Consider the following 285,518-nt stretch of genomic DNA (forward strand, 5'->3'; position numbering starts at 1 on the left):
TCCCTTTCTTCTCTTCCCTTCTCTTTTAAAGTATCATGTCTTATTGAAGTTGAGCTGTTTTCAGGTTAGAAACGCAGCACAAGTGATGCAGCTCAGCTCCTTCAGGAGAATTGCACTTCAACATCTCTCCACGAGTATTTATCACATGTACCTGTGCACACAAAACATTTAGCCTTGAGACAGCTCTCTCCTGAGAGAGGAAAAAAATTCAATTCCCTGAGCTCAACGCTGCTGCTTGTGCAGTTTGTCTTTTTCTCCTCCTTCCATCAGCTTTATTTTTCCTAGAATATAAAACCAGAGGTTGTCACAGGTAAATGCCTGCTGTCATTTATTACCCTACAACAAGACACTGAAAAAAAATCATCGTTAATCTAATTTGTTAAACTGAGTTGAGTCCCCTGCAATTCTGTGGCTGCATCTTTGCTGCATTATTTGCTGTCTCAGCTTTATCACAGCAACCTTTGATCACTTTTAATCAGGGATGTGAAGTGCCTGGCCCAAAGCTGTATGGATCAGGGGGATGCTGCTCCTTGGGAGCTGCTGTGCTTCCTGCTCTGTCCTTGCACCATCTTCAAAGTTAAACTTTCTTGTAATTTAGCATTAAACATGTCTGGGTTACCTGCTGCACACTGGAAACGTGCCAGCTACTCTTACTTAGTGTTCCATCAAATTAATGCAGTAAATTCTTTATTTTAGTAGGTCCCAAAGTTGGAAGAGACCAAAATTTGGCACATTTTTGTACACATCACACACTTCCACACCTTTTCTTCCCTCTGCTTCTGCCTGCTGGGGGTTTGAGCTCTTTAGCAGGATTTGCAATCTTAATTTCCTTAACTGAATTCAACAGGAACAGCCCCAAAGTCCCTTTGAGTCAGACTGTGCCTCTGGTACCAGCTCTGGAGGTCCCTCCTTGGCATCCTTGGCTCCCTTGTCTGGTCCATCTCATCTCCTGGAGGTTTCCCTCTTGGGGACACTGGGGACACACCATTACCTAAACTCTGGCTGAGCATTTTCTCCTGTCCAGAGCAATAAAATCTCCTGGGTCACTTTTGCTCTCAGTGCAAGGTTGGAATAAGCTTTGGAATAAGCCATCCCAACAGGCTCCAGAAGTCACCCCAGTTATATCCCAGCCCCAAACTCCCAGAGCCTGGCCCAGGGCTGTTAAATGTCCATGGAAAAGCCAGGATGTTCCTCCAGACACTCACAAGCAGAACTTGCTTTTTGCAGCTCCAGCAGGAGCCCAGCTCCCGCTGAAAACCAAGAGATTTGAGGTTTCTGAGTCACTGAAAGCCTTCTGAAAAGCTCTTCAGCGGCCAAAAGCGAACATGACAGTTCAGAGGAGCACAAACCGAGCCCCACCCTTGAGAGCCTTGCTTTAATTTGTCCTTTCCCACCAAGAATGGAAGGATGGATGCTGAGAACAATGGGGACGCAGACAGAACTCCTTGGGAAATGCAGTTTTTTTCCTCTGTAGCGCTTCCAGCGGCCACAAGGCAGCACGGGCAGGTAGGGGAGGCTCGCCGAGCTGGCACACGCAGCAGTGCCTGCTGCTCGCAGATGCTGGAAAAACCGGGATGTGCCTCCAATCCCTGCGGGCAAAGGAGATGCTGGAAATAGCATGGCCACGTTTCAAGCTCTCGCAGCACAATGGGAAGCAATCCAGGCTCTTCTGGTGTCAGGAAGGAGAGCGGGAATGAGTTTTATGCGTCCTGAGGGGGAAAAGAGGGAGGCAAAGCTGTCCCAGCTGTCCCAGCTGGCTCTGGAGGTTTGGCGCTGGTTGAAAGCGGAGCTGGAGGAACAATGGTCCCCTCCTGGTGCCCGTGCCTTGCTGGGCTCTGGCCTCACCCTGCCAGGTCTGTGGTCAGACACAACCCGTGGGCAGCAGCCCAAGCCCAGAGCCATCCTGTGCCCCAAGCTTGGGCAGCTCCCGGGGTTTTCACTCAGCCAGGATCCCCAGCCCTGCTGGGATGCCCGGAGGGGGCTGTGTTCTCCTCTGCTGCTGCTGACAGCCCCTCTAACAGCTTCTGAACAGGGAATATCCCTTTTCCCTGCTTCTCCCCATCCTGCCCTTTATTGCAGAGCCCGGAGGGTGTTTGAGCATCGCAGGCATTGAGGGGAGTTACCTGTCCCAGCTGCAGAGTCGTAGGGAGGGAAATATATTAATATATTAAATATATTTCACACATTTCCCTGTTTGGAATGAAATTAATCTCAAAAATATGTATATTTGTATATAAATATATATAAAAATAAATAAATCTATAAAAATAAATAAATATATATGTGAGTAGTCGTATATATATATATTATATACATGTGTGTATATGTGTGTATATATATACATACACACATATATATTTAATATATACACTATTATATATTATAATATAAAATATAAAATTGAAAAGGTAAACTATAAGATATAAAATATAAAATATAAAATATAAAATATAATATATAATATATAATATATAATATATAGTATATGATATATGATATATGATATAGGATATAGGATATATAATAGATAATGTATAATATATAATATAGGATATATAATATATAATATATAATATATAATATATAATATATAATATATAATATATAATATATAATATATAATATATAATATATAATATATATATTTAGTATATTTGATATGTAAAAATTAATTTATTTTTCAGATGGAGACACAGATCTGTTCCTGAGCTCCTTTCGAGGTGCAGCCACCCTAACTTTGGCATCCAGTGGTCCTCACAATTTCTCCTACATCCCTGCAGAGAAGAGTTTGGTGGCCTCGGATGCCCTGGCTGATTTTGCTTTCAGCAGGAAAACGGGAGGGAGCGTTTTCCACTTGGACACAGGACCTGTCTGAGAGCTGTGCTAAATAAATCATGGTGCCAGGGCTGCTGGCTAATTAGGCATGAAGGCAATCAGCAGTCTGCTGGCCCGGTGTGACACACACGGCACATTTGCCATGTGCCCGCAGCTCCCAGGCTGGGCATCCAGCAGGAAACGCAGCCCTGGGAGCAGCTGTGTGACCGTGGGCTCTGGGATTTCTGAGGGGGGGTTGGGATTTCTGACCGTGGGTTTGGGATTTCTGACCATGGGGTTTGGGATTTCTGAGGGTGGATTTGGGATTTCTGAGGGGGGGGTTGGGATTTCTGAGGGGGGGTTTGTGATTTCTGACTGTGGGTTTGGGATTTCTGACCGTGGGGTTTGTGATTTCTGACTGTGGGTTTGGGATTTCTGACTGTGGGTTTGGGATTTCTGAGGGTGGATTTGGGATTTCTGAGGGGGGGGTTGGGATTTCTGACCGTGGGGTTTGTGATTTCTGACCGTGGGTTTGGGATTTCTGACCGTGGGGTTTGTGATTTCTGACTGTGGGTTTGGGATTTCTGACTGTGGGGTTTGTGATTTCTGACTGTGGGTTTGGGATTTCTGAGGGTGGATTTGGGATTTCTGAGGGGGGGGTTGGGATTTCTGACCGTGGGGTTTGTGATTTCTGACCGTGGGTTTGGGATTTCTGACCGTGGGGTTTGTGATTTCTGACTGTGGGTTTGGGATTTCTGACTGTGGGGTTTGTGATTTCTGACTGTGGGTTTGGGATTTCTGAGGGTGGGTTTGGGATTTCTGAGGGGGGGGTTGGGATTTCTGAGGGTGGGGTTTGGGATTGGTGAGCGTGGGATTTGGGATTTCTGACCGTGGGTTTGGGATTCCTGACCGTGGGGTCTGGGATTTCTGACCGTGGGGTTTGGGATTTCTGACTGTGGGGTTTGAGATTTCTGAGGGTGGGGTTTGGGATTGGTGAGGATGGGGTTTGGGATTTCTGAGCATGGGGTTTGGGATTTCTGACTGTGGGGTTTGGGATTTCTGACTGTGGGGTTTGGGATTGGTGAGCATGGGATTTGGGATTTCTGAGTGTGAGGTTTGGGATTTCTGAGGGTGGATTTGGGATTTCTGAGGGTGGGGTTTGGGATTTGTGAGGATGGGATTTGTGATTTCTAAGAGTGGGGTTTGGGATTTCTGACCGAAGGGTTTGGGATTTGTGACCAAGGGGTTTGGGATTTGTGACCAAGGGGTTTGGGATTTCTGAGGGTGGGGTTTGGGAATTCTGAGGGTGGGGTTTGGAATTTCTGAGTGTCTGATTTGGGATTTCTAAGAGTGGGCTTTGGGATTTCTGTCCGTGGTGTTTGGGATTTGTGCCCGTGGGGTTTGTGGGTGCAGCTAGAACATCCCACCCTTCTCGTGTGAGTGGCAGAGGGCTGGCACGTTTCAGTCTGGGGCTGTCCCCCCAGGCAGGTGCCACCCCAGTGTCACACCTCGCTGCTGGGTGCTGCTGCTGGGGGCACTCTGAGCTCCAGCTGTGCCCTGTTCATCCAGGGCATGCAGGGCTGGGCATGGCAGGGGCAGTTCCTTCCTCAGAGGGTGCCCAGAGCAGCTGGGGCTGCCCCTGGATCCTGGAAGTGCCCAAGGCCAGGTTGGACAGGGCTTGGAGCACCCTGGGATTGGGACGGTGTCCCTGCCCATGGGATGAGCTTTAAGGTCCCTCCCAACCCAAACCCAAACCATCTCTGAGCAGCTCAGGGACACGAGGATGTCTAAAGTCACCACTCTGTGATTAAGCATCCATCAGTTCAGAGCTCAGGGTAAATCCTTCCAGCCCCTGTCGCCCTGCTGTCATGAACATCAATAAAAACCTGATTTTAGTTCTTGGCACATCCCAGAAAAGTTTCTGTGATGGTCCAGAGGAGACAAAATTCCAATTTAGCTGCCTGTTAGGAAAGTCCCCTGTTAGGGACTTTATGCATCTGAGGGGAACTAGGGACTTTCCTGACCAAAGGAAAGCTTTGGGATGTGAAGTGGAAACAGCAAAGAGAAAAGCTTTTGGGTTACTGCATTTGGGTTTAATTAGCCTGCCATGGCTGCTTCTCCAAACCAGCCAAAAACTTTCTCTGGGGGTTTCCAAAACCTCTTCAAGCTCTGTGCACTGGAAATGCAGCACAGCTTGGTTTTGTCATGTAGGATTTGGACTTTTTCTCTTATGATCCTGAAGGAAACAAGGGAAACCAGAGATGTGTGGGCAAGGAAACAATTTTTTAAAGAAATGACATCACTTGGCTGCCCTTAGGAGCAGAGTGGTTCTGAACTGGATTTGTGTGAATATATTCCCACTGTGCTCTGTCACAATCTGCAGGCTAAATTGGGTCTGTGTTCTCAAGGCCTGGGCCATTTGGACTCCAGAAATGTAATTTCTGTCGCGGTTTGTCCCGCTCACATCAGGACCTGCAGCCCTGTGGAGCCTGGCTTTGCTCAGACACTGAGGCCATGATAGTTTTAACCTATTTTAAATGCAGAGGCCTCAGAGGGTAATGTCCCATGCAGTTGTGATTGGGATTAGTGCTCCTTACCCTGACAATATTATGGCCTGTGTTATTTCATTTTAATTCTTGCACTTGGCTTTTTCCTGGAGGCTGTGACGGGGCAGCCAGGGCCTGCAGAGACTCCAGGACAAAAATATCAACTCCTCCTGTGGAGGAGGATTGAGACATGAGAGCAAAGTGGAAAAAACACCTGGAAATACAATGAAAAGCTTTAAAAACAACCAATGCCATTTTGCAAAATTGCTTCTCTTCAGCAATTCCCTGTGAATTTGGGGAAGGGGGGGTTTGCTGCTGTGCAGGGTTCAGGCACAGCAATGGTGCAAATTGCAAACCGAAGTGCCAAAACCAGTCTGGCCTGTGCAGGTCACTGGAATACACACAGCTCTTGCCTGCAAGCATTTGTAATCTAAAACTCCAGCTCTATTCCCACTGGAGGTAATGACAAAACTCCATGTGATTGCAAACGGAACAGGATTAGACCCTAACTAAATAAAAGGAGCTTTTTTTTTTTCTTTTAGTCACCAGATACTCCTTCCCTACGACAAATTCAAACAGCTTTTGTTCAGGAGTCCAAGAACCGAGTTTAGGCTGGAAAAAAAGAGCACAACTTCTTTCCTCACTTTCAAGCAGGTTTGGAAAGACAAGATTCGAAAGAGAATTCCCATCTGTTATTGGAGCATTTAATCATTCTCTAAAAGCCAGCACAGTTTTATTTTCTCTGGGGAGCGAGCAGCATTAGCTGAGGCATAAAGCAAACTCCACCAAGTGTAGAAAAAACTCACCCTGATGTCCTGTTTGACAAACTGACCTGCGGGTCACAACCTGAGTTTATTGATCCGTGGGGCCTTGTCTGGGTGCCGGGCATGTTTTCTGGACTTTGGTTTCAGCTGCATTCCTCACTTCTCAAAGAGGGGGTGTGGATTTCTGCTAGGAGTAACCACTGGGAAGGAAGTAATGTTCATTAAGTGTGCAGGCAGTGCAGGACGAAGCATGCTCAGTGCAAAAAGCTTCGCTCTCCTGCCTGTCAAGCCCGAGGTTTGAACTCGTTCCAGAACGCCGGATTTACTTTTCAGGAAGAAACCCTACCTGCCTGGGCTGCTTTTTTCCCTTCCCTCCTCCTCGGAGGAGTGCAAACAATGTTCTTTTGATGCTTTCCTGCGAGTGGGAATCTCGCCCTGGAGAAGGAGACAAAACTTTGCTACCTGTGAAACGAAGACTGCGTAGGTCAGTACGAGGGGGCGCAGAGGAACTTTGCGAGCAGCTTTTGTGACTTTTGAGCTCCCCTGTTTCTGCTCTCCTCTATCCCTTCCCATCTCCAGCAGAGCTGAACTTTTTTGGGGAAAAAAAGAGAGATTAAAAAAAAAAAAAGTTCAGCAGTTCTCTGCTTGTTCATTCTCTCTGCTGAAGGTAAACTTGGTTTAAGTGAAAACAGCCCGAATTTGCTGGGAGCTGAGCTTAACTTTTGCAAAGTCGACTTGCTGATAGAACAGAGATTTTTGTTTTCTTTGCTTTTTCTTCTCTTTCTTCTTTTTCCTCTAAATGCAATCCTGGGCTTCCAGCGTGTGCTTTAAAAGCCTGTTCCCCCCTTTCTCTCCCCGCCCTCTGCCTTAGAGCTGAAAATGAGACTCGTTCTTGAATAATAAACTCTGTCTTATCAAGCAAATCTTGTGGCTTGTTCATGTGATTGTTCCCAGTCCCAGCATCGATGGTTTTTGCCTTTTGATACATTTTCCAGTTCTTTCTGGAAAAGGAATTGCAAAACTTTTAGCAGAGAGGTGAGAGAAAGCAATTTTAGTTGATAACTGAGTTTTGCTTGGTGGCTGAATTTTTAAGTTTTTCAGTTTTTAAGTGCTCTCTATTTTTTGCTTTTAAAAGCATATTTTAAACTCCTGTCTCTCAAGGATTCAAAGGATTCCCAACCTCAGAGTGGGAAAAGAGAATTTTTTTTCTTTTTGTGAGACTTTGTGCTGCCTAATGGAGATTTTTCTGAGCATAGGCCAAATGGCCAAGAAACAAAATGACCACTGAATAAGAAGTGAAATGGACTTAAATAATTAGAAACTGCCTGTAGTTAATGATTGTTTGAAGTGGGCCAGAAACATTTGGCAGCTCCTGGTGTTAAATTTTGTCCTGGGATATATTTGGGAATAGTTATGTGGTTTATCAAAAGCTGGGATTTAAGTTTGTGTGGTTGAGGAGCAGACACAGACTTGGATATTTGTTTTAGAAACTGAAGAAATGACTTAAACGTGCAAATGTGAAATCCTTTTGTTTAAAAGGTTTATATTTATTATTTGGTTGTTCTAAACTGGGAGTTACCCATGCAGAGGATCTCAGTAGGAAAAAAGGGATAGCAGGTATGATGAATAACTCCTAGCTGGAGCATTAGGAGTGGAAAATATCTTTGCAAACTCCACAAATTTTGCTAAAAAACCTCTGCACAACCCCCTCTGTGCAGAGGGGAGGGGAGGAGTGGGTTTTGCTGGATCTCCTGGGGGATTCCCACTGGGATTACCTGCCTGGAGCCCGGGCAGGGACGGCGAGCAGCCAGGCCAGGCAGAAGGAATCTGCAAATACCCAAAGCTGGAGCTCTCTGATCTTTCCCCACGTCCACCCCCTGAGATCCAAGGGAGTTTTTGATGAGGGAAGGCTGGGGAAATGTCTTTGCCTTTTGATTTGGGGGCCTGCTGGGGATGGTGGTGCTGCAGATGGACACGGTGTGGCCACGGGGCTCCCTCTGTACATTCCAGCCCTCCATTTCCTGGGAAATGGGGAGGGTCTTTTGTGAGGCACTTTGCATATTTATGGGAGAAAAAAAAAAGCCTTGTGCTTTGAGAGGTGAATAAACCCAGGCTGCAAAGCTGCACATCCTTGGCTGAGTTTTGAACACGGACTTTTGGTGCCTGAGATTTATCCCAGACCCATTGTCCTCATCCAGGCACAAACAACGTGGCCTCCCCCTTTGTTCCTTTGCAGGTACCCAAATTGCACTAATCCAGCTTTGTACAAACCCACTTCATGTGGAGATTATCATTCAGGACAGGGAATATTTTGTGATTATTTAATTTCCCTCCCCAGGCTTGAAATTTTGTAATTTGTAGGTTTGGAAAAGTTGGAAGTGGACAAGAACTCTCGGTCCACAGAGACCATTCTTTCACCTGTGATGTGAGATACTCAGGTCCCCATTGTTCCTTTGCAGGTATCCAAATTGCACAAATCCAGCTTTGTACAAACCCATTTTATGTGGAAATTATAATTCAAGACAGGAAATATTTTGTGATTATTTAATTTCCCTCCCCAGGCTTGAAACTTTGTAATTTGTAGGTTTGGAAAAGTTGGAAGTGGACAAGAACTCTTGGTCCACAGAGGCCATTCTTTCACCTGTGATGTGAGATACTCAGGTCCCCATTGTTCCTTTGCAGGTATCCAAATTGCACAAATCCAGCTTTGTACAAACCCACTTCATGTGTAAAATTATAATTGAGGACAGGAAATACTTTGTGATTATTTAATTTCCCTCCCCAGGGCTGAGATTTTGCAATTTATAGGTTTGCAAATGTTGCGAGTGGAAAACAACTCTTGGCCCAAGGAGCCAAGACTTCCACCTGTGATGTGAAATACTCAGATCCATTAAAGGAGGATCGGCCGGGTTTTGGCCAATAATCCATTTAGTCTCCTGTCCTCCTTTGTTTTCATCCTTAAATAGAGCTATATTTCTTCCTCCACCTCCCCAGGTATTCCCAAGGCAAGTCTGCTCCTGTTTGTTGGTTGCATTTAAATCCTTCTTTATTTCTAAACCAAGAGAGGGGAATTCCACAGCTCCTGGAAAGGCTCAGGTCTTTCTAAGGTTTCATTTACCTTTTCTAAGCTTTCATTTACCTCCAGAGTGGAGCAAACCATTGCAAATGTGCTTAACCTCATTTTCTATCTTCCATTTTTGTGCTGAATGCTGTTATTTTGGACTATTTAAATAGGGGAAAAAACCTGAATGTGTCCCTCCAAAGTTCCATGGATGGTTTTGCTCTTTGAAATGGAGATGTCTCCATCTGAATCCAGCCACAGTCAAGAGGCAGAGGTGAAATTTGGAGGAGAGGAATGGGCTGGGTCCCATCTCCTTGAGCTGTGGGGCTGCTCCTGCTCTTGGAATTCTGGAGCACTCCAGGCATCTCCCAGTGCTCATATTATTGTGATTTTTTTTTTTTAAAGACGGGGATTTCTCAGAGCATTTTGAGGATCAGGATGTCAAGATGCAGCTGAAACACCCTGGGAAAGAGGGGCAGCTGGGATGAGGGAAACAGCCCCACGTGGGTCTCTGATGGGTCATTCCTGCATCCTAAATGGGATTTAGGAACAACCACATTCCTAAATGTGCTCTGTGCAGGCAAAGGACCCTGTGGTTGTTGGGATCTTCTCCCCAGAGCAGGACTCTCCATGTGGGAGAGCTCAGGGAGGTGGAAAGCAAGGAATGATTTATTTTCGAGGAAGCTGCACTAGATGAGGACGTGGAGTCTCTTTGGAGGAGGCATTAAAAACTGTATTTTTTCCTGTCTAGAGCAGAAGTGTAAGGGGAAAACTGCAAATGGTGCCTCAGGCAGTGTTTGAGGTGTCTCAGGCAGAAATGTGCATTATCACCACGCTGCTGTCCTTGAGAAGAGCCAAGGAACAGCAGGGCAGGTCACTGGAGGCTCCTCTGCCTGGTGTTTGCCCAGGATCACATGCCCTGAAACACCCCTGGGAACATCCAGAATGTTCTTCTCTCCCCACCTTCCCTGTCCCCAGGAGGAGCACACGAAATTTGCTGCAGGGAATGAGCCATGGAGGAGTTGGAAACCTCTTCACAAGTTCACAATAAAACCTTTTCCCTCAAGGTGTTGAATTTACCCCGATTTCTCCTAAAAGGCAGAGAGGTGTTGCAGGTGTTGCTGCATCCTTTGACACATGGGGCAGTGACTGTGAGCAACAAACAATTCCTGGTGTTAATGGTGGATTCCTCCCTTTATTTTTGCAGGCAGCAGTGGAAATGAAAGCAGTTCTATTTGCCACGCAGGCTCCACAAATGTAAGTACAATTTCTTTTGCCATCGGTGGAAGTGTGAGTCTAGCACAAGATCAAAGCACGAGGCACGTGTTGATGTTGTGTGGGGTTTTTAAAAAAGCAAACAAACAAGGAGGTCAGGGGAAAGTTATTTATTTGACATTTTCTTGCTGGCTTTGCAGAAAATCAGGGTTCATTTGGATTTAGATCCAGCTGCATTTGGGCCAAAGTTGTCTCTGGAGAAGTCTAGGAGGGACAGGAGAGGAGAAAAGCTTTTAGCTCTGTCTGTTGAGAAACCTCCTGGGCAGCAATTTCACAAACTCCTGCGGGACTGAGAAGTTTAACTCCTATTTTTAGAAGTATTGTGGGAGCTTAAATCAGCCTTTAAAGCTTTTAGGAACCTGGAAAGGCAGGTGGGAACCCCGTGGGATCTGTGAAGTGTCTGAACAGGTTGTGAGCCTCACTCTGAGAGTTAATACTTAACCCACCACAGGGACATTAGCAAAACCCACTTGACTTCTGCATCAATCTTCCCATACCCAAATCCTTATAAATCTTCTATCTCCTGGTTTCAGAGGAGCTGGCATTCAGAAATTCTGAAGCCTGAGTTTGAGGCTCTCAATGATTTTTGAATGTATTATTTATCCATTGCTTTCAAATCACAAATTAAAATAATGAATGCAACACATATTTCAGTGTCTGGTGGTGCCTCGTTGTGGAGTTCACCAAAGTTCAGGGGAATTTTTTTTTGTTTGAGAAAACCCCTTGAGGGGTTGGGGAGTGCAAAATTTAAGCTGAAGTTCAGCGCAGATTCTGCTCTCTGCAAAAAAAAGTTTTTAGAGTTGCAACCTGGGCCAGAGTTCAGCATCTGAATCCCCCTCCCCGGGCAGAAGGTGCAAAGAAATGGAACTTTCTGCATCGAGATGCAAATTCTCCATAGAAATGGGGCTTTTCTGAGCTGCTCTCGGGGTTCAGGTGGTTGAAAAAACGAGCTTTGTGTTCCCCGGGCAGCAGGGACCGGGGTTTCTCCAAAGTGCCTTTGTCTGGGGATGTGTAAAGCCCTCAATGTGTCATTCTTTCTGCTTCAGCTGTTAGAGACTCCCATCTTCTCTATTGATTTTACCCAGAGTTCTGCCTGCCCTTGAAGGTGTGACCTGTACCTCAGGCTAATTTATTTCTGTCATGGCTGCAGCGTATTTTAGAGGGCAGCAGGGGTAGGAGGGAGAACAATGAATTCAACATGGAATATAAATCCCAAGCCTGTAGCCCTCAGACATTCCAGCACACAGCCCATTCTCCTGCCTGGCATTCTGCACGGTCTTGGATTAAAAAGGGGGAAAAAGAAAAAAAGAGATGGGAAAAAAAAAAAACCCCAAGAAAAATAAAAGGCAGGCATTTGTATAACTAATCAGGTGAGCCATTGTGGGTAATCCCTTTGGTCACACACGCTGGCATGGATATTAAAATTTGCTGGGCTTCTAAACCACTTACAATGACATCTTAGTTTGTGAACCTGAATGGAAAAGCCTCACCTTGATGGCCTGGGAGTGTTTTTGGAGCTGAGCACTGGAAATTTGTGTGTGGATGGGCAGAAGGTTTGGTTTTGTGCTGAAAACTCATTTTGGTGGGCAGGGTGAAGGATTATTTTTTTAAATTTAATTTTATTTTGCGTTGTATTGCATTTACTTTCCTGCTCAGCTTTTATAGACTTAAATACAAATTTAAATGAGGTTTAAACTCTGCAAGTCCTGAGCTGGAGCTGCTGGCCCCTCTCTCAGCAGGGTTTTCTCTCCTGCCCTGCCTGTGCCCTGAAGCCTTTGCCTCCTGCCCCACTCAGCTCATCAATAATTGCATTTCTCCAGGGAAAAACTTGTTGCTCCCGAGCTCCTTTGGAGGAAAGCTGAGCACCCTGTGCTGCCCTGGCTGGAAGAGAGCTCTGCTGGAAAACTTGGGCTGGCAGAGTGTCCTTGGGATGGCTGCAGGGATCTCCAGGCTCCCTCCTCCCCCCTGGGTGAGGTTTTGGATCAGATCAGGGAACCCTGTGATGAGGGCGATGGTTTGGGGTGATTTCCTGCAGTTCCAGGCTGCTCAGCTCGGGGTTCTGCAGCACAGGAGGGGCTTTATAAAACAGGAGTTTGCATAATTCCAATTTACTGCCTTCACTGGGAATTCAGGGCCCATCCTTCAGGAGGGCTGAGCCGGGAGCAGCTGCCCTGGGGTTTCTGCTGTGGGTCAGGGCAGTGGGGCCAGCGGGGCAGGTCAGGCTTCAGGGCAATGCAGAGCACTCTGGAGCTGGCTATATTTCATTTCCAGGTGATTTTCTGGGAGCTGCTGCCACTAAATAAGCCCAGGATAGATGAATTTAGTGAAAATTCAACCACTCTGGCCTGTGTTCAAAATTTGCAGTTAAATCTGGTTATTTTCTGTGGGATTTGGGTTCCAGTGGGTCTGTGTGCCACAGACCCATAAATGTTTGGTTTTCATACCCCAAAGATTTTGTGCAGAAATATTTTGGTAGCACCTATAGAGAGGAAAAAGCAGAACAGGAGGTGTCAAATCAGAATAAAAAAGCGAATAAAAAGATTTAGGATTTATGGAAGGGGCACAGGGATATAATAAGAAATTAAATGGTATCTTTTTGCACCTCTACTCTCCTCATATGTACAGGATCTCTGCCAATATATTGATTATTCCCAGGGAACAAAGCAGCCAGGGCTGGGCATTCCAGCTGCAGCCTCCTGGTATCTTGGCATCTCTGTGTTTATGGGTCTCACCCTTTTTTATTATTGGCCCCCAGCAGCAATAAAGTCAGCCCAGATCCGGCCCTTTCAGAGCATTGCCACTCTCCTAAAACAGAGGGAGGGAGGGAATGGGAGCAGCTCCAGCACAGAAAACACCCTGGCTGCTGCTCTGAATGTTTTTTTGGACTTCCAAAGAAAACCTGAAATAGAGAGAAATATGAAAATCCTTAACTGATACCTGGAGCAGCCCAGGGCTTGGGGTTCAACCCCTCTCTGAAACTCTCAGACTCCAGTTCTGGCTAGAACCCACCCCAAAGGGGTTTTTTGGGAACATTTCACTGCAGAAGAATTGCCCCAAATGCTATTTCCCTGTTTTTTCCTCGAGGAAAATTTTTATTGAAGTGGAAAACAATGGGCAGTTCAAAGCTGAAGGGAACCTGAAGTTCTCAGTGTTCCTCCCCCTCCCTTGTGCCACCTCTACCAAAATGCTTTTGTGCTTCTGAATGATGTTTGCTTATGAATTTATGTTTGCAGCTTGGCGATTTTGTGATTCCCTCCCTGAAATCCAGGTTTTGGCAGAATTTCAGCTGGTGTGGGACAGGGTGCAAATTTCTGCTCTGGCCTTTTTGCTTCCTGCTGGGACTCAGTTTCATCTCCACATCATCCTGGCCTATTTCATTGATATTTTCTCCCTGCATGCACTGGGCAACTTTGGAAATTAAAGAAAGGGAAAACAGAATAAATGAAATGCTCAACACCCTCAGTGGAGTGCAAGTGCCCTCTGAGGAGCTGCTGTGCAGTGGGAATTCTCCTCCTTTAGACCCTCAGAGCTGCCAGCACTGAATCCACTTCACGTTTCCTTGCTGTTCTGGAGGTTTTGGGGTTTTTTCTCCTTTTGGGGTGTCCTAGAAAGGTGTTGGAGTGCCCAGGGTAACCCCAGGGCAGCTGGGAGTCAGTGAGGGGAGAAACAAATCCCAGGGCTGATGGCAGGAACAGAGAGCACCAGCACCAAACCCTCTAGACAAGATGTTTAAGGTGTGGTGGGGGATTTTTAGGACTGCAAAGCATCCCATTAATGCAGCTGAGATTTTATTAATGACTATCTGATCAACTAAAAACATAAATTCTTTTTTTTTTTTATTTTGGTAGCAAAACAAAGGGAAAAAACACCCAAAGCTGGGCCTGAGAGGGATGGTTGCAAAATAATTTAATAGCTGAGGTGGCCTCTCATGTGCTCCCCAGATGTGCAGTCCCAAATGTCTGCTCTGGGAGGCTGATTATGGAATACATGCATTTAGAGCTGGGAGCAAAGGGAGAATCGATTTCTTTCTGGAGTGGTGTGGCTGTTGCTGTGCTGGAGATAATGAAACATTAGAGCTGGAGCAAAACTGAGCTGGAAAAGGAGCATTATTGCTCCTCTAGGTGGAAAGAACTGTGGGATTGTCTGCACTGGGGTGGGCAGGAGCTAATTTTTATTGAAGTGGTGATGCACTGATAAAGTGCACTGAAGTGCACTGAGCCCTTTGTGGTCGCTCTTGTTCTTGGTGTTTTTGATTTGGTGTTAACTCGACCTGGTTCCAAACTAAATTTAGTGAAACCAAACTCAAGCCACTCTGATTGCGAAGTCTAAACAGGGTTTTAAGCAGTTCTCAACTAACTCAGCTCAAAAATTGATATAGTTTGGTATCTTGAGTGCTCTGGTGCAGATGCTCAAAGTCCACTTTTGATTTTATCATTCTCTCCTTGCAGTACTTGGGTTTTTTTGCCTTTCAGACTCCAAGATAATGTGCTAATTTCAGCTTTCACAAGAAAAAAAAGGTGTTGCAGAGAACATCTTTGAGAATATGAACCCCAAAGGTGTCAATATCTGAATACAGATAATTTTAGTCTAATTTTAATCTTTCTTTTGAAAGTTCGGATTTCTAAATGCTGGGGTTTATTCTGTGCCCTGGAGGGAGTGATGGAATTTTAGTTGGTGTCACAACTGGGAATGTGATTTCTGTCAAGGGGAGCTGGTGGCTGAGGACTGATTATCCCATCCAAGGAGGGGAAACAGCTGAAAAAAAATCCGTGGAATGACAGGAGGGGTTGGGAGGGACCTTAAAGTTCATCCAGTCCCATGGGCAGGGACACTTCCCACTGTCCCAGGGTGCTCCAGCCCGGCCTTGGGCACTGCCAGGGATCCAGGGGCAGCCACAGCTGCTCTGGGAATTCCATCCCAGGGCCTCCCCACCCTCTCAGCCAGGAATTCCTTCCCAAAACCCCACCTAAAGCTGCCCTCTGTCAGTCTGAAGCCATGCCCTGTGTCCTGTCCCTTGTCCCCATCCCTCTCCAGCTCTCAGTGCCAGCATGGCCTGCAGGGTGAGCAGAGCTCCTCTGCAATCAAACCCCAGAAATGTGCAAACCCCTGTGATGGACACCTAAAATCCTGATGTTTAGGAGTGGAGCCACTTCCCAGACCTGTGATGGGTTGAGAAATGATCATTTTGTAGAGATTGTGACCAGGGAAAGCAGGAGCCTGGTGGGTTTTATTTCCCCTTTTGGGGGGCAAGTAATTGAAGAGCTCTGTGTGTGTCTCAGTTTCCTCACCTGTCAGTGGGGGAGTTACTTCACAGGGGACTGGAAATATCATTTTAATGATCCTTGGAATGTGCTTTCATATGCTGGGAAGGAGAGTGGGAGCGTTCACATGTACCAGAGAAAAGGGAAAAAGTAGGTTAGGCCTGTCTGAGCTTGTCATGCTTCTCCTGTGTCAGCAAACTCGGGGAGACAAGAGAAAGGAGAGGAAGAGAGATCAAAAGAATACATTAAATTAAAAGGTAAACAGGGAAAGTTAAACTTGGAGCAGCCAGGAGGGAGCTGCACGGGGCTTGGCTGCGTTCATCTGGATTTTCTATCGTGGGCCAAGGTCCTGGTCATCAGCAAAAATCCCAAGGAAATCCCAGGGTGGGCAAGAGCTGGGGGTGCTCTGCAGGAGAGGAGAGCCTGTGGAGGAAATTTGGAGGGGTTTTCCCCTGGTGATGGAGAAGGCAGGGCCCTGGTGGAGCTGAGGTGCTCAGAGTGACACTCTGGGTGTGAGGGCAGCAAAGGACAGGGCAGTCACAGCTGTGCCTGCTCACTGGCAGGGGTGACAGGCAATAACTCTTTATAAATGTGGGTTTTATGTCCTCTCAGCTCCTGGCAAACTGGGGTTTAGGGACTTCCTGAATTTTAATGTTGAATTTGAGCTGGTCTAAGTGTCCAAGGCCGTGTTGGACAACCTGGCCTGGTGGAAGACATCCCTGCCCAAGGCTTGAGATGAGCTTTAAGGTCCTTTCCAACCCAAACCATGCCAGGATTCTGTGAGCAGACAGAGTTCCGAGCTGTGCTTATGTTCTATTCCCTTTAATCTGTTCTGTCTGTGGATGAAATAGGCCAAGGAAGCTTTAAATGCAGATCTGTACGGTGAATTTTCCATATAAAGTAGGTGGAGGAGAACAAAAAGCACATGGGAGAAAATTCCTGACAGTCAATATATGGAGGGTTAGTTATATTTTTACAGAATGATAGGTCAAACACTAGGCTGCCAAAAGCAATCATACCAGTTGTAATCTTCTTTAACTGTATCCAGTCAGAAAAGATGAAAAATTGTTTTTCTGCCTTTGAAGAATGGAAATATCTTTTCCCATTCCCACCCTGACCTGTTTTACTGTAAGAGATTCTGGATCCACTCACTCAGCTAAATCAGAGTGTGATGGAAACAAATTGCACCACAAAACTTATCCTAAAACTCTGCCTTTTGCACCTTCAGCAGCTGGGGAGGTTTTTTTTTAATAAAAACTGCTTGATTTGCACACTGAGCCTTATCTGTGGCAAAGCTGGGCACTTGCAGGCCAGCTTTGTGTGGCATAATCTTATTTTTGCACATGGTGAGGCTGTTTGGCTGGGTGGCACCTCGAGTGCAGCCTTCCTTTTGGGGAACCACCACTCACCACGAGTTTCCTCCGAGGGGCTGCAGAGGAGAGAGTTTTTAAACGGATTCAAGATAATAGGAGAGGTGGGATGGGCTAGAAACCTCTTGGAAAACCAAAAGGGGGAGATTCCCCAGTGGTGGCACAGCTGTGCTGAGGAACAGAGCCCAAAATCAGCTGAAGCAACCACAGGCAGGATTTGAGGTGCTCACACCTGAAAAATATGAGGAGCAGAGCGTTTTGCTTTGTGTGTGCAAAATCCCTGCCTGGCGTGTCACTGGCAAGGGAATGGGGCATGGAAAGGCAGGGAGCTCCCTGCATTTGTGTTTAAATTAAAATTAAATGAGGAGCAGCAGAACCATCTTGGAGGTGTTTTAGGAGATTTGTGCTGTGGTGGGGCTGAGCGTCTGGGAAGGTCTGTGGGGATGTTGTGATGAAGTAATGGCAGCTTCTTCATCTTATTTTATTTAAAAAAACCACTTTTTGGCACGTGTGGAGCAGTCATCCAAGTGCCTGAGGATTTTGTGGGTGATTTTTGTGTGTTAGACTCACAGGAGGGATTATCTGCAAGGGCAGGTGGCGACAGGACAAGGGGGAACAGCTTCAAACTGGCAGAGAAGGGGCTGAGATTGGATACCCAGGAAGAAATCCTGCTCTGTGAGGGTGCTGAGGCCCTGGCACAGGATGCCCAGAGAAGTTCTGGATACCCCAAATATCCAAGGCCAGGTTGGGGAGGGCTTGGAGCACCCAGGGATAGTGGAAGGTGTCCCTGGAAGATTCCATGAGCTGATGAAGGTGACCATCCTCACCAGCAGCAGTGAGACAGGAGCTGCAGACTGAATTTGTGGTAAAATATTTCCCCCAGGGCTGTCAGCAAGCACTGGAGGCAGCTTTAACCCAAATGAAAATCTTGTGGTGCATTTTAAGATGGAAAACCCACTTGCATATTTAATTGCTGCCTTCATGGAGAATAAATTGCAATATTCTGGTGCATTTGCAGAATGGAGTAACCCAGAACCTACTCAGGGTTCCTCAGCAGGGTAAGCAAATTTCAGGTGAGGTTTATAACTCTTGCTTTAAGATTTAATGCAAATCTGAGTTACACCAGAGAAGAATATTGAGCTTTTAATTCAGAACTGCACATGGCAAGTGAGTTGTATCTACTGCAGCAAAAACTGGGGTTTTGAGGCACTCTCCAAACCTCTTCACCTTTTGATGCCACTCCTCAGTCAGCTCAGCTGGTTGATTTAGTGATGCCATAAAATAGGAGCCATCTCTGCTATTTACAGACTTGTTTTCGTGGTTCCCTGATGGTGCTTAAATCTTCTTACTTCTCATGCCACCTTCTGAGAGTGTCAGACCATCACCACTTGAACAGCCTGCTTCTTGTTGCTTTTTAAATCCTATTTTTTTGGCTTTTTTGCAAACCCAACAGCAGCCACTTTCTCTTTTCCCAGCAGTCCCTAAGCAGTGAGGAAGGCTGGCCAGTGGCCAATTCATTTAAACCTCTGGAATAATAGTTTGCTCTCTAATGAATAGTCTGGCTTTAAATCTCTCCATTCAAGGGTGGTGGCACTCCTGAAGTTGACAGGTACTTATGAGACACTGAGGAAAGGTCATTTGTTGGGTGTTACTTTCATTGATCTGTCCAGAAAACCTCCTGGTCATTCCTCTGTGCTCCTTGAAGGCAATAAAAAGAGGCAAAAAGCAGGCAGAAAATCCATTCATTTTCTCATATTTGCTTCAGAAGCCACAAATAACCCATTTTAAGTCAGCACTTTCTTATTTAAATGTCACAGAATTCAGCCTCAGTTGGCATCACCTTATTCTGACCAGGGAAACTGAGGCATGGAGCAGGGGATTATTTTTCCCTGGCCACCAGGTGTTAATCCTGGGCTGGAATCTGGGAGCTCCTTGCTCTGGCTGGCAGAGAGCTGGAGGAACACCACTGGTGGGAGATTTATTGCTCATTTCATCCTTCTCCCCCCACACCCATAAATCAAATGCTACCATTTTCTTCCTGAAGTTGGAGCTTAATGAACCTAAAAGCAATCTGAGGAAGTAGCACCAAAACCTGGCTGTGCTAAAGCCCTGGTCCATTTACAAATGAGAACCCAGAGCATTGGTAAAGTTATTTTTACTGTAATGTGAGGTTACTTTCCATAGGAGTTGCCAGACCCATATTTCAAGACCTGGCTTCTTGATGCCCAGGAGAATAAAGGGACTTTGACATCTCCTGAACCAGGCTGGGAGGGAATGGCTCCTACCTGGATTAATGATTGTGATGCTTTAAGTTTGAGCTTTTCTATTTTCAGGTTCTGTGCTGCTTTAGTGTCTGGGTCTGGGTTCACATCAGGGGATGGTGAGCTGTGCACAGAGCAGGGAGACAAAACAATTCCTGCTCCAGCTGGGCACCAAGGACAAATGATCCAAATCTCAGCCCAGGAGCACAAACCCCGTGGGCTGGAGAGAGAAAAACAAGCAGGATGGGAGTGCAGGGGCTGCAGTGGGATTGGACACTGAACTGCAATGTGCACATGGAGCAGAGCTGAGCCCAGGGAGAGACCCCGGCAGCGCTCGTGCATTTTGGGACCATTTGGGTTCATCCTGGGTTCCTTTTGGGACCATTTGGGTTCATCTTGGGTTCATTTTGGGACCATTTGGGTTCACCTTGGGTGCAGCCCTGGCTGGGCTCTTGTGCTGCCCAAGGTGCATCCATAGAAGAGATCCTTTTAATAAATCCCTGCTTTATTCTTTAACTCCTCCAGCCTCTGTTCCAGGCCAGCCTGCACAAGGCATCAATTGGACTCCACGGGCTTTTCCAACCTTCTCTTCTATTATCTGCTGTCAGTGGACAACAATGGGCTTAAATCTCACCCTTTTTGCACTAATTCTGAATTTTTCTGTGTAAAATTTTAGTGTTTGGAGGAGATAAACATGAGCAGTGTTTGTGCAGGGCTCTCAACATCCATTTCTTGTGGATGAGGAGCTCCAGCTCACAAGGCACTGGAATTCTTCTTGAAAAACTGAATTGTGTAAGAAGAGGGTGGTGAACTGTTAAAAACTAGGCCCTTCAGAACAAAAAAATGAATAAAAAAATCCTTTATCAGGACAGATCCCCACAGCAGAGAGATCTGTGGGTCTTGGGAGAGGATGTTGGTGCAGAAGTATGGAAATTGGAGTAGGAAAAGGCCACAAAAGGGTTTTGGCATTGTAGGGTGACAGCTGCAGTCAGAGGGAGCAGGAAGGTGTGTGAGGAGCTGCAGGTGAAGCTGGGAGGGCTGAATCCCAAGGATAAAGCAGGAGAAAGCTGGTGGAGCTGTGGGCAGAGCAGAGCCTGGCTGGAACAGGACATTTCCCACTGCAGAGAGGGGCAGGGCAGCCCGAGGCGAGGAGCTCCCAGCCCAGGGAGGTTGTTCAGTGTCTGAATTCCTGGCCCCAGGACATGGTGAAGGGAGGAATGAAGTCAAGCGTGGGCCCCCACCATCCCTTGGCTGATATTTAACATTTTAACCTTTAAAAGTGGAGGGAACTGTGCAGCAGCAGCTCTTAAAGAGGAAGGAGCAGTCCCCAGTGATGCACTCTGTGCATCCTCCATGACTTCTGTTCAGAGTGATCCCAGCAAAAATGAGCTTAGGCTGAAAAAAAATATCTGGATTGATGCTTTCCAGCTGATTCTCCAGCCCTAATTGCTCCTTCTCTCCACTTTTTGCTTGGTTTTGTGGCAGTCAAGGATGGCAGAGCGTGATCAGAAGCAAAATAATGCTTGGTTCAGGTTTTGCTGTAGCAGTTTTATTTCCTAGAGGACCAAACCTTCTGTGTTATCCCTGTCTGACAGAGGGGAGTGGAGTACTGGGGAAAGGAGGTCACCCAGCAAAACGATGGTGTGGCCAAAAGCGACAGCAAGGTCTGCTCCTGATGGAGAGGAATTGGTCAGACTGGAGCACTGTGCTTTCTCCAGGGTGCAGGATGGAAAATCTGCTTCAGAAATGGGCCATTTTGGGCATCAGAAAAGTTCTTTGGTAAAGAAACAAAGTGTTGGTCCAAAGGTGACTGGAGTCACTGGAATTCCTTCCATGGGAGCAAATCTTTGTTTAACAATGGTTGGAAACAGGCAGGAAAACACCCCAGGAGCTGTTTCCCACCTCAAGCTCTGCAATAAATACTCCTCACTCACAGCATGGTTAGCTGTTGGATTCCCTTGTGGGAAAGGGTCCCTGTTGGTGATGAAGAAGTGCAAGACTCCCATTTTTAACTCTGTGAGCTCTGTATATCTCTGAATTCTTTCACAAGGTCAATTCACTTCTGCTTGGAGGAGGAGGCAGGAAAAAAATGGAGGTAAATTGCAGCAACAAAAGTGAAAGAGAGAGGAAGCAGAAGGTATTTACTTCTCACCTGCTACAAATTACCCTGCAGCAGAAAGCAGGGAGGAGGAGGAGGAGTGGGACGGTGCAGGAACAAAAGGCTTTTCTGCCTCGAAATGCACCAAGGTGGGAGCTCAGCGTTTCTCAGGAGTTTGGTTTCACCAGCCAGACACATCCTTGGGAAGGGCTGGCCCAGGGCTCTGGGGGCTCTTTCTGCTCCCTAATGACACTCAGGCTTTGTCCCCTGGCCGGGCAGCGCTTTGCTTGCAGGCTAAAGTTACAGTTGGAGCAGAACTCGTTCCATATTGGCGTTTGATCCTGGGAGAAGGGGAAAAATCTGGTCAATGCGGTTCTCATTAGCCAAAAAAGCTGTAACATGCTGGAGTCATTAGTAGTTTGTTGATTGAGTTAACCGTGCAAGGCGGGCTGCAATTGATCATCTGCATTCTCATTAAATATGCTGCAGTCTCGGGGAGGTTGTTATGGAACTGCTTGGAAGGCAGGCAGGAGGAATCTTGGTTTCAGCCCAGAGCACCAGTTTTAAAATCTCTTTTGACTTCAGGCTCGAAGTGTATAATTAATATCAGAGATGGGACTGAGGTGTGACATAAAAATAATCTTTCACTGGAGTGTAACTACACAGGGTCGTGTTTCAGCTTGAAACGGGGAGGGAGATGGAGGCTGAAACTTGAATCCAAATTTAAACTTTTTAGTGCTGCAAGAGGGAAGTGGTGAGGGGTCTGTGGCTGCAGGATTTCCACTTGGCCCTGTCTAGAAGGTATTTGAAGGAAGGAAGCATTGCTGTGCTTCATTTAAAGATAATGAGGTCTAATAAACCCTAACCAAAAGTCAAATTCACTTCATCTTTGCCTTGCTCATAAGCAAGTCAATAAGGGAAAAAGATCTATATAGAGAGAGGTGATAGAATTTCACTTTCAAGAAATGGGTGAACAGGAGTTGCTGAAGAGTGTTACCTTGAAAATATATCATGATCACTTTAAACCTTGTCTATGTCTTTCAGCTTTTGAAATGCTGAAGATCACATCTTGAGGGAATTTGTTTGAGCCTTTGAAGTATTTTTATGTTAGGCCCCTATGGCAGAAGATTGTACAGATCAAGAAAGTACCGAGTAGATTTATTCACAGAAAATGCATTTAAATTACCCAGCTATACGGGCGCACATTCTTCATTTATAGCCTGGTGTCTGGGCTCTGAAATCCTCCCAAGAACTGAGGTCATAGAATTGGAAAATGAGCTTCTGTACACCATCCTTCTGGCCTTTGGATGTGATGGAGTCTGCACTGTGTGGTAAATTGGACAGAATTCAGAGAAGAGCAACAAAAACAATTAAGGGAGGAGAGGAACTGACTTACATGGAAAGATTAAAGCGTTACAAATTTGTGGCTTGGTGAAGCAGAGACTACTGCGAGTTGTTGGAAGTTTCTGGAGACAGGAATGCAGCTCCAAAATCCCTGGTCTTGTCTGAACATGGTTTTGTTTGTGTGTTTGTTTTAAAGGAAAATCTTTTCCGAGCAATATCCTCATCTGGTGTAACTTACCCCAGTGCCAGTGAAAACAATGGAGCCGGGGGATCTGGGCCAAATTATACTGTCTAAAAATGTGGCCCTTGCACTCTTTTAAAACTGGCACAGCAGGGGTGGAAGTGATAGTTTAGGGAGGTGACTGGTGTTTTAACTCCTGCAAGGTAACTCCTGGTGTATCCAGAGTGCAGGGTGGTTAACTGTGGAAGATTTTTGGACATCTTCCTTCTATAGCACCTCTGTGAAATGCTGGCAAGAGCCAGCTTAAAACATTTAATTGCTCAGCTGAATATTGGCAAATAATGGACAGAGAGGGCATTTCTGTTACCTTGTTCTTCACTGCAGAAGCACAGGCAGCTTTTGAACCAGCAGAGAAAAGTCTGAACAGTCCCAGAAGCTGTGGGATGAAGTTGTGAGGGGCTGCAGGTGTCACCCAGCCCTGGGTGTGCATGGCACGAGCCCAGGGGAGCAGTCCCTAAGTGCCCAGGCACTGAGTGGGGCTGGCACAGAGGCTCAGGCTGGCAGCCCCAGGAGCCCAGAGCGCTGTCCTTGCTCAGGGGATCGGGGTGGTGGCTGCTCTGCACACACAAGGCACGGATTGTTCCCCGGGATTGAGTCACGGTGAGGCTGAGCAATTAAAACCAGGGGCTGGATCTGAGGAAAATGAAGTGTGAAGCCCGTTGGACTGGGAAACAGTCTCAGAAGGGAAGTGGTGGAGGCCCTGGTGCTTGGGAAGTGGCACTTGTCCTGAGGATGGAGTGTTAATTGGAGCATGGTGGCCAAATTTGAAGTGAGAGGTTAATTCCTGGCTCCCTCGCCTGCTCCCTGTTCCAGCTGGGCAGGGAGAGGTTCCATCCCAGGGCTGGAGCCCGGCGGCTTGGCTGCACGGGGACTTGAGAAGCTGCCACCTTTCCCATCAGTAATTGCTTTTATGGGATGGCTGAAGCTGCCAGGGAGCAGGAGGAGGTGGTGGAAAGGTGGCAGCTTCTGCGTGGAAGTTACTACAAATATCAGCTTCCTTTGTAAGCCATGATCTTCTCTGAGGGGTGGAAGGGGCCAAACCTCTGTGATTAGGACTAATTTTGAGTCCTAAAACTGCAAAACCCTGAAGAGTTCATGGAGACTGTGTTGCCATTACCTTCATCCTGATTCCTTTGGGTCAGGAGTGAGGAGCAGTGATTGTCCCATCCATTCCTGCCCATCCCAGTGCTGCCCAGCCCAGTGGGGAGCAGTGACTGCCCCATCCCATTCCTGTCCATCCCATTCCTGCCCAGCTCAGTGAGGAGCAGTGACTGCCCCATTCCTGCCCATCCCAGAACTACCCAGCCTAGTGGGGACCAGTGACTGCCCCATCCCATTCCTGCCCAGCTGAGTAGGGAGCAGTGACTGCCCCATTTCTCTCATCCCATTTCTCTCATCCCATTCCTGCCCATTTCTCTCATCCCATTCCTGCCCAGCCCAGTGGGGAGCAGTGGCTGCCCCATTTCTCTCATCCCATTTCTCTCATCCCATTCCTGCCCATTTCTCTCATCCCATTCCTGCCCAGCCCAGTGGGGAGCAGTGGCTGCCCCATTTCTCTCATCCCATTTCTCTCATCCCATTCCTGCCCATTTCTCTCATCCCATTCCTGCCCAGCCCAATGGGGAGCAGTGGCTGCCCCATTTCTCTCACCCCATTCCCGCCCAGCTCAGGAGGGAGCAGCAAACATCACCCTCCAGAGCTGAGTGTCTGGAGAAGAGGGATTCTGAGTGTGAGAAGGAGGCAGCCAGACAGGAATACGGAATGTGGACTGAGGATGCCGGGGGAATTGTTTCCATAGAAACCCAGCCATGGAGGCTCACACTGCTCCCCCATCTCAGACTTACAGATTCATGTGATTGCCTTCATGGTCACCAGGAAGCGTGGAGGGGAGGTGGGTGATGAGGAGAGCTGGAGTTTGCTGCAGGTGTGGGAGCTGTGCTGGGCTGGGTTCCCTGGCTGAGGGAGCTCGGGGTGGCTCCTGCGCTGGGACGTGCTGCAGTAAATCAGGATGAACTCCTGGGCACTGAATGTGCCCCACTGGTGTCAGACAAAGGGAATCAGGCCTCGTTTCTTTTAGTTAAATGAAGGGGGAAAAAAAGGGTTTTCATTTGTTTCTTGCTGCATTGTTCTCCCACCTTTGTGGGCCAGGCCTTTTGCAGACATCATCGCTGCCTGTAAATGCACAGCATTCAGCAGTGCCTCTGAAATGCAGCTCTGAAATGTCCTCCATGGAAGCACAGGCCTCTCCTTGCCAGAATTTATGAGGGGCCCGGGGAGCCTGTTTCCTTCATTTGTTCCTGGAAAGATTTCTTCTTGGAAAATCCAAGATGTTTAGGGCTAATTTCTGTTCCTCCAGCCCCTGCAAAGAAACCAGCACCTACAAGAGCTCCCAAAAACCTCCAAAAGCAGCCCCACACAGGAGTCAAATTTTGTGTGAAAAGAGGCTAAAGGAGGTCAGAGAAGCCCAAATGAAATGTGGAGGTGCCAAGATTTAGAGTAGATTTGGGGTTAAGTTCCTCTGACCATCTCCTGGAGTCCAGTTTGGGCTCAGCTGATTGAGTCTGTCTGACTTTTTTGAAGTAGCCAACTTCACAATCCACAAAAGTCATCTTTTATCCTCTTTTTACAATGGATTCTGGGTGTGGAGGGGAGAAGAGAGCAGGAAGAGGAGATCTGGACAGTTTTGGACATGATTTGGCCACTGTCCTGTTCTCCAAGGAATGGCTCCACAACCAGAAATTTGTGTGGTGGTATTTTTCTGGCTGCACGTGGAGGGGAAAGGAAAATAAAGGCTGAAATTCCGGGGGAAATGGCTCCCATCTCTCCTCCTGGTTTCCCCAACCTCTCAAAAATTTGCTGGAGACCCTGAAAGCCTTAAGAGTAACCCAGCTCTGGGCTGCTCTCTTGCTAAGCACAGATAATGCTCCCGCAGCACCGAGAGGAAAACATCTGAGGTTTGGGAAGGGTCAGCCAGGAATGACAAAGCTGCAAACGTGCAGGGCAATCAAAGAGCTGCAGGGAGAGAGGAGAGCCCCAGAGACAGCCCCAGACCAGGATTTACAGCAAGGGATGCCCAGAGAGGGGCACTTCTCCTCTCAGATTTGTGAGAGTTCAGCGTTAAGCCCCACCCATGGCTCACTTGTTTTGTGTTGGAAATGCTCTCGGGATCCACAGCTGAGGTTGTTCTTCCAGGGCTCCTCATTGCCTGTTTTTGTGGGGAATTGGGCAATATTTGCTATTTTCCTTAAGGACCTGGATTGTGGAGTGAGAGGGGAGTGTGTCTGCAGCGTTGAGGCGCCCATTTCAGCTGAAACCTCTGCCTGATGCTGAAATTGAAATTTCGGCTGCAAGAGAGTTAATTTTCCTCATAGAAGCCAGCACGGGGCTGTGTTTTGGATTTGTGCTGACAACAGTGCTGATAACACAGGGATGTTTTAGTTCCAGCTGAGCAGAGTTTGCACAGAGCCCTTTTTTGCACCTCTCCCCTCTCACAAGGCTGCACAGGGAGCTGGGAGGGGACACAGCCAGGACAAGTGACCCTGAGTGACCACAGGGATCTCCCAGACCATGCTCAACATAAAAAAAAACATGAGCAGCCACTCTGGATTTCCCCAAACAAAGAGAGAAAAGGTGTAGCCTGTCCCCAAATCTGTCTCTGAGCAAACATCTGCTCTGTCACTATTGGAAACAGAAAATTCTTCATTTACTAATTTTTTTTACCCATCAATTAGTGAGGAGAGCAACTTTGTCAAGCTTTTAATCTGGGCAGAGTTTTTGCTGAACTGCCTCTGCATACAAAATGGAATTGGTTCCATTTCCCACCTCCCTCAGCCACCTCCAAAACTGTTTTGTGTGGTTATGTTGGGTGATCTTTGTGGAATTATTCCTCGACTTTTATCTGAAATCCATTGGTAATGGTGATTTAAGCTTTTTCCGTGCTCTCTGCTTGTTTTAATTTCAGGGAGTCCATCGAGGAGTTTAAGTATGTATTAGTTATCATATTGATGGATCAGCCAAGCAAGGAGCATTTGGAAATGCACATATTCCTGTTCCACTGACCTGTGAGATTTGAAGGATAAGGCTCTGCATGCCATTAGCACTTGGAGCGTCCATAAACATTCCTGGCAGGTTTCCATTTGGGGTTGGGATATTTGGAGTGAGCAAACGGAGATTTTTGTTTCCATTAATCCATCCAAGGGCATTCATTGGTTTGTTTGCCATTTATTTCACATTTTTCACTTAAAGGGGTGTTGGGTTTGTGCTTAACAGACTCAGGAACTCAGCTGATGGCAGATTTGGTGGGAAATAAATCCCACCGGAGGCACGAACAGCATCAATTCTTTGCTTGTGAGTCTGCTTGGGGTTGACACAAGGAAAAAGAAGAAACTGTGGCCAAAATTTGCTTCCCATGATCAGGTGTAGCCTCAGTGATGATCTTTGACAGATATTGTGATTTTCCCACTGCTTCACCCCAACTTCTTTCTTATGTAACTCTGCTAAAAGAAGTACAAACTGGTTAAGACTTGGTGACTTGATGATACATGAGCCAAGGAGATCTCTCCAATCTTTAATTCAGGTGATCCAGCTGTGGAATCAATATTTACACCCTCTCTGGGAGTGTTTGGAGGCTACATTCACTCGAGTGTGGAAATCACTTTGTGATCATTGGGTAAAAAAATATAAAGTGCACGAGCACAGGCTGGGGGAGTGTAAAGAATATTCTTCTCTTTAAAATTCCACAGGCCTCAAGGTCTCTGCCACAGCGCCTCTCCAGAGTCCTGGTGACTGCACCAGGAGTTAGATCTGGTCCTTAGGCAGAGAATTAATCTGGATTATTCTTACAAAACCCATCTCAAGTGAAACTTTTGCCGATATTTTTCCCAGAAGATTCTTCTCTTTCAGTCCAGAATTTTATCAGCGATTCTTATGCTAACAGGGGTCAGGAGATGAGATGTTTCTCACGTTACACTTGAAGCTTCTCATGAATAATGGCCTGTATCACCGCTATTGTCTGTCCAAAACATAAGCAAGCAGACATAAGGCCAGAGGAGAAATTTAAAGAGTGCTGAATAAGCCAGCAGGACGGACCAAGAGCTGAGATAGTCGGGGAGTGAAACAAATACAAGGTGCAGCAGATGGTTATTTGGGGAAATACCCCAGCAGATTAACTACCAGGAGCTGCAGAATGAGCCAGGCTCCGGCTCTGAAGTCCCCTGAAATCTTCAGAGTGAGATGAACAGAAGCACAGACGAGCATCACTGTAGCCAAAATAAATGAGAGGTCATTATTCCCCAGTGAATTTTCTTAAGTGTTAAGTAGAGCACATCAGGCTTTTCACAGAAATCTGAGGGGGGCTGCCATGCTTAAAACCATCACTTGCTCCTGTGCAAGGGCAATCTGTCCACTTGAAAATAATTTTTATTGTCCCTCTCTCCTTTCCCTAATTATTTTCTTTGCCTTTTTTGTTCTCACACATATCTGTGTGTGTGTGCATTGTGTAAAAGAAAAAAAAAAAAAAGAAAGCTGCAGTTTGAGCAGGATGAGAATCGCCAAAATGCTGGAAATTCCCATCGTGGAAATTTTAGTTCCCCCCAGGCCCTTCAATCTTTTTCTTCAGCGAGACTGCAGCTGCCATCTGATTTGTATTTATATATGCTCTTTATAGATATTAATGCAATAACAGATTAAACCTAAAGTAACTGTTACTACACAGAGACATCTCAGGGGTCTGATCTCGCAAACATTAATGCCTCTGAATAACTTTAATCTTGTGCATTGTGTATTTGAATTTAATGGGGACTCTTGCATGCCAAAGTTTCTCACATTTGCGAATGTTTGCTGCAACTTCAGACTTCCCCCATATGTTGATGTCAATTTGTTTTTGCAACCTCAATACGGTTTAGAAACCTCAGCCTCTGATCACGGTTTGTGGATGGCTGCTTTTGCAGTTCTGCTGCATTCATTGGGCCAGATTTCCAATGGGAAAAATGGGAAAAATGGGAAAAAGGGGATAAACCCTCACTGCTGACCCCACATATTTAGACCAGGCTGAATTTCCCTCTCAAGGGCTTCTCCAGGCTTTATTTTCTTTAGCAAGCCCATAGGTAATGAGAGTTATGATGTGGTAATGCTGTTTCTTCCCAAACATCTTTCTGAAGTTGAATTCCTGAAAGAAACTGGATTGAAACATTTGGAAAATAGCCCAGTGGTGCTGGATAAATACCTGGAGTGTCCAGGACCCCGGGGAGTGAACCCACCCTGCCCAGGGCATTTGGCCTCTGCTCCCTGGGGAAGGGATCAAGGTGAACACAGGAGTCCAAACCCTCTGCTGGATCATCTCTTCTGTGTTTTTAGATGACAAGAACTGTTTAGAGGAGATTATTGTCATTATATTTTTACTAAATGTAAGGTTTTGATAAAAACAACCTTAAATAGGGTTGATCTGGGAATGTTTTGACGGGCAACTGAAAATCTTGACCTCTCCCAGACAGGTGTTAAAGCTCCTGCACATCCTCCAGGGAGCCCAAAGAGTTGAAATTCCTCATCTTGTGCCTCTGGAGCTCTGAATCCCCCTCAGAGCACGCTCAGCCTGTTGTAATCCACTGCTGAAAAGCAGCGCTCACTTTGGAGTTCAATAATAATGGTAATTTTACAGCCTAATGTCAGGGTAATAAACTCTTCCACCAGGCGACTACTGTGACCACCAGGAAAGTTTTATTTCTCCAGGTTCAACAGTTTCCCTGTGACTAATGTACCCTTGGAGAGAGGTGACTTCCCTGGCAAAGGAGCACTGATATGTCTGTGTTTGCAGTTAGGGCTCACTAACCACTGGCATCAATCTGATAAGCATCTGATAGGGCCCAATTATGCCATTTCTCAGCTTTGGAGTGAAGAAAATTTATTTTCTAGCCCACAGGAATGTGAATAGATTGGTTTTATTCCTGTATCCTGGCGTTATTTAAGATTAAGCTCCTTTTTCTGTGAGTTATCACCATATCTGCCAAGAGCAAATCTATTTTTGTGTTATGTTTAAAAGTGTAAGAGAGGGAGAAGAACAATAAGAGGGTGAGAACCAAGGTAACAATTAGACACTTGAATTAATGAGATATTTGCTTAACTAGCACAAATAACATTGCCCATCACCACTGTCTCCCAAGCTCACCCAATTCAAGGAATTCCCAAAACTGATCAGTCACAAAGTTGTGTGGGACAGTTCAATACTGGCCAAGGCTTTGGACATTTATTCTTTTCAAATGTCAGAGGAAATTCAAAACTTATATCAGTTTCTGGCTGCCACAGCCCTGTAGGAAATCCTCATGCTCCTCATCCAAGGGCTGCACATTTGGAGAGGTGTAGATGTAAATATCTAAAAATTAGGAATGCTGCTGGTCAGTCAGCATCTCCTTAACCAGTGAAGAGAAGGGGGCAGGTCCAGAGAAGGAATGTTCTGAACTACTTAAAAATGAGTTTCTTAGCAGTGTTTCCACGTGTGGGGAGACTCCTTCAATCATTTTGAATAAAAATCATGAGTACAGTGTCAGCTGCAAACATGTAATGCCCAGAATTTAAAAGTTTAGTAGTTGGAAGATGCAGATAAAAACCCAGAGGCCGATTGGGGATTTTTGTGTGTTTTTAAGTAGAGCCCATCATTCAGAAAATCTTTCTAGCATCTCTAGGCACAACTTTTGAAATAAAAAAATATAAAAAGATTATTTTTAAAACCAAGTTGTCACCACTGAAATATTTTTGTTGCTGAAATGACTGAGGGCACGCTGCTGATGAGGGAACAGGAGCTCAGTGCTGCTGGCTGATGGACTTTGGGGGCTGTGTGGGGTGCTGGCTCTTGCTCTCAGGAGGAGCAGCCTCCACATTTCATTGGGAATCCTGCTGTGGTTCAGTTTTCCACCCCTCCAGAAGGAGAAATAAATCCACCGGGTTTCACCCACCCCAAGCCCTGTGGCTCTGAGCAGAGATCCCAGCAGGGACATTGAGAGAGGGCAATGAACAAACTCCTTTTTGTGCTCTCCCTCCCCTCGGTGTGTCCTGATCCCCTCCAGATGGGTCTGGGGAGCTGAGCTTGTCCTGGAACACCCTGGGATGGCTGTTCCAGCCTGGGAGCTGCATTTTGGTGTCAACCGAGAGCAGGAGTGGCCCCCAGAGATCAGAGTCCCTTTGGGAAAAACAAACCTGGGAGCTGCCAATATTTGGGGTGTGATTCCATTGCTTTACCAGAGCATGAGGGCACGCTGTGGAGAGAGCCCAGAACAAAACTTAAGGGATTTTTTAATTTCATGGCATGGTGAGGAATAGGAAGCTGGGATGATCCCTGCCCCACTCTGGACTTGGACTCCTCAGCTCATTGGCATTCCAGTTTAAAGGGTCCTCCTGTCTTGTTGAAAATACAAAATTGTCCTAATATCTGTCCCTCCCTTTATTTAAGAACCTAAACCATGTCCAACCTTATAATTCCATGCACATCCTCCAAATACTTTAGCACCTGAAGGTTCCTTTCAACCCAACCCAGCTCTAATTCTGTCATCTCACCCACCTTCAGGTTTTCATTTTCTCATCTACCTTTCAATAATCTCGTGCTGTCAGATAATTATTTGTAAAAGGCAGATATTGAAATACTTTTATTTGGCTGGAAAGGGACGATTGCAGCACTCTGGATGTGGAGAAAGCTGAGTTGGGTTCCCAGATAAGGAGGCACCAGGGACATTTTCCAGGTGCTGGCTGAGGAGCAGAGCCCTTGTTGCATTGATTGCTTTAATGATGACCTTAATTGTTGTATTAATCATGGGCAGGAGCACCAGGAGCGTGAAGAAAGTGTCTTTGCAGTGGAAAGAAAGCAAAGAAATGATGACTATTGCAATGCTGGGATTGCACCTTGGCAGCTGAATTCCCAGAAATGCACGGGACAAAGGGCTGGCCCCAAAGCTTGGCCTTGGCCATGGCTTTGGGCAGTCCAGGGAGAGATTTTACTCTCTTGGGACTTTTTATTTTGGGCAGTCCAGGTGGGGATTTTTTATTTTGGGCAGTCCAGGTGGGGATTTTTTATTTTGGGCAGTCCAGGTTGGGTTTTTTTTTTGGTCTGGGCAGTCCAGGTGGGTTTTTTTTTGCTTTGGGCAGTCCAGGTGGGGTTTTTTTTGTCTCTGTGTCCAGAAACAAGAGGTCCCTGGCTCTGCTGGCAGTTTTTGCAGACAGATGCTTCCCCCCAAGCCCAGATGCTGCCTTTGCCCCAGCCCTGACCAAGGCAAACAGAGAAGCTTCTCTTCATCAAATTCATTTGCAGCGATCACTCCCCAAGCTCCTTTGAGACAGAGGAGAAGGGCCCTGAGAAAATCTCCCAAAAGCTTGTCCAAACCTCTTTTAAAAGCAAAAAACCCCAGAAAATATCAGTGTGTGAGTCTGCCTGCAGCTAGAGCAGAGGGAAGCAGATGCAAGCAGGGCTGCCCGTGCCTTGGGAAGCTCTGGGAGCTCCTGGAAGGCAGCCAGGGCTGAAATCAGGGCTGGAGGCAGCAGCACCCTCCTCTCCCAACAGGACATTTGTACTTCATGGAGCCGTGGAGCACAAACTGAGCCTTGCAGGGTGGTGGTTGGAAGTGAAAAGGTAAATTGAGGAGAATCTTCTGGATGGAGTGTTGAAAAAATAATTTTTTAAGTTGATGACAGCAGTTTTTTTGGATTATTGAAAGAGAGGGAAGTCTAGGTTGTAGAGGCTTTATGTTTTCTATGATCTTGTTGATCTTCTTTAGGTCGTGGAGTAATTTCTAGGAATTAGAAGTCTTTTTATGAATGACAAAACACCTTCTAATTATAGTAACATAAATGATAACATCTAGATTATCTCACCCCTCACAAAACTAAAAATAAAACAAAAGATTTTAAAACACCTCTCAGTCACCCCACCTCTAGATCAGAAAAAAAAATAAATTATCCAACAGCAGTGGGCAGGGCTCTGCTCAGAGCTGGAGATCTCCAGGCATGGATGAGCTGTGGGAACCCTGTGCAGTGGCAGGAACAGCCCCCCAACCCCTGGGACTGAAAACACCTCCCTGTGTGGGGCTGCTGGCACGCTGAAACCACTTCGGGTTGTTTTTCTGCAGGCCAGGAGTGGTGCTGTGCTTCTTCCTTGGAGGTCACTGAGGTGTGAGTGCTGCCCCTGAGCTCCAAAATCTGCTCCTCCAAAACGCTGTGGGATCCTGACACACCTACAGTTGTGTCTTTGTGTCCTCTGCAGAGAGAGGACAACATGTGCTGATGTGCAATAGAAATATTTTGCTTTCGCCTTCCTATTGAACGTCCTTTTCGGCCTCGCCCCTCCTCATCCCAGATTTCATTTTTTCAGATTTCTTTAGCCTGCATTCAGCTCTCCTGTTTTATTGCAGAGGGATTGCCTGTGCTTTGACATGATTTATGTATTTATTGTTCTTTGTCTGGGCACCTCAGCCTGTGCCTGAGTTGCAGTTATTTTGCAGGTCAGCTCATGGGCACTGTCCCATTTTGCCGGTTTCGCCCTGGATTTCTCTTTCCCATCCTGGGTTCTCACCCTGTGTCTGCTCCCTGTGATGGGGACATTCAGCTGCAGCATTCACAAAGCTTTCTTCTTGTCTTCTTTCCTTTCTGTTTTTAAAATTTATTTTCGAGAGGCTGCTGAAATTTGAAATTGCTGAAATCTGATCGTAAAAGATGTCAAGAGGCAAAGCCAGAAATGATCCTTTAAGGGCACTCTTTGATATTTGGGGAAGTGAACCTTGAAAACCTCCCTTGTTTCCTGTTGTTCCATTCCTTGTTTTCTCTCATAAAGTTTGTTTTTTTTCCTTTTCTGAAGACTTCCAAAGTACACAACCTCCCTGAAAGTCTATTGCTCCCAAAAGAAGGTCTTTTTGTAGGTTTTGACCCAGGTCCATCTCCTATCCAGCTGCAGCTCCTTTTCCTTTGAGGTGAAGCCAAAGCTGCTGAAATTCATGTCAGTGCTGGAGGTTGAAGAATTCTCCAGCCCAGAGGAAGGGCTGGGGCTGGTGGGGACATTTCACCTCCAGTTTCCTGCCCAGGACAACACAAGGGGATCCTTCTGGAGCCAAGATTTGTCTCTCACCACTGGAGATCAACTCTTGTCTCCTCCTCCTTCCACGGTGGCGAAGCCCCTTGGTTCGAGTTCGGTTTTCAGAGATGGAATTTTGTAAGCTGGGCATTTTAAGGCACAAAATCTACCTGCAAAGAGGAAAAATTTGCAAATTAGCTCCTTTTAATCACACCTGTGTTCTGGTGAGCTGCACTTTTCCCTTGCCTGTAGCTCCCTGCTTCTCCAAACAATCCCCCCAGCGCCTGCAGGAAGGGAATTGAAATGTGCCTGGCAGCTCCCTTCTGCAAAGCCTCGATAATTTTTTGTCATCGATCCAAAATATCTTATGCCAGTTCAGCGACGTGAGGTCACCCTGATTTCATCCCAGGGCTGCTGGTGGAGGGGTTTTTGTGGTGTGTGTGTGTGTCCTGCCTGCCCTCACCCCCTTCCCAGCTCGTTTTGTTGGAGGTTCAGTCGCTGCGTGAGGCAGCTCCGTGCTCGGCGCGTGTTGTGATCTGGGAATTTGGTGGCTAATTACTGAATTACTGCCTTTGCCCTGCAAAACGAGGCTGCACATCCCGCCCTGGGACACCCTCGACCAGCCTGCAAGGAAAGGGGGCTCCTCTTTAGGGTGTCTCCCTAAAAAACGCTCTGTTAGCAGCAGAAAATACCTGTCTGCAAGAGAGGCTGTGCTGCTTTTGAACAACAACAAAAAACCTGTGTGATTCCTGCTCTGAGCAGGGCTTGGGGTGACACCCAGCCTTGTCCAGCGTGGCTTCAACATCCCCCAAAATCTCGCCAGGAGGATGAAATTTTCTTTTCTCTTCCCTTTCTGGTCACGTTTTACCAGTGGAGTTACTCAGCGAATTAATAGGTATAGAAATGCAAAGCTCTTTTCTTATTACACGCCATCGATCTGATTGCAGTGTCATTAATTGAAAGACTCGGGAAATGTGATGGATGGTTCAGTTCAGGATTCCACATTCGTTTTGGCATAGCCCTGCAGGAGAAAAGCTGCATGAAGCTGATTGAAGGGCTCTTTTTGTCTGACATGAATTATTCTTTCATTGTCAAACCTTGTAACAGCATTCAGACATAGGGAGATTTACAATGTGAAATCCTAAATGGGGTCTATTCTTAAAATAAAATTAGAAAAAAAAAAGAGAGAGCTTTATCTTGCAACGTTGAAAATAGCTATGTTGAAAAAAAAAAGACAACCCCACAACTATTCCTCCAAATTAAATATCTTCTGCAAAACCCAAGGGGCTGATGTTTCTCACTTAATTTTAAATTATTCTGATGGTGAGGCCTTAAATGAATAAAACAATTGCTTTAATCACATAACGGTTGTCAACATTTTTATTACATTCAAATATATTTGTTTGTCTGAGAGGGTTTGTTTGTTCTCCCCACTGCTGTCATTTCCCCAGCAGAACGATTTGTCCGATTAGCTGGGAATCCTGCTCGTCCTGGAAAATTACACGAGGCTTTCCTTTCTCTTTGGGGAAAACCTAGGTGGACGCTGCCGAAATGTTTATTTAAGGAAATCATTCTGCATTTTCGAAAACATTAAAAAGACAAAAAAAGAACAAAACACCAGCTCTGTGTGCAAAGATTTCAGCTTTTCCCCGCCGCTGGCTGCAGGCAGATCTTATCAAATGAGCTTAGGTGGGATTTGGGTTTATTTAATTTTTATTTTTTCGCTGCTGATCCCGTGCAGTTCCGTGGTTAAATTCTGCGGGTTCTTTTGTCTGCATCAAAATTCGTGCCAGGCTCTGAGGGCTGGGAGATGCAACCACTCAAAAGCAGCAGAGAGGAGCAGCCCCGCTCCTCTTCACACCCCCAGATCGCCGTGCGAAGTTGATGAAGAGTTTGGAATGCCAAGCAGCCACCCAACTTGTAGGCTCATTTGAGAATAAAACACTGAAATAACATTATCCGAGATGGGAATCAATGTCATGCCTGTTACAAATGCTGGAGCTGGGAGAATAGCGAGATTACACAGAGCAGGCAGATTAGATGAAGAAGAGTATTCGATTACATTCCATCTGATTAGTGCTGTCTATTCATCTGCGTGGGGCTTTTTATATCCTTAAAGAAAGCTGCCTTATTTTATGGGAATGGGGTGTGTTGAGGAAGCTAAAAGCTGGAAGAATTGGATGTAAAATAGTGCTGGGAATAGGCAGCTCTCTGTTTTAACCATCTTCCTCCCTCAGCTCCTTTCCCATCCCCAGATCTGCGTGCCCAAGTGTTTTAGCAGGCAGATCACCACAGAAATGACCATTTTTCACTATTATTTAACCACTTTTCACCCCCAGAAAGACATCGAGTAATCACTCTCTGCCTGACCCCTGAACAAACACCCCTTCCCACCTGAGCTGGACATTTGCAGGCAGCCAGACCGGCCCAGTGACCGAGATGAGTAATTCCCATTAAAGTGGGGAAAAAACCGTTTTTTCCCCGAGCCTGAGGAATAAACGGCAGTGATGGGAAATGTCCTCATCCCCCGCCCCCTCCCCCTGCCTATCTGCACGGAATACCCTCCCGAACGTGGATTTTTTAAGGTCTCATTGTTCGGCGAGAGGGTTGAGATTATTTTTGTAGGGTTTTTTTTTCTTTTTTTTTGGAGAGGGTTTTCCCTGGTCCTGCCGGGGATGCAGAGCCCGGCCCCTGCAGGTGCTGGTTCTCCAGTTCTCCTGCAATTCCCAGCAGCTAAGTTTGGGCATGGAGCTGGGGCAGAGCACAACACCCACCGAGCAGCGGGGTTTTTCCAGCCCCTTCTTGCTTTATTTTCAGGCTCAGCTCTGGGATGCTCCCACCCAGGGCTTCTCGGGCTGTTCCTGCAGCTCTCCTTTAATCTTGAGCACCTTCAGTGTCGTTAGCAGCTCCAACCTTCCAGCCACTGGCTGTTCCTAAAAGGTGAGGGAGCTGGGGAGGGGTTGCTATTATTAGTTATTTGAAATTGAAGATGATTTAATTTGATTTTTATTTTTTCTTTACGCTGTCTCAAGCTAAATAAACTCAGTTCCTCCGAGCCCAAAAAGCAGCGAGGATATTTTGCCTTTGGTGTCACTAATTATCCTCCCAGGGAAGCTGAGATCAGGAGAAAGGGACATTATGAGAGAGTTTGTGCAGCCTTGCAGGACCCTCAGCATATTCTACAGGAGGGGGGAAAAGAAAATGTTTATTCTCAGCCCCAAACTCTGTGGAAGCGCTTCATTTTCGGAGTTCCCCGCACTCCGAAATGCGGGCTGGATAATTTCTGCAAATTCAATTAGAGTTTGGAGCCCGTGGCCGCTCTGATCAGATCTGTGTAAATAACATTGTCCCCAGCCTGTGCTGTCACCTCTGAAATGCTCTCTGGATCGCAGCCTAGCTCTGTCTTTTCTTGTGGTGGAGTCAGGGCGGTGCTGGATTTCGGAGCTTTTTGCATTTTATCGCTCTTGATTATTTTTTTTAATTTAATTTTTTTAGGGTTGTTTTGGTTTGTTTCTTTTTTAGTCCGTTTTGACTCTGACAGTTTTTAAAGGTGAGGCTCATTTTTTTGTGAGGTTAAGAAGAAGGAGAGAGTAAAAGGTACCGTATCTTTCTTCTTAATTGTTTGGCTTAAGTCTGAAACATCTGAAAAAAACACCCTTAAAATGATCTTAGAAGTAACAGTCGCTTAATTAATAAAAAATAGTAACAGATTTAGCTTACCCTCTTTATGGACTTAACTTCAGGAAATTAGGCATCCACTCTGTCTCCTCTGCAATAATCAGTTTCTTATCTAACAGATATGAAACGACCAAATACATCTTACATCATTCGCATCCTTTAACTCAGGAACAATTGCTCCAAAAAAAGAAAAAAAAAAAGAATAAAAAAAATTGAAGCACTGCTACAGCTCAGAGCATCTTTTACTTTAAACCCCTTAAAGTCCCCCGTTTATTCCCATCCCAGCTCAGCTTAATTCCCTTTTATTGTGTCGTTGGGCTGCAAATATACAGTGCCATGCCTAATTGTGCTGCTATTCCACATTAATAACCTGGAACTTTGCATCCCAACCAGCGAGGAGCACGGCAAAAAGGCAGAAACAGATGCAATTATTTGTTGCTGGCTAAGTTACTGTACGTGACCCAGGTGCTGGAGGACTATTTGCATGTGTTTCTCACCTTTGTTCACCCAGACACATGGGGATCTCGAGCTATTGCTGACTAATTGATAGTTGTAGTAACTGCTATAGGCTCCTTAGATTAGAAATGCATGCAGACGTGTGTCTTGATTCAAACATTAAGGAACACACACACTCTCACTTACTTACACGGGCAGAAAGTCTTCATACTATTAGAGGTGTGTGATGGAGATAGCAGGACATAAAACAGAAGAGAGAGAGACACAGGGAGAGAGAGAGAGACAGAGACAGAGAGATGGCATGCAGCATATATACCCCTACAAATAGTTCTAAAATGCGTTTGCAAATGCAGAAGTCTTCAGAACCATCCAACAGTTCAGCACAACCCTTTTTATCTCTTCTCTGCGGGACGTCTCCATCCAGATTACTCGAAAAAAGCGGAAAAGGTGAGAGCTCTGCCATCTTAGCTCTGAATTCATCTGATTTCCTTTTTTTTTTTTTTTTTTTTTTTCCCCTATCCCCCCCCCACCTCTCCCTTGTATTCCTTATGCCATTGTCCATTCTTATGATGGCAGCCGCCCTTGCTCTTGAATGCAAGTGTCACAGCGGGAGCAAAAAGGGTTCAGGGCTGCATTGTCAAAGCCATGGTTGCCTATTGTTTCTTAGCCTTTCACTGCTCTGCTTTTCCGAGCCTCTTTCCCTATCAGTGGCCCCTGTCAAGGGGAGGAGTAGGGAGAAAATTGCAAGAGTTAGTCGTCCTTTTTATTGCACACTGTTATGATAAACAGCCCCAGCAATACATCCCACAAAATTAGGAATTATAACGACGGGACGGGGGGAAAAAGAAATTTCTTTGTAGGTTTGCGTTTGGCGCTGCCCTTATGTCAAAAGCTTGGTTTTCTTAGGAAAGACTTTTGTATTGGTGGTTGTTTTTTTTTTTTTTTTTTGGGTTTTTTTTTTTTTTGCCCAGCAAAAAATAGAGGCAGCTGCAAAGTGAACAGTGAGCTATTTAGCCACAAGGTAAAAATTTCCTGTTGCTATTTGGATACTGATGCTTTTCAATTTTAAAGGGGTGTGTGGGGGGGAGGAAGCATGACTGAAAGCATTTCTCTAGCTGTCCATCCATCCATCCATCCATCCATCCATCCATCCATCCATCCATCCATCCATCTCTATTTTATGTTTTAAAGCAATTGAAAGCGGGTTTTAAAAAGGCCAGGGAGGCTGTTTGCAAGTTGGTTTTATTTGGGGAGGAAAAAAAAAAATCTCTCAGTGCAGAATGAGGTTTGTGTTTCAGCTGATCGAATCTTGTGCTGGGAGATGAAGGGGTTGAGTGTCCAGAAAGTGCTGCTTTGTCAGGGCATTCAAAGTAAAATCTTGTCACAATTTCTTCCTTTGGTACAGGGGGGAAAAATTAATACAGACAGGAGTTTACTTGACATGTAAGCGTGTGTTTGATTGTCTTGTGTGCACAGGCCAGCTCTGGCCGTGTTCAAAACTTCAGGGAGGTTACAAAGTCATGGCCTCAAAAGTTTTTTTGTTTTACTATGTTTGAGGTGAAATTGCTGAGAGGAGAAAATTATTTCTAATAATTTTGCCCCAGAAGAGTGCAAACATATTTATGTGTTCAAGCTGTAAATATTTTACTCATTTCACTTTCATTTTTATTTTCACTTGCATTAAAAAAAAAAATCTAACAAAGTGAAAGAGAAGCAAAAGCAATTTGGTTTGTGCTTTTAACTGTTTCTGTAAATTTGAGCATCGTCCTTTCAATCCTTAAATTTTTCCTCGCTGCCCTCAGTGTACAGGATATTTAATGATCTGGGAGTTAAATTTTTGCAAGCCTATTATTATGTTCTTTTGGCTGAGCTGTTATATGATCAGAAATTATTAAAAGCAAACACTGCAGACCGTTCAAATATGTGCTGCTTGAGGCTGAATATCTGAGCCATTGCAAACGTCTCGTGCTATTTTATCATGTCTAATAATACCAGGCACAGATGTAAATATGGTTTAAGTCTTAAAGAAGCTCGCAGAGAAATTCTCCTCAAACTGCTTGGGCTTGGTTTTGGTTCTGTGGCAGAATATCGAGTTGGCCGAGCCTCCAAATGAGAGCTTTTGGTGGGAATTTAGAAAAGGGGCCAAGAGATTTCACCTGGCTTCCCTCTTAACTCTCAGGATGCCGAAATAGGAGTGATTTGAGGACCAAATTCTCCCAGCCCATCCTGCAGACAACTCGCTTTGCCTTTTCTCCCCCGTGCTGGTGCTTTCTCCACTCATTTATTGTCCTGCACCGCCAAGTTCTAGGTCAAGTATGCGCCTGTTTGGAATATCTTTACGTTTGAAACTTTTTTTTTTTTTGAAGAAATGATGAAAGAACTCTGGCCTTGTTTTAAATCAAGCTCTGAATGCAGCCGAGGCCACCCTGGGAGCACAATGTTTAATTTCCATTCGACATCTGCCTTATATTTACCATTGCAGCCCAGGGTCTGCGTGGAAGGAGCACTTAGCGTTGATAAAAAGTTTGGCATCTCTTTTGTCAGAGGTTGTAATTTCTGTTCTCTCAATCTGGACTGTCATTTTGTAAAATCTTTTGTCACCGGAGCTGAATGGAAAACCTGGAATGTGCAAGAGATTAAAGAAATGGGGGAAGAGGATTCAAATGTGCAGAGCAATTCTGGTCGCTTCCCTCTCTGAGACAGATGGTGCCTAATCCTGATTTTTCCTTATTCCAGTGTAAATTCCGAGCTGTCCCGCTGAATCCACAGCTGAATACTGATGAATCAGGATCAGGCCTGGCTCGTTGCTTGGCTTTTTGAGGCTGTGGGTTTCTCTGGCAGAGCTTTCTGCAGGCACAGCTCTGGTTTGGCACTCCTGCTGGGTGATGCCCACTGAGTGACTGCACCCACGGGTGCCAGCCCCGAGTCCCATCCTCCCTCCTCCTCCTCCACCCCGACCTTCCAAAGCCAGGAATAAATATTTGAACTGAGGTGTTTTCTTTAGGTAGGTCTGGGAAGGGAAGTCTTGGAGCTGAGGGGGAATTTGGTGTGCCTAGGCACTCCAGAGTGGCAGGGCAGTGTGGTGCTGCTGGCTGAGATGTCAGGTTTGCCACGAGGGAAAAAGAAGTTTTTTCAGAGCACAGGCAGAAATATTTGGCCCCACAGATGAATTTTGCTGTAAAAAGGGTGATTGAGGGGGAGAGGTGTTCCAGTCTGATCTGTTTCAGGTGGAGAAAGGAAAACTTTACTCTGTGTTTAATTTTTTTAAATTTGTTTTGTCTCGTTACTCAAAACAACTTGTGCTCACATTGCTTTTAACATAAGAATATACAAATGCTTTTTTTTTGCCCCAGATTTTGTCCTGTAATCTGAAGTTGAACTGCTCTGTGTGGTGCCAGCTCAAGTTCCAGGCACCTATTTCACTTTCTTGTGGGATTTCAGTGAGCAGCCCTTACAGTTCTGTTCTGCAAAGAAATAAATATATCTCTTTTTTTTCCTTTTTCCCTTTTCTTCTCATAGGAGTAACTTCAGTGGGAATTGCTCATGAAAAAGAGAAAGGATCACCTGGATTCTTCTGGAGCTGGGAGTCAGGGCCAGAAATCTCCAGGAAAGACCTGCCCAAGCAACAAGAAGAGGATTTCACCTCTCCAGAGCTCCATCCCACCTGGAGCTCCAGGCAAGTACCATTTCCCTGCTTGGAGCTTCACTGGTGAGTCCTTACGAGTTCTCACAGGCAGAAATTGGCTCAGCAAAGTTGGATTGCATTAAAATGTGATGAGAATTCCGTGTATTAATCAGGGATCTTGTCCCCTGCCATGGCCAGTGTGCCATTGCACACTTGTGGAGGGTTCACAGAGCCCAAAATGCAGCAAGAGCCAGCCCAGAGAGCTGTGTCAGGAAAAGCTGAACCCTTGGGTTATGAGCCTTCTGCTAATCCCAAATCCATTTGCTGTCACCACTTGAAATCACTGATTAGGCAGCCCTGTGCCTTTTCAGGATTTTGGGGGTTGCCAACCCCCAGGACTGAGCCACTGCCATGAATTTTGTGTCCAGGTGGGCTCTGCATGCCATGGGCAGCACCTTCCCAGGGGATTTTGTTCATGGAATTTATCCCTTGATAGGAGCAAAGCTTGGCAGGTAGAAAAGAGATTCTTTAAAAGGGGAAGAGTCTGAAATGAGGCATGAAAGAACTTCTCCTCTTCCACTGGGAAAAGCCTGCTTGGAGAGACTCACTCAGGCAGGGGAAGCTGTGGGAGAAGTATGGGGTGAAACACCAGCCAGGCAATTATCTCCTAATGGGTGAGATGATGTTGGCTTCCAGGAAATCAGGGCAAATTTGTGGTTAATTCTGTGTGCTGGAAAGATTCAGGATGCAGGGGGTGTGATCTGGTGGGAAGTGCCACAGCATCAGTTGGATGGCAGGTGGAATTCTTGTGTGGGAATGTCAGGGATGTGTCCTGCTCGGGCTGGACTTCCCTGAGTTCAGACAGTTTTGTGCTGGCAGATTTCACTCCTCCTTATTCAAAACACGTGCCAGAGTTTGACCAAACCAGAGCTCTGCAAGTGAGCACAGCAGAAAACTTTCATGTGACAATGTTGGCAAGAAAGAGAAAAAAGAGTTTTTTAGTGGTTGTTGCTTTCCAGCTCTGGTCAATTGCTCTGTTTTGGTGTTGTGTGCTCAAATCTGTCTTAATTCACATTTCAGAACATTATTTCCCTTTGCCACTGGGTGATTTGGGTGGGAAGATGATTTGTGGGACAATTTCAGTTGTATTTATACACCTGCAATCTGCTCTATTGCTTTCATCAGCTGTGCATGGAATTCCCACTTTTACTGACAGGAATGCGTTTTCCTGAGCCAGGATGGAAATTTTGGCCATCTCCTGAAAATTGTGGGCATTGTTCTCTTTCTTTACATTTGCTTTGACTACGAGGGACTCAACCTGGGTGTGAGCTACAGGTTTAAAAAGGGAATTTCACAGATTGTGTTTCACCTGTTCTTTGGGTTTTCCAATGGTTTTTTGTCCATGGTTTCAGAATGGACACTTGTGTGGTGTCACCTTTTAGGGCCTGGTTGCTTTTCCAGTTGCTGAAGGACTTAGAGAGTTTGAGATGGGATTTTGGGAAGGAATTCCTGGCTGGGAGGGTGGGAAGAGTGCCCAGAGAGGCTGTGGCTACCCTGGATTCTTGGAAGTGTCCAAGACCAGGGGCTTGGGGCACCCTGGGACAATGGAAGGTGTCCCTGCCCATGGGATGAGCTTTAGGATCCCTCCCAGCCCAAACCATTCCATGATTTCTGTAAGTTGAAGAGGCCTGCCCAGGCCTTTATCAAAGCCAAAATGGGCTCTGCACTCTTGGTAGTTTTTCCATCCTTCACAACTTTTCACTTTCTTGTCCTGCTTCATCCTGTTTTATGTGGCAAAACCAGGCAGGAATGAGAGGAAGAAGTCACAAATAATATTCTGGGTAGGGTTGGCTGAGGTAACCCTGACACAGGAGGGACCCAAGCCCTCAGAACGTGCCAGTGCTGGCTTGAAGAGCGATAAATCAGTTTCAAGCCATGTTCTCCTTCCCCTAGAATTGTTTCTGGCTCTCTCTGCCCCCATTTTGCTGTTGATAACCTGATTTCCATCTCTGCTTCACATTCCTGCCTGTGCAGAGAAAATCCTGCCAGTTTTCTGCCAAGTCATCACTTTTCCAACATGCAAATCCCTCCTAAAACCTCCCTCCTTCACTACTGACCACATGAAATGATTTATTTTTCTGAAACAGCTGCGTTTTTGTCGGGGCTGTGGAGAGATGAGCCATCTCCTGAGGAGCTGGGTGGTATTTTCTCTGTAACCATGGTTCTCTCTCCTCATTTCTGGTCTGGTTGTGAAATAAGCTGGAGTTAAGGCATCATGGCAAGGGATTTCAGTTGTTCTTGGGATGCCTTTTTGAATCCTGCATAAATAATAGGTGATTAAATAAAAGATTAAATTGATTCAGGGGTGCAATCTGCAGCTCAGGAAAAAAAAAAACACCCAGCTGGTTTTAAAATTCAAGAATGGGGAGGGAAAATCAGATGGTGGTGGTGATTCCCCAGAGCAACTGGTGTGATCCTGGAATTAGATGGTTTTAAAGGTTCTTCGCCACCTTTCAGTGATTTCATGAACACCAGTGGAGGATTTTCTCTTGCTAGAAGCCACAGGGTGGATGAGGAATGGGATAAAACCCAAAATATTTTGGTTGGATCCCAGGAAGTTGCACCAGAGACCTCCCGAGGTCCTTTCCCACCTGATTTGGCTCAGAACCTTGGGTGGAGTCACAGAAATGATTAAATTAATCTCTTTTTTTTCTCTTTGGACAATATTCCTGTACTTAAAGGTCCTGAAATCTGCAGATGTCACACTCCTCCTGTCTGCTTGTTTGAGAAATAAGCATTTTTCTATTTGCATGTGCATCTTTAGCAGGATTTCTTTTCTTTTTAGTCATTGCTTGTGTTCCCTCTTTGAATTCTTGAGCACCATATAATAACAATAATAATAGTAATAGTGAGAATAATAACAATGATATAAGAATATCAGGTAGCAGAAATGTTCCAGCAAGCCCTAAATGTCTCAGAGGATCTCTGGTACAGATCCAATAGGATCTGGAGGTTTGGGGCTCCTCCAGGGAGAAACTTCCCCACACTTTCTCTTACCTGATCTGTTTTTGCCATTCCTACTAAAATCCTAAAATCCCAACCTCTGGAGCTGCAGAAAGTCCCTTCTGTCCATATTTTTTCTTCTTTTTTTGGCTGGTGGGATTATTGCTCTCTTTCCACACACAAGGATGGGGAAGAGGAGATCCCAAAATGAGATTAAATCCGTCAAGTTGCCTTTTATTTTTTTATTTGTGACTTGTGGAAATCAGGCAACTCAATCTTGGCTCTTCAGCCTCTTCTGCTTGGTGCAAAATGCTCAGATTTGGCTTTCTGGGGGAATTCCAGTGTGCAAATATCACCCCTCTGAGGCTTTAGGAGCTTTAGGGAACAGGTCTGGATCATGGAACTTTTCTTCATTGTAAGAATATATCAGAATATATTTAGAATATATTTGTATTCTAAACATAGATAGAATATTTTATTCTTCTTCTTCTTATATTCTAAGATTCCTTTAGAACATATTTATACCTTTTTATTATTTTTTTAAATTTTATGTTACACCTGTAGAAGCTGTGAGCAAGGAGAAAAGATTTGTGTTTCGCAGTGGATTCAGTCTCAGATAAAATCTAAGCCCTTAATTTAAAGCAAAAGCTGATGAGGAGTTTTTCACTAAGACATTTTTCTATTGAAAACCGTAATAGCTCAGTGAGTTAAATCCTGGGAGAGTTTTTGGTTGGTTTTTTTTTTTTTTTAAATATCTCCTTGCAAAGAAATGGAGAAAGAGTTCAGTTTTGCTGAAGTTTTCAAAATTGCTGGAAGAAGCACAAATACTTTTGTGTCATCTCATGTGATTTAAAATGATCCCAGAACTTTGTCAACTTTCCAGGGGTGACTCAACTTTTGGAGGTGCAAGGCTGCAAAGGGGAAAATGGGATGGGGAGACACAGAGTGGAAGGAGTTAAAGGGAAGGGGGTAAATAATCTGGTTTCTAGTTGAATTCAGTAATTAAAATCATGGTAAATAAAAGTAGTGAGAGTTTAGTGTTCAAAGCCAGTGTTGGATGGGTGTCATTTAATTTTGTGATAGAGAAATCTAAATTTTGTAAATGATATTTGGGGACATTTTGGGCCATCTGGTTTGGGGACAGTGTTGAGGGCAGCTCAGACCAGGGGCTGGGTGACAAACCCTCGTTGTCCTGAGGTTTAAACCAAACTTGTTGTGGCTGCAGATGACAGGCTGAGCTTCCCAGAATTCTTGTTGTCCTTTCAGTGCGTGCTTCATCAACCAGGCTGTGATTAATTGCAGCAGAGCTGCTTTTAATTTGAAACAGAATCTCAGGCTGAGCTTCCCCTCCATGTACAGATCACATGGGGGCTGGCTGTGCTGATTTGTAAAAATGTGTATTCACTGCACATTGAATTGTAGAACTATACCTATCAAATACACCTATTTATCTATTTAATCAATACATATTTATCCACATAAACAGATATTTGCTGTCTGACTCAGCCAGAATCTCAGCAACACCTCTGCAGCCTGTGCTGCTGTGGCAGGTCCAGCCGAAGGCACAGAAGCTCTGTGTGAGCTCAGTGGCAATGTGCCTGATGTGTGTCCCCTTGTCCTGGCCGTGCTGCTGAGCTCTGTCCTGCCCTTCCCTGCCCAAAACCAGGACTTTGTGGCCTGTGTCTCCTCCAGCCTCCCCAGGGCCAGCATTTGCTGCCTGCTGAGCTGGGTCTGACCCCTGAGCTCAGCTCCACTGGCTGGGGGGCTCCGAGGTGGGGAGAACAAACTGGGAATGGCTTGGGTGGGATGCTCAGAGCAGGGCTGGTGTGGATGCAGAGGTTAATTATGCCAGGTTAATTAGCTCCCTCCATGGAGCACTGCCGAGCAGGGAGGGCATGGTCCCTCTGTGAGGTCCAGTGTCCAGTCTGGACCTGGAGGGGCTGGAGAGTGTCCAGGGAAAGGAATGGAACTGAGAAAGCTCTGGAGGAGCCCAGGAGGGGCTGAGGGAGCTGGGAAGGGGCTCAGCCTGGAGAAAAGGAGGCTCAGGGGGGACCTTGTGGCTCTGCACAACTCCTGACAGGAGGGGACAGCCGGGGGGGGTCGGGCTGTGCTCCAGGGAACGGGAACAGGAGCAGAGGGAACGGCCTCAGGTGGAATCAGCAGGAATTCCCCATGGAAAGGTTGTTAAATATTGGCAGGGGCTGCCCGGGGAGGTTTGGAGTGCCCAGCCCTGGAGGTGTCCCAGGAAGAACTGGATGTGGCACTCAGTGCTCTGGTGGGGATTGGGCACAGGTTGGTTGGACTTGATGATCTTGGAGGTTTTTCCAGCCTTAATTATTCCATGCATCACTGGAGAGCCCAAATCCAGAGGAACTGGTTCTGTCTTGGCTCTTAGACTTGGAACTGCAGCTCAGGCTGGAAGGAATTGTTGGTTTAACTCTGGACCAGTCCTGGGGCAGCTGGACAAAGCAGCTCTGACAAACCAACAACCTAAAATACTCCGGGCTGCACACTGGAGATTAAAACCTTATGAACTACTAAAATAATTCCATTTCTGTGACATTCCAGGCTGATTTTAAGAGGAGGTGACTTCAGACATCTTCATGAACTACTCCACCCAAAAGATGGGCATTGATGATGATGCTCACTGGGTTTTTTACAAGAGGAATAGAAACAATAACCCAAATTCTCATCTCTTACTGCTTTGTCCCCCACTGTGACATCAGTTCAGTTCAGAGGGATTAACCACAGGCTCTAGAACTGGGAGATTACAGTGGTTGCAAAGGAATATATGATTTTATAGAAAATTATGGAACTACTGTAAGTTGTGAATCTGTTCTTGGTGATTTCTGCATGGATTTCAGTGAAGTCCAATTCTTGGGAAGAGATTCTGGCTTTAGGAAAAGACTGACAGACATTGGCAGCATGTGCAAACCAGAAACACAGATGAGGAAATGTGTGTCAGGATCTCTGTCAGGTATAATTTGAGCTGGGATGTTTAAATGGAATTAAATAGTTTGTGGGGAACATTCACAATAGGAATGTTGGGCTGGATCCTGGACTGGAAGCTGATTTCACAGCCAACAAACTGCTGGGAGCCTTTCAGGGAGCTCCAATGGATTTTTGGGTCCAACTCTTCCCAACATGTGGATTATCCTACCTGGACTTATTAACAGTGACATTTTCACCCCTCTAAACAAGAAGCTGCTGGCAGAACTCAGCCCCTAAACGGCACCAAGTGAGCTCCCTGTGGCAACCTCAGTGTTTTAAAACTCACCAAGCTCTGGGTGATTCCTCTCAGCAAAGTGATCTCGTGTTCTGCATGGCTCCCAGCCTGGGCTGGGCCAGGAAAGGCACTCTCAGCTCAACAGCTTTCATTTCCTATTGAGTTTTCCTGGATTGTTGAGTCCCATTCAGGAGCAGTCACAGGAGGAGCTCCAGGAATCCCTCAGCCCATCCCCTGAGCTGGTGTGGCCCTGACAGAGGAGGGTGATTCACTCACCTGAAATGAGGAAGGAATTTGTTATCATTTTAATGAGTTTACTGAGTGCAGTGAGCTCAGGGATGGGGCTGGTTGGAGCAGGAGCCCCTGAGTACCACAAACATTTCTTTCCCCTTTGCAATTTCTTCTCATTCTCTTCAGGTTCCCCTTGACTCTGGGTCTTCCGTATTGCTCTGAATTAAGAATTAGCCTTGTTGATTTATTTATAGATTAGTGCAGCCTGGTTTTAAAGTTGGAGAAGGAGCCAAAAAAGCAGAATTTGCTCTTCATCAACTTGAGTATCTCTTCCTTTGCTCTGATAAGCAGCTCAGCTATAACCAGAATAGCAGATATGGACACAACATAATAGTTAGGATATAATTTATATTATTATTTTTAAAAAAGCCAAAAAGCCCTAACTAATTGATAATTAAGCTGTTTTGTAGTTATTTTATGGTTTAAAATAGGGTAGAAATGTGCTTTTTTTTCCTTGGCCGTGGTCTCAGCACTGATCCAGGAGCTCTGCACTTGTGGCCAAGGGTTGGGACTGGAGCAGCTGGAATCTGGATGTGGTGGCACTGCAGTGTTCCTCCTCTGTGGCCACAGGTGAATTCCTGAAAACAGCAATTTAAAAAAAAGAGATTTAGGAACCTGTCCTTAAAAATAACACAATGCTTCAGCTCAGGACATGGCATTAATTAGAGACAGTTAATTCCCATGGCTTTCAAAGTTTTTTTACTCTTTGTTGATGCTGAGCTTAGTAAATCCCCCCCTGGCTGGGTAAATCCCCCCCTGGCTGGGTAAATTCCCCCCTGGCTGGGTAAATCCCCCCCTGGCTGGGTAAATCCCCCCTGGTTGTGCTTGGTGCCTCCTACACATGTAGGAATAGAAGTAAAAAGCCTTGGACAGTTGTGGGATGGGTCACAGGGGCTGTGTGATCATTTTGCAGGTCACCTCCATTCCCTGGGGTGTGTTTTGTTCAGGCAGAGGGGAAAGGCTGGAGCTTTCCCTGTCCCAGCTCCTGGGGGTCTGTCCAGTCCTTCTGTCCTGTTTGAATTTGGTTGGGAGCTCCCTCTGATGAGCTCTTCTCCATCCACTGTGTCCTGGGCTGTCTGTAAACTGGAATTTATCCCAAAGGGCTCCAAACTCTCAAGGTCAGTGGCTCAAAGTGGCACAAGAAGCTCCTGCTGGACCCAGTGACCACAGCAGAGCCTTTGTGAGGCCACTTTGACTTTTCTCCAGCAACAAAAGCATCAGTGGGGATTTTAAGGACAAAACATCACCAAAATTCCCCTGCACAAAGAGCCCAGGGGAAGTAAAAGATCCGTCTATCCCTGGCACCACTCACTTCTCACTTCAGGGCTCAGCTACCTTTAGCTGCAGGAGGAAAGAACTGAGAAAACAAGCCCTGAAATGACATTTCCCTCAGAGAGGGGGGTTATCCATCCTGCTAGGCCTCCAGGTTGCCTCTATTTGCACATTTGAAGTGCCTTTATTTGCTGTTGGCTGCTATTTTGGGTAGGTGCTGCCTTTTCCCATTTCCCAGGAGGTAATTTCTGGCTAAAAGGGAGCCGCTGCAGCACCTGTGGGAACCAGCAGCTCCTGGATGCTGTTGGTGACACACTGGTGGCCCTGCCTGCTGCCACCTGAAGGGCTCTTCAGCAGCACTCCTGTGCGCTGGGGACAGCCAGGGGGGGACTTGGGCCCACGATATTATGTCACAAAATAGAAAAGAGCCGACCCCACAGCAGCTGTAATGGCATAATGGGATAAGTGCGAGGGAGAAGCAGCAGGGTATAATGGGTACTCAGCTGCCTCTGAGATGGGGCCTCTGTATTTACCTGGATGGAAGAAAGCTGGCAAACTAGGCCAGCATGGGGACAGTGACAGTGGAAGTGCTCCAGGAGGTGGCTGGGGGTGAAGAGAAAACGCAGCAATCCCAGGTGTTATATAATAAATAATGATAATATTTGTGCTTGGGCTGGATCAGCCTGAAAGGCTTCACCCAGCCCTGAGTGCTGCCGGGGCCTCTTTGGTGTTGGGTTTCCTAATTCCTTCTCTCCTCCTGGCTCTCTAAAAGCCTCTGCGTGGTGTTTTTGTGCTTTATTATGTCTGGAGCGGAGAGCAGCTTTCATCTGCCTTTCTGTAGGCAAAAAAAAAGCTCTGGATTTCAGCTGCTGGTAGGGCAGGGAAATGTGGGTGCCTGGCCAAGGCTGCCCGTGGTGTTTCCATCCCTGGAAACGTCCAGGGCCAGCTTGGAGCAAGCTGGGACAGTGCCAGGTGTCCCTGCCCATGGCAGGGGTGGGATGAGGTGAGATTTATGGTCCCTTCCAACCCAAACCAGTCTGGGATGGGGAAACAGGAAAGCAAACAGGGGAAATCCCAACACTGCCTTCCTCATCCACCCCACAGCCGCCCTCCCAGCGGAGGGATTTTGCTGCAGGTCCCAGAAATCTGGGCTTGGTGATGCTTTGGTGTTGAAATGTGCAATCTTTCAGGCCAAGACATGACTTTCTGGCACTCATAACCATTTCTAAGCTGGGTTTTCTCTGCTGCTCTTTGATGTAGACTCAGCTTTGCTCGTGGCTTCGTGGCTTATCTACGTCCCTAATTTCACTTTTCACTTCTTTGCTGACTTGGGTGAAGATCCTCCTGTTTAAGTGATGAGTCATTTTGATTTGGATGAAAATTTGCATTTTTTTTTCCACAGGGGCACTTAGGAACAGGTTAAATGAACCATTTAGATGATTGAGAGAGGGAGATGCCAGGGGAAGTGGAAATGTGTGCTCTGCTACTTTGTTCCTCTTTGCTTCAGATTGCTTTTATTCATTTAATTCCTGAGATGGGGATTGCTGAGTAGTGCCTCCCTTTCCTGGATTTCTTGGGCTGAATTAGTTGGAATTCATTGATGGATTTGAAATTGTTGTTTTCCCTACAGTGCTGTGCCATCTAACAGAAAAATCCACATCATAATTCCAGGAATTGCCAAGGTGGACTGGACTGTTGAACATGCACAGAAAGATGCACACAGGAGTCTTTAGGAATGAAAGATGTGGAGTTAAAAAGTAGACAATGAAACTTTAAAATATAGATTTTGTGAATATCCTCAAGTGGAGCCAGTGGTTTTTAGGAGGAAAATCTAGTTTAAAAAATCCTAAAGTATGGAACATAATGAATTTTAGAATGTTTCCAAGGGGAAGGGGATGCTTCCAAACCTTTGTGGGAAAAAAAGAATTGTTTGTTTTTTTCTTTCCATGATGTGCTGAAGTGCAGGTTGTCACACAAGTTACAAAGGGAGGAGCTGAGGGGAATAACCTGACTTTGAATCTGAAATAAGGAGGAGAGATTTGTCCTTATCCCAAATACCATCCCAAAAGATAATGCTGTGTCACCTGCCAATTTGGAATGAGAGATGAAATAACGGAACCATTTTGAGTAAAGATGATTTCTGAAACCATCCCCAGGCCGAGTCTGTCCTGGAGAAAAAGAGGGACCTGTTGAAATATCACTTCTTGGGAGTTTGCTGCTTTGCAGTTGTAGTTAATTCCGAGTAAATGGTGTATTAATAATTGGGTTAAACCAATTCTTCCCATGGAAATGTAGGTTCTTGCCTGGCCTATTTACTGGAACATCAGGGGCTGTCCTATTTTCCAGGAGTATTCCTCTCACAGGATGCATAAATCCTGTCTCACAAAAGGGAAACTGAGGCACAGAGGGGAGAGATGGCCTGGGAAAGGCTAAACAAGACATTTTAGGGACTTGAAGGAGGAGCATGCAAAATTTTAGGCTCCAATTAGTCAGCTATTTGTTCTTCCAGCAAGAAAGAACAGATTCCCTGGTTATTGATGGATAATTGGGCTGGGGGTGAGCACACCCAGAGAAACGCACATTTAGGAGCTGGAGGAGCCTCTGATGGCTGAGGGGGCGTTTAGAGAAGTGGGGTTTGTTATTAAACATCCTCTCTGCGTGGGCACACCGCGTGTACTTCCCCAAACTTCACCTCCCCTTGCCCTCCTCCCATTTCGGGGCGTCCAAACCCATCTGCACCTCACCCACCATGGACCAACCCCAAACCCCCGCGGCTGCCGAGGGTTTTCCATCACCCCCAGCCCTGTCTGAGTGCATTCGCAGCGATTTTCCCGGCCTGGGGGATCTTTAGCATTATCGATCCTCCGGGATGCCGTTGACCCTGGCACCTCGCCGGGGCAGCCCGGCCCGACACGCGATGCTGCCCGCCTTTGTCCTTGCTCCTGTCGCGCTCAGCAGATGGCTTTTGTCCCCGGCAAAGATTGCTCATCCGATTGTCCGGGGTTAGCGGGTGTGCCCCATCCCGCCCCGGCTCCCTGGGCTCGGCCCTGCCCAGCCAGGCTCGCCCCCTCCTTCCCCCAGGCTGCCAACACCAGAAGGAGCCTCCTTTGCTTTGCTTTTTTTCCTTTTTTGATTTTATTTTATTCCTCCTCCTTCTCCCCAGGGGTCTGCCTGGATTATTTCTGAAGCTGCTTTCTTTCTTCTGTGAAAGTAAGCCAGGGAAAATAGAATTTTTTCTTTTTTTTTTTTTTTGTAGGTTTTCTTGGGCAACACCTGGGTCCCACCTTGGCTAAATCAGCGTCAATCCTTCCTCGGGTTTTGATGTAAATCTGGCCCACAACATCTAAATGGGATTTTTGGGTGGGATTTTTTTTTTTTTTAATTTGCTGTGTGGTAATGCATTGCATCAACCTGCCAGAAGGGATGTGAGAAAAACTGAGGGACAATGACAAGGATTTGTGTGGCAGCCTACAGGATTTGGGTGCCTGATCCACTTCTCTCTGGTGCCAGAATCTGCTGAATTCAGCACTCAAATGCAGGAAGGCAAATCCCTGTAAAACAGGAATTGCACTCTTTTGTGGCTTTGGGGGTGCACTGCTGCAAATGAGAATTTGGGGATGCTGGAAAAGGAGGAATCTGGCAGCTGTGGGGTGTCCTGGAATGTCGGAGGGGGAACATGGGTGAGGGGCAGGTGCAGGGCAGCAGAGAGGGAAGGATGACTTGAGATGCTGCAGCCTGGGGCAGGGAAAGCTGATCAATTCTTAATTGTCTCCTAATGACTACAGAGTTCAAGGTTTTCCCTTGAATTCCAGGATTTTGGCAGGATAATTTGAGACTTTTGCTCCTTGTGGGGTGTGTCGATCCTGGGCTTGGCTTCTCCCCCACTTGAGGAAGGACTGGGGAAGTTTCTGCCCTGTTCTCTCTGAGTGCTGTGTTGTTGTTTCTCCCTCCAAAATTAAGAAAAAGAAGAATGGGTGTGATTTCTGCACCAGCCCCCCCAGCCAGGCTGTTTGTCAGCATTTTGCTACTTTATTGGAACTCGTGGAACCTGAATCAGATCCACAAGAGCTGCTCAGAGGCCCATTATTTTCCATTATTATTCCTTTTTGTGCCAGTATTACTTTTTCTCAGGAAGTAAATTTTTTTCTTTTTAATTTAGTGTGATTTCACTTAAACCCACACTTTTTCTCCTAAAACCACCATAAATTACTCTGTTACCACCTCGCCTCACTGACTGCAGCTTTGTTCACATGGGATTCTTGGAGAGGAGGGGAATTATTTTTCCCCTGTCACCAGTGGGAATTAAGAGTGGAGAAAGGGCAAATTTAAATTAATAAAAATATCTGTTAAAGGAAAACGGCTTCTGGTGCTAAAGTCACCTTTTGGTCAGCCCTGTATGTGATCCCCCTCTTCTGGCTGTCTGCGGAATTGGATACGGAGGGAAGTGGAGACGAGCCCAGACAATGGGATTTGGGCAAATCCGATCATTTTCATTCTGCAGGTTGAGAGAGCTGCTTGGAATGAGGGAGCAGGATGTGCTTTTGCTGGGTTTTGGATCCGGCCCGGTGTGAGATGTGCTCTGTGTGAAGCTCACCCCGGTTGTATTTGACCTGGCTTTGGTTTTAGTGGCTCTTGCAGCTGGTTTGTGCCTGGGAGAGGTCAAGGTGTGAAATGTGAAATGCTGCCCACGTGTTTTGCTGGTGCTTTACAATTTATTTGTCTGCATCAAAATCCTGGTGGGAAGGAGGCAGTTTTAGAGGCAATGCCAGGATACCTCAGGAGGGGCTGTGTGAGGCAGGAGTAGAAAAATAAGCAAGAAAAAAAATCCCATCAGGTGCTGTGGATGGTCCTGGTTGCAAAGGGCAAATCTGTGATGGAATGTGGGGTGAGGCAGTGAGATGGGACATCAGGTTTGGAGCCCCTGGGCTGGAATTGGTGCAGAGCTTTTCTGGGTGTAGGAACAGAGATTTTATTTCAAAGCCATATTTATATCCATGTCCCAGCTCCACCTTCCAGAAACTGTGTCTGATCCTAAAGGTCATTAAGCTCAAACGAGTTCCTGACTAATTGAACAACATTTGCCATCTTGCTCCATGGTATTCCCTTCTTTTTTGCAGCAGCAGCAGGAACCACCCTGGAGTTCATAACCTCTACCCAGATGTTTTAGAGGAGGCAGGAAAATATTCCAGGGAAGGTGTTAAATTACAGACTGGGGTTGGATGGAAGAGAGAACTAAAAGCAGGGAGAGATCTCATAATTCCCTCCCCTCCCAGCTTAAGGAAGCAGCATTCCCTTACTGCTACCCATCCTTTCCAGGGAGAACCATGAGCTGGAGAGTTTTCTCTTTTCTTTTGTCCTTCCTGGGCTCAATTTCCTGCAGTTCCTGGCGCTAGAGATTGAACGTGGATGTTGGACCCACAGCTGAGTATAAAACAAGCCTGGAGTCCAGAATCTTCTGGAACAGAAAAGGAATAGAAAAGAAAGGAATAGAAAAGAAAGGAATGGAAAAGTTTCCTGTGTTTATCAGGGCTGTAGGAAATGCTGACCCTGGAATGGGGGTGGGAGGAGGCTTCTCCTGGCTCCCTGTGTGAGCTCCTGGCGCTCGGGGAGGTGTCAGACAGGAGTTGGTTTCACAGTTGTGCCAACTGGGGGAGACACGTTTTCCTTAATGCACTGGGAGATGAGTTTTGAGACGTGTGAGTGCCAGAGCACCCAGAACACTCCAAGGTATCTTTGTCCCTTGTGTCCCCAACAAAAATGTCCTCTTGGCCTTGGCTGGGAGGAATCATCTGCAGGCTGATGGATGGACTCAAGATGATGTCATGAACGTGTTTGAAATCACCTCACCCCGCTGCTCCTCCTTCTCCCTTCCCCTTTCTGTGCCCAGCAACCTCAATAACAAAATCTGGGCCAAACGGTGCCTGTGGGAAATGCCACCATGCCAGGAGCACTCGTGTCACCCTCAGAGCGGGGCCTGCTGCTCCTAAATCGGGCTGGGGGAGCGGCGTGGGAAGGCGCGACTCAAAATCCTCTGCAACCCTGGGCTCTGCCCCGGAGATCCACCTCCCTTTCTGCCGGGGACTTTCCTAGGAGTAATAAATTCGCTCTGGCTGTGCTCTGAGTGCGGGATTGATCAGACTGCAGGAGCCAGGGGATCAATGGGGCGTTGGGAGGGCGCTGGAGGCGCGGGCAGCGCGGCCCAGGCCGTGCCCCGCGCATCCTCTGGCCCCTGGCTCCCTCCTCCTGCCCCGGCCTGCAGATGCCACTGGAAATTGATTTTTTTTTTATGAAATGCAAAGGTGAAGCGTGGCATTAGGCAGCTCAGAGCCATCTGTCTGCTCAGGGCTCCTGTTGGTGGGGGTTTGGGGTTGTTTGTTGGTAAAAAAGCACAGAAATTGCACTAAAGGTGTTTCCCTCTGCGTGAGGGAAAATTTCCTTTGTTTTCCCTACAAAACCCATCAGGTTCCCTTCCCCTGATGGGGAAATCAAAGTCACACGTGTGCTGCACACGTTCGCCAGCCACCCCAGAGCCACATCCTGCCAAGGTGCTGAATCATTCCCCCCAAAAACCCCCCAGGCACCTGCAGCATCCCCCACCCCACAGGGAGACAATTCCAGCTCCCCAGAGCCAGGGGCGCCTTTTAAACACACCCGAGAAATAAGAAAAGAAAGCAACAGATGCTGAGTCATGAGCCAGCACTGCCATGTGCACCCCAAAAAGCTGGATTTGGGGTGGGTTTCCCTAACCTGGGAAGCAGCAGAGGATAGGAGGGCATGGAAAAGAAAAAGGAGCAGAGTTAAGGTGGTTTTGGTAACCTCTGTGTGATTTTCAGCACTGCTTTGTTTTTGAGCGTATATATGTGTGTATATTTAATTTTTACGTTTTTTCTCGATTTTTTTTTTTTCATTGTAATCTGTCTCAGTCACTGCTTTTTGTTTTGTTTTTTCTCCTTTTATATTTTGCTGCAGTCTGTAGGCAGCCCCTCAGCCACGGCACAATCATGTAAACTGCTCTGAAGTTAAAAGCAAAAAGAGATTACTTTGTCCTCCTCCTTTATTTCACGGATGCTCACAATACCTTGAAGAAATCACCGAGTTTTTTTGGAAGGGATTCAACTCCCAGCCTGCAAACGGGGCTCTTTGCCTTTCCAAGGGGCGAGCTGCATCTTCCTTTTCTTATTTCAACCTTGCACCTCTGTTTTGAGACCATGACAAAGCTCCACAAACCCCTCTCCTCTCCCCGAAGAATCAATCAACCCCAACTAATACTTTAATGACTCCTTTCCCTACCAAGGAAACAAATTCAGGAGCGCACACACACACACACACACACACACACATGCATGAACAAAAAAAAATTCTATTTTTTTTTTAAAAAAAAAAGGACCTAGAGGCTGAGGAGGACCTCGTCTGGTCAATGAAAGAAAGAGACGGATGTCTGGTGCCATGGCAATGGAGCAGGGATTACTTTGCACTGGAAAATAGGTTCTTTTTTTTTTTTCCCTCTTTTTTTTTTTTCTATTCCAGTTTTTTTTTTTTCTCAAGCAGCTAAGAGTTGTCACCGAGTCTGAGAGGCCCATTTAGAGGAAAACGAGCCTCTGAGGAGAATTGAATGCTTGCTTTCAGCGGCTGCTGCTTGAACAGTCTGCTTTGCTTTTCGGGCAAGGCAGGATGCAAACACCCAGATTTGTTTGGAGCACTTTCCCCATCCCTGTGCGTGTGCATATGTGTGTGGAGAGAGCCATAAAAATCCCAGCAACTGGGAGGAACACACATTAATAACAAAAAACTACATTGCAGTGCAAAAGCTCTTTATCCTGCCTGTGATTCCATGAGGATTTCTCACTTGATTGTCTGATTTTTGGGGTGTATTTAGCATTTTCTTGCAATTAGGCTGAATTTTGACTGAGATTAATTCATTCCATTGAATGCAAGTCAAGATATTTTGTGACAAAAGCTATTTTTTTTGTGGAAAAGGCTGATTTGTGGGGATTCTTCACTGGGAGCGTTTTCCTTCTGTGCTGCTTCCTCCCTACCCCCAACTCTGAATATTTGGGGATTGTTTGCTTGTTTGAGTCTGGTTGGATTTTTTTTTTGGTTTTATTTGTTGTTTTGTTATTTTAACTAGTCACCAAGTTTCAACCTGAAGAAAATATTTTGGCCAAGACTCCATTCTTTTTGAAAATTCATTTTATTTAACAAAGAAATTGGCCAATGGAAACAAGCCTAAGGGATGCTATTTTCAAGTGGGGTTTTTTTAGCTGCCTTTTTGAATTTCTGAACTTTTAAAGTATTTTTTGGCTGTTTTTTTTTTTTTTTCTTTTTTTTTCTGTTACCTCTTGGGGTGAAGGAAAGGCTCCTTGCCTGTCTGCCAGCCAAGAGATGAAGGTGTTCTCTGATCTGTGAATCATCCACCCACCAGGCTCCAGACAAGCAGATACCAAGTAGATTATTTAAAGCAGGTAAAATGGAATAAAAGACCTTTATGTGACTTTGCTGGGCCTGGCCAGGGAGTCCCAGGTGACACCTGAGGTAACTCTTGGTGAATTCCCCTCAATTTCCCACCCCAAAATGTTCCTTGCCCTCACACGTGGGGTAGATCAGGAAATAATTCCACTGCAAAATGGGATTTTTTAGTGCTTTGAGCTTTCCCACATGAATTTAGGGGGAATTGAGTTGATTTCTCCCATTTTAAGGACCAGGAAGTGCATTAATTTTGCAGTCTGGATCATTTAAACACACATTTCACTGACATCAACAAAGGCACAAGTTGCAAAATATTTATTACTATTCTGAGGTGATGTTGCTTTTTCCCATGGTAAAACTGCCTTAATAAATGAGCCAAAATATGGTTTTAAGTTATGTTAATCTTGCTCTATATGTGCCCTGCCTTTTGCCTGGCAGGGCCACATGAAAGTCTTGAAATCCTGAAATTTTTCATGCTCTCTGTCCTTTCTGGGCTGAGCTCTGTTGTTGTAAAAGGAACGTGTCTCCTTTCTCCTGTCTGCAGTGAAAAATAGCTCCTCTCTTTGATTTTCCTCTCATTTGCTAAAAAGTAACCAAAAATAATCCCCCCCCTTTTTTTTTATGTTGGGGGTTAGGTGGTGAAACGTGCCAGGATTAAAAAAAAAAAAAAATAAATGTGACCCTCCTTTTCAGCGATTCCGAACTGTGAAACAGAAAATCTCTGTCCAGGTAAAAAATTTGAGTTGTCATAGCAACAGCAGGATGGCTATTTATTTTTGGATTTCCATTTTCACTGATTTATTTAACACATTGACAATCCATTTATAATGAAGAGGAATTCAAGAGGGTTTTTGTTTCTGCCTGGGTTTATAGCGAGCCAAGGTTGGGTTACTTTTCACCAGAGAAAATAAGCAAAGATAAAAGAGGTAAATAAAAAGGAAAGCTTGTGGCTTTTGGGGGCTTTTCTTGTAGGCAAATACGGGCTCACAGGCGAGTGAAATCATGACTGACTTGTTTATTTTGTCTTTTAGTGCTGTGAAACAGAACAAAGCTTTGAGTGCAGGGCAGCTGCGAGGCACAGGAGCCACAGATGCTCACCTCCACCTGCCCTTGCTGCCTGCCCAGGCTGCCAGGGAGGGCTCAGCAGAGCCTTTGGAAGTGATTCCTCCTCTCCAGCTCCCTGCAGGAGCCAGGGGGAGCCCCCAGGGCAGGGAGAGAATCCAAATTTCTCCTGTTGGTGGTGACCTCTGTGCTCTCAGAGCTCCCTGAGGCTCTGCTCTCTGTGGTGCTCCTGTCCAACCAAGGAGGATCTGCTGGAGTTTGGGGAGCCCAGACACTCATTCTGGTTGGGTCCCAAAATGATCTAACTGGTCTTGCCTCATTTTGGGGTGTTTGGGCTGTGTTTTGTTCTCAGGAAGGGATGGTTTGCCAGGCCAGGAGTCCCTCAGCCAGGGGAAGGTTTTTGTGTCGAAAGATTTGAGCCATCCCTGGATCCAGCTCTGGATCCAGGCACCCACAAAGTCAGAGGTGCCTGGGATTTTCCTGCCTCCCAGCAGTGTGAGAGCACTTGGACAGCAGGGAAATGCAGCAAAACACCCAGGAAATCCCTGGAATTTAGGAATTCTGTGTACCTTCCTCCCTGGAGATTCAATTTCTGTGCATGCCTTTGCCATCACATTTACCTGCCACAATCAAACCAAACCTTCAGCCTTTGGTGACTTGAAAACCTTGGAAAATTGGGAAGTTTGGGGCAGGTTTTGCAGGAGGGAGAGGTGGAATCCAAGTGGAATAACCCAGGGAGGGCAAACCCAGCAGATTCCTGCTGCAGAAGCTGTCTGGGAGAGTTGAGATGAAGAAAACTCTGCCTGTTTTTTTCTCCCAGCCTGTGTCCCTGCAATTGCTCTGCAGATTGGCTCTTCTGGGATGCATTTGGGAGGCTGAGATGGATGGCTTTAAAGAACTCAGTGAAAATTGTGAGATACTGGGGGGAATCTCCAATCATTTTCTCCCATTATTGCTGGTTGTGGCATCAATCCTGGCTGGCTTTCAGGACAGGAGGGCAACACCTGCCCAAAGCGCTGCACTTTTTGAGGCCAAACCTGTTAATTTGTGAAACACAGGCTCGGTTTTGAACCAGGAACTCCAGGAAAAGGTGAGGTTAGGAGAAAAATAAAATAAAATAAAATCAAGTATTATTTCTGGCTGGGATCTTGAGCCTGGAGGGAGGAGAGTGTCCATCAACACTTCCCCCTTTTCTCCTGGCGGAGCATCCAGCTTGCAAATTGTCTTTTGGGGGCTGGCAGTTGTGGGGGGGAAGGGTGGGAAAACCCAAGGAATCAACTTCCAGACATAAATACAATATGGACAAGTCATAAACATTATTAAAGCAAGTCTATCCCTGCAGGGCAGGTTTTTGCTCATAATGCTTTCCTGATTGCGCTTCCGCAGCGCCGGGGAAGTGAATAGCGGGCTGATTATCCACGGCCCGATCTACAGCAGCGGAAAACTGCTCCCTTTGTGTGCCAGGGAGGAACTTTGCATATTTACTGCCAGGGAACAGCCGTCCTGAATGTCCACAGCAGGGCCCAGCCCAAACTGGCCATGGGGTTTTGTGGGGCTCTCCTTGTGTCGCCCATTACCCCAAAGCCTGTTTGGCAGGGGAAAACCAGGTTTTTTTTTTAAGACCTGATGCCTCAGGTTTTAGCTTTTATGTTTTCTGATTTTTCAGATTTTTTCAGATTCTGTGCTGCTTCGGTGTGTAGTTCTGAGCTTCATGTCAGGGGATGGTGAGCTCTGTGCACAGAGCAGGGAGACAAAACAATTCCTGCTCCAGCTGGGCACCAAGGACAAATGATCCAAATCTCAGCCCAAGAGCACAAACCCCGTGGGCTGGAGAGAGAAAAACAAGCAGGATGGGACTGCAGGGGCTGCAGCTGGGGTTGGACACTGAACTGCAATGTGCACATGGAGCAGAGCTGAGCCCAGGGAGAGACCCCGGCAGCGCTCGTGCATTTTGGGACCATTTGGGTTCATCTTGGGTTCCTTTTGGGACCATTTGGGTTCATCTTGGGTGCAGCCCTGGCTGGGCTCTTGTGCTGCCCAAGGTGCATCCATGGAGGAGATCCTTATAATAAATCCCTGCTTTATTCTGTAGCTCTGTCCAGCCTCTGCTCTAGGTCACAGCCCAGACTGGGCCACCAAACATTTTGGTTCCGTGGATGGGAGCTGTCCTGCAAAGGCAGAATATGGGGGAATTAATAATCATCATTGTCACAATAACAACAGTAATACTGAAAAAAGACTCTGTGACATATTAACAGAATTGTCACGAATTTCTTTTGAAAACCCCAAAACTTGGGAGAAATCCAAGTCTTTTTACATCATATTTTCTTGGAGCCAGTTGTCCAGCTCATCTGAGGTGTCACAGAAAATTCTGAGTTGGAAGGGACCCCCAAGGATCAGAAGTGCCACTGATTTTCTTCAATATTCCATGCACTGCTCACTGGGATAATAAAAATAAAAATAAAAATAAAAATAAAAATAAAAATAAAAATAAAAATAAAAATAAAAATAATAATAATAATAGACTCTGTGACCTAGTAACACAATTGACACTAATTTCTTTTAAAAACACCCAAAACTTGAGAGAAATCCAAGCCCTTTTACACAGTATTTTCTTGGAGCCAGTTGTCCGGCTCATTTGAAGTATCCTGGAATATCCTGAGTTGGAAGGGACCCACAAGGATCAAAAGTGCCATGGATTTGTTCAATATTCTGAGCTGCTCACAGGAAGAGTCCAAATCAGAAAAATAATCAGAAAATAATAATCAGAAAAGATCTGACTTTATGATCAGAACAAATCTGACTTCATACAAAGCTTGGCGTTGGCAGAAATATCCCATAAAAGACCCCTTGTGCTGGATCCAGTCAGAGCAGCAGAGTTTTTAAGCAGATGCTCAAGGTGCAGTCGCTTCATTATTCAATTATGACAGAATTCTCCCCAACAACTTAATGAACATTCATTTGTGATGTATTAAACCATTTTTTCTGTTGAACATAAAGATCAGTGCTAGGAGCTATACATTCTGCGAGATAATTGCACCATGTAATTCTGGTGCTTCAACAATTTATACTGAAATATTGATGGATATGTTCCAACATTCTTCTTTTTTTTTTTCTTTTTAATTCTTTTTGCAAGCATATTTCATAATCTTTTAAATATCTCTCCCCTGAAAACTTTAATGTAAAGTACAAATCCTCTTATGTAAGAGAGTTTAATGCATCTGGATATTGCTAAGCAAACAAAAGCATTTCAGAGCCGTTTCTGTTCTCAGAAATAAAAGAAATTGGTAACAGAAGGTATTGTAAATATGAATTTATGAGGAATATGCAATAGCAGAAAGGCATGACTAAGAAAAAGTTCAGGGTTTCTCTTTAATATCAGAAGCACAAAATATCTTTTCTGATTTTTCATTAGCATAACTAAGTAAAGCACCCTTCCATTTTCAAATAGGAATTTATGCTAAGTGGCATTTTGCATAATCTCCTTAGGAGAGGCCTTGTGGAATTTTGCTGTGTGTGGTTCCTGCATTGACCCAAGACCCGAATCAAGAAATTGAGATGCAGTGGGGTTGTACAGAGCAGTGAGGAGCATCTCGGAGAAGGATCCTTGCTCAGAAATGGGTTGGAAGAGTTCATTCAAGGGGTTTGAGTGTCTGCTGGGAAAAGCAAACTTCAATCAAGTATAATAAGTAGCCAAGATAAAGGATTTTGTTTTGAATTTATATAAACTGCACTGAAAACTCTTCGGTTTGCTCTAGGAGGAAAGTTTTGGAAGATTGCTGAGAGCTTTGCTTTACCCCGGGGGTTAATTGGCACAGAAAATGTGAGGGTTTACCTGTGACATGCTCTCGGTTGCTGGTGTGGGAACAAACCATAAACTGGAGAGGAGGACCTGTGAAATCCATAAAAACTCCTGCAATTTGTCACAGTGTCCTGTTCAGGTGTGAACTCCCAACGCAGCTTCTGTGTCTGCTGATCTGGGTTTGTTGTTCCCCTGATCACACCATGCCAGGATGGTTTTCTGGGTACTCTCTCTTGATTTTTTCTCTCTTTTGGTGCAACTTTCCTGCACTTTTTCTCTGCTCCATCTGGGAGTGTCCGAGGCCAGGCTGGGTGGAGCTCTGAGCACCCTGGGCTATGGGAGGTGTCCCTGACAAAGGTCACCATTAAGGTCCCTTCCAACCCAGGCCATTCTGGGGTTTCTGCTGAGGATTTATGTACAGCTTGTCCAGACAAAATTTCTGAACCCTCCTGGAAGTTTCCTGGCTGACAATGAGCCATGGATCAGCCTTTTTTCCCTTCAGCTCCTTCCCTAAGCCCACAACAGGGTTGGATATTCTCTGTGAGAATGGTGACATTCCCTCACCAGGAGCTGCCCCCAGTCCCTCATTTCATGTCACACAGGTCTCCAGATCCTAAAGAGTGCCAGGCCAGCTGCAGTGTCCCAGTCCCAGTGTCCTGAGCCCATTCTCCATCAGAGTGTCCCAATCCCAGTGTCCTGAGCCCATTCTCCATCAGAGTGTCCCAATCCTAGTGTCCTGAGCCCATTCTCCATCAGAGTGTCCCAATCCCAGTGTCCTGAGCCCGTTCTCCATCAGAGTGTCCCAGTCCCAGTGTCCTGAGCCCATTCTCCATCAGAGTGTCCCAATCCCAGTGTCCTGAGCCCGTTCTCCATCAGAGTGTCCCAATCCCAGTGTCCTGAGCCCGTTCTCCATCAGAGTGTCCCAGTCCCAGTGTCCTGAGCCCATTCTCCCTCAGAGTGTCCCAGTCCCAGTGTCCTGAGCCCATTCTCCATCAGAATGTCCCAATCCCAGTGTCCTGAGCCCATTCTCCAGTGGAGCTGCAGTGTCCCAGTCCCCAGTCCTGAGCCCATCCTGCACCGGAGCTGCAGGGCATTGCTGCAGCGCATTGCTGCAGCCTTGCCCTGGCAGCAGAGATGTTGTTGCAGTGCCCACCCAGGGCTATTCTCCTTGGGCTGGGTGCCATCCTTTCTGGGCAAGGGTACAGATCATGTCCTGACTGTGCCAGCCACGCTGCTTGTGCCTCATTTCTGCCTGTGAGCCTGGCTGAACAGAAAAAGGATCCTCTCTATGTATTTATATCTGTACCAGGGGTGTTCATGGATCATCTGACACCTCGGGATGGTCCTGGGGGATGACAACGAGACACCCAGTGCTGCACAACGTGTTTTGGCAAGCAGGAAGGGGTGGAAACCCCGTGCCCGCCTTTCCTCCTGCAAGTCTTCATGTTTCTTTTTGGCACATCCCCGCAAAGAGGAACAAGATGCAAAACCCTGCCAAAGCTTCTTGTGGAAGAGATGACATTTATATTGTTATGCAGTTTGCTGATCTAAACATACCATTGCCTTGCCTTGATAGCCCAGGGCAAGTGATAATCAGCTTGTTTGGTGGGCAGCCTGCCATCTGAAAGGGGGGACACAAATAGAGACAGTTTGTGCATCATCCACCAGCCTTGCAGGAACACGATTCCCAGCTGAGAGCATGGAAATGTGTCTGTCTCCTGAGCGTGTGCATGTTGGCATGGAAAAGAGAAGTGACAGCGTTCAAGAGAATGGGTTTGGAATAAATCAGGGTTGTGTTTTGAGGCTGCTCCGAGCTGGCTCTCACTATGTAAGTCACTGGTGGAAATGGTGGAAGCTCTGGGAGGCACCAAATTTGATCAGCTGGGATGAGACTTTGTGGGACTGCTCTGCGTGAGGAGCTTTTCTTCTCTCTTCATCCTCTGGGGCATCTCCAAAAGATGTTTGGTCTTACAGGTAACAGGGAAGATGAGGAACTGGGGTTCCTGGATTTTCTTCTGGGCAATTTGCCCTCTCCGAGTGCCTGGCACCACCTCGTGTGTGTTCCAGGACCTGGATTTCATTGGTGTTTGCTGGACGGGTCTGGATTGCTGCAGTGGATGGATGGGTGGATGGATGATGGATGGATGGATGGATGGATGGATGGATGGATGGATGGATGGACGGATGATGGATGGATGGATGGATGGATGGATGGATGGATGGATGGATGATGAACGGATGATGGATGGATGGATGATGGATGGATGATGGATGGATGGATGGATGGATGATGGATGGAGGGATGGATGGATGGTGGATGGATGGATGGATGGATGGATGGATGGATGGATGAACGGATGATGGATGGATGGTGGATGGATGGATGGATGGATGGATGGATGGATGGATGGATGGATGGATGGATGATGGATGGATGGATGGATGGATGATGGACGGATGATGGATGGATGGTGGATGGATGGATGGATGGATGATGGATGGAGGGATGGATGGATGGATGGATGGATGAACGGATGATGGATGGATGGTGGATGGATGGATGGATGGATGGATGGATGGATGATGGATGGATGGATGGATGGATGATGGATGGATGGATGGATGGATGGATGGATGGATGGATGAACGGATGATGGATGGATGGTGGATGGATGGATGGATGGATGGATGGATGGATGGATGGATGATGGATGGATGGATGGATGGATGATGGACGGATGATGGATGGATGGTGGATGGATGGATGGATGGATGATGGATGGAGGGATGGATGGATGGATGGATGGATGGATGAACGGATGATGGATGGATGGTGGATGGATGGATGGATGGATGGATGGATGGATGGATGGATGATGGATGGATGGATGGATGGATGATGGATGGATGGATGGATGGATGGATGGATGAACGGATGATGGATGGATGGTGGATGGATGGATGGATGGATGGATGGATGGATGATGGATGGATGGATGGATGGATGATGGATGGATGGATGATGGATGGATGGTGGATGGATGGATGGATGGATGGATGGATGGATGGATGGATGGATGGATGATGGATGGATGGATGATGGATGGATGGATGGATGATGGATGGATGGATGGATGATGGATGATGGATGGATGGGTGCATAGACGGATGGATACAACTCTTTGACCAAGGCATCCACAGAAAACAAGAAGGGGCTCTGTTTCGTGCCAAGGAAGACCTTGAGGCTCAGGAGCAGAGTGGGGAGGGTGTCTGGTGTCACCTGTGAGTGCCCTGATTGAATGAAGCTGCCTTCAAACCACAGGAAAACCCCCTCTGTCACTCCAGGAGAAATTCTGGTTGGATTTAAGGAGAGGAGGAACCCTAGACCTGGGAGAGTGGTGCAGCTCAGTGAGGCTGTGGCATCTCTAATCCTAAAGATCTTCAGATTTGTGTGGACACCATTTTTAGTTAAGCCATGATTTGAGTGATGGTTCAGGTGACTCTCAACCACCTTTTACACCCTCTGCACTTCTGTTCTACAAACCTCTCTAGAGATTTTCTGGATTTGCAGTCAGATCAGGAGGAGCCTCTCCATCCTCACTTCCAGCAGCATCTGAAGTGCCCTCCGTGCCATTTCCCACCTTTTTTTTGGCTGTTTGATGCACGTCCCTTCCCTGTTTCCATGCACCCCTTTCCTATTTGCTTGTTTATCCCTCAGAGCGGATTTTCAGGGCTGTGTTTTAGGGAAAACTCGACCTGTGGATGTTCCACAGAAGCAATTACCTTTCAAAACCCCTGAAGATGGGCTGAAAGTGGATACTTACATGAAATAAAGGGGGGCTTTGGGTGTACAAATAGAACTTGAGTTCTTTCTGGTTATCTGGCCCTCATCCCAGCCTTTTTGAAGGATAATCATCGTTCCAAGAGAGGTTTTCATGGACTGTAGCATACACTTTATATTTCACTGTGTAATGGAACCTTCCCTACACTCAAGGAAAACAATTTACAGAGCTAATTGCTGAAGTCTGCAGATATAATCCTTTAAATGGGTTCTGTTAGATAAGAGTTTATGTTAAAAAAGAAGAAACGTTCTAGAGGAAAATTATTGTTTAGGGAACATTGATTTGCATGAATTAATGTTTTCACTTCAGCTGAAAGTTAAAAATGGATACTTAAGCTAAGCCCCATTTCAGTGTAACATCAATGCTTCATTAGTTCTGGTGTGAGCTGAAATCCATTGTTTGTTTGCTTTTTTGTGCCGTCAAACTTCAGCTGGCACCGAGTCAAACTGTCCCAAAGATTTCATTTTTTGAATTAAGAAATAAAATAAAATAAAATAAAATAAAGCCCTGCATGGACTGTGAGAGGGGAGGATGGCTCAGAGCTCTCTTTGTTACTCACTGCTTCAGTTTAGACATTGCTCTCCACCCTCCTGTCTCAGCCTACTTATCAGGGAAATTAGGGGTGGTGTTAATGATCTTACCTGACACCGTTGTGGCAGGCATGAACTGATGAATATTTGCACAGTACAATATTTGTACAGAGGTGCTGCATCACTTGTGCTGCAGGAGCAGCCATCTGTCACAGCTCTCAGCTTTAAAGTCTGCAAGGAGCGTTTGGGGCCGGGGTAACTTTTACAGAACTTGGGGGTTTGATTGCTGGTTTTTTATGGCTTAGGTTTAATTCAGAACTTAGGCCAGGTCTGAGCCTGCTGCCAGTTCTTATAGTCCCTAAAATTTGGGTTATAGCACAAAATGAGAGGTTCAGCACTGTTTAGGAGGTGTTCATAATGAACTAGACACAGTATTTAATGTAATTTAATTTAATTTTAATCCCTTTTCTCGCATGTAGCCGAGTGCTGGTGGCAGATTGAGGGAGAAGGAATAGCCCCAGCCTTTCAAAGCCACTCTGTGGAACACAGAGTATGTGGATTTGTTCTCCATGGTTTTCTTTAATTATCCTGCAATTTCTGTGCTGTGCTTACCTCCGTTATATTCAGAAGAAGATTTCAGAATCAGGGATATCCAAAGAGGAAGAAACTAAGGAAAATATTCACATTGAGGCCACTCCCAGCACGTGACCAGAGCTGGGCTCTCCAGCACTCAGCAGCTGAGGAAAATCTGGAGTTAATTTCTAATTTCACCATGGATTCCCTTCTTTTGCAGGGTCTGCCAGTGCTGGTGAAGTCTTTTTTGTGAAGCACACAGAAAATCTGCCATCCCAAATCCGTCTCCTTCCCACTGGCCAACAGCCTGAGGAGGAGCTGTTCACAGGTGAGATGTTCCATCCATCACCTGGAGGGATCAGCCTTTGTTCCTTGTGCCAGCTGGGAACTGAACTGAGAATTAAGAGCTCAGGAACTTTTAAACTCAGATTGATTTGTGTATTTGTAGTGTGATACATCACACGAACCCATTGCTGCCTCAAATTTTTAACTTGAAATTAAGGGGTGTGAAAAGGGTAATCTTTAAGGACCCTTCCAGCTCAAATAATTCCATGATTCTATGAAGTTCCTGGGTGCAAAAACACATATTAAGTGGAAAACAGACTTGACTCTCACTGAGATCATTTAAACCTCCCTTTATTTTTTTGGACACCCACCATCCTGCTGGGAAAACTGGATTTATTTTTGAAATCCCTAATTAAGGACGGGAATTTCACATCAGGCAGACGCTGTCACTTTCTCCCAGCCCTTCCAGCAAAAATCCATGTGCATTTTGGTGCCTTGGGCTCTGAGACTGGAGGATGGCTTTGAGAAGCATTTCCCTCCTGGGAGCTGCAGTCAGGTTGAACCCCAAAGTTACAACACAGGAAGAACCCCCTGAAAACAGCAGGAATTGCCACAGGATTTGGGCAGCAAACACAGGTTGGGACACTCTGGGTATTTGCTTTAATCCCCTCTGCTTCTATTTTGAATTTGCTGTGTTCTTACTCACTAAACCACTTTCCTTTTTGGCCCTGTTTGCCCGTGGCAGAAGGAGGAGGGATATTTTGGAAGCTGGAGAAGTGCCAGTAACTCCTGCAGGTTTTTCTGCCCCTCTCAGACACTGACCCTCTGTGGAATTCCCCACAGAGATTCCCCAGCCTCCCACAAGGCATGGACAGGATTCAGGCTCCTGAAGGTCTGAGGGGATGAGGGAGTTGGGATTTAGGGGCTCCTGCTCCTTTAGGCTCAGCAGGAGGGATCCAGGGAGCCTAAATATTGCCAAAATATGGCCAAAAAATCAGGAGCAAGTGCATCTTGAGCTGGCTGGAGCTCTGAACAGCCCAGAGTAATGGAAGGTGTCCCTGTCCATGGAACTGGATGGGCTTTGAGGTCTCCTCCAACTATTCTGGGAATTCTATGAGTCTTGATTTATTATTATTTTTGTAAATTATTTTTTGTTTCCTCCCAGCAGAATGGGAGTTCCAAGGGTCTTGCTGCCATGCTGCCACACGTTGTGGTGTGGTTCAGCAGGAATTCCTGGGGGGAAAAACCTCCAAACCTGTCACAGAGCAAAGCCTCTCTTTTTGGAGGAGCAAACAGAACTCACTTCTATTTTTTTGTTTCCCTTTTCCCTTGAGCTGAAATTTGGGAAAGCCATTTCACACCAGGTGGTGAGGCTTGGACCAAGCAGGAAAAAACCCCCTCTGGTGTTTGCTCATTTACTTAGGTGCCCACAGCTCCTCTCACCACTCCCAGAGAAAGTTTGTGCAAGTCCTAAAATAATTCCGTGCCTCTGGCCCACCAATATCCCCACTTGGTCAGCCTTTTATAGAGTAATTACTGTTTGACATGGCACTGCAGCTGGGGCTGGGCTTATTTTGGGTCAGGAGATATAAAAAGCTGCTTGTGAAGAAAAAAAAAAAAAAAGGAAAATAAAAAGATGCCTGTGTTTGTTGATCTGTCATCCTAAACAAATGAGTGCAGGGAGTTGTTTTTTCTTATTCTTACTCACTTCTTTTTTTGATTTATTTTGCCTTAAGGGTCATTTGTGAGAGAATTGGTTGGGTACTGAAGGCATCCAGCCTGGCTAATTCAGATACATCTCTAATTACCAAAATTCTAATTATTCTGGGGTGTCGTGGTGGTATTGGGACAGTTTCATGGGGTGGCACAAACCCAGGAAAAGGGGTCAGGGCTTAACCATGGGAAATTCATTTTCCTGAACTGGTGATGGGTGGGAAGAAGCACCTTGAGGGGAAGGTCTGTCCTCCAAATCCTTGGATTTCTGAGCAGGCAGCTCATTCCCACAGCTCTGCGTGGTGTCAGGAGCATTTTCTCGAGTCCAACATCAAAGTCCCTTCTCATTTCAATACCTTTGATATGCACATGGATATTTATGCACATGGATTTCACATTCTGGCCGTGGATGGGTGTACAGGAGTGCAGCCAGGGAAGGGGAAAACAGAACCATGTACAAACACGAGTCACTCCTTCCCTGCCCCCAAATACAGGTGCCTGTGTGGGAAACAAGTTGTGAAGCTGTTTATGGGACCAGAGCTCAGGGAGCTGGGATATTATATCCCCTTTTACAGTTTCCCATGCTGGGCTGGTTGTTTCACCTCAAAATTTAGGCGTCCCACTCGATTTCACAGAATATCCCAATATTTTAGTCATCTTAGGGAACAACGTTGTCCACTGGGAAGGAGGAAGTGGCTCTGGATCTGGAATCAGGGCTTTGGTTGTATTTTTTCTGCTGTTTTTATTGCCTGGGACAATCCTTAGCATTGTGCTGCACCTCTGTTTAACAGCAAAATGGGATTTTAACACTGAGTTACCTTGCCCTGAACCATTCCAAGATGGAATTGAAGTTTTTGAGAGCTTTTGGCATCAGAGGAAAGGAACAGTTATGAGAACTATTCCTGTGGTTTGGCTTTATTAACCATCCCAGCTTCTTGAGGAATTGTGTCCATGGAATGGGGCTGGGGAGCAAACCAGGAGCAGACAGGCAGGATCAGATCCCTTCAGGGGCAGTTATACAACAAAGCAAGCAGGGCTGCACCCTGGCTTGATTTGTCCTGTCATAAATACCAAAATACACATGGAAAACCATTTCTTAGAACAACAAAAAAGACAAGACAGCTGATATTTCAATGGCTGTTGAGACGAGGGAGATGTGAGAAGGAACACTTTGGGGATTTTATCTCTTGAACTGGGAATCTGAAAGCAGAAGGGATCTGGAACAGCCCTTGGCTCAGGAATGGCTCTCAGGTTTCTTGGCTCCTGTTCTCCATCGGCTGTGCCAGGCAGGTGGGGAGTGGAATCCTGGAATCCTGGGCTAGAGGCAGATCCACCCTGAAAAGGGAAACAGAGCCATGGACACGATTTTCCCTCTGCTGGGTTGGGGTGTCCTGTCAGGTATCCATCATATTGGATGGATTTTGTCAATATCCATCATATTATTCCTCATATTCATATTCATACTCATCTCCTTGCTGTTTCTCCAGGTGCTCCATCCCAGCTCTGATTTCTGCTGGATATTTCCATATTCCTGGTAAGAATCTGATTATTTTTTTCCAACTACAGCAAATCTAACATGTCCAGGTAAAAGCTCCTGTAGGAAGTAACAGGAAGGAGAAAAATTTGGAGCCAGGCTGTCAGGGATGAAATCTTATTCATCCTAAAATTACTCCGAGGCTTTTATTGATCAGAAAAGCTGCAATTAGAGGCTCTGTCTTGAGTAGCTACAACAGGTTTAACTCACTGTTAAGTTCTTACTTGAGTTCATTTTATCATCCTGGGTTTTGCTTAATTCCATGCTTCTCTTCAAGGCAACAGGGAAAGCCTCACATGGTGCAGAGACAGAAAAACAAGTGCAGCTTTCCTTCCAGCCCATTAATTCTCTTCCATGGAGCTCTGCACCAGTGTGAGCACACGACTGGGAGGAATCACAGGGCAGACATCTCCACATTGCAGAAGCTCCAAAAAAAAGTGGATTTGTTTTGAAGCTGGGCTTAGTTCGTTTGTCCAAAGTCGTGGCCGGTTTTGGGAGCTCAGAACATTCTTGCTGTTCTGCCTCAGGATGAAACTTAGATCATAGGAACTGCAGAGAGATCCCAAAATATTTGAAGCTGTTTAAGTAAATGTAGACCTAATTCAGAGTTCTTTGCTGAGTGAGACCAAGCAGGGATTTGAACCTGATTTTTATGCACGCTCTTTTCTTCTCTCTCCCCCTTTCAACTCCAAGTTCCATCTTATATTAAAGAAACCATCCCAGGGGATTTCATAAAAATGCTTTATTCAGGTCAGACTTTATTTTTTTTTAACTGACCTGGTGTTTTGTGTCCAACCACCCCCACCCCTGAAACAAATAAATAGGTTTAGCAGTGGAAATTTTCTGAGGAAATTTTCCTGTCTTGATCAACAATTTGTGTCATTTTACAACAGTCTGGGTTAGAACTCTGCCTAACTGTGTAATATAAAGGACAGAGAGCAAGGGGAATGTCCAAGATGGGAAAATCTGGTATTCAGGGGACAGTGTCCATCCAAGCTCTGCTGGGTTCATTGACCTCTTGCTGTCCTGGACAGAAAAGGAAACTCCAGTTTTTCTTCCTTAGTCCGGATGCTGACTCACCTGAGTGGGGAAGGCAAACAGCCGCAGGGCTGGCGCTCACTGGTGTCCCAGTGTGCCTGGGGACAGCTCACCAGCTGCTTGGCTTTGCTTTCTGAGTTACTCACCCCTCTCCTGGTCCCCAGGTCTCTGTCACCGCTGAGTAAGTTCTTTCTCCCAATTTGTTCCAAAGCCAGGGGCAATATTTGGGTGTTTGCTGTTTCCTTGATGGCCAGTGTCAGTCCCAGCCTGTTTTGCTGGGTGCTGGAAAGCTGTCCTGATTCCTCTGTCCCTTCCCTGTGCCTGCTCCCAAATGCTGCCCTGCTCTGGGGTGGATTGATGAGCTGTCCCCGTGCTGCTGTGTTTCACTGCCCACCACCAGCATGTCCCTGTTCCCAAATTTCTGCAGCCTGGCCGTGCCCAAGCAGCACAGACAGTCCCAGCCATCCTGGTCCAGTCAGGGAAGCTTTTTGTGGCTTTGGGGTGTGTTCCCACACTCTCTGCCTGCTCCAGAAGGTTTCCAGGTCCCTTCAGACCAAGAAACTCCCTAAAATCCCACTGCAGAGGGCTTCACTTACGGTGCTGTGACACTTCCCCTGGTGTCCAGAGAGCACCCAGCTGGGGACACCAGTTCAGCCAGGCCACTGGGAAGAGGCTGAGCAGTGCCCAGGCAGGATGCTGATGGCCCTTGAGTCCTGCTGGCTGTGGCACTGCAGGTACCAACCTGCCACCCGTGCTCGCCTCGGCAGGCATGGCTCATTCCCGCTGCTGGGAATGCAGAGACACGGGCAGGCAGGGCTGGAATGCAAATGCAGCCCTGCACAAAGTATTGATTCCGTGGCTGGCTGGCTCTCCCCTGGTAATAGGCCATAGGCAGAAGGCAGCAGGGTGAGGAGGAGGAGGAGGAGGAGGAGGAGGAGGAGGAGGAGGAGGAAAACCTGTCACGATCGTTCGATGCGGCTGCGGAGCCAATGGGAGGAGAACGCCGTGGATTGGGCTCGCAGAGAGCAGGGCTGGGGGGGCTCTCTTAGCAACAGCAGAGAGCAGCTCTGCCCCCTCCCAGCCTGCAACCAGGCTGGAAAGTTCCTGATGATGGCCCTTTATGTATTTGTCTCGCTCATGCCAAGTTCGTACGTGATCTGGGTGACTTTGCCGGCTCATCCCTCTTCCCTGTGGCCTCTGGAAAGGATAGAAGGGGATCTTTTCTTTATCTCTCTGCTAAAACCAGCAAGTGAGCTCAAGGAAAAGGATCAGCTGCTGGATTCGGTGCTGTGCGAGCCCTGAGAACAAAAGGGAGTTTCGTGTTCTCTCTTTGTGGTTGGTGTCTTCTTCTTGACACCTTCCCAGGGCTGTCTGGTGCCACTTTTGTGCCAGTCTCTTGTGCCAGTGCGAGCTGGACACCTGGACTGTGTCCCCATGTCTGCCAAAGAGTCCTTGCATGAAGTCAGGTGAATCCCTACCCTTTAAACTCCAGGTCACTTTGGTCTTTCTCAGTTAAACCCTCCCTGTGACCTGTGGGCTGACAAAAGCCTTGCCCCTCGCCCCTTCTCTGCCTTACAGCAGGAATTGCTCTTTGTGCCTCTGTGCCTCTCCCCTGCTCAACCTACCACTGCTTTAACCAACCAAAACATGAAAATAACAGCTGAATTTGTCCAAACCTTCAGAACATTTCTTGGAGATGAGCACTGGTACTGCCAGCACGGCGACCTTGGCTGTCCTCCCCTCACCTGCTGCCTCCTCCTGTTGCTCAGCATCCCCACCTTTGGAGGCAGCCATGGTTTTGGCAGGATTTTTATTCTGGTGGCAGCCGTGGGTTTGGTGAGGGTTTCCATAATGGTGAGCTGTGGGTTTGGTGAGGGTTTGCATGCAGGTGGCATCCATGGGTTTGGTGAGGATTTGATGCTGGTGGCATCCATGGGTTTGGTGAGGATTTGATGTTGTTGTCATCCATGGGTTCGGTGAGGGTTTCCATGCTGGTGAGCCATGGTTTGGTGAGGGTTTCCATGCTGGTGAGCCATGGTTTGGTGAGGGTTTCCATGCTGGTGAGCCATGGTTTGGTGAGCCCTGCACCTGTGCAGACAGCAGGGACAATAACAGCAGCACCAGCAGGACCTCTGGAGGGTGGCCCACGGCGTCTGGGTCAGGGAGCCGTTCACTGCAGTGACAGGGAATTTAGTCAGCTGTCATCGCTTCTTAATTAAAAATAGCTGAGACTCACTTACATTCCTGTGCTGTGTGCTGGCTCATTTGTCATCTTGTCCTCTGCTCTGCAGCAAAGCCCCCAGACACCTTCGGGAGCAGGCAGAGGGGAGAAATTCCTGTGGCAGGTAAGGGGAGCAGGGAGCAGAAAATCCAGGCCAGAAGCTGCTCCTTGGGTCAGGAGCTGAGCAGGGTTCAAAGCGAATGAGGACACAGAATAAAATGTATTTATTTTACAGTTATTTATATGTATAAACCCATTTTATATTTATTTATATATACAAAAGCTTCCCCAGGAGAGTCAGGAATAAATCAAACTGTGCTGGGGCTACGGGAACCTTTCCTTGCAGACAAACCAACTTCCATTTTTCCATCTTGAATTTCCAGCATCTTCCTCTGGCCCAGTGCTCCCAAAAAACATTTTCCTTTTTCAGTCTGAGCCAGGCAGACCTTTCCTAGGTACATAAGTGACTGGATTCCTAATTCCATGCTAAATGGAAGTTTGTGCTGTGATTGCTATCACCTTCCAGTAGGTTTCACTGATTTATCTGGGATATTCCTGAGGGGACAGCGAACTGGGAGGTTACCCAGAGGTTCAGGAGCTGAAGAGAGAAATCATTACTGAGGGAAAATGTATCCCCCTCCTCCTGCCAAAAAAAAAGGATTTACTGTGATTCTCACTAATGCTCGGAGCCAGGGGACAGTTTTGGCATGGTGAGAACTTTTTCTGGCTTCCTTTTTCCAAGTAAATCTGAGGTGGAAGGGCATGAGGCTGCCTGACTTCCTGAACTGGAAGTTGCATCCGGATTAGCATATTTAATTGCCTGGGATTGGCCTCATTTCCATGAATTTCACTAATCCATTTTGGAACCTGGGTGTGTGTTCAGTCTCCACGGCCTTGGGCAGTGATGAATTCCAGCATTAAATGGAATATCGTTGGGTTGATTTTATTGTTGGGTTGCTGGATTTAATTCCAGCATTAAATGGAATATCGTTGAGTTGATTTTATTGTTGGGTTGCTGGATTTAATTCCAGCATTAAATGGAATATTGTTGGGAAGGCCCATCCAGGATGTCCTGTACAACACCACCAACCTGCAGGAGGCAGGGGATGGCTCCTGCCTGCGTTTGGATTTGCTCATCCCAAACTGGGATAACTCCCCTGAGAAGGGAGGCAGGACCAAACCTCCCAGGCTTCACCACCCAGTGCCCAACTGGGACCAGTCTGAGCTCCCAGTCCCGCTGCTAAAAGGGGATTTTTCTGCCCATCCAGTGATTCCCTCAGGAATGTGTTCCTGCTGACTTGACTGAAGATCCAGGGACACTTATGGATGTTCTAAAACCAGTTTTATTTCCTGCACGGGGGAATTTCACATGCAGCTTATGGGATCCACCTGGTTTAATTTAATTTATTATCTTCAGACTGGTTTTTTGGTTGTTTTTTTGTTTTTTTGGCTTTTTTTTTTCTCCTGAGTCTAGTTCAAGAAAGCTGTGGAAGAGTTCATAGGGATTAACAGGGAAGTGAACTGATTTTGTTGAGGATTTTAAGTTATTCTGAGGTGGGCTGGAACTGAAAATCAGGAGCAACAGGTAAAAGCTCATTTGAAGCCCAAAGCTGAGGACAGAGCTCCGTGTTAGTCGAGACATTTTCACTGCAGAATCTTTTTTTTTTAAACTAATTAAGCTCTGATGACTTCAGCTGTATTTTCAGCCTCTGATTAAGGGCATGATACTAATTAAACTCTTGAATTATTAAAAATGCAAATAGTCAGACCTGTGTGCAGCAGCAGACTTGCTTTTCCATGCTCCAGGACAGCAGCAGGAATATTTGACAGAGTCCCTTGTGGTAACAAATTTTTTCTTTTCCCTTTTCTTTTCTATTGATGGCTGAACTCCACTGGATGCAGAACTAAAACATTCAGCTGCTGGGGTGTAAATGTCTCCAGTGCCTTGCAGCTACATCAAGAGCTTTGATGAAAACACAGCAAGTTTGGGGAGGAACTCTGGGTTTTTCTGACATTTTGGCTGGATGGGACTGAAATGCCGTGCAGCCCTTGGAGATGCTCCCAGCAGCAGAACTCCTGGAGCTGCCTTCAAGCTCCCACTTTGTTGTCGTCGTTCAAGGTGTGACTTGCACCTCTAGCTGTCCCCTCAGCTCCTGTCCCTGTGACACACACGGATGTTCAGAGAGGTGTCCCCACCCCAGGAGGTCTCACTGTGGCCTTCCCTTCATCTCAGGTGTGTTTTGAGGTCTCACTGTGACCTTCCCTTCAGCCTAGGTGTATTTTGAGGTGTAATTGTGGCCTTCCCTTCAGCCCATGTCTATTTTGAGGTCTCACTCTGGTGTTCCCTTCAGTCCAGGTGTGTTTTGAGGTCTCACTGTGGCCTTTCCTTCCTTGTTTGTGTGTTTTGGTCGTGGCCCTGCCGAGCAGGAGGGCTCTGAGGGACGTTTTGATCTCTTGCTGCCACATCTCAGCAGGCACCAAGCTCCTCTTTGGAGGGATCCTGGTGTACAAACACATCTAGGGAAGGGGTTTTGGGATCAGAAGTGGGGCTCTCTCCAGGTGGAGAGTCCTGCAGGGGTACAACGAGCTGAGCTCAGAGCTGTTGCCTCTGAGTGCCCCCAGTGTCACCCTGCACCCAGACCATGGCAATTTCTGTGTTTATTATAAAAAATGTTGTGCTGTGCCAGAGCCAAGAGCTTCAGTGCTACCTTGAGTGTCACTTCTGCATCTCTGGTGTGCCCTGGTCACCCTTTGGAGCCGTGGGACTCGTGCCTGTCCCCTCCTGAGCCCTTTGCCACCCTGGAGCTCTGCTGGCCCTGGCAGTGGTGGCAGCCAGGACCAGCAGGGACACTGGAGGGATTTCAAGGAGCCAATGCAGCTGTAACCTGCCCACAGGGAATTTTCTTCCTGCTTGTGCCTGCTTAGCTCCTCACAAAGACATAAAATAAGGTGCAGGGAGGCACTGTTCAAATGCAGCAAGTGCACATCATGTTTAATAACCTGTAAATCTCACCGGGGTGAAGTGACAACAAATTACTGGAGTCACTTACCAGACAAAAGTGACCCAGTGGCTGCAGCTGAGAGCAGTCAGTGGCAGGTGAGGGGGTAAAGCCATGGGTTTTTTTGCTTCTCCTCCTGACTGTCCTTTTCGTGTTAAAACAAAGGAAGAAGTGGTCATTACTGCACCTATGACAAGGGATTTTTTTTCCCCCTCCTCCTGCTCTAATGGGCTGCAGGTGTTTCACAGCCAGCCCAGGCTAATCAGGACAGACTTTCTGGCCACAGGCCAAAATTATAAAACTGTCCAGGGAGAGAAGAAAAGAAAAGACAAGGGGTGGGGGGGTGTGGGAAGGAAAAAACCCACCAAAATAATAAAGCAAGCGAGGGAGTCACTCCATGCTGAGATTTTGTACTTTTGTGTCTCCTGAAGTGAATACATCAGGAATCAAAGGTTTGAAAAGTCATTCAGCCTCTCCAAAGGAGAGGGGGAACCATCTGCACGCCAGGATGGAGCTCTCTGCTCCCCGTGGCACCGGGGTAACCCTGGAGCAGCTCCGCCAGAGCTCCCAGCAGCTCAGGGGATGTGGGATCCTGGCTGGGTGTGGGCATCCTCCTGCCAGGATAACGTGTGGGACCAGCCCAGGATCTCCATAGTGACAGCAGAGCTGCCAGGGAATCGCTGTGGGCTTGTCCACCGGTCATTAATTAATCCCTTTTCAGCAAAATTAGAGCTGCAAAGGCAAGGCAGAGCTCTGCAGCTCTCACCCTGTTGGATTTTAGTGCTGAATTGCCCTTAAGCCTCACGTGGACAGCAGTTCCCTCGTGTCTCCTGGAGGCTGGGGAAGGGACGATGGGCTGTGTGAGGGTGGCAGCCCCTGTGCCCTCCCAGCTGGGCAGGGCTGGACCCTCCCCAGGGGCTGTAGTGTGTTTTTATACGTTGTAATAGTTTTGGTTTTACATCTCGGTATTTTTCCCAGATGATTTACCCCTGATTTTATCCCCTTCTTTGTTGAAATTCCTGCCCAGGCTCTCTGTCAATCACTCGGCATCCCATCCCTTCTATCTGGAACTTTTTGTATCCTCTATTTTTCCCAAATGCTTTACCCCTGATTTTATCCCCTCCCTCTACCTGTGTATTCCCCCTCCTTTGTTGAGATCATCCCCAAATCCCCGCCCTGGCTCTCAGTCAATCACTCAGCATCCCATCCCTTCTATCTAGAACTTTCCATCCAGATCATCGCGTGATTAGTCAGAGGCCAGGGGTCAGCCCCCCAAGTGCTGCCCCATACGCTGTCCCAAATGTCCATTCCCTAAGTGTTCACCCCCGAAGTTCCTTTATTGGTCAGCAAATGTATCTACTTTTTGGTTCGCACCTCCCTCCAAAGTAATTTTGGCTCCTCTCCCGGGCAGCAGGAGGGCCCCTGAGGTGGGGAGCTCCCAGGAGCTGGGAATAAAACCTTGGATTAACCCCTGCTGAGGGTCAGCCCTTTCATCCTCTGCTGGTGTCCCTTCTGCTGCAAAGGTGACTAGTTTAGCTGCCTTGGTACCCTGGGGGCATAGGAGAGTGTCCCCCCATTTTCTACTCAGGTTCCTGGGGGGCTCCCAGGGAGATGGAGACAGCCAGGTGCTGAGCTCTGGGGTGGGAGCCAGGAAAAGCTGGATGTGAGGCCTGGCTGGCTCCCAGCATTGCTTTGCCTTGCCCTGAGGCGCTGTGGCTCATGCTGAGAGATGGAGCCTCCAGAGGAGCCCCTGTGCCACTGTGGCCCCTCACCTCCAGCTTCCTCAGGCAGCCCCTGAAGGTAAGTGAGACGTGTCCAGGCCTCGGGGCATGTCCGTGGGAGCTGAATATCAGAATAATGAACACAGCTGAGGTGGATGAACCCACAGGGCTCCATCTGACACAGCCCAGCCTCGAGTGTCTCACCCAGATTTGTTCAGAGCCTGGGTTTGGGTGGGGCTTTGTGCTGTTTGTTTATCTAAGGTAGGGTTTGGATGCTTAGCAGGGGGGAAGAGAAACCCCAACAACAAAACCATGAGTGATTGATGTTAATTATTTTCGTTTCAGATCTCCTTTTGGCAGCTGGCTGGGAAGGGAATGCCATGGCCAAGGAGGGATTGCCAGGGAGGATTACCAAGGCTCAAGCTGAATTCCAAGGGAACAGGAGTGGTGTGTGCCACCTCTGCACCAGGTCAGTGCTCTCTCCCTGCCAGAGCTCTGAGGAGCATCCCTGATCCCTGAGGCTCTGCTGATGATTTAGGGGTGATCAAAATGGCACAGTGGAAATTCCCTGGTGTCAGGAATTACAGAGTTGCAAGGCTGAAATGATTCAATAAATTGGATTAGATATCAATATTTTTTTTTCTTATAGGAAGCAAATGGCTGGTGAAAAGTTTCAGGAAGTGCTTTATAATCAGGCAGAGTGAGTCAGTTTTGAATTTTCTGCCTTTTTTTTTTTTTTTGCATTTTGTAGTTGGTTGGAAAAGTCTGTGAGCTCTGGCTTGTTGTTTGCAGCATGCTGGGAACACCATGATACTTCTGAAAGCACAAATAATAGTGCCAGTGAACAGTAGCTTATCAAACCTTTTCTGATGGCTCAGAAATCCCTGGATTCTTTTATCCTCCACCCTTGGAGTATCCTGTGTTTCAATTTCCGGCTTTGGATGCCAGCAAAGCCCAGCTGGGCTGTGGAGATGGGACACAGAACCACACGGGTTTGGGGTGGCAGGGACATGACTTCATGCTCCTTTCTCCTTCAGCTTATCTGAGGGGAGGAAACTGGCGACCTTATCTTTTTCTGAGTGGAAAAACTGATTTCAAGTGCACATGTTTGGAGCTGCAGCAGCGAGCCAGGTTGGCTTGCCTAAACCACAAAATCTGACTGAGCCTAATTAGAAACCAGGATGCCTCCCAGCACTTAAAGGTTGCTTTCAAGATTCTGATGAGCTGACAAAACAGATTAGTGAGAGGTGGGATTGGTATGAGCCATGTTTGGCATTTTCCTGCTTCGTGGCAGCAACGAGAGGCCCTGTGTGGAGATCAGAGCCCCCCGTGCCTGAGCCTGGGTGAATTCACTGCAAGTGAAAGCACAAAGCTCCCAGAGTGGATGGGAGATAAATGTGGATCTCAGAGCTAAATGTTTAGTTGGATTTAGATGAGATTTAGATGAGGTGATAGGGAGGTGATCAGAGGGTGGGCAGGCCCTGGCACAGGGTGCCCAGGGAAGCTGTGGCTGCCCTGGATCCTGGCAGTGCCCAAGGCCAGGCTGGATGAGCCTTGGGGCACCCTGGGACAGTGGAAGGTGTCCCAGGGGGCACTGGATGGGCTTTAAGGTTCCTTCCAACCAAAACCATCCTGGGATTCAATGAAGGGCAGCCCTGAGAAGGCAGGCTCTGAGGACTGATGCACAGAGAGCAGGCAGTGCAGTCTGCCAGCTCCCAAACCCTGCTGGATTGAGCAGGCGGGAGGATTTTGGGAGTTCAAGGAGGGCCCTGCAGTATTTTCCACACGTTTCTTTCCAGGATTTGTTTTGCTGTGAGGCAGTGCTGTGCTCCCCATGCTGCACATGGCATGGCAGGGCTGGCAAGGGGCTGTGCCAGCCTGGTGGTGAGGGCAGGGCTGCTTTACCCTGCAAACCTCCCCGTTCAGGGCCAGCAGGTGCTTCGGCCATCCAGGCCCTGCCAGGCTTCCCCCTGCTGCTCCCCCGAGTTCCAACATCCATCTCTGCTGTTTACAGTCCCCGTGTCCTGCCTGCTCAGGGTTTGCAGGTTCCCTGGAGCCAGGGTTCTCCCGACGGAGCCGCACCGGCGCCCGCTGGCCCCGAGCTCGGAGCTGAGCCACCCCTAAGAGGTCCCCCTGCCCTCCCTGCGAGCACACGATGAGAGGTTTGAGGCTGAGCAGACAGCTGGTACGCTCTCCCAGGGCAGCCTCCGTGTCTGGGCCTCCGTTGTTTTTGTCCAAATCCCTTCTGACTCCTTTCCAAAAGTGGTTCAGTCTGTAAAACCAGACCAGGTGCCTTTGGTCGGGCTCATTCCTGAAATACCAGCTAGGAGCAAAAAAAAGCAGTTTGGATTGGTCTTTAAATAAGTAGGAAGTTCATTTCAAACTGGTTTTGGGGTTGGTTTTTTTTTTTTTTTCTCTCACTTAAAGCAATTGAATCTTCGTTCCCAGATAGAAAACTGACCTTGCTTGGACCAGTCCGTGGTTTCAGACTTGATTTATTGCATCCTCTTTTAGGAGAGCTTCAAAATCACTCAGTGCCACCCTACAGCCTCGAAACCTCACCTCTAATACACATTCCCTGCACCTTGACCCCTCGGGTGTTGCACAGAGAGTAAAGCTCCCAGCAGGTCAGATGGGAGCTTTTGCTTTCCCATTCCACTCCTTAATTTGCCAAAACAGTGAGGGGAAAAAAAAAAAAAAAAAAAAAGCCCAACAGACCTCAGCAGCCAAACTTGGTGGAAGAGTTTAAAAGCTCTGCTTGCCTCTGAGCTCTGGTTTAGTTCTGCATCCCTGCTCCCTGCCAGGCTCTGTCCCCCAGGCTGCCCTTCCTCCAAACAGTGCCACGGGGCTGCTCCAGGGCTCCTGATGCTGCCAAGGAGATGGGCCCTGATCTGGGAGAGGAGCTTTGCCAACCTTCTGTGCCGGGGCCTTTGCAAACTTCCCCAAAGCATCTGCTTTGTTTCTGGTGCTGGGCTGCCCTGAATGGTCCTTTTGTGTGCTCTGCCCGACGGCTCCAAGCGGCTCTGGAGGAGTCTGAGATAAATGTGACAGCTCCAGCTCTGGAGAACCCCCTGCACGCTGCGCGGCATGTCCCTCGTGATGTTTGTGTTGCTGTGTCACCAGAGAGGGGCTGGGGGACAGGGGACAGCTCTGCTGGCCTGTGCTCCTGGGGGCACAGATGGGACGGGCACTGGAGCTGTTTCCCCTGATCAGTGCCACCCTGGGGGCTCACGGGGGTGTGTGAAGGGACAGCAGAGCTGTGATCCTGCAGGCTGGCACTGGCTGCACCCCCAGCAGCAGCTCTTGGAAGCCTTCTGTGAGCATCAATTGGATATTTTGCAAAATTAGATTTCTGTTTAAGCACAGGGTGCAGAAAGAAGTGGTTTTGTCTCTAGGACTCGCAGGGCAGCTGCTGGAGCGTCCCCAGCTCCAGGCTTCACCCACAGGGAGCTGCCCTGGCTGTCTCTGGACAGTGTTTGGCTGCTTTTATCTCTCCAGGCTGTCTGGGGGAGTGGGGCTCTGTGCATTGCTCACATCTAATCTGCACTGCTGGACTCAGCAGGCTCGGGGGCCAGCAGGGAGGGAGATAAGTAGGAGGGGGAAAGGTGGGAGTGGAAAATCCTGTCTTTGAGGGGACAGCAGGAAAGCTGGGCGCGCTCAGGGAATTGGCATGTCTTGGGAATTGCTCAGGACGTGGCCAAGTGAGCGTTTCCTGATCCACTCTTTGATTTTTTGCCTCTTTTTTTCTTCCTCTTGAAGACCAGGAGGAAAAGCTGCCTAGTAGGGTATGGCTGAGGGAATCCCAGCTTGGGGGATGACCTTAGCAAATGTCACTAGGAAGTGTCCCAGGTGGTGGAACCTTGATCCACCTCAAGGTAGCTCAGTTGCAAAGATTTTCTTTGTATTCTTTCCCTTTTTACCTGGATTTCCATTGACCTGCTTAGTCCAGTCCTTGCCTACACCTGGAGAGGAGATGTCTGCCTGGAGAATGTTTCAGTTTGTTTGTTTGTTGTTTGCTTTTTGCTGTGGACAGGTGAATCCAGGTGGAGACTAAATGAGGTTCCTCAGCGAGGGGAAGAAAGCAGGAGACATTCCCAACAGATAAAAGACATTCTTGCTCCCGGATGAGAGGGATGGGAGGTGCTGTTTGAGAGGAGAGGTGGGGCTGTGCAGCAGATCAGCTGTGTCCTTTCAAGTGCTTCACACTCCTGCATCAAAGTCCCCACGTGAATGTCACACACTGCCCTCTGTTATTAAATTAGGGGACATGCTCCCCTTTTCAGAGATCAATAACCCCACGCTCTGTGCAGGCAGAGCTGGGATCACAGGATGCTCGTGGCACGTTCAGGGATTGATGGTGTCTGTTCTTTGTGTGCCCTGCTGAAATCAATAAATGCCTTTGCAGGCACCTGTGTGGCAGGTGACAGCTGAGCTGCTCGAGGTCGCTGAGGAGGGCACCCGGCAGCCTTTGAAAAAGAAAAGGATTTTTGATCCAGAATAGTCCTCGTGTCCTACTTTCCCAGTCCCTTGGGCCAGCTTGTTCCTAGAGCAGGGCTCTGAAAGCAAAGAGAAGAGAATTGTCTCCTCTCAGGGATGATCTGAGGAATCTGGTGTTTTCAGTCCTCTGGTTGCTCCAGCTGTCACCTGTTTTGTTCCTCCTGTGCCTCTCACTAACATCTTGGTGACAGTTAGGTGAGGGATGACGTGGCAGGTTTATGATTTAGTTTCTGGTTGTGATTTAGTTTCTGGTTGCTTTGGGTGCTCAGGCATTGATGGGAACTGTTGGTATTTGTGTGAGCCCAGTGCTGCTTCATCAAGGCAAAAATAAATTGGGTTCAGACCCCTCTGCCTTCTGTCACTGCTGGAAACCCAGCTCGACCCCAAATGGACCCAAATTTGACATGCAGTACACATTTCCCCTCCATTCAGCCCAGCCCAGGAGTGACACAGGCTCATTCAGAGCATGAAAACAAATGCAAATCCCCGTGGCCTGGTTTGTTCTGCTGGATTAGCCCGTCCCCCCTAGACTGGTGCAGGGGCATTTGCAGGTGTTGTCTCTGTGGTAGTCCTGGCATGCAGGGCTTGGAGGATTGGCCACTGTGGGCTCTGGCACTGCCAAAAAAAGGATTTTTTCCCAGGATAAAGGGTGGATGCAGAATCCTGACCCTCTGGAGCAGATATCCCTCCATCCCTGGGACCCTTCTCCATTCCTCCAACCTTCTTGCAGCTCTCGAGGATTATCACTCTAAACCAAAGCAGCCCTGGTAGGATGGGCTTTTTAATTTTATTTCTTTTATTTGCTCAGGGGTATAAAAATCCTGGTTTTTTTTCCCAGGATAAGGTGTAGATGCACAATCCTGACCCTCTGGAGCAGATATCCCTCCATCCCTGTGACCCTCCATCATTCCTCCCACCCTTTTGCAGTTCTCGAGGATTATCACTATAAAATAAAGCAGCCCTGATAGGATGGGCTTTTTAATTTTATTTTCTTTTATTTGCTCAGGGGTATAAAAATGGTATCTTTTAACCTGTCAGTTTGCATTTACAGCCCAGCTGAGGTTTGAAAGAGGCTGTCCAAAATGAAACCCAAGAGTAATGGGAGTGTGTTGGGAGAGCCAGTAGGCATTGAATAGTCTCTGTGGTGGCAGAAAAGCCTTAGGCTTCAACTGATTGCTAATTATGTGGCTTTATTCCTTTTTAAGAAAATACCATGCAAGGTTTGTGAAGGAGGTAAAGTGTGTTAATCTGTGCAGAGTTACCAGTTTGGGGGTTGGTGGTTTTTTCTTTATTTTTTTCCCCTTTTATTTAAAAAAAAAAAAAAAATTCCCATGCCTCAATTTGGTTTTACAGCCTGGTTTGAAAACGAAGCCACATTCTCAAGTCCTGCCACCCATCTCTTAGAGCCCCTGTGTAAAGGGCACAAGTTATTCCACCTTAAAAAGAAAAGGGGAAAAGAAAAAGGGAAAAAAAAATAAAAAGAGCGCAAAACCCACGCTGTGCAGAGAGGGAGAGAGTTACAGCAAGTGGGCCCCCCGCTTTTCTCCGAGGGGGAATGTAAGCAGATCCTGCCTGAAACTGCTTCACTCAGCAGTTTTCAGCTTGTTTTAATTGGCCTGGCCTGAAAGAATTCTGAATGCTGTACCTGTGCCAATGAAAATGCAAATGTTTCCCCAGCCCAGGCTCCAGGGGCCTGTCCCCAGCACAGGGACGGGCTGGGAAACGGGCAGGGCTGGTCCTCACCCAGCTCGGGGGGACAAAGGGCTTTGGAAAATCCTCTGCGAGCAGGGACAATGCTGGGCTACCTGCTGGAACTCCAAGGGTGCTGGAAAATGGAGTGTGAGCAGGGGAAATGCAGAACTGGAAGTCCAAGGGCTTTGGAAAATCGAGTGTGAGCAGGGGAAATGCAGAACTGGAAGTCCAAGAGCTTTGGAAAATCGAGTGTGAGCAGGGGAAATGCAGAACTGGAAGTCCAAGGGCTTTGGAAAATCGAGTGTGAGCAGGGGAAATGCAGGGATGGAAGTCCAAGAGCTTTGGAAAACCAAGTGTGAGCAGGGGAAATGCTGGATTACCTGCTGGAAATCCAGGGGTGTTACAAAACCAAGTGTGAGCAGGGTTGGAAGTTCAAGGGCTTTGGAAGATCGAGTGTGAGCAGGGAGAAATGCAGGGCTGGAAGTCCAAGGGGGTTACAAAAATCAAGTGTGAGCAGGGACAATGCTGGGCTGCCTGCTGGTATTCCAAGGGTGTCACAAAATCAAGTGTGAGCAGGGGAAATGCAGAATTGGAAGTCCAAGGGCTTTGGAAAATTGTGAGCAGAAAAAATGCAGGGATGGAAGTCCAAGGGCTTTGGAAAATCAAGTGTGAGCAGGGAAAATGCAGAATTGGAAGTTGAAGGGTGTTGGAAAATCCACTGTGAGCAGGGAGAAATGCAGGGATGGAAGTCCAAGGGTGTTAAAAAATCAAGTGTGAGCAGGGACAGTGCTGGGTTACCTGTTGGAACTCCAAGGCTGCTGGAAAAATCAAGTGTGAGCAGGGAGAATGCTGGGTTGGAAGCCCAAGGGTGCTGGAAAATCAAGGTGCTGGCCTTGAACGCTTCCAGGGATCCAGGGGCAGCCACAGCTGCTCTGGGGAACCTATTTCATCCCAAAACTTATATTCTTTATACTATTCATCTCCAAAAAGAAGCTGCATGAACCCCAAAACCACCCCAACAAACACCAAGCCAAGTTAAGCAGCAACAATTCCTTTGAAATGACAGAGTTTTGTGTATTTCCTGTGGTTTTACACACCCCGTGTGGGGCTGGGCTCCAATATTCCTCACCGATGGAAGTTGTCCTTGTGCTGGGCATCCCTCAGGGTGACCACTCTCAGTGCAGGTAACTCCACAATGCAAATATTACAAATTAAAAGCACGTTTTTAGGCATCCACAAATCATCCCTCCTCCTAAAGGGCACATCCTAAAGTTCTGGAATGAGGGAATAAGAAAAATTACCTGGCTCAGCTTCTTCTTCTGCCTCATGTCAAATAACAGCCCAGCTGTGAATTGGGAAAAGAATTAATTTTCAATAACTGGTTGATCAATTCTTTTCTGGTTTTGCAATTCCCTATCCAGTAATGAATATGCATCCTCTGCATTTTCCAGAGAAATATCCAGTATGTTAGGGTATTTAAAATTAGATCTGTATACATTTACAGGGTAATGATTATTCTGAATTTCATCCGAGGCAATTAAAAAAGCATCATGATGACATTTAAGGTGATATTTTTCTCCCCTATGTTAAATAATTATAAATAATAATAATGATTAAACAAATTATTCTGTTCCTCCCAGTCTGGATCAACCTTTAGGTTAATAATCTAAATCATTAAAATTCATCTGTCTCTCCAAGGATTGAGTAGTTCAAAAAAATTGGAGGAACCTTTTTGCAGAAGGGTGATTGATAATTACCAAAGAAAAGATGTTTTGTGGGTGAAAAATGGGGCAGCTCAGCAGATTGATTGGGTTTGATCCTGGTCAGGTTGAGGTGATGTTTTCAGCAAGTAAACTTTTTCTTTCATCAGTTTTATCACTGGAATCCTCTTTGGGAGATGATGCAGGGTCAAGTCCAAGGCAGCTTCCCAGCAGGCAGAGCCATGGGGGGACCTCAGGCCACATTTTTGGAGATTATTTGTTAATTAGAATAGCAGTTAGGCCCTTACACCTGTAATTTTTATTCGTTTTCCTCAAACTGCCTCTGTGAATGAGATTTTTCTTGACTAATTTCAGTCATTGAGACTGGCAGTGTCCCTCATTTCCTCTGCTTTAGGGTTGGCTGATTTCTCCCCAGAGCTGCCTAAATCTCTTTATTTAGGACTTAAAGCACCAAAACAAAGAGTTGAAAAGGGAAAGTCAACTTTTAGGGCCCAAATGGATATCCATTTGGATATACATAATATATATATCCAGGATGTGGAATAAATATATAGAATATACCTATATCCAGATATGGAATATCCAGAATATTGAATAAAGATAGAGAATACCCCCTTCAGAACTGGGACCAGAAAGATTTTCTGTGTAAAGAATATCGACTAAAGATATAGAATAAAGATATATGAACACCCCATTCAGAGGGGCTGGGACCAAATGGATTCCCTAAATACAGGGAATATAGAATAAGGATATATAAACATCCCTTTCAAAGGAATTGGGACCAAAGAGATTCCCTAAATGCAAAATATAGAATAAGGATATATAATAGGGATATAGAATAAGGATATATAAACACCTCTTTCAGAGAAATTGAGACCAAACAGATTCCCTAAATACAAAATATGGAATAAGGATATAGAATATAGAGTAAGGATATAAAATACAGAATGGGGATGTAGAATAAGGATCCAGAAACATCCCTTTCAAAGGAATTGGGATGTAACAGGTTCCCTAAATACAGAATATAGAATAAGGATATAAAATAGGGATATAGAATAAGGATATATAAACACCTCTTTCAGAGAAATTGAGACCAAACAGATTCCCTAAATACAAAATATGGAATAAAGATATAGAATATAGAGTAAGGATATAAAATAGAGAATGGGGATGTAGAATAAGGATATATAAACATCCCTTTCAAAGGAATTGGGACCAAACAGATTCCCTAAATACAGAATATGGAATAAGGACACAGAAACGCCACCTTCAAAGGGATCAGGACCAAACAGATTCCCTTTATCTGAATACAGCCTAAGGATACACAGAACCCAGACAAAATCTGGGGGACTGCGAAGTTCCATCTGCTTTCAGTGCACACAGACCTGGCTGCTGAAAGCTCTCCTGTCTCCCTCTTTTTTCCCTATTTTCCCCTTTTAAACCCATTTTTATGCTCCCATCTCCCTCCTCAGCAGCCTGGGTGTCCCCTGCACCTCAGTGTCGTTATCCCAGCTCTCCTGGAAATCCAGGGATCCTCCTGAGCCCAGCCCCTGCTGCTGCAGACAGACAGACAGACAGACAGGCTGCCATTCCCTGGAGAACAGCCCTGCTCAGGAAATGTAGCTATTTCCGCTCTGCCTGCAGTCAGGAAATGAGGAGGAGGCAGCACTGGAGATATTTTTTGAATTTGACAGGATTTTTTTCCCCTCGTTTCGGAGCAGGGAATGCTCAGCCTGGCTGGGCCTGCAGCAGGGGGGGGTTGGAAGCCACGGGGTGGTGTCGGATTTTGGGGTCGTGTTGGATTTTGGGGTTGTGTCAGAGCCAGGGTAAGGTCTGGGATTTGAAAGCAGAAAAATGGGATCAAATGATCCAAAGATTCCAAGCCAAAACAGTAAACATGACTTCATAAAGCGTCTCTGCTTTTCCTTGCTGACGTCCTCACTGGCTTGTTTGACTTTAAAGTGATGTTTTTTTGAGTTGGTTTTGGTTTCAGTGTTTGTTTTGACATGGAATGAAGTGATTTCAACTAAAATTTAATCGTTTTAATTCTGTTCAGAATCCAGAGCAGCACCTTTTGGGTGCTGCACGTGTGAAATTTCCCATCTGATCTCACTGCACTGAGAAGGGATTCAGCTCCCACATTTTAATATTGGCCCACTTTTACATTCATTTGAAATAGACTTTCTTCAAATTAATGCCATGAGATTGCAAAGCAGTCAGGGGTGCTTTAGTTTTAATGGAAGATGTGTGGCTAATTCCCTAGATTGTTTTAAAAAACTCCTCCTTATTATGGGAATATCCTGGAAATTCCTGCTGCAAGTAGGACTTGAAACCCTGCAAGTGTTTTCAGAGGAGATGAAAAAATAGAAATGGTGTAAAAACACCACCATTTAGTGGTATTTGAGATTTTCTTTTTGTTTTAAGAGTTAAAGAGAAGATAATTCTTGCAAAATATTTCAAATTTAGCTATTTTCAGAAACAAGCCCAGACTTTCTCTGAAGGAAAGTTTTCCTGTTTTCTTCCTAAAAAATGACATTTGATCAGAATTTGCCATTTCATCAAAATATTGACTATTTTTTAAGGCAATATGATTCACCAGGGATAGATTAAAAGGGTTCAGTGTCAACACTGGATTTTTCTTTAATATATGAAAAAATAAGAGTAAAGCTACAGTCAAAACTATGTAGAAGCAAAATGCAAAAAGTACTATTTAATGAGAGAGAAAACATTTGTTTGGAAGTTTTTGAATGGCGTTTTACAGGATTTAAAGGTTTTTCCTGGTGTTATTCCCCACAAAAATGTTGTTGCACCATTCTCCTGATTTTTCCCAGGGTATTTCCACCACGGTTCCCTGGAATCTTGTGGGATTATGGCTGAAATATGAGCTCCATTTGTTGATGTTTTGGAAGCAGAGTCCCAAACCAGAGGCCAAAATCCTGCCATCACCTCGGGAAGGGCCTCTGCCCTAAGAGTGGCTATTCCAAGAGTTCCTACAGCAAACCTTTCCCAAGGAAAGGATGTGTGGAGCAGCTGGATCTGCACCCCCGAGCAGCCAGATCTCGTGTCTGTGCCCCTGGAGCCCCACCTGTGGTGTTTAAGGGTTGGAAATTGTGCTTGAACTTCCAGACTGGGATCCCAGCTGGATTTTCATGCTGCAGATCCTTGGTGTTTTTCCTGCAATCCCAAAATCTGCTTTGTTTTGCCATGCCATGTTTGATTTCCCACAGGTGGAATCGTGGGGTGGTTTGGGCTGGAAAAGATCTCCAAGATCCTCAATTTGGGTTTAGGTTGGCAAAGGAAGCTGAGTGTGCTCCTGGTGCAGCTCAAAGAGCAGCAGAGCCATGGATTGTGGGTCTGGAGAGGCAAAAAAGAGTGAGAAAAGGTGAAATGATTTTCCTGTGGTCATCCAGAAGGAAAACAGGCAAAGATAAATGTGACCTGCACTGCTAAGCTCGTTCCCTCAGCACCCAGTGCCTCCCAAGCCTTGTCCCTCATCCCTGATCACAGAATCACAGAATCACTGGGTTGGAAGAGACCCTAAAGATCATCGAGTCCAGCCCAGCCCCAACACCTCAACTCAACCCTGGCACCCAGTGCCACATCCAGGCTTTGTTAAACACACCCAGGGATGGTGACTGCACCACCTCCCCGGGCAGCCATTCCAGAACTTGACCACCCTTTCTGTAAAAATATTTTTCTTAATATCCAGTCTAGATTTCCCTTAAAACTGTGTGCTCTGGTTGTGTCAGTGCCTGCAGACAGAGCCCAGCCCCAGCTGAGCACAGGCACCTTTCAGGAGCTGTGCAGAGTGAGGAGGGCACCCCTGAGTCTCCTTTTCTCCAGATGAGCACCCCCAGCTCCCTCAGGGCTTCCTCTCAGGGTTTGTGTTTCCAGCCCCTCTCCAGCCTCGTTGCCCCCTCTGGACACATTCAAGGATCTCAACATCCTTCCCAAGCTGAGGGGCCAGAGCTGCGCACAGCACTCCAGGTGTGCCCTCACCATTCCCACTGAGCTCAGCTGTGGCCAAGGAAGCACAAACATTGCTCCTCACACGTGGGGAACCACTCAGGTGCCCACCAGGCACCCATCTCAGCCCGGTGAGCAGCACCCAGCACCCAGGTGGGTGCCTGCAGGCTCAGCAGGCACCGGGGATTTTGGCTGGGGCCTGCAGGAGGAGCCTCCAGCGTGTTTGGTTTGGGGTTTCCGTGGCAGAGCACAAATAACGTTTGCTCATGAGGCAGAGCAGGGACACGGTGCCAGAAATAGAGGCTCCTGACAATCCTGCAGGATGTGCTGGGGTGTTATCATATGATTCATCCACTATGAGGCTGAACAATCGCTAACCTCAAGACACTCTCACTTTCACGCCCTCTGACACACATTCCACTGAGGACAAATATCCTCTGCATGAGTAAAAACCTCAGGACTGGGGTTTTTAACTCGTAAAGGTCACTTTGTGAGTGTTCAGATGTTGAGTTGGAGCTTTGCTGCCCAGTCCTTGAGTGTGGGGAGGGTTTCTGTGAGTGCTGTGACGTGCTGGCTTAGAAAATCCTTTTTGGATGCTGATCACAGTGATGGCTGTGGAGAGGGACTCCAAAAAGCCCATGGTGGAAACCACTGAAATCAATTACAAAGTGAATAAATTTGGCCCAGATGTTGTGATACAACTGAGCTGAAGGCAGGAGGGAGTTGGGCTGAGGAAGAGGTCCAGGAAAGCTGGAAAAAACATGGCTGGAGGCATTCAGGGGCTGGCAGGAGGGTTCTTCTCATGAAAAAAAAACTCTTGCTTGGTGGCAGCAATGCCACCTGGTACCAGGTGAGCAGCTGGATTTGGAGACTTTCAGTTTCAAACTTGCACATCCTGAACGTCCCCACCATGGAGAACAGCTGGATAATGGATGAGCTTCCACGAAATTCCTTCTATTGGAAGTGTTTTGTTATTGTGCCGTGGTTGAGGGCCACCACTGGCTGGGCACTTGGTGAGTCTATCTATTTAATGGGATTTAATTTAGTCCTGGACCCCTCTCTCCAAGCCTGGCTCTTGCTGGTGGTGGCCCCTCCAGGCCTGGGCTCTTTTCCCTTGCGAGCTCGCAGCACTAGATGGCAGTGTAATGGCAAAAACCTGCCCTGCCGGGGAGGAAAAGGCGAATTTCACCCCCAGAACCACCCGGGATGACATTTACAACTTGAACGCAAAACAACCAGACCTTAAAAATGCCTCTCCAAGCTCCTTTAATTCCCATAACGGGCTCTGGGAAGAACCAGGACAAGGTCTTCACTGATGACCCAGTGGCACAGGAGCGATGCCAGCTTATGCCACCCACAGTTTTGGCCCACAGCAGTATCACAGGCAGACTTGTACAGAATATTTGGTCAGGAGATTTGGGTGAGGTCTAAAATGCAGAAGCACCAAAACAAACAAACATGGTATTTTTCTTCAAAATGAAGCTCATAATTCCTTACCGGGATCATGTTTGGAGTTACTTTGCAGCCCCAGTGGTTGTGGTACAATAAATGAAGCTGTGGATCATCTCCTTTCAGATCTCTGCAGGATTCAATCCCAATTTTGTGGCCCCAAAAGGGGATTTAAGTGGTGCACAGGCTTGATGTTCTGTAGGGAAAATTCCATGCCATGGAAGCACATGGGGTGCGTGCGTTTGCGTGTGTTTTCTCAGGTCTGGATTAGCGCCCTCATTTATGACCAGGCCTTTAAAAAAAAGGAGGAAAATGTCACAGTATAGAAAAATAAACAGGGTAAAAATAAATAGCAGAAAGACCACGCTGAACGTGGGCCTTTCTGGACGTCACCAAGACAGCTGCTGGCCCCGAGCGAGATCTGAAGGTCTTTGTTAGGAAACGTTATTGCTGAGATTTTCACTGTTTGGATTTCCTGTTTTCCTCACTTCTGGACCCTTTAACTTTTGTAATCTAAGCAGGGTCAGGTCTGGTCATCTGTGGGGAAACAGGCTGGCTGTGAACAACAAGTGCTGCTGGAGGTGAACGCTGGGGAGGTGCTGGAGGCAGCCAGGATCCTCAGCACAGGCTGCTCTGACCTTCTGGGCACTGCTGGCCAAAAGACTTCCCTGTCTGCATGAAAAATACCCAGCCTTGGTTTTGAAATGTTGAGTGATGGAAATCCACCCACTGGCCTTCAGGAGTGCCTGCAGGGGGGAATTGCCTTTGGCTGATAAAAAATGAATGTCTTGGTTTTGGTCAAAACCTACTCAGGTTTAATCTCCCTGTGCTTCTACCTGTTTGTATTTCTCATGGAAATGTTTTTGTACAAGTCTTTGATGCCCTTAGATAAAGGTATGCCGCAAAAAGCATTCCAAGAGCCATCACCTCCCAGATAAGATGTGAAAGTCTGATAGGAACCAACTGATCTCTCTCAAAAAAACATAATATTTTTAGGATGTGCCAAAATCCATTCAGGTCTGATCATCCACAAACTCCCCAGGCAGCACCAGTGTCATTAATGCTTTTAGCAGTCCTGGGCTGGGGATCTCTATATCTCCATTGGCTGGACATTGGAACAACTTTCCTTGCAATAATTAAAGCAAATTCAGCTAGAAGGGATGAAATGAAAGCAGTGTAAAGGTGCAGGACTAGAAAAGGTTTAAAAGTCCTCCCCACTTGTTGGCAGGAGATTTTAAACCCATTGTGGTAGGGGCTGGTGTGTTGCTGTGTGAGATTCTTTGTCACTGTGTAATATTTAACTCTGAGTGGAGTGATCACAGCTGTACAACATGGCCAGGTACCAGGTGAGCCCGGGAGTAAATCTGTCTGTCAGCTTTGAGTGGAGTCTGAAGGAACAACTGCCAAGGTGTGCTGAGCTCATTTCCCCTCCTGGGCATGCTTTTGGTGTAAGATAAACTCGGTCCTGTGTCACCATCCCTGGGGGATGGCCAGGGATTCTGCTGGGTACCATTAGCATCCTTCTTTTCCTTTCCATCGTTCCGTTTCCTACCTCAAACGCTGATTTTGGGTCAGCTCTGGAAGGTGATCTTCACATTGCTAAAAAGCTCCATTCCCTTCCTGATTATCCCTGCTCCATGGTCTCACAGATACCCACTGGCTTGTCTCAGGGTCATGGTGGCACAGCCCATCCATCACTTCCTTGGGACAGGGAAATCTTTCCAGCCCAACTGAAATTGAGTTCAATTGGGAAAACTTTCACAGGGTTGGGTTAATCCCAGGATCTCCACCCAGCATTTTCATTTTCACCTTCAAATCCACAGGTGTAATTGATGCCGTGCTGGTTTTAGGGCTTCTCTTCTCATTTATGGGGCTGTTTTGAAGAAGGCAGAGAAATCCCCTGGGGCTGTATCAGTGTCTTCCATGTACAAGATCTGGGTCTGTGGGTTGCTGGATGGTCAGTGTGAGGTTCCAGTGAGGCTGTCAGGAATCTGCAGGTGTCAGGGCACACTGAATTATGAATTACTGAATTATGAATTACTGAATTATGTCTGCGTTCTTTGTGACAGTGAAATCTTTCTGGCTACAAGACGTTGAGTTCAGCTGGGAAGAATTTCACAGGGTTGGATTTATCACAGGACCTCCAACCAACATTTTGGTTTTCCCTTCAGATGCACAGGTATAATTGATGCCAGGGCTTCTCATTTACGGGGAAGGGAGGCAGAGAAATCCCCTGGGGCTGTGTCAGTGTCTTCCATGTACGAGATTTGGGTCTGTGGGTTGCTGGATGGTCAGTGTGAGGTTCCAGTGAGGCTGTCGGGAATCTGAAGGTGTCAGGGCACACCGAATTATGAATTATTGAATTCTGCGTGGAGCAAGAAGACACGGGGGTGCTGTGGGGACAGCATTCCCGTCCCTCTCCTCCCGAGCAGGTGGAGCGGGCAGCAGCCCCGTGTCTCCCACTCGCTGACCTCCAACAGGACGCGGTGATTTACAAGGCCAAGGGCCAGCAGGAAATTCCGACCTCCGCCCCCCCGGAGCAGCTCCGGGACTGACTCAGAGCCGCTCCTGAGTCACCGCGGCTGCGACCCTGCCGAGCCCCGCTCGCCATCCCCTGGGTCCGCCTGGAATTCACTGGTGGTGCTGGAGGAGGAAATGTGGGGAAAAAAATAAAAAAAAAAAAAGCCCGATTTGGTTAATGCTATTCTTTAATGAACAACTTATGGCAGGTGCCTGGCAGCTTATGATAATTAACGGGGTATTTGCTGGGATCAGAAAATGCGCTGAGCTGAACAAGTCTCTCATCTGTCCTTGGCTCGCTGCAGCGGGATGGGGTCATTGGCTGTCTGGCTGCAGATAATAAATCAAAGGGCTGGAGAAACTGCAGGAGAGAGGGCATGAACTGCCCGAACATTCAGCTCATTGTGGCAGCGAGCGCGGAGCTTTCCCAGCCACATTTTCACTTGTGTCCAGCCCGGCTATTCCCTGCGGGCTGTCCGAGTCAACAGAGGTCACTTCACCTTGCCTAAACAACGGCTTTGCTATAGCGGGTGCCAGCTCTGGAGCAGCCAGAGCGAGCTTTAAGGGCTGCCAGGGAGAGTGGAGCAGGCTGGTGTGCTCGGGGCAGGATTTGGGATGCTCGGGGATGCTGCCGTGGTGGGATCAGCTGATCCCGGGTGGGGATGGAGCTCTCAGACGAGCAGAGTGGCTGAGGAGGAAACAGCCAGGAGCTGGGGGAGTGGAGAAGGGATGACTTTCCTCTGATGTCAAAAATCCCATCATTCAGTGCTCGCCGTGAAAAAGGCGAGAGGAGAAGAACGTGGATAGAAGGAGAGAGGGAGAAAAAATGAAGGGAAAGGACAGGCTCGTTCTTCTCCCTGTAGGCTAAGCTTGCCCACCCTGGCAGGATGGAGAAATGAGGCTGGTCCCGAGTGCCCAGCCCTGCAGAGCCTTGCGAGCCCCAGGGATTGTTCCCAACCCCATCCCGATCTGGACTTGGTTAGTACTGCCTTGGTGTGAATAATCAGGGAGATAAAAATGGTCCAGAAACTTACAGCACTTTCCACAGAGCTCTCTCTGCCTTAGCTTTTATTTCTGGCAGTTTGAATTGCCTGCTCAGTGTGTTCGTGCCTGATCCTCGCAGGATTTCTGCAGGGCTGGGAGAAAGGATCAGGGCTGGATGGAAGTGAAGAAGCAGCAGAGCTGGAGCTGCCCTGGAGCTCTGTCCAGGTTCCTATTTCTTCCTTCCGAGGGGCTGAATATCAAAAAGGTGCCAGGTTTTGTCCTTCATGCATTTTGCTGTGTGCCTGTAATTAGTTTCTCAACTGAAAAAAACTTTCTCAATTGGGGGAAAAAAAAAAAAAAAAAGGTAAGAAAACCAACCCCCCACATTTTTGGCAATGGGTTGTTTTTCTAAGCAATTAATTAAGAGCTGATTTTAAAAGAATTTGAATGAATCCTTCCACTCTGTGTCAAGCATGGGTTTTGTATTAATCACTTCACTACTCGCTGGCTGAATAAGGACTGAAAAAAGATGCAGGGAGTAAAAATTTCCCCAGGAAATGAATCAGACGAGGAACCTTTGCCTCATCTCGCCTCCTCCAAGTGAAGAAAGAGAGGATTTTGTCAATGGTGGGTCAGTTTACAAACGTGTCCTTCGCAGGGTGAGTCAGAGCCAGTGATGCATTTCACAGCAATGCAGCTGCAAGCAGCGCTGCATGGCAGCTGCAATAAACAGGGGTGAATCCTCGTGCCCATGACAGCCAGGAGGATGAAAATGCAACCTGGCAGATCTGCTTGTGTGCCAGCCAGCTCTCGCTGCCTCTGAAACCAGCGTCAAAATTCCCCCTGGCGTCCATGGGAGCAGGGAAATCCCTCGGGATTTGGGATTTCCATTTTCTTCCAAGGGATTTCTTCCAAGGGAGAAATGTGGATTTTTGTAAGGTGGAGCTGGTGGAGGATGCAGTTTTTTCACTGGAATTTTCAGTGGGATCCAGTGTCCAGTTAAAGGTGGATGCTCCCAGGTGGGCATCACCCCTTTGGGATAAAAATCAGGAGCAGGTGGGAAGCGCCGCTGTCTCTGAAGTTGACATTACAAGTTTGGAGTTTTCCAAAATGCTGGACAAATATTTATGCTTTTTCTCCCCCAAGCACCAGCCTTTGTTAGTGTTAGAGCTGTTAAGGGATGTGCCAAAGCACCATCAAGATTTGTTGTTGATGTTTTGGTTGTGGGCGAGATAATGACATTTAGCTGAGAATCTGAGCTGAAATATGAAAATTTTAATCCTTTTCCCTGGTGCCACTTTCCCCCGTGTTTCCCGAGACTAAACCTTGTTAAGTGTGTTAGTCCTTGTGGGTTTGGGGTTGTTTTAGTGGGTTTTCTGTAGCTTTCCAGGCTGTAAAAGTGTTTAGGCAAGAGGGTGAAATATTTGGTGAGATCACAATTTATCCTGGCCGAGATTGGTACCCTGGAGTGGCTGAGCTGCTGCAGGTCTTTCTTTGGGATAATGGTCATCCTTGGAAAGATCTGTAATTAAACCTCGGTTTAATGTGTGTCCATCAGTGCAGTTTTTCAGCCTCTTGGCTCAAAGACCATCCCAGTCTGCAGATATCAGCAAAGTGGCAACACTGGGGCAAAAAAAAAAAAAAAAGCTTGGGAAGGAGAGTGGCAGACCTGGAGTGAAATTTAAATTTTTGAAATGCTTGGCCAGCACTTTAACCAGGACTCCTCTTCTCTTTAGGGTTAAACGTTTCCTCTTAGAAGAAGAGCCAGAGGCTCTTGATTATCCATGCAAAACAGGCCAGGCTTTGATTTGTAAGGTTTTGTCTGCCACACTTTTAAACGGATGAAGCTTAATTTAGATCCCCGCAAGAAAATCAAAATTGGGCGGCGGAGACACAGCCCCACTTTCCCTCTCTTCTCCCGAGGCACCATTCCCCACCTTTCCCCTTTTTCTCCTCCCAAAAAAAGCCAAAAAAAAACCAAACCAAAAAAACAAACCCAAAAATAAATTAAAAAAAAAAAGCAAAAAAATCTGACTTTGAACGGAGCACATTTGGGGGATAGGGGAACAATTAAAGCAATGATGTGTGTGCTTCAAGGAGAAAAGCGAGCTGCGGTAGCTGTGCTTTGACAGGTCTTTGGAGGATTTCAAGGAAGTTACACCCACTTCATTCATGATAATCGGCTGTTTAACGCCGAGCAGCTCAGTGTTATGAATGAAAAGGGAGCGTGTTTTGGCTTGCAGAACAACTCGCAAATCTAATGCTTCACTCGTCAAATAACCAGCCACGTTCACCCAAAAAAAAGGGAAAAAAAAATTAAAAAAAAAAATCTTGACTTCATTCTTGAAATTAATGGGGGAAAAAATTCCTGCAACACCTAAAGCTGCATCTTCTTTTTCTGTAGGGATCCAAAAATGTTTTGCTTCCCTTTGCCATATTTGTAACTCTTTGTGGCTGGATGAATTGGGGGAGAAAATGCAGCCTCTGCTGGACTTTGGTGCAGCTAAAGCCGGGTCCTGGTGGCTTTTTGTGCCTTTGATCAGAACTGAATTGTTGGATTTCCCATCATTTTGGGGGCAAAAAGAAAATAGAAGGGATGAAAGGAAGGAATAAGTTTTGATTCAGATGGATTGCAGAGGTTCTGTGGGCTCTGTGCTGTGCCTGAGCAGACTCATTGATTAGGAATAAATTGATTTTTTGGGGGTATTGAAGCTGGATTTGTGGAATATCCTGATTTCCTGGAGCTGCCAGCTGCCTTCATCCCTTCTGCTTGATAGAGTTGGATGTCACCTGGGAGGTTGTTGGAGGTCATGATATACTGAATTAAAGACAAAAATACTTTGAGGGAGCCTTTTTACCTTCCCTTATTCCAATTCTCGGGAATGAAATGGCTTTTTTAAAATTCTTTGGGAATAAAATGGCTTTTTTTGGAGGAGCAACGTGCCCATCCATGGCACTGCCTCCTCCGGCAGGAGGGAAGGGATCTGTGCCTGGGCAGGAAGGAATGCAGCTCCTTTGATCCATAAACACCCACAGGTGCTTGCAAAACGTTTGTCATGGAGCTGAGCTGAATGTTTATTAATTGGAGTTTAGGAAGGAGGGTGTGCAATCGTTTCCCTCGTCTGGGTTTGGGGTAAAAGTGCCAGCTGGGATGGTTTAAATTCGAGCAGAGTTTGACAGAGCTTTAATTGGTGCATCCATCGAGGGATGTGCTGTGCTTGTGGAGATGACCTCTCCCTGAAAGGGGAAGTTTTGCTCAAAAGAAGCCCAAAAAAACCAAATCAATTGGAGAAAACACAATTCCAGCTGATGATCTTCATGCTGGGTCAGCAGCTGGGAGCCTCGGATGGAAGGTGGGAAAACAAATTTCCCTCGTTGCTTTAGCACTGAAATAATTCCAGGAACAGCGTTTGGCTCAAGGCAGGATCTCACTGCAGCCCTTTCCACTTAAAAGTGGAGGAGAAGGGATTTGGGGCAAAAAGGACAAAAAGGGCTGAAGGCAAAGGTGGGTTGGGAGAGCCTGGGGTGGGAAGGAGGTTGGCCATCACTTCTTCATCTCCTACACAATAAATTAACCCCTTCTTTCTTCTCTTCCTCCACAGAGCCGTGTCTGGGGGAAACCAAGAACTGAGCAGATCCTTTTTTATTTCCACTCCTTTTCAGGGTGAGTGAATCCTCTTGTCTCCACTCCTGCTGTCGTGTCCAAGTGTGACTTCAGGTTCAGGGGAAAATCTCTCTTTTCCTAATCTTTGCACTGATAACACTGAGCTTAATTTAGCAGCAGTCAGGCAGAACATTTGGATTTTGTCATCCATTTCCAAAACTATTGTTGGCTTCTCATTCCTTTGTTTCCACACACCACCACCCCCAACTCGTTTCAGATTTACATTTTCTTGGAGGTGCCAAAAGATAAGGTAATGCCAACTTGATGATTAATTAGCTAATACTTTCCTCTGCCCTGAGATGGAAAGCCTTTATCTGAGTCACCTATTAATTATTATTTTATTTATTGCTGCATGGGTGCATTTGAAGGGACTCAAGTTCTGCCCTCCTGAGAAATTCGGGCAGGAATTTATAGGAACAGGATGAAAGCCGAAGGAACTCCAACTTGTTATCAGAAAATAAGTCTTAATGTTGAGATCAGGGCACTTTTTTAATCTATATTTTGCAAGCCCTGAGCAATATCAGAGCCTTATTGTCAAAATCACTGGAAAGACAAAGTTCTGAGGCTTTCCAGTGTCCTTAGAGATGCAAAAATCAATAAAAAGCTTGGTTTTCCAGAGGCTGTGGGACTAGATTAGCTATTCCTAAGCTCAGCCTACTTGCCTGAGCTTGGAAAAGCTGTGGGAAAAACTCACCTGGCACACTTCCAACGTGGAAGTTTCCAGAAGCTTGGTGGTGGTGCACATCCCTTTGTTTTGGGAGCTGGGAAGAGGCTTCAGACATCTCCTCCCAAGTCAGAATCTTTCCAGTGGGATATCTGTAATTCCAGCTGGAGCTCAGACCGAGGGCATGGTTATTCAAGGTGCCATAAATGCATTAACACAGGAGCAGGGACATGGAGAAATTTAATTTAATAACGATAAAAAAGGGGCAAACTGGGGTTGGATAACGAGGATGAGTTTATTGGTGGGTGAGCTTGGTTACCTCATTCCCCTGAGATCATGATGAGGAATGAGGTAAGTGCAGATTTTATGGCACTGAGAGAGCCCTGCCCATGGGCAGGAATGAGTGCTGTGCACGGGAGAGGTGCTGCACACCCCAGGGACAGTCCAGGGGGGCAGGAAAAGCTGCAGAGTCCCAGGAGCTCTGTGCAAAAGGTGAACCACCAGGAAAACACCTCTGTGTTTCCTGTGAGCCACCCAGGAAATCCCTCTGGGGGTCTGAAACTGTGAGGGAAGAATTTATTCTTAATATCCAATCTTATAATAATAATATTCAATCTAAGCCTCCTCCCAGTTTGAAGCCATTCCTCCTTGAATAATCCCATTTTTTGGGGATGGTTCCAAGCCATTCCTCCTTGAACATTCCCATTTTTTGGGGATGGTTCCAAGCCATTCCCCCTTGAACATTCCCATTTTTTGGGGATGGTTCCAAGCCATTCTCCCTTGAACAATCCCATTTTTGGGGATGGTTCCAAGCTATTCCTCCTTGAACAACCCCTTTTATTGGGGATGGTTCCAAGCCATTCCCCCTTGAACATTCCCATTTTTTGGGGATGGTTCCAAGCCATTCCTCCTTGAACAATCCCATTTTTTGGGGATGGTTCCAAGCCATTCCTCCTTGAACAATCCCATTTTTTGGGGATGGTTCCAAGCCATTCCTCCTTGAACAATCCCATTTTTTGGGGATGGTTCCAAGCCATTCCTCCTTGAACAATCCCATTTTTTGGGGATGGTTCCAAGCCATTCCTCCTTGAACAATCCCATTTTTGGGGATGGTTCCAAGCCATTCCTCCTTGAACATTCCCATTTTTTGGGGATGGTTCCAAGCCATTCCCCCTTGAACAATCCCATTTTTTGGGGGATGGTTCCAAGCCATTCCCCCTTGAACAATCCCATTTTTGGGGATGGTTCCAAGCCATTCCTCCTTGAACATTCCCATTTTTGGGTATGGTTCCAAGACATTCCTCCTTGAACAATCCCATTTTTTGGGGATGGTTCCAAGCCATTCCCCCTTGAACAATCCCATTTTTGGGGATGGTTCCAGGCCATTCCCCCTTGAACATTCCCATTTTTTGGGGATGGTTCCAAGCCATTCCCCCTTGAACAATCCCATTTTTGGGGATGGTTCCAGGCCATTCCCCCTTGAACATTCCCATTTTTTGGGGATGGTTCCAAGCCATTCCTCCTTGAACATTCCCATTTTTGGGGGATGGTTCCAAGCCATTCCCCCTTGAACATTCCCATTTTTTTGGGGATGGTTCCAAGCCATTCCCCCCTGAACATTCCCATTTTTTGGGGATGGTTCAAGGCAAAGATTTTTTGATCTGTTTGAGCATTGAAATCCAGCTCTGTCCCTCCTTCCCCACTCCTGGATGCCCTAAAAGAGGTGCCACAGGTCCCCAAGTGCAAGTTAAACATCACAGTGAGGGACACCTGTGGCTGCAGACACCATGATATTATGGTCTGTGAGCTCTGTGTGCTCCTGGAATTTCCATCCCAGCTTTGTCCTGCTCAAATCCAGGTCCAAATGCCTTTTTTTGTTGTTGTTTTTTGGCCTTAATGAAGTCCTGGCCTTGATTTTGTTGTCACTTGTTAATCTGCTGAAATCAGAGCCTGAATTAGAATGCCTGAATTAGGAGTTTTTAAGTTAGAATTAAAACTCAGAGCCTAAATTAGAAGTTTTATTCTCAATTAGAGTAAAACTTCCCTTAACTTCAGTGGGACTAATCTGTTCCTGGGGTTGTTTTAAGGAGAAGGGAAGAAGGGGGATCAGTGGGAGAATTGGGAAGTTAAGAGACAAAAATCTGCCCCAAAAAGGAATCTTTCTCCCTCATACCATTTTTTTTTTCTCTCAGGTTTAACATAAAATCTTTGCCTTCCCAAAGCAAAATAGAGCAGTGATAGGGGGAATGGCTTCAAACTGAAACAATTGGTTTAGATTGGATAATAGGGAGAAATTCTTCTCTGGGAGGGTGGTGAATGCATGGAATGGATTTCCCAGAGAAGCTTTCCCGGATCCCTGGAAGTGCCCAAGGCCAGGATGGACGGGGCTTGGAGCAGCCTGGGATGGTGGAAGGTGTCCTTTTGTAGGACAGAAATATTTCTAATATCATATTCTAATTTCTATCTAATAATCTAACAAAATATTTCTAATATTATGCCCACAGCATGGAATTAGAGGAGCTTTAAACTCCCTTCCAAGCCCAGCCATGCTGGGATTTGATGGAAATTCAGCTCTCAGGGCTGGGTTTGGCAGGACGAGGGAGGAGTGGGAGCAGCTCCCTTCCCTGACGTGGCTCAGCATTCCGTGTGGTCACCTCAGATGTGGGACAGGCTGCTCTGCTCCCTCCCTTCCTGCAGGAAATCTGAGCCCAGGCAGGCTGCAGGAATGCCTGCTGAATTCCAGCCTGCACTGGTGCTGCTCTGCTCTGCATGAATGGCCAAGTCCTGACAGAGGCAGCTCTCACTGCAGGCATTCCCTTCCTGCTTCCTCCCAGGAAGGCTTGGACTGCTGAATTGTTTCATTCCAGCCCTTATTTTTAATGAGATGATAGCTTTGAGGGCTGGTGGTGCATTTTAATTGCTGATTTTTTAAGCAGGAGCAGAGCCCAGGTTTCCCCTTTGCCAGTGAGTGAGTGCCAAAGGTGAGTGTGAGTGAGTGCCAAAGGCAGCACATCAGTGAGCAATTTTCAGTGCACTAAATCCATTTTTCCCCCACTGAAAACGTGACAATTCCATCTTTCTTTCCCCACAGCTTTAGCAGGAGCTGTGGTGAGTCAGGACAGCTGGCAGCTGGGTGTTGGAGGCACTGAGATGGGCAGCACATCCTTCTCTTTTCCTTGCTCTTTTCCCACTGCTCTGCTGCAGAAATGGATCTTTTTCTAGGACTTCCTATGTGATTTGCCATGGTCACTGCATTTTATGCACAGGAATGGAGTCTGACACTTCGGGAATTTCCCTCCTGGGCCCCTCAGATCCCCAAATTTTTATGTAAGGAATCCTGGATTGTTTTGTGGAGGGAGCAGATTTCTCCCTGTGTGAATTTGGCCTGCAGGAGCTGCAGCCCCTGTGAGGTTCTTGTGGACCTTGTGAGCTGCAGAAAAGGTGAGGGCAGTGCACTGATAGCAGTTCTCTCTCTTCCACACTCAGAGGGAATTCCCAGCCGAGGCAAAGGAGCACTCGTGGAGCAGTTTCCTAATTTAGAGCAGTTGCTGGATGTTGAAATCTTGTGCCAGCAGGGCAATGTCCAGCTCTAAATTTGGAGGGCATTAAGCTGGGCTCTGTGTCCTGGTGCCTTGGCATGGGGGTGCCTCTCCTGGGTTGTGGAGCAGCTGGGGAAAGCAGGGAGGTCAGAGCCACTGGAGGTGACAAAAAGCAAATGTCATTTGAGGCTGAGGCTGGGGGGAAGGCACAGGGGTGCTTGGGCAGGGCACAGAGCCCTCAGCTCGTGTGAGGTCAGCGAGCTGCAGAGAGAAGGGAAAGCAAAGAGGAATGAAGTGAAAACAGAGAGGAACGAGGAGCAAAGTGTCCAAAAATTTGGAAGCAGCTGGTGGAGGAAGGTGCTGTCCCACAGGTAGATGGGGTTTAGCCAATGTGTTCCTCCCCAGAGAGGCTTTAGCTTTTCAGAGGGGTCTTTACCAGGAGGGAGAGGTGGAAATAGCAGCTCTGCGTCCTGCCTCTCCCTCCTTCCTGAGGGATTTACCTCTCCAGCTCTGTGCTCAGGGTTTCTTTGGGCACAGAACTGAAGGCAGGAGGGGCTGAAGGTTTCTTTGGGCACAGAACTGAAGGCAGGAGGGGCTCAGCATTTATTTGAGCCCAGAACTGAAGGCAGGAGGGGCTCAAGGTTTCTCTGAGCCCAGAACTGAAGGCAGGAGGGGCTCAAGGTTTCTCTGAGCCCAGAACTGAAGGCAGGAGGGGCCCAAGGTTTCTTTGGGCACAGAACTGAAGGCAGGAGGGGCTGAAGGTTTCTCTGAGCCCCTGTTTGTGCTGCTGGCAGTGCTCTGCTCCTTTCCATCCCCATTTTCTGTTCCATGTGCTGCCGCCCTTCCCTCCCTCAGCACCCTCCCCACACAATGGGCTCCTTTCTGTGGTGAGTCCCCTGCTCTGCACAGACATTGCTGGCTCCTCTCTTTGGGCTGCCTTTCAATGGGGAGAAGAGGGGAAAGCATTCCTTGTTCCCAGTGAAAACCAGCACTGGCAGCCTGGGTTATTTTGTCGGACGTGTGGCTTTAAGTGACGCCTTTGCCATCTGTTCCGTCTGCTAATTATGAATGCAAAACAAACGGAGCCCACAATTGCTTCATTTAGAATAAGAGAGATGGCAGTGACCAAAACAGTTTTATTTTGGTGTCAGATGCTCTTTTTATTTCTCCTGTCTCTTCCTAATCTAAAGCAGGGCTGGAGCACTTCTGCCTCTCCCAGTTTGCAGCAGTGGAGGCTGCTCTGACAAACGGGACCAACTTCTTCATGCTCAGCCTTTAGGGCCTTTAAGGGGCAATCCCACAAGAGCAAGGAAAGAGAAAAAAACTTCATTTTCAACAGATTCCAGCTTTTCTGTGTTCAGTTCAGTAGTGCTGGTCTCAGAGCTGCAAAGGGACAATCAGTGGACCTGCAGAGAGTTTGCCAGCAGCGTGTGAAGCCCTTCCCCAGCCTGTTCCACCCCTGGTGTGGAACCACAGAGGAGTTTTGCAGCCAGCCTGGGACAGGATGGGGGGAAGGAATGGTGCTCTCTGCTGGGGCTGTGTCCAGCAGCCCAGGAAATGTGGATTTTTAGCTTTTGGTTGTGAGTGAATCATCCCCAAGGTTGGGGATCCATCTCCAAGGAGCCCCCTCCATTTATTCATTGGGTGCTGTCAGCTCTTTAACATTCCCAAAAGCTCTTTAAAATTCCCAAAATTGCTGCTGACTTACTCCAAACCATGGGGAACCCTGGCAGCACAGATTGATGTCACCTAGCTTGGGAGAATGGACACTTCCTTCGTCCTCCTTCTTTCCCTCCCCAGCCATCACTCTGGCTGTGATAATCAACATGCATTTAATTGTATTTTTTGGCTGGCTCTGTGTTGAAGGGCACTGGGCTGGCATTGTTTTTATGCCTACTAAAGCCATTTTCTGGACAGTAGAAGACCTCCCTCTTTCCTCCTTACAAATCTATATGAAAACTTGTCAGCTTGTGCTTAAAGATTATTTTTAAACTATTCTCACTACCATCAAGTTTTCCTGAAGTTCCCATTCAGTATTTTTCCCCCAGTTGGAAAGGAACGGCAGGGGACACTCTACCAGTGAGAAATTGTATCTGAAAAGTTCTCCTTCCCCATTTCCAGCTCCCAGCAAACTTCTCTAGCCCAGCTGAGGCAGAAATACATGGAGGGCTCTGTCATGAAATGCCCAAATCTGAGATCCCAAACTGGGCTGGGTCCCTCCAGCCCTGAGCAGCCAGATCAGGATCCTGCCCCAGCCTGGAGGCCACCTCAGCTGTAAAAAGGAGGGGAAATGATTCAGGAGCTCCCAGCACGAGGGTTAAAGGTTCTGGTGGTGGCCCAGGCCTGAGGGATGATGTTGTGGTTTAAACATTTGGACTGGAACCAAGAGATGTGAGAGAAATTCCAGGCTCTGATGGTCACTTCCTCTGTCAGCTCCTGGAAATCTCTGCTGCTCCTTCTGCTCCCATCCTCTGCCTGTGACCCCTTCAGCAGGGAAGGGAACTGATAATCCAGGTAATTTTCTGAAATCCCTCAATTCAGGGTTAAAACAGTGTCCCATCCCCATATGCCTGCAAAGTGGAAACAGTTTAAAGTTGGAAATTAAGGCCAGAAAGCTCAGGAAGTTTGAAGGACATGGATGAATGTCCTTTCCTCAGCCTGGTGCCACTGAGGGACAGCCTGGCTCAGTGACTGGGGGGTGGCAATGCCAGGAAATGAAGGCAGGGCACCTTTTTCCCTGGCTTTGGTTAGATCCCCAAAGAATGAGAGTCCATGAGCAATGCTGAAAGGATCAACGTGAAGAAGAATTAATTTTGTGCCTCCAAAGCTGTATTTAGTAAGTCATGGTCATTGAAATCCACTTAATTGGATAAGTTCTTTGCCAGTGTCACAACCTGATGGATGAAGGTTTGTCCTCCTGGTACCTGACATGTCAGGAGGGAAGGGAAGAAGGAAGGACCATTTCTGGACTCTTTCTTTAGGTGTGTCAACATCTATTTTCTGCTAAATTAATTTGTACTTGAAGTTTTGTGTGTCTAGAAGGGTTTACAGGCTCAGCTGCCCTGGTTTGGTGTTAAAATTTGCCTTTGGTTTCTTTATTACAGTTTTAATTTCAAGCTGGAAGAAGGTAAATTTTCTTTTCTCTGTGGGATTTCTAGAACAGGGCAAATAAAGGTCAAAATTTCTTGCTAGAAAGCCTTGACAGGTGTGAAAAATTGAGTCCAAACCATTGATAACACGTGATTCTCTTCAGAACTTGATGAGTTTAACTGCTCTGGGACAGAGAGTCAGCTTTTATTCCAAATATCAGCAGTCTTGGGGCAAATTTGGGCTGTTGCTTGTCAGGAATGGAAATTCTGCATATCCTGGTGGTGCTTCATGGCCCATCTGAGTGTTTGCAGCTTCAGGCATCACTCCTGCTCTGCCTCAGCTTGAGCCCAGAGCTGGAGAATTTGGGTCTCGTGCTGCTTTGCCCAAATTGTGGTACCTGTAACAAAAAAGCAACAACAAAAAAGGTGTGGTTTACCTGCTGTAGGAAGAGATTGGAGAAAATCTCCTTTTCTTGGTGATGAGGCAAGAAACCCCGTGGTCAGCAGCAGCAAGGTGGATTTTCCATGAGGGAAACTGCAGAAGGGAAAAGGCTCCATAAATTAAGTGACCTGAGCTGCATTTATACCACATTATAAGAGCACTTAAGTGGAGTTTTCTCCTTCTTTTGTGGGGATTTATCTGCTCTGTGGATGCTTCCAAACAATTTTATTATTTCCTTGATATTATTATTTCCTAGATATTATTTTTTCCTAGATAACTTGGGATTTCTTTTCCTTTCATTGGGATGCACCAGCTTGTTCCATGGGGCAGGTATTATCCCAAAAGATTTGCTGGAGGGGCAGCAACTCTCAGCCCTCCTGCAAGGATTTTATCTGTCCTTTGAATTCCCCAGTTCAAATGCACGGTTAATGACACTTGTAATGATGATAAAATGGGAGTGTGGCTGCGTGGAGTAACATTTAAAAATAATGATACACCTCTGAAGTAGGTCTTATAAAAGGAAATCTTAAATAGCTCCAGGGAAACAGATGCTTTGGGGGACTTGTGGATAAAAATAGTGGCTTCCAATTGGCAACCAAAACAAAAATGGAGCCCCACTCATGAACCTCAGCAGCAGAAATTCCTCTGAAAACCTCAGGGCCTGGAAGTGGGAAGGTGTGAAAGGCACCTGGTGCTGCACCTGCAGTGGGTTTAGCATCTTTTTGCCTCTTCTGCTTTTCAGCACAGAATCATGGAATGGTTTTAGGTGGGAAGGACATTCAGGCTCATCCAGTTCCTCCGCCATCCCAGGCTGCTCCAGCCTGGCCTTGGGCACTGCCAGGGATCCAGGGGCAGCTCTGGGCACCTGTGCCAGGGCCTGCCCACCCTCCCAGGGGAGAATGGCTTCCCAAAATCCCAGCTAAACCTCCTCTCTGTCAGCTCAAAGTGATTTTTCTTGCTATTTCTCATTTTTCTCTCCGTAGTGGTGCCTTTCACGTGCTCTGTGCAGTCAGGAGCTTTGCCCAGTGCTCCTTTTTGGGGCTGCTCAGGGCTTGGTGATTTTCTAGGATGAGAAAGGGCACAGCCAAACCCAGCAGAGTTGGAGGTTTCTGCTTTGCAGGGTGAGGCTTTCAAAGGAGAGCTGCAGGTGGCAGGGAATGTTTTCCTGCTCACCTGGGCTGGTTGAAGGGCTCAGGCAGCTCCCCCAGGGCACAGAGCTGTGTGGGCAGCCCCAGTCCAGCTCAGTGTCTGCTCAGGTACCAATCTCACTGATTTTAAGGTAAAATAACTGGGATTTCATGGACATGAGGAGCTGTGGCTCGATCCCTTCTCCTGGCTCTGCTGTAGAAGTGAAAACCTCCTTCAACGACCCCTCAAACCTCATTCCAGCTCTTTGTCCTTCATCAGCCTCCCCGACCCCTCAAACCTCATTCCAGCTGTTTCTTGATGGGTGGACCCCAAGGCAGGTGCCTCAACCCCACATTTTTGGGTTTGGGATGGAAAAACCAGCCTGTACAAAGGAACTGAGGAAGCTGAAGGAAAGGGAATGTTTATTTTGTGTGCTTTTGTTTAACTCTGAGAAACACTCCAAAATCCTGGTTTTCTGATGGTTTTTGCTTTTAGGGCAAAAGCCAAATCTCAAATGAACAATTTTAACTTGTTGGTTTGGTATTTGTCTTTCAGGTGGTTTCTCCCAAACCAAGACAAGCCGTCAGGTGAGTCAAACCTTGATCCCTACACCCAACTCATGGAGTACTTCTCCTGCCTGGGGTGACATGGAGGTGGAGCACAAGGAATTCCCCCTCCTGTGCTTTTGTCATGGGTAGAAAGCAAAAATGATGCTCCTTGGGGAACTTTGGGTTCCTCTCATGGGATGTGCTGCCTTCAGGACAATCCCTCACTCAGACAGTCCCAGATCTGATGGGACTTTAAAGCCCACCCCATTCCAGCCCCTGCTGTGGGAAGGCTTTTCCTTGGGAGCTGAGAGTGGGACACTGCTCCAAGGCACAGCCCATGGAATTGTCTTTTCCCGTGTGTGCTGCTGCTGGTTTTGTAGGTTCCTGGATTCCTCGTGTGAGGATGGAAATCCTCATCTCCCCCAGTGCAGGGCACAAAAGGAGCAGGAAAAGCAGGTGTTGAATGATCCCACTGAGATGTCCATCAGCAGGAGAGGATTTGAGATGGGCAGGAGAGGGAAAGAGGCCTTAAAGAAAGAGATGGATTTCCTGCATCCAAATCAAGGAACAGCAAAAAAAAACCAAAAAAGAAAACCCCACCAAGTTTAATCCTGTCCCAGACAAGGTCAGCAGGCACCACGCACAAATAGCTCGGGCTTTGATTTGATCTGCCCCTTCCTAAAAGCGGAAGGTGAAAATATTGCATCCAAGTGTGTGCTTTGGGAACAGGCAGGAGGGCAGAACCGAAGGGGGGAGGAAGAAAGGGTTGTTTAATGTGGATATATGACCCCAGCGTGCTGGGAGAACGAGCCCCAGCGTCTGGTGGCGGCGAGTGGCTCGGACATTGTTAGATCTGGCAGGGATTCAGACATCTGCCAGGGAAGGGGGACTTTGTCAGGAGGAGTGGGAGAGGAGAGAGAGGGAGAGACGCAGCGAGAGCCTCGCAGCGTTCTATATCTGCCCGGATAACACTTCCTCTTTAAAATTCCCTTACTAAGCTGGGCTCCTGGATTTTATATTCAGCAGCGAGGTCCCCGCCCCCCCAGCCCTCCCCACCCACCGCCACCCTGGCTGCCTTTAACTTGTTAAGTTTGAAAGATGATCCAGAGCCACGCTCTGCTCTGCCAGGCAGCCCCGTTTAAGGCCAAGATTAATGCAGAGCATTGGTGCAATCGTGCCGCAGTGCTGCGTGCTCGGAATACGAGATGGAATATGGGGGGAAAGGCCACAAATGTGCCTGGATTCCCAGTTTACACAAGTCTCCTTAGCAACTTGTCTGATTATTTTCTTCTTTTTTTTTTTTTTTTCCCATACGTGTGCGTCCCAAATCTCCAGCGAATAAAACATTCCCCGAGTTTTTAAACCGCTTCGGTTGATGGTCTTGGTGTTGTTTTGCCTTTTCCTTTTGTTAAATTAGTGGCTTCATTTTAATTTTTTCATTTTTTTTTCCCCTCCCCCTGGAGAGATTCCCCCCCGTACCCTCCGAGAAGGATGGCACGGGGGCTGGGGGTGGGGGCACTGGGACAGTTTTCATTGTGACTTCCCCAGAGTTGGTTCCTTTCCAGTTGTTCACATCTCAGCATGTGGAATTATTGTGCTTTCTCCCGATTTGCCACAGAATTGGCACTAGCCTGACATTGTTACTCATTGGAATTGTATTTGGAGCCGGGCTGATTTTCTTTTCTTATTTTTTATTTTTATTTTTTAACTTATTTATTTATTTTAATCACCCACATCTTTTTTTTTTTTTTTCGTTTTTAATTTCATAACAACCCCTTTGATTTTACAAACAATATATTTAACAGTCTATAAAATGGAGGAGAGGAGGAAAAAAATCCCCACCAGGGTGAGAGGATTGTGGCAGTCTGTCCCTGAATCCCATATTCCCCTCCCCGTGCAATTTTTTTTTAGTTGCCTCCTGAAGAACCCCCTCCCTCCCCATAGGAGGGAGTGGCCTTTTAGGGATCAAGGTACGTTGGATTATTTTTTTTTTCCCAGTTTGTGTGATACTTTATTAATAACATGGGGCAAGAGAGAGGCTGCAGGGTGGGGAGAGCAGGGGAGGAGGGTGGAGAGAAGCAGAGTTCTCCTCCAAGCCCTGTACCTTGAAATAACTCAAGGGGAAAAGAGTTGCAGCCACACTTGAGTTGTTTCAAAATCTTCCTGGGTGCTTTTACTTTTTCTTTTGCTTCTATTTTTTTTTCTTCCAAGGGGAGGGGGTAGAAAAAGGAAAAAAATAAAAAGAAGAAACTGAGCCAAAAAACATTTTGAAGGCTTGATCTTGGCTTCTGTACAAACAGATGTTGCCTGTCATTCCGTTGTTAAGCAGGCAGCAGATTGGAGCAAGCAGCAGCAGTTTAGGGGGAACTGCAGCAGAACTGGAAAGTGGGAGATACAGAAATATAGAAATATATTTTTCTTTTATTTTTTCCTTTTTTTTTGTTTGATTTTTTTGTGGGTGGTTTTTTTTTGTTTGTTTTTTTTTTTTTTTTTTTTTTTCTACACATAAATATTTTTCCCCTGGAATTATCTCTAATTACAACACGTCTCTCTTCAAATTTTTTTTAATTCAATTTTTTTTTTTTTTGTCATGGGCAAAACAACCCCAAAACCAAATGGAAAATCAGTAGGAGCTTCCACCCAAATTCTACCAAAGCAGCTATTATTTTAGGGCTGATTTTGAGAGCTCTTTTTTGCTTGTTCTTTCTCACACGTGTAGGGAAGGGGGTTCTGTTGGAAATGCTTTGGCATTCTCGGTAAGTGAACGTTTGCCATCAGTCAGGTCAGGGATTGCAGGGATTTTGGGATTCTCCTTGCTGCTAGCCCTGCTCCTGCTGCTGGAGGTGCAGCTGTGCAGCTCCAAGGCCTTTCTGCCTCCTCTCCAAGTTTTGGGAAGGCTGCAGGACCAGAACCTTGCTGAAATTCTCCCGGAGCTCTTTTGTGCTGCTCTGGGTTTCATCCCCCATCCTTTTGATGCTCTCCGATTTTTTCCTCCCCACTCCCTTTTTCACTTCTCCCCTCTGATTTAATCGCTGCCTGGATGGGAGGAGAGAGGAAACCGAAATGCAGCGGGCTTTGAGCCGAAGGAGTTAAAAGTTTCTTGGCACCAGAGCAGCAGTTTAGCAACAGATCAGTTCATTTAAATGAAAGAAATCACAGCCCGAGCCATCTGATTTTGAAATTTCACATCTTCTGCTTCCACTTTAGAACAAAGCTTTTGTTTTTCTCTCCCGCTTTTATTAACTCACGCTGCTTTTGTTCTAGACTCGGTGGGTTTGCACAGAAACTTTGGGCTCGGGTTGGGTTTTCCCTTAAAATGTGAAATTGGGGGGTGCCTCCATCATCTCCTGCGCACCCAGCAGCTGGTGGCAGGGCTGTTTGCTCTTTGTGAGCTCAGAACAGCTCCCATTTTTGGGATAAAGGCACCTCAGCTCTGGGAAAAGGAGCTGTGTCCAGCGGGGAACTGAGGAAGCGAGCGGGGATTTTCCCTGCCCACATCTGGAGTTTGTGTCCCTCCAACATCTGCAGCACCCAGTGGCTGCTCAGGGTTCCATTATCCTGCACTTGGTGGTGTACACAGAGCATGAACCCCGTCATGATTTTAATATTCCGGCCCGAGAAGGATCACAAACAACTTTTTTTGTTGCTGTTTGTTCATTTAAATGCGCTCGAGCCTTGGCACCGCTCCCGGGAGTTTTGTTTCTACGTCAAGGAAAATGAAATAAATCAACTCCTCGGCGGAGAAGTTGGGGATTTTAAAAATAATAATGGTTAAAAAAAATTTAAATTTAAATAAAAATTTTAAAAAATTTTAAAAAATTTAAAAAGAAAAAATAACGGAAAAAAGAAAAAGAGAAAAAAATTAAAAATTAAAAATTGATCTGTTGACGAATTATAAAAAAAAAATTTGAAAATGAAATTCAGTGGCTTACGCTGAAGGAATGTGTTTGGAGGGAGCTGGGACAAGAGGTTTTTCCGTGGAGCTTCTTCCCGGTGGCATTGCATCCAAGAAAGGCCGGGATGTTTGGGAATGGGTGAATCCTGTCACGGAAAAAGGGTGGGATGGGCTGGCAGGACGTGTGCAGGGGGGAATCCTTCTGTCAGGAGGCTGCTCCCCTATCTCGCCATCCCTGCACCCCCTGGTGAAACCCTCAGAGGGGAGGAACGGCCTTGAGTGGATGAAAGATCGAGGTGGTGGTGCTGAGAGGGGGGAGAGGTGTCAACCTCCACCTCTGCCACGGGTCTGGCAGGTTTTGGGTTTTGTCCTTCCCTGCTCTCCTGGCGCTGGGGGAACGCCAGCGTCGGGAGCCGGCCCGTCCCCCTCAATATTGGGAATATTTCTGTGGGTGTCGTTGTGGTTACATCACAGCGCTCTCCTTCCTCATCTCCATTCTTGTGCAAAATTCAAATAATTCCCCCCCTCCCCGATAGCAGCTGTGCATGGGGGGGGTTTTTTTTTGGTTTTTTTTTTTTTTTTTAAGTCGCTCTTTAACGTTGCGAAAGGAACAATAAAATGAAAGGCAAAACCGGCATCTTAAAACTTGGCAAGTGAAAGCAGCTTGGACTGGCAGCCAAGAATCCTGCTGTGGTGCAAAAAGAATAGCATCCACGGAGCCACCACAACCCGGGGCTTCTCCTCTTTTCACAATCGCGTCGGCACCGAGAAATAATTATTCCTTGTATCACTGTTAAAAGAGTCAACAAGCTCAAAAAAAGCTTGCTTGGCGAACCTCCTCCAAAGCAGGTAACGATGCTCCTCTTTGATTCTGCTCGCTCCAGCTGGACTTTTGGGATGAGGATCTGGAGAGGAGAACTAATCACTTGCAGGAGTTGGTGCGGGTTGCTGACTGCCAGGGAAGGCGTTCGCCTCGCCGTTGCTTTTCTTTTCCTGAATGGGTTTGGTGGGAATAGGACTGGCAAACTTCTGGAGTGGTTGTGTTACAGGGGATGTTTTATTTCCACGGGTTTGACGCGGGGGGGAGAGCGCGAGTGGGTTGAGCCAAGGTGGAAGACGGAAAATAATCATCCAAAAAAAATTTAAAGATGAGGATGTTGGGAGGTGGGGAGTCATTTCTCTCTCCTAGGAGCTTGGCTGTTCCTTTTGCTCCTAAAGCTGTAGCCTCTGGGTGTAGGATAAACAGCATCCATTCCTTGAAAATATGCCATGAAAATATCCATAAATATTTTGTCTTCCAGAATACGTTCCCGAGGAGTTGGGCCTAGCAATATGGCAGCGCACGTTCCATAGGAAATCCTGCAGAATGCTGCTGCTGCTGAGGTAATTTGGATTCTCAGTCAGTATCTCCCTTTTCCTTCTCATTCCTTAAAATTATTTCAGGCACAGAAATCCTTCAAAAGTTGCTTTTTGAAGCTAGGATAGATTGCATGTGTGTGTGAGTATATATATAAATATATATATATATATGTTTATAGGCCTAATTACCTTGGGGTTAAAACTGGGGAGGAAAGAATGGGAATTATTTCACAGTTGTGTTTCTTATTTGCCTGAATTTCGGGGCAGAAGGATGAAATGGCTGCAAGCAGCTTTTTGCTCAGGCACACAATGCATTCCGTAGTGATCGATTTCCCTGGACAGGGCATTTCTGCTTTGTGGTTTGCAAGAAAACCACCCACAGACCAAACCCCAGTGTTAGATCTTCAGAGATTTTATTTCTCCATATTTCTTTGGATATAAATCTCTAAAATACCAGGTTATATTGGGTTGTTACTGACAAAAATATTTTTGGCTGTCCCACGTACCAGAGCCTTGTTGATCCCGTGATCACTGATATTGTAAAATTAATAATGAAGCAAAGTGTGCTCAAAGTGTGAGGATCTGAGAAACCTAAATATAAAATCCCTTAATGTGCAGGTTGAAACTTTTTATTTGTAATCTCAGCATTCGAGGCAAATACAGGCTGATGCTGATTGATTTGTTTGCCTCTGATGGATTTTCTGCCACTGTGTGTATGCTCATCAGGTTTTCACAAGGTACAGTAGCTCTGGGATTAATCAATGGGGGGAAACGTTTCCAACCCCACATCTTGGCAAATCCATGGCTCTCTTTCAATCCCCCTGAATATATTGGATACAAGTGAAATTCCTGTTTAAAAAGCAGCAATCATTAAAAAAAAAAAAAAAAAAATCTGCATTTTTCAACAAACAAAACTGTTGCTTTGCTGCTGCATTTATCAATTTGCTGTCTTAGAGCTTGTGCATGGGTTTGTTTTCCAAAAGGAGCAGGTTGGTTCCTGGATATTTGTAATTTACAGCCCACAGGTGCCCTGGAATGCCATCCCTGTGCCCCGTTCCTGCAGGGCTCTCAGGAATGCAGGGGGGCACAATCACTTTTGTAGTGGGGATTTCTTTGGAGCTTTCCCAGGAATGGCTCTTGCTGCTTTTCCCTTTTTTCTCCCTTTTTTTCCCCCTCTGAGTGAAGCTCTGGTGATGGATCCCAACTCTCCTTGTTCCCTTTTGTGCTGGAAAAGCCAATCAGGTGGGGAGTGGGAGGTGCAGCAGGAAAAGGGTGGATTTTCCCAACAAATCCCAGATTTCCTGGAGCATGTGCAGGGCTCCTCGAAGGTCTGGCTCTGGGTGTCCCCCCCAGGCAGGGCTGGGGACATTTGTGCCCTGCAAAAGCCACCCAAATTTTACAGCCAGGTTTCTTTCATGGATTTATCCCAGGGCAAGGAGATTAGCCCAGGAATAATGGGAAAGAAAAAAAAAAGGTTTTGGAAATAGACAAAGTGAGGAAAATGTAAGCTCATGATGATTTCAGTGAGATCATCTCATATAAAATAATCAAGTATTTCTCTGCCAGAGCCATTCAGATTAGCTCACTTCATACACGTAACTGAATGTAAAGAATATTACATGTCAGGTTCAGCTTTTTTTTTTTTTTTTGACTGTCCTGTTCTATAACATTTCTAAATCAATATTTCTTATCTCAAAAATTGCACACAAATATAAACCTTCTATAAAAACCATATAAACCTTCTATTATAAACCATGCCATATAAACCTTGTATACCACATGTACCAAACCAAACCTTCTATAAACCATACCATACAAACCTTCTAGTAAACTTTTAAAAATTCTCTCCAAATTCATTTCCCACAATTCAAGTTAAAAAAGAATATGCTGAATATAAAGAAAACATTCTGCCTGATGCAGTTTTGAAGAACACGGTGAGGCTGAGGGGGAAATTCCCAGTTACAGGAAGAAATCCTGGTGCACCCAGCTACAGCTGACCCTAAAATTGTACCTTTAGGCCCTGTTGGACAACCTGGATTTTAACCTCAGGTTCCCTGCAATAAATGAGCTTTGTGGTGGAGGGCTGGGGTTATTTTTGGCCGGGTAACATTTGTTGTGTTCCATTTGCAGCTCTGTTCCCAAGGAGGGCACAATCCCTGCCCCGCTCCAGCCTCCAGCACTGCAGGCACTGAGTTTTCTCCACCCCAAAATTCCAAGCCTGGATTTTCAAAGATGCTGCAGCACGAGTTTTGGCTGCTGAAAACTTTGGGAAAAGCTGGATGCTTTTAAGGTGAGTGTCAGCATAGGAATGTGAAGTTGGAGGATGAATTTAGATAACCTTTGGGCAGATGGTGAAAGTTTAACGTCTATAATAGGAGTTTCTTGCCACCCAGCAATTCCAAATAAAGGAAAATTGTATTTTATAATTGCATATTTACCAGGCTGGAAAGGTTGAAATGATTTATTTTAAGAACCTGCACCAAAAAAAAAAAAGAAAAAAAGAAAAAGAAGAAGAAGAGGGAGAATTTTCTAACAGCATCCAAATAGCAAAATTCTTTTCCAAGTGTTGCCTGTTTTGATTTTACAGAGGATAATATTAACTTGCATTAATGTGGTTTGTTTCCTGAAGGAAAAGAAGTGAAAAATTGGTGGCACTTTGAGCAAGTGATTTTGTCCACCAGCTCCATGTGGAGCTCACAGCCAGTCTGCTTTTCCCCACCAATAAAATGGGAAATATTCCTTCCACGGGAAAGAAAGCTTGGAAACCTCAGGGGAAGGAGGGGACGCCTCCTGCTTGCGGTGGCAAAACTTCCCTTTTCAAGCTTTATTAGAAAAATCCTAAAGAACTTTTATATTTGTCTGTGTGGAAGAAATGCAGGGTTGAGGTTAGGGGGAATTGCCAGCTTGTTCAGCAGAGTGACAGGGGTTTTGTTTTTTGCCTTTAAAAATAGAATTCAAGTCGAACCCCAGCCCAGTCATGACTTCTCTGAAAGTTAAAACAACTCTCAGGCAGTTGTTTCTTCTGCCTGCTTCAGCCAGGCTGCCAGAATGGAAACAACTTTTTGCAGGGTGGGGGGATGGCTGTATATTGGAATTCTGTTTGTATCCCGGAATTTTGCTGTTGGATCATTTCCTCCCCTGTTTTAGTGATACACCTCCAATGCTGCTTGTTCATTTAATTCCTGTTACCCTCAGTGCTGTGTCATCACCAGAAATTCTGTCCAGCAAAGTGCTTGTGAGGAAGAAACACAGATCAGCTTTATTTTGGTTGGTTTAAATTTTTATTTTATTTTATTTCGCTGATTTTCTTAAGGCTCCCATGGGAGTGCAGGAATCTGTGGCTTTATGTCCTAACAAAATCAATAATCCACTCTGCCCCCCACCCGCCAAGGAGGGGCTTTGAGAGAACGAAGGCTCCTGGCTAAAACTCAGAAATTCCACTTGCAGAAAGTTTTTTCCTCTTTACACCCCCCCAAAAAGTGACCCCAAAGCTGTCAGTGCCAGCAGCAATCCCTGCCTGCTGCCACAAACCCGTAGATCCGAACTTGTGCTCATATTCCACACAAGCTTGTATCTATAGGTCTGGGGCTGGCTGGCAAGAGCACCCTGGGGTGCTGCTGCACTCCACCTCCAAATATTCTTCACTCTCCCCTCCTTTTTTCCCCCTCCTCCCTTTTTTATTTTTATTTATTGTTATTTGTTTTTATTTAGAGGGATATAAAAGTGGATTTGCAAATCTCACCCTGCATTTATCAGCTCAAATTTCAGTGCTCAAATCCCCTCGTGCTTGGGGGCTTTGCTTGGCTGGTGCTGAGGAAAAGGGGATGGGGGGAGTTGATTTGAAGAAATGAAATCCCACCCGTGGCCTGCCCTGCTCTGGTGGTGGGGATGTGATAGGGAGCATTCTTGTGTTGATTCTGGAACAGATAAAATTATTTCATTTCTGAAGTAACATTCTAAAGTAAATTATTCTTTCCTTGCTTAGTCTAGGAATTTGTGAGAGGAACAATCACTTCTCCTCCTTTATATCCAGGAACTTGGAATCCCTTCTCTGACACAGGAGGGGCTTGGCCCTCCAGCTCCTCTCTCAAAAATCAGTTTATTATAGCATCCCATTCCTCCCAATTTCATGGTATTTGTGTCTTTTCAAATAGTTTTTAAGAGAAAAGAATCATGCTGGAAAGTCCAAAAGAGAAGTGTAGGGCAGGAAAAACCCATGGAGGCAGGCAGTGCAAAGGCTGATGTGCAAAAGTAACTTTTAAAGTTACTTTATTAACTTTAAGAACAATTATTTTTGAAGAAGTCATTTTTTCAAACCCCAATGTACAGATTCTGTATGAAAATAATTAGGCTGTAAACTCAAAATAAAGTCTTGACTATTTCTTTCCAGCAGCTTTCAGTGTTAATTCCACCAAAGACTTGCTCTGCATTTCCACTTTTAAATTTCTCTGGTTTGAACTTGGCTGCTTTGACATACGCTGCTGTAGGCCAAAAAAGTTATTTTTTCCCCTCTTTGCTGAATTTCCAGGGTTTTCTATGTGTTTTCTATTTATTATAGAAGTTTTATTAAACATTTATAGTAAAATGAAGTCAGGGACATCCAACCACTCTTCCTTTTCCCTGTGAGCTGAAGCTAGGATTAAAAATGGGGGAAAAAATTGCATTTTGGTGCCTTGTGTGATGCAAAGTTGGGTATAAAAGCTGGTCCTCAATATTCCCCAAATGTTTGGATGGGAAATCAAGGAATAAAAGCTGACGAGTCGTTTCCAGCAGAACCTTTGCCCCTGGACTGTTCTGTGGTGGGATTTTCCAGAGCAGGCACCTGGAGTCAGGCTCTCCTTTGGGATTTGGAGGGTGGGATGAGCAGGGGCTCACCATGGAAGCAGCAGGAGATTGGGACAGTAAAAACTGGTTTTCCCAGGAGATCTGTGAATAATCTGGGCTGCTTTGGGGTTGGTTTTTTAAATGCTGTGAATGTTCATCACCTTGGATTCCCACGTGAAGGGAAACCTGGAGTTTAGTCTGAGCTCCAAGGAGAAATGAGCTGGTAAAACCCAATAAAATCCATATTTCTGCAGGGTGGTTTCTCCTCCATTTGGGGTAGAATGGGCTGAGAAAAGCCTGGAATTTGTCAAGGATGTTCTGGGGAATTGGGTCAGATATGTCCCAAAATGAGCTACCACCATGTGCTTTGACCTTTTTTTAAATTAGGAAATCAATACTTGAATCATAGAAGAGGAAAGAAGAAACAGATTTCTTTTTCTTCTCTGTAAAACATTTTGGTGCATTTTCCCTCTGAATAAGTTGGGACCTGCTAATCAATATCTGATTTTTTTTTTTTTACCTCCTTTTGGGGAGAGGCTTGGCCTAAACACAGCTGGATGCTTAGAAAGGAAACTTGAGAGAAGTGGCAGCAGAAGTGGGGTGAGCTGCTGGGAGGAGGAGCAGGGAGTTATTTCTGAGGCTCAGCATGTCTGCTGACTGCTCCTGGCTTTTTGGGGTCAGTTTGGGGTTTGCTGTGGCCTCAGCTTTGTGGGACAGGCTCAGGGAAGCTCTTGCAGGGAGGATGGAAGGACCAGCAGCTCAGCTTCCCTGAGCTCAGCTTATCCAATAAACCAAATAAAACCTGTTCTCGTGGAGATTTAAAGTGCATTTCATTTTAATGTGCATTTCACATGTTTGCTGACTGCTCCTGGTTTTTTGGGGTCAGTTTGGGGTTTACTGTGGCATCAGCTTTGTGGGACAGGCTCAGGGAAGCTCTTGCAGGCTTTTTAGTTGTTCAGGGAGAATGGAAGGAGGAGGGCACCTCTGGCTGCAGCAGCAGCTCAGCTTCCCTGAGCTCAGCTTATCCAATAAACCAAATAAAACCTCTTCTCTCTGAGATTCAAAGTGCATTTCAGTTTAATGTGCATTTCACATGCTTGTTGGTTGCTCCTGGTTTTTTGGGGTCAGTTTGGGGTGGCTTCAGCTTTGTGGGACAGGCTCAGGGAAGCTCTTACAGGGAGGATGGAAGGACCAGCAGCTCAGCTTCCCTGAGCTCAGCTTATCCAATAAACCAAATAAAACCTCCTCTCACTGAGATTTAAAGTGCATTTCAGTTTGCCTCTCCCTGCTCTTTTTGAGCTGCAGCCTCCCATATTCTGCCCCTCTGCTTTCCAGCCTTTTGAAAAGCGCTGCGTTGTGTTTCCAGCCTTAATTTGTATTTCTTTGCTGCTGCTTGTGTTCCACTGCACTTTGCTGAGTTCTCTGGTGAAACTGGAGTCTGACAAAGTGATGTGGAGAACCTTGAAATGTGTCTTCCTTTTAGGATGGAGGAGAAGAATTGGAGCCTGTGCAGCTCCTACCTGTGCTTACAAGGGTTTTAAAAAAATTATTATTATTTGCCCCTTTTAAAAATATTATTAATTGTATTATTTATTTAATAATTATTATTATGAATATAACTCGTGCATTATATATTACATATAATATAAAATAATATATATGATATATCATATATATAATATACAAGATATAATATATAGTATGCAATATTTAATATACTATATATTAAATATTAAATATTAAATACATTATATATTATATACAATTCATTATAATTTTTTCTATTCAGAGCCCTTCACCCACCTGGAGGCCGCAGGGGCACTCAAGGAGGCACTGCTGGAATCAAACAGAGCACCTGGGCATGGGAATTACCCCAAAATGTCCCAATATCCTCTGCAAAAATCAGTGCCTTCATTAATGCAGCTCCTTTCTCTGGAAGTGGGCAGAGTGGCTGCTTTAGAGGTTAAAAAAAAAAAACAAAAAAACCCCTCCTGTGTGGCTGCATTTGCATCTGGGGAGGTTTTGCTGGGCTTGTTTCCTTTGTCCAGAATTAAAGCAGCAGAAGTTCTTCTCTGAGGAAGCAAAGCTTTCCCAAATATCTTCTTTTTTTTTCTTTTTTTTTTTAATCTTTGGTAAATCTTTTCCTCCCTCCAAATATCACAGTGCCATTTCTCACTGGCCGTTTCTGGCTCCTGTGGCTGCCTGAGAACACCTGTGAGGTCTCCTGCAGCCTCGTGGTGCCCGCTGAGGGATGCAAAGGGAATGGATTTGTGTGTGCCCTCCTTTCCCAGCCTGGTGAGGAGCGCAGTGAGCAGAGGAGCACACAATAGCACTCGGGTAATTAGAATAACCATATGCAGTGGCAAATGGGATTCGTGATAAGCAGAATGGAATTGTGTACCCTGGAATTTGAACCGTATCCAAATACTCTTATTCAGATCGTCAAATCTGGTTAAACTCTTAAAAGGCAGATACATTTCAGTATCTGGTTATTTCAGTAATCTGATTTTTTTTCCCCCACCTCCTCCCTCTCTTTTTGTTTATTTGCTTCTAATCAGTAAGGGAGGAAATAAGGAGAGGATTTTTAGGGGAGGGATCCAGGGCACCCCTTGAGCCAGGAATGCTCCAGGAGCGTTGCAGGAGTGGCATTCCCTGAGCTGGAAGTCTCCAGCTGGGCTGGGGAGCCTGTGGTTGGGTTTTTGCAGGTTCATGGTGAGATCCAGCCCCAGCAATCCACCCTGGAGGTGGCACCACGTGTTGCCTCAGCGTCCTGTCAGCTCCTTGGTTTTTCAGCATGCAGGTGAAACCAGCCGTGGCTCCAGGTCCAGATCAAGCTGTGCAGGGTTTCAGTCACAAAGCAGGCCTGGGATAAACCAAAAAATGAATTTTAAAAATGTTTCGGATCATTTAGAGTCATCAGGACTTGTTACTTGTGCCACTTTCCCCCCTTAGATCAGCACGGGGTGTTCAGGTTCTGTTGTCTCACCCAGAGCTGATGCTCCAGCTCCTCCCAAAAGCCACATTGGGTTCAGGAGTGAGAGCCCAGCCACCTTTCCCCTAGAAAAACCCAGAGACTGAAATGTAATATTGAGCAAACCTTCAGATTGCTGCAACCCCGGCTAAAAGCTGAGGCACGGTTTTTGTCATGAGTTGAAACATTTTGGAGAGCTTTCAAAATATTTACTTGCTCCGGATTTCAGCTGAGCCCAGATGAGGCTTCTTTCCCTCCTTTGCAGCCTCTTGGACTTCCAGCCCATTTTAGTGTGTTTGCCAGACTTTTAGGAGAGCTGGGCTAAACCTTTGAACCTCTTGAGGTTCCTCATTGCAACCAACTTCTAAGAAAGTTTCACCAAATAAAGCTGAAGGAGTGAGGAGAGCAGCAGAAATCATGTCAGCATTTCCAGTGTGAAACCCCCTCCTGTCTGAGGTTTATGAAAAAAAAACAAACCCAAAAGATCACTCCAGGCTGAAATTTGGCAAAGTGGATCTCAGCCCTCCAACTGGGACATTTGGAGTTTTTTGTATTGTGGCATTTGTGGGGTTTTGCATTTATTTTTTGCTCAATGACTTCAGGAAATGGATTTGCTTTGGGGGCATTTTCTGTTCTGCCACCCCCTCCTTGGCAAGCCCTGCCTGGGGTCTGAGAGGGAGGTGAGCTCCTCCTTCTGCATCATCCACAGCCTGAAAGGTTCAGAGCCAAACCTCAGCTGATGATTTTCCTGATTATAATGAGACCAAATTCAGCTTCCCTGCCCATCCATAGTTGAGTGTCCATTGCTGGAATCCCGTTCAAAGTCAGCAGGTCTGTAAATCCATATAAAGTGTGATTTAGGGCAGGGGATGCATGCATGAGGCACTGCTTTATGGCATTATTTGGGAATATTCTGCCCTCTGCACCCCTGCTTTTCTGTGTCACTGAATTGCTGCTTTCCACTGTTTGAAAGGAATGGGATGTTCCCAAAAAGCAGCTCTGGGTTGGGATTCTCACCTCGTTCTTGGGGAAATTCAATGAGAAATGTGGGGAGGGGAAGCAGCTTTGTGGAGTTTTCTCTCACCTGAAGCCAGTGCAGGGAACAGGCAATAAAACCAGTGAGGAGTGAAATCTTCCCAGCCAGACTAAAGCTCAGTCCTGGTGTGTGCTGAGGTCGGTGGAGTGGGCAGGTGGGAGCTCCAGAGCTGGAGAGCCCAAGAAGAGCTGCTCCAGTGGAATTCTGTCTCTTTTTGGAAAGAAATATTCCCTGGATGTGAATCGCAGCATTTCTGTGGTAGGACAGCAGCTGGAGTCACATTTCCTGCAGAAATCACAGAGTTACAGGGAGAGAAAACACAATTTTTTAATTACACTGGAGCTTTAGAATGAGGCAGGGCTGGGCTGGGCCAGAGATTCCCTTTTGTCCCCAGAAGGGTGAAATCATTTCTGGGATTCTGAAACAGCAAGAGGCCTAAAAGGGGTCCCAGACAAAAGGCACTGGGGCCCCATGAGGTGATTTAGGAGCACAGAGCTCCACATGTTCAACAGGAGCCTCCTGACATCGATAACGGATCGCAACATTGTCATTAGATTAGAGATTCGCCCTAATTGCGTAATTAGGTGTGATTGTGCTAATTGGGTAAAGACATAATTGAGAAAAAGCACCAGAAAACAAACAGGGAGCTCGGGGGAAGTGTCACAAGGGCTGTGCCTGCCTCTGCTCTGCCCCTCCCCAGACCAGGCACGGGGAGGGGACACGAAGGGACACAAATAATGGAACAAAATGGCACAAATACAGCACAAATGTAGCACAAATAAGGGCACTAATAATGGTACAAAAATGGCACAAAAATGGCACAAATATGGCACAAATAATGGCACAAATAATGCACAAATAATGGCACAAATATGGCACAAATAATGGCACAAATATGGCACAAATAACGGCACAAATATGGCGCAAATAATAGCACTAATAATGAAAAAAATGGCACAAGTAATGGCTGAAATATGGCACAAATATGGCACAAATAATGAAACAAAAAATGGCACAAGTAATGACTGAAATATGGCACAAAAATGGCACCAAATTGGCACAAATAATGGAAGAAATAATGTTGCAAATGTGGCACAAATATGGCACAAATAATGGCACAAATATGGCACAGGTAATTGCACAAATATGGCAAAATATGGCACAAAAAATGGCACAAATAATGGCACAAAAATGGCAATGCGACTGCTCCTGTCCTGATACCTGATCTCAGTTCCCAACTCTGTGCTTCCTGCCTTTATGACCAGCAGATTTTCTAAGTGACAGCACGACTGGAATGCCTGGCACTTCTTTCCTGCTGGAAATTGCAGTTTCTCTGGGATGCAAATGCACTTTGAGCTGTCCAAGCTTTGAGGGACCAAAGCACCTGTAGTGGGTGATGGAGCCATAAATGGGGGAATTTTCCAGGATAATTTGGGCAGCGGGATGGGGAGGTGTCCAAAAGTTGATCCCAGAGGGTGAGTTAGGTGTCAAAGCCTGGGACAGAAATTTTTCTGGTGTTTGGAAAGTTCCTGAAGTCTCTGTGTAGATGGAAGAGCAGCAAGGAGATGTAGGGAGTCATTAGCACTGCCAAATATGAGAAAAATTAGGTTATTTTGGCCTGAATCTAAAATAAGGAATTTATTATTGTAATTTATCCATGAAAATACCTTGGCTGAGTATACAAATGAAACAAAACTCTACCCATCTCTATCTTCCATTTTACAACAAATTATTGGAGAGTTTTTGGGTTTTTTGCTCAGCTCTGCTTTTAAATACCTGGTGTGCAGGGGGTGCCTGTGTTAGTGTTAACAGCACCTTCTCATTAAACTGATCAGATATTGGCAATAATTGATAAATTTTCAGTTGTGAAATGTTGGCTATTACAAGATTGAGATGCAGAAAAATTCTTGCAGGGATAAGTTGTAGAAAATGGGTGGTTTAGCTGAAATGGTTTAGGTTATAAAATGTGAAACAGGTTGTTTTTGGAAGTCTGAGGGGGAATTTGTCTCCTCTGTGACCCAGAGATTGGGGAGGATTTGGGGTTTTCCATCAGCACACAGGTTCACTCCTTCCCACAGAACAACTTGAGTTAAATAATTGGATTTCATGTTGGACAAAAGCTGTTCAGTGCACAGAAATAAATGATGGTGTTTCATCGAGGAGTTGGGTCCAGGATGTTTTTTGGACAAGGACGAATCTCCTGGTTGGAGTTCAGGGCCAGCAATCCGTGGTTTCCTTATCCAGAGCTGTGCTCTGGTCACTGCTCCAACTGATCAAACAGTTAACAGTGCCTGTGCTCTCCGCTGCTGACTCAAATATGCTGCATTTCCACTCTTTGGTCAAAGTAAACTTTACTAAATATGGAATCCTGAGAAATTGGGATACCATCAACATCGTGGGCACTCAGACATCACAGAAAGATTATTTTGCGTTTTTTCCATCGTGTACTCCTGCTGTTGCAGGCTGAGTTCTGAGCAGTGATGCTGCTTCCCACCTTCCTCCTTTATTTCCTGCCAGGCTTGGGGTGCAAAGGCAGGGCAGGGCCTTTTCTATCACCAGAAACTCTGCTTTATCCTGGGAATTCAGCAGAGCTCAGTGCTCATCCCTGAGGTTTGATTCCCTTGGAATCCCCTTCCTGTGCCAGGGGCTGGATTCACCTGATGGGCAGCTCCAGCCCCACCAGCTCATTTGGGGATGATAATAATAATTAATACCAATAATATCAACAATAATAATGATAATGATTATGATAATAATAATAATAATAATAATAATAATAATAATAATAATAATAGTAATAATAAACAGGCAGCCTGCTGTTTTAAGCGCTGCCTTGGTGGGTGCTGGGTGAGTCACAAGGATAACATCCTGCTGGTTTGGCTGGGAATTAATTTTACAAATTAAAAATGTGTGAATTGTGAAGGGAAGGTGGCTGGCTGCTGAGGGAGGCTCCGTGGGGCTTTTCCAGAATGGGTCATTTGGACCCTTGGGTACAAATCACCTCAGGATTTGCACCCCTTCTGCAGTTCTCTGCCCACCCCATTCCTGCACATCCTTCAAACATCCAGGAGCCAAGGTCGAGGTCAGCGTGGTGTGTTCAGAAAGGAGAAGACAAATTTTGGCAGGACAAATTTCACCCTAAGCCTTCTTTAAATGCTTTTAAAGTAATAAATATGTCTCTGTATGTTCTGAATCTGCTGTGGAAGGGGAACACCGTTATTTTGGCCAGGGAAAAAATTCCATCTCGTGTGAAAACCTCCGTGATCTTATCCAAATCCAGCAGGAATAACCCTGGCTTGTCATGTCTTGTCACATTTCCACTGTGGGGAGCTGAATTTGGGGTTGGTGTCTTTCCCCCAGCAGTTTATTCCCTCTAAATTAAACCACTGAGGATTTGGAGGCCTTTTTTTATTTTTTTTTCGTGTAAGTAGAAGCCCCTGAGGTTATGAATTTTTGACTGCATGCATCCAGGTTGAGGTAGTAGGTTGTATAGTTTAGAATTACACCAAGGGAGATAACTGTACAACCTCCTAGCTTTCCTTGGGTCTTGCACACACCGGCGTGAGGAGCGACCAAAAATCCTCAGCACTCTTTGCTCTGGACACCTGGAACAGGAAAGAGCAGGTAAGACAAGCTGGAAAACCTTTTTAAATCCTTCTGCCTCTCTAGAATTACCAAAACATTGATTTTATAAGTAATTTTTTCTACTTGTTGGTGCTGTTTTATTGAGTTTGTAGCAAATCCAGTGATGCTTGTCTTCCTTCATTAGCCCTCGAGCAGCGTGGTGTTAACATTCCCAAAAAGCACCATGGGAATCTCAGTGCTCTTGCCTTCGTGGTCAGCAAGCAGAAGTCTCCAAAGGTAAAAATATCCTGTATTTTTTTCCCCCATTCCATTAGACTTTGATTGTCTCAGTTAATTCTACGCTGGGAGTTAAATGAGGCTGGTGATTCCAGAAAAAGCCTTGGAGGTTTTATCTAGATATTTATTCTAGATAAAGCTTTGGAGGCTTTATCCAGATATTTATTCCAGATAAAGCCTTGAAGGCTTTATCCAGATATTTATTCCAGATAAAGCCTTGGAGCTTTATCCAGATATTTATTCCAGATAAAGCCTTGGAGGGTTTTGGTGAAAGTACCTAAATCTGCAGAGCCCTCAGGAGAGCTGTTCCTTGGGAATACCCAGTGGGGAATACACTCAGCTGAAATGGGGATTTTTAGGGGTTTTTGGACATTAAAATTGGGTGTTTCAAAGCAAAGGTTTGCTTCTCCCTCCCAGCAGTTTGGGTGAAGGAGATGGGGAACACCCCAAATGTTGTGGAGAAGCTGTGGGACCAAAACCCCCACATTTCTGGTGTGTTTTACAGGGAATTTGGAACACCCAATTTGCCCAATCCGCGGTTTTATTTGCCTGAATATTGGAGACCTGAAAAACCCTTGAAACTCTCCTAAAGTTGGAAGAAAAAAGTGAACATTTTGATGCTGGCAGCACTCAGGGTTCAGGTCCTCTGGGGGCCTGGGTGAAGGTGGTGGCCACAACCCTTGGTCAGGGCCCAGGACCTGAACTTAAATCTTTTCACTCTCTAGATGAGTAATTCTGGCAAGGTTTTCTGAGTTCCCAGAATTAAGAGGCTCTGTCTCTTCCTAAACTTGTTCAGTTGGTGAAGAAAAATAAAGAGCAGGCACTGGGTTAATTTCATTAGGTTAATCTGAAAGTGTGAACACAGTAATGATATTTCAAGGTATCTAAATAACCCAGAAAATTGGGTTTTTTTCTGGTAAATTGGCCCTTAAAAACTGGAATATCTGCAAATCCCTGTTTGCTGAATGCAAAGAGAAGCTGTGAGGGTTACTCAGGGCTCACTTATGAGTTATTCCAAGAGTGGATTAATGGGATTTGATCCCATTTTGCTTTCAAAGAGGTTACAGGTACCACTGCCGTGGTTTATAGCTCTGCAGCTCCTCAGGACAAGGAAAGGATCCGGGCTAACACAAGGCTGCTCTGTGTTTCAGGAAGGCACATGCCCCAAACGCATGCAGGTAGTTAAAAAATGAGGAATCTTCCTGGCACGTTCCAGGCACTACCTTATTTCCCCCCCATAAATCTTTCTGAAGATGGAAGTGCAAATTTTCAGCTGCACTGATTCCCATCCAACACAGAGGGGGTTTTTTATCACGAGGGTTGGGTTTTTTAACCTGTTTGGGACTTCTGTAGGGGCAGCTTTGGGAATGATCCCAAATAAGAACAGGCTCTTCCTTTTTTTTGTGTGTGTTTTTTATGCTGTTTGGGACTTCTTTAGGAGCAGCTTTGTGAAGAATCCCAAATAAGAACAGGCTCTTCTTTTTTGTTTTTTGGGGTTTTTTTTTGGTGATTCTTTAACCTGTTTGGGACTTCTTTAGGAGCAGCTTTATGAATAATCCCAAGTAAGAACAGGCTCTTCTTTTTTTGTTTTTGGGGTTTTTTTTGTGATTCTTTAACCTGTTTGGGATTTCTTTAGGAGTAACTTTGTGAATAACCCCAAATAAAAACATGCTCTGCTTTTTTTTTTGGTTTTTTAACCCATTTGGGACTTCTTTAGGAGCAGCTTTATGAATAATCACAAATAAGAACAGGCTCCTCATTTTTTTTTTGGTGGTAACATTTCAGATTTGCTCCACACTCTGCAAACTTCAGGAGGTTCAAAAACGATGACTATTTATAATAACCCTGTCAAACACAACTTGATGTTAACGCTGTGAGCTGTAAATGAAAAGACCCATCCCGCTCCAAAACCCGAGGAATCATAATTAAAAAGGAGAATGGTCAGTGGTGAGCATAATTCAATGTGCATATTTTCCCTCTGAACAAAACAGCATTCCAGCTCTCCCCCTGATGAGAGGAATGTATTGTCAATTAATTAGACTCCCATCATATGTCCTCGGATGCCCTTCCATCATATGCCTTCCATATGTCCCCGTGTCATATGCCTTCCATATGCCCTCTGTGTAATTAAGCTCCCATCATATGGCTTCCATCATGTGCCATTTAAGAAGATTTCCAGGAGAACGTGGCACTGTTACAGTTATGGACCTTTAGCAACGAGGAAAGGAACAACTCAGGAGCTGCAAATGAGGAGAGGAGGAAGCAGAAAAGGAAGGTGGCTCGCCCTGAGAGCTGCCTTTAATTGCTGGTTTTGTTTAGCTCGGTTTGAGCGGTGGAGGCACAAAAGTGTCCTGTTTTCCTTGGGTTCCAGTCCCAGTTTTTATTCAGTTCAGCCCCTGGATAGCCAGGGAGATAGCGACTGTTTTTCAGGGAATGTTCCCGCTGGAATGTGAAATGCAAAAGAAACAATTCACCTCCCAGAAAAGTGTTTGTCCTGCGATAGGGAAATGGAAATTTGTCCTTGTTTTGGGTCCCTGAACATGAAGTGGAGGAGCAGAAATAGCCTGGGAGGGAATTCATGGAGAGGAGGTGGCACACTCCACTTCCATCCCTGCTCTCCCTCACGGACCACGGGTGTGGAGGGCACTGAACTTCCCTTGCCGTGAGAGGGCTTGGGGGAAATGCCCAAGGAAATCTGAGGTGGATTCCAAATTTACTGGGATTTATTAGGGGTAAAGACCAAAAATAGGCACTGATGCTTGCACGTGTAATGAAGGAAAGTGCAAACATCCAAGGAATTATGGAATGGTTTCCAGTGCAAGGACAGCTCTTGTGTCTCGTGTACAATTGTGTCTCTGTGCCTTCCTTCATCCCAACAACTTCTGAGACTCTTTTCTAATCCCAGACCTGCTCTAAACCTGACAGAAGAGCACTGACTTCCAAGGGTGCTCTGCTCCAGCTTTGCAGGAATTGCAGAAATCCCATCCATGCATCCCAAAATCCCAGCCATGCACCCCAAAATCCCATCCATGCATCTCAAAATCCCAGCCATGCATCCCAAAATCCCAGCCATGCACCCCAAAATCCCAGCCATGCATCCCAAAATCCCATCCATGCACCTCAAAATCCCATCCATGCATCCCAAAATCCCAGCCATGCGTGCCAAAATCCCAACCACACACCTAGAAATCCCATCCATGCACCCCAAAATCCCAACCACACCCCCAAAATCCCAGCCATGCATCCAGCCATGCAGGAACAAGGTTGAAAGGACACAGAGAAGGTAAAACATCCATTTGTGTTAAGATCTCCCAGTTAAAAAAATACGGAGTATTTTGTATTATATCCCAGTTTACCTGGACTGAATGGCAACAGTTCCAACTGCCACAGGCTGGGATCCAGTGCGTCCCTAAAAACTTTGTATTCCAGCTGCTGGAGCATGGCAAAACCCAATATTTGGATGTGCTCTGGCTAGATTGAGTCAGTATTGCCCCAAAACCCATCCTGTATTTGCTGTGTGGGCATTCTGCACTGTTTGTAGCACAGGTTCATTCCTGAGAGACAGGTGACAGCTCTTGCTCTGCCTTAATCTTTAATTTTCAACTCAACCCTCATTGAAATCACACACAGCAAATCCAACCAGCCCATCTGAAAGCTTTAGGTCATTAGGGAGATGATTTGGGAAATATTTTGTGGTCTTGCACCATCATTAGTTTGCCACAGCTGTAAAGTGCATATTAAGGGAAGCTTTTAAGGCTCTTGTAGAGCACCACTGAAATTATCTGCCCAGAATTGCTTCTCAAGTGTTGTATTCTGAAATATTTTATTCTTCTGGCTTGCTGGGCAGCAGGAAAATCCTCACAGTAGTGCTCATCTTTTGCTTCTCTGTTCTCACAAGCTCTGCTGCTTGTGGAAAATGAAACTTTCATCATTTGAGGGATTTTTTCCTTCATTTTTTTTTAATTTTTAACCAGTGAGTTCCATCCACTTCTACACCCAGCTGAAACTCTGCTGCCACCCTCCTCAATCAGATGCATTAAGCAGAGTGAAATTTGTGCCCAGAAGTTCTGTGAGGCCTGCGATGAGCTGGAGTGCCAGAATGACTCATTGTGCCATGAATAAGGCCCTGAGTGTTCTGCTGGTGCCATTTGAAATCTCTGTCATATCTGCAGAATTCCTGCCATAACTGGAATTCCAAGCACAGCAACCTTGGGAGATAAATGATGATGATGATGATGGTGGGGTTCTGCATGATTTCATCTGGATTCTCTGTCTGAAAGATGATCAGGCAGTTCAAAATAAGATAATTTCATTCCCCAGACTCAGAGCTGCTCCTCACGCCTTTGGGAATGCCAGGAGAGGGAACTTCTCTTTCTGTGTACGTGCATTTAAAAGTATACAATTTCATATAAAATTACAAAAAAAATTAAAATATTTAAAGAAATAAATGAAATTAAAATAATAAATTATAGTTAAGAAATAAATTATAGCTCAGAAATGTTGCTCCTCACATCTTTGGGAATGCCAGGAGAGGGAACTTCTCTCTCTGTGTTCGTGTGTTGGAGTTTATAGAATTTTATTTTAAAATATAAATAAATACATAACTTAATAATTCAATTTAATTATTTTGTAATAAATCAAGTAATTTTTATTTTAAAATATAAAAAAAGATTGAAATAATAAACAAATTATAGTTCAGAAATAAATTATAGCTCAGAAATGCTGCTCCTCACATCTGGCATCTGGAATGCCAGGAGAGGGAACTTCTCTCTCTGTGTACATGTGTTGAGTTGAAAAGTATAGAATTTTATAAAGAATTATAAATAAATTAAAATATTTAAAGAAATACATAAAATTAAAATAATAAATAAATTATAGTTCAGAAATAAATCATAGTTCAGAAATGCTGCTCCTCACGTCTTTGGGAATGCCAGGAGAGAGAAGCACCTGTGTTGGAGTGTACAGAATTTTATATAAAATTATAAATAAATTAAAATATTTAAATAAATGAATAAAATTAAAATAATAAATAAAAATAAATAGATTACAGCTCAGAAATGCTGCTCTTGACATCTTTGGGAATGCCAGGAGAGGGAAGTTCTCTCTCTTTGTATGTGTGTTTAAAAGTATAGAATTTTATATCAAATTATAAATAAATCTAAAATATTTAAATAAAGAAATTGAAATAATAAATAATTTAATTAAAATATTAAATGAATCAAATTATTTCGATAAATTTTTAATCTGTAAGGGACACAGATGTCCTTTCAGGGAGGTGGGGACACTGATTGCAATTCCCAGTGAAGGGATGAGCTGGTGTGGAGCAGCTCAGAGTTTGGAACTGAGCAGTCTGAGGCGGAGATGGGAGGGCACATCTCTCTTTTAACCAACCTTTTCCTTCTCATTCCCACTTTTTCCTCTTCGTGGCTCGAGGATTTAGGTGTGACACCAAGTTCAGCATTTCTGGTGGGAGTTTTGGGGTGAGTTCTGTGTCCACTCAGGCTTCAGGCAGGGACAAACTCCAAATTGGAACTAGCAGGGTTTCAGCAAACTGGAACAGAAAAGAAATCCCACATCTGGAAATTTCCCATAACAGGGAAAATCCAAAATATTTGGGAATGCATCCCCCCTTCATTTTAATTTGCTTTTTAAATAAGACAAAACTTCTGCTTGCCCTGACTCTGCTGGTGCTCCAGGCAGTCCCACTTGCATATATTTAGATTTATACATTCAAAATGTAAAATGTATTCTCCCTGAGCACAGAATCTGTGCGTGCTATAGGGTGAAATTAGCCTCTTTGTGCAATGTCATGGCCCTGTTTCCTGGGGAAATAAGTTCAAGAATCAGGTTTCTGGGGCAGACATGGAAAGAAATTGAAATTCTTCCTTCTGTCTCATCAGCAGTGGCTCCTCCCTCCCATCACCTCCACTCCAGACCCTTTTTAAGAATCGTTGAATTCTCGATTCTTGAACCAGACCTTGCTGCTTGTTTTTCTTCTATCCAGTAGATTTGTAACTCAAGCCATGAATTTTAGTTTTTTGGAACATTTTAGGCCTCGTCCCTCTTATAAAACGGGAGTGGATAAACCCCTGCTCGACACCAAAGGGAAATTTTTGGGTCCAAAGGCACTAAGATGGCCCAGGAGCTGTTCCACCAAATCTGAGAGGACAAAAAGCGGCTAAAAAGGTGCCAGCAAAAAGCAGAGATAAATCTGAAATGGAGGCACTGAACCATGCCCATCAGAAAGGAAAAAAACAAATGGGTATTATGAGGAAAAGAAAGGATCAGGAGGGAGACTGGGAATCTCTCTGTTTCACAAAGTGAGTGCAAGGAGTAAAATCAAACAGTGACAAATTCAAACTGTTTTATAAAGCCATTCTTTTTCCACCAGTATTTAATGAAAAAAAAAAAGGGAACCTAATTGCTTTTAGAAGTAAATGGGAACTTTGCAAGTCTAGAACAGATTAGATACTTGTGTTTTTAATAACCATACACAGAATTTTGGGTGTTCATTGTAATAACTTTGGAACTGAGCTCAGACTCTATAAGGTTTGGGATGAAGAGCAGCAACTCAGGAGGAGGGAAAATCCAGTGGGAAGGGCAGATTTGGGCTGTCCAAAGCTGCTGCTTCTGGTCACTGCTGGGGGAAAATGTTGGGGAAGTCTGGAGCGTGGCCCAGTCCATGGATGGCTCCTCCAAAGGTTTGAGCACAGAATTTCCCACTGGGAAATAAAAATGAAGGGAGAAATGGATGTGGATGGCTCTTCCAAAGGTTTGAGCAGAGAATTTCTTACTGGGAAATAAAAATGAAGGGGGAGAATGGTTGTGGATGGCTCCTCCAAAGGTTTGAGCACAGAATTTCTTACTGGGAAATAAAAATGAAGGGGGGAAATGGTTGTGGATGGCTCTTCCAAAGGTTTGAGCACAGAATTTCTTACTGGGAAGTAAAAGTGAAGGGGGATGGATGTTTGCCCTGCTCACAGGCTGAACAGCTGCAGTGTTCATGGCAATTTTCAAATGCGTGGCACTGAGTAATTCCTGCCCAGTGCAAAGGAGAGCACAGGAGACACCCAAGGCCAGAAAGAGCATCTTGGAGGGCTGGGTACAAAACCCAGCTCACTCAGCCACAGCTCTGCACCCAAACATGGGCTGAGGCCTTTTTCCTCCTCAGGAAATGAGTTTCCTGTGAGCCTGGCACTACCAGAATTCACAGAATTTTCAGGAGCAGTGAGGGTCACACCTGGCTCTGCTTTTTTGTGGTGCAGCAGCCCAGGCTGGTGTGAGATTTGGGGTCACCACAGCCCCTGGGCAGAGCAGGCAGCCCCTTTGTGCTCCTCAGCTTAAGGGAGATTTAAGGAGTTGCTGCAAACAGCGGGTCAAACCCATTCTGGGATTAATGGCACTGGTGTGGCTTTAGTGAGAAGTTTGTTTTGCTCGTGTTTGAAGTGGCCTCTCATCTCCTGTGACAACAAACAGCAGCCCCAGAGGGTGTCTGCAGCCTGGCAGGTGCCTCAGCTGTCCCCGGATCTGCAGCTCCTTCCAAAAAGGGTGTGGAGGATGGGTTTGAAAAAAGAACGAGGAGGAGATGGGCAAATAGGAGGGAAATTGGAAAGGAAGAATGGAAAACACACAAAGGAAGTTGAAAGGGAAGAAGGGAAAACAAAACTGGAAGGGAAGAAGGGATAAGGGGAAGGAAATTGGAAGGGAAAAAGGGAAAAAAACAAAGGAAATTGAAAGGGAAGAAGGGAAAACATGAAACTGGAATGGAAGAAGGGATAAGAGGAAGGAAATTGGAAGAGAAGAAGGGAAAACATGAAGGAAATGGAAGTGAAGGAGGAAAAACAAAGTAATTTGGAAGGGAAGAAGGGAAACCACAAAGGAAATGGGAAGAAGGGGAACAGGAAGGAAATTGGAGGGGAAGAAGGGAAAATCAGAAGGCATTTGGAAAGGAAAACAGGATGGAATTTGTAAGGGAAGAAGAGAAAACACAATGGAAATTGGAAGGGAAAACAACAAGGAAATTGGAAGGGAGAACAACAAGGAAATTGGAAGGGAGAACAACAAGGAAATTGGAAGGGATAACAGGAAGGAAATTGGAAGGGGAGGCCCCACTGCTCTCTGCTGCAGATCTACAGCTGACTTTAGAGAGTGCCCTTCCCTTCTGAGGTGGGAAAGGAACTGATTTTCTGAGAGCCCTGAGATAGTTCAGTCACGTGCTTGCCTTCATTTGCATGTGAGAATAATTGTTGAATGAGGAGTTAACCAGGGGAGGTGTTAATGGGAAAAACACAATCAGTGTCCAGGGCATTCCACGGTAGAGATGTAGTGAGGCTGCTGAACCAGGGCTGGTTGGAGGTCTTAGGATAGAAGTCACTGCTCAGAAATATCATATTTATTTTTGTTTTATTAATATGTAACACACTAAATTTATAATACAAGAAAATAGAGTTTATAATGTATAATATTATAAACAAAGTATTTATAATATTATATGAATTTTTATTATTGCTTAGCTCTCAGCAACAGGGAACTCTCCATCCACACTCAAGTCAAGGGTTAAATGTTTAATCCATAAATTAGTGCTGGGAATCAAGAAAAGTCTGCTTGACATCTGAAATCACAGGGAGGTTTTATTCTCTGTAAGAATAAAAACCTCTCCAAATTATTTAAAGCCTTTTTCTCTGGGCCAGTGTTTGCTCTTGCTTAGGAGTGACTTTGCTCACTCAGGATTTTCCTCTTTAAAAGGAGCTGGCTCCTGGTTTCAATTGCACAGGAAATTCTCCAGGTGCCATTCCCATGGATTCTGCTCTGAATTTTGGGTATGGACTCGATGTCATCTGGTCACCTCCCTGTCCCTGTCCCTAGGTCAGCTCTTCAACAGCATTGCCTTCAGCCCCAGGAGTGACGAGCTCTGCTGGAAATTCACTTTTTTGGTTCCTTCTTACTCTGAAATCTCAATGGGTTCAGAATCCTGGAATGGTTTGGGTTGGAAGGGGCCTTAAAAACCATTTCATTCCAGCCCTGCCATGGCAGGGACACCTTCCACCATCCCAGGGTGCTCCAGCCTGGCCTTGGACACTCCCAGGCATCCAGGGACAGCCACAGCTTCTCTGGGAAATCCATTCCAGGGCCTCCCCACCCTCACAGGGAAGAATTTATTCCCAATATCCCATCTAAGCCTGCCCTGTGTCAGATTGCAGCCATTTCTGGAAGAACAGCAAGCACAAAAGCACTCCCTGCTCTGCCGGGGTAGCTGAGGGAGCTTTAAAAGCCCCAAACAGGACAGAACTCCCCTGGGAAGCTGCAGGGCTGTAAAGCAGCTCCCTCCCTGCCTCCTGCCACATTGCATCACATCTGAGCAGGGCTTTTGCATTATATATTAGCAGAGATTTGTCCTCAGATACCCTCCTCTGGAGAAGACCATTTTTAAATCTTTAATAGGGCATTAGAGCAATTTGCCTGTGATTTAGCTCTAAGTGGGCAAGGAGAGTGGTGACACACGAAGCCGGGAGGCCCCTGAAATTCTTTGAATATTCCATGTTTTCCTGGAACTGTGAGGAGAATGCTGCCAGAGAGGTCTTGGCAGGTTTTCTAGGTGGCTGGCCAAGTCTGAAGCAAACGTGGATGGTTAACAGGCTAATGCAGCTCTGCTTCCAAGCTCAGACGTATAGAACATACGTTTTTTATTTCAGAAATCCCACCACATGGAGGAGCAAATGTAGTGCTGATACATCTTCCTGAGGGAAAATGGCAAGGGGAAAAACAGTGTCATCTTGCCACGATAAAATAAAGGTTCTTTTGCCCTTGCTTTTTGGGGACTTGGGGCTGTCAGCTGAAGGAAATGAAATCCACTGGCTTTCCCACGAGGGCCCCTTATTAATCAGGAATGGCTTCCAGAGCAGTAGTTTGTGTCTGAGGGAAGAGGCAGAAGTTGTTCAAAGAATGGATTTCCGTTGCCAGATTGACTTTTTGTTGTTGCCATGCGAGTAATTAAAATTGGCAATTAAGCAGGAAGGTGATCAAATAATCCCTTGGGAGCTGCTGCTGCACTTGGCTCCACGTGGAGCTCCAGCGAGGAGCAGGGACCACCCAAGGGGGTCAGACAGTGACAGTGAGGGGTTGTTCCTGAATTATCCCAGGTGAAGGTGGCTTTGGGAGGGGTTTCTCTGGGAGTTGGTGTTTCCTGTGGGAGGGATTTCTCTGGGAATTGCTGTTTCCTGTGGGAAACACGAGTTTGGATTTCCTGGAGACACCAGGTGAATGAAGGTTGTCATTTTAATCCTGTCCCTTGTCCGTGTGCAGCTCGTGGGGCTTGTCTTGTTTAATTACTGATGGGCAAAGGCTGCACCGCTCTACCTTTAGAGTGAAACCATTTATTTTTCTTTATCAAGCCCTTGGTGCAGACCCAGAAGTTCTGCTGTGGACTCCCCGTGGGGTCTGGGATGAGTCACTTATTTTTCTTTGGTTCTGCTCCCTGCCTGTAAAATAGAGGTCCTTGTTCCTCCTAAGGGAGCTGTGAAGGCAGAGGAACTGATCCTGAATGAGCTGTTCAGAGACACTCATGTTGGAATTGCGAGGATCACGCTGGGAAGAAACGTTTCTGATGGGCTGCCTCTGTGCTGACACCTTTTTCACCTTTACACTGAAAAGATTTATCATCCAAAACTATTTTTGTGCAATCGACTGGAGAACGTTGTTACAACACATTAAAAATCCTAAGCAATGTGATTTATTATTGTAGTAAATAAGCCAAAATTCAGATTTTTCTGCCTGTTTTCTTCACGTTGCATCTCCTGGAAGTGTTAGGCTGTCTCTTTGCATTATGGCCAGGAGGAGCTGTGAGTGCAGGGTGGAGCAGAGCCTGCAGTGAAGCCATGCAGAAGTGCAGGGGGGCACCGGGAGCTGCGCCTGCCTCCCGCTGCTATTTCTGGCACGCAGACACTGAGCAGTGTCTGCTGGGCCCACAGGAAGCCCTGACACTCATTCTGTCTGTCACATCCCTCTCCAGACGTGGCTCCCTGGTTTTTAATCCGCTCCCAGCACCAGTGGAGTGGCTGGGTATGAAGCTCTCTGTGTCCAGAGACCATTTTCCTTTCCCCTTGCTTTCCCACCTTAAAATCCAATCATTTTATGGCTTATTCACCTTCATTACTTCAATTTTTCCCTGTTATCCAGGGAGGGGTGGAGTTGGAGCTCAAGGAGAGCCTGTTCCCTGCCTGGAGAGCCCAGAGTTTGATTTCTTTGATGGCAGCACTGAAATACCTCAGCATCCCAGAGCCTCCCCTGTGAGGAGAGATCCCTTTCCCCAGGAGTTTGCAGCCTGGGTGGATAAAGCAGGCAGGAAAGGGGAAGGGATGGAGACCCTCAGGGTGTCACTGAGCATGGGGAGCCACAGGCTGGGAATCCTCCCTGCTGGTTTGGGATTCCTCTGTGCCAGCTCCTGCCTGTTCCTGTGCAGGGAGTGGTGCCTTGCACCCACCGCCAGCTGGAGAAAATATTTTGGTGTCCTACCTTTGGGTTTCATTCTTAAGCAGCGGCTGGAACGTGGGTTTTTTCCTTTTGAGAACTATGTTTTGGCTTTTTGGTTTTTTTCCTTCTTCAAGTTGTGTCAGGTGTAATAATAGAAAACTTGGGGAAGATGTCTTTGTTTCATCTTTGAGGTAATTCCACCTTCTGTTTATGAAGAAGGCAGTGCTGGTGAGGAGGGTGAGGAGTCTGGCTGGAGGTCTGGGGGATGTTGAAGAATTTTGGCACTTCAAGGTTCCTCAGGTGCCTGTGATCTCTTCCCAGACATTAATTAAAGCTCAGGCTCCCAGCTCCTTTCTTAGGTGCAGTAGTTATGTTACCAAGGATTGAAAATAGCCCTCAGTGAATTTCCAGAGGAGATGGGGATGGATCTGTGGACTGCAGCCCTCCAGTCTGGGAATTAGAATCTTTATTTTCCACAGTGACCCCAAGCACTCCTTTCCTACTGAAATACAATTCATTCTAGCTCTTCTCTCAGTCTCAGGGATCATTAATTAAATTTTTTCCACTTTTCTTGCCAGCTCAGATTCCTAAATTGTCCCTAAACTTTTTGCAAGTTGAATTTAGGTCCAACAGTTTAAGCTCCAATTGAACAGCCTCAACAGGTATTATTTTTACTGGCTTTTTCAGAAAAAAAAGAAAGAAAGATTTGATTGAGGGACTCCACCTTTTCATGCAATGATTCTGTTGGAATTTGAATTAAGTTTAAAAAAGCATTAAATGTTGACCAGACATTCTTTTGTGGCAGCCTTGCAGGGTAACATCTACAGCTCCATCTCTTAGCGACTGATGTGTTTCAAAATTTGCCAGATTTCAGGGTAAAACTTCAAATCTTAAGAAATTACATCCCCAAACCAGGTTAATTTACCTGAAATAAGAGTGAGCTTCTTGAGGTTTTTTTGTGTTCTGAACTAGCTAAGTCTTAAACTTTGGGTGGCCTTGAACCCATGTGAAATGTGAAGTTTCTTTGTGTGGCTTCATCCGCGTAACTTTGGGTTTCACCTTGAGTTTCAGTTTGGTTAAATCCATTTGGTTTTAGGAGAACTCGTTGGGATCAGGGCAGGTTGGGATCAGGGCACATTAAATCCGTTTTGTTTTAGGAGAATTTGGGGTCAGGACAGACAAAACAGAAATTCTAGGTGAGGTGTTGCCACTTCTCTGATTCTGGATGAATCACTCTTTGTAACCTTTCTCTCCAAATCCCTCTGTGACATTGGCTGACCTTTTGTTGAATTCTTCCCTTATCCCTAATCCTGGGTTTCAGTCAGTGCAGAGTGCCAGGGCCTTTCCCACTGCCTCATTTTCCTTTCCCCTTGCTTCACCACCTTAAGATCCAACCATTTTATGGCTTTCTCACCTTTATTATTTCAATTTTTCCCCATTTTCCAGGGATGGGTGAAGTTGGGGCTCAAGGAGAAGCTGTTGGCAGAACTGGGGGATGGGGGGAAAATCCAACCACCACTTTTTAATGTTGGGGGAGGCAAAATCTGTTGGTTTGGAGGGGAAAGGTGCTGGGTGAAAAGGATTTGGAGGTGGTGAAATGGGACTGGGTGATTCTGAACCATGCTCTGTCTTCTCTGTTGAACACCAGGGGATCCGATGAGGGTGACAAAAGCCATGTGGACACTACAGCTTCTCCCAGGGACTCACAGCCCGCCAGGGATGTGGTAAGTGTTGTCCTGATGGTTCTGTGTTTTTACAGAATATTGATTGTGTCGGTGATTTGGTGTGGAATTGGCCTGCAAAAGAGTGAGGCTCAAATTAGAAGCTTTTGATTGGCAAGGTCACCACTCTGGAAATATCCAAGTCATGGCAACTTCGCCCAGTTTTGCTTTCCACTCTGAATTTTACCTTTCCTCCCATCATTTGAATTCTTAATTTCTGTTACTGAATGTTTTTTACTCCCCTGAAGATGTTTAATTAATTTGGAAGCCATTCTCATGTATGCTGTCCTTACAGCTGAGCTGTAAGCATTATTTTGAAAATATTTCCTAAATGATCTCTGTCCAGTTTGCCCAGAGTGAAGTTATTGACTGCTCTCAAAAAGGCCTCAAGGTTTTATATTTAATGCTGAAGTCCCTAAAGCTTCCTCCCTGGCTGAACATCCCTTCTCCTGTGTGTCTTCCCCTTTGAATTGCTAATTCCAATTGATCTGAGGAGAAAAAAATTGTAATAGTTTGTATTTACTCTACTTTCTGCTACAACAGCACCTACCAAGGTCTCTCCTTCCTTTGATCCTGTCTCCATGATTAAATGCATTCTTCCTTTCTGTTTTCCAGCTTCTCTCTGCAAACTTTCTTTCGCTCCATTTCTGCAAGAATTTCCTGCAAGCCCTGTCCCTGAGAGGATTAGTGGAGGGGATACCAATTTTATTTATATTTATTTACAAATGGACTGCAGAGACTTGGCCCCTTTTTAAATATGAGAACAATTTTCAGGCCTCTTTCTGTTGTGGTTATTTCACTCCAGAAAAAAAAACCCAAACCAAACAAACCACAGAACAATAGAGAAATACGAGAAGTTGTGGAAACCCCTCAAACTTTCTCTGCTTAAATTCTGAATTCCTGGTGGTCACAGGGCCAGGTGATGCTGCCAGTTGTGGGGTTTTTTGTGTAGTGCCTGGCCCAGAGCAGCAAGTTGAGTTAAATGCAAAGCTGGGATCAAACCAAACAGAATGACACCTCTATTTTTTAATTTTTTTGTTTGTTTTATTATTTTTGCCAGCCCAGAGGCCTTTAACATTTTGAAATTTCAGTGTTTGCAAAACAGGGTTGCTGGACTCCAGTAAATGAAGTGTCTGGATGTCGGTGGTGATTCATAAAAGCAATTAAAAGAGGAAAGTGCTTTTCCTCTGAGCTTAATGTCCTGGTTGAGGATGTCCTTAAGTGAGTGTGAAGTGCTCAGGCAGTGGTCAGGGGATGGGGGCTCTGTGTTCCAGGCCGTGGATCTGTTCCCAGCAAACACTTCTTTATCACCTGCTGATTAAAACCAATTTATTTTTTTTTCTCACAGAGTCCCGGGGGATTTGGGGCGGGAAGGGAATTCTGGAGGGTCCCAGCCCAACCCCCCTGGCCAGGCAGAGTCACCTGGAGCAGGGACAGGGGACACATCCCGTGGGGCTGGGGTGGCCCCAGCAGGGAGAGCCAAAACCTCCCTGGACTGTTCAGGGCTCTGCCCCCTCCTGGGAAGGAAGTTCTTCCTCAGGCTGAGGTGGAACTTGTTGTGTTTTAGTTTCTGGCTCCTTTTCCTGTCGCCCTCCTCTGACACCTGCCTTGGGGATATTTGTATGGATTTAACTACTGAATCCTATTTAGTTTCTATTTCAATATTTCAATATCTCAAATATTTCAATACTCAATATCCCATTTCTCCCTTCTCATATCTGAGGACAATCCTGCTGAGGATGCACCATTTTCCGCGGGAGAAACGCAACATAAATACTGGCGGTGATGGATAACTGAAATCCATCAAAAGTGATATTTTTTTCCCCACCTAATGCAACCCCCTGGCATTTCTGACCCTCCCCAAGCACAGAACACCCCATGTGCACAGCTTTAAAGGGATTTTCCAGGAGCCAGGCTGAGCTTGGTTGGAACACCATGGGTTGCACTCAAGGATCCATCAGCACGGCCACGTTCCCTAAGCCGACCTCAGGCCCTCCCTACAAATCTCCCACATGGCTTCTCCAGCCTTCCCAACCAACCTGGTGGCTTTCAGGGGTGGTTATCAGGTGTCCCAGAGCTGGCACTTCCAGTCTCACTGCCTTTTCCAAGGGGATTCATCTCATTTTTTTGGAGCTCGCACAAATTGAAGTTGTGCCTTGCATTGGTTTTCCCTCCCTTCCTGCCCTTGGTTATCCCGTCTAAGGGAGGCAGAAGAGTTTACTGATTTATCATGGATCATTAGGTGGAAGTAACTATTCTTAAAACATCAGGATGGATACAATAATTAGGGATGTGCTTTTGTTAACACCGCCAGCCTCTACCCTCTTGTACAGTACCCTTGGGTACTAAATAATTACCCACTTTGTGTGGTTATCTAGCTCACTAATTACCCACAAAAATTGGGGTCAGGTGTTAACTGCTTGAAATAAGTATCCTCCGAAGGCTTGGCTAAAGTGTATAAAGAAATTATGTGTTTGCTACAAAACTTTGGGAAAAAAAATCAAATATTTTTTATTGGGAAGGAGGATAAGGAGACAATGGACGTGAAATGTTCTGTGTGATGGCAAAATCTTGCAGTGGTGGTGAGGGACTCTGAAGGGAGTGAGTGAAAGCGTGGTTGGCAGATACAGTCACTAATCCAGACTACTTCTCCCAAAATCAGATCCTTCAGCACACAGGTTTGATTCTTGACCTATCTAGGTTGATGCCAGTCAGGATTATGCCAGTATAAATAAGATAATTTGTATGTGTGGATTCCCAAACTGACTTTGCTGCATAATCCCACCTCTTCCATCACCCAGAGACTTCTGCATTGCACCCAATAATTTAATTACGGGCTGCACATTTATTTCCGTGCCTTTATTTTAGCTGTCCCCAGCTCTGTGTGCATGCAGAATTTCATTCTGAGGCTGCTGCTCATAAAATGCAGTTTGCTTGGAGCAATAATTTGATTCCTGTGCTCAGGGAGTTACCCCAGTGAGTCAAAGATTTCTAGATAGCCCCACCCTCCCCAACTTCCCGAACGCTCACACTGCAGCCACTTTCTCTCTGCCAGACCCACACAAGCTGTCTAACCAGCCAAAATCCCAAGGGGCAATCCCAATCTCCTGCCTCCCCTGTTTCAGCCCCAGAAAACTGGGAAATAAAGCCAGGGCAGCCCTAAAGCCCTTGAAAGAGCCGGCACAGAGGGATATTTAACAGCCTGGCTTCTTGCAGAGGTGCTCCCTGCCTTCTGTACAAAGAAAAAGGATTTCAGGGGGAGCTGGAAGGTGCTCCTGGCAATCCTTGTGCCTTTGGGTGCCCCGATACCTTCAATTCCTGAGCGTCTGTGCGGTGCTCAGCGTAACAAAGAAGCTGCCTGCGTTTATTGCTGTATTTTGCGGGAGGTGCTGCCTCCCCTCCACAGCCAGAACCTTCTGTTCCTGCAAGCACCTTTTGAAGCCCGTGTGGGTTGGGGTATCAGACATCACCATCCCCAGCGTCTGGGCAAACGGGGGGGGCTGGGGGAGGCCCCAGAGCTGGGGTCTGGGGCTACCTGCGCCCCGCATTGTGCGGAGCATCTCTGGGAAAGGCAGGGCTCAGCCTCCTAAAGCACAATGCAGATTTAGTCGTCATCTTTGTCTCTCCCCCCGCGCCCCCCCGCCCCGCTCCCCGCTGATGTTAACTGTCTGTATTATTATTTATTGTTATCAGGGGATTTGGTTTGATCAATGAAGTGTATATGCGTCTGACGGACATTCGGGGAGGAAATGCTTGCAGAATGAGTAACATGTCTGCAGTGGAGGGTGTGTGTGAGGCAGAGAGAGGGAGCATCGCTACTAGAAACATTGACTGATGAATTCATTTTAAAATCCAAGGGCATATAGCTGGTAAATTAGCACATATTGCAAATATAGTCTGGTGCGAGAGGCAGCAGCGCTGCCATTGAGCGCAGGGGTGGGTGTGGAGGGGAAGGGGGGGGTCGAGGAGAGGAGGTTGTCAGCTCTAAAGTCATCACGGGCATGAGCCAGGCAGTCTGCCTGCCTCACTGCAGACGTGGGGCGTGCGATTTCCACGGGCGGCTGCGGCGGGGGGGAGCGGGGGGCACCCGCCGGGGCCAGCGCTGGATTTTATTGTTTTAAAATCCACCGCCGGCTCCGGCGGGGATGCGGGGCGAAGGGCTGCAGCCCCTCGGCTTCCCCTTTGCTTCCCCTGCAGCCCCTGGGAAGGCGGAGGGCAGCGGGAGCGGTCCCGGGGCGGTGCCCGGCGGGGATGCGGCGGGGCCGGGATGCGGCGGGGATGCGCCGCGGGTTTCTCCCGGCGGCTTAAGAGATTATTGGGAAGGGTGACCGGCAGTGCTGTGTGTGTGTGTGAGTGTGTGAGTGTGTGAGTGTGTGCGGGGCTGGCGGCGGGGGGAGCCGGGTCCTTATTCTGTTAAAGATTTAAGTAGGCATGCAAGGAATCTCTAGGATAGTTGGCAAAGGGCGAGGGTGGGGAGCGGGGGGAAGGATCCAAAAGAGTCTGTAACCAGACACTGAAGCTTTCCAGGAGTGAGAGTGTGTGAGAGAGAAGGAGACAGAGCGAGAGGAAGAGAGGGGGCAGTGTGGTCTAGTACATTTTCATCTGGTCGTTGATTTGAGCCTGATGCTTGCTGTCCCTCAACAGCCTCCCTTGCCTGGATTTTTTCTTTCCCCCTCTCCTCTCCTTTCCCTTCTAATTCATCGAAGCCTAGGGGAGCCAGGAAAGATTAAATGTGCTTTCGAAAAGGCAGCCACTTCATGCAGCTATGTCTGCTTCCCCCCCACACCCCCCAGCCACCCCCCCACTCCCCCTTTTTGAAATAAAAAAAAAAAAGAGAGAGGGGGAGACAGAGAGGGGGAGAAGGAAGGAGGAGGAAGAGGAGGACTATAGTTTAATGATGTCGGGACTGGCTGATCCAGAAGGAGAAAAAAAAAAAAGGGGGGGGGAGGAAAAAAAAAAAAAAAAAGAAAATATTTGAGCTCCTGGACGAGGAAGGACTTTGGTGAATGGGCTCAGACTCCTGAGGTGAGAAAAGGACGGAGTGAATGATGATGATGATGATGGTTCCGTAATGGTGCCTGTTACCGCTGCCCCCGGCCGGGCGGCGGCGGGGCCGGGGCCGGGGGGGACCTGCCTTCGGCAGCGCCGGATATTTTGCATTTTTAACCTCGGGCCCTCCGGTACGTTTCGGCTGCTCCCCGCTCATGCCGCTGGGCCTCAAGCGGTTCCAGAGCTGGGTGGAGGGTGCGGATCCGGATTATTTATTTGGGCGGGGGGGTGGAGGGGGGGGGAAAGAGGGAGGAAAGGGAGGGAGGGAAGGGGGAGAAGAGCGGAGGGAAGGAGGTGGCAAGCTGGGGACGAAATCCTGCTCTGGGTTATGGCCGGCGTAAATTTCCATTGGCTGGGGGTGCACAAGGTGCTCGGAGAGAGGAGTCGGTGCAGGATGGAGTCCCTTTGTGTGTGTGTGTGTGTGTGCCGTGTGCTGTGTGTGCGGGGCTCGCACCCTCCTCTCCCGGGCGAGCCGCTTTTTCTCCAGGTTTTCCTTTGAAGCCCCGGCCGGCGGCTGGCAGGGGAGGGCGGCCGGGGCTGCGGCGCTGCTGCCCGCGCCCTTCCTCCCTCCTCCTCCTCCTCCTCCACCTCCTCCTCCTCCTCCTCCTCCTCCTCCTCCCCGCTGACAGTCTGGGGCTCGCTCCGGCACCGGGCTGGCCCCGGCTCCCGCAGCCCCCCAGCCCCGTCTCTTCATCATAATAATAATAACAACAGCAGCAGCGGCGGCAGCGGCATTGCCGGGCAGCGCGGAGGGCGGCAGGCGAGAGGAGCTGCGGAGGAATTCGGTTCCTTTTCCTTTCCTCCCCCCACCCCCTCAACCAACCCCCCCACCACCACCTCCTTTTTTTTTTTTTTTCTCCCTTTTCCCTGCTATACCCCCCTAATTTTTTTTTAACCCAAAAAAAAAAAAAGAGAGAGAGAGAGAAAAAAAAAAAGATGTTTTAAAAATGCGAGCGGCTTGCCCAGCTGCACACACCCGCCCTCCCTCGGCCGCCTCCCTCCCCCGGCTGCGCACACACCGCACGCTCGCAGCCGCTCGGGTGTCAAACCCCGCCGGGCACCCAGCCTGCTGCGGGCACTGCCCCGGCCCCCCCGGCCCTTCCCAGCGCCGCCGACCGGAGCCTCCCCCGCTTCCAAATGGTGAGTTTCTACCTGGTTTTGTGGCGACTCGGGGTTTTTCTCCATCCCCGGGGCTGGCGGAGGGGGCGGGGAGGCAGCGCCTTGCTGCTGCTGCACGCTTTGTGCCAGGGGCCGGGAGCGAGCCTGCAGATTCCTGCTCTTATTTCTGCATTCCTTCTCGTTGAAACAATGAAAATAATTCCGTCACTGCCCCAAACTTCCTCTTCGTTATTTAAATGCGGAGACTTTTCGTGTATTTGTCGCAAGCGACCTTGTTGGGAGCTGTAAGGAACCTGCCGCGCCATGTCATTATTATTATTTTTTTTTTGTATAAACGATTAAAAATGGAATGTATTCTCTCAACAGAGGGTCCTTAGAGAAGCTCTTTCCTTCCACCTGTGTGTCCTGTTTTGTAATCTTGAGCCATGAATTGAACTTGCCTGCTATTCTTTTCCTCTTTCTCCTTTTGATCTCTTTTTTTTATGATTATTATTTTTTGATCCCCGTTGGTTTTGGTATTTTTCTTTTTTTATTAATTTTTTTTTTTGCAAGGACTAGTTTGTTGCGCCCCTCTCAATCCCTGAGACCCTAACTTGTGATGTTTAGCTTTTAAATCCACGGGTTAGGCTCTTGGGAGCTGTGAGTTGTGCTTTGACATCTTTATTTTATTTTAGAAATATATCCTCTCTCTATGTGTATACGTGTGAGCGCGGGTGTGTATATTTAGAGCCGTATACACACACATACAATAGTGTTTAGAGACCTTTTAAGGGAAAAATAAGTCTATTTCTCCTCCTTAGGCTCCATCGGCTGATGTAGGGCGGTGGTTATGGCCATTTTCTGTATAAAAATCAAATTAAAATCGGCGTTCGTACCGCTGAGATTTTTTTTCTAATTTTTTTTTCTTTTTTTAATGTGTGTGTGTATATTCACGAGATAAATTTCCAGCTGATCCAGATATGGGGGTGTATGTGTGTACACACAGGGTGATTATTATATATGCGTGTGTAGATAAGATATACACGATATGGATGTAAATACAGTTCTTGAGGTGTGCGTGGCCATCCCCAGCCGCATTCATTAATACAGGCGAATAAAACCATAAACACAGACGTTTCAATATGGAGGAATATTAACATCACTGTGGTAAAACTGGGAGATTTTTTTGCAGCAGGCCACTGCATAGAGCGTCTCAATTTTGATTTTTTTTGATTTTTTTTTGCCTCCCCCCACCTTGTTGAGAGCAACACAGAGTACCCTGAGAGCGTAACAGTAACAGCTCGGTACATTGGTGCTTGACCTCAGCTGAAATCCCAGCATGCCTCATGCTTCCAAGTTTAAAACTGAACGATTAATCTTGGAAATGTGCTCTATGGACACACCAAAAGAAAAAAAAAAAAAGGGTTAAAATTTTTTTTTAAAAAAGGAGAGAGAAAAATAAATAAAAAAATAAAAAGCCAGGAGATGGGTTGGATTTTGTAGGTTGGGAAAATAAAGTGCAGAATAAAATGGTTGCATGTGTTAATGGTTGGAAAGTAAAAAATGCTGAAGTTTTCTTTGAGTCCTTTTTCTAGAACTTCCAGCTTTGCTGCTTTTCCGGGCTATATGATATGTAAATGATGAATCAGAAATGTTCAAAATGTTTCCTGCTGCTGCTGTTTTTCTTTATTAGATTTTTTTATGTTGCTGTAAAATTAATTATGGTTGCAACTGTATTTCTTATCTCTGTTCTGCAAGGCAATTTATAATGAAGTTACTGTACCTTGTTATGGCACCGAATTACTGTTTGATATTTGAATGCAAATGCTTGAACTTAAAACGATGCACCAAAAATTAATTGACGGTGTAACATTTTGGTATTTAAGAGCTTTAGGATATGTTTGCTGGTTCCTGTTGTTTAACAGTTATTGAACTGGAAAAGGTTGCTTGTTTGATTTTTTTTTTTTTTAATTAATTTTAGCTGCTTTTTCTTGCCACTGAGCGTTTTACCTCCGCGAGGGGAAAAAAAAAAAAAAAAAGCCGGGAACGCCTTGTCCTCCTGAATTTCTACATTATTCCAAATTTAATTCCGAAGCCAGCCGCATTTATTTGCTGTTACCTGCTCGGAATCCGGAGCGCCGCAGCCCCGCACCTTTGTCCAGCCATTACCACACCCGCAAAAAAAAAAAAAAAAAAAAAAGAAGCCGCTTTTTTTGGGGCGCTTTCCCCCCTTTTAAGAAGGGGAACGGGGCGAGCGCTTTGTCTGCGAGGCTGCGCTGGCTCCCCCGCGCATCCTGCGCTGCCGGGGGGGGGTCCCCGCCTCGGGAGCCCCCGCGATGTCCCCGCTGTCCCCTCCCCGGGGGTCGCTATTGTGTCCGCGCTGCGGGGCGGGGGTTGCGCGGGGCTGCGGCAAAACAATGGGCGGGGAGGGATGGCTTTGGGGAGAGAGGGGCGCGGAGCCCCGCGCAGCCCAAACATCAATTCCCGGGATGGGGTTTAAAGCGGCAGAGAGAACGCGCAGCCCCCCCCCCCCAAAAAAATGAGCGGAGGGGATGGAAATAAGAAGGAAAATAAGAAGGGAAATAAGAAATAAGAAAGGAAATAAGAAATAAGAAAGGAAATAAGAAATAACCCCGCGCTGCCTGCCCCCGAGGGTGGTTTTCCGCGGGGAAAGGCGAGGAGGAGAGCAGGGAATAGCGGCTGGAAGAGAAGAGTCCCCCACAGCCCTTTTCCTTCCCTTTCCCTGCGGTGCCTCCGCGCTGCGGAATTCCAGGCGGTTCCTGCAGCTCCGGGGCGATCCTGAGCCCCGCGGCTGCAGAAGTGTCAGGATGTCAGCGCGGGGGAGCTCAGCCCCGCTGGGCGCAGCCGGGGAATCGTTCCCTTCCGAGCGCACCGAGCTCGTCCAGAGCGGTTCCCGCAGCGGTTTTCACCTTCTGCGCACAAAAGGAGGGATGTTGCGCTGGGGGTTTGTTTTTTGTCTTATTCCTTTTGCTCCTTTTTTTAGCGTTACAGAGTTTTTCTAATAACAATTTCCATGATTTTATGTTCTCACTAGAAAAAAAAAAAACAAACCCAAAACGAACCTGTGGACGAAAATACTTTTTTTTTTTTTTCCTCTTACAAGGAAAATAAATATTAGGCATTAATTTAATCAATAAATAGAATAAGTAAAGCTTAATAAGGGTTGAAGATCTTTTTCAGCCCTAAAATAAAAACCACCAGGCTGGAACAAGTTTCAATTAGAAGTATATCTAATATGCTGCCACTATATTTAATACAAAGCATTGCTAAATATTCTGTGCCATATGTGATGCAAATAATTACGAAGGAGAAAGATAAGCAAATGAAGCGTGGGATTTTTTAAAATATAGTTATTTAAAAAAATATATATATATACTGTAACTTTTACAAAACTCTGGTGTCTGGGAGTTTTGTCTGAGCAGCAACTGGAGCTTTGAGCTCGGTGACTTTGACCTCGTTGTGGCTGAGTTGGAACTTGCTCTCCCAAGTTGAAAGGCACAGGGTTTGGTGGCAGGAAAAGGTAAAAATAAAAGGTCCGAGGCATTCTGCAGTTTCCCATTGTTGCTCTTTTATTTCCAGGGGTTTAGCAGGACCTAAAGTTGCACGGAGCTGCAGCTACCAAAAAAAAAAAAAAAAAAAAAAAAAAAGAATACTTTTACTGCCTTTCTTCCCTGAATCAGTTCCAAGGTGCTTAAGGATTTATTGGGCCAGATAGCAAATTGCAGTTGAGATGCTGTGTAGTGGCCAGTGCTGATTAGATGATTGATTAATTCCTGATCGATTTCTAATTCCTAACCTAAATCACATTATAAATGCTCGATATTAAAACGCAGTTTATGCCGAAATCTGATTGCAAAGTCAGTCAAAATGCCAGTTGGAAATACTGTAATATTCCTATTTTTTGCTGGATTTGTTAACCCTTTAATTCCTGTGTAAGGAAGTGCTTGGCTGTACCTCAGTGCTTTAGAGCAATGAAATCCTTTTTCTTAGGAGGTTTGTGCATAATCCCTGGAATAACAGGAGACACTGCAATGAACTCCACGTTCATCTGCACCTCCAACCATGCCAAACCATTCTGATTTTTATTTTTTCTCCCTTCTCCACCCTAAATTTTGTTCCCTTCCCCGCGAGCGCGAGGAGGGGGGAAGGCAGGCAGGGTTGAGGAGTTCAAGGCGTGGGTTTCCCAAAGGTACAATTCCAGTTCTGCACGAGGCTGGAGCTCGGGGAGAGGAGCCTCGGTGCCAACTGTGCCGCATTCCTGCTGCCCTGCCTTTTTCCCAGGGCTCCCAAGGAAAGAGCATCCCAGTTCTTCCTCACTCTTGGGAACACACACATTGTTTCAATAATCCAGGCAATAAATGCTAATTAGTAATGCTTAAGGACCCTACCAGTCAGAGTAATTATCATAATTTACCTCTTCCTTGGTAAAAAAAAAAGCATTCCTTGCCGATTTTTAATTTTTAATTTTTTTTTTTTCCAAATGGTGTTATATCCCTTTTTTTTTTTTTCCCTCTGGAAAGAATTCCTGGTTGGATTAGCAATAAATATATAGCTTTGAGACACGCTTTGTGTATGGCACAGGGAGATGGAGCTGGGCATGTGTAAAGATTTTCCCACACGTCAAAATTTCTTTAAAACCTGAGATTTTTTTTCCCTTGGCCTCCCCTCTGCGCTCTCCCCTCCTTCCCCAGCACCACCAAAAACCACTTGCAGAGGGAGAACAAAGGAAATCAGGAACTCTAAAGGCATCATTAAGTATGAAGAGCAACAGCAAGACAGAGTGTGATATGACAACATATTTTATGGCACAAAAGTAGAGATAATTAAATAATTCAGTGGTATTCTTAGCTAATTAGCACAAAGATCTTTCAGAAGCCATCAAGAAAATGGATCTCATCAAACCTAATAACGCGTGGGGTTTCCCGAAGCTCCTGTGTTTTCCAGCATTGCTGCTGCTTCCCCACCTGATACTGTAACAGCAAAGGTTGCAAAGAGTTGCACAATTTAATTGGGCTCTTCCTCAAGATAATATTTTCCATGGAAGGGGATCAGGTATTTAGAGGAAATGAATATGCATAGCTGGAATTTTCGATATTAGTCAATAGCAGAGGAAAAGCCAGATCTGTTACGAGGGATCCATTTAAAAGATGAAATTTTCAGCCAGGAGCCTCTCTTGGGTTGATTGGGATGGGGCTGGCATTTGGAGCTGCTGGATGAGTGCTGGAGCCCAAGTTCTTTATTTATAGAGTTAATTGGGGTCCCGGATTGGCTCGTTTCAGCTTTTTTTTGGGCATTGAGAAATGTGTGGCCAAGTCCAGAGGAGGTTTGGGATCTCTGGTTTAACCTGGGCTCTCATTCCAAGGCCAAAACCAAACTGGGAAGAGCTCCATCATCATCTGTGGAGTTGGTTTAGGTCTTCAGTAGGATGGCTACAGCTCTCATGCCATGCAAATATATTTTTCCTTTGGATTAATGAGGTTTTTTTACCTGGAATTAGTGGCTGCTGATGCTCCTGAGCTCATTCCAGGTTGGCAATCCACAGATCCTATCCATGGGCAAGGACCTGCAGGGCATTGATCCTGCTCCTGGAGAGCTCAGGGAGGCACGTTCTCAGTAATTAGGTGCATCAAATATTGCTCAGAATATCTCTCTGTATTATTCAGAATATCTCATTATGCTGCTTTGATCTGAATGCATCCCCAAGTTCACGAGAGGCATTTGCAAGCTCCCATTCACTGCCTCTGTGTTTGATATATTTGGGATTCCTTCTCCCTCTGCCAAACAAAGGAATGGCTGAAAATTCGACTTTGCCAGCCAGTTAAAAATCTCCTGCTTTAAATAACGGAGGGGGACGTGCATCAGTCTTGGATTCAGCAATAATTCTGGTTTTTACCCTGGGCCCAGACTGAACTTTCCTCCTGTGTTACAGTTTTGGTGTTTTTTACTCCATGGATGCCCACACAAGTCCTGCAGTGGGGTAAGATCTGACAGTTTGGGATTATTTTTATGCATGGAGGGGAAAAACCTCCAGGCTCCCCTGAAATTGTACCTAGAACACAGAAACAGATTTTTTCCTGCCCAAAACAAGGTGAAGACTCATTTGTAGAAGGTAAAAGGACAGAATAGGAGGGGGAGAGGCTCCCCAAAGGGCTTTGGCCAAGGCAGCAAAGCACATCACGACGTTTCTGTCTCCTGGTGCACAGGGCTGCTGTTCTTTAAGCACAAATTCTTCCTCTCTGGAACCTTCCTGGTTGGGAATGAGGTTGTGACATGCCAGGAGACCCTCTGGTGTGCCCCCACATGTAACAATGAAATCCATGGTACTGCTGTGAGCAAGTCATGCCTTTTTTCTCTTCTGTTTTTCTGTCCTTCACCCAATGCTCTGGCACTGTATTTGAATATATGAGGGCATTCCAACCAATTTTAAAAAATATATGTATAATTTCCAAGATGAAAGAGGAATCTCTGCTTTCCTTGGTGAGCCTGCTTGCAATTGTTTTTATTTAACAGCTCTTCCCACACTGCAGTCAATGAATCTCTAATCTCCTGGGCTGAAATGTCTGACACTTCCAGAATCATTTATTTGCTGCCTCGACTCGCAGAGCTCCACCTACAGCAGTGTCTCAGCAGTGGGCTGGTGGTGAATCTGATAGAAATGCCTGGTTTTTTGGGGGTGGGAGAGAGGGAGGGAGGGGTGGAAGGATGAGCAGGGGCTCTGCTGTGCAGTGTGTGTCTCTCACACCACCCTTCCAGCCAGGGGTGTCCCCACCAGCAGCTGAAGGATCTGAGGGACAAGGAGTGGATGAGCTCTGGCTGAGTTTGTTCCTTGCTGCTGAATAAACTGAGTTTATTCCATGGCTGCTCCTGCCAGACACCAACACTGACCCAGCCCTGGTGCTCTGTGCTGCTGCCTCCCTCTGCAAGGTGGACAGAAGGGCAAGGAGGAGAAGCTCAGCTCCTGGCAGAATCTCCAGACTGCTCCCTCTGGCTGCTCCAAGAAGCTGAACTTCCCCTGGAAGCTGTGCCTGCTGCTCCCAGGCCACTGCACCCTTCTCACTTGACTGCCCTGCTGGTAGCTTCACTTTTAGGAATGAATTATGCAAGAAATGCTGTGAAGCATCAGAAATGCTGAGGATTGAGAAGAGTCCTCTCGGTGCACAAACTCGTTTGTGGATAAAGTCACACTCACCTGGATTCCAGCTCCTCCAGAACAGGCCACGAGGTGTGGAAAGGATCACGAATTAATCAGTGGACTTTGGTTTTGCTTTGCTGTGCTTGTATCATGTCTGAACATGCAAAGAACTTGGTTTTCCTCAAGGAATCCAGTAAATGGCACCTCTGTGAATCAGTTACTCGAAGTGTGTTTGTCTCTTTTGCTTTCTCCCCTTCCCACCAGGGCTTGCAGAGCATCTCCTTCCCTGCATGGAGTGGTTGGGGCTGGCTTCTTCCTGGGGTTTGGATGCCAGCTTGGGAAGAGGGTTGGTGGGCTCGTGGAGCACCTCACACACAAAATTTGCCTTTCCATTGAATTGTGTTTTCACTCCACCAGTGTCTGTGTGTTGAAGGCCCAAATAGGGAAAAAAATCCTGAAATCTGGATTTTTCTCCCTGCTGTTTGATGGATAATTCAGAAATAACAGCACAGCTTTGGTGTAATTCCTGTTCTCCTTCATCCCCCTTTGCTCCTTTTCACATGGCCTGACCTTCTGTGTGTAGTTTTGGGGCATAATGTGGATTTTGGAAGATGCTGCAGCAAAATTGTAGCAGGAGGGAAGCCCTGGTTTTGAATGTCTTCTTGGTGTCTTTACATCAGCATCCAATTCCTTTTGGAATATATTAACAGACCACTTAAAAATAGTGATCCAAACCCAGAAGAAACACAACATTTTGGTTCAATGGCTAGAAGTATTCAACAAGGAGCTGAGGTCCCCATATTCCTCAGGCAGCCAAATGCTCCTTTCCCTACAGCCATGGCACACAAGCTGGCACTGCCAAGGCAAATAAAATTGCCCCTGTTCCCCCAGCCTCTATTTTGGGATATTTTAGGAGGAATTCTCCCCAGATTGCAGCCCACCAAAGCGCAGCCTCTGTCTGTTGTGTGGAGGATCCGTGCAGGTGTGAATTCTCCAGTGGAAAAGGCAAAGCTTGCAGCAGCTCCTTGTCCTGGGGGATCTGTCCCAGGCCAGCCTCGGCGCTGCAGTGGGACAGTGGGGGAGGTGTTTCCACATTTATCTCTTCAGCTGAGATACGAAACCCAAGGTCTCCTCTGTTGTTCAGGGACAGATGTCGAGGGAGAAGTTTGTTCCTTTGGCACATGCTGTGTGAAACTTTCCCTTCTTATTTTTTTTTTTTTTAAAAAACAAAATCCCATTTTTTGTTTCAATATCCTAAAAAGAAATAACAATGCTGCCATCTCAGAAATAAAAAGACAAAATATTCTGGGAAATGTTTGATCCTCTGCAGGTTGGAATGGATGAGGCTGCTGGAAAACAACACATTGCTCTAAAACATATCTAAGAAATCTAAATCTTAGAAATATCTAAGTGTGTTTTGTTCACATGTGATGGCCCCTCATTATTTAATAATGGAGCCCTTCCACAGCAGCTTCATCTGTGGAGCTCCAGCCACTTTCTGCAGAGGCCTCAATGAACTCTCACGAGTGCCTTTGTGAGGTGGGTATGGAAATGTTCCTGATCCACACAGGAAGAGAATCACATCCCTCATTTTTGCCATTTTTAACCTCTTCTCCTCACTTTGATTTCCCTGATAACATAGAGGAAGATTATTAATTTTCAACCCAGTTATTGAAAATATTTATCAAGCACAGGAGTATCAAATATAATCTGATTTAATGGGTTCTTTTAGGGTTTTTTTAATCTATTTTTTCCTCCTGGACAGAGGTGGGGAGACTGCCTTTCCATGCTGAGGGTTTGCTTTGCAGAAGGCCAGGGATATGTTATTTTTGTGGGGTGAGGAAGCACTGAGCACCTCTGAAAACCAACCCACACCTAAAAGCACTGATTAGAAAGTTTGGCTTAAGCATTTTGCCTGAGATGGCAGGGCTGATAATTGGATTTCAGCTCGCTGAGCCCCAGTCCATTACTGCAGCTATAAATCACCATGCTGCAATCACTCCTCTAATGCACCATTTTCAAATATTTCCTTTTCAGCCTTTTCCATCTGTGCCTGAGAAGACACCTCCAGTATAGGTAATGGAGCAGTGGGGGGATAAAGCTGTGCCCTCAGCAGCTCTGAGTGCACTGGAAGTTGTTGACTCCCACCCTTGAAGCAGTTTTTGGGTGTTTGGAGCTGAGTGTGCTGCATTTGGCAGCTTGCACAGCTTTTAGGAAAGATTTTCCTCTGTTAACTCACGTTAGTCAGAAGAAAAGTCACACAGAAAAAATAGCACTGGCAGATCTTGGCTTAATCAGGACTTCTTGAGATGCTCAGGTTGTTTCGACCTCAAGATTCAAAAGCTGCAGAAGTCGTGCTTCCTAATTTATTTATTTTTTAAAATAGATCATTAGAAACCCCCTCACTCTGCACTTATTTTCCTCTATCATTAAATTCTGCCTCACAGCCAGCCGGGCCTCATTGTAGATAAATAGAGAATGAGGTGGGGCTGGGAACATCAGGATCAGGGAATTCCCTGGGTTAAATACAGGTTTGCCATGGGGAGCACTGGCTCTTCTGGGGTCCCTGCACTTCACAGCTCCCTCTCCACCACTGACTGCAGAATTACCTTCATGGGCTTTTATATTTTGTGTAAATCTTGCCAGGAGGCCCAGGAAAGCCCAGCCCAGAGGGGTTTGGAAGCTGGGCAATTCCATGAGGGAATTTCTGATTTTGATAGCAGCCTGCCCCTATTTTTACATCACGTGGGCCAGAATATCCTTCCATATCCTTTCCTTTCAGCTTTTCCCTGCTTGCTGCTAAAACAGAAGACAAAGGTAACAGCCCTCTGATGACTCCCCTCCCCTCACAATTAGCAATATCTAAGCAATTAATCCCTGAAATCCTCAGCATTGGTGGTGCCTCCATGTTTCTTCCATAAACCCAAACATTTTTGCTACTAGAGGGGATGCAAAAATATAGATGTTTCAAAGAATGAGCACTTCAACCTGCTCTTTTCAATTTTTAAATGAATTTATTTCTGAATTTTGGCTTTTCTCTCTATCTACTGCCTTCAGAGCCGTGCCTTGTTCCTAAGAGCTGGACTGTGGTGGAGTCAAAACCCACACATGCACTGGAAGGAATTCTTTCCTAAGCTGACCCTAATGTCATTGTCAGAATTGCACCAGGCATCACTTTGACCCAGGGACAGTGAGATCAGATGTTAAAACACTGAACCAAGAGCTCAGCAGCAGGAGGTCTCGTTCCTGCTGGGATCAGTCCAGCCAGCCCTCCTAGACATTTTTTATCCATATCAAGAGGAAGTTTGGAACTAGATTTAATCTGTTTCCCAGAAGCTGCTGATGCTTTCATGTGAAATGAAGAGTTTGCTGTCAAGAAAGGAACAAATTTCTGCAGCCATCGGGGCCCTTTCCCTGCTTTGTGTCCCGAGGAACTGGAGCAGTTTGGTGTAGGATGGCCAGAATGGTTAATGCCCTCCTTCAAAATACACATCTCGAATTCCCTTCCCACCTAAACACGCCCTCAGCCCCTGCCCCGCTTAGGAACACAAGAAAAGGAGAATTAGGCCACACCTGAGCACTCAGTGCTCCTAAAGTGACCCAGCTGAGTAAACCAAAGGGATTGCAACAAGCCTTTCATCTCCTAATGGGATCCCTTTGTGTTGATTTTAGCACTTTCTCCTCTTGGCCGAATTAAAGAATCCACTGCACTAACACGAGCCTTTTGTTGTTGTGCCACGTTACTCATGAATTATTCCAGTTTCAGGGTTATTTTTGCTTTGGCTCGGAGCCTTATCCTAAAAATATTTGTCAAACAAAAGACAGGAGCATCGATTTTTTCCACTTCCTGTATGTCTGTCTGTCTGGAGCTGCGGGTCCAGCAGCTTCCAGCTCGGAGGATCCACCTGATAATTTATGAGGATGGGATGGTGTGAATCAAGAACTTGGCATCCAGAGACTTGCATGTGTTCTAGTCCTGCTCCTCATAAATTGTCATTGCTGAGCCATCCCTACGGACTGTGGGAACACCAAAATCCGTGTCCTGAGTCTCTGTAAACTGCGGGCAAAATTTGGGCTTGGTTTATCCTGCCAGCCTCTCTCAGAAGACTCAGCAGAGGATGTCAAGAATTTGGTCTCACCTTTGATGAATAAAATCCTGTGACATTCAGATCTCCACTTAAAAAGAGCAGGACACAGAGGTAACATCAGAACCATGTGAGAAGGGAAATTCCCCTGCCCCCTCAGTAAAAAACAGATCAGGCCATCTAATATTGCACAAACTGACACCTCTTTCCTAAAAATAGCTGTCTGCACATTCAGTCAATGGGCTAATCCAATTGCCTGAACATTCTTGGGTGCTTTATCATTTAAATTGTAATAAATCACAGCGTGCCACGAGCTGGATGGAGCTGCATCGAGTTACACTGCACCAAGAACATGCGGGGACCAGATGAAATCGGGGTGACATGATGTCATTGAGCTGAAAATTCAATGCATGCCCTGTTTTGTCTTTCAAAGTTGGCTCGAAGGTCTCTTTAAAATGAGGGGGATTTTCCAAAAATCGCTGCTCCTGTCACATTTTGATTCACTATTTCTTCCCTTCATTTATTTTAAATAATGAGCATATGGGGCCTGCCTGTAAATCCATGGAACTCTATTGAAAAATTACTGTTGATTCCAGACTTTGGACCTGCCTGATCAGGAATTTTGCAGTAAAACACGGAAGAAAAATATTTTAGGACAGCTGAACTAACACACTAATGCTCCCATGAGCTCCTCAGGAATATGTTTCCACAAACTAATACCCACCATTGTTCAGAAAAATTTGGTTAGATTTAGTTTCTCCTGGTTTCTTTCTAAAGAAAAAATAATGGGACAAACCAACTTTAACTCTCCTAAGCATCCCCTTGTTCCTCAGAGCCACATTCCCCTCGACCACCTTAATGAATTCCCTCCTCTCCTTGGTTTTCTACACGTTTCAGATATTTATACAAGATGTATGAACATAAAAGGATTATTCATAACATTATTGTTTCTGAAACAGGGGACTAAAGCTAAACATCATCTGGTTCAATCCCCAGCAGATATAAATATTCCTGCTCTCCTGGAAGTTGCTGGATGCTGTGCTCCCAGTCAGGAATTGCTTTCTGCAGGGATGGGAGGAGGGAGAGCACCGGGGAAAACTGGTGGGAACAAAATCAGGTTGCCTGTGGATGGGAATTCATCCCAGAGCTTGGCTCTGCTGCCAGAGGGGAAGGTGTGAGGAGGTTGTGGCTCTGCTCACAGGTAAAGGAGGGGTGGAAATGCAGCAGCACAGAAATGAGCCTGACCCAGTTCCCTGGGTGAGAACCCAGAGCCCAGGAATTGCAAATTATGTGTTTAGCCCCTTCAGAGCCAGGCACATCTCCTGCTCTCCACTGCTGTGCACTTCAGCCCTGTCCAGTTCTGCCACATTTATTGCAATGACCAAAGGGGAGCCCCTGGGGTTGGTGCAGGCTGGTGATGGGCAGAGCTGGGCTGGAGGGATGGGGAATTTCACACCTGACTCCTTGTCCCCAGTGTGAAAGGGAGATGGAGGGAGGGAGTGACCTGGTGAGAAAGATGATGAGGATGGAATGGGAAACTGAAGGAGAAAAATGTGGGGAAGGGGGGAAATAAACCAGCAAGGCTGTCTCCCATTACAAACCCTGTGAAAGGGAAGGTGCTGGCCAGCACCAGCCACTGGGAGCAGGTCACTGTCCCAGTGCAGGGACACTCCAGTGTCCCTGGGCATGGAACAGGTCACTGCAGGGCAAATCCAAATCCCTCACCTGCAGCTGCCCAGGGTGCAGCCCTGCCTCCCCTTGGGAGCTCAGCAAGCTCCACTGTGCCTTAAACCATCCTTTTTAACCCCAAATTGAGACGTGGTAGTGCAGGCAGCAGTGCTGGCACATTTAGTGGCAGATGCCACCCCTATCCCCCCTCCACTGGAAGCTGCAATGAGCAGCAGCTGCTGAAAATAGCCTTGGAGAGAAGCTCTGCAGCAGTCAGAGCACACGAGAAGAGCTCAATGTTCCACCCTTCTTTCCTCACATACTTTAGAAAAGTTAATTAAAGGAGGCTGGGATCTGGAAAGTGAGAAGCACCATTGCCAAAGCAGCTCCTCCGAGTTCCTTTTATTGCTCCTCTGACCTGAGCACGAGCACAGACCTCATTCCTGCTCCTTCCATGCCATGTATCCACAAACTTAATGCTTACAGTGTGGGAAGCAGCAAGAGATTATTGGATGCTCAGATAAGATGGATCTAATGGCTGAGTTGCAGTTTATAGGGTAAGTACAATCGCTATTTAAACCCCCCTCTTTTGCAGGCACAGGGAAATTGAATTATTTACCCCAAATTTCACATGAAGTCATTCAGAGAGGGAGGGAATTGGCCAAGGTAATAACATGTGCAGAGTTCCTGTGAGAAAGAGAATATGGAATTGAGACCAGTGCACCTTCTTTTCCTGCACCAGATGAGTGGCCATGGCTGTCACCTTGTTGTGGAAGAGATTTTCCCTCTCCCATCCTGTGAAGTCCCAGCCAGTTATGATGTACTGAGGCAGCAGAGACAAAATCTTTAACAAATGGGGCCAGGAAGGAAACAGCTTTAATTCCTTGGCCAGAAAGCCTCTCTGATGAGCAGTGGTTTACATGACTACACACAGACAAGAACCCTCTGGGCTTTTTTGAAAGTCTTGTGGTCTTCATATTTATAGGAGAAAAATGCCAAGAAATATCAAAGCTGTATCTTGTCTGGCTTTGTTAGCACGATTCCCCAGCCTGCAGAGTTGATTCTTTTTCATGGGACATGCAGGAACCCCTCTTTTCCCTTCTGCTTCCAGTGAGGACCATCCAAACTTGGCACAGAGACCCCCCAACAGCTTTCAGTGAGGCCTTCAGCTGAAAGTCACCATGGCCCTTTCATGCTTCAATTCCTGGTAGGAAGTTTGGTTTTCATGCTTTACTATGGTTTTCCTCCCAACTTTGATCTTCACTCTTGGGAGTCTCATTTACACTCAGCTGCATCCTCATCTCTGGCCTTAATCTTTCATAACGGAGTGCCCTACTTATCAAAGTGTGACAGCTCTCCTAACCCCCCACCCACTCCCCAGTGGAGATGCAGGAGCCTCTCCAACTGTTATGAAAACAGATAAGTTAAATTGGCTAAGCTGCTTCTTGTCATACTCCAAATATTTGGGCTCCTCTGTCAGCTTGAGGCCTAGGGCTTGAGGCCTTCAGTTCTCCATCAAGAGTCCCCAGTTCCAGAGTGTCTGAGGGGTGTTTTTCAGAGAGTTTCCACAGATAACTGGTTCATTTTGGCTCATCGTTTTGCTGGACACTGGTTTATTCTTGAATTGTAGAATTACAGGATGTCCTGAGTTGGGAGGGACCCACAGGAATCATCAAATCCCACCTTGTCCAAAAGCTCTGGCAGCTCATTCCCCATTCTCTGGGAATGTTCAGAGCCCCACCACCCTCTTCCAAACACCCAACAAAACCTCCCCTGATGCCATTCCCCCAGGTCCTGTCCCTGGTCAGAGAGAGCAGGGATTTGAGGGCCACCTCAGAGTGACAATTCCCATATTGTCACCATGAGTCAGCAGTGCCATCCTTTGGGATGTGGTGATTACTCAACCTGCCCCTCAGCCACCAGGGCAACACAAAATCTCCTCCTGGCTCTGTGCTCCTGTGAAGAATCCCTCTGTGGATAAAAGGGTGGTTAGAGGTTGATGAGCAATGGCTTTTTTGGGGGTGGAAAAATTAAAAATCTGAGAGACTTGTTTGTTGTTTTATTGGAGAGAACAGAAGGCTGAAAGTGAAACTTGAAAATGGCATCAAAGGGAGGAGCAGAGCTGGGAGCTCATAGTTCTCAGTGCCCACTGGAGATGATGCCCACCAGACAGCTCTGGCATTCTTCTCAAAGAGAAAAACTCTCTTGTGCCAGCTCCATCTGACAGAGAGGGGATCTGCTGGGCTGCAGGCTATAATACATTTTGTCTGCATTTGCTGGCCTGCTGTGGGTTGGTGACAGGTTTTTTTCCTCCTCAGCAGTCCATTTAGAAGTGGCTCATATTTTGTTATTACCTCTGATGGTTTTGCAAATGACCGTATCTAGGAGTTAACTCCCATTTATGATCTCCTCAGAATGATAAAGTGGTTCTTTTAAGAGTCCTCTTGCTTGCCAAAAACCGATTATTGCAAAAGTCTGAAGCCATTTCTGAAATAATTTATTGGACAACTGCACTCAGAGAAAGAAGCTCTCATTTAATACCAGTATTTAAATACATTTTAATGTACCCATAACCAGAAAACCCAGATGCCATGGATATAAGCTTAGCATTATCTTTCTCTCCAAAAGAACCATTTTCCCCAGTCCTCGCTAAACATTCCGTTCATCCCTGAGGCAGGTTTCAGGAAGGACACTTGGAGAAGTTTGCTGAGCCAAGGAGGAGGAAGCAGCACAGAAGGACAGACAGGTGCAAAGACATCAAAGCTTCTCCTGCCAGTGTCCAGGGCTTCCCGAAGGGAGCAGGCTGGGGTCTGGAAGCTGTGCTGACCTATCAGGGTCAATAATCCAGGGCTGGAGCTGGTTCACCTCCTCGGTGAGGGGTGCAGGAACATCCAATCCATGGCAATGAAAGGAAGCTTTGCCTTTTCCCAGAGACAGTTCTGACAGGGGCTGCCCGTGGGGTCACACCATGCAGGGTGGGTTTGGGCCCAGCTGCAAAATTCATTTATTACATAGAGATGTGTTGTGTTATTTCGCATTTATAACTCATCCTCTCTCCCTCAAACACCGAGTCATGAACAAAGAGAAAAGCCTCGCTGAGTTATTTCCTTTCTGTGAGTCTCACAGATTAAGAATTAGTTGAGTTTTTCTGTCTTTAATTTTTTTTATTATTTTTGTTTTAAGTCACATGAGTTGTGTGACTCACGAGGGCTGTAGGTGGTATTTGTTTTGGTGTCTGGAACCCCAGCGTCAAGCTTGTCTTTGTCGGGAGATTGATACAACATTGGTTTTGGCCGGGAGCAGGGGAGGAGAAAGGACATCACTTAGCAGATACTTAAAATGTGGTCAGGCTCTGAAAAGCGACTCTTAGAAATGACATTGTGGTTTTCCATATTTATTTTCTCTCAACAGCTTCCAGGAACAATCTGCTGAGCTCACAAATCCAAAGGTGATTTGTTGAGCTGTCACCTCTCCGTGGAGGGGTTTGAAATCCCCGCTCTTTTCTAGGGGCCTCTTCCATCACCACTGTTAATAAGGATTCCAGGACTGGAAACTGCCTGACACGCTGCTGATGGATGCACAAGGCTGAGTAAACTCCAGCTTTTGCTCTGCCACTGCTTATCAGGGATGAGAAGGAGCCATAATTCAGCCTCAGCTTGAGTTAACACAGAGGTGCACAGAAGGAAGATTAAAAAGCAGGATGGTCTAGTGGGTTCAGACAGCTCTGAGGCCTTAATTCAGTCCCAAATTTAAAATAACCGTGGTGGCTGTGCTCTACACTGCCTCACCCAACTATGAGAAAATCAGTGTAGAATTAGTCAAAATTATTAGTATGTCGATAATTTCTTTTAACAGGATTGCTTTTTCTGACCAAAGCAGGTAGAAGGACAGCCCAAGGTTTCAAGGAGCATTTCCCAAGGTTTCAAAGAGCTTTTCCCAAGGTTTCAAGGAGCATTTCCCAAGGTTTCAAGGAGCTTTTCCCAAGGTTTCAAGGAGCTTTTCCCAAGGTTTCAAAGAGCTTTTCCCAAGGTTTCAAGGAGCATTTCCCAAATGGTTTTCATGGTTCTCCCAAATGGTGAAAGGCACCTCTGCTACATGATGGGGGAAAAGTAGAATTGATGTGTGGTAGCTGCAGAAAGGCTGTAGTTTATTGAGTTATCCAAATCTCCTGATTTGTGGGAATTAGCGACTCAAATAAAGCAGAAATCACTTTCTTCCTTTCTCACAATGCACAAACAGGAGAATGCAGGAAGGATAGAAAAGGGAAATAGGAAAAATATTGATATAATAGATAAAGGAAATTAAAAAAAAACCCTTAATAAAAACCCTTTTTGCATTGGACAAAACCAGTTTGGGGGTTACCAGATCATCAGGAGTAACACCTTCATGTGTTATAAATGCAGCTGGTGACAAATTCTAGTGCAGATTCCTGTTGCTTCTCAAAAACTGAATGGAAAAGGAGGAATAAGCCAACATTCAAATGAAGGGTTTGGAAACAGTTTACAATAAAGACAAGTTTGTAATTGCCCTGGTGACCACTTGCTTGGATGGAGACTGGAGGAGCAGCCAGATCATTCCTTCAACCCCAAAAAATCAAAATGTTGGCTTCTTGATACCTGTGCAGGAGCTCAGCTGGAGTGTGGAGATGATCCAGCTCCAAAACTTTGTGTAAGTGCACGAATTACCACATTCCCTCCCAAAACACCCAGAGCTAATTAGCCCATGTGGAAGCCAGAGCTAGCAGGGGCTCCTCTCTCCAGTGCCACACATGGGGTGACAGCCAGGCCAAAATAAATCAGCACAACTGCAGCCTCCCGGGCTTGCCATGGCAAAAAAGCCAATCACACAAGTGATGATATTGAGAAAAATCACTTCTTCCACGGAAAATATTCAAAGGCGGTCAAGATGCCAAAATATTAAGTCATTCTTTTATAACCCATTAAACTATGGAGAAAAAGGAGGGATGATCACTTCCTTTAGATACCTTAAAAATCAGGTAACTGACTTGCCCATGTAAAAACATGCATAGGTTATGAATTTTTATTTCCAGAACATGTCATCTCTATGACTGACACGCTCAGAGTATAATTTTCCTGTGCAAAGGTGGAGTAATTTTGGTTAGGCAACATTTATTGCTTTGCATTCTTTTTTAATTGAATTAACTACGTTTTAAATCAGTGTTTTCAGACAAAGCTCATTGGGAAGAAATTTGCCCTAATGAGACCTGAAGTTGTGAGCCAGGAACCCAAAGTCCTTTTTTCAAGTGCTGTTAAGGCCTGGTCCAAAATGAAGGAGGAGGAAAGAGTCCTGTGGACTCTTCAAAGGCTCTGACTCAGGCAGATTTTTCTCTGTGGCGGTTTCCTCATCTTCAAACTTGGCAGAAATGCCAATTTCTGAGGTGCAGGAGCCTAATGATTCACCCACACCGCGCAGGGATCGCGGGGAGTTTCGCCCGAGGGACTGCTGAGAAATTACAGGAGGTTTATTTTATCAACAGCTCTTCCACAAAACTGCAGGAGTGAAGTTTAATCTGCGAACCCAGGAGGTTAGGGAGAGAAGACATCCGTAAAAATCTCTGGAGGGAATGGAAGAGGGTGAAACACGAATGTTGTGAGGTCTCAGGTTACGGGGCTGAGGAAATTTGCTACAGGTTTAGTTCCTGGGGCTTGGGCAGGCAACTTTTTGGCTCAGCTGGGAATATTTTGAGTTTGTGAAGCCATTTACACCGTGCATCTACACCTTGAACTTGCCAGTTTGGGTATTTTTTATAAACCCAAGGTTTGTGTGTGTGTTGATTCTATTTGATTGGAATTTATGGGTACAAAGGAGACAGTTTTAGCTCATCTCCACAAAGCCAAGCTGAACCAAGCCCAAATCCAGCATCCTGGTGTATAAATTTGATGCCAGTCGGAGCTGGTGAACTGTCCCCTCTTGAGCTCTTCTGCTTCCAACCTTTGCCTGAATGTCCCCAGCTTTGTCCCTGTGAGACAAAACCAATTCCTGTGGGGATGGCTCTGATCCTGAGGACTTCAAGGAGACTTTCCCAGGCCCAGGTGAAGCCATTGGGTAAATCCTTGGGGAATTTTTGGGCTGAGGGGATCCCATTTAGCCACGAAATGAGTGTTGCATTCCCAGCTGAGTGGAACTGGGAAGAGCTGCTGGGAGCAAAGCTGCAGAGCCACCTCTTGCAAAGGTGAGTGCCCCAAAAAGTACTTTTTAAAGCTTTTTTTTTTTTTTTTTCGACCCCCACCACATTTCTGGAACAAAGAGAACGGTGGGGAAAACAGAGCTGGAAGCTTATTGACAAATGATAGCTGCAACTGCAACCCAGACACACACAGCGAGCACAGATTACAGTAATTTTAATTGCTTGTAATGCAGCCCCTCTCCCCCTCCTTGCTCTCTCCTTCCTCCTCCTCCTGTGCTCCCTCTCCCCCCGCCAGTCCCCCCCCCTCAGAGTTAATCTGTCGCTCGATTCTCAGCTTTTCTTTTGCTTCTGGTTTCATTTTCAGATGACAAAATTCAAGGCACACAGCTCTGCTGTCTGGTTGCCCTGGTAACGGCAGCCTATTATCGTACCTTGTCATTCATCAAGAAAGAATTGCACTTGACAGAGATAGACCAAAATGCCTGCAGTCTGCAGCATAAAAAAAAAAAAAAAAGGGGGAAAAAAAGAGAAAAAAACTGTTTTCTTTTCTTCCAAGTATGTAAAAGGCCTTTAATGCCTATTTAGCTACATGTTTTATTTAACATTGCTTATTATCCACTAAAGTGATTGTCGAAACTCGTAGAAATAGATATTCCCTCCTCAAAATTAGATTTAAGTCGAATTTGTCATTCTGCCCGGCTTTCAAACCCTCCTGGGCTGGTGCACAATATAAAGGAAATGGTTAAATGATAAACGTTTTGCATGTTGGATTCGCCAAGTGACCACACAAATGCTGCCTTTCTGCTTAATTATGGCTTGTGTTGGGCAGCTTTTCCTGCTCTCTTTATGGAGCTTCAAAAATAATTAGCAGGGTATGTAATAAATAATTGAATTTTATCTTTAATTAATCCTGCAAGTGTTGTGGACTACAGACAAGTGGATGGCCGTAAAAAGTACATATGTACACATGTGTTGTATGTCTCGAGGAGGGAGAGGTTTCTCTGAGCACAAAATCTGTAATCACTCTTTCTAAAGTTGGACCAGTTCCCAAGTTCATTGTTCTTCAAAGGCAGGAAAAGGTAATTGCTTGTTATTTTGCCTACCTCATCTCTGCCATCTGAATTAACCCAAATTAATTCCTGAAATCTGTGGCCTCGTACCTTTTGGTTGGTTTGGTTGGATACTGAAACTCCCAGTATTGTGATTTTTATTTTTAAAATCTTGGTATTTTTCAGAGAATTGTTTAAATAGCTGTAATTGAGGGCTGGGGTGTTGGGGGCTGTTTTATACCAGGATTTTGGGCCAGATTTTTTTTTTTGTTGTTGTTCTTACAGTGGTCAGTTTGCTTGTAAAAGGTGAGATCTGCTGTAAAATAGGCTTTATTGGCCATGTGGCATTTTAAGTACATATCCTCCTTGCTTGGTGTTTGCATGTCTGATTGTGGAATCTTTTGTCCAAAGGGATGAGAGGAAAAAAAATGGGAAAGGGAGAGACAGCAGAGGAAAGGAGGACTGAGTGCACTTAAAAAAAGGAGAGAAAAATAAAATTCCTTGCACAGATCCCAGTGCCAGCTCTGTTTATTTTCCTGGAGTGTGCCATGGGCATTGTAAGGAATTTTGGGAGCTCACTTTGCACTCCCCCACCAAAAATAGAAACCCAAGTGTTGCTCCCTCTCCCTGTTTCTGTCTCCACAAGCTCCCCCGTGGGAAGGGGAGCAGGAAGGGTTGGGGTGGCACCAAAGCAGAGGCAGAGCTTCCCATCACCAGGGTCGAGGCACAAACCCAGCGTTCCTGGGGTTTATTTGGAGAAGTGACAACAAAATAAACCAAAATTCCCCCCAAAAACCAACAAAAAGAGCAGAGGGAGAGGGAGAAGCCCTAAAATTTGTGTTAATCCACCCATTCCTAGAGCCAGTCCTGAGCTTTCTTCTTTATTTCCAGAGTCACAAATCCAGGGTTTGTGGGGTTTATTTGGAGAAGTAACAACAAAACCAACCAAAGAGACCCAACAGCAACAGGAACAGGGAGAGATGGAGAAGCCCTAAAATCTGCATTAATCCAGCCATTCCTAGAGCAAATCCTGAACTTTCTCCTTTAATTCCAAAGTCACACCCCCAGGGTTTGTGAGGTTTCTTTGGAGAAGTGGCAACAGAACCAACAAATAAACCCCCAACAAAACAACACGAGCAGTGGCAGGGGGAGAAGCCCTAAAATTTGTATTAATCGATTTATTTGGAGAAGTGGCAACAGAAAACCAAACAAAAAACCAAACAAACAAAACAAAACAAGAGGAGAGGGAGAAGCCCTAAAATTTATATTAATCCAGCCATTCCTAGAGCCACTCCTGAACTTTCTCCTTTAATTTCAGAGTCACACCCCCAGGATTTGTGGGGTTTATTTGGAGAAGTGGCAAAAGAATCAACAACAACAAAAACCAAGAGCAGAGACAGAGGGAGAAACTCTAAAATCTGCATTAATCCAGCCATTCCTAGAGCCACTCCTGAACTTTTTCTTTAATTCCAGAGTCACAAATCCAGGGCTCCTGGGGTTTATTTGGAGAAGTGACAACAAAACCAACAAATAAAACAACCAAGAGCAGAGGCAGAGGGAGAAACTCTAAAACCTGCATTCATCCAGCCATTCCTAGAGCCACTCCTGAACTTTCTCCTTTAATTCCGCCGCGCCACCAGCGCTCATTTCCTGCCCAAGCCCCGTCCCACCTTTTGATTCTGAAATCTCCCTAAGGCGAGGGGGTTTGGGCAGACAAAGGGCTGAACAGGCAGAAACAATTAAACCAGCAGATACAGTGAAAACCAACACCACAGCACCGGGGCAAGAAATTGCGCCGGACCGACGAATCCTGTCGCGTATTTGATGTTTCAACGGTTGCTCTCATTCCTGCAGTTTCCTCCAGCTTTCCTCTGGGCTAAAGGAGCTCTGCCATCCCTTAGGACCTCATAAATACACAGAGGCGTTGGAAATATATGTATTTTTATTTTTTTGCTGTGTGTTAATATTACATGATAATCTCGTTGGAGGGGGGAAAAAAATAAAAGGCTGGGGTTCGATCTTCTCCCTTCAGCTGCAAAATGGCTCTTTTAAGTCTCTTTTAAATGCTCACATATGTCTTGATGAAAAATTGGAATTTGGAATGTTTATACAGCCCTGAATAGTGCAAGTGAATATCCTTAAATTAGCTTTTCAAGTTGATTTACAGCCTGAGAATTCTGTAACGAGACGTGAGTGTTATCTGGTAAGGAAGGAATAGGTTTTGCTGTTATTGTCTGGCTGGGTGGCTGTGCTGGGAAACAAAATGGGAGCCAAAATGCCAGATCAAAAATGAACTTCCAGGAGCAGAAAAGGCTACGTGGGAATTAGCAAAAGAAGGAATGAACTTGCTCAAAAATTCAAGTGCTGATTGATTTTCTTAAAAAAAGGCATTCTAACTAAGATTAATGGATCAAATCTTGCAATACAAGGGAAAAACCAAATCCTGGGAGTTGATATTTGTTTTACTTGAGAACATCTATCAGCTATATCTAATTAATTGCTTTTGTCTATTGATGTGTGTATCATTTATCTCATTGTTTTTCCAGCCTATTTTTTAGTTATCTTTATTGTATCTTATATGTCTTATATCTTTCTCTTATATTTTTGTTATATTTTTCATTTAGTTATAATTTTGTTTTTAGTTATATTCCTGCAACCTGAGTTGGTGATAGATCAGAAAATAAGAGCAGTGGGGCTGAGCTTTGTGGATTTCTGAGCATTTTTAACCCCGTGGACACCAAAAAAATGCAGAGATTGAAGCTTCAGTTGGGTGGATGGAAATGTATTTATTTGGGGATGGTCAGGGCATGAAAGACCCTCAGAACAGCAGAAAAAATGAGGAACCTCACCCAGGAATCTCTACTGAAAGTGTTCCAGCACCTCCTTCAGCTTTATTTATTTATTTCATCCCCTGGCTCATGGGAGATGCTGATTCTCCAAGGCCAAGTTTTCAGAGCACACCTGGCACATCCCTGGGGTTTGGAGTCACCATCCCCCTCCAAAGTGGAAGCCAAAGAGATTCCTACTCAGGAAAAGCCCTGTCCTGGGAGGGAAGCCCAGGAAAAGCCTCCAAAAATTCCTCTGGAAGGTGAGGAAGCTCTTGGAGGAGCTTTGTCTGTGTGAGAGCCAGCTGGAAGTTTGATTGAATCCAACTTTTGGGTATCCACACAATAAAACATCTCCTGGAAACCAAACTTTTCCCTCTATCTTCCCATTTTTTTTTCCTTTTCTCCTTTTTTTTTTCTTTTCTTTTTTTTCCCTATCTCTTTCCTCCTACTGCAGTGAAAATTCGAGGAATGCTGTGAGGAAAGCAGAGCCATGGCACAGCGTGTGCTTATCTAAAGTTCAGGCAGAACAGAGGGACTCTCCTACCTTTGACTATGTCTGAAATGAAAATGCCACGGCTCAGATTCCCACTTCAGCTCATCATGAGTTATATCCTGGGCTGCAAATCTCCCCTTGCAGTGACCCAGGCCCTGCTGGAAGTGAGAGCAGCAAGAGGAGAGTACTCCTTGCTCCATAAAATATATAAAATATACATTTATGTTATATAAAATATACATTTCTGGGCTCCTTCTCATGCAAAATCCACTGCTTTCAGGAGCTCCACTGAAGGTTAAGGTCCAGATCCATTAATAATAATCCATTTTGATCCATAATAATAATCAATTTTAATGATTATTTATTATTATGCATTTATTATTATGCATTGTAATTATTATCATATAAAGTATACATTTATCTTATAAAAAACATACATTTCTGAGCTCTTTTTCATGCAAAATCCATTGCTTTCAGGAGCTCCACTGGAGGTTAAGTAGCTCTACCTTTTCCCACTCTTATTTCAGTGCTAACAGCCAAAATCTTTCTCTGGAGGCACTGAAACAATGCATTTTGAATGATTTTCTTTTAAATCAGTAAAAATGCAATGTAAAGCACTTGAAAAATGTAGTTGGAGAGTTGAAGGATATCTGTGAAGGACAGTGTGGTGACAATGGCTTTTTTATTGAATGACACCAAAATATTTCAGCTGTGCCATCCTGGCACTCCAGGATCTGCTTGGGATCATTCTCAAGGAAAAAAAAACTGATTTTTTTTCTACTTTCACTATTCCTCTCTGAGGTGTAACTCATTTAAATCTCATTATGACTTGCAGATTTTAATTTTAATTAAAATAATCAGATTTTAGGTGTGATTTTCAGCCATGGCTGTGCCAGTGATCGATGAGGAATTTATTTCCAGTATGGAATAATTTTCCTTTTAGGAAGGGGACATTGTGTGTCCCTGAGGTTTCTTCTCACTCTAAACCAATAAATTAACCCTGGATCTGATTCTGTCAGTCCAGCCTGGCTTGGAGTTGTCCTTTATTTTTTGTGGTGAGGTTGGAGGGGAGGTTTTTCCTGGAATCTCTCATATTGGAGCAAAAGAGGCTGCTGGAATTCCCTTTCTGCCAAGAATTGTTGTGAAAACCAGTTTATTTCTATTCTAATTGCAGGATTAACATCTTCAGTGGCCTAAAAATATCTGAAATTAGGAAGTGCTAGTGAAAGGAACTTCCCTAATTCCTGATTAGATTTTTCCTGTATGAGGAAAAGTGGCTGCAGCTTAAAAAAAAAAAAATTAAGGATTTTGGACTTAGGAACTCAAATGATCCATTGTAAACTGTCAAGGGAAAATGTGGAATTTCCAAGCTACGCTTCTACTGTCAGGCAGGGCTTCAAAATCTGAAATAAATCTTCCCTTCCACATCAAAACCAGTGGAGGATCATCTTTGTCCACCTGCTAGATTTTTTTGGGGACTGTTAAATCTATAGAAATACCTTAATTTATACATTAAGACAACTTTTCTAAATTTTTTTTCAGGCTTCTCCCAGGGCAGGTTTGAAATTTAATTGAATTAAGACAACGAGGGAAACTTTATTTCATGCAGCAGGAAAAACCAAACGGCCCCATTCAAATATCCACGTCTTCCTTTTGGAAATTTGCTTCCCAATTTCCATCAAGATTAAAAATTTCTGGTTGGGGAATTGGTTTAATCATTAGGTACAATGTGTTGCCAGACTGAATGTCTGCAGCGATTTAGGGAAGCATCAGTGGGTCTTTGAGGTCTCTTTTCTCAATTAAATCTGTAAAAAAATCCCAAATGCTGCTTTTTTTTCACTACCAGTTAAGTGTTTTGGCAAAGATTTCAGGCAAGTTTTGCAGCCTTTGCGCCTTTTCCCTCAAATTCTTGCAAACAGGCTGTTTTAAACACTATTAATTGATTATTTCTCTTTTAATTTCCCCAAAACATTTCTTCTCAGAAGCAAAAAATGATAAAAACCACACCCAGCACAGTCACCTTTAAAAGCTCCTGTTCAGAAAATGAAGCAGAAATCCAAAACTGGATGAGGATTTCAATTGTGGGGAGGAAAAAAAAGAACATTATAGAAACACTTTGAATGTTTTCTGTCCTTCCCATTTGTTTCAAGCAGATCATTTTAGGTCTGGAGTGTTGTGGGACAAATATTCCCCACCACCAATAAATGGGATGCATTAAAGGAGCTAGAGCAGGATTTTACCCCCCAGCTGCTGCTAAATACTCCTTCAGTTCTTGATTTAATAACCAGGATGGATTTGCAGAGAAAAAAAATGCAACAAAAGGAGGGGAAATATAGAAAATATCTTTTATATGGATCCCACTCCTATAAATAAAATGCACCACAACTCAAGTGGGGGCTTGGTAGTTTGGGTTGATATTTTAGCATCAATTTTTAGTAGCAGCCAAGCTGCTGGGTTTTGGTTCTGTTTCCCCTCCTCATCAGGCAGTTTTTTTTTGGTAGAAATGAAATAAAATAATTAGTGTGGGATTGTGACCTGAAGCAATTCCAGACCTGAGTGTCAGGTGCAATCCTGAGCCTGAAAAGGAATTAGGAAAGTAACAACAAAACATCTCATTGCCTTCTACCTTTTGAAATTCTTGGTTCTATTTGAGTTTTTTACCAGATTTTCCTCCTCACTACGAGTGCCAAAATCACCTTCCTGTGTCCCCTCCTCTTCCTGAAGCTGTCCCAGATTTCCCTGATTTCAGGAGCTGTTTCATGGATAAAAATTGCTAAATTAATGGCCAGGCCTCTATTGCTGGAGAGTTGGAGGTTTCTGAGATATAAATGGAATTTCTAGCTGGTGGTTGGGGTGAAATATTGCAATTTTTACCTCGCTGGGCTTGGCTGGGAGCTGCTGGGGACAGGGATGGGGACAGGGATGGGGACAGGGATGTGCCCTACTTAGGAGAGGAGCTGGCAGGGGGTTGTTTTGTTTGCTTGTTTTGATTTGGGAAGCCTCGAAACAAAGGCAGCTCCAACCAGGCCGTGCTCATCACAAAAGCATATTTGTAAAGATATTTACTGATAGGAATTAAACAGAGCAGAAAACACATTTTATTAGGGGGTTTTTGGTGTTTTTTGGGTGGTTTTTTTCTCTTGGTTCAGGTGCTTTTTTCCTCATTGCCGTTGCTGCACGTGAGAAGCATTTGGATGTGTTCAGTTCAGTCCATGATTTTAAGGCAGGATCATTTTCTTCTTCAGTTTTTTAAAAAGAAAAAGGAGCCAGTCTTGTGTGTGGCAGCAACCAGGGGCTGATCTCACCATTTCAGGGGATATAAAACCTCCTGTCTCGAGCATTCCTGTCAGAACCCCTTGGGGAAAGTGGAAGGAAAGCCAGGAAAAACAAAAAGATACAAAGGCAGTTTGAAAAATTCCATTTTGAAATGCTTTTTAATGAGCAACACTGCTAAAAGCACCTGTCATTTCCTCCCAAATAAGTTATCCTGGAGGTTTGGTGGATGGTTTTGCCATGGTTATTTGTGGTAGAATGGATTAAATATAGTTTTGGGCATGCAATTTCCAGCAGAAATCCTGCTGAACTTCCTTCTGGAAATAGAAATTCCTCACAGGATTGGTGGATTTATCCATCTATGGGTAAAAATCATCCCCCAAACCTCCAGCTCAAGGTCCCATTTTGGCTCAGCTCTGACAGCTCTTTGACCAGACACAAATGATCAGCAATTCCCCAGAAATCAGACCTTGCAGCTTCTTTGCTGGCTGGAGAAATTGGTCACTTCCATGTGAAACAACAGGAAAAAAATGGGCAGGCTCCAATCTTCATTATTTTTAATAATTTAGCTGCAAACAGGAAATTATTCTTAGCACTGAAAACACCACTGTACACAAAATCTATTTTTTTTTCCAAGTGATTCGATCTGTGGTGGAGGGAAAGGGATGAATTTGGGGAGAATAATTGTGAAGAGTTTTAGGAAATATTCCTGGTGCAAGTCTTGTCTCTAATAACCTGTAATAACTGAGGTTAATGCCTGTATTTTCACATGAATAAATACATCCAGGGAAAAAAGTGGAGGGGGATTTTTGGTCTTGTTTGAGCACACCTAGAGAAAAAAAGAATAAATTCTTTTTTTCTCTCTTTTTAGCATCTTCATTTAAAATAAACCTCCTCAAAAGTACGATGCTGAAAAAACAAAGGAGAAAGAGCAGCTCTTAAAGGAAATGCTCTTAAACATAAGGATATGAGATAATGAAACGGGCTACTGGGATAAGCATATTTATTGGGTTTGTTATGTATCAAATGTAACAAAAGTAAAGTGTCTGAAGAACTCCATGTGTGGTTCCTTCACACTCTTTGATCACACAATTCCCCCTTTAATTCAGATGCAGTAGAGCTTAAGTGGCTTCATTGATGTGTTAAGTGTGGAATGATTTTTGTATAAAATAAAAAAAAAAAAAAAAAGAAGAAGAAGAAGAAAGAAAAAGAAAAAAAAAAGAGCCCATTATGTGTCCAGAAAAGCCTTGTGTGCACTTGTTTATTGAGACAGGAAGTCGCTTTCCCACACCGAACAACGGTGCTGAAACACTGAAAAATTGTGTAGGGGAAGAAAAGTAAAGGAAACTTAATTTTCTACCTGGCAGAAATCGGCCTCCGGAGGAAGAAGTAGACAATGAGATTGGCCTTCAAGTGAATAATAGAGGCTGATTGATTTTAGGAAAATGCTCCCCACCATTTATGGGGGGGGTTCATGTGCTGCTTTTGTTAGGAAAATGGGAGGCTTTGGTAGCGTTTTGTAGTGAGGCTGCTGCTGCTGGAGGAGCAAACCCCCAGCAGAAGGGCTGGCAGGTACGTACACAGCATTTCAATAGATATTAAAAAGAAAAAAAACCCCACTTTTAGGTCGTTCCTTCCTGGTTTATCACCAGCAGGGATCTACGTGAGGCTCTCTGGAAACAAAGCCTCGGATGCTGCAGTGGTGTAAAATCAGGAGAGTTGCTTTTATCTGAGACAAAGGAGAGACTCCCCGCTCCCACACCTGATACCCAGGCCTGAATTTTAATATCTAAACCAGCAAAAAAAGAAATCAGATGGGCTGTTTTTCAGGCTGAGGGTTAATATGGGTTTACACCCACCCAGGAATTTTAACAGGAATAATATCAGCCTCCAATATTCAGATTATCTCGGGCTCCTCTTTGGTCAGGGAGCGCTGTGGGCTGGAGGTGAAATCTGGAATGCAGACATTTCTTGGTGTTTCAGGAGCAGCTGTGAGTGCCCACAAAGGTCAGGAGTGCAGCAGGCCCAGAGCTGTGGGCTCAGAGCCCAGAGTTGGAGTCAGGGGAAGAAACCCAAGGTCTGAGGAGCAAGGGTGGCACAAAAACATGGCTTGGCTCACCAAAGGTCGCCTCATCCACTGGCAGCAGAGACCAGGCTAAAAATCTGAATTTACAGGTTCTGTGTTGCTGTATTTTTGTATTTCCTGGCTTTTTTTTTCTGGATTTACTCAGCAAATAATGCTCTGCCACCGTTGTGTGCTTTGTGCTCAGCGCCGAGGTCTCTCTCCACTTTGGAATCTTGTAAAAATGTGTGGTTTCCTCGGCCCCGCTGCCAAAACCAGGGCTATTCAAACCAAACAAACACAAAAGCCCTCCAGGATGCAGAGTGGGCTTCGTAAATATTACCTTGAGGTGGATTTGTGCAGAATGGTCAGAGGGAAAAATCCCAAATCTTCTCTTCGGCCCAAACCGGCTCTGCAGGACTCAGGGACAGCCATCCTGTGTCCCTTTGACTGCAGGGCACTTGTTCCTTTTACCTGGATGCCAAATCCCCTCCCAAATGTGTGTTCTGGACTTCAGGATTTTCCCCAGCCTCTCTTCCATCCTTGGAAAGCAGGGCTGGCAGGGAAAGCAGCGCGTTCTCCTGCCACACGTGCTCCTTCCCCTGGCACACGCAGCTCCCCCTTCCCTAACCCTGCCCTGCCAGAGCCTTTTCCAGCCCGGACAAAACTCTCCTTCCTTTCAGCACCATCTCCCCACACCCAGCACATTCCTTTCATGTGCTCAGCCCCATGGCCTTATCTCTCCCTCTCGCCCTAATTATGAAATGTGTGGTATGTTGCTGCTCTGTGAGAACAGAGAGAGCTGCAACTGGGCAGAAGTTAAAGGACTCCTCTTATTACTCTTCAGGAGAGTCAGGGTCAGGATGAACTGGCAGTCCTTGGTTGTTTGGGTGGGGTCTTTAATCCCTTTTTCCTTGAGAATGGAAAGAAATTGAAATTACCATTAAACCCGTCAGCTAAATCTTGATTTTAAGGGTGGCTGAAGGAAGGATGTTTGCACTGAGCACTGATTTGGGGTCTGAAGTGTCACTCACACCTGACAGACACTGAGACAGCCCAGAGGGTTTGGATGTTGAGCTCCTGAGCTCGACCTGGGGCTCTGGCTGCCGTGGCCTTGCTGCCTCTCTCCATCAGCATGGATTTTCCTCTCTGCCCCCGAGAGCTGCAGGACCTCGGTGCAGAGCAGAATTCCTGAGTCTGGCAGACATGTGCTCCTTAAAATGCAACTGTCAGGCGCTTTGCAGTGGGCTTTTCAGAGAGGATGACTACTGGCTGATGTCTGCTTCCACCAAAACTGGCTGGGGCAGCAAGGCAGGAGATGGGTGCCTCTGAAAATGCCGTGGGTCAGGGAGCTCAGAGCTGCCAGAACCCCCCTCTCCCCCAGTTATTTGAAAACCCAGACTGCATTAGCCTGGTCACAGAGCAAGAACATATTCGTGACCTGCCATCCATTCCTGCTCCTCCTGACCCTCCCCCTAGCCCCACTTTGTCAGCCCTTAGTGAACCAAAAACTGGCTTTTCTGATTTGAATCATGATTCAGCCTGATGCGATTTGAAATGCCTGAATTCTTAACCCCCTGCATGATGGGATTTTATCTAATGGAAATGCCAGCAGCCTTTAAGTCAGGCATGGCAGAGCCTTGCCAGCCGCTCTACCCAGCATGCTAAATAAATGATAAATATTGTTGCACATATGTTACATCTGTCAAAAGTCTCAGCATCACGCAATCATTGTGTGGCCTTTATAAGGTGATGAAAGGAGCAAAAACAACAACAAACCCTAATGCAAACATCAGATAGGCGTTCGAGATTCCCTGACAGTGCAAATAAAATTCCCAGTTGGTGAAATAGACTTTGAGGAAGGGGGATATCTTTGTTGGGTGAGGTGAAGAGCTGAAAACACTGGATGTGCATGTGGATTTAGAGATTTCCCATCAGGTCAAGTAGCTCCAGGCTCCTCACACTGAATGGGGATGGTGCTTTTACTATTTTCAGTTAAGAGGTCCCAAGTTCTGCTTTTAAACAGAGATTCAGGTGTGGGAGGAGAAGGGTAAGAAGGAGAAGAAGTAAATAAAGAAAACTCTTACTGATGTTACTGCTAAATGTTGATGTGTAGTCTCCCATCAGCCTGCTGAAGGTTGGGAAATCCAGTTTTACTCTTCCCCAAGGCAGGAATTTTTAGCATCCCTGGCTCCAGAAGGGGCGTTTGGGAGGCAGGGGGAGCTGGGATCAGCCCTAATTCCAGGAACCCACAGACCCCGAGTCTGCCTGAGCCTTGCCAGGGTCACCTTGAAGGGCAGCCCAGCCCTGCAAAGGTCCCGCTGTGCCTGGGGGAAGGAGGAGGCAGCAGAGGGAGGAGAAGGCTGTCAGTCTGCTGAGCCATGGCTCTGCTGCTGTGCACCAGCTGAGCAGGGATGCTGCAGTGCTAATGCATCCTCCTCCCCTGCAGCAGGGCTGCAGATCCTCGGAGGAGCATTTCAGAGGCTCCTTCCCTCCCCAGGGCAGCGGTGGAGCTGCTCCACCTCCCGCCCAAGGCTCTGCCTCAGGGCAAAATCTCAGCCCAAGAAACGTATTCCTGTCTGTCTCCCTCCCTCCCTCCTGAAGAAAAAGGGTCACAGTGGCATTTACCTCGAAGTCTATTAAAAAACATTGAGCTCCCAGAGTGTGGCATGTGTGTTTCCTATTAAGAAGGCAGTTCCAGACTAATAACCATTTTTAATGGCTGTCGTTGTGCTTTGCACTGAATGATATCAGCCATTATTGCAGGAGAAAGGCAAAGAAGCCTGGAAAATTAAATGAAATCCTTCTGTGGAAATTTCAAAGGGGATCAAAGATGCTCCCCAGCTTTTTTTCCTTGAGCCCAGGTGGACTTTTCCTTGTTCCAGTGTGAGGCAGGCAAACCCTGGAAAAGCAGAACACAGGAATGATTTTCCCTTTCCTCCTTTAAATGAAGGAACTGTTGAAAGTCAAATAATTTTCGTAGAATTGGGGCCACAGAGGCTTGGGAAGGTCAGTGGATGGTGGCAGAGAACAGAATGGTGTTTGACCAATCCTTTGTTTGCTCCTCCCAGCTGGTTGTGCAGAAATAAATTCTCCTTTAAAATAAATTCTCCTCCTAGAATGTGATCACCTTACCCTAAAATCCAGGTGAAAGCGACTCAATATTCCAAAAATCACTGTTCCTCTTCTTTATCTAGAAGGATCCAAGGATGATTAGGTCTGAGAACTCACCTTGAGGAATTAGACAGGAGGGAGAGTCAGGGACAGGTTTGTTGACCTCCACAATGTGTTTTGAATTAGTTGTAGTCTACGACCTCAAGTTGAGAAAAATTCAAACCAGCCTGGTGGTGTTGAAGCAAGTCAGATTTGGCTGAGGCCTAATGGTTTGTAATTTAGTTTAAGACCATGACTGTGAGGCTTAAAAATCCCAAGCAGTGGGGCTTGCTGGCACGGTGAGCATCTATTAATGACATGGCAGTGAAAGTAAAGGGGTTTTTTTGTCCATGTTCAGTCCTGCCAGGTTTTGAGCTGCCGAGACCTCCCACTATTTCTGTGGGAAGGGGAGTTGCCCACAAATTTGCAGGATCTGGCCCTCACAGGGATAAATTATCTTTGTCCCCTAATTCCAAGGGAGCTACCTCATTCAGAGAAGTGCAGAAGAGTCCTGGTACCTACAGGGAAACTCTGCAGGTCAGGGTGATCCATTTAGATTATCCTATTAAAAAAAGATGCAGCCTGTTTTCCAAATGCACACAAATCTAACTTAACTTCGTTGCTCTAATTAGCCCCCGCTGCAATTTCCACCATGCTATTAAAATAAGTTATACTCAAATGCAATGAAATGCCTGTAAATCAAGGGAGATTAAAAATCCCTCTGGCTGCAGAGATGTGTTTATCATAAAGGGCTTTAACATCCTGAATTTTAAGAGATGCTGCACACGGAGGCAGCCTGGGTTCACAGGGAGGAGCAATCTGTCTTCCTGCATCCTCTCACGGAGCTGGCAAACCAAGATAGACACTGCTATTGTATTTTCCTTTGGTTTTTAGCACAAAATATGTGAAAATTCAGTTGTTTAGGCTGATGGTGGGTGTTGTTTTGTGCCTGCTCAGAGCCTCCTCTCTGGGATTTATTTCCCACTTGATGGTTGGGTTGGAATGAACCTAGATCTGAAAGGGAAGACTTGTAATGAATTCGGTGTTGTTAAATTATAATTTTTTAAAAGGAGTTGTTGTTAAAAAAGAAATCAGTGTTTCTAAGTTTTAAACTTAACTTTGAAGTTAAGTTTACATTTGACTAAGGAAGTGACATAGAATAAAAATTACTTTAGGTCCTTTTATGGAATAAAAATTACTTTAGGTGCTTTAAGGCTATTTCAGCCAGACTGGGGTGTGTCAGGTGAGAGCCTAATCCTTGCATTTGTGCCAGTGTTCACTCACTGCTCATTAAGCTTATATTTGATTCCTGAATTCCTTATTTTTCTCCTCTTTTGGGTTGGATTTCCAAAGGCATGTGGTGCTGGGACAACAAGGGATGGCTCTAAGCTGAAGGAAGGTAGGTTTAGATGGGATATTGGGAATAAATTCCTCCCTGGGAGGGTTGTCAGGCCCTGGCACAGGGTGCCCAGAGGAGCTGGGGCTGCTCCATCCCTGGAAGTGCCCAAGGCCAGGCTGGATGGGGCTTGGAGCAACCTGGGACAGTGGGAGGTGTCAGGGTGGAACTGGGTGAGCTTTAAGGTCCCTTCTGACCCAAACCATGCTGGGGCTCCGTGATCTTTTGGTTGCATCCCTCCTCACTTACATTCCCTGCTCTTTTCCCCTCTGCAAAAGCCACAGAGAAAATGGGCCCAACCCATTTGAAACGCACGAGGGGCTGGTCAGATTTATCTGTCCAGCTCTAGAGAGATCCATTGCCTGGCTGAGAATCACCTGGGGAAGGCTGTGGCTGATCTCCAACCCAACTCCCTTCCCAGCCTCACAGGAGGGCACAGCAGTTGTTTCATGCCCTTGCTCCTGGTGTTTGCTCTGGCTGAATCCTCGCATCCCTCCCCTCCAGCCGCGCCGGCAGCGTTGCCATGTCACTGCAGAGCCTTCCTCTCCCCAGCACTCTGCAGAAATCACCTCTCCTCTGCCACTGCTCCTCGGCAGCAGCAATTTGTTATTCCCCAGGAGCAGCAGCAGCCCAGCAGCCCGTGAGGAGCTGCACAAACAGAACTTCTGCTCGCAGCACCGGACCGGGACCCGCTCGCGTTTTCTCCCCCGATAGAATTCTCCTTCTGTTTTACCAGACAAATAATCTGTTGCGACTCTTATTGCTTCTTATCTTTTGCAGCTTGGCCCGGTTCCATGCACCATTTTGTTCTCAGAGATGCCTAAGCTGATTCTTCAGCGCCAGCCAAAACAAATGAGAGTCTTGGCTGGCGGCGTGGCGGCAGCAGCTGGTTCCACTGTGGCTCCTGCGCCCAGCACTGGGGCAGCTCGGGCTTGGATCGGGATCCTCGTCCCTCCTGAGGGGTCTGGGGAGCAGGCAGGAGTCTTGTGGAGTTGGGTGGGTGATCTGGGTTTTAGTGGAACAGGGGAAGTCTTTATTAGAGTCTTTATTAATCTTTATTTATCGTGTGTTGTCCCAAGGCCTTGGTCATGAGGGACATGCGGGCACAGAGCTGGGAATTGGGAATTGTGAATTGGGAATTACCCAGGACCTGTCCCAGACAATCCCCTGCCCTGTGATTGTCTCTTTCTCCAGGCACTGACACAACCAGAGCACACAGCCTCCAGCTGCACCAAGGGAAACACAGGTTGGATATCAGGAAGAAGTTTTTCCCAGAAAGGTGATAAAGTTCTGGAATGGCTGCCCGGGGAGGTGGTGCAGTCACCATCCCTGGGTGTGTTTAACAAAGCCTGGAGGTGGCACCGGGGGCCAGGGTTGAGTTGAGCTGTTGGGGCTGGGCTGGACTCTATGGTCTTGAAGGTCTCTTCCGACCTGGTGAGTCTGTGAAATCCAGGTGTGGGGCTTGTAATTGGGCAAACCAGCTGGATTTGGGGACTGCTTGTGACTTTGGGCAAATTCCCTGGTGTCTCACTGATTGTCCTTAATGCCCACCTTTAATAACGTTTTCCTACAGCTTCTGTGGGGCTTTTGTGGGATAAAGATAAAATTATCAAGGTGTGTGGCTGTGTAGAGACTGGGAAACGATGATGGATGGATGGATGGATGGATGGATGGATTTATAGATTTATAATATGGGAAGGCCAAGCTGGTGAAAAACTTGCAGCCACGCTGTCTGTGCTGAGACAAAGGAACATTATGTCACTGTGAAAATGCCACGCATTTTATTTTAAAAGGACATCATGGCAAGGCTATAATCAGATCCCTCAGTGCCTTAGACAGCTTCAGAACCTGATTCAATAAAAACATGGCTGGACTCCAGCAGGATGAGGAGAAGCAGGCTCGCTGTGGGGACTTATCTCTGCCTGCAAATCCTCTGTTCCGGAGCACTTTGGAGCACTTGAGCTCCTCTGGGCTGTTTGCTCTTGAACAGGGAGTTTCTGAGGGGGGACATCAAAAAATGTTATGTTTGGGTGGGGAGAGCTAATTGATTTGACAGTTAATCAAAAAGTACTAAGGGAAAATCAATATAGAGTAAAACAATCTAGTCTTCAGTTCTATATTGTATTCCCAGTGGCATTGTTGATTGTATAGCATCAATGTCATCTATTTTAGATGGAAATGTTACCAACTATAATGCCACTGTTGATGTTTCAAAATGCTTCTAATCTCATTTCAATAATAGCTTCTGTCTCTCTCAGTGACACACGTGCCATAACATCCCTGGCTAAATTGACAGCACTAATAACACACTGGGAGTTTTTATTAATCGGACCCCTGGCTGCATTTTTGATCATTCAGGGGATTGTGGAGCAGGAAGGGTGGGCACCTTCCTGAAACCCTCAGGTGAAGGAGTGGCTGGACATTCCCAGGGCACCCTGAGGATCAGGAGCTAACAGGGATTTGGGGGTTCAGGTGTGACCCCAGAGCTGGGAAGGTCCCAGAGGGATTCAGGAAGGGCAAGCTTAGGGCTGAGCTGGTGGCCAGGACTGTGGTTTAACTGCTGGTTTAACTGTGCTGCCTCCTGAGGTCTTGGCTCTCTTCAAGTGGACTGAAAAAAACCCCACAGGGAAATTCCTCGCTGGTTTTTTGGAAACTCTCCCTTTGAATCAAAGGCTGACACACCGAACCCAGAGCCTCTGGTGTGGTTTTAGGGCTTGTTTCGTTTTCATCCCTCTTGTAATCCATGAGTGAAAACTGGAAGTGGCACCAGCCCAGATGCTGCAGTGATGGCCAAGGGTGAGAGGGACAGCTCAGGATGAATCAGATCCCCCAGACAAAGCAGGGAGCTCTCAGTTCCTGGATGTCTCATCCCAGTGAAATTCAGAGTACAGCTCACAGTCCTTTCAGTGATCATTTGACTTGAAAACTTCAGGGGGTCTCTGGAGCTTTTTATGAGGAAAACTGCAGCACATTTTGTGTCTTCCCAGCCTCCTCCTGGACCAGGCTGAGCAATAAAATCTCTGACCAGGCAAAGCACTCCAGCAAATGCTTTGCTCCAGACTTAATTTTAACTCCGCTGACCTTGACTCAGGCTTAGGTTTTACCCAATAAAAAAGTCACATCGGAGTGAATGGACTTGAAGCCTGTGCTGAATTTTAAGCTCGGCCTTTGCCAGAGCCCTGCACTTGAACCTGTTTCTGGAACATACAGGCTGTAAGTGGGGACACAGAAACAGAATCTTTCCAATAGATCCTTCATTTAAAACAGCTTTCCTCTTCAATTATCAGCAGTGGATTTAAATGGGATGAAAATTCAGCCCTTTATTTCTGATTTTATCTTTTCTTTCCTCCATTCTTTCGCAGAGGAATTTTCCCTTTATTAACTTTTTGAGCATAAAACACAGAAAATAAATGAACAAACAAAACCTGGAGCAATATGTGAGATCTTTAAACTAATTCAGGAATCGTTATTACTGACATCAGGAGAAAGAAATGCAAGAACACAAATCTATTGCTTTAAGCTGGGATTTTCAGAAGAGCCTGTTGGAGTTTGGCACTCAAATCCCATGAAATCCCCTTTATACTTTTCACTTCTCTTTCTTTTCTTTTAATTTATTTTTCCTCGACATGGGAAAGGGCCTGGTGCATTTTAGGGAGGGTTATTACACCATGCTGGGGATCAGCATCCAGGATTGGAGCCAGCCCAGAGCTCTTGTGGAGCACAGAGGAACTGGGAATTTCTGCTCAGAGGAGGGATGGGAGAGTGTGGAGCCAGATTTAGTTTTCAACACATCACCTGTGAAATGCCCAGAGGAGCTGTGGCTGCCCCTGGATCCCTGGGAGAGTCCAAAAGCAGCTTGGAGCAACCTGGGATAGTGGGGGGGAAAAGAAAAAGGATCATCTTGAAAGTTCCTTCCACCCAAACCATACTGGGATTCCATGCTAAGGAGAAGGAAATCAGGAGACAAGGGTGAGAGGATGAAGAGGGAGCTGTGAAGGGGACGAGGCAGCTGAAACAAGGCCCAGAGCATGAGCAAGGCAGGGCTGCTGTGTGGAATATTGATAAATTGTAGAAATGTCCAAGGGATTCTGGGGTTTTCAGGCCAAGGGATTGTTGTTGGCAGGTTCCTCCATGAGTTCCTTCAGCCACAAGCTTCAGCCACCTGAGCATGTAATTATTGATGTTCCTTGGCAGATGGACGTGCTGGACATGAAGTGTTGGTGACCCTGCTCCTTGTGCAGGGTCCTGCACATCCCATATTACAATTCCTAATTAAAGGAGCAGCCATGTCCCACCCTCCTGGCCTCACCTTGCAGAGGGGCACGGGGGAGCTGCTTTCTTATCTCCCAACAACCTGTGCTTCTATCCCAGGAATATTTTAGCAATTTGTGGCAAACCCCCCAGCCCTGTTGGCTGCTGTAATTAAGCCAGCCCCGAGTTCTGCTTCCCTTTCTCTTCCTGCCAGAGGAAAATTGATATTTTTGAGCACACCCAGCAGAATTTGCTCAGTTTTGCTTCTCATTTGATTCTTTGAGAGCCACATCCTCGGCACAAACCAGGGCTGTTATCCAGATTCTCTGCCCTGGCCATCAAAGCTCTGAAGGATTTCAGGGCTGCAGCATATCTTGGATATTTGGTTTCCTGTCCCAGCCCTTCCTTCGGTGCTGATTTCTGACCTCATTACGCTCTCTCTCACGAAGATGAGGTACCAAAAATGTGCTGCCTGAAGTGAGGCTGCTGCTGGGGTGACCTTTTCATTATTCTGCAGTTTGAGTGACTGCCTATCCCAGCCCTTTCCCACACAGGCAGCAGAGGAAGGGAAATGCTGGATAATCAGCACAGAATGCAGAAAAGGTCAGGATAATCCACTCTGCTCAAGGGATGGATGTGCAGACAGGTAACAACAGGCACAACTCGAGTTTTCCACCTTCAAAGAAAGTTGTGTTCTCTCCCCTAACCCCTCCCTGCCCAAAGCAGCCCACAGTGTTGTTATTTTTAAAAATGCTTTACAGGTTTTATAGACTGCCTGTAGGACAGGAGCAACAAGATTCAAGGGGAAATATCAGAAGCCTTCCAACACTCTCTTCTTTCAAAAAATCATTTCAAATGTCTTACCCCAGCTCAGTTTTTCACTCCTTTCCCTTAAAAAATATGAAAAGAGGTATGACATGAATATTGCAAGAGGCAGCCTGTTAAAAACTGCAAATGGAGTGAGCTGTGCTCCCTTTATCCGCCAGTGAAACAGAACCAGCAAGGGAGAGAAATGGAAAATGGCAGAGATTTTTAAAAGAAGTGTTTCGTTCTGCTCTCTCAGCTGCAGGATGGAAGATTCAAAACAATAGTGGGTTTTTTCCTGAAAAATTCGTGGCCAGCTATTGAATATTTCTTATCATTAACCCTCCTGCAGAGCAGTACAAATTCCTCAGCTGCAAGGAGATGCTCAGGGACAGCAGCACTGCACTGAAGTCGAGATAGCTGAATTTATCACAGGCATTAGATGGATGTTCTAGCTCAAATTTACATGCCTAACAGCAACAGAGGGACATCACTGAAGAATAAAATCGAAATAATTTGTGGGAGGAAGCTCCGTGTTCTTACAAATTGGGGTGGTTTTCTTCATTATTCAAGGTAGAAACCAGCCCTCTCCTTTCTTGGAGGTTCCCTTCACGAGATTCAGCATAACCCAAAGGGTAGAAAATAATTACCCACAGTTAAAAAATGTGCAGGACAAGCCAAGGTCCAGGTGAAGCTCGAGGGAACTTTCATCAGCCACTTGAAGGCAGGTGGAGAGCAGGCAAATAAAACCCCTGACCTTCATTATTTTGTTGTCCAAGAGAAACCCAACGTTGCTCAGCAAGGAGGAGCTGAAACAAGGCCCAGAGGATGAGCAAGGCAGGGCAGCAATGTGCAATATTGACAAATTATGGACGTGCCCAAGGGATTCTGGTGCTTTTCAGCCCAAGGGGTTGTTGTTGGCAGGTTCCTCCACCAGCGTATTCCTGGTGTCATCGCTCATCTGGGATGATTTTTAGTCACAGAAAAGTTTATGGGACTAAAGCCCCTGGAAACCCCTCCATGTTCCTACACCTTTCCATGTCCCTACACTTTCCCCCCATGTCCCTACACCTTTCCCTCTACTTCTCTACACCTTTCCATGTCCCCACATCTTTCCCCCTGTGTCCCTACACGTTTCCATGTCCCCAAACCTTCCATATCCCTACATCTTTCCCCCTGTGTCCCTACACCTTTCCCCCATGTCCCTACACCTTTCCCTCTACTTCTCTACACCTTTCCATGTCCCTACACTTTTCCCAGTGTCCCTACACCTTTCCCCTGTGTCCCTGTACCTTTTCCGCCTGTGTCCCTACACCTTTCCATGTCCCCAAACCTTCCATGTCCCTACACCTTCCCCCCCATGTCCCTACACCTTTCCCTCCACTTCTCTATACCTTTCCATGTCCCTACACCTTTTCCCAGTGTCCCTACACCTTTCTCCCTGTGTCCCTACACCTTTCCATGTCCCTACACCCTTCCATGTCCCTACACCTTTCTCCCTGTGTCCCTACTCCTTTCCATGTCCTCAAACCTTCCATGTCCCTACACCTTTCCTCCATGTCCCTACACCATTCCATGTCCCTACACCATTCCAAGTCCCTGTACCTTTCCCCCTGTGTCCCTACACCTTTCCATGTCCCTACACCTTTCCCCCATGTCCCTACACCTTTCCCTCCATTTCTCTACACCTTTCCATGTGCCCACACCTTTCCATGTCCCTACACTTTTCCCCATGTCCCTACACCTTTCTCCCATGTGCCCACACCTTTCCATGTCCCTACACTTTTCTCCGTGTCCCTGCCCCATCCCGTCCCCGTGCACATCCCAGGTCCCTGTCCCCCGAGCAGGCAGCCCAGCCCACCTGGTTCTGTCCCGGTTCAGTACAGCCCCTGCCCAGGGCTGGGTCCCTGTCCAGCCTGTGGCAGCAGATGTGGCTTTTGTCCCCTGCCCTGGGAGCTGCAGGGTGTTGGTGTCACCAGCAGCTCCAGTGGGATTTTCCTCAGAACAGTCTCTGGAAGAGCTGCCTTGTCTACAAACTGGGGGAGATATTTTCAGTGCTGAGGTTCCACAGGGGGATCTGCAGGGATAGCTGCTCCAGCAGCTGGGATGGCTCATGGCAGGATGGCAGCAACTGATGGGCCTCCCCTGGAGCTGCCCTGGATCCTGTGGCACCATTTGCCACGCTGGGGTGTGTCAGCTTCATCATGGGAATGGGGGAACCCAGAGATCACTTCATGCAGGGAGGCCAAAGGGAATAAACAACCCTCCCCAAAAAAGTGATTTACAGCAAGGATGGGTTTGTCTGCCTGTGGGAGAAAAGGTAATTTCTATTTAATCGTGCTGCAGGTAAGCTGAGAAGGACAACATCAAAAGGAAGGATGCTCAGCACAAGCAGGAGGGCTTTTCTTTAAAGGGGGGTTGGAAAAAGGGAAGTGAGGGGCTGATTCCCCCAGGGAATGTGTTCCTCATTCCCCTGGAGAAGGACAGGGAAGAGCCAGGAGAGCTGGCAGTGCCTCCCTGCATAGGGCTGGCATAGGAACCATGGTTCTTCAAGGCAGGAGTTAATATTTAGTGAGGGGAAAACAGGACAAGCTGGAACCTCATATTCTCTGGTGCCTTTGAAGCTGCTGGAATGGGTTTTTGGATGGATCAGATCCTGGGAAAACAATGTTTAACAAGGCCTGGTGTGTGCTGGGTCTGGCCTGGCCCTCTGTAGCCTAAACCCCAACCAGAAAAGACGAGCATCTCTTCCACCTGGGACTTTTCACTCCCTCTAAATAATTTCTATTTCCCTTTTCTATATCAACACCAAGTCTTTGGTGTCAAACTGTCCAGAAACTGGTACTGAATTTTTATTTCAGCTGTCCAGGCATTTAGAATTCTGGTCTGGACAATGACATGGATTAAGCAAGCCTTGCTCAGCTGAGATGAATAACTCCTAAACTCAGGCTTTTTATGTGAAAAGAGCTCATCACCACCTGAACATTCCATTACCTGGCTGCTACAGCAGCCGCTCAGTTCACTGTAATTGCTTCCTGAGATTTAATTGTTTCCAAACAATGAAAACAGTCACAGAAAGAATACTGCAGATTCATTCTGGAGGCTTTCAGGATTATATTTTGACTTCAGTTATAGTTAAATGGCAGCAGAGTCTAAAGTCAAATTGTTTATTTAATTTAATTAATGTAATTTAACTGCCATATTTATCATATTCATAATTAGCATCCCTGTTCAGTTGAAATTCAGAATATTGCTCTGGAAAAGGGGGAAGGTAACAATGGGCAGTGTTCAAGAGAAGGTGTCAAGGCAAAAGCTCTGCTCCAGGCAGCCAGGCTGCTCCTTGGACAGGATTTTTACTCCAAGTGGAGTTTGAACTGGATCATTCTCCCTTTCCTTCTCCACTGCTGGCACCTGAAAATCTCACTTGCAGGGTGCTGCCTGTCCCAAAAATCAAACTTTCAGGCCCTGCTACCTTAAGGCAAGCCTGGCTTGGACTGGTGCTGTCCTTTTAATTCCTTGCTTTGTCTGCTCCAGTGGCTGATAAGCCACTTCTGGCTGTCTAGTCATGTAATCCTTTAATTTTTTAATTTCAAGGAACTGTTTGCAGTTCACCATGACTCAACATTTGACTGCAAACTCATTTGAGGCAAGGGAAAAGTTGATTTGTGCAGTGGAGGAAGAGTGATGACGGTGAAAAATCTCAGCAGTGCCTCTTTTAGCAGATTTAAAAAAAAAAAAATTGCTGGAAAATTAAATGCCTGAAATGGTGATTGGCCTGATGGAATTGATCCTGTAATATTTGCACAGTGCTTGGTGCAATCTCAGTGCTGCTCATTCTGAGAACATGGGGAAGGGATGTCTCTGAAAGGGCAGGAGTGATGCTGAGCTCCCAAAAATGTTGTGGAGAGGAGCTGTGAAGTGCAGGAAGTGGAGAATCACTGAGCAGTCATTTCAGGGCCAGCCAACGGAAAATTATTGGGAAAGAAAAAGATAATTGAACTGAGTATCTGTTCACACCTAGAGGGTAACAAGGAAGAAAAGACAGCGGGGATTTGTCGGGCAAATTGTGCCTGAGCTGGGTGAGATCCTGTTCTGGGAGACTCAGAATAAATCCAAATAAAATTGAGAGTTACAGACAAATTCATGGGCAATTTTGGGGATATTTCATACTTTTTTTGGCATGAAGATGATAGAAATACCTGCCTTCAAAAAAACCCCTAGGCTTGATTGGATTTTATTGTCAGGACTGTTCTTCATGGTGAAAATTGGGATGGCTGCACCAAAAATCACCTCTTGATCCTCAGATCCCTGGGACAAACCCAGGAATGAGCATTTGAGAGCCAATGATTTTAAAAAAACCCCAACCAAACCAAGACTGGCTAAACCACTGAGTTTATTCTGAAGCGTTTCCAAATGGCCACACATCTTTGTTTTGGTGCTGAAAATCCCTCTTTAAAAATTATTTTATGTGATCAATTAAACGCTACCAATTTCTGGATGCACTAACCACAAATTTGCTAAATTCCTGAGCTAATGAAAGGCTGGCTTGCTTTGACATGAATGGGAGTTTTGTTTGAGTAACAATCCAATAAGGACTTGGCCCAAAGATAGCAAGGAAAACATTTAGATGTTAAATATGTATTCAGAAGACCTTTCTACAAATCTTTTCTCTCGCAGTAACAGGACAGGAATTGTGTTCTCCAGAAGGGACAGTTCAGACAGACGTCCAGCACCTCTCAGCATTTCGCAGAGAGAGCAAGAAACTATGCAAATATTTTAGTTTAGAAATACTTGTAGCTCCTTTTCAAACAATGAAAGCCTCAATTAAAGCCAGATCTCTGTTATTTAAAAATTCCAGGCAGCAACTGAGAGGGAGAGAGAAAGAGAGAGTGAGTTCCATTTTTTTTTTTCCTCCTTGCTCTCAAACATAAAGTCCAAGGTATTTTAGAGTCAGGAAAATTGTGTCTCACATTAAAACTGTGAGAGCTGAGAAGGCTGGAGCTGTGATTCTTATCTTCTAAAGAGTTTCTGCAGTCATCAATACCTAAAGCAAGCTGGAGTACAAGAAATAGGTGACCTTAATAGATATAACTCTGTATGGGTTCATTGTAGCATGAAATTAAATTTTTAATCTGAATTGATGAACAAAAATGCTGGTTTGATCCTCCCCACCCACACACAATAGTTTAAATAGTTTGGTAACTATTTCACTTCCAGAATGGGGCTGCACAAACAGGGTCAGCAGCAGAATAATCCACTCCACGGGCACTGGGCTGGGGTGAGCCACAAACAAAAAGCTCCAGGAGATTATTTTTGCTTTGTTAAATAGCTGCAAGCAAGGTTTGGGATTATTGGGAAGGTAAAATGATGTTCTTTTGCCTCTGGTAATTAAAAGCATGGGGGTTAATCCAAAGTCACTGAAATCTGTGGGCACTGAGCCTTTTGATGGCTTCAGTTCCAGGCTCCTGTTTTTAGGCAGTGGAAGCCACTGGGTTCGTGTATAAATCACATTCAGCAGCACTTTATTCTCTGAGCTCATCCCAACTTCCCCCCAAAAGTGATGCAGCTCCTCCCTGTGCACCTTTAAAATGCTGCCAGGCTGAATTCCAGGCAGATCTGTTGTCTAGGAAGGAATTGCTAATTAATTTTGGGGTTATGGCCACAAAAATGCTGCTATAAAATGTAGAAGCTGAAATTAAAGGTATTAATAGAAAATCACCTGCATTAAAAAACCATAAAAAAGTGATAAACCCCTAAAAAAACCCCAAAAATACTTAATTTTCATTATTTAATTTTTAAACGCCAGCTCCTTTCCCATTTATTTCAAGTTCATTATTACCCAACACGACCCTCAGCCCACATTCTTATTTACTGCTTCTTCTTCCCCTACAATTACTAACAGAGATTTGACAAACACAAACGAACGGGGGGGGTACAAAAATAATTTAAAAATCCCCTTTTCATTGGACCAGAAGCTGAACTGGGATCTGTTGGTCAGCTGAAGCTGTCAGGAGGGCTGGAGGAATTATCTGCTATTATCTGCCGAGCAAACACCATCCCTGAGTGAAAACTGATGCCGTGGCATTTTTGAGAATGCACCAGGCCCTCGCTGCTGAGTATTGGAGCCAAATGTTCTGCCATGGCCCCATACAATAGCCCTGCCTGACAATAGCTCAGTGCTGGGGCTGTTATGAAACCCAGGCTATTTTGGGAGGGCCCTATTGTTCCTGGTTTATATGGGCTGCAGATTTGTCTCGGGAAAGATGGGATTCATTGCGGAATCTGCTGGAAAAGATGAAGGTTTGGCCCCCACGCAGAGGGGAGAAGGGTCCCTGTGCCAGCCAGCCCTGCAGGTTTGTAGGGTCGCCGTTCCTTCCCAGCAGGTTCAGCTCCTCACCCTTTTGCAGTCATTTCTGCAAGAACCAAGGTCTGTCCTGGAGCTTTCTCGCTCGCTTTGATGCTTCTCAGAGAAATAATCTGATTGCTCACCAGTCCCTGGAGGAGGAGGTAAACCAGGAAATGTCCAGCTCGTGGAACTCTTGAATTTGCTGAAATAGGGAGGGTTTGTCCCCATAATGGGGCTGACTCACTGCTGCCATTAAAGAGGAGGGGCTGCTCTCTCGTGGCCTGGTTCTGCCCTCCTTTCCCTCCCAGCAGACAAGGTCAGGCCAGGAAATTTAATAAAATGATTCATCTGACAGGAGAGGGACATGAGCTGATTGTGTGCACTCCTATTCTCACCACAGAAGGCAGGACCCTTAGGGAGAAGTGGCTGCAAAGTCAAATTTTGATGTTTTTTTGGCAGTTCCATGGGATGCCCCATTGCTGTAAGTGTCCATGTCCCAAAAATGCCCCTGTCCCTCTGCTGCCCTGGAGTGAATCAGCTCCTGCTGGAATAAAGCTCTATGCTGGCTGAGCACCAAGCCCAGACAAGGGTATGGATGTGTTTTCCCTGTTTTGTGCAATTGTCTGAGGGAGGAAGGGTTTGTTTTGGAAGCTCACCTGCCTGAATTTGGAGACTCCCACGTGCCCAAACTGCCCTGGGTGGAGAACTGCCCACCTCCTCTGATGACTGGAACAGTGTAGCCCCAGTTGTTGAAAATACAGCTGCACTCTGCAACATCAGAGCATTTTATGTCCACTCCAAGTGCTCCATTCTCCAAGGAAATCCTTTTTCTTTCCTCCCTCAGGCCCCCAGCCCAGCATTTAAACCCAAGGAGGCAAAGCCTGAAGGGTCCCCGCCTCTATCTAATCATGGGAACTATGGCTTAGTATTGATATTGCCTTATTAAAGCAATTAGCCGAGCATTTCAGAAGCTTGTTAATGCTTCTAGAGTGACTTCTAATGAGGGATAATGATAACAAGCATGGAAGGTCTCTGGTGAACTTTAGATAATGATGTAAATCTGAGAAAGGTCAATGGTATCCGTGGATTTGATGATGGCCATTCCATTTCCGTTCATTACCTGGTTCAGCTTTTATTTTCCCTTCCCAGGCCATTTCCATCTGCAGGAACCTGTTCCTTATCCAATCTAGAGCCCCAGCACTCGAGCTCAGATTGACTTAGCCATGAAATAAATGATGCTGAGCCTTTAGTGCTCCTTGTAATGAGCTCAAGTCTAGACAAGAACAAATCAATTAGCAAAAGGAAAGCAGGAACAACAGGAGGCACCACGCAGGGACAGTGTTTGCATTTACATAGCAAAACATTCCCCCTGAGGATCCCAAAACAGGGGGCTGCACTACCAAAAACCAGCCTGGGGAGAGGATAATGCCAGAGGAAAGGGAGATCAAACAGAGAGATAAAAAAGGGTCCTGGAGGGAGGCAAGAATTGGAGCAGCTTTGGCAGAGCTGGGCTGGGAAGTTCAGGTGTGACAGCAAGGCCTGGAGCTGTCATACCTGAGCTTTTTATTAACTTTATGGCAAATTTTAGATCTTGATGTGGCTGTTAAGTAGGCATTTTCTGGCATGGAGTATCACCAGTGTGTCTGTGCTGACAGATTTCTGGTTTGTCCTTGTCCCTGTGTTTTAATGTGTATATATATACATATATATATATATATATTTGTGCATATATATATATATATAAATGGGGCAGATATTCCCTGCAGGCAAACCCTGCTGTGATAAACTCAAACCAATAAATCACAGCCCAGGAGTGCAAACCAGGGGTACAAAATCCTGGAAGAGAGCTTGGAAAAGCTGGGGGGATGAGAGCAGACACAGCTCAGTGCAGATGGCCCTGAGGCTTTGGCTGGAGCTCCCATGCAGCCTTGGAGGAGGCAGAGTGTGGGCAGAGGAAGGGCATTTCCACCCCATGCCAGGCTGTAATCCCGATATCAGCCTTGCTTTCTGAAGAGGTTTCAGGGGTGAAGATAGCGTGCCTCAGCGGCAGACTGAAAGAAGAGTTTATTTAGGAAGCAGGATGGGCAGAGATGGCTCGATTACTCCATGCTGGCACTGCCCTGGCACACTCAGGAGATACCAAAAGGCCATTTAATCTACTAGAGATAAGCATAAAAGCCTATTACCGAGCCAGGCAAACTCCAAATAGAAATAAAGAGCACTTTTCCTTTTTTTTTTCCCCCTCAAGTGAGAGTGATCACCCAGGGGAAGAAGCTCCTGGGTGGGTCAATAAAGTGCCTCTCACAGCAGGTGTGGCTGGGCTCCTCACTGCCCCCACAGCCCGATGTAAACTCAGATTTCAGCCTCAAATTCACCTGTGGGGACTGCCCTGCTCTTCCTCACCTCCAGATTGGTTTTTCCAGGTTAATCCTGGACTTTCTCCATCACTGGAGCACAAACTGCATCCTTGCTCCCCGTGCCTCAGTTTCCCCAGCAGCCCCAATTCTGCCTGGATTCCTGCCCTGCCTGGGTGCTGTTGTGAGGATTAATAATTAACAGTGAGATTTTAAAATCTGGGCCGAGTTCAGAGCCTTGTTCCGGGCTGCTACAGAAATCAAAGGAGGCACGAGGTAATTGTAAATCATTTTCAGGAAGTCGTTTCATGCCTTTGGTGGAAAGATGTGTAGAAGGGGAAAGTATTAAATGCTTTCCATTCATCCACTCTTTGCTGAGATTTGGAGTCCAATATTTAGATCACCTTCTGATTATTAGTGCAAATATTTGCCCTTTGTTTATTATTCTGCACATCTCTAAGATGGAAGAGGCAGGGAAGGAGGAAGGGCTGGTGAGAGGGGCAGATGGGAATTATTAAATAGGTAAATAAAAGGCCAGTCAGCACATGAATCACTCCAGATCCCAGCCTGGAAAGGTCCCCAAGCTGGGGAACTCCTTTCCCTGAGCACAAGGGGGCTGGAGTGGAGGGGACAGTGGGATTGGATCAGGATTTTGTCTGAACCTGATTTTTAAGCTGCAAGGTTCTGTGTGATGTGATAAACACTGTGATCCTCGGGCTTTCCCAGGTGTCATTTTCAGTGCTAAGCTCCTTCCCCCTCTGCTGCCTTCGTCTGAAATTCCTTTCTTGACCGATTTACCCCAGGTTTGTCTGAGTATCTGCACTATTTATTTACATATCTTTTTTATATTTATTATTTATATTCTCTCTCTATATGGTGTATATATACACACTCTACATGTATGTCAATGCACACTATATCCATATATACACCACAAAACTGGAACTTCAGAAGTTCCTATTCAAAAGAACCAACCCAAAACAGCCCCCAAAACCCACCCAGCATTGCCATGGAGCATCTGCTGTCCCCTCCCCAAGCTCCTCCCTGAAGAACAGATGAAGAGTAAGAGTTGCCCCATGGTTTGGATGAAATTATGTCTCTTTATTAGGTCTCTCTTCTCGGGAAACAATTTATTAGCCACAAGAATGTTGTGTTATACTACCTCCTCCTTTTTGCCTGGGAATTTACAGTTCACACACTGCACCAGCACATAAATCCAGTTTTATTTCTCAATTTATTCACCTGGAACTAAGTGGATTAAATCTTTTTTTTTTTTTTTTTTTTTTTTAAAGGAGACCAGCACTGCATTTCCAACCAGCACCACTGCAAACAACAAGCAGCCAAATTAGAGGTGGCTGTGGCCGTGCAGTCGCTTTCTGCTCCGAACTTTTATGCTCGCCGAGCTTAATGGCGATTTTTCTTCCTCCCCCCTTTAATTTTACCTTTAATGACCCTCTTAATAAACCGGGATTGATTAGAATTTGGCTTTAAGAGATGAAAGGGCTCTGCAATTATCTACTTGTATATGCCCTTCAGTAAACTACCTTGTCTGCCCCTCTCCCACCTCCCCTTCTTAAGAAGACTTTCCCAGGTCCCTCTTGGCTGCGGTTGAACGATGTTGGCTCATGTCCATGCTGCAACAAAGACCTGGCATTCCAGCTGTCTGCTTCTAATCTCCAGTGTCAGCTCTTGTTAATGTTTCAGCATGAAATCAGAGGGGGCAAAGCTGCATGGAATATTAAAACCATGATCAGAATTCCACTGAAATGCTGATAGTCTGCGAGAGCGCCATTAGGAGGGCCGGCAAATCGCTGCCTGGTGTTGAATAAAAATAAAAAAAAAAAAAAAAAGAGGGGGGAAAAATATAAAAGAAAAGATTTCCATCCACGGGGGGAAGTACAATCAGTGAATCGCTGGGCTAAATTAGCATTTTTTCAATTGGGGATCGAAGTTGATTTATTGTTCTACACAACATTAATGTAACTGTGTGCTTGACCTGTTAAGGCAGCTAATTTTTCATTTAAATGGGTCCTTTCTGTATGCAAAAAGGTTGTAATCATATTTCAACTTTGCAAAGTGATCAGGGAAGTACTGGACTGTTTCAAAATTGTCTTAAGGAGTCTCTCTTCCCTCCCTCCCTCTCTCCCTCCCTTCCCCCTCCCTTCTGCCTAGTGGTCAAGGGCAAGCAGTTTGGGGTTTTTTTTCCTTAAAAAAAAAAGCTGTCTCAAGTAATAAGCTTAATTGTCATTTGACTTGAGCTGTTTTACACCACTTTGACCATGTAAAAAAAGCATCTGAGTGGGTGTAAATATCACAGCCCCAAGCCCTGCAACAGGAGCTGAGTGTACAGGGAGAGTCTGTCCCATTAAGAACTGCAGGGTTTGCAGGAAAATGGGGGATTTTTATCCTTCCACTTTTATTTTTCTCACTGTCCTGAGCAAAAAGCTGCTGCATATGACTGCAGACAACTTGTGTATTCTGTAGATATTTATAAAAATATTAAAAAGCTCTGATTTCTTGGAAGAAGAATGAGGAATTGTGAGAAATAAGGGCTGAGCAATGTGACCAACACAAAGTTGGGTACAGAATGAGCAGTGCAGCAATTCCTGCTGCTTTTAATCGACTTTGCACCATCTCTGCATGGGCAGAGCTGTCGTTTTCCAGTTTCCAGTATTCCAGTTTGCTTTGCAAATGGAAGTGATGACTTACTGGAAGTGACGCTGCCTGGGAGAAAGTGTTGCTGCTGCTGACTCTGGAGAAAAATGAAGCTGTCCAGGAGCAAATTTCATTTTCTGCTCTGAAAGGCCGCTCTGTTTTGTCATTTCCAGTCTGGGCAGGGAGGGAGGGATGGGTGTTTCAGGCAGAAATCCAGTCTGGGTGAGGAACCTGCTGAGGCTGCCCCTTCTAGGAGGAGGGTGAGGAGCTGGAGATGGGAGCCCTGCCCCACCTGAGCCTGGCTGTTTCCTGTTCCACGAGCCCACCCCAAACCCCATCATCCCCAACTGTTGCTGCCTGCTCCTCCAGCTTTGCCCCAACCTGGGAACAGCCTTTGTGCCCAGTGACACTGCCCAGATGACAATGGCAGCACCCAGAGCCTGCTCCCCCAGCACGGGAAGATAATATACATTTCCAATTAGTGCCACACATTCTGGTCATGTTCTCTTTTTACTCCCTAACTATCTTTGTTTTGCTCCAGAGCTGTTCGGTCATTAATGAAATCCTGCAGTTCTGCTAATCCTGGGTACAATGCAGCTTTTCTCTGCCAGGCTATCCCTGACATAAAACTACAGTTACCCCAGCTCCCCACCACATTAAGATTCGTTGTCATTTGCCTTTCATTACATACCTGATGTAGCACAGTAGCAGTCAAATGTCCTTGGCAGGCAAAGCAAAGTATTTAATTGTATTAGTTTCTGCTTGCTCCGCCTTAAGAACATTTTTTTTTTTTTTATCATGGGAGGGAAGGAAAAAAAAAGAAAAGAGAGAGAAAAAAAGAATCCAGTATCATGGAAACTTTATATTTCTGTTGGATGTAAATGGAATTATACTTTTCCAAGCCGGGCTGCAGCCCCCTCCCCAGCAGCACTGTATTGCCAGTGCCATATGAAATGCCTCTCCGGCGAGGAGAACAATGAGGCATTCATCAAAGGCAACCAGTGATTAGATGTTTTTCATTTTCAGAACTTTAAGAGATAAATAGGGGCCCTGTTCCTCCATTTGATGTACAGTACTGGTGGGATTCAATTAATCTCTGCTGATAAATTCCAAATTTCTGCAAGAGCGTTCCTGAGGGGGGAAGAGTGGCTCACGGAATGGTGGCTTCAGTTCCTCAGAATAGGGGTGCTGGATTTCAATAAATAAATATATTAAAGGGGGCTGGGATGACCATGGGGCCTGGAGCAGGGCTGTGAAGCTGTAAGCTTCCTCCTTGCTTTTTCCCAACAACAACAAAAAAAAGGACATTGGATGGAATAAGGAGCAAAACATGAAATCTCAAGCGTATGTTTCAAGAGGTCTGAACTCTGAGCCTGAATTTTCTGTGGAGGTTTTGAGTCTCTTGGTGTGTTTGTGACCAGTTCTGTTAAACTTCATAATTTTCTTCTTCATCAAGATTCCTGGGAAAGTTTTGGTTTAAAACTCTTTTGAAATACTCAAGTGGCACAGTGTTAAGCAGTGCAGAATTCTCTACAGGTAAATACAATTATTAAGTTGAATTTCTTCATTTTTTCATCTGAATATGCAGAATTCCAACCAAAGGGAGGGTAAATCCTGGCTGTTCAAACCTGTGAAAAACGAGCGACTGAGAGCACGGGGCGTGTGTGCCCCAAAAGCTGTCCCTGCAATTGATAATAATTCACCCATTGATGATTTTATTAATCAGATCGATGAGTGAACAGGTCTCAGACCCTGGTCGTGCACCTCCTCCCTGCTGCAGCAAACGGAGGATATTGATGGAGCAGGTTTGTGCTGCTGCTGCTGCCACGGGAGCTGGGTGGCTGCACCAAGAAAATAGGTCAGGTTTGATCAATACAGAGCCGCTTTCACGAGGGCTGCATCTACTTTGTAGAAATGAAGCAGCTCAATTAAAAGGAATAAATAAGGTGGGGAGCGATCAGGCTTCATTTAGGGTTGAAGTAAAGAAGGAATGAGCACGGTGCTGGCAGTGTTGTGGGAGTGCTCTGAAGGTGCTGCCCCTCAAAAGGGTTCCTGACTGATGTCACAGGGAATCCAGGTGACACCCGAGCTGGTGGAGCCCTCTGGGGGGGTTTAAACTCTTTAAAGCCCAGCTCAGCACAATCCCAATGTTGTAATATTGTGCACACGTTTTAACAGATCTGCCTTAAATCGCCACGAGCCCTTCTGGGTCTATTTGTGGTTTTTATCACGGTCATGTTTCACTGCTAGAATTTATAATCTGCCTTTCCTAGTGATTATTCTGCACTAAAACCACACTCTGGGTGTTTTGCTACAGCACCAGCAGCCATTTATTTAGGGTGGCACACGCTGGGAAGCCAAAAGTCTTAAAAAATGGTGTTCATTAGGGCTTGATCCTACTCCCATCACCTCTCTGGTTTTCCCAGAGCAGAGCCAGATCCTGATCAAACACGAGTTTACACAGAGGAAAAGATGGGAATTTATGGTCAAACCCTGCACACATTTTCCAGAGCAGCACCATGGAAAAATCAAGGTACAAGTGGCAGCTGTACCTGTGAGAAAAGAAATGAATTGGGCACAAATTTTCATCTTTGTATTTGAAAGATGCAGCAGCTCCTTTGGAGTCCCCAGGATTGATGTCAGCCTTGGTGGGGTCAACAGGAATCTCTCAAATTATTTCAAGGGCTTTGGATCAGACCTAAAGCCAAACTGCTCATAAAAAGTCAAGAGCAAGACACAGATTTGGGGAGGTCATTGGGTGAAAAAAGTGGATTTTTTTTGCATTTCTGCTGGTTTTATCAGGTGCTTTCTGAATGCAGCTCAGCCTGTATTATCTACAAGATTTTATGTCACTGCAGTATCTCAAGCTGCACCGATAACAGGATCTCACAATGGATTCTTAACACAAAACATGGAGAGAGTTTGGGAAGGTTTAGTCTCTGGATTAACTGAGTGGAAAATGTCTTTCAGTGGAGCTACAGATGGCTCACAACACAGGGGAGGAATCTGGAGGAAAAAATCAGAACCTCTTTGTCTTTTCAACTTCATTAGGTTTTCCAAAGCTCTGAGCAAGATTGTTCATGAAATGAGAGGAGAGATGGAGAATTATTAGTTTTCATACGCCCTCATTTGTTTTCTTCTCCTCTTTTCCCTAACAGAAAGCATTAAATGCATTTCTCATTTTTAAAAAATATGAGCGTGGGGGAAAAAAATTGCAAGCCTTTTGTGGTTTTTTTTTTCATACATACAAGATGCTGATACTTGAAGATCTAGCTGGAAAAGAAAATGAAAATATTTTAGACCCAGTTCTGAACCTGAGGCAGTGGAAAGCAGCAATTTGATGATAATTCTGCCTTGTTTGGGTTTTTTCCACGAGGTTGTCCCTGTGAGGAGTTGGATTCCTGAGTGCTGGGGTGAGGCTGGTGAGCCCCTGCTGTCACAGGGACACGATGACAGGTCGTGTTTCATTAGGGCTCTCACCAAAACCCAAATCACAACTTCTTGCTGACTGTACTGCCAGTCCCAGGGGCTGGGGGAGAGCTGGGTGTGAGAGGACAGCAGGGGACACTGAGCTGGGGACAGAACATCCTCCTGTACGGGATTAACTCATCAAACCAAACCCCAGTGCTGAGATCAAGAAAAGCACTGCTCCGTGTGCCAGAATTTCCAATTTGGACCAATTTTCTCTTGGATTTGAAGGCACACGTGGGGGTAACTGTGTCCAGGTTGAAGTGGAGCTCTCAGTGCTGGTGGAATCACCACCGGCAGTGTGCGAGCGCCGTTCCCAGCTCTTTCCAATGACATTACTGACACGATTCTCATTTAATTTTTCAAGCCCTTTACTGTAAAAGCCTCACAGCTCCATGACAGAACATTTAGAAAACATCTCCTCATTGTGGGAAAATGAAAAATCAGCCCAGCCAGCAACTGCAGAGGAAATCTGCAGCCTGTGTTTGGAGCACATTAATAACATGACGAGTGACCTTTCTGGAGACAAGAAATGCGTGGAATTGATTGTCCTACCCAGGAGCTGGGCAGAGCTATAGATCAGTTATTTTCAGCCCAATCTTTGTTGTGGTCACATCTTTGGCCAGTGCAGGCTCAGTGTGGGTATAGTTTAGTCTGGTTAAATCCAAATAGAGCCGAGGAACGAGAACAATGCCTTGGTGTGGCTGCCAAAGGTGCAGCTGCTGGTGGCCATGCTGGAGCTTCCACATTGCAGAGCTGCTCCTAAAGAAGAGTTTATAAAGTCTCTGCTGTCCTTAAAGCTGCAGATTCTCACTTTTTATATTTAGATTTTTATATTTATATTTATACCCATGCGATTTTTTTTTTTTTTTTTTTTTTTTTTTAGTTATGAGCTGGCAGAATAATGATAATTCAAACCCCAGAAATTTTTAGTATTTTGGTTATTCCATACTTTATCAGGGAATAAAAATCCCAAAGTCCAATGTCCTCCTTATTTAGAATGAATCCCAAGGGTATCTCTGTGGTTGTGACATCCTGGAGGTCCCAAATCTGAGGCAATCTCTTGGTGGGGTTCTCCCGCCTGAGAATTGGAGCTTGTACTTGGAAACCAGAGAGGCTTATATCACAAAAAGCTGATATCAGAGGGTTATATCGCAAAAAAAACCCCCAATCTCTTTCATTTTAAATATTGCTTTATCCACCCAGTGCCATAAATTCCCAGGACAAACCAAGAAGGTTCATTCGGGGAGCAAACCACTGGAAAGCTGCAGGTAATTTTCCAGCTGGGTTTGCTGGGTGAGGGCAGGGAAGCGCCTGGTACCCAGCAGTGGGGTGGATGTCTGCTTCCTGCCTGTAGCCAGGAGTAATATCCAGAATCCATTAGAGGGATGCCTAATCATCTTAACCTGTCAGATCCCAACCACCCTCTTTTAAGAGCCAATTTGTTTTTCTGCCAGATCGATGTTCTTATCTGTAATTGCACAGGCCATGAATGGCACCCAATAACCAGTTAATATTCAGTTCCATTCCACAGCAGGGTGGGGAGCAGGGAAATGTCTTAATTTAAACATTTATTGTACAACTGTGAAAATGTCCTAAGTGAAATTAATTGAAGCTCGGGGAGAATAACTTATAAATCACCTTGTCTGGCTTGCATAAAATGATACAAGGATATGCTGAATTCTTATCTTGGGGCTCTGTGGAGCTGCAGAAAGCTTTAACCCTGAGGTTACTGCTGTTATTCCAGCTCCAAGATGGGAGAAATCTGACTCCTACAGGTGATGTGATAAAGGCAGGGCCAATCTAATTAAGAATAAGCCACCAATTTGTACTGTTGCTCCTCAAACGTGGCTTGTGCCAGGCAATTTTGTGTGGTGTTGATCCCCTCGGCCATCCCTGCCTTCTGCTTCAGCAGCACTTTAGAAAAGGGGGAATAATCCATCAGACTGTGCTTTTCATGGGACAAATATCAGCAGAAAGTGGAAAAAAACCAACCCCAGTGGCGTCAGCAGAGTGGGATATAAACAATACTGGCTTAAGCACAAGCTGGAAATTAGGAAGGGTAAGGGGGGATTTGAAGAGCACAGAGAGATGCAAACAACTCACAGAGAATTTATAGATTTGCCAGAACAGCAGGCCTGGGAGGGAAAAGAGTTGTTGCACTTGAGGGAGGCTTGAAGAACACTTCAGGAAAAGCACAATATTGCAGAGAAATAAATGCTATATCTCCCTGTTAACTCCTCCAGGGAAGCACTGACGGAGCTTTGAGCACACACCTGTGATTGGGAAAGATGTGACTGAGCTATTGACAGGAGGAAAAGGCAAAAAAAAAAGTGATAATCCTGCTCAAATCAGCTCCTCCATAGGAAACCTGCCCCTTTGGAGATGTTCCCCCTGCACGCTGCAAATCAGCAAGGCTTAATTAAGTATTGGGCAAAGCTGAAGGAGGAGGTTATTGAAAATAGACTTGAGGGAAAGAACTCCTGGGTGTGAGACAAAACAGCTCCTGGAAGGGAAATCACATCTCTGGGAGCAGGTCAGCACACCAGGACTGGGTAGCAGAATTTACATGGACACCAGAAAGTTTTGGGATAAAGTCCCTGGCAAGGGGTGCTAAAGAAACCCAGGAGCCGAGGGCTGACTGGTAAAGCCCTGATGTGGTTTAGGTGGGAGGAAAAAACCCTTCCCATCCCTACAGCACCCCAAGATGGGAGGAAATATTCCTTTGCCTACTCAAAAATCACTGCTGTGCCCAGGGGTTTGTAGTTGCTTGGATGTATTTACTACTGAGTTGGGAAAGTGGAGAAATAAGGCAGGAAAAGTGAAAAATAAGGCAGGAAAAGTGAAAAATAAGGCAGAAAAAGGGATTTTGGGGCTAAGCTAGAGGTGGCTGAATGATTTTAATGGAACCCTGCATAGTCAAAGGGAAATCTTGAGGGGCTGGGTGGAAATTCCCAGCTGGCAACTCCAAGGGAACTCTTCAAAAGAATATTTGGACAGCCCATATCTGTCTAAGTTATTGCCAAAGGGGGGGAAAAAAGAGGTCTGTGAGCGAGCAGTTCAATGGTATCACTGTTCAGGCTGCAGCAGTGGCTAAAAAAACACCAGTGAAGTGGTAGGAAAAACCCACCAACTCCTATGGAACATGATATTGAAAATATAAGATATTATATCAGTGTCCTGTGATATGGGTCACTCCCAAGCAAGGGGGCCAGGGAATAAATAGAAACAGCTGGGAGATGGACAACAGGAATAATTAGAGGCCTGCAAAAGTGCTCAAAAGAATAATTTCTTGAAAGAGATTGTTCAGATGGGAGAACATAGGAGTAAATAATAAAAGGAGCAGGGAAGGTGAATTGCAGTACATTGAAAAAGCTTAGAAAGAAGCGGGTTTTGTACAGTTGACAAAAACCTGTGGAGCTCTTTGTCTCTTGACATGGTTGAGGCCAGGAATCTGGTGGGATTGAAAAATTCATTGAACATTTGTACAGTGAATGGAAACATCTGCAGTGAAATGGGTGGGATGCTATTCTTAGCAAAGAACCAGCAGCAACCCTCCTACTTCAGGGCATAGTTTAAATAGTGGCTGAGGAAAGGGGAGGGAAGAAAATTCCTCATTAAAGGTTTTCCCTTGTGATCCAGGAGGAGATAGGCACACACACACACACACAAAAAAAAAAAAAAACAACTCAACTTTGTTATCACTCCCAAATAGGTTTGGCATTGGCTTAAATAAATATTTCAACACGTAGTTTTTATTACGGCCTGTAGTTTTTTTTATGATGGTTTATTGCCATGTTATCTGAATTTTTGTGAAAGGAAGGGGAATTTAAGAGTGAAACGAAATTCCTCCTCTTTGCAAATATGGCATCATCAATGCACAGCTGTACACAGGTGTTGGGGGCAGTAATGAAACAAGTTTATTACACTCGATTAAAATTTATTGCACAGGTAGATTTAGGTGCTAGAACTAAGAAAAGATTATTTGTGATGCTCCTTAATAGGGAGGATGAGACTCCTGCACAATTTGCATAGGAGGAGAAGCACTGAAAATAAGGAAGAATTTTGATTTATGGTAGGAGTTTTGAAAAAATTATTAATTTTTAATTGAGAGGAAGCTCATCTTCAGCTGGGATGGGGGGCAGGGGAGAGAAGAGGTGCCCTGGGGCAGGCTGGGGGTCCCAGGGCAGGGCACCTGTGGTGCTTTGCTCCTAAAACCCCTCAGCCCTGGCAGGTGCCTCATCCCAGGGCAGGGGCTCAGCCCAGCTCTCCTCAGTGGCCCTGGATCCCTTCACAAAAGCGTCAAAGAAAACCTGGGGAGCCCAAAATTCAGCGGCCAAAAATTCATCCCCAGGGAAGAAAAGAAAGCAGAACAAAACAGCAAAGCCCCGGCCCAGGGGTTTCAGACAAGCTGGGACTTGGTGACACGGGCAGTAAATTTGACAGCTTCTTGCCACCTCCTCCTGGTGGGATTTACTTTGAACTTTTCTATATAAACAGTGCTAAAGCTGGGCTCAGGTAGGGCTTTTATGGCCAACTTTGCTGCAAACCACAGGACAGAGCATGGGGACAGTCCTGGCCACCTTCCCCGGGTGCAAAATCGTTATTAAATCACTGAAAATGCACATGCAGGGAGCAGAATCTGATCCCTGACTCAAAAGCAGGCACAAAACACAGAAAGAAGGGAAGAAAAGCATCGAGTTGGAGCAGAAAATATGTCAGGCAAAAGAGTTTTGCTGCATTCTTCAAGTGGGATAAATAAGCATGTATGTGTGTGGATATTTATATATATATATTTATATTTATAGCTAGCTGCACAGGGAAATTTTGTTCTGTTTTGAAACCCAGATGAGTGCAACAGGAAAATAAAATGCTGAGCCACCACACAAACCTCTTGTCTCTCTTTTCTGTGTCAACTCTTGCTCACAGAGAATAGCATTTCGTTTCCTACTGTCGAGGCAGCAGCAACTAAAGTGAACGTTCATATGTGTGGTGAGGCATTTGTCCCTGGAAAAATAACATCTCTTCTTCTATTAACGTTTTAATTAATCCCTTTTAGTTATGAAATGTAACTTTACATTACATAAAAAAAAATTACATGCAGTCTCTTAATCTGCTAATCCTTTCTCCAGACAAGCTGGTTCTTTTTAAATCAACTGCCATTTTATCAACCCAATGGAGCAGAGATCCGGACTCAACTCTATTCAACAATACATTCTTTTCATGAGAGACTGGCCTAGCTAATATGACACCACAAAGGGCTTGAGGAATTCCAAATACCCAGCTCTTTGGATTAAAAGCATAATAATCCCATGCAGTTTTTTGTTCAGAATTGATAGAATGGTTGTATAGTGAGTCACACTTGTTTGAACTTATCAAAGTAACAATATATCAAGCATTTCGTTGGATGATATTTTATTTTCTCAGGTCGATTCAACTTCTTTCAAGTTTATTTATTTTTTTTTTTTTGGTGAGCGAGTATTAACGACTGCCAAATGCCCCTGCAGCTAAACAATTAAAACCTATAATTAAGCACAGAATCTGATAGCTGCTGTTTCTGTCCAGTTTTTTTTACAGACATGAGCATTGTTTGTGCCAGGGCGGCGAGCTGCACTGGGCTGTAAAAGCTCTTCAGGCTGCTGCGGCTCCTTCCCCTGGCCGTGGGCATGACTTTGCTGCGTTTCCAGATCTGGGAGCCAGAGCAGGGCAGCTTTTGTGTGTCAGAGAGCCCCTGGGGAGGAGGCAAACGGGGCTGCTGGGATGAGCGGCCCGGTGGCCTCAATAAACAGCCCTGGGGAGGCTCCCGGAGCATCCCCTCCCTCTCTGCTCGGGATGCAGCCAGGCTGAGCCCCCAGCCCGCTCCCAGAGAGGCTTTCTGAGCTTGTTAGAACAACCACCAGTGGCAATTTCCACAGAAAGGCTCCTCCCAGGGAGCTGAGGTGGCCACAGCCGTGTGGGAGATGCATCCCCCAGCCAGGGAATAACGTGCTCTGACTCCACTACTGAGAATGCTGAACAACTGCTTTATTAAAATTATACTGTATTACACTAATATTGTGTTAAAACTGTACCAAAGAAATACCATACTATACAAAAGACACTAAAGAGAAACCAGTGACTGTCTGAGACACTCAGGACACAGCTTTGACCCAACTGGCCAAGGAAACAGAACAATCCTTACCAGTGCCCAATACCCAAATCACTTTGGGTGGACAATCTCCATAACACATTCCACAGGTGCCAAACAACAGGAGCAGTGAGTAGAGATAAGAATTGTTTTCTTCTCTGAAGTTTCTCACTGCCTTTCCCAGGAAAAATCCTGGGAGAGAGAATGACGTCTCCCTCTGTTCAGGGAATGTGGATACCACAGCTCTCCAGAGAGGAATGGGTGTTTCCATGGCTGACGTGGTTCCTGCCAGAGCCAGGAGGACTGGGAGCACATCTGGAGGAGTTGCTGGGCTGGACCTGCACTCCGGCCACCACGGGAAGGGGCAGCACAGCTGGGAATGGGTGACGGGCTCCACAGAGTGGCCTTAGCGGGGAACACCTTGGTGGCTGCCATCCCTGCAGACTCCAGGACAGCACGGAGCAGATATTCCCTTCAGTGCAGCCCCAACATTCCCATCCCATGGCCAGGCTGGGTGTTCAAAGCCAGCCTGCCTAGCAGAAGGTGTCTCTGCCTTAAAATCCAAAAAAATGGATTTTAAGGTCCCACCCAACCCAACCCACTGCAGGATTTTCACAGCCACGTACACAAACCCCGATCCCCATCCAAATTCTCCCCAGAGCAGCAGCGTGGGACAACATCTTCTCCTTCTCATGGGGCAGCCACAGCTCCCTGTGGTGAATCAAAACATCCAGAACTTGTCTGGCCAGTGGGGCTGAGCTGGAAGTGCTGACTGGAGCATGGCAAAACCCACGGAGCCTCCGGGGACACTCCTTCACCCGCTGGCCTCCAGTTCCTGTGAACACCAGCCCGGAGAGAACCCTCCCGTGCTGTTGCCATCCTCCCCATGCCCTGCTGGAGCAGCAGGAATGTCTTGTGGCTGGGCTGGTGAGTCCTCAGCCATGTCCCCGCAGAGAACACAGAACTTCCTTTCTTTTATTTATGTTTTTGTTTTCATTGTCATAACTCTTCCCTCGAGTTCCCACCCCTCCTACTCCATATGGCATCTCACTAGGGAACAATGGAGAGCTCTTCAGGGGTTCCTACTCTAACCCTTCAGAAGCAAAGGATTCTCTGAGGAGCTCGTTGGATTTTTCATCCCAATTATTTCAATATTTCTACTGAATTTCAAAACTAAATACATTCTCAGCAGAATTGGCAGCGCTCAGGCGAATATTTTTCATTTTTACTTTCGACCAACTGTGGAGTTAACCAGAACATTTTGAAATTTGATTCCCCTTGCCAATGCCTGCTGTAAAGAAGGGAAATTTGGGAAGGGTGGTGGCAGAAATGATTGCTAATTTCCCTCTTTCTTCTCTTTTCAGTTTGGGGCCCGACCCCAAACCCAGTGAGCCACCTCCCCAGGCTAGAGGAACAAAAGTGTTAACGAGGACGCAAACACAATTTAAAACTGCAATTCTGAAAAAGAGCGGGGGGGAAAAAAAGCAAAAAAAAAGCAAGAAGAACCATGATTTTTCAGGCCAGACGAGTTCTCCTTCCCTTTGCCAGGGGAATATTGTTTGCATGCCTCCTTCAAGGAGGGCTTGGTCCCTCCGTGCCCCTCCAGTGCCCCTTTAAACAAACACCTCCCAACGCTGCAGCTATAAATAGCACCGAGGTGGAAATGGCTGGGTAGGTTTCTATGCCCTCCTTTGTGTTCCCATTTTTCAAACACACCAACCTTCTCCCCTTTCCCCCCCACCCCTTTCCCTCCACAATGTGTGGTTATATATAGAATATTTATAATAGTTCCCTATTTTCCAAGCAATTTTCACCACTGCCACGCAGCAGGGAGAAATTGAGAAATTGCTGGTTGTTTATTTATTTATTTCTCCGTGGCAATGTGCACTTAATCCTGCAGAGTGTGGCAAAATATTCTGTCTGGATGGTATGGATGGGAACACGCACAGCCTATAGATGGATGGATGCATGTTTGTGTGTGCTTTTTAAATGCAGACCACATTGATTGCAATGTGGAACTTATAAAGATGGGAGATATTCTTATCTCTGCAGGAAATAAAGGGGGGTTTTTTTGGGAATATATATGGGCAAGATGTTGCCTGGCTCATCCACCCCATTATTCACTTTAAGACAGGGGAGGTGCACGGGGGGTTAAAGGTTTGCTGGGAAGGAAGGGAATGACAGTCCAGGGACAAAGATCCCACTGCTGGCCCAAAATCCTTGGGTGACAGAAGGGCTGGAGTTGGAAGGGATTCTGGAAATCACTCAGACCAACCCCCATGGCCAGGCAGGGGACCCAGGAATGTGTCCAGGTGGTTTGGGGATGTCTCCAGAGAGGGACACTCCACACCCTCCCTGGGCAGCTCTTCCAGGGCTCTGCCACCTCCATGGGAAGAGCTCCTTCCTAGTGTCCACAGAATTCACAGAATTTACAGAATCACCAGGTTGAAGAGACCTTCAAGATCATCGAGTCCAACCCAGCCCCAACCCCTCAACTCAACCCTGGCACCCAGTGCCACATCCAGGCTTTGTTAAACACACCCAGGGATGGTGTTGAGGTGGAACTCGTTGTGTTTTATCTCATGCCACTGCTCCTCATCCTGTCACACTGAACAGAGCCTGGTCCCATGCTCTGGCACCCCTTGGAGGCATTTCCTTGTCACTGAAAGGCAGAGGGGAGTACTGGGGGATATCAATGTGCCCTGAGGCTCCTCTCCCACCCTTCCCTTGGCATCTGCTCTTGGCAGCTCTTAATGGGATATGGGGCTTAATGACTAATTACTCCCCAGCCCTATTAGTGATCCTTCCTCCTTGCCACGGGAGAGGGGAAGGGGTTTAAGGGATCAGGACTCTGATTCCATGGCAGAAGCTGAGGATTCCTGAGGTTTGGATGGCTCCAAGGTCCAAGGCAGGCTCAGAGCTCCAGGAGAATGCCAGCAACGCCTTCACAGCTCTCCAGAACCTGGCATTAACTTCTGGTGACCTGAGTTCTCATGTTTTCCAGCTCTGGTGGGTCTTTCTTCTATTTATTAATGTACATGCACTTAAAATTCCTTTTTATCCATGGCCTTTGAAACCTCTCATGCCACTGAGTTCCCCAAATTCACCGTGGACTCTGTGAGAACCATGTGTGGCTTTTACAATAATTTTTTTCCCTAATTCAAAGCAAGAATTTTCTAGGACTGGGACTCCCCTGCTGCACGGAGAACACACAATATGTAACAGAACAGTAGTAGGTTTTGAGCTATTTCTTTTTTCCCCCTTGACTGCAGTTGACAAGTGCTGTCTATCAGCTCAGGGAAATGAAAAAGAGCAAGAATCCATCTCAGCCCTTTGGTGCCAGGCAGCACCTGAAGGGCAGCGCTGTTCTCCAGGGATTGGAGCCCAAAAGGGGTGGCAGTGCAGAGGTGACAGTGTCCCCAAGGCCTCGGAGGGGCCGGCAGGAATGCGTGGCTGCCTCAGGATTCCAGAATTCCCTCTGCTGCCCAGCACTGCGAGAGGGCTGTGGGGAAACCCAAATGAAACTCCGGGATGTTTTGCCCTTGCTTCTGGGGGATCTAGCTCATGCTGTCCCCCGTCAATCTGAGATTTAATGAGCAGAGATTTAATGAGCCAGCCGGGCTGTTTGCATCAACAATCCATGGTTTGGTGATGGATCCTCCCTCCACCTGCCGCAGGGGCACCTGAGCAGGCTCACGCTGTTGGCTGCAGTGGATTCCCATCCTTTTTCTTGCCCTTTCCTATTTTCTGTTGTATTTGTGGGGTGCCCCGTGGCAGGAAGGAATGATGCATCTGACTCCACTGATATCAGAAGGCTAATTAATTACTTTATTATAGAATATTATTCAGTACATCTAAAACTGAACCTGCCAAGCAATCAACCCTGCACACACCTGCCCAGAATCTGTGACTGCCAGGCAATATCCCTGACACACACACAAACAAAACATCATCACTGTGGGTAAATTATTTCCACATTGCATTCTGCTTTTGCACAAACACAGGCACAGCAAATGAGGTAAGAATGTTCTTGGGAAGGGCTGTGCCTTGCTTTTCTCTGTCAAGAGAAATTTGGGGCTACGCTTTTCCTTCCTTCCCGCCAGCCTCGGATGAGGTTTGGTGGCTCCAGGTGTCATTCACAGCCAGGGCTCGGGCTCAGCACTGCCTTGTGCTCGGGGTGTGAATTATCGAGCTCAGTTTCTCACCTCCAAGTGCCTCGATCAAGACTGTAACAGTAAAAGCTGTGCAGGAAGAGCCCAGTGCCCAGAACAACTCAGGAGATTAAATTCAAACACTTTTCGGGGTTCACTGACAGATTTACTCAAATATTTTGCTTTGAAATTACTTCAGGCATTTCATATCAAGGTAATATAATTTGGCCTGCAAAACAAATGTTTGCAGTCTCGTTCATTAATTACCATTATGAGAGATCCAAGCTCAGAGCTTTATATGTTCTGATCCAAATCTGTTTCCCTTGGCCTCATCTCAGAGCTGTAAAAATGACTTTCCATCTCTGCAGTGCCTTTTCCTGTGGCATTCTGAAAATAAAAATTAATTAACCCATAATTCAAATTTGCCAAAGCTGGGGAAAGAACCCCTGACTCTTCCAAAGGTATTGCTTTGCATGAAGGTCCGGGCAGGAGGAAGCTCCTGATGGTGCTGCCAGGCTCAAAAATGCACCTTTTAAAGGAGTTTTTAGTAATGCTGTGTGGGCAAAGTGAGCATTCAATATTATTCTCTTCCACAGATGGAGAAAACAGTCACCAAGTGACTAAATAATTTGCTTGTAGTCACATGGAGAAGAACACAGCGTTCCTCAGCGGAGCCACGTGACTTTCTTGTTCCTCTCCTGCATTCTCACCATGGAATGGGGAATCTAAAGGTCTGGCTCCCTGGATTTTGCAAAAGGGAAAGATCTGGGCCTCCTTTGAGAGCCCACAGCTCTCTTTTAGCGAGCTGTGCTCATGTCCTGGCTAAATTTCAATTTGCCAAGGTATTTTGGATTTTTCTAAAATTACGCTCTCGCTGTGCACGACTCTTCCTCCCTGCCAGGTTCAAGTTCATGTTGAATGTTCTGGGTTTTAAAAGGCATTCCACCATCCAAAGATTTGCTTTGCAAAGTTTAGATTTCCTATTTTAAATCTAGATGGGAGAGTTTGAGATGGATGTGGAGGCATGGAAATGCCACCCAGCCACTGTCTTGCCTGTGTCAATTTTATTTTTAATATTATTGGTACCAATAATAAACCTATTGCTGTTGTTATGCAATAGCACTTCCAAAGTTCTTTTTGAGTGTGGTACCTTGCAGAGGATTTTTAATTTTTTTTTCCCATACAACCTCCAGTTGAAGTTTTACTGTGATTTCAACTACTTACAAAAATATGAAATTGTGTTTTATTCAGGTTTGGCCTTTTTTTAAAATGTAAAAACAGACTTATAGGCAGCAGTTGGGATAATTCCCCACCCTTTCTGGGTATATTCCTGATAAATACATGGTGAGGAGGTGATTCCTGCTGCAGAATTTATTGCCTGGATGAATAAATCCCAGGAGGGGAACAGGTATTGTCACAGCAGGGCGGCACCCACAGCGCTGCTGGGATGAGAGGACAGCAGGAATTCTGTGATCCCACAATCCCACACTGGTTTGGGATGGAAAGGACCTCCAAAATCATCCATATCCAACCTGCTGCCGTGGCCAGGGATGCCTTTGATGTTTAAGGATTTGTTGGAACCCCTTTTGGGGCTGTTGGTGCCTCTCCCCTTCATCACCACCACCACCCACACCCCTGCTCTCTCCTTAGCTAAAATCCTCCCTGGAAGTGTGAAAACAGCAGGGAAAAAAACAAAAACAAAATAAAAAACAAAACAAACAAAACAACAACAACAACAAAAAAACCCCACCACCAAAAAACCACAAAAAAACCAAAAAAAACCAAACCAACCTGGCGTGGTTTTGAGCATCCCCACCTCTCTGGGAGCGGCCACCGAGATTTTCCAGGGAGGAAAAGCCCGAGGGGAAAGAACCAAGAGCAGGCTGCGGGCTGGAGGCGGCACGGGAAGGGTTAAGGATTACCGGGCTGGCTCTGATGTGCTTTCCAGGTAATCAGGATAAAGCCAAGCTCGTTATAAAAGGGATGAGCCGAGTGTAAAATACGAGCACCTCGAGCAGGGGGGTGGTTTCTTGGAGAGCAGGGCAGGAGGCAGAGCCGGGGGGGTTTATTTTGATTTTTATTGGCACCAACAACAAACCCAGAGCAGTTGTTATGTAACAGCACCTCCAAAGTTCTTCCTGAGTGTGGTACCTCGCGGAGGGTTTTTCATTTTCTCGCTGTCAGCAGGGCTGGGGCTGCCTTGCCTGCTCATTTCTGGTGTCTGTGCAGAATCGATCTGCTCCGAGCACGGAGATGCTGCTCAGACATCCTGGCTGTGCTGCAGGGGCTCAGCTGAGCTGGTCCTTTTTTTGTTTTTGTTTTTATTTCTTTTATTTTTTGTTGTTGTTGTTTGTTGGGTGGTGTGTTTTTTTTTTTTTTTTTTGTTTTTTTTTTTTTTTTTTTTTTTTTTTTTTTTCCCTAAGCTGATCCTTGTAAGTGGCTGGGATTTTTTTTTTTTTTTTTTTTTAATTTTTTTCCTCCCCTCCTTTCTCTTCTCCTCCTTCAAATGGCTGCCTGGCTAAAAGTGCTTTGTGCTTCACATCCCCCGTGATTATTTCCTGCACCCAGCCCGTTCCAGAGGCTGAAATTCTGGGAATGGGCATCCCTTGCTCGGGCTCTGCATCCCAGCCTTCCCTCCGTGTGTGCTGGAGAGCTGAGCCCTGCAGAGCTCAGCCCCTCCTCAACCTGTCAAGTTTAAACCTTTGCAACACGTTATTTTCATGCTCTGCAGGGACTTTTACAAGAGGATCGAGATACTCCTCCAGTGTATTATAGGGAAAGAAAGGTTATTGCCTTTAAAATAAAAGTATAGGAGAGGGAAAAAAAATGCTTACAAGTGCACTACAAGTAAGGATCATGTTTCCTAGCGTGGTGTAAGTGCTCATTTGCTTTATAGTGCTCTCAAACCTGTGTTAAATCCTCCTGAATTGGGTATTCAGCTGAAGGCAGGGCTGCCTGATGATGCATCTTCCAATTAGGCAGCAAATATTGCAAAATATGAGCTTTGGTCACCTTCCTAAAGAAAAAAAACCAAGCCCTAAATGGTTTGGGTGTTGGGGTTTTGCAGCCCTGGCAGGGGGATGTGCAACAGAGGCCACAGTGGGATTTTTTTTTAATTAATTAATTTTTTTAGGGTGCAGCCTTGGGATCAAAACTGTGCCGGGCCTTTCTAAATTCTGTTTTCTCTGTGAGGGTTTTCCACAGTGAAATTCTCCTTGCCCAGGGTGGTGCAGGGCTCTCTGGTCTCACTCACTGTGCCTCAGCTCTCAGGCAGAGCCAGGGAAAGATGCTGGAATTCTCCAAGGAACGTGGGGATTGTGCAAAAGGGAAATGGAATTTATTCTTGCGGTGTATTAAATCTTTGCAAACCTGTAAAAATGGTGAGCTCAGCTCAATAGGAAACTTCCTCTGGCCAAAACAGATTTTGAGATTTTTCTTTAAAATATTTCATAATATTTTTTTTTTTAATTTAATACTATTCTTTCATTCTTTATTCTTTCTTTAGCAGGAGCTGTAAGTGGTTTCCAATACCTGGAACCCATCAGCTTCTGCAGGTACTCGATTATTATGCACAATTTAAAGATGCCCAACACAATTCTGCTCTTAGAAACCAAGACAATTTGCTCAATATTTGCTTTATTTTGTCTTTTCTGTTGCCTCTAGGTCCTTGCATGAAGAGAAGACAGTTTTCTGTGCTAAAAATCAAATATTACCAATATCACACTCTTTAAAAAAAATAAATAAAAATCCCTCCAACATTTCCTCTTGGATTTTCCAACCTCTTGGCCACCTATCCTCTTTCTCCTTGCTTGACTTTGTCCTAGTTAATATTCCAACAGGTGTTTCCTTTTTCAGTGGAATTTTTTAGGCCCTGTCTCAAGAGGCCTTCTGCATAATAATGCTGTATTCATTATGTGGCTGCCTTACTGGGAGAGAACTTTATTTTCTTAACCCCACCATTTCCCCTCCGTGCAGGGGCTGCAGGAGGGACAGACTTGGGCCTTTCAGCATCTCCTGCTCTCGGGTTTTTGGTGAAATCCCCACATGGATTGGGGTTTTTGATGAAATCCCCATTTCACCTCAGCCCTGCCAGGAGGGTGATGAGGATTTAAAGGAGAATTGAGGCAAAAATCTCTTTTTCCCACCATTTTTTGGTGCAGCATCTCAATTATTTTCATTTTTCAGTTCCTGTTTTGTGACCATTGGAAAAGACAAAGTTAAAAAAATCAAATTAAAGCTTCAAGATTAATTCCTTGGTGCTCTTGGGTGCATTCTGGTTTTGCTGGAAATTTTCTCTGGTGACTTTTGGGTTGGAGGGTGACAGGAGCCACTGGTTCATTCCTACACCAATTTATTGGGGTGAATTCTCTGCCTACTGTGAAATTTTCCCCTTTGCACCTCTGGATGATGCTGAGCTAGAAAGAAAAAGTGTTTTTTTTTTCCAAAGCTTTACCAACTTTAATTTTTTTTTTTTTAAAGAGGAACTCTGTGCCAAAGCTTCCCTTGCTCTGTTTCACTGTGTGTAAAATGCTGCTCTGTGCAGGTTTATCCCCAAATTGGGTTTTTTCAATTTAAAAAACCAACTAGGAGGAAAAAAAAAACCTAACAATGCAAGAGTCAGATCTCACTTTGTTCAAGGATTAGCCAGTTGTGATTCGTCCCAAACTGATTAAATCAAATATTGATTTTAATTGATTAAATCAATTAATTATTGATTTAATCAGGCGGCTTGGTGGCTGTTTTCTCCATATTTGATTATATCCACCAAGCCAAATTCATCACCCTGTGACATCACCAAAAATGAGAGTTTAGATGATTTTAAGATGAAATGTGGCATTTGGAGGAGTATGTGCTAGTAAATGTGGATGCACATGAAAATTTGTGAGATGAAAGTCTTCATCATTTCCTTGATGGACTTTTTATTTCCTTTCTTTATCCTTATTTCTTTATTTCCTTCATGGGCATCCACAATTCCTAGTCCCACACCTGAGACAATGCCTGGTTAGGAGGATTTAAATGCAAAAAAACCAGAATTTTGCTGCTGCCTGCACAGATTTTTTTTTCCTAGAAAAATGTTAATAAAGAAGTTCTGGTGTCCTGGGTGTGGGGCATTAATTAGTGGGAAAAAGGACTCAGAAAAGCCAAACCCATCCCCAGTTCCTAAATAAAAATGAAACTTGCCAATATTTTCCTGTGTCCTATGGATGCCCATAATTCTATATTCTATATTAATCATATATAATATATAATATATTATATGTATTATATAGAATATATTTCATATTATAAAATAGACTATTATAATATTTTTTTCAAATAAAGAATGAATATATAATATAATGTCTATTATATAATAGATGATATCTAATATAATAATATATTATAGATTCTATTATCTAAAATAATAAAATAAATTATGAATATATCATTTATTATTGCATATATTATAATATATAATAGCTATTTTATTATATCCCATAATTATTTATTATGCATGGCAAGGCAGCAGAAGGCAGGAGAGATGGGAGTGCTGAAGCCATAAAAACTATGAATAGATTGGGTTTTTTTTTGTTGTAAATCCATTAAAAATTGAGTGCACTCTAATGTTGGGCTATTCTTAGTGCAGATCACTTTTTAAAAGGTTCAGGCCAAGAAACTCCCTCGCTGTTTGGAACTCTAGCAGGGAGTGGATGACCTCAATATGATGCTACAAATTATTGGAAATCAGACAATTGCAGTTCTTGGGAGCTTTAATATTGATGAAGTGAATGATTTGTTAATATTGATGAAGTAAATAATATATATATGTATATATTTATTTATTATATATTGATTTACTCTGTTAATTGGCAGAGTCATCAGGAAGGTAGACATGGGACTGGATTAAAAAGTGAAGTTATCTGATTCAGATGTTTAAAAAAAAACTAAACCAACCCAGCACCTCAGTTTGGTGGATTTGGGGCTTAGAAAAAAATGTGGAAATGCCAAATGTATTTCATTTTTTGGGTTTATTCTGTGTCAGGCATCAAGGGCAGGGTCCTTAAGAGACTGCAGCAATTACTGGCACTTAAATTTTTGCAGCACAAAAAATATATTCACAGCACAACTGTGAGGGAAATTATTCAATATAAATTGTTAAATTAAAAGAATCATGAAATCGGATTAGATTTATTTTACTTCTTCACTTGCTGATGGCAATTATAATCTATATTCTTGTGAATTCTTAGCCTACCCATGCCTTGTTTTGGTGGTTTTATCTCTGCTTCTCCACAAAGATGATTTTTGCTTGGTCATCCTTGTAAACACAGAGATGAAAATATCTGGGGATAATTTCTATTATAAATTATATAAATGGGGATACATTTTGAATTCAAGGATGTATCAGAAGGATCTCAACTCTGGGATATTCAGAATCCTAGTTGATATTTATAACTACTTCATTTTTTTTTCAGGCTCATACAAGCAGTAATATTAAAAAATTATTACAACTCTAAATATTTTAATGGTTAAAAATATTGATCACAAAATCCTCATTTGGGGAGATTTTTATGCTCCTGTTTCTTTAAGGTGGGCTCTGTGCTCTGCAGCCACTGTTTTCCAATATTTGGAATTATGAGTAAATAGAATTACACCCCCACCCCATCCTTTCTGTTTACATTGTGTAATTACCAGCCCCTCTCCATGCCTCGTAATAATTGACTTGATATTGATAAATAGATTAGCTAATACACTAAATGATTATTCCCCACTAAATGAATCAGGGTGCTTTTGACTTCAAGTGCCATTAACAATAAATGCATGGATTTGGGACAGCTTTTGCATTTTGCATTAAGCAGCAAATACCCGGGAAAAAAAACCCAAAAACAAACAAAAAACCAAAAAAACACACCCAGAGAGCAGCAGCAGAGCCCAGGATGCTGCTCCTTCCCTGGGCTGGGCATTATTATCCATTTTTCCCAGCTCCTGAACTCCTCCCTGGCACCCACAGCATGGAAAGGTTTGCCTGGAAAGCTCCCAGGGGAGGTTTAGAGCAGATATCAGGACAAATATTAGGATATTTTATTATATTAGGATATTGTATTTTAGGATATCAGGACAAATATTTCATGGGAAGGGTTGCAAAGCTTTGGAATGGGAGTGGTGGAGTCACCAGCATTGGAAGGGTTAAAAAATGTGTGGCTGTGGCACCCGAGGAGAGGGTTTGGTGGTGCTGGTTGGACTTGATTTTAGACATTTTTTCCAAGCTTAATCCATGATTTTCTGTCCTTTTTAAGGGGCAGGGCAGGTCAAGATGAGCTTCAGGGTGGATGTCCCGCCCACGGTGTCACTGGGTCAGGTTTTGGGGTCACCACCCACCTCTCTGGGGGTGGTTTTTCCCAAAAAAGAGTGATTTTATCACCTTATTGTTGTTGATAATTCCTGTAGGATTGGTCCAGTCTGAGCACAACCAGGGAAAGTGGTACCAATACATCAAATATCTTGGTCCTGGATCGTTTGAGTCAATTCTGGGATGGAAACACTGGAATTTTCGGATGGAACGGGCTGGGGGCTCCTCCTCTGGAACAGCTGCTGCTCACCCAGGCAATCCTGTGTCGGAATCTCTGAGGTCCAGGTGACCCCGAGGTGTTAGAAAGTTTCTTTTTCCCAGCCCTGTGACAGAAGAAGTCAGGATTCCTTGGCTCTGGTTTTTCAAGGTTGTTTATTTTTCTTTATTTATAACTTTTGTTTTCCTTACCTGCTGAGGTTCTGTCAGGCAGGTCGGTTCGTAGCACACTGGGGTGGTGGTAACATTTGACACTAAAAACTACGTGTACTTTGTTTACAATAACTTTCCAATACCTATCACCTATGTTAGACTGTCTGAACTAATCTAAAAGTGCCACCATCACACAGAAGATGGAGGCCAAGAAGAAGGAGAAGAAGGACAGACCACGCCCAGATTTTTCTATCTTTCTCCTGGAACTCCCATTTTAAAACTCTAAAATTTTACTTTTTTTACCCTGTGACAAATGAACTATCATTCTACTCACACTTTTGTGGCTTGTACATCTTCACACCAAGTTGGTGGTTTGTTCCATGGGCTAAAATCAGGTGGTTTTGACTCTGTGCCAGGGTCTCGAGTGCTCCAGGGCAGTCAGAGGAACGTCTTGGGTGCCGAAAATTCTGCATCCTGTGGAGATTTGGGTGCCTGCAGAGCCCCCAGCCCTGCCTGGCTCTGCCCAAGCTGCTGCAGGAGCTGCCAGCCAGGATGATTGATGGCAATTTTGTGGCACCAGGTTTACAGCTGCTGCCTGCACCTGGGGAGGGCAGAGGGACACGGGGAAAATAACTTTCCTTGCCTGCACGGAGGGCACAGCAGTCTCTGGGCTTTAATTCCACCATTCATCAATGGTAAAATCACTGTTTAATCAGAATTGAGGGTGGGATGTAATGAAAATGTGATTTTTTAGGCATTTAAAGCCTCATCTCTTTCCTTTCTTTCCTCTTTTGCAGTCTCTTAATTAACCTTAATCCTGGCCAGATAATGTATGAAACCTTAAATATCAGCACATATTATATAATCCATAAATATTCCATCCCAGCCTCATTACAGCACCAGGATTAGGAAGGAAAAAAAAAAAAGGGGTGATGAGAAAAAAAAAAAAAAAGCACTAAAATTAATTTAACAAAATTGGAGCCAGCCCTTAAATGGATGGGAATTGCAACTTGAAGTTCCAGTTCTGCAGCATCACATCCAATTTGCTGGATGCCTGCAGCTGATTTATGTCAGGGTCCCAAATTCTGGGAATGCTTGAGCATGGGTTGAGCTGGGAGGTAAATCATTCCCAAGGCTCCTTTTTCTGGCTGGGGACTCTGGGAGGATGAGTTTGGAGCTGAAGTCGAGTTCCCTAAACTTCTGCTGCTTTGGAAAGCTTTTCCAGCTCCCAAAATTAGTTGATTTTAGGTGTAAAATAAAAAAGTTAAATTTAAAATTAAAAATTAGGTGTAAAATTAAAAAGTTTTGGGGAGAAAAATGATGATGGTGTTGTGGAGAGGGAGATCTGTGCTCAGCTCCAGATGAGAGAAAAACGTCTCACTGCTCTTTAAAAAGAAATGGGTGTTTTATTTATCTTCTTTTTCCTTAAAACACCAACATTTCTCTCTTCTCCAACTTTTATTGTTGCCATCTTTGGTTCATTTTCTTCCTGCTTTACATCAGGTCTCTCCTTCAGTATTCAATAGATATATATTCAATATATTTACACATATGTTCAATATTCAAGAATATAAAGTCTTATAATGAATTCTTATATAATAATATAACATCTATTGAATATATATATTCCATATTCAATATATATTCAATATTCAATAATATAGTCTTATAATGAATTCTTATATAATAATATAATGTCTTATATTCTATATATATTCAATATTGAATATGTATTTTCAGTAATATAATGTCTTATAATGAATCCTTATATAGTAATATGTCTTATAATATGAATTCTTATATACCCCAATGCTATAATTCAGCTCTTGCCCTTGGTGGTTTTTTTTATTTTCAAGTAAAATGCTGTAAAAAAGGTTATTTTGGATACGGAAGATGAATACAGATGGGAATTCCAGGGAAGCAGGAGGATGTGGATGACAAAGCAGGGCTGGGAAGGGAGACAACAACAAGATTTGAGCTCCCTGTGAGCACAACACACCTCAAAAACTGCTTTATTTACAGCCAGGTGAAGGAGGGCTGCAAAAAAAAATGTAAAAATCCAGAAACTTTTGGATCTTGGCATTGAGATTTGACCTGGCTGGGCAGAAGCAGGAGCTGTTTGTCCTCCAAAGGTCCCTGGGCTGCAGATGCCAATTTCCCCAGCTTGGAGCGGGGTCTTTGCTCGGGCACAGCGTGAGACGGAGAACGATCCAGGCTGGGCAGATGGTGGGCAGGAAACAGTTGCCCACAGCTGCTGGGAGCAGCAAAAATCCAGGGAAGAGCAGCAAAAATCCAGGGAAGAGCAGCCAAAACACAGCCCCATCCAGCTCTGGGACAGGGAAAGCAGAGAGCTGCAGTCTGGGCAGGAAAGGAGCTGGGAGCAAGCTCAGTTTGCACCTTTGGCCAAAGACAATGAGCTGGAAATTCACCTTGTTGGCTTTTCTGACTCTTCTGCGCTGGGTCTCTGAGAAAATCAGTAAAAAATTATCATTCAGGAGCTGTTGTGCTCTAAATTTTGACTGAAAGGTTGACTTAGCAGGATTTCTCTGAGCAGCTGAAGGAGATTGATTCCTAAGGAGTGTTTCTGTGACTCCAGGATTTCGTGGGAGCTGTTGCCTCTCACAACTCCATTCTTCACTATCAGCTGAAAGATTTGGGAAAAAATTACTTTTAATCTCCCCGTGGAGGTGCAGTTCCTGAGCAAATTCACCTTTGGGGAAGCAAAGCCTCTGGGATTGTGATAAAATCAATGTTTTCTGCGGGTAGAGACACAAGAAATCAAGACTTCCATGAAATGGCTCCATGAAATTAATAATAAGCATTGTTAAAGTAGCAATTTCACAATAATCAAGTCAGCAGTGAATGAATTTGTTGGTGTGGTTATTAGACAGCAACATTGTTTAATTTCTTGGAATTTTGTAGTTCTTTCTAGAAGTCTGGATTTTTTTCTTAGATTTTTGTAGTTACGTCTAGAAATGTGTGGATTTTTTCTTGGATTTTTGTAGTTACTTCTAGAAATCTGTGGTCTTTGGTTGTGTTTTGTGGCGTGTGTGTTTGTTAATTGAGATATCTCTAATTAAACCAAAGAAATCTGATGTTCTGCGCAGCACTGATTGGTTCTAATTGGGCTACCAAGCAAAAAAAATCAGATCTGCTCTCTTAAACCAAGAGTAGCACTCCTTAAAAATGGAAATTTTGGGGATCCCCTTCCCCTTTTGTGGATCCCCCTCCATTTTTTGGGGATTACCCTCTGGTTTTGGGAATGCCCCACCCTTTTTGGGGATTACCCTCCATTTTTTGGGGATTACCCTCTGTTTTTGAGGATTACCCTCCATTTTTGGGGATCATGCTCCCTTTTTGGGGATTACACTCTGGTTTTGGGGATTCCCCTCCCTTTTTGGGGATCCCTGCTATTCCCTTTCCCTGCTCTGCACTGTCACAAAGCCCCTTTTGAAAAGCTCCTTTTCTGAGCTCGTTTTTGGACAGCACAGCCACAGCAAGGTCCCACCACCTGCATTTTTAATTCCTGGGGATATTTCAGTGCCAGGTGGGAAAAGAGTGGGAGATTGAGTCCTTGCAACAACCTCTGCCACTGGGTCTTTGCAGCAAGCCAGGGAGACAGCGAAAAATAGTCAACATTATTTCAGCACAGTGGGGAAGGAGGGATGAAAGCTCTGCAAATGAATTCATTGTGACAACCTTTGTGAAGGATCCGAGTGTTTGATCTTTTAAAAGATTTAATAATTCTTTGGAGAGATTAAAGAATAAAACTGGCTGGGAGGAGGAGAGGAAGTTAACTTGCTTTTCCCCCCGATTCTGTCAAAATAGTAAATAAAAAAGAGCAAATGCCTAAATTTAGTCGGCTTCTCCCCACATCACCTCTTTTTTTTGGGTGTTGATGCATGTCATGGTTGAGTCCTTGCAGTAGAGAAACACTTGGAAATGTGACCCCTCAGATAAAGATTTTGGGCAATGATCTAATGTGCCTCTATCCAATGGAAATGGATCTAAAAAGCAAAGTAATTAAATGCCTGGAAATCAGAATTTCCACCATGTTGGGGTTTATGATGTTTTACACATTTCCAAAAGGCCAGACCTTCAACCACAGGTTGGGTTTGGCCCCTGACTGCTGAACCAAGCAAGATCTGAAGGTCTTTGCACTGCCACTGCTAAAATACATTAATTTTGGGGTTATTTTAGCTTAAAAAGCCCTGTAGTTTGAATGTTTTCTTAAAACTAGCTCAGATTGTGATGCAAACAGTAAATTCCTGTTATATTTTTTGAGGTATTACTTAAATAAAAACAACCCTAAATAACCAAAACTAACCCCCCAGGAATTAAAACAGGTAGATTTTTTTTTTTTCTATCAAATGACCTGGTATTACTCTTATTTTAAAATAAGGGAATTATCTCTGCTCCAGTTTTTGGGGGAATTCAAACTTTTCTGCTTGGAAGAAGTACTGATAATTTTAAAATGAGGATTTTGGGGGTAGCCTGGCCATTTTCTACATTTAGCTAGCAAACAAATAAATACAGTTTGACTGGTAACAGCTGCCATATACACGTGGAACGGGGTAGGAAGAGTTTTGTAATCATTTCTCCATCAAATACTGAACAGCCTTTCCTATGATAAGACCCCAGGGTCCTGCAGGCTGAGCCAGAAACTCCTCTGGACTGGAGCTGCACAGGAAGGGCACTCAATGGAGGCATCTATTTCAAAAGCCACTCATAATGAAGATTAATTAGACCTTCTTTAGCAGCCCAAAGTTAAATACACACAGCCAAGGCCTTGGGCTTCCTCTCACCACAGAAAGTTTCCATGGAAAGCAGATTAAAAAGTGGGTGACAGAAGAAGGAGGCTCAGCTCCCACGTGAAGTTACTTTAAAAATGTACCAGGGTTGACTTTTCTTGTTCACACACAGGGATGAAATGCCTTAAGGGCACTTTGGGCAAGGAGGGGTCACATTCTGGGTCTGTTTGCAGCAGTTCACCTTCTCCAACCACCTTCCATTTATTTTCCTTTTTGGCAGCTGGGGCATCCCACTTCCTTTATTCCATGCAATATTATTTCCTTCCAAAAGGCCAAACTCAAGTACCTATATCTTGAATTTTTCAACCACAAGCTGGGCTGTGATTGGACTTCAGAGCTTTGCAACGACAACTTTTCCTTCTTTGTTTTCTTCTGAGGCATCACTTGGTCTCGGATTTATGCTTTGTTCTCACGTTCCTGGCCTAGGATATGAATTAAGGCTAGGTTTGTGATCTCAGAGGTTTGTCCAGCATTAATGAGTCCATGATTTGAATATTTTTAATAAGGCACCAGTGCAGGGCCTCCTGCAGCTGAGGGTGTTGGGAGAGGCTGGGAATCACCTGCACTTCTCCAGCTGCAGAAGGAGGGGCTGTGTCAATGCCATCTGTGGGTTTGACTCTCTCAAACCCTTCCTAGGACCAGGATATCCCGCTCAGTGCTTTGTCCAATACCATCAGTGGGTTTGACTTTTTAAAACCCTTCCTAGGGTCAGGATATTCCCACTTAGAGCTTTGCCCAATGCCATCAGTGGGTTTGACTCTCTCAAACCCTTCCTAGGACCATGCTGTCCCCATTCAGTGCTGTGTCAATGCCATCAGTGGGTTTGACTTTTTAAAACCCTTCCTAGGGTCAGGATATCCCCACTCAGGGCTTTGACCAATGCCGTCAGTGGGTTTGACTTTTTTAAACCCTTCCTAGGGCCAGGCTGTCCCCACTCAGTGCTTTGCCCAATGCCATCAGTGGGTTTGACTCTCTCAAACCCTTCCTAGGACCATGCTGTCCCCATTCAGTGCTGTGTCAATGCCATCAGTAGGTTTGACTTTTCCAAACCCTTCCTAGAGCCAGGATATCCCCACTCAGAGCTTTGCCCAATGCAATCAGTGGGTTTGACTCTCTCAAACCCTTCCTAGAGCCAGGATATCCCCACTCAGAGCTTTGCCCAATGCAATCAGTGGGTTTGACTCTCTCAAACCCTTCCTAGAGCCAGGATATCCCCACTCAGAGCTTTGCCCAATGCCATCAGTGGGTTTGACTTTTTTAAACCCTTCCTAGGGCCAGGCTGTCCCCACTCAGTGCTTTGCCCAATGCCATCAGTGGGTTTGACTCTCTCAAACCCTTCCTAGAGCCAGGATATCCCCACTCAGAGCTTTGCCCAATGCCATCAGTGGGTTTGACCGTCTCAAACCCTTCCTAGGACCCGGCTGTCCCCACTCAGTGCTTTGCCCAATGCCATCAGTGGGTTTGACTCTCTCAAACCCTTCCTAGAGCCAGGATATCCCCACTCAGAGCTTTGCCCAATGCCATCAGTGGGTTTGACCGTCTCAAACCCTTCCTAGGACCCGGCTGTCCCCACTCAGTGCTTTGCCCAATGCCATCAGTGGGTTTGACTTTTCCAAACCATTCCTAGGACCAGGATATCCCCACTCAGGGCTTTGCCCAATGCACTCAGCAGATTTGACTTTTCCAAACCCTTCCTAGGGCCAGACTGTCGCCACTCAGGGCTGTGGCTGCCAGCACAGGAGCAGGGAAGGAGCCCTGAGTGTCCCCAGCACCTTTGGGCACACAAAATCCTGGCCGTGCCTCATTGTCAGGGCTGCTGACTGCTCTCATTAACTTCAAGTGGCATCGAGTGCTCAGCACAATGGCAAACCGAGCCCTCCACTTCTTTAAAGTGATCTTTGGGGTTTCATATTTATTTGCAAACCAGGGGCAGTGCAGATCCTGAAAGAAAAGGGTTTTCCTCTTCACCCAGAGCTGGAGGTGGACACACGGAGCCAAGGCATGTTCTGCCAGCACAATGGCAACTTATGAATAAGATCATACTTGTATTTGCATTAACACGGCTGGCTTCTCCAGGCAGTTTTACATAATCTCCTTTTCAATGGGGAAGGGTGTCATTTCCCCTTCATTTCATACAGCCCCGCTTTGAAAATGTAGGGAGGAAGTATTTAAAGAAAGTCCGCATTTTATGAAAGGGAAAATTGCCGGCGTTCCTTTGTGTGTCTCAGTAGGATTTGGATAGATTACTCATACTTAAAAAGGAAGGGAGCTTTTGCTTTCTCTTCCCCCTTTTTAAAAACTTGCATTAACATGATGTATTGACATATTACAAAATCCAGGGAATGCTGGAGAGCGAATCAACCGCGGCTTTGTCCACAAGTTGCAACAAATTCTTAAAACGTCGTCACCTTCTGAAATAAAATTGTCACATTTTGGATACAGGCAACTTTTATACGGACTAAAGCTCCACTTCTGAGACAGGGACAACAGCATGTTCTCTTTCTCTCTCTTGCTTTTTCTTTCTGTATGAAAATTAATTCTCTTTTATTTTTTATTTTTTCCCCTCTTTTGATCCAATGAGCTGGGTACGAGTGCAGCACGTTTGAACCGTTTTCATAAATCAAGCAACTGGAATAGATTTTAATACAGAATTGTATTACTGCAGGAATGCCAGGCATGCAGGCTCGAAGCACTAACACTTCTATTTGTTGAATGGAAGCCAATCCTTTAGCTGTAAGCATATTAAAGGAAAATAATTCCCCTGCTACATTTCGGGGGTCTCTGATGTCAAAAATCCTCCCTGAAGTAACTCACAACTTTTTTCCTGACTTGCCCTTGTCTCAGGGGTGTTACAACTGGTCACTTACACTCTGAGGAATATGTTTTACAGGAGATATTAAAGCCCACTGAGCTGTTCTCCTCCCTCTGACATCCTTGGAGTAAAAATAAAGTCATGGAGAAGTAGAACATCAAGGTTCAGTGCTGGAAGACGCTATCAGCTCCCACAAAGGCTTTCTATTCCTTCCAGGACCTATATTTATATTTGCTGATGACTCCTTGTCAATCTGACACTTGCTAATCAACCTTTGATGATAATTGTAATTCTTGCTAAGGACACTTCATCCTAGGAGGTCAAAAGGACATTTTGTACACTGAGATGCACTCTGTGCATGTGTGTGACTGAATCCATGGGCACATGTTTATATTTACAAGAGATGTTTATGCTAACACTTCTCGTTTTTGTGGTTAATTTTTTATCATTCTCCTTTCCCTCATTTGCTGCTGTCTTTTTGCATCTATGAAATGTTGTTCATTGCTAAATCATTACCAGAATTTAAAAGGGAGGGGTGAACTTGCTGCTCAAAACAGAGGGGAAAATGCAAGAAAATTTTAAAGGTGCCTTAGTAAAAAACTTGGTAAATATTCAGCTTTTTTTTTTTTTAAGAGAAGGGTTTTTGTGAAATCAGTTGATAGCATCTTCATCTAAATCCATTTATTATCTCCTATTTGAAAAGCACTTAGCTCAACAGGGCTTTGTGCCTTCACTGAGGTTTCCAGGTATCATCAGATCAAGAATCTTAAGTTAAGCACGGATAAAACGTAACAATGTTTGTTATTTTCTCTCTCCAAAAAGAAAGCAAATACCTTGAGGCATCTGACACCAATGGTGCAGACTAAGCCAATTGGGAGGCTTTTCATTTCATATTTTGGCACTGAATTTTATTCTTTTTTGAGTCCTTTTTGTCTTGACATTCCACAGGTTTTGGATGTGTTGAGCTAACCCCAGTCAAGATCTCTGCCAATAATCAGATTTTGAATTTCAGGGATTGCTAATGAGTCCTGGATTGTAGCTTGGGTTCCCAACATTAGGAATTCAACCAAAGGATGGGTTTCCACTTGTGTGTGCCATTCTTTGGAGCACAGAGTCCTCTCCCAAGGACAGCACCACGGATCTGCTGCCAGGAGGCAAAAAGAGCTGGGCACAGGGGATTGAGCTGCTGGAGGGCACTGCCCCTGCACACCCACTTTAATTGCCCTGCCTAGTCTGGTGTGCCAGCCTTGGGGCGAGAGTGCTGGAATAATCTGCAGGATAATCCCTCCTTGTAGGAATCTCAGCATCACCTCAGTGACTGGTACCCAGAGACTGCTTCTGGCTCAAGAACTGACCTCAATCAGAGAGCGGGGCGAAGGCAGAAAAGCAAATTATCTCCCTGCTTCCACAGTTTGCTCCCGAAGGACTCCAGAACCTTGCATAAACAAAAACTAATTATAATACACACACACACACAAAAATTTAGTAAAAACTCAAAGCTCTGCTCGTGGGCTGAACAAAAAGGAAGCTGGAAGAGTGAATGTCACAGTGCCATCTACTGACGCCAGCCCCGAGCCTGGAGGGAGAACACCCAACTGCAGGGGAAAAAAAATAAATAAATAAGGCTGGGAGTCTTGGAAGGATTATGTTTAAAGGAAGGAGATGACTGCTAATTAATGTGACAAGAGAGAAAGCCTCACCTACTGACAGGTTATTCATCCCACAAGTGTTAGAATCCTCCTCAGCGATGTCTGCTCCTCTAATTCCTGGAGAAAGGCTCGTGCTGGAGGAGCAGCTGACCAGAACCCTCAGTGCCAGCTCCCATCTTTCTATTTTGTCTTGATGAGCTTTACACCAGAGGAGAATTACAGCCTGCTCTGTGGCAAGCAATTTGAAGGCATAAAGGAATGCAATTGTGGAATAAAACCCGCTCTGTGTGCTGTGAGATAAGTTCACCTGACACAGAAAATGAGCGGTAACTCGGAGGCAGGTAGGAGCAACATGTAATCCAGTTGACATAAATGAAAAGATGATATTGGCAGAAAATTGGGCTGCGTGTGAATATAAAGGCTGTTGAATAACAGGGAATGGAAAATGACATGCTCAGCAGCAGCGAGGGAAAGATGAAAGGAGTTCAGAAAACATTTGTACGGGAGAAGCCAAGCACGAGTCAACAAAGGCTGGAATTCTCTGCTCCTCGAAGCAGAGCTGAGTGCTGCAGCTTCAGCCCTACCTGTGCTCAGCGTTGGCAAGTGCTAAAGTGTCAAAACAATTAGAGTTTGTTCTCTGGTTGCTAATGTGCCAGCTGAAGTGGAGGCTGAGATGTTCAGCAAAACCATTACTAAGCAAAATGAGGCATCATCATCCTCTGTGTCACTGTCAGTAATTCCGAGGTAAGAATGAAATGGAGGGCGAGCAGACAGTGATTGGGGATGGAGAGGCAGAGGGGGAAAAAAAGTCAAGAGGTGAGGAGACTGCGGCACGCTGATTGAAAAAAAAAAAGTGTTCTGTGCATTCTGAAGGGTCGTGTCAAGTATGAGAATTTGGCAGGAGGGAGAAGAGAGCACCTGAGCTGGGCTTGCTGAGATTCACTCCAGGTATGTGGTGGCAGATGGAGCTGACATCCTGAGAGAGGCTAAGAGGTGAAAGCAATAATGAACAGCCTTCACAAGGTAAAAGCAGAAGAAATATTAGAGCTGTTACAGGAGAGCAAGCAGGAGATGTTCAGATTTATGAGTTCTTTTGGAGTGCAGCCATGGTTTGTCTTTATTTCCTAGTAACTGGTTCTTGATTTGAGCTTCGTCGGGTCATCAGATTAGTGCCATCAGCTCTGAAAGGTTTTCAGCCCTTCCTTTGGATCATCTAGCAGGCTCAAAATGAACATGTGGAGTGCAAGCACGATCTGCTTTTGGGGGAGCTGTCCTGAAAAGCAAAAGCAACAGAGAAAAGTAAGAAGAGAGAGAGAGGATTTTATTATGGCACCATCTGTCTCCTCGCTGTTAATATTTCTCTCCCCTCTTTGCAGTGATCCTGAAAACTGGGTTTGAGGATGATGTTGGAGGAGGGATGGTTCCAGAGGGGACCATGGCCGTGGCTGTTCCTCCAAGGAGAGCAGGGTCTGGCTGGAGGCCCCTGTGTGACATTGATCTCCAAAGTAACACACAGAGCGAGCCTTGGCTTGGAGGAGGGCCAGCAAGTGAATTCCAGCTTGGTGCTCCTTTTCTTGGTCTCATTCTCTTCTTCCTTTCTTTACTTCATTTAGAGATTATCATGAGAGTCCAGACCTGTCTCAGGCAATGTGCTTGTGCACAGCACCTGGGGCAGGCTCCTACTGGATGTTGCAGCACCCTGGCAAGGGCTCTGCTCTCATATTTTTCAGCTGACCCAGAGATTTCAAACAGCAGTTTCATTTTTCCTCTTTTAATTTAATTGGAGAATGTAAAAGGAGCTTTTGACTTTTACTGGTGGAACCTGAGGAGGACTGAAGCAGTTTATACTTGACAGACCTTAATCGTGCAGGGCACCCTTCTAAACTTTTGTTTACCTCCTGTGAGCTGCTGAAGGGAGGAGGGAAACAAGGGAAGAAAGGGAAAAAAAAATAGAAAAAAGGCAGCTTTCAGTTACTAAACCCCCTCGTGGTATTGAATTCTAACCAAGTACATCCAGCCCTGCCAGCCAGAAATGCCAAAAGGAGGAAAGCTGCTGAATCAGAGGAGAATCAGGATTGGGAGGATGGTAGGGAATATGAGAGTAGCACTAGGTGAGTTCATTTGACAGACTTATTGCTGTTTTGTATTTGCTGATCATCTGGGAGCAAACTTCTTGGGTTTTTTTTTATTATCATCTCTGGGTTTTGTTCCTAAATTATTTAGCAAATGTTTTCTGGGAGCCACTTCCAGCATACAGATGAGTTATCCCCAGCTACTTGCTGCTCTAAGGAATAAGTTCTGCAGCTCTGAACTGAGCTTGCAAGATGCCAAACCTGTGAGCACCCTGGGCTGGGTAAACAGGGAGCTCCTGGTGCTCTGCACCCCTGGGACACAAATCTTATTTACAGGGTGTAGAGGGGTCACTTCAGCCCTGGTTTTTCCCCTCTGCTCCCCCAGTGAGTGACTCTCGAGGGCTTTTCAAATCCACCCTGGCACTTTGTCCCTGCTGTGGGGCCCTCGTGGGCTGGCAGCACGTGGGAGGCAATGGCCACCAAGGCCACCAGGCTGGTTTGGGACTCTTGCCTGACCTTCAAGGCCTTCCCGTGGCTCTGCAGTGTCCTTCCCTGTGGCTCCTTGGGACAGGTTGTCCATCAGTGGCCAGCTGTGAGTTTGGGGATGATTTGGGACGTTTTGGGAACATTGGAAGGGTGTCCTTCCCTGCCTGGGTGGAGTGGCCCTGGGCAGACAGGGTGGACAAATGGCCCTGCCTTTGCAGCCATGGGGCTGGGATGGAGCCCCTCCTGCTGTGGGCTGGTCCAGACCCCCCCAGATTTACCAGGCAGTCACTTCTCTTTCATTTCTCAAGCAGAAACATCTTTGACCCACTGAAATAATCTCACTGCTGGTCGGAGCTCCGAGCAAGTGTCCATTTCCCCAAAAATTTATTGGGGTGCCAACCCAAACCCATTTGGATTTCGAGGCATCAAGCAGCCCCTGTGGCACATTTTCAGCTCATTTATTGTTTTGACAAATGCCAATCTGGTGGCATTATCAGGAAACTGAGGAGATACAGCAGGAATGTCTTTGCTGAGCGTGGTTTGCTACAGGAAGCTGTGCAGTCATCAGCTGATTAATGCCAATTTATTTAGAAATAGAGTCTGGCCGTGGCTGTCTGCTTTTCCAAAAATCCTGTTGTGTCCTTTCTCCACCACACTCGCTGGAGCATGTTTGCTAAAGTTGCTGTTGCATATGTTTGGGCAATAAAACATTTACAGCTATTTCAGAAATTGCTGCAGTAGGCAGTTTTCCTCATTAATTTTACCATTCTGGATGGGATTTCATGAGGTGTGAAGGCGTGCAGAGTCATACCTGACACTATCCCTGTTCCTGCTTGTAATGGCAACCTCTTTAAGGGAAAATGAGATCAGAAGGGGATGTTTGGGGGGAAATGGAAGTGGCAGCTCCACATCCAGTGATCAGCCAGAGAATCACAGAATATCCTGAGCTGGGAGGGATCCACAAGGATCATCCATGTCCTGCTCCTGTTCCCGCAAATTTACTCTGATTGTTCTTTGCTTCTTCTTGCCCAAGACTATGGAGACTTTAAAATACCTCCGGGACCCTGCAGGGAGAAACGGGCTATAAAAATATAACAATAATGATTTCTTTCTCCCGCCCCCATCTGAGGAATCTCTGAGCGTGTTTCAAATATCAAAGAGCAAGAAACCCATTGTAGTGCTGTCCCCTGGGTAAAGGTGGGAAAAGGAGGCCCTGAGAGGTAGAAGGAATTGTGCAAGGCTAAATGGAAAGCCAGTAGCAGATCAGGAGACAGAGCTGAGGGCAGGCTTTGGGTTCTGCCCCTTTTTGTGGGAGTTGTCCCCATTTTGGGGAGAATTTTTTAATCTGTGCCCAAACACTTCATATCTGGTCAAGATTTGGATGTTTCCTGCAGAAAGAAGGTTTCTCTTCCATTTTAAAAGTGATGCCTACACTAAAATATTACTACCACAGTGACAAATCAAAGAATGCTCTGCTCCATCCTCTGCCCCAGAGCTGTGCCTCAGCCTGACTCTCCTGGAAATATTAAGACAGATGATGGATAGGGATGGGTCAAAGCAGAGAAGATCTGGAATTATTCTTTTCATATCCCAAAAGAATGAGCTCCTGTTATGCCTCACTTTCAAATTTGCCCCAATTTATGGGGTAGATAAGGCTGGAATTTTGAAGGGCGACATCACAAATTGCTTTTCTTATTGATCGAGCTTTTAATGTGCCAACAATGAAAACAATAAAACTTGCATTTAAAAACAAACATTTCTAGCACAGGAGCTGCATTAAAATGACACAAATTGCTTTTGTGGGCTGAATTCAACAGAACACCCATGAGGTTCCACTTAAAAACAACAAGCCAACAAAAATCAAATTGCATTGTTTTACAGGCAAACAAAATGGTGAGCACGCCTTGGGCTACGTTTTCAGCGTGTTTTCTTGGGAGATCAAAGCTTAAACCCCGTTAACCCTTCAAATGTCAGCCTGGTGAGTTCCTTTCCTTTACCTCTGAGCTTCTGGTGCTGCCTTCAGCAGGGAGCCAGGGCTCTGCCTGGATCTGCTGCTGTTCCTGCTCCTCGTTTCCCCCACCAGCATCTCCACGGAAGCATCACCTTGTCAGTGGGCAGAGTTCAAACAGCCCCTTTAACCAGCCCACACTGCTTCCCCATTTACTGACTCCGAGATCTGGCCAGAAGCCAGCACTCAAATACATTTATTTTGGTTTTTTACTGTTCACTGTGATGCCTCAGGTTTGAGCTTTTCTATTTTTCAGGTTCTGTGCTGCTTTGGTGTGTGGGTCTGGGTTCACATCAGGGGATGGTGAGCTCTGCACAGAGCAGGGACACAAAACAATTCCTGCTCCAGCTGGGCACCAAGGACAAATGATCCAAATCTCAGCCCAGGAGCACAAACCCCGTGGGCTGGAGAGAGAAAAACAAGCAGGATGGGACTGCAGGGGCTGCAGCTGGGATTGGACACTGAACTGCAATGTGCACATGGAGCAGAGCTGAGCCCAGGGAGAGACCCCGGGAGTGTTCGTGCGTTTTGGGACCATTTGGGTTCACCTTGGGTTCATTTTGGGACCATTTGGGTTCATCTTGGGTTCATTTTGGGACCATTTTGGTTCACCTTGGGTTCATTTTGGGACCATTTTGATCCATCTTGGGTTCCTTTTAGGACCATTTGGGTTCATCCTGGGTGCAGCCCTGGCTGGGCTCTTGTGCTGCCCAAGGTGCATCCATGGAGGAGATCCTTTGAATAAATCCCTGCTTTATTCTGTAACTCCGTCCAGCCTCTGCTCTAGCTCAGCCCTCGTTACCCCCCTAGCAAGTGGCTGAATGAGGCTTTGTTGGCCAGCAGAGCCATTTTGGAGCAAATTAGGGTTTGTTGGGTGCTTGTTAAAGACCTCTTGGCCATCAGGTACACCTCAGGTATGTTTGTGATGGATAGCTGGTCACTCATAGTGAAGGAAAGCTGATTTTTTGGGGGTTTGTCACCTGTGCAAACGACCAATGGGCATCTTGCATGCTTCCTAAAAAAAATAAATGCCCACAAGATGCCACTTCCTGAAGGTTTGCTGCTTTCTCAGGGACAAAAAATGAATATTTTGCACAAATATTGCTGTTCCACATGGTGGGCCAGATCCTAATCTGCCTTCACCCTCATTTCCCTGCTCTGCTGGGACCTTGCCTCTCGTGTAAACACAAAAACCCTTCCAAGCATTTTTAATTCCATATATCCGTGAGTCCACGTACATCACAAAGATATGGGAAACAGAACAGATGTAGAATTTTGGGACTGGTTTGGGAGCACGGGAAGGCTGGGGAGCAGGGAAAGTTTTGGAAGCATGGAAAGGTTTGGGGAGCAGAGACAGATTTGGGAGCATGGAAAGGTTGGGGAGAAGGGAAAGGTTGGGAACATGGAAAGGTTGGGAGACCAGCAGCTTCTCCCCCTTTTGGAACTGATTTGGGAGCATGGAAAGGTTTGGGGAGTAGCAGAATTTTCCTCCTTTTGGGACTGTTTCGGAGTAGGGAAAGGTTTGGAAGCACGGAAAGGTTTGGGGAGCAGCAGCTTCTCTCCCTTCTGGGAGTGGTTTAGAAGCATGAAAAGGTGGGGGAGCAGCAGCTTCTCCCCCTTTTTGGAACTGGTTTGGAAGCATGGAAAGGTGGGGGAGCAGGAGTTCTTCCCCTCTGAATTTCTGGGAGCTGTAGGATTTATCCACCCCAGCCTGTGGTGATACTGAGAGTCCCATCGGATGCTTGAAGCACTTGGACATTTGCCAGCAGAAAGGGGTCAAAAGGGAGGATTTTTCTGCATGAAATCCAGAAAAAAAAGTACAGAAAGGAAGGGGAGGAAGGAGGCTGAAGCGAGGAGCTGTGGCAGAAGGTGGATGTGGCCCGGCTCACCCAGGAGCAAACTGCACTTCCCCTCGCGGGGCCTCCTGTGCACATGCCAGAGCTGACTGCAGCAATGTGCAGCTCCAGTGCCAGCCCGCAGCTGTGTGCAGCTGTGTCCAGCTGTGCCTCCCGGCCCCTCACAACTGGATTTTCACACAGGAACAGCCCCTTTCCAAAGGGCTCCCCCAGCTCAGCACTGCGGCCTGACAGCGTGGAAAGCACAGCTGTTGGAGGGCGTTTTGGGGAGGTTTTACACCCCCAAATAACTCAGTTTGGTTTTTTTTTTTTTTTCAGTCCCACACTCTCCTGCCCCCTTTTTAGGAATGCCTCATCCTTGTTCTCTCCAAGGAGAAATGAGAGTTCACCTCACTGTTCTTTCCCTCTGAAGGATTGGGATGTGAAGCCCCGAAAGGCCAAGGACACAAATCCAATCTGTGACCAGGGACAGGACCTGGGGAACAACTGGAGCTGTGTCAGGGGAGGTTTTGTTGAATTTTAAGACAAGATTTTTCCCCCAGAGGGTGTCAGGCACTGAGCAGCTCCCCTGGGAATGGGCACTGAGGCTGCCAGAGCTGCAGGGCAATGCTCTGAGGGACAGGGTGGGATTTTTGGGATTGGGAATGGCCAGGAGATGTTCTGGATGACCTTTGTGGGTCCCTTCTCACTCAGGATATTCTGTGATTCCATGAAATCAGACCTCCAGGGGTGTGTCCTCCTAAACACCTGCAGGGAAACTCTCCCACAGGACGGCAGTGCCTGTTTGTCACCCTGCAGTGCCCACGTTGCATGGCAGAGTCCCCAGATCCCAAAATCTGTCCTACAAGCTGCAGGCACAGAAAAAAATCTCCTTTTCCCCTAAATCTGTCCTACAAGCTGCAGGCACAGAATAAAATCTCCTTTTCCCCTAAATCTGTCCTACAAACTTCAGGCACAGAATAAAATCTCCCTTTTCACCCTTGATGTGCAGTTGTTTCCCACCAAATGCCATAAACCCAAGGAAAATGAGAAAGAAGAAAAGAAGAAGAAGAATATTTGAAAGGTTTTTATTATTTTAGAGGCTGGCTGGTGATTGGATTGGATGATTTTAAAGGTCTTTTTCGACCTGAATGATCCCATGGAGTTTGCTGGATAAGGTTAAAGGAGAATCATTCAGGAGCAGAAGGTACAGAAGTTTTGTTATTTGCACTCCCATTTTTACTTGATTCTACATCTGTGAGGAGGAAAACTACATTTTATCATGGGTGAGCACAAAAGAAACCAACCCAACCTTTTCCACTGTCTTTATTTCTGGCAGTTGGGAGATATTTAGGAGTGGCAGAGGTTGTTATTGCATATAGGAAGGTTTTATTGCTTCCCCTTCAGTGCAAACTCGGTTGTGTCTGTCCCCTCAATTTCCCCTTTTGCTACTGGGACGCGGAAATGAAGAGAAAGGAGGGAAACACCAAAAAAAAAAAAGCAGCACTGGCTTCCCTTTGCCTGCCACTCGGAAGCTGCACATGTCTTTTGGGGGAGAGGAAAAACCAAAATGAATCTGCAGAGATTCATTTTGGTGTTTTTGCTGTTTTTGCCTTCTCAGGCACCACTTGAGAGGAGCTGGGAGGGGATTGCCTGTGCCACCCTCTGCCAGGGCTTTTGTCTCTGCAGCTCTCGCAGCTCTTGCAGAGACTTGTCCCAAAAAATTCACATACCACAGCCAGACCTGCCAGGACGTTGCTTTTTCCTCAGTTTTCCAGGGGATTTCAGGAGCGTGGGGAGCTGTCTGGAAACCCAGATTCCAGGGAGAATTTCCCTGCACAATGGGTTGCATTTAAAGAGGTTTTCTCTGAACACAGCGCTGCGGCCGAGTCCAATTTCCAATGTGAAGCGAGGTGTGATTTTTAATTTTGTTTTGTATGTTTTTTTTTTTTTCCCTAATCCCATCATCATTTTTGTGCTCTGAGCCCTCTGCCAGAGGCTGGTGCTGGTTTAAAGGCAGCTCCTTCCCCTGGTGCCAGCTTGCATGGGAGAAAGGCTGACCTGGGCACTGGGGGGCCGTGCCCAGCACTGGTGGCACAACGCCAGGATTCCCAAAATCCTTTCAATCCCTTCCCTGCTCTGAGGCTGCTTTTCAATAAATTGGGAATATCCCTATTTTGTCCTGATGGATGTGGTTTCCCCAGTGGAGAATTTGGGTTTTGCTTCCATCTGAGGGTTGCTGTGATGCAGCACAGAAACTTCATCCTCTTATGGGGTGCTGGTGGTGCCTTTGGGGTGGGAATGTGGGATCCCACCCCTCTGGTGTCCCCACTGGACTCTCCTTTACCCCACAGACACGCCGAGCTTGGCCAAGCTGAAGTTCCTCCCCAGCTCCACGTTCCCACAGGCCATTTCTGTACAGGAAAGTTAATATCTTGGGTTTTTCCTTTTGGGATAGCCAGGAAAGGAAGGCATCAAACAAGCAGGACCTGGTGGGCTCCAGAGGCATCCTGGAGGCATTAGATATGGCTGGCATTTGATCCAACAACTGAGGCTTTCCTGCTTTACTGATTCCCCCCTTTTTGTGCCCGTGCGCGCACAATGGGCCCCATTATGAGCGCAAACCCCAGAGAAAGGCAGATGTTTCCCACCCCAAAAAATTCATTCCTCTCAGCCTGACACACACAGGGGCCTCTCCCCAGGACCTCCAAGGCGCAGAGGTGCACGTTTCTGGGGGGTTTATGCACGTTTGGGGAGCAGCAGAGAATTCCCTCCCTGACGTTCCCAGCAGGAATAAAAAGCTGGGATGGTGGAGGAGAGCGGCTGCTCTCAGCTGGAGCGGGCTCAGGGCTCTGGGCATGGGCACACCTGGACTTTGGCAGAGGTTTTTTTCCCATCTGAATAATCTCCTGATTGTTGGTGTTGATGATTCTCGGATAAAAAACGCTCTTGGAGGGGATGGGATTGGTGTGCGAGTGTTTAAAGAGGGGTCCCTGGGTCTAAAAGGGGAATTTGAGGTTTAAAAGGGGTTCAACTTAGTCTGAAAGAGGATTTCTGGGTCTAAAAATGGAATTCTAGGTTTAAAAGGGGTTCAGCTTGGTCTGAAAGGGGATCTCTGGGTCTAAAAAAGGATCTCTAAGTCCAAAAGGGGATTTCTAGGCCTAAAAGGGGATTTCTAAGCTTAAAAGGGATCTTTAGGTCTGAAAGGGAATCTCTGGATCTAAAAGGGGAAAAAAAGGCAAATTCTGATATTTTTCAGGTGTGCAAAATGGGATCTTGTTCTCCTGCAATGAAGTGGAAGCAGAAAACCCTTAATTTCTAAACAGTAAATCACTAAAATATTGATAAAGGGATGCTTTTCATTTAAGCTGTTGCCTCCCAGTGAAAAACATTGTTTTGGGAAAAGCCCTAATTTATTGACTCTGTTTCAACTTAAGATGGAGCATTCCTGAAGTGGAGGTGTGCTTCCCATCCTCTTCCAAATTAAATGCTCCAGTTTTCCATTTGGAAATTACTTTTCACTTCCATTTTTGCATAGCAAGAATACTTTTTTTAAAAAAAGTCAAAATAGAAATGGAGTTCAGATTTTAGTTGGAGCTGGGGAGGAAATATTTTGTGTGGGAACTGAGAGGATCTTTGAGCATCTCAACGTTTTGAGCCCTCCTTCTGATTTTCCAAAATACACCTCAAAAATGTGGGGGAAAAAACCAGAAATCCAGGAGAGATTCCAGCTTACAAGGAGCAGCTCAGTGTGAAGGTCAGATCTCCATGTTCTTGCACAGCACGTGCCAGAATATTTCACTGCTGGGACAGAAAGTCTGTATTTAAGGAGCAATAACTCACACGAGGGATTGACAGATTGGAATGCACCTGGTTCAGGCTGTTGGTCGCTAATATCATTCCCAGTTTTCTCTGCTGAAAGGCAGCTGGGATAGTTTATGGGATGTCCAGCCCTTTCTTAGGGCTGTTTTACTTAAATATGCCCCCAAATTAAACTCCTGGGGTGGGATCCCTCGAGGGACAGATAAATTCAGCAACGTGGTGGAAAAGCCTCTGTGTTTCCCACGTGGCTGTGCCAAACTTGTCCTTTAAAAGACACCCCAAAAAAACCCAGAACCTCCCCAAAAATCACCAGTTGCTTCTGAAAATCGACGCCGAGCTCCTGAGCTGGCAATATTGTTTAAAAACAATGGGGCTCGATGAGATGAGAATTATTTTAACACTTCGGAACGCTGCCAAGTCATTTCCTTCTCCTTTATTGATTTTTTCCGTTGCCAGTAAATATATCTGCGGCAGCAGGATGAAAGGAAAGGGGGGAAAAGCAAAGTGTTAAAAAGGAGACTGAAACAAGATATGTGCCCTGAACCTCTGGGAAGGAGGAGGACATTTTAAGGCAGAAGGAAGCAGGGGATTCATGGAGGCATTTCACGGGGTTAGACGTGGTAGCAGACAGCCCAATATTATTTTCCTTGCCTGATCCTTTACTTAGATTGGCTCCTGTTTCTTCCCCTCATTGTGCAGTCCCTGCGTGAGCCGCTCTCCGTGTAAAGACATTCCACCTACATTCCTTTGCCACCGGGTGAGAGGAGGGGGGAGTGCAATTATGTGGGCAAGCCAGACACAAAAGGCTCTGCTCCACAGCTCAAGCTCATAAACTTCGGTTAACTTTTCCCCTTAAAAAAAATATTTAAAACCCCTCAAAAAACCAACCAAACAAAAAGCCACCAGGCTCCGTTCCTCTCCTACCAGCCTGCAAGTGAAGGGTTTGGAGATGGAACTATCCCACCTATAAATATTTCCCTCCCCAGCACTCTGTAGATCACCAGAGAATAAATAGGTTTTCATTTTTTGGCAGCATCCACACTTCTCTCTGTTTTTTTTTTTTTTACCTGCATCTTCTCTGTGCTAATCGCAGAATCCCAGAATGGTTTGTGTTGGGAAGGAACTCAAAGATCCTTTCATTCCAACCCCTGCCATGGGCAGGGGCACCTTCCACTGGAGGTTCCTGGGATATCCTGTTCCTGGGATAAAAATTTCATAGATGAATAATTTTCCAGAGATATTTATGCCACAACCATTATTGGGATCTAATGGGGACCATTATGACATTTATCCAAGAAGTTTCCAGGCTCCAGGTGTGACCCTGCTTTCCTCCATCCTGGAGAGTCGTGTCACCATCCTAGGAATATCTGGAAGGGAAGAGGCTCTGGAAGGAGGCATGGAGCTGTCTCTGACAGCCCTGGGAGTCACACAAACCCAGCAGTGACGAAATGCTCCAGCTGAGGAAGCTGCAGCGTGGAACAGACTGTTTAGAAGTTCACATAAACTGGACTTTTTCCAGGTGAACATCCTCAGGGCTGGGAGCAGGGCAGGGTTTTGTTATCCCCCTTGTGAGCCCTGAGCTTCATTAGCTGGGCTCTGTCCATGAGCAGGGCTGTGCAAATGCTGCTGCCCTGCTCTCCCTATTGATTTCTGTGCCCCTGCACTCCTTCTTCCCATTTTGTCTAATAAGCAAATTTCATTACCTGACTTCACAATTTTTCCTCTGGGCCATTAGAATTGCTTGACTGTATTCCTGGCAGAGCCCTTAATTAGAGATGGATCAGAACTGATGTCATTAGAGTGATCCATTAACCACACTCTTCCTGTGACTCCAAATGCAGGTGGCTCACAGAAAATGTGATCTGGATCCAAATGGCCACTGAGTTCACTGTGCCAAGCCCCAACCCTCCTCAGACAGCCAAAGATGGAGCAGAAAACTCAAATTTAACCTTCCACAGATTGTGCCTCAGTTGTCCTGACACAGGAAACATTTCTAGGTTTATCCTGCAACCAAAGCATTTGCGATGTGTAAATTATTTCATTTCTCACTGCGCTTTTTGGAAGGCTGGGTCCTTACTCCCATAAGGTAAAAATGTTATCATTTTTTCTCTAGTCACATAAAAATCTTCTGAGACACAGACTGTCTTCTTTAGGCACCCCTGAGAGCTCTCTGGAAGCCAGTCCAATTTTTATATTTCCCTATAAACCCCAATTAGGTTGGAATCCATATGCTGAGAGAGACATTTTGGCTTTCTGCTGCCTTGTCCAGCAGCCTGGGCACTTGCTGAAATAAATTACAGCTCTTTTCAGAGCTGGACGTGGCCAGAGGTGGACACAGAGGAGCTGAACACGATGATCTCAAAAGAGATGCTCGGAATTAAGCAGGAGGTTGCTAAGCCACGAGACTGCTGCAGCCTCCAAAGTTACAGCGCCGAGTCCTTGCACAGAATGGGGTTTTCCAAGGGAAAAAAAGTCTGCAAGGACAGAACCTGAGCTGGTTGTGGCTGGAAAAAGCTCCTGAAGTCATCCAGGATTTCATCTTGCACCTCTTACAGCATCCACAAGCAAAACCAAAGAGTCTCCCTTGCCCCAAAATCTGGAGTCTGCAGACTGAACTCTGCCTGGTTCCCTGATTATTTTTATCTATATGGACATTAAAATAAAAATAATGTTTCATTTCCCCTGTTCTTCATGGGCTGTCCCAAGGATGCCTCAGCACATATCTCACATCATCATTTTGAGGGCTGAGACTGGATGGGCTTTAAGATCCCTTCCAACCCAAACCATTCTAGGATTTTATGATCTTTCTAGAAAGTTTTCCCCACCTCTCCACCAGCCAGAGAGGGTTAATTTGGCCTTTCCCTGGACCTAGCAGGGCAGCACCTGCTAGCAGGGTGGGGTGTTCCCTTGCACAGCTTGTCAGAGGCAGATTATTATTATTATTATTATTATTATTATTATTATTATTATTATTATTATTACTACTATTTGGTGAAATAACACGTTCCTTTGTCTGTGTCCTACCCCACAACCTTCAATCGAGCCTCGCTGGTCTCTCAGCCCCCGCTGCCAATTTTGCTGCTTTCCCTGTTTGCAGAAACCTTCACTCTGTGTTTGAATTGGCCTGCAGGATGTGTTTGAGGAGGGCCAGAGACTGAACAAAACTGGGAGGCTCTCATCCCCCCAAAAAGAAGTGTAATTTGCCTTTAAAGGCTCTTAAACAGCAAACACATTCTGTCTGATCCTCCTTAATAAAGTATCCCAGCAGTGCTACAGTGCCTTATTTGAGGTCTGTGCAGTCTCATTAAATTTGATGTGTCACAGAGGGCTTGGACATGTGAAAAGGAGGCTGCAGGAACCAGGATTGAAGTTTGCCAGATTTGCTAAGGAAAAATGATTCATTATGGCTTTTCAAAATGGACACCCTTCAGGCTTCCCGCTCCATTGATTGTGAGAGCAGGGACGGCAGCGGAGGGGCCACGCAGCCTGCAGATTTAACCCTTATTAACAGCTGCTTCAATTAAGGATTCGGTTTGATCTGGGGAGATGTGCTCACCCTCGTGTGCTCAGAGTGAAGGAAAGGATGGTTATTAAAGATTTAAGGGCTGGATGGTGCGGTGGGAACTCAGGGAGGAGGGCGGAGGCTCCAGGGTGTGCTCAGGTGCTGCAGAGCCCTCCGTGAGCCAGCCCTGCACCCTGAACAGATGCTCAGAGCAGCGTCCTGCATCCCAGAGCCTTGGGAAAGGGACAGGAGGTGCTGGGAACTGGTTTTGGGCCAGCCCTGTGGTGTTGCTGTGGTTTGAGACTGGAATGTGCTGGTGCCATGGACAAGGACCACTTTGGTGGGGTGGTCTCCTCCTCTTCTCTACTCAGAAGAAGATCCCTTCCCTTCCCTTCCCTTCCCTTCCCTTCCCTTCCCTTCCCTTCCCTTCCCTTCCCTTCCCTTCCCTTCCCTTCCCTTCCCTTCCCTTCCCTTCCCTTCCCTTCCCTTCCCTTCCCTTCCCTTCCCTTCCCTTCCCTTCCCTTCCCTTCCCTTCCCTTCCCTTCCCTTCCCTTCCCTTCCCTTCCCTTCCCTTCCCTTCCCTTCCCTTCCCTTCCCTTCCCTTCCCTTCCCTTCCCTTCCCTTCCCTTCCCTTCCCTTCCCTTCCCTTCCCTTCCCTTATTCCCAGATTTCCTGGAGATCTGGTTTCATGGATTTGTGCCTTGTGGGGCTCAGCAGATGATGCCTCTGGGGCACAAGACCCTGTTGATGCTTTGGGGCTTGATTTCCAGTCAGTTCTTGCCCAGCTGTTGTGGATCATCCCCTTAGAGTTGGACCCTTCTGATTCCTTAAGTTTGAGCTTTCATATTTTCCACACTCTGCACTGCATTGGTGAATAACTCTGAACACACATCAAGTGTCAGCAGCTCTCCTCACAGCTCAGTCTCACAGAACAATCCTTTTCCAGCCCCAGAACCGCTGCAGCTTCAGCCCCAAAAAGTGCAAACAACAGGGAATGGAGGAGAGCAACCTGGGAGGATGGGACTGCATCAGCTGGAGCTGGAACTGGACAATGAACCCAATATGGAAATGGACCAAAACTTATAAAAGTGTGAAAACTCGTGACCCAGGGTCCATCTGGGGTGTAGCCTTGGCCAGGCTCTTGTACTGCCCAAGGTGTGTCCTTTGAAAGCCTTTTCATAAATCCCTGCTTTATTCCTTTAACTCTGCCCAGCCTCTGTTCCAGGCAGCCTCTCAAGACATCACCTCCAGCTCCAAATATTCTGTGATCTGGGCATAAAAGTGGCTCAATCCTGACAAACCATCTCAGGTCTCTTCCCTGTGCTTGGCTGGGAGCAGAGCCAGTGCAGGGTGAGTTCTCTCTGCTTTTCTGTGCTGGTGGTGGTGAGGAGGAGGGAGGGTGGAAAGGTGGTGCAGGGATGGCACCAGCACAGGGTGATTTTGGAATACAGCAGAGACAGCTTAGGAGGGACACCGAAAAGGAAATTGAGCATAGCTTGATGCTGGTCTGGGTCAGTGACTCCAGGAGCAGCAGGGATGAGGGAATTTAGGGATTCCCACAGTGCCCCTGTGATGGGAGCAGTGACACAGCCGGGACTGAAGGCATGGAAACCTTAACCCAGCCTAAAGGTGTTAACCTCGGGCAAGAGGCTGCAAAAATGAGCAACAAGCTCCTCTCACATTGCATCCCCTTCCTCTCCCACTCTTTGTCCAAGAGCCTACAGCCCAAAATTCACAATAAAGCCACATTTCAAGTCAGGACACCAGAGGGAAAAACAAAAGGAGAGGCAGGAAAACTGATCTGGGGGATCCATGTCTATTCCTTAGGATAGCAACCAAAAGGAGCCAACCCACCACGGGGGATTTCTTGATGCTGCAAAGAATTCTCCTGATTTGTGGCATCTGAGCGAGGGGGCCAAAAAGAAAAAACATTTGTGCTTTTAAAAAGGTTGTAAATCACGCCCTGAATGTTCACCATTTACATTTTAAGTGAAATAGGTTGTCAAACCATTTTGCTTTATGTTTATTTTCAAATACTGTACGCTTTACTGTCCACTTTCTCCAGTGCCTGTGCCATTTAAATCATATTGTATATAGCCCAAGATGCAGGGGAATATAAATCTCCCAGGGTGTGTGTATACACCAATTATTCTTGGGAAATGCAGCCAGCCAGAGTTCACAGTACCTGAGATACATGAGTACAGTAGCCATGATATTTCTGGGCATCTTTTTGGGGGAGATTCTTACCCAGCATAGATTTTAAGTGTAAATCCACCAGGTTTGGTGGTGTGACACAGGTAAAAAATGCATGCAAAATGAGACCTTTTAATTTTAGGGAGCGAATTTCAGCTGTAGGCACATACAGATGCTGCGTGATAAATAAAGTCTCTCAACTGCATATTTAAACAAAGCATTAAAGCCTTCACACTTCCTGTTGGAGAAGTATTTTATTCCTTCCCCTTTATTTATACAGCGTGGCAGCAAGAGCAGGAATAAATTTCATCAGCTTCTCACTGCCTCATCGCCAGCGGAGACGCGCAGGAACAAGATGAAACATTGTTCAAATAAAATGTAAATTTAACTCGCATGCCTTGTCCAGCGAAACGCGGCGGGACTTGGCGAGGCACAGGGGCCACGGGAGGGATGCTCTGGGTGTGGGCCAGCCCTGCGTGCAGTGTGGGGGTATCAGGATGCAGGTTTTGGGCTGGGCTCCATCCCTGGGTCCATCCCAGGAGCAGGCACAGCCATTCCCTGGCTGCTGGTGCTGGGGAAATTTGGTTTCTCTTGGAGCTGTGCCTCGCTTTTGCTTCACTCAGCCTTTAACAAGGTGAGAGTTCCCAGCAGGGCTGCTCTGTGCTGTCCCATCCTGACGTTGTGTCTTTTCAGCTGCTCCTCAAAGGTTTTGCTTCTGCTCCAATCTCCTCAGAGTTTGAATATTTTGTGGGTGCAAATCCTGCTCTGCCTTTGGTCACGCTGTGACCTCTCGTGTCTTGCAGGTGGCACAGGACTGAGGTGAGCTCAGAGTGACCTCCCTGCTCTGCAGGAGCCCCCAGCCACGCTGCTGGGGCAGAAAGGGCAGGATCTGTGCCCAGTTTGTGCTTTCTGGACAGAGGAAAACTCGCTGTGTTCTCATGGATAAATATTTCCCTACCAGCAGCGCAATGAGAGGTTTGATTGCCTCGCCTTGAAAAGGGAAACAGGGCTCCCCTGAGCTCAGGGGGAGAAAAATCCATGTGGATTTCCATCACCTGAGCTGCTCAGGTGGGAATGGCAAGGTGAGGGACAGAGCAGTCATCCCTGTCCTCCACAACCCCAGGAAAATCAGAGCCATTGGGAATTTGATTTGCTCTGCCTCAATTTGTGCCCGTCTGCCTCGCAGTGGAGCTGGAAACTCAGCTCAGAGGCAGTGCTAGATCTTCCCTGAGCCACCCTCCTGGTTAATTAAAAGATATTCTCCCCTATAGCTCCTAGCCCAAATCCCATTTACCAGGCTTTCTCATGGGCAAAGAAAGGCTGAAATTCAAGCTGTAAGGGCTAAATAGATCCACATTGTGCTGTGGAAAAAGCAAAAAAAAAAAACCACCCAGCCCACATCCCAATTCAGTTAGCTGCTTAAAACGCTGCCTTGCTTATTGCCATTGTTAGAAAACCTCATAAATCATGAGATTACTTTCTCAGGGTCTGTCCTAGGAGCTGTCCTGAGGGTGGGGAGATTTAGGCAGCGCAGGAAATCGGGATGTTGGCTCAGCACACCTTCAAATCAGTGGGCAGGAGTAAATCCCCCCAGCCCCAGAGACCCCCAAGGCCCAGCCTTGCACACCAGGGATTTGCACAGGCTGAGGATTGTGGAGCCTCCAAAGCATTTTAGGGAGCTTGCAAGGCTCTGCTGCTTTTGTGTCTTATATTTAGTGTGGCTGAAGAGGCTTTGCAGTCACCCAGATCTGGGGATGCGGCTGGAATTTGGACACATTACATTATCCTGCCTTATATTTTCTAAAGGATATTCCTCAGCTCTTTAGCATCCCGAGGTCTGGCAGCTCTTGGGATTGAAACTGGAGTAGAAAAGATTTCTGTCTTGGCCTCAGTGCCTCTGTTGTACTTCCAAAATCCCCGTGATTGAGGAGCTCTCCTCAACAACTGTACAGGTGCACATGCTGAAAGAAATTATGGATTGTCATTCCAGCCCAATTTCTGCTTGTGTTAGAGGTGATACTTTGATAAACAGCTGATGGGATAAAACTGAAAAGGATTTATCCCCACTAAGATAAATCATGAAGCCCTTCCTCTAAAAATCTCATTATTTATGAAAATCAGGAGGTTTTATTCAGAGCATTCCTGTTGGTTTAACCTATTGCATTCTGCGGGCACCGAGTTTGACCCAAAATCCCCATTTTTCTACAGAAATGAGCTGAATGGAGCTGAACCTGCCCTTCCCCAGCAGCGGGACAGCCCTGCCAGGGCATCTTTCTCCTGCAGACAGTGGCGTGCCAGTGGGAGAGCTCCTCCCAGCCCTGCCAGTGACCTGTTGGGTGGCTGGGGCGAGCCTTTTAATCTCTTTTTCTGCTTTCATCTGGCTGCCTGGCAGAGGCTTTGAGGATGAAACGGGCTCTGGGTGTGTGTGTGTGTGTGAGCACCACGGGCTCCTGCCCCACGCTGGGGTTGGGGCTCGGAGCCCACGGGGCTGGCAGTGACCCCAGGCTGGATCCAACCCCTCCCTCCCAGCACAGCACCTGGGCCTAAATTTAGCTCCAGACCTGCCACACTCTTCAAGTCAAACTGGGACAAGCCTGATAGGAGCAGTTCAGAGATAAAATATTCCAGGTCTTTCTCATTACAATTCTCCTCATGCAAGATTATCTTTGATTTTTCCATAGCTCCTCCACACTGGCAGCCAGAGGCTTTGTTTAAAACACATCCATCATTATCACTGTAATGTATTATTATTATTATAACTTATTCATTCATATAGCATTTTTCTCCCAACAACCCAGGAATCAAAGTGGTTTACACTCTTGCTGTCTGAAATCAATCTGAAAGGAGAAATTAAGGGCGGGGGGAGTGTTAAAAATACCTAAATAAATCTGTGAAACTGGTTTCAGGTTCACTGTGAAAACTCCAGGTCTAAGCAGGAAGGCAGAAAAATAATGGTGAGGAGCTGTGGGTAGCTGGGAAAGAAATTTTGTTGTGTAACAAGATATGAAAGGGAATTTAGAAGAGACTTTGCCTCGTCTCTGCCTTGAAGGATGTTCTCCAGGTAGCTGTGTGTGATACACAATAGATCAGCTCTGAAGCAGGAATCCAGAGCTCGCTTCAGCACGGGGACATCTGGGAGTTCAGGTGGAGATTTATGGCATAATTAATAAGGATGGAGGCTGATGCAGAATTCCAGTGATATTCACATTTTAGGTCCTGCAGGTCTGGGCTTTCTTTGCAGTTATATTAAAAAAAGAAAAAACAAACAAACAAAAAAAACCCACAAAACCAGAAACAAACAAACAAACAAAACCCCCAAAAACCCAAATAAATGTGAAGAAGAGACTTGTTTCTGTGTGGGGTTAGCTGTGAAAGAGGGGAGGTGAAACCCAAATAAAACCCTAATTATGCCCTTCCAAAGATTAAAACCACCTCACATCTGCCTCACTCCAACAAAACACAGCAACAGACCCTGAAAAGGTTGTGTGACATCTTGATTTTAGATCTACCCAGACTGGAGAACCCTGAAGCCTTCAATAATTCATTGTTTTCTCCTCCTAATTTCCTTCCCTGCTCCGAACGTGCCCCGTGTGTTTCTTGCTCAAGGTTTAGCTCAAGGTGATTCTGTTTGTGCAGCTTTCCCGTGCAGCCTCTTCCCTTTTTAATTTTAATGCAGCGTTTTGAGTTTGTCTCCTGCAAACCTCGCTGTCTGCTTTGTGGAGTAGCAGGAAGGCAGGAAAAGATATGACTAAGGAAGATTATGATATCATTCTGGTTAAGTGCAAATGCATTTTAAAAAATGCTTTGGCTTCTTACCAAGAGGAAGTGACAGATGATCTTTGGCAATTTTATTAATGCATCTTTTCTCTGTTGTTCTGCATATCCCCATTAGTTTCTAGAAGCAGACAAGGACCAGCATTAATTTTCTAAATCTTTGCTGTCTCCTCTCTCAAAAACCTTGTATAGATATGGAAAACTCCATCCCAGATCTGCATTTTTTTCCCCTTTATGTATATATGTGAAATCCTTATTTGAATATCTGCCCACTGGTTATTTTATACCATCATTTGCATAGTTCAGCTTCCTCCTGACTCCTCAGCAAGATTGAAATATAACAGCCACCATCCCAGCGTGTATTAACAGGTCTGGGAGTTCACCTGGATGGCTTCAGAGAGCTGTCACGTTCCCAACTGGAAAATAAAGAAAGGAGCCACCGTGGCCAAGAATTTCCTGGACAACTTCCTAAGCAATGCTGACAGCCAAGGAGCAGCTCCTCTGCCACCTCCACCTCCCTGATGTCACCCCTTAGGGTGACCTCTGAGGTGGCCAGGAGTGGCTGCTCTGTGAAATCTCTTTCTTGCTCCAAATCAAGAGTTTTATCCTTCTTTTCTGCCCTGACTTCCTTCCCCCTACGTGTCCAGAGCCTTTTGCAGTGGGATTATTTAATTCTAGCATGAAAGTATGGCTATAAAAGCAGGTGTCCATCTGTCCAGGGATGCAGAACGAGCCCAAGTGTCCCATTCCAAAGGCCACGTGGTGTTTTTGCCACAGGAACAGACAAGGGGCTAATTACAGGATCGGGGAAATGCTGAGAGAGACGAGTCAAATACAAAATATTCAATTCATTTAATATTCCTGATGAATAGGCAAATTACTCTAATCACATTAGTTATTCTATTCATTTATTAGCTAAGAGTGATTAGCAGTGAATAGCTGTAAGAGGATCTTCCAGGTGCAAAAATTAGGCATCTATAGTTTCATGATGTTTATTTTCAGCGGAAGATAATTGTCTCTTTAGCTCCTCTCAGACACACACACACACACTGCCACACACAGACCCACTCCCTTTTGTCCAGGCACTGGGGGGAAAAGGTAGGGAAAAAACCCCACACAGGTGTGGAGAGATAAGGCCAATTCCCTGCAGAATTTAACAGGATTTATTTCAAAACAGTCGGGAAGAGATTTCTCCAAGATTACGCCAAGTTAATGCGGAGGGATTTGGGCGGCGGTTCCCACGGAGCGCTCGGATAATGCCATTTTAAGCACCAGGCTCTGCTTCCTTCATGCTTGATTTGATTGTGCTGGAGAGCGGGAGCTTGGCTGGATCTGCAGCACAAATGGAGCCCAGGTCCCTCGTGTGACAGTGGCACTGCCACCCCGCTCCCGTGGCTGCTCTCACCCAATTCCTTCTGGTGCTCTTCCCATGGGGTAAATGCAGGCTCAGGGGCTGGTTTGGGTTGGAAGAGATGGTAAAGTCCATCTAATTCCATGGGCAGGGGCTTCTTCCACTATCCCAGGGTGCTCCAACCCTGCCTGGGATCCAGGGGCAGCCACAGCTGCTCTGGGCACCCTGTGCCAGGGTCTGCCCTCCTTCCCAGGCAGGAATTCCTTCCCAAAAATCCCACCTGACCCTGTGGTGATTGATTTACAAATAAAACACAAGTCTGTAACTCTTCCTTTTCCAGATGACTCCGAAACATGAGGAAAAGAAAGAAAACTGGCTGGAATTCTGCCTGGAGTCATTTCTAGGAATGCAACAAAATATAAGGAAAACTCATCAGGGCGGTTGCCCAGCTCTTCCTGGGATGGGAAATTAAGGACCAGCAGCCACGTCCAGTGGGGGACAGGTGACAAAAAAGCAGTTTTGAGTTGGAAAGGACCTTAAAGATCATTCTGTTCTACCTCCTTCCATGGGCAGGGACATCTTCCCAGAAACCCAGAATGGTTTGGGTTGGAAAAGAACATTGAAGATCATCTCATTCCAACCCCCTTTCCATGGGCAGGGACAACTTCCACTCCCCCAGGAGGCTCCAAACCCCATCCAAGCTGCCCTTGGACACTCCCAGGGATGGAGCAGCTCCCCTGGGCAGGGTCAGAGCGAGGGCAGGTGAAAGGGAATTTCTGCATCCTTAAACTCTGGCTCTCGTGCTGCCTCACCCCTCACTTCACACCTCGTGGCTTGATGGATGCCACCAGGGCTGTGCCCCAGTAAAAGCAGCATGGAGAGCTGGGATTGCAAGGCAGGCATTTCCCTGATTTCCCCCAGAGGGAAATCGATGGGCAGCAGCGTTTGGAGAGCAAATTGACAGCAGCATTTACTCCTGGATCGCACGCGGCGCTGCCGGGGCGCCTTAATTCAATGTTCTCAGGCACTTTCAGGATGTTATGCTAAGCAAAGGCTGAGCTGTCATTACATTTTTATGAAGTCAATGCAGTTTCTAACAGCTCAGAAAAAAAGAATTTACAAGAATTGATCAAATATCTCATTTTTCTGAGGGAATCTGCTCCTCTGGATTTCCCTGAGCTGTCAGCTCACGTTGATGTGATCTGATTGATGCTGTTTGCCACATTAAGAAACGTTGGGAGCTAATCTGTTTTAATCCCATTCTCTGTTTTTAATATAATACTCTTGAAGGTAACTGAAGGTTATTACTTATTTTAAATAGCTTAAATATTTGTGTCAAAACATTGTCCTCAAAGGTTCAAATCCAGCCTTTGCCACACGGCTTGAGGGAGAGGAGAAAAAAAAAAAAGAAGAAAACCCCCAAACCACCAATGCTGAGACCATTTGGAATGATCTAATCCACGCTTCAAATCCCTTTGTTCTCCTGTTCCCTTGCAGTGTTGGAGAGTTTGAGCTGAATGCCATTTATTGGATGGTTGGAGGGGGTGCTGGCTGCTGAGGAGTTTCTTCTCCAGGCTCTTTGGGGAAGCTGCATTTTTCCAGCTCCCAGTTTGCTCCCAGTTTGGGGGAAAGCTGCCATATCACAGGGAATTTTCTAATGGAAAAAACTGAGAATCCACAGGGAAATCTGCTACCTTTATTGCTGGGGGAGAAAGCTGTGTTTTTTCCAGGATTTTCAAACCAGTATTTGGGGGATTGATTAAAAAAACCCAAGAAGTCCTGGGGTAATGAGAGTTGTACATTACCTTAGAGGAATCATTTATCTCTATGCCAGTTGTTTAGCTGGCTTTGCCAAGCTTGAAAATTTAGATTTATTGGTGCCAACAGCAGCAATGGAAGCATTTAACAGGCTTGTGCTCTATGGAGGTGACGAGGAAAAGCAACAGAAAGGTGGATGGGATTCTGCATCCAGGGCTTTTGTTTTGCTTTCTTAGGAATAAATTCAGACTGCTGAAGGAAATGATGATTTTTAGGAAGATGGTGAAAGGTACTGACATGGATTAAACTGCAGCATTTCACTGATGTCAGGAGTTAAATTGCTGATATTTGTACTTTAAGTTGCACTTTTCCATGCCTGTGCTGGGGCAATTTTCTGTGGTCACTCAGCTTGGCTGTGCCAGGACAAAGCTCCTCTGCTTTTCCTAAAAGTTCTGGATGGATCACCCCCACATTTGTGTTCTGCTGGGGCTGCTGTTGTTTACCCCGCATGCCCAAACAGGGCTCGCAGTGGATTTTTTGGTTTATTTTCCTAGGAATAAATTCAGATTGCTAAAAGAAAAATGTAATTTTTAAGAAGATAGGTGAAAGGTACTGGACACGGATTAAACTCCAGCATTTCACTGATGTCAGAACTTACACTGCTGACATTTGAACTTCAAGTTGCACCTTTCCTTGCCTCTGCTGGGGCAATTCTCTGTGGTCACCGAGCTGCCTGTGCCAGGACAAAGCTCCTCTGCTTTTTCCAAAGGTTCTGGCTGGGGTCCCTGGAGCACCCCCACGTTTGCTTGTGCTTGTGTTCTGCTGGGGCTGCTGTTGTTTACCCCACATGCCCAAACAGGGCTTGCCGTGGATTTTTTGGTTTATTTTCCTAGAAATAAATTCACATTGCTAAAATAAAAACATCATTTTTAGGAAGATGGGTGCAAGGTACCAGCATTTCATTGACATCAGGACTTAAATTGCTGACATTTGCACTTTAGGCTGTACCTTTCCTTGCCTGTGCTCACTCCCATGAGCACCTTTTCTTTCCTATCCCAATTTTCTGTGGTCACCGAGCTGCCTGTGCCAGGACAAAGCTCCTCTGCTTTTTCCAAAGGTTCTGGCTGGGGGCCCCTGGAGCACCCCAACGTTTGCTTGTGCTTGTGTTCTGCTGGGGCTGCTGTTGTTTACCCCACACGCTCAAACAGGGCTCGCAGTGGCTTCGCAGGAGCAGATGTGAAGCACAATCTTGGACGCCTTCCCAGCGCTCGCTCCGAGCGCCCAAGTGCTCAGTATTTCCTGCACGAAGCCAGTCTAGTCTGACACAACGCCAGCTGCACGAAATGTGCTCTCCCAGTGAATGCTCAACGTCTGGGTGGCACACAGAACCACCATTCCCACCTTTTTACCCCCGTTCCCACCCCGTTTTCCTGCTGTTCCCACAGGGAGCATCCCCGAGCAGCGGCGTTGGGTGAAATCAGGGGTTTGTGGCCAAAATCTCCCCGTGCACCTGCTGCTGCTGCTGCTCATCCTGCAGCAGCTGCCACTGGACCTGTGCTGACCCAGCACAGCCCCTGGCAGTGGTTTTTGGGCTGAGCTCTCCCTGTAGAGGCACCGTGGTCCAAAAAAAAGGGATTTTTCACCTGCTTTTGATTAAGTCTTCAGCCTCAGAGCGAACAGCTCCACGTGCACTTATGGTTTATGTAGATCAAGCAAAGTGGTGAGCACTGAGTCCCTCCCTGCCAAGTTTTCCCCTTGCTGTAGCACAGAGTCCACTTAAGAGCTACAATCTGGTTGCTTCATTTGCTTTCAAATTCGCCTCCCATTTGTTCCTCCAAGACATTTGGGTAAGTGGCAGCATCTGTCTTGTGTTTGTGTTATTCACACTGAATTTCCAAATGGACATTTCGAATGGGTGCAAGATGCTGCTCTGGCTTGGAAATCAGACTTCTCCAGGCTGTGCTTGACTTATTGGATGTTAAACAGGCTGGGGGCTGGATGTGGGGCTGGATGGAGCCCTCCAGAGCAGCTCTGGAGCCTGAGCAAGGAGCGTTTTCCCCTCTGAGCCTCCATCAGCCCGGGGTGACAGCGGTGATGGCGCTGCTGGAAGGAAGGGCCACCCTGTGGAAGGTCACCTGTGTGGCTCAAAGGATGGTGGCCAGGTCTGAGCCCCGGGCGAGCGCATTCCGCTGGCCCAGGGGCCCTCTAGTGGCATTCCCGGCTGGATCTGCTCAGCCTGGCTCCTCCCGGGCTGGGCAATGTCCCTGCTGCGGGGGCAGAGGGCACCTGGCACCAGCTGGCCCCGGAGCAGGGTGCCCATCGCTGTCTGCACCCTCCCCGGACCTTTCAGAGCCAAAGCCCAAACTGGGCTGTGAACATTCGTGTTCTTCATCATTTTTCCTTTCTTACCTTTTTTTTTTTTTTCCCATTTTTCAGCCTTTTTCCATCATGTCTTCCCCCAGTTTCCAAGCCCCCTTTTCAGTCTGTTTGTAAATAAATCTCCCTTCATCCATCCCCTTTCCCTTTAATCAATTTTTGGAGGTGTCAGAGAAACGGTTCAGATGTTCCCAGCAGCAAATAGAAGCTTTAAGTTGTTCCCTGATGGTTCTACTCCTTATCCCTTTCATTTACAGTGGGGGGGAAACACAGATAATTGCAGATCCTGTACATCTCAAACTGTTTGTGGTGATAGTTACAATTATCCAAAATAATTGGCAGAAAGATTTGTGGACTTAATGTGCCGGGCTAAATTAATACTCTTAAATGCTAGAATTTTACCAGCCTGTGTTTGTGCCATCCATGCTGGATCTCCTAAAATGGGCTAAATTGGCCATGCTGGCCATAAGGAGGCATAAAAAGGTTGCTGGTGTCGTTTTAGACTGGAGTTTATGTGAGCAGCTATTAGGGAGGACAGGGAGGAATATCACTTGCACCCATACGAATCCAGGTTTTTTTTTTCTCAGCTCATCCCTCACAGAGTTTAAATGGAGGCAAAATGTTCATGTGCTGAGCCAAGGCCAGGTTGCCCAGGCTGTGCTCACAGGAAGCCAATCCTCAAATCATCAGCAGTGCTCCTGCTCCAGGCTGCCAGACAAACCCTCCATGGGAGGTATGGAACAGCAGCAGCTCGTTTCTGGGGGTTTGAGGGAGAGGAAAACATCTGGAATTCCTGGGGAGGGCATTCCCCTTCCCTGCAGGAGCAGAGCTGCCCCACCACTGTTCCCAACAAGAAGTGAAAAACGTTCCTTTGGGGAATCCTAAAATGCTGAATTTGGGATCAGAGTCAGCCAGGGTTCAACACTCCTGCCAGTGTGAGTTTTGAGGGGTGTGCTCTTTGGATGGAGGCAGGAAAACCTGCAGGGAAGGGAGCTGGGAAGGGGCTGGGGGTGCAGACAGAGCTGGAGGCGCGGCCGTGCAGGCGGCTCAGAAAACAGACCCAGGCTTGGCTTTTGCCAAGAGACCTCACTCCCCCAGCAGCCAGACTGTGGGGAGAAAGACATTGGGAGTGAAGGGCTGACAGAGACTGACAGAAGCTTAGCACCCTGCTGGATGCAGCCTTTGGAAAAGGGCGATGAAAGATAAAATCCTGGTCCCCGGTGCAGCCCTTTGTCTGAGACATGCCAGGGAAGGCTGTGCCAAGGTGCTTTTCCCTGACCATCTGCCTCATGAGCCCACATGCCAGGCTTGATGCAATCCAAAGCCTGATAGCACACAGGCCTGCTGGTTTATGAGGATCCATTTTGCAATTAAAACAAATATTTAGGATTTCTTCTAAATGAAGGGGCCAAGTCCTCGCGAGGGAAGTCTGGCGGGTCTGGGCAGGGTGAAGAGGCTTCCCTTGCTCTCCTGACAGAGGCAAATTGCTCCAAGATTCCAGCCCAGAGGTCGTCTGTGTCATTTAAAAGCCATGCTGGACTTAAAGAAAGAGAACTATAGAATGAAAAAGTGCAGATGGAGAGGGCACTGCCTGGGTAGGAGGCACATCCTCACCCTTCTGCTGGGCTGGGATCTCCAGTGGCAGACAAGGTGGGGTCACCTTGTTGTCAGGGATGCTGATTTTGGCTTCACTTCTCCTTTACAATGTCCCACAGGGATAAAAAACTCCCTCCTGGCTCAGCCTGGGCTGTTCTCCTGAGCTTCCAGGGGCAGCATTTCTTGCAACAAGGCTCGATGTTTCCTGAGCTTCCTCCTGGTGCTCCCACCATGTTAAACAAATGCATATGCTTCCTGCAGATCCTTGGCAGTGCTCTGAATCAATCCTACATGGAAATGAGGAGGTCTGGCATGCCACTGTGCAATCCAATGGTCTCACACCCCGACAGAGCTCAGCTGCAGGTCATATGTTCCCCTCTGAACCATATTTTCTGATGAAAACCTTCTTGGCTGCAGCCTCAGAACCAGCTTGAGTTCAGTCAACAAGGCAGAGGAAGTGCCTTGGCCAAGATGGAATGACAAGGTGGGAGCAGGGCTGGGAGCAGAGCGGGGTCTCCTGACTCTCCTGGTTCTTTGTGGCTGCGGTTGGTGGGCACAGGGGGAACTCAAACCCATCCTTGCACACCTTTAGCTGCTCGTTCCTGCCCGAGGGGCACAAAGAAGGACAAGAATGAATTCTCCTGGTTCTTTTTGGCTGTGGTTGGTGGGCACAGGGGGAACTCAAACCCATCCCTGCACCCCTTTAGCTGCTCAAACCTGCCCGAGGGGCACAGAGAAGGACAAAAATGAACTCCTCTCTGCAGGGATAATCCTTGGGCTCATGGAGGAGCCTCCAGGGTGTCAGGCCTCCCCCATCCTGCATCAGCACCTGGTTTTAGGTGCTGCCTACTCCCAGTTTTTAAGCTGTGCCATAAAAAGGAGTGTGGGACCTCTTTTTTTCCCCTGCTGGCGGGGTTCTGGCCGTCATCCCCTGTGGATGGTTTCTAGACACACATTCCTTTGTTTAGGAAGACCCTGGATTATGTTGACACAGCAGCATGTGGCACTGGAAAAGGAAATAGAAAAGGCTTTTGAACACAAACTGGGCTGGTGCTGGAAGAATGCAGGGTGTGAAAGGGGACTCAATATTAGGGAACAGTTTTCAGTTGGAGCTGAAAATTCAGATTTTCCTCTTTACTTCCTGTGTTTTTCCACTTGTAGAGAATTTACCAGAGAGGGCAGGTTCAGAATGAGTGCAGTGGGCAAATTCCAGCAGGACACTGTGTGGATGCTGTGGAAGGAAACCCTGTGGAAGCTCTCTGCCTTCTTTGCCTTGTTCTTGCATCGTGGTGCAGCAACTCCCACTCCCCAAGCCTCAGTTTCTCCTCTGGGAATATTAATGCTTATTGGTAAAGTGCTTTCAGGGCTTGCCCATGAATTTTTAAAACACAACAGAATTGCCAAAAAAGAAAACAAAACAAAAAAAAAATCTGCTGTTTGGTTCCAAGTCAATAATTTCCCACCCTCCAAGGACCATGTCCTCAATCAAAACACATCTGTCACAGCCAGCCAGGCTCCAGCAGTTTGTAGCACCTGTGTCAGAAGTTATTCAGAGCTGTTCCGTGGATTTCTGTCTCCCAGGTTGTTTCCTGCTGGATATTCCATGAAATCCCACCTCCAGGCATCTTCCCTGGGATCCTCAAGCATGGATTTAATTCCTTGTCTCGCAGCAAACTCTCCATGGGGCTGTGCTGCCTTTCCCCAGTGAAAGTGGGACATTTTTATCCTCTGAAAAGTCTTTTTAGGAAAAAAAAAACAGAGAGCAAAAGATCCTTTCAGGGCATGGGAATTGAGTTTAATCTCTCTGTGCCTCAGATAAATGGGGATAACTGATATTGTTCGTGGGGTTTGGCTGGTTTAGGTTATAAGAACTTTCAGGGCAGGCACTTGGGGCCTCCCCTAATCTTGTGGGGTGCCTGGCAGGGCTGCACCCCCTTCCAGCCCAGGAGGGGTGGCAGGACAGGGTGCAGAATTCAGCCCCCAGGTCTCCCTCTCCACGCTTGGCCTCTCCCTCCTGGTTTGTTTATCTCTCGGGGCCTTTCTGTTTTCAATTCCATTGTTCTTCACCTGGGAATTTCAGGCTATTATTTAATTTCCTTCCAGCTTTCAGCCCTTCCCCCTGTGCCTCCCAGGTCTCCGTGGCCAGCCCCAGCCCCTCTGTGCAGGGAGTTTTTACTTTTCTGCCCCTCTGTGCGAGTCAGTTTTCCTTGGCTCCCTCACCATCTCCTCTTGTCAAGGCATTATCCAGTGGGGAGCCTGATTATTTAGATTCCTTCAGCTTCCCCTTTTAATATATCTCCTCTGTGTCCTGCAGCCTGACCCCTGCCAAAGGACCTGCCACGAGGGTTGTTTCTCCCAGTCTGGAGCCCTCCCCCAGCTTCCCTTTCATCTGTGTTTTCTGAGAGCTCTGTGCTTCAGGCAGCAAAGTCAGAGCAGGGTTTGGGGCCTCTGGGTCCAGCGCTGGATCCCTCCCCCATCACCTGAGAAAAGGCAAAAACCCCTTCCAGGGCCAGCCTTGGAGGGGGGTGGGGAATAGCTGAGCCCAGGGAGGGAAAGGAAACCATTTAATCCCTTTTTTTTTGAATTTCCAGCATGGTTCCTAAGGCTGGAGGACTGTGGGCACTCTGGGGCAGATCCTCTGCACAGGGCTTTTAGGGCAGCAGACCTGGGAGAAGTGAGGAAATCCCTAAAAATGAAGAAGGAGGTGGCATTGATGCTGCACTTTTGGGTCCAGTATGCCCAGTGGGACCAGTTTAAAACCCTCCACTGGGATTTTAGGGGGCCTCTCTCCAGGTTCAACACGAGGGACAGATGCTGGCTGCTGTGATTTGATTCCCACCCTGTAGAAACCTCCCTCTCAAGAACACAAAGGTGATTTTTTCAGCCCTCTGCCAGCATTTTATGTGTAAAATTGCTGGAGGAGGAGGAGATCCATAGAGATCTCCAAACTCCAGACCCCAAACCCAATAAAATATTGCTAGAGTGCATTTAGCAAAGGTGAAACAGAGAGGGAAGGGTGGGAAGAGGGAGCTGGCAGCTTTTGAGGGTTTCTGTGCAGAGAGAAGAGTGTTTAAGGAGAGGGCTCCCCATTTTTGGCTCAGGTGAGGTGGAAGCCACACCCAGAGCAGGCGATTTTCCACACAGCATTGCCTCTTATTCTTAAAATATCCTCAAATATGCCTCCAAAACTGGTGTAAAACAGATTTTCAGGGGCCCACGGTGTTGTTGGACTCATTAGCTCCTACCTCTGGTCCCTCTCTGCAGCATCCCATGAGAGATGGGTGATTTGATCCTGGGAATTGTGTGTGGTCCAGGACTTGCAGCCTGGTGTGGGAGCTGAGAGCTGCTGTTCCCAGCTCTGCCTTGGCTGGGCTTTTCCCTCCTGCCACCCCAAAGAGAGGCAGGAGAGCCTTTGGAATCAGCCAGGAGTGGCTGTGAATTGTCACTGTCTGTCCCATCTATCACCCAGCACAACGTGACACCTCAGCCAGGGAAATTCAGAGAGAAGCAGTTTTCTGTCAGCTCCAATTTACCAACAAGGCCTTTGAGAGCAGGGCTTGAAATGACTGCATTCTCCATGAAAACCTCTTTTAGGGAATGGAACAGGGCTTTTTTCTTGCCAAAAACTCAGTTAAAAGTCTTCCCCCTGCTTCTTCTACCACCATTCACCCCCTGGGTTAAGAACACCACAAGATTTTGGCTTTTGGAGGGTCCTGAAATAGGGAGGTGTCCCAGCACTCATCTGAGCCTGAGCATCTGAGCAGGCCCTTGCTGAGATGCAAATAAAAAGTTATTAACATCAAGCAGCAGCTCGTCATTGACATTTGCAAGGGGACACGCTAAGATCAGTTACAGAAAATATGAATTCATAGCTAAGGACTGTTGCAGCCAAAATTTTACGGATCCTTCCAAGTGCTGGATGCTCCCTGAATTGCTGCAGTTCATCCTGCCCAGACAAAGTGAAGATCTGGGCTGAGCCTGCTGCAGTTGTGGGTTCCATGCCCCTGTTACAAGCATTGGTATCATCAATATCAATGAGCCCAATATGTTCCATGCTCAGACATTTGCTTCCAGGAGAAGAGCAGCACTCTCACATGGCTTTGAGTAAATCCTGTGTAGAAACAGGGTCAAAACCTTCACACAAGTGATGTTACAGCAAGCAGAGATTTGACAGCTGGATCAGAACTGCAGTGGGCTCAAAATTCCCCTGACATGAACCTCACCCTTGGCAGTGCCCTGGGTGCTCCAGGTGCTAAATTGTCATTCCTCTGGCCAGGCTTTGTGCTCCAGAGTGTAGTGGAGGAAAAAAACCCCACCAGTTCATGTGTCAGAAGGAGAAAAACATTTTCTCTGTGTTGTTCTGAGGGGTCTGGCTGAGGGTTTGGGCTGTGGGGTTTGAGGAGGTCTCTCCATCCTTCTCCACCTCCTGTTCCTTTGGGGCACACTGAGCCCTCAGTGTTGATTGAGCAAGGGAAGGGAGCAGGGAAGAGCAGATGGGCTGAAGGTGTAAAAGGAACACAGAATCCCTGGTTTGGAGAGGTTTCTGCCGTGTCCTGGCCCCGTGAAGAGTCCAGCAGTGATTCTTTTCCAAGGCACAGAGCACAGATTAACTCAGGGCTCCAAACTCTTTATTTTCCTTGGCGCGGTGAGCAAGGAGAGCTTACATGGCAATCATACATTATACATGACACAGGCAGAGAGACAGAAAGCAAACAAAACTGAGATCAAATGCCCAGGAAACACAGCAGCCCAGGGCTGAGAGCAGCTCCCCTCTGCACCTTCCCCTCGGGATCCCCAGGCAGAAAAACCAAATCCATCTCCCTCCCAGCACCCATCCACAGGGAGGAGGTGGGGAATGGCAGACTGCGTGCTGGGGGTGTCCAGCCTGGAGAGGAGAAGGCTCTGGAGAGATCTTAGAGCTCTTTTCAGGCTCAAAGGGGCTCCAGGATTGCTGGAGAGGGACTTGGGATGAGGGATGGAAGGACAGGACACAGGGAATGGCTTCCACTGCCAGAGGGCAGGGATGGGTGGGATAGTGGAAGGAAATTTTTCCCTCTGAGGGTGGAGAGGCCTTGGAATGTGTTGACCAGAGAGTTGTGGACTCCCCATCCCTGGAAGGGTCCAAGGCCAGGTTGGACAGGCCTTGGAGCCACCTGGGAGAGAGGAAGGTGTCCCTGCCCATGGAAAGGGGCTGGGATGAGATGATCTTTAATGCTCTTTTCCAACCCAAACCATTCTGGGTTTCTGTGCCTAACTCAGACTCCTGCAGTAGCTGTGAAGCACCTGGCTTGCTGCTGTGACCAATAAAGAGACAAAACCTGTTAGAAAAGTCACTTTCAGTGCTTTGGCCCTTTGCTAGCACCATTTTGTCCAGAGGGGGATATCTTAGGTCTGTGCCGTGGATTCAGCTCCACATCCCTGAGGGAAATTTGCTCTTCCTTGGTGCATGCTCCTTCCTGATATTTCCAGCTGTATGAGGTTTGGGTGGGGATCTCCTTTCCCCATCTCTGTGTTTGGGTCTGGGTCAGATCATCCATAAAACATGGGAGATGCAGAGCTGGACACCTCCAGGTGACCAGCTCTGTGTCCCCAGGGACAAAGAGGGGTGTTCCTCAAGCAGGTAAAAGAAAATGCTAGTTTCTCCTGTGAAAATGAACTAAAAACCATTCTTGTATTACTCTCTGATGGTTCTTAAGCTGTGAGGGGCCTGTGTGTCAAAAAACAAATTTGAGGAGAGACATAATCTTGAGCAGTCTTTAGCAAAGCAACGGAAAGTCAAAGTATTTCTTGAGCCTTCTTTGTTTAATCCTGACACCGTGATTTATTCCCCAGTAACACATCCACCATCCCCCTCCACACACACACATACACACACACACACACACGTCCACCAGGGCAACTGCTCCAAATTTTATTGGAAAAATATAAAACGGCTTTGCATTCTTACCTTTATTTCAAGACCTCCTACAAGAAACAGGAAGGGTAAACATGAAAGATCTGTTTCCTTTAAATTGTGAGTGTGGGGGAGTTTTCCTGTAGTGAAAGGAGTGTTTTGAAAAGCCCTAAATGCTTTTGAATTGAATACGTAGAAGTAATGTACACACGGTTTGAATTTACAGTTCTGGGTCTCCTGTCCCCCTCCATATGAATCCTATAAGTCAGACGTGTTGCTACAGTGATTCCCACCGGGAAAGTCTGGACCTAGACTAGGAACAGCTGTAGATCTACAATCCACCAAAGTCGGCTTCTGAAACAGATATGAATTATTGGTTCAGTCAGATAAATATGGCTTTGCCTTTCCCCCACAGGCAACCACATATGGCACTTGGAAAGAATTAAAACCTTTACCCTTGGCCAGGTCTGGTTAAATAATGGCTCTTTCTTATACTTTCCCCCTCTCTCCATTTCCTCTCATTCATTCTTCTTTTCATTTTCCTTTCATGATCTTTTTGGCACCGGCATCCAAAATGTCACCTCCTCGAGGTGACCCCGAATTTTCCAGTGTCACCTACGGGGCTGCGGGTGGGAAAACATGGGGCTGTTATTCAGAGGGGCTGCAGCTCTGAAAGGAGGAACAAAACCACCTTTCTGCTGCTCAGCATGGCTGGTTTGAGTCCAGGAAAGCCTCTGAGGCTGCTGCTGCATTGTCAGCTGAGCTGGGGCTTGTGCCAGAGCCAAATTCACCCACAGGGTGGGTGCAGGAGGGTGCTCTGCCCCCTTCTTGGGGTCCCCTCCTATGCCAGAGGGATTTTACGGGCTGCAGATCGTGTTGAACAGTGAGGAATGGTCTGGGGGGTGACACATTTCGGGGAGATGTAGTAGTGGAATTTGTGAGACTAGCAAATTATTATTATTATTATTATTATTATTATTATTATTATTATTATTATTATTATTATTATTACATTAATACCAAGGTAAAATGAACATCCTCTAGAATTGTTTAGTTTGGGAAGGACCTCAAAGATCATCTAGTCCCAACAGATTCTCTTCTGCTCTGTTTCTCCCTCTCTGAGACCCCTTTCCTGTTTCTTTCCCTCTCTCTTTTTGACATTTCTTGTTCAATAAAACCCACGCTGGTAAACCCTGGATGTTGCCATCACACGGTCTCATTTGCACCTCAGTTCAGGCACGGGCTTCTCTCCCTAAACCAACAGGAACACATCCCTGCCCAGATGTGGGGTGTGAGGGTTCCCCACTCTCTGAGCTTCCTCTCCCCATTCCCAACCCCCTGTGCTGCTCCTGCCCCTCCAAACCCAGGGCTCAGGTGCAGAACAGCATCCCTCAGAGGAGAGCTCACCCTCACAGCTATAAATGCTCTCTCCTGCCTCTCCTGATCCCCCCTCCTGTCCCTGCTCCTCTTTCCCACCCTCAGCCACTCCTCAGCCCCACGAGCTGCCCTCCAGCCAAGCCCTCCAACAGTTCCCTTCCTCCAGCTACTTCACTTTCAAAATCTGGAATTAAGAAACCTGTAAGCTGCTGCTTTATCTCATTATCTCCTGTTTTGCATTTTAATGTGCCTGCTCTAAAAAAGCCCTCATTGATATTCCGGCTCTGCATGTGTTTGTTTGTGTCTCTTGGGAAAATTGGCTACAGATATTACTAAGTCAAAAAACACACACAGGAGAGTTTGCTGCATATTTTCCTTTCCTTTTTCTCCTTCTTTGAAAGAAGATGGTATTTTCTTCACTTTCCTGAACAGCAAAGGAGTGGAAATGGTGGGATTTTGAGGCAGCTCGGGCTTTGGGATGTAAGGCACTGATCTTGGAGTCTGCAGCTCTGTGACTGGAGCTCCTGGGTTCTTCCTCCCCACCCTACAAAAGGACTTTGAAATGCAGCTCCCTGTGCCTGGTGTCCTCCTCCAGCTTCCCAACCACCTTTTCCCAAACCCTCAGAGTTACAGAGACAATCCCAAAGGCCAAGCCTTGGGGATCCGGGGTGTGGAGCCAGAGGTGACCCCAAAGGTTGGTGTGGACACCCAGAGATGACCCCAAAGGCTGGATATGGACCCAGAGGTGACCCCAAAGGTTGGTGTGGACACACAGAGGTGACCCCAAAGGCTGGTGTGGACCCAGAGGTGATCCCAAAGGCAGATGTGGACACCCAGAGATGACCCCAAAGGCTGGTGTGGACACCCAAAGGTGACCCCAAAGGTTGGTGTTTGCTGCCAGCCCAGCAGGGTGCCTCTGGCTCTGTTCCCCCACAGTCTGGGGCTCTGGGGAATGTGCAGAAGAGCCTGGAAGAGCTGGGATGGTCTGGGGGTGGCTTGGGAAGAGGCCACGTGAGCAGAGGCTGGGACATTGCAGCATCTCCCTGGCTCCAGCTGCAGCTCCCAGCTCGGTGGGTCCTCCTGGAAAGCAGAGGAGAATTAACTGGGATGGTTTCTCTGCACCACTCACTGCTCCAGAAACACATTGCCTTGGCTTTCCTCTCCCTTTTGAGGTGAAAAATGAGCTTTTCTGCCCTCTGTGCAGCCACGAAAATCCCCCTGGTGCTGCTCCTGAATGGGGGTTTAACTGCAATGCTCCTGACGTGTTTCCATGCAGCTTCCTGCTCTGATCCTGTGGTTAGGGGATTTAGGGTGGGAGAAGCAACCCTCCGGAGGCAGCGATGCCTCTCCACTGCTCGGAGAGGGAGTTTAAAGAGCTCCTTCAGACCAGACATTTAATTTTTTAGGGGAATAAAATTTACATGAGGTGAACCCCAGGTTGGCTGCTTGGGAAATCTGTGTCAAGCGAATCTTTGAACAGGTTTTTAAAAATGCAGTTGTTTTCGACGTATCCTCGAGAATCATAAATGTTGAAACATCTCCCGTCAGCCTGGGACTCAACACAGGGGCACTTCTCAGCTGGATCTCCCAGATTTTTGGCAAGTGGCAGTTTTGTGGTGGGAGGGGAGGATCTGAGTTAGGAAATGAGGTTTGTGCTGGATGTGCTGGTTTAGTTGAGATTTTTAGGGCATGAGTTGCACTCGATGATCTTTAAAATCTCTTCCAACCCAGTCATTCTGTGAATCCTTTGCCAGCTTTAGGGTTTACCCTGGATCTGGAAGGACCTGACACCTGACAGAGGTTCTGGATAAGCCAGCAGAGGCGTGCTCCCACCCAAAAGATGTGGTCACCTGTGCTGGCTCGCCTTCCTTGGCTGCTGCTGAGGAGTGAGCAGTGCTGCAGGAGCCCAGCTCCATCCCAGTGACACACCCAGGTGTCCCTCGCTGTCACCTCTGCTCTTTTTGCAGCCTTGAGCAGTGCCACCAGCTCTTTTGGCAGCCCCTCCTTCACCCCAGCAGCAAACAGAGGCATTTCAGCAGAGCTCCTCCCTGTTCCTGTGACAGAGGCTGCAGGGAACAATTCCTCATCCTCGTTTTTCTGCAGAGGGCAGGAGGCTAGGCAGGGAAAATTCACACAGAGCCTGAGCTCCAGCATTTTGTGTTACTCCCAGCCTCTCTGGGCTGGGGACAGGGGCACATCCCAGGGCTCAGGGTGCTGTATTTACCCCAGATCTCAAAGTTGAGCTTCTTTGTGGCATATTGAAATCCCTGGCAGTGACATTCCCTGTGTCCCCAGCGTGATTTGTGTTTGCTCTGAGGGTGCCTGGGATGTGGCCCTGCGAGCACCTGGAGGTCCTGGCAGCATTTTGGTGCCCAGCCCACACCTGGGGACGCGTTTGGAGCCAGCCCTGGCAGCACCCAGCCCCGATGTGAGGCACCATTGTGCTCTAACATTTCACTGCCACCATCCCTACCTTTCTATTTCAGTGCTGTAGGTGCTTTCTTTATTTTTTTTCCTTTCTTTTAATGATCTTTTTATTTTGTTTGGGTGTTTTGATATTTCCAGTGAGACCCCTGAAGGCAGTGCCTTTCTCTGCTGCCCACCCAACACTGCAGCCCCTCTCAGAGCTGCTGTGGCAGGACGGGGATAGATGGGAAGTGCCAGGGATGGAATGGCATTGCTGCCAGATGCTCCAGCAAGGAAACACTTGGGGACCCTGTGATTTGTCCCTGCTGCACCACCAGCACCCCAGCCATGCACTTAACTGACTTTAAAAGTGAAGTAACCCTTCTTTTTATTTTATTTTATTCGATTTTTTTTTTTTTTTTAAATACCCCGTGGTGCCGAACTGAAATCTCAGCCAGCTTCTATTTTCAGAGGGCTCGGTGAGAGAATGTTTTTATCTGGAGATACAATGAGTGTGGCCCTGTAGGCTGCAGTTCCCAGGCTGGTGCTGCCAGGGCCCATGAATGCGTGCTTTATGAGCTGCTCTCGCAGGTGTTCGGGGGGCATGTAATCACTAATGAATGCTGGGGACACACAAACTCGGGGCAGGCTCTGGCACAGCAGCCAGGACAGGCAGTTGGTTGGTTTTTGGTTGATTTTTTTTTTTTTTTTTTGCTTCGTTCTGTGAGAAAAAGCAGCAAAAAAAAAAAGTCCCGATTTTTTCCTTCAAGAGTTGTCGCAGCTCTGCCCAGCTCGGTGGTCACTCCCCTGTTTGCACCCACCCAGATGGGAATTTAGGTGCAGAATTCAACATTTTGGGGGTTATTTTGCCTCCATCAGGGAGAAATCCCAGGGTGGGCAATGCTTCTGTCCACGTGGAGTTTATCTTAAGGAGTTTGTGCACAGAATTTGGCATATTTGGGTTTATTTTGCCTCCATCAGGGAGAAATCCCAGGGTGGGCAATGCTTCTGTCCACGTGGAGTTTGCAGGAGTTAACCTTGAAGATTTTGTGCACAGAATTCAACATTTTGGGTTTATTTTGCCTCCCTTAGGGAGAAATCCTAGAGTGGGCAATGCTTCTGTCCATGTGGAGTTTATCTTGAGGATTTTATGCACAGAATTTAGGTGCAGAATTCAAAATTTTGGGTTTATTTTGCCTCCCTCTGGAGAAATCCCAGGGTGGGCAATGCTTCTGTCCACGTGGAGTTTGCAGGAGTTAACGTTGAGGATTTTGTGCACAGAATTTGGGCACAGAATTCGACATTTTGGGTTTATTTTGCTTCCCTTTGGGAGAAATCCCAGAGTGGGCAATGCTTCTGTCCACATGGAGTTTATCTTGAGGAGTTTGTGCACAGAATTTAGGCACAGAATTCAAAATTTTGGGGTGTCTTTTGCCTCCCTCAGGGAGAAATCACAGAGTGGGCAATGCTTCTGTCCACGTGGAGTTTGCAGGAGTTAACCTTGAGGATTTTGTGCACAGAATTTGGGCGCAGAATTCGACATTTTGGGTTTCCTTTGCCTCCCTCTGGGGAAATCCCAGGGTGGGCAATGCTTCTGTCCACGTGGAGTTTATCTTAAGGAGTTTGTGCACAGAATTCAAAATTTTGGGTTTATTTTGCCTCTCTCACAGAGAAATCCCAGGGTGGGCAATGCTTCTGTCCACGTGGACTTTGCAGGAGTTAATACTTAGGATTTTGTGCTTTTTGTGCTCCTGGCTCTCCCCATGCCAGGGCTTGTGCATAAAACAAGGAGCAGAGACTTCAGGAGGAGCCCAGCCCTCGGAATCATTTGGAATGTGAACCTATGGACAGAGTCTATTATGATAATGATGATTAATTTGCCATTAAAGCTGTCTGATCTTCCCCTGCACAGGCACAAAGGGACAGGGGTGGAGAGGCAGGGGCAGTTTGGGCTTCCAACCCCAAACAAGGTTCTGGGTGGGAAACAACAACAAAAGCAACCCCAAGCAAGGCTGATTTTTAAAAAGGGGGGAAAATCTCTGTCATTTTAACAGGTCTAACACAACAGGAGGGGAAGTCAGTCCAGTTTATTTTGTGATTCTCAGCCAGAGTTGTTGGATAAGTGATTTAAACCCTCCTGGCTCCAAGCAGAGCAGAGCTGAGACACCAGAAATCACACACAGCTTTGCTGAGCCCAGCCTCTGGGAGGAAACAAGGATTTTCCAAGCTGGGAAACACCAGAGTGTCCCCACAAAATTGACTTGGAGTCATTTTTGGCTCGGAGAACCTGAGCTGTGGCTGCCACAAGTGGAGGTGGCCACAATTCCAGAAGTGCTGGAACTCAGCATGCCCAAAAAATCCAGATGCACAGGCTGGGTGTGAATCCTCCCTGGGCAAAGTGGCAGGATTTCCCTGGGAAAACTGCCAGTGATTCCTATATTATTATTATTATTATTATTATTATTATTATTATTATTATTATTATTATTGATATTATTGTTCTTTTTATTAAAATGTTCTGTGGAAGAGACTAGCCCCCAAGTTATGATCACTTTTACCACTCAGTGACAGGTTAACAGTTATCCATAAAGCAATATATCCTTCAGCCTCAAAGGAAGACACTATTTTGGAAAAAAAAAAATAAATCAATATTCAGAGTGTGCAGCCTGAGCCAGTGGTTTTATTTGTGCTCATATTTTTTTCACTGCCTTTCTTTTACACCTCAAGGACACATTTATGATCTCCTCGTGGTATTTCACTTTGGAAGTGATGGTGATGCCTTGAGAAAAAACAGATTTCACATTAATTTGGCCCCCAAAGCCATTCGAGTGCTTGTGGAGCAGGGATGTGGGAGTGCAGCTCTTGGATACTTGGTTGAATTTATCAGGAATTTGCCATTTTTGTGCTTTATTTCTGCAGTACCAATGCCCACAAAGGCCTCGTGTTGGGGCAGCACAAATTTTCCTTAGAAATAAAGGCAGAGGGAAGCATTCCCTGCCCTCCTGGATGTGGCATCCCTGAAGAATTACCGAAAAATCCTAAAATGCTGTCTGAACCTGCCAGGGAAAATAAAGCTTTGAGTGTTTATGATGGGTTTTTACCCTGCAGAGGAGGAAGCAGAAATGCTGAGGTGATCTGCTGTTAAATGAGGATAATCAGTGATGGGGAAGGATCAGACCCTGCACTCCCAGGGTGCCTTTCTCATTAAGGACTGGTGCTGTGGTGTCTCCTCTGAGGGAAATGGGGGTGAGAAAAGCCCAAAATCATCTGCAGAGTTGGTGGCATGGTAGGAAAAATATTCATCAACCCTGCAAGTGCCAGAAGATGCTTTAACCCCCAGCAAATGCAGCTTTGGGGTTGAATTTTTTAATTTTTTTTTTTTTTGACAGCACTCTGTCTCTTTGAGCATTTTCGAGCAGCATCTGTAAAATTGCAATTATCCCAATTTCCATGAGGGAAATGACTCCTGCAGGGAGGGGATCCCCACACCTTTGCACAGCTCTCCAGCAGGAGGTTGGCAATGGTCTGGAGCAGCTCAGGAGCAGCAGAGAGGAATTTCAGGAGGCACAACGGGATCTAAACTCAGGATCACTGAATTCCCAGTGAGGACAAAGCTACTGGAGCCCTCTGTCTTGACATGGAAAGGGAATTTCTCTGTAGTTTGTCACAGTCTTGGCTTTTCTTAGCTCTTTTGTGGAAAAAAGAAAAGCACTCAACGAGCAAAGACAGACAAGATTTGGTTGAGGGAAGGATGAATTTCCCCAACTTCCACGCTGGCACCAAACCTTTGCTTAAATTTGAATTTACCACTGTGCACTGTGTCACATCCAGCCTCCCTGGCCCATCACGTTCCCAGGAGGTGAGAACCTTTCCCACCTTCCTGCCAGCCCCATCCTCTTCATCAGGAGCAGAACAGAAACCCTGCAGGCTCTGCCCCAGCTCCTCAGCCACTGCTGGGTCCCTCCCTGCGCAGCTCACCAGCACCCTGGCTCTTATTTCTGCTTTGGAATATTCCTGCCTCTGGCCAATATCCCGTACTTTTACCCCTGTTGGATTTCAGCCAGTTATTTCAGACGATTTCTCAATTTATCCTGATAATTTTGAAGGCTAATTCTGACCTTACCATGCTGGCGGGGCTCTCCCAGCTCTGTGCTGTCCACAAATTTAATAAACGTACTCTCTGTCAAGGTCAGAGTGGAAAACATGGAATGGAAACAGAAGCACAAAACTCTGCTTAGGTTTGACACCAAACTTTTCCTCAAATTGTGCTGGTTTCATCATGGAGACAATGTCATTTCTGCCTGGAAAAATCCCAAGCTTGCAGCTCTCCCAAATACCTCCAGCTCTGCTTTGTTGCTCAGATCTGTGTCTCACCTCAAAATTAAAACAAAAAAGACCTCCCCCACAGGACTGAAGATTTTTAAAAAGCACATTTCCACTCCCAAGAAACGGGACATAAATACTGGGGATGACATTTCCATTGATAAGGATCTCCAAATCCACCGCAGCTCTCCCTGGAATATTTCCCTGCCTCCAGGACGAGGCAGAGCAGCCATTTCAAAGCTGCACCACTCAAACCCCCACGCCAGCCGTGGCGTTTGGGATATTCTGGGGAGCCACAAACTTCTCGTGCTGTAATCAGTTGCTTCCTAACTCGAAGCTGCCTCAAATTACAAATTGCTTTCCCTCACCGGTGCAAAATGTGGCAGCATAATGTGGTGATTGATGCTATAGAGGAAACTCTGGTACAGTTTGCACGCTCTCAAATATAATCCTGGTGCAGGTGGGGGACTGAAGCACGGGGTAAATGCAGCTGATTAGATATTTTGTCTCATTCAGGAGCCTTTTCTGCCAGCACTATATGAGTGAATGCATATTGCATGAGGGGCCTGTTCCAAAGTCCATTGAAATGGAGTGAAAGGCTCCCGTTTTTCCCTCGGCGTGCTTTGGAGCAGGGCAGGAACACTGTCAGGCACACACAACAGAGATGTTGCCTCGCAGTTTGAGGGGGACTGGCTCTCCTAATGGCAAAAACAAATGTTTTCCCCGTGATGTGTGGAGCCCTTAACGACAGCAATTCCTCGGAGAGGCCCGGGATTTGCAAATATTGAATGTATTTCCATTTTGTGGGAATTGAAGGATGGAAAATTAAAGGAAGTGGCCAGGTCCTTAGAGAAGAGCTGGAGTCTTGACCTCTGCTATAGCCTGGACATGCTGGGATGCTGATCCTGGCAGCAGTGCAGTGGGGATGGGGCTGGGATCCTGCTCCTCACTCCCAGTGCCATTCCTGCTTGGGAAACGCCCTTTCCTTGCACATCCAGCCAGGCTGTTGTCAGTCCAGGTAGGGAAGAGCCTGTGCCACACCAAAAGGCAGCATGAAGTAGGAAAAGAGCAGGGAAAATACAGTGCTGGCGTTTTTGGGGTCTTTTCTGGGGACAGTCCTCATCCCTTACTCCTGTCCCTCAGCTGCTCCAAGAGCAGGGCCCAGGAATTCCTCTGGGAGCCCAGCTACGAGGTGTGAGGGCAAGGAATTGCCAAGCTGGGCTGGTTTCCCTCCGCACTTCCCAACTATGGATGCAGATTTTTCTGCTTCCCGCAGAAAAACCGCTTTTCCTCGCCTGCATTTTTGTGCTGCCGGGGAAGAGCAGCGCTGCCACCCCGCTCTGCAGAGCCCACCCCGAGGCACAAAAGGCAGGGAATTCAACCCCTTTTTGCGGGATCTGCAGCCCGCAGGTGGGACAGACACAGGGCACGGCTGCCGAGGTAGGAGGAGGATCCTCACCCGCATCCCTGCGAGCATCTCGGGGGTTTTCAGCCCGGGAGAGGGAGGGATCAGAGCCAGCTCTGCGTGCCCTGCCGGCTTCAGCTGCGTTTGTGCCTCCCCTGAGCGTGCTGCATTTATCCGGGCGCTGCTTCTCCTTCTCGTACCCCTTTTTTTAATTCCCCTCCCTCCTCTCGCCTTTTATAGCCACGGCTTCGAGGGGCGAGGGCAGCTCGCCAGAGCCTCCGACCTCCCCTGGCAGCGCCCAGCGCTGCCGGGAGCCCAAAATTCAGCAGCACCCGCTGCACCCCGAGCCTGGGAAAGGAATAAATGACGGGATAGAGAGAAATACCCCGTTATTTGCCTTTAAAGAGAAATATCCCGTTATTTGCCTTTAAAGAGAAATACCCCGTTATTTATCTTTAAAGAGAAATATCCCGTTATTTGCATTTAAAGAGAATTATCCCGTTATTTGCCTTTAAAGTGAAATACCCCGTTATTTATCTTTAAAGAGAAATACCCCGTTATTTATCTTTAAAGAGAAATATCCCGTTTTTTGTCTTTAAAGAGAAATATCCCGTTATTTGTCTTTCAATCCAGCAGAACTGGAGGTGCGGCCACCCCCTCGCAGCCCTCACCGGCGAGCAGTAAATGGAACTTTGTTCCCTCTCCGAAGGGTTTGGTTGGTTTTATTAATTTTTTTCCCCCCCCTCATTTGAGGGTTTCTAGCGGTGCTCGAGACCTCCAAGAGGTCTGGGCGCGGATTGCAGTGACTCCCAACCTCGCTCCGGCTCTTTGTGCCACTTATCTGCGGCTTTCCTTCTTTTTTCTTCTCCCTCTTTCTTTAAAAAAAGCCATAAAACAGCGAGGACTATTCGGTGATTAAGATTATTTGGGTTCACTTCAGTCCTGGCACGGTGCTAATAAAATAATAATTAAAAAACCTAAAAAAAACCCTAACCCAGCGTTAAAGGGTTTGTTCTCTCATTTGCAGAAGAAACCGTCTCACTATGGGAATGAACAATTAACAGCATTTAAATGAGCTGAACTTGGTCCTTTTCTCCCATTGTCTTTGTGCCTTTTGAATCATCTGGAATTGGATTTTCTCCGCTGTCTGTTTTCCGGTGCGCTAAAATGTTTTACACAAATCACAGGGAGCAGCCCCGAGCCGTAACCCCCTCGTCCCCGCCGTCCACAACGCAAAAAAAACCAAAAAACCCCAAAATGTTGTGCTCAGCCACCTGGAGCCGTGGCACCATTACAATCGTCGCAGATTATGATTTTATTGTCATTCCCTGCCATTTTTATTTTTTTTTTCCTTAAAGGAAATACAGCAGAGGGACGGGGAGGGCGTTCTCTCCCCGGTTCCGTATCCGCAGGCATTGCTGCCTTCATTAATTAAAAATGATAGCGAGGAGGAGAGCGAGCAGAGGGGTTTGATCTTGACATGGGAAAGGCAGCGTGCAACCTCTTCTAAAACCTTTTTGGCGACGGATTTCAGCTCTTCTCCCGCTCTGCAACCTCAGCAGGCTGCATCTGAATATTAAATATATATATATAAATACATATAATTTTATTTTTCTGGGGTGTATTCAATATATAAGGATATTGAGTATGTAAGGATATTGAATGTATAAATATATTCAATATAAATGTCTATTGATTATATAAGTATATTGAATGTATATTCAATATATATGTCTATTGATTACATAAGTGTATTCAATATATAAGTATATTGAGTATATAACTATATTAAATATGTCAGTATAATCAGTGTTTAAGTACATTCAGTGTATAAGTACACTCAATGTAAAAGTATACTCAATATATAAGTATATTGAATATATAAATATATTCAATATAAAAGTATATTGATTCTATAAGTCCATTACATATATAAGCATATTGAGTATATAATTATATTGAATATGTCAGTATATTCGGTGTTTAAGTACATTCAATGTATAAGTATACTCAATGTATAAGTATACTCAATACATAAATATATTCAATATAAAAGTATATTGATTCTATAAGTCCATTAAATATATAAGTATATTGAGTATATAATTATACTGAATATGTCAGTATATGTCAGTATATTCAGGGTTTAAGTACATTCAATGTATAAGTATATTCAATGTATAAGTATAGTCAATACTTATATATTGAATATAAGTATATTGATTCTCTAAGTCCATTAAATATATAAGTATATTGAGTATATAATTATACTGAATATGTCAGTATATGTCAGTATATTCAGGGTTTAAGTACATTCAATGTATAAGTATACTCAATGTATAAGTATACTCAATACTTATATATTGAATATAAGTATATTGATTCTGTAAGTCCATTAGATATATAAGTATATTGAGTATATAATTATATTGAGTATGTCAGTATATTCGGTGTTTAAATATATTCAATGTATAGGTATATTTAATGTTTATGTATACTCAATATATAAGTATATCGATTATATAAGTGTATTAAATATATCATTATATTCGGCATATAATTATATTGAATATGTCAGTATATTCAGTGTTTAAGTGTATTCAATGTGTAAGTATATTCAATATTTATGTATACTCAATATATAAGTATATTCAAGATATAAGTATATTCAAGTATATTGATGATGTAAGGGCATTAAATATATAAATGTATAAGTGTATTAAATACGGAACTATATCAAATACAGCATCCCGAATATCCACCAATCACCCCAGGACGGGGATGTGACAGAACCAAGCACATCGGAGCGCCGGGCGGGCGATGCCGGGGCCGGGTTTATCGCACCGGGGGAGGCCGGGAGGCGCTCGGGGGGCCCGCCCGGCGGTGCCCCGGGGGCCGGGACGCTCAGGGGCCGGTCAGGGGCACTCGGGGCCCGGTCAGGGGCACTCGGGGCCGGGCTGGAGCGCTCGGGGCCCGGTCAGGGGCCCTCGGGGCCGGGCCCGGCTCCGCCGCCGCCGCCGCACCTCAGATGAACCCGCCGGCGGCCGCCCCTGTTGCCAGGGCGTGGCGGGGAAGGCGCGCGCTGATTGGCTGAGGCCGCACCCCGCCGGCCAATGGGAGGGCGAGGAGGAGGGAGGGGGGCGGGGCGGGGCGCGCCCCGGGTACGCCCCCATCCCGGGATATGTCGAGATGAACCGGGAATCGTGAGATGGCCCGGGAATCGTGAGATAGCCCGGGAATCGTGAGATGAACCGGGAATCGTGAGATAGCCCGGGAATCGTGAGATGAACCAGGAATCGTGAGATAGCCCGGGAATCGTGAGATAGCCCGGGAATCGTGAGATGAACCGGGAATCGTGAGATAGCCCGGGAATCGTGAGATGAACCAGGAATCGTGAGATAGCCCGGGAATCGTGAGATAGCCCGGGAATCGTGAGATGAACCGGGAATCGTGAGATAGCCCGGGAATCGTGAGATGAACCAGGAATCGTGAGATAGCCCGGGAATCGTGAGATAGCCCGGGAATAGTGAGATGGCCCGGGAATCGTGAGATAGCCCGGGAATCGTGAGATGAACCGGGAATCGTGAGATAGCCCAGGAATCGTGAGATGGCCCGGGAATCGTGAGATGAACCAGGAATCGTGAGATGAACCAGGAATCGTGAGATAGCCCGGGAATCGTGAGATGAACCGGGAATCGTGAGATAGCCCGGGAATCGTGAGATGAACCGGGAATCGTGAGATAGCCCAGGAATCGTGAGATGGCCCGGGAATCGTGAGATGAACCAGGAATCGTGAGATGAACCAGGAATCGTGAGATAGCCCGGGAATCGTGAGATGAACCGGGAATCGTGAGATAGCCCGGGAATCGTGAGATGAACCAGGAATCGTGAGATAGCCCGGGAATCGTGAGATAGCCCGGGAATCGTGAGATGAACCGGGAATCGTGAGATAGCCCGGGAATCGTGAGATGAACCGGGAATCGTGAGATAGCCCGGGAATCGTGAGATGAACCGGGAATAGTGAGATGGCCCGGGAATAGTGAGATGTCCTGGGAATCCAGAGATATCCGCGGGAATCATGAGCCATCCCGGGAATGCCGGGCTATCCCTGGTCCTGCCCCATCCCTCCTCTGCGAGTCTGTGATCGCTGCCATGAATCCCATTAAGTTTTCCCAATGCAAAGGGAAGATATCGCTGTGCTGCAGCCACTCCATGATGGACAGTCATGTTCTGACCCAAGCCATTCCTTGGTCAAGCTCCTTTCCGACCTCAACCATTCCAAGTTGTAGGTCCTTTCTGACCCAAACCGTTCCAAGTTTGAGGTCCTTTCCAACCCAAGCCATTCCATGTTTAAGGTCCTTTCTGACACCAACATTCCATGTTTGAGGTCCTTTCCAACCCAAACCATTCCATGTTCGAGGTCCTTTCCAACCCCAACATTCCATGTTTGAGGTCCTTTCTGACCTCAGCATTCTTCCATGTTTGAGGTCCTTTCCGACCCCACCCATTCCAAGTTTAGTGTCATTTCCAACCCCAACCATTCCATGTTTGAGGTCCTTTCTCACCCCAACATTCCATGTTTGAGGTCCTTTCCAACCCCACCCATTCCAGTTTAGTGTAATTTCCAACCCCAACCATTCCAAGTTTAAGCTCCTTTCCAACCCCAACCATTCCATGTTTGAGGTCCTTTCCAACCCCAACCATTCCATGTTTGAGGTCCTTTCTGACCCCAACCATTCCATGTTTGAGGTCCTTTCTGACCCAAACCACTCCAAGTTTGAGGTCCTTTCCAACCCCAACCGTTTCAAGTTTCAGGTCCTTTCTGACCCCAACATTCCATGCAGGAGGGAGGAGATGGAAGAGCAGCTGCTGGGAAAGCTCATTTCCCAGCCCTGGAGGAAACCCACCAGGATGACGCTGTGTGCAGAGCCCTCTGAGCAGAAATATCGATTTCTGAGAGCAGCGCAGAGCAGGACCCGCTGTCGCAGGCCCTGCCTGCAAGGCTGTCCCTGTTTGGGCTGTCAGCAGTGACGGAGCAGCAGCCAACTCAGCAGCTTTGCCTCCTGAACCCTCTGCTGTCACCGTGCTGCCTCAGCGGGGATGGGTTTTCCTTACATAACCCCCCAGCAAAGCACCTCCTGGGCCACCAAATCCATCCCTCTGCTCGCCAGCAGCCGCAGCCCATCTCCAAGAGGGATGGAGCTCCCTCTCCAACCTCCTGGGGCTGCTGCCTCTTCCTGTCATCTCCTCCTCCTCGTTGCTGTTCCTGGAAAGTCATCCCAGGCTGTCCCTTGTCAGCCAGGAGCCCCAGCCCGTGTGGGGACACAGGGATTGCCTCCCGTGGCTCGTGGATCCCCTCTGTGGCCACCTCTGGGGTGTTTTGTCACAGCTGGGTGTGCCCCAGGGGTAGGTGGCACAGTTAACCATTAAAAATGGTTCAAATCCCAGTTAAAATTATGGGATTTTGGGGGTCTGAAGGTTGGTGGTGGATTGCATGAATCCCTGTGGGGTGCAGGGTCAGAGCGGTGACTCCCAGCTCTCCTCGTGAGTCTGGAGCATCTTCTTGGAGCTCCACGTGCTGGAATCACCCTCTGAAAAGGCAGCAGGTGCCAAGTGGGCCAGCAGCAGCTCATGCTGGAAGCCTCGGGTGGCTGAGGAGGTGTCAGGGCTGTGGGATGGAAGGAAGCTGCCCCATCCCACCCAGCACAGCTCCCTCCTCCACTGGAGCATGGCTCTTGGCTCCACCATTTCTTTCCTACCAGAAGCACCAGGTCTGACCTCACCAACTCCACTCTTCAGAGCATTTCCATTCGTGGCCCGTGTCCAAATTTTTTTTTTTTTTTTAATTTTTCTCTGTGTAACCAGAGCTCATCCCTAAAGCAGCCAGTTAACCCTTTCATTTCTCTGTCCTGCCAAAGCAGAGCTGGTTTTGGTGAGTTTAGATGGATTTCTCCAGAGGGTGAGGTGTGCTGATTGTTGTGTTGCTGTTGGGGTGCACGTGGATGTGTAGGGACAGCCCAAAGCTTACTCTGGCTGAGCCATGGAACAAAACCCTCCCCACATCCCCATCCATCACCCACAGCCACCTCTGGGCAGAGCCCGTGGAGCTGTGTGACCGGGAGAAACCTCAATTTCCAAGTTCCTTACGTTAAAATAAATGTAATTCCACGTAAGAGGCTGTGGGGGTGAGGAGATGGAACACAGACACACAACCTGGGGTCCTTCTGAGGAACGAGGGCAAAAGTCTGGCCTTGTTTATTCTCATGTAAATTCAGAATAAACCCAGGCGATTTTGTCATCCTGGGCTCTGACGCATTACTGTAAATCCTACTTTCGTAACTCTGCCATTATTTATGAGCCTGACTGCAGTGCTGTGTGAGATCAGGGCAGAGTTATGCCTGGTCACGTGGGTGTTTTAAGGACCACAGCTTGGACGTTTGAGTAGAGGAGACAAAGGCAATCGATCATCTTCATTTTACAAATAGGGGCGTAGGATTACATGATCTGCAGGAAGCCGGTGTCTGGTCTGGACAGGAAACCGTTTTCCTGTCCTGAAAAACTTTTCGTAGTAGAGGGGAAAAAAAAAAAATAAATCCTGTTTGATGTTTGGGGTGAAGGGTTTTGAGGGCAGGAAAATATGATCAAAAACTGCCCGATGAGGGTTTCAGGTTTGAGCCCCTGGTCTGCAGGGAGCAGAGGAGGGATGTGGCCCTGCAGATATTCACTGCAGGTCAGCAGCTTTCCCCTGGTTGGGGGGGTTTATGGATCACCCTGTCCATCAGTGCAGGCAGATTTCCTATCTGTGATCAATGGTGATCACGTGAGCAGGATGGATTCGTGATGAGGACTTGAGGTTTTGTCTGCTGCATGATGTTCAGAGCATGAGGGAAAAGAGAAATAAATAAATAAATAAATAAATAAATAAGTAAAAAAGGGGTTTGAGCAGGTAGCTGGTAGGACAAAGACAGTCAGAGGAAGGTCACCAGATGGAAGGCTCTCTGTGTGCTCTGTACAACATCACCCATTTAATCACCTTATGCCTCGGCTGAGCATTCCCATCCCCTGCCCTGGCTCTGGCTGGCACTGCCCTTTGTCTTGGAGCTGCTGGGAAGGATTTCCCTCATGGCTGTGCCAGCTTTTCCGTCTCCAAGCTGCCAGCCTGTGCTCCCTGCTCCTCAAAGACTTGTGGCTCAGTGGGTTGTTGCATGCTGGTATCTGTTGCTGCCATTCAAGGACTTCCTCCTCGTGGTTTATTTTGCCATATTATTTTCCTGCCTTGAGCTGGAGGACTGAAATCACAGAGGACAAATGTAAATCGCTGCCTTTCTCCGAGGAGGTCACTTGGGCAGCGTTCACACTGTCCCTGCCTCTCCTTAATCCCACATCTCTGTCTGACTTTTCCGTCTGCAGCCACAGCACCTGCTCAAACCACATCAGGTAAATGCAGCGCCTCAGTATCGACCCAGGAGGGGAAAATGACTTTCTAATCTGTTGGAGAGCAGTGTTTCTTTCTCAAATCAGCCTCCTCCTCCCGTGCAGAGCCCGGGAAGGAGGAGGTCTCAGCCTGTGCATTGCAGAGGATCAGCCTTTGTTGTGTGTGGGTACTGCAAAATACTTGGGAGAGCTGAGCAGGTATCTTTCAGAGGGGGAAAATTAAAAAAAAAAGGCAATTAATTAGACTAAATAAACATATATTAGGGTTCAAAATATGCACAGCCAAAATGAAAGTCGCATTCTGGTTCATTAAATCTGAAAAGACTTCACACGTTTTAAACCTGTAATCATATTCACAGATGCAGCACCCCCTCCCCAACCTGCCCCCCACCCCCTCCCGCAGATTTCACACCTTGGGAATGGCTATTGTAAAAAAACCAAAAAGAAAAGGAGCGGGAGAAGGTTTTATGCTTCAGGGCACGGGCAGGAAAATCAGTGTTTGCTGTGGCATCTCTGTCGTGGCAGCACCGGGCTGGGTTCAGGTGCTCGAGGAGGAGGAGGAGGAGGAGGAAGCACGAAATCTCAGCTCCTCTCTCCTTCCCCACCCTGCTCCCGCCCGACCTGGGGTCTCTCGCCGAGTTCCCCCCCTGCTCCCAGGCTCTCCCCCTCCCCTGGAGGGTGGGATGTTACCAGGGAGCTGAGCTGCAGAACATATGGAAACGTCATGCGTGTATATATAGAAGAGGAGCGAAAATGGATGCTCTTGGGTACAATAAACATTAGTGTATCTGCAGGGGGGGCAGAGAATTTCAGCTGCTTGCACTGCTTTGCTGGATGTTTGTCGGGGGGGGTTCAATGCTGTTTGTAGCCATAAATGCATACATATAATTTATTTGAATTAGGAAGTCTGTGGAAGCCAGGAGTCGTTCTTTGCATGGAAATTCTGCTGTATTCCGAAGCGGCGCAGTCAGAAAGGAGGATGTTGTGACTGCGTGCCAGCAGATATTTGTAAGGAGACATTTTGAAAATCTGAAGGGATCAGTGTGAACGTTTTCAAGATGTTGGGGCTTGTTCTGGGATACCTTGGTGATTCAGTGCTTTCTTCTGGCTTTAGGTAAAATGAGATCAAAATTCAGATGTTTCTGGTATGCAAAATCTCACCAGCACCTTCATGCAGTATATTTTTTTTCTGTTTTTTTTTTTTTTTTTCCTTTAAAAGAACCAATATCTAGTGAAGGTGTCTCTCTGCCCCAGTGTGTTATTCAACAGGGTGCCAGCTCCCTGGGCTGCAGCTCTCTGCATTCTCCTTTTTCAGGGAAGCAATCCCAAGGAATTTGGTGCAGTTACTCAGGAAAGTAGGAGAGCTCAGCATTAGGTGCCTTACACAGAAACCTGGATATCATATCAGGCTTTCCATGCCTGGATATCTTGATCAGTTTAAGCTGATTAGAAAAGCTCCTTGGTTCATTCTTGGGCAAGCTGGAAAACGATCCCTGCTTTGTATAATGAAGTATGTTATCTATCCTGCCCTACAATAAATCCAGAGCGGGGCTGCAGGGGGATTGGCATCTGGTCTAAATTAGCATTGCTCCACTGCTGTCGGTGAAGCCCTGACAGTGCTCACCAGGTGAGGATGTGGCCCATTTAGGGAGCTCCCGTGGGGTTACAAAAGCAGCATTGAGGACCACAGTTTCAGAGGAGGAAAGAAGCCAAGAAAGGAACAGGACAGCTTGCAGGGAATCTTAAATGACATTAATTGAAATCTTATCACTTCCTTCATCTTAAGGTGAACCCAGGGCACAATAAAGAGCAATTATCTGCCATCTTCCTTCATCTGTCCCAAGTGCAAGGAGGGGAAGAGTGTATCCATCACTCTTTCTGCTCTACCTTTTTTCTCCCAGAGACAATCCGATATATTTACAGACCTGTCACCCCTTCAACCCCTCCTTTCATGAGAGCTGAACAAAAGCAGGTAAAAGCAATGGAGCTTGGAAAAGAGAGGAGATCTGGAAACTGGAACCACGTGAAAACAGGGGCTTCAGCCCTCTGAGAAGACACTGAGGGGACTTGAGTTACCACGTGCCAGGGGAATGGCCGTGAGAGGTTTGGCTGGAGGGTTGTGAGGTGGCAATAAATAGAGCTGAGCAGAGGGCTGCTGCTCTAAAACCTGGAGCAACACTTGCTGGAAGCCGAGAGAGGCAGGGAATTCTTAACAGGTCATGGAAATTGGTGCAGCATCCAGCATGGAGACCGCTGGCAGGTTTTCCCCCAGGTGCCCTCGTGAGGTGAGATGGAGCCCATGGTCCCATGGTTTGAAGCATTAGCAAGGCAGGCAGCAATGCCTCAGCTCTTTAGGAGAGACCCAGAAGCTGGGTTTCATCTTGGCAGAGCAGGGGAGAAATGGTTTATGCCCTGTCCTTTCATGTTTTCTATCCACTCTGCAAACACAGCGAGGACAGCAGTCCTGGGGCTGCTTACTCTGCACAACCAACCCAGACTTTTGTTCCGGCAGCAGGGAGGGGATTTTCTCAAATCACAGGAGGAAAACGTGACCGAAACCTTTGAGATGTCTGAGCTGATGGGAAAGAGGAGCAGGAGGAGCTGGTCCTGCCCAGGTGTTTCCCTGGGGCTCTGCGTGGGGCCATGGTTTGTGCCCCCACTCTCCCCAGCGGGTTGGAGAGGAGCAGGAAGGGGCAGTGACGTCTGAAACGCCGAGCTCAGCCCGTGGAGGGAGTCGGGGTGTGAGAGGGGCAGGTTCCAGGGGCTGGCTTTGGGCTGTGTGCACAGAAACTCCAAGGCCATGTTGCTTTCTGACAGCAAATCGATGCCGCTGTAAACACGAGAACAAAGGAGCTCGCAGAGGAGAGGGGGAAGGAACACGGAAAAGGGAGAGATGGAGAACTGCTCCGCAGCCAAAGCTGGAACAATGTTGGGAAAAGCTGAATGACTTCAGCACCTATTCATCCCCTGGCCCAAGCTGGTTGCTTGCCCATTCCCAAGGCCAGCGAGGAAGTGGTGGCCTCGAGTGGCTGAGGTGTGAGGGCACCAGCCGGGAGCAGGGGGTGACCCGGCTGCTCCCGATCCCTCTCCCAGGCTTTAGCAACTGTTCAGTGCCCGAGGCCAGGGGCTGGACGAGGCAGACACTGTACATGTGCAGCTGGTTAGGGCTCAGCGTGCCCCTCCCCTGTGCAGCCTTGTGTCTCATGATGGATATCACTGGCAGGGTGAATTCCCATTCATTTGTCCCGTGGCTTCGGCACTGCGAGCGGTTTCCATACAGATCCCGCCGGAGAGAATACCGTGGAAAAATGGGGGTTTGGGAGCCAAGATGCTGGGATGTTCTTCTTCCCAGCTCTGCAGCAAAACAGACGAGCTGGGGCCCGGCAGGTCTCAGTTTGGGACAGGGTCTGGCTCCTGACCCGATGTTGGGGTCACGTCGGTACATGGGTTTGGGGTTTAACCCATTGCAGGCAGGCTGGTGAGGGGGGTATGTAAGGCAGAATCACAGAATTGCCCAGGCCCTGTGCTGATCCACATGGCAGAAAACACGGTTTTCCACCAGAGCTGAGGGAGTGGGAATGCAGTCAGATGCTTTGCAGGTACAACACGTCATTGGAAGGCTCAGCCCTGGACGAAAGCAGGTTTTCTTGTTTGGTTAGGGTTTTAAATTCAGCTATTTTCTCTGGTTGTCGTTGGGAAGGCCACATGGAAAAGCTTTGAGGACCCATCCAGGATGGGGAGAGGGAAATTTGGAGCACACAACTCAGCCCCTGAGCCTGCCCATCTGTAACGAATCAGCATAACAGTGCTTAATGTACTTCCCCAACATGGCAGTTGTGGGCCTTAATTAAACTGTGCAGAGTGCTCGGAGATCCTCAGATTAAAGGCTGTGTGTACAGTGAATTACAAAAGCAAACAACATGAAATTTTCCATGTGTTGTGTTAGAGCTGTCTTCGTTTACCAGAAACAAATCATTTAATGCACCTCTTACATGGAGCTTGTTTATATGAGATGCGCCTGTTATTCCAGTAGGAGGGAAATCTGGTAGTTTTGATTATTGTTTCTTAATACTTCATCCAAAAAAGGCGTAAAATTTGAATATGATAATAAAATAATATGGTAATAAAATGGGGTTTTTAACTATCTATGTGGAGTTAGCCCTGGGAAACGCTGTCAGTTTTAACAGGCATGAGAGATGGTGGGAGGTAAATTTAATATAATATAAAAATAAAGGTAATCCCAGCAAAAGACAAGCATGGAGCAGTCGCTGGAGTCACCACAGGCAGAGACAGAACATGTTTTGTGTCCAACAATAGCAGCGTACGTGACTTGAAATGCTCTTTCCTTATAAAACAAAATACCCACTGGTTTGGCTTATTAGTGCTAATCTTCAAAGGGAGAAGCAGTGCTGAGGTTCCTGGTTCAATTCAGAAGTTCAGCCCCGCTCTGGCAGTGCTGCCTTGACAAAGTGCCATTGTTGCCCACGGCCAGGGCCGTGTGTGTGAGGTTTAACCTTCTGCATTTCCCCTTTTCTGCTGCACGAGGAGTGCCCAGAGCCGCGCGGAAAAAATGTCTCTGATGTGTGGTTTACACGTGAAAATGCTGCATTTGAACTTGCACTGACTCTGCCCAGAGTGGATCGGGTTAAATGGACTATTACAATGGCGGGAGCTCATCTGGAACTAATAATTTTTGAGGCCACCAAAAGTAAAAAGTAAAAAAAAAAAAAAAAAAAAAAAAAAGGTGGGGGGAGGAGGAGGAGGGCTCCTTTTGAGTTTGGTGGCCAGTGACTAAAGCTTCTGCTGCCATCTACTGCACATGGGTGGCAGTAGGGCCAGCTGGGAACTGCTCTCTTTGGACTGAACCGGCAAAAAAAACAGGTTAAAAAGTGAATTATCGGTTCTGTCACAGACAGAGCTGCTTCTCAGCTCTACCCTCCCATAAGTGTATCTGGGGTCTGACTTGGGGACTTTTAGGAACAGTGCAGAGCAGCTGGTGGGGCTGTGCAGAGGGAGAGGAACGCGGTGTTTTAATCGCTGCAGGTTTTGGGCTGTGCCCTTGGGCATTGTCACCCCTTGCACTGTCCCCCCATGGCGTTGTCACCCCTTGGATTTGTCGCCCCATGGCTTTGTCACCCTTTGGCATTGTTGTCCCATGGCTTTGTTGCCCCATGGCACTGTCACCCCATGGCTTTGCCACCCCTTGGTTTTTCTACTCTTTGACGCTGTTGCCTCATGACATTGCCACCCCTTGGCTTTGCCACCCCTTGGTTTTGCCACCCCTTGGCATTGTCCCCCCATGGCATTGTCGCTCCACAACTTTGTTGCCCTATGGCATTGTCACCCCTTGGGATTGTCACCCCTTGGAATTATCACCCCATGGCTTTATTGCCTCATGGCTTTGTCGCCCCGTGGCACTGTGACTCCTTGGGATTGTCACCCCATGGCTTTGTTTCCCCATGGTTTTGTCGCCCTATGGCATTGTCATCCCTTGGGATTATCACCCCATGGCTTTGTTACCCCACAGCATTGTCACCCCTTGGCTCTGTCACCCAATGGCTTTGTCACCCCATGGCTTTTTCACCCCTTGTCACTCTCGCCCCTCGCTTAGGATTCACCACCACCACGGCAGAAGTTTTTGGCTCTGGTTCTGGGGGTTTGGGAGGGGCACTACCCATCCCCTGCTCCGTGGCGGGTGAGGAGGGGCTGCAGCAGGAGTCACCCACAGCACGGGCGTGCGACATCTGGTTTGTCTCAGAGCAGAGCAGCGGGGCCGGCCGCGGCCCCACCCGCTGGAAGCGGCTCAGGCATTACCCTGCTTGGCCAGACAATAAAAGCAGCCTCTTTATTTATGGTGGCTGGACCCTTAGCAGGTCACTGGCACGGTCTCCAAGGGCGGCGCGTTCGAATCCCGCTCTGGATTTTCCCTCTTCCCATCTCTCCAGGCTGCCTTCTATTCTTTGTGCCTGCTCTCCCGGGAGATCTGGGCTTGGAACAAACAGCTCGCCATCCTTGTGGCTCTTGGTTGCGAGGTTAAATAAGTTTAGGAGGGAAAAGTACATTTGGAAATGGTGTTGATGCAGAAGAATGAGCCAAACACGCTATTGTCTTCACCAGCTCCGAGTCTGCCGTGGTAATTTGCAGGGGACAGAGACAGGCTGGCTGTGGGTTCCACACAGCTACTGCAAAGTGGAGCTGGACAGGAAACCAAGCTGGTCCCGTGGCTGAACACACCACTGGGATTTGGCCTCCAGGCTCCTGCTCCTGGCTTTCTGAGGGATCCCGAGAAAGCCCTGGCAGGGGGGGAAGGAAAGCTGTGTCACTTCAGAGCCAGGCTAACCCCAAGGGGGCCAGCAGCCTGCAAGGGGGAGCAGGGACGGTGTTGGGAGAGGAGCTGGAACTGAGCAGGGGTGCTAACAAAGAGGAGATGTTTGGCCAGGGCTCCTCTTCAGCCTGCGGGGTGTGTGTGCTCCAGGAGCTGCCTGGCTGCAGGGGGGATGTTCTCACCCAGAACTCGGGTTTGGGATTCGTTTCACGTAGGCTGTGGTGTCTTACAGTCCCAAGGCTCGGCGTGAGGCAGTCGCCGTTGAGTTCCCATTATAGCAAAGAGAGTCTGACCTATTTTAGGATGAGGGAAGCACTCTCTGAACTGCTGTGCCTCATCTTGGCTGCAGACGAGGCCTGGAGTGACCCTCTCAGCTTGGGCAGGGATGAATCCTGCCTGCTGTTACACAGGGCCCAGGCTAGGAGGAACCTCCAGCCTCTTCTCCATCCTCTCGTTACCCTTTGGGATCTCTCTCAGGCTTGGGGAGATACAAAATGCACAGGCAGCCATTCTCCCAGTGCACAAAAGTGATTGAGAAGGGCTCACTCAAGCCCCAAACCTCCATTCAGGTTTGAAATTCCTTCTTGGATGGCATCTGCTTCCCTCACCAGCTACAGAAAGATCCAGAGAAAATAAGCCTTCTCTTTTGGTCAGGCCAGCCTGGAGATGAGAGACTTGGTGATGTGAATGTTGCTTCTTGTCCATCTCTGCCTCAGGTCCTGCACTCTAGAACATTCCCCTCCTGTGCAGCCAGTGTCAGGTTGTAGCTTCAGGATGAATTTCATGACCTCCTGCTCACTGTCTTTCCTTCTTTCCCAAACTGTCTAGCTCCTTTTTTATGACCCTCCATCACCCTGGGATTCTTTCCAGCACAACCCCACGCAGGTGCTCTGAAAAATAAGAGGTCAGGTCTACTCCCTAAATCAATCCCAGGTCTGCAGAGCCAGGGGAGGGAAAATCTGCTGGGCATGATGTCGGCCCAGCTCTGAGAGTTTGAGGTTGTGTGCTTCTGGATGCCTAGAATTTACAAGAAAGAAGTGAACCTCACATCCTGGAAGATGCCATTTTTTGCATCCCACACTTGGCAGGTTGGGAGGTTCGTGGTAGGAGCCAAGATGTTGATGGTTAGCATGAATCTTTCCTTCCCACAGACCTTCTCTTCCTTCCTTCCTTCGGCTGGGCTATCTGGGAGCTCTTGGCTCCTCCATCCCAAAATCCAGCTTGCGTTCTGCTGTGAAATATCCTCAGTTGTTTCATCTTTCCAGCTGAGAAAGGCTAAACACAATCGTTCAGGAGTCTGGCACAAGCACTGGGAGTGCTTGCTCAGAGGGGTGCAGTGAGCCAGAACTTCAGCTGCTCTCAACATCAGAGCCCATCGACCCTGTGCAAAGCTTAACCCATGGTGGGAAGGGAATTTTCGCTGTATTTCCTTGCTCCTGCTGCAGGATCCACATCTTCTCCCTGTGGTTGCAGGAAGCAGCCCCTGATATTGTTTGGGAGAAAGAGGTGAATTTTCAGGAGTGGCAGAGTGAGGGGACCAGGATCCAGCTCTTGGATGGGATTGTGCCTTGTGCTCCGTCCAAAGCTCCTCCAGGAACTGCAATCTTCCTCTTTGATGGGTTCTCATCACAGTGGGGAAAAATGTCATAGGCAGTAAAGACTTAGGGTGGAAATGCTCCCTATCCATAGAAACCTGCAGGTTTTGCTAGGAGAGGAGGCAAACTTTTTTCCCATTAAAGTTTTCTCAGTGACAACGCTGAGCCTTCAGAGTCATGCCGGTTCCTCCAGCAGAAAGCAGGTGCCTGGGAATGAGGTGACACTCCTTGTACCTCCCGGGGGGAACAATCTATTCCAGCAGCACTAGGGGAAAAAAATCAGCTTCATTCACGACCGAGGGAGGAAGGAACGACTGTTTGTTAACGTTGCCTTAAGCTAAATGTTAATGAAGTGCAACACTTAAGATGCTGCACGCCTCAATTATGTCCACCAAGATCACATGTTGCCTTTCCAATTATCCGGGCTGGGAAATGAGGACGTGTGAGGAGGCTGCTGCCTGCTCATTACCCTCCCTGCCAGCAGAAATCCTGCTGGATTTGGGCTGCTCAGGTGCGGGGTGTTCCTGCACACGCCCCGTGCAGGGGTGGGATTGTCGTGGAAATGGGTTTGAGGCACGGAAAATAACACCTGAGGTGGGCTGTGCAATCGTGGAGGTGAAGCTTGGACAGGTTGGAAATGGTATTTGGTGTCTGGGGGTGTTGGTGACCTTGAGGGAAGGGACAGGCAGACGTGACTGCGTTAGGAATGAGGGTGGCACCTCCCAGGATCAATTTTCCTGATTCTCCCTGCCCTTGTCCTGTCACTGCTGTTCTCCCGGGATGGGAACAGCTTCAGGCTGACACAGGGCAGGGTTAGAGTGGATATCAGGGAGAAATTCCTCCCTGTGAGGGTGGGCAGGCCCTGGCACAGGGTGCCCAGAGCAGCTGTGGCTGCCCCTGGATCCCTGGAAGTGCCCAAGGCCAGGCTGGATGGGAGTTGGAGCAACCTGGGA

General features: G+C 46.2%; 7 long non-coding RNA genes across 17 annotated transcripts; 4 read left to right on the forward strand and 3 right to left on the reverse strand.

Annotated features, from left to right (window-relative positions):
- Positions 1 to 770: 770 nt before the first annotated feature.
- On the reverse strand, positions 771 to 6,296 carry LOC135285509 (uncharacterized). Its single transcript, XR_010350332.1, has 2 exons — positions 6,167 to 6,296; positions 771 to 1,709 (listed from the first exon to the last, which is right to left on the reverse strand). It is a non-coding gene; the product is annotated as an uncharacterized LOC135285509 (long non-coding RNA).
- Positions 6,297 to 6,471: 175 nt separating this feature from the next.
- LOC135285505 (uncharacterized) lies at positions 6,472 to 141,224 on the forward strand. 10 transcript variants are annotated; one of them, XR_010350324.1, is made up of 15 exons: positions 6,472 to 6,608; positions 10,393 to 10,442; positions 41,733 to 41,889; positions 68,126 to 68,233; positions 71,391 to 71,437; positions 79,762 to 79,885; positions 99,848 to 99,909; positions 109,327 to 109,358; positions 114,516 to 114,597; positions 116,704 to 116,863; positions 127,174 to 127,265; positions 129,051 to 129,205; positions 136,958 to 137,057; positions 140,383 to 140,458; positions 141,071 to 141,224. It is a non-coding gene; the product is annotated as an uncharacterized LOC135285505 (long non-coding RNA). The 10 variants fall into 10 exon arrangements; XR_010350323.1 differs by lacking the exon at positions 136,958 to 137,057 and having other exon boundaries at positions 129,051 to 129,212; XR_010350320.1 differs by having other exon boundaries at positions 140,383 to 141,224.
- On the reverse strand, positions 31,207 to 37,934 carry LOC135285507 (uncharacterized). The gene is made up of 2 exons (XR_010350328.1): positions 37,800 to 37,934; positions 31,207 to 34,249 (listed from the first exon to the last, which is right to left on the reverse strand). It is a non-coding gene; the product is annotated as an uncharacterized LOC135285507 (long non-coding RNA).
- A 4,528-nt stretch (positions 141,225 to 145,752) lies between the features above and the next one.
- Positions 145,753 to 153,975, forward strand: LOC135285506 (uncharacterized). Its single transcript, XR_010350327.1, has 2 exons — positions 145,753 to 146,644; positions 153,495 to 153,975. It is a non-coding gene; the product is annotated as an uncharacterized LOC135285506 (long non-coding RNA).
- Positions 153,976 to 154,997: 1,022 nt separating this feature from the next.
- On the forward strand, positions 154,998 to 163,785 carry LOC135285508 (uncharacterized). Of its 2 annotated transcripts, none has more exons than XR_010350330.1 (2): positions 154,998 to 163,427; positions 163,516 to 163,785. It is a non-coding gene; the product is annotated as an uncharacterized LOC135285508 (long non-coding RNA). The 2 variants fall into 2 exon arrangements; XR_010350331.1 differs by having other exon boundaries at positions 163,538 to 163,785.
- A 30,994-nt stretch (positions 163,786 to 194,779) lies between these two features.
- On the reverse strand, positions 194,780 to 197,089 carry LOC135285478 (uncharacterized). Its single transcript, XR_010350297.1, has 3 exons — positions 197,012 to 197,089; positions 196,375 to 196,494; positions 194,780 to 195,391 (listed from the first exon to the last, which is right to left on the reverse strand). It is a non-coding gene; the product is annotated as an uncharacterized LOC135285478 (long non-coding RNA).
- Positions 197,090 to 211,327: 14,238 nt separating this feature from the next.
- Positions 211,328 to 231,817, forward strand: LOC135285609 (uncharacterized). Its single transcript, XR_010350405.1, has 2 exons — positions 211,328 to 212,014; positions 231,474 to 231,817. It is a non-coding gene; the product is annotated as an uncharacterized LOC135285609 (long non-coding RNA).
- Positions 231,818 to 285,518: the final 53,701 nt, after the last annotated feature.

Source organism: Passer domesticus, chromosome 23 (assembly GCF_036417665.1).
Source record: "Passer domesticus isolate bPasDom1 chromosome 23, bPasDom1.hap1, whole genome shotgun sequence".
NCBI classification, from domain to species: domain Eukaryota; kingdom Metazoa; phylum Chordata; class Aves; order Passeriformes; family Passeridae; genus Passer; species Passer domesticus.